General features: G+C 36.6%; 20 protein-coding genes, 5 long non-coding RNA genes and 1 pseudogene across 48 annotated transcripts; 13 read left to right on the top strand and 13 right to left on the bottom strand.

Annotated features, from left to right (window-relative positions):
- Positions 1-7,340: 7,340 nt before the first annotated feature.
- LOC149705036 (uncharacterized) lies at positions 7,341-15,909 on the bottom strand. Its single transcript, XR_016381499.1, has 2 exons — positions 15,572-15,909; positions 7,341-7,565 (listed from the first exon to the last, which is right to left on the bottom strand). It is a non-coding gene; the product is annotated as an uncharacterized LOC149705036 (long non-coding RNA).
- Positions 15,910-16,017: 108 nt separating this feature from the next.
- LOC149705035 (transmembrane protein 39A-A) lies at positions 16,018-20,078 on the top strand. Of its 2 annotated transcripts, none has more exons than XM_089865206.1 (8): positions 16,018-16,428; positions 16,494-16,698; positions 16,773-16,856; positions 16,920-17,074; positions 17,149-17,431; positions 18,527-18,711; positions 18,792-18,912; positions 19,260-20,078. In XM_089865206.1, the coding sequence occupies exons 1-8, from the start codon at positions 16,361-16,363 to the stop codon at positions 19,491-19,493; spliced, it is 1,335 nt and encodes a 444-aa protein (XP_089721332.1). In that variant the 5' UTR covers positions 16,018-16,360; the 3' UTR covers positions 19,494-20,078. The 2 variants fall into 2 exon arrangements, with proteins under 2 accessions (XP_089721332.1, XP_089721333.1); XM_089865207.1 differs by lacking the exon at positions 16,018-16,428 and having other exon boundaries at positions 16,494-16,579; positions 16,656-16,698.
- Positions 20,079-20,624: 546 nt separating this feature from the next.
- Positions 20,625-25,741, top strand: LOC149705034 (uncharacterized). 4 transcript variants are annotated; one of them, XM_089865205.1, is made up of 4 exons: positions 20,625-21,158; positions 21,240-21,379; positions 22,377-23,163; positions 23,231-25,741. In XM_089865205.1, the coding sequence occupies exons 3-4, from the start codon at positions 23,105-23,107 to the stop codon at positions 23,733-23,735; spliced, it is 564 nt and encodes a 187-aa protein (XP_089721331.1). In that variant the 5' UTR covers positions 20,625-21,158; positions 21,240-21,379; positions 22,377-23,104; the 3' UTR covers positions 23,736-25,741. The 4 variants fall into 4 exon arrangements, with proteins under 4 accessions (XP_089721331.1, XP_089721330.1, XP_089721328.1 ...); XM_089865204.1 differs by lacking the exon at positions 21,240-21,379; XM_089865202.1 differs by having other exon boundaries at positions 21,240-23,163.
- A 1,607-nt stretch (positions 25,742-27,348) lies between these two features.
- On the bottom strand, positions 27,349-28,369 carry LOC149705033 (uncharacterized). Its single transcript, XR_016381498.1, has 2 exons — positions 28,230-28,369; positions 27,349-27,955 (listed from the first exon to the last, which is right to left on the bottom strand). It is a non-coding gene; the product is annotated as an uncharacterized LOC149705033 (long non-coding RNA).
- Positions 28,370-28,441: 72 nt separating this feature from the next.
- Positions 28,442-35,151, top strand: LOC149705032 (integrin beta-PS-like). 3 transcript variants are annotated; one of them, XM_089865190.1, is made up of 21 exons: positions 28,442-28,577; positions 30,333-30,487; positions 30,555-30,631; positions 30,690-30,797; positions 31,130-31,217; positions 31,282-31,413; positions 31,484-31,580; positions 31,640-31,730; positions 31,798-31,884; positions 32,097-32,180; positions 32,249-32,326; positions 32,387-32,572; positions 32,646-32,722; positions 32,789-32,840; positions 32,898-33,053; positions 33,125-33,258; positions 33,324-33,687; positions 33,748-33,871; positions 33,956-34,069; positions 34,157-34,326; positions 34,581-35,151. In XM_089865190.1, exons 2-21 carry the CDS (start codon positions 30,397-30,399, stop codon positions 34,650-34,652), a joined length of 2,382 nt encoding a protein of 793 aa, XP_089721316.1. In that variant the 5' UTR covers positions 28,442-28,577; positions 30,333-30,396; the 3' UTR covers positions 34,653-35,151. The 3 variants fall into 3 exon arrangements, with proteins under 3 accessions (XP_089721316.1, XP_089721315.1, XP_089721314.1); XM_089865189.1 differs by lacking the exon at positions 28,442-28,577 and adding an exon at positions 29,411-29,549; XM_089865188.1 differs by lacking the exon at positions 28,442-28,577 and adding an exon at positions 30,017-30,052.
- Positions 35,152-35,247: 96 nt separating this feature from the next.
- LOC149705031 (uncharacterized) lies at positions 35,248-44,635 on the bottom strand. 4 transcript variants are annotated; one of them, XM_089865192.1, is made up of 11 exons: positions 44,507-44,635; positions 43,481-43,531; positions 43,382-43,412; positions 43,114-43,189; positions 40,162-40,239; positions 39,823-39,981; positions 39,570-39,606; positions 39,468-39,511; positions 38,846-38,997; positions 38,381-38,674; positions 35,248-36,176 (listed from the first exon to the last, which is right to left on the bottom strand). In XM_089865192.1, exons 1-11 carry the CDS (start codon positions 44,619-44,621, stop codon positions 35,270-35,272), a joined length of 1,944 nt encoding a protein of 647 aa, XP_089721318.1. In that variant the 5' UTR covers positions 44,622-44,635; the 3' UTR covers positions 35,248-35,269. The 4 variants fall into 4 exon arrangements, with proteins under 4 accessions (XP_089721318.1, XP_089721319.1, XP_089721320.1 ...); XM_089865193.1 differs by lacking the exon at positions 40,162-40,239; XM_089865194.1 differs by lacking the exons at positions 39,823-39,981; positions 40,162-40,239.
- Positions 44,533-102,261, bottom strand: LOC149705027 (tRNA N(3)-cytidine methyltransferase METTL6). Of its 3 annotated transcripts, XR_016381496.1 has the most exons (7): positions 102,116-102,258; positions 93,279-93,633; positions 92,900-93,196; positions 92,687-92,828; positions 91,889-92,062; positions 46,456-46,590; positions 44,533-44,673 (listed from the first exon to the last, which is right to left on the bottom strand). XR_016381496.1 is itself a non-coding variant. In XM_089865199.1 (6 exons), exons 2-6 carry the CDS (start codon positions 93,522-93,524, stop codon positions 82,288-82,290), a joined length of 882 nt encoding a protein of 293 aa, XP_089721325.1. In that variant the 5' UTR covers positions 93,525-93,633; positions 102,116-102,249; the 3' UTR covers positions 81,376-82,287. The 3 variants fall into 3 exon arrangements, 2 of the variants coding, with proteins under 2 accessions (XP_089721325.1, XP_089721324.1); XM_089865199.1 differs by lacking the exons at positions 44,533-44,673; positions 46,456-46,590 and adding an exon at positions 81,376-82,310 and having other exon boundaries at positions 102,116-102,249; XM_089865198.1 differs by lacking the exons at positions 44,533-44,673; positions 46,456-46,590 and adding an exon at positions 83,715-85,186 and having other exon boundaries at positions 102,116-102,261.
- On the top strand, positions 82,078-84,509 carry LOC149705030 (galactose-3-O-sulfotransferase 2-like). Its single transcript, XM_089865197.1, has 2 exons — positions 82,078-82,211; positions 82,463-84,509. The coding sequence occupies exons 1-2, from the start codon at positions 82,084-82,086 to the stop codon at positions 83,658-83,660; spliced, it is 1,326 nt and encodes a 441-aa protein (XP_089721323.1). The 5' UTR covers positions 82,078-82,083; the 3' UTR covers positions 83,661-84,509.
- LOC149705029 (galactose-3-O-sulfotransferase 2-like) lies at positions 87,391-91,748 on the top strand. Its single transcript, XM_089865196.1, has 5 exons — positions 87,391-88,748; positions 89,360-89,500; positions 89,734-90,103; positions 90,628-90,773; positions 90,877-91,748. Exons 1-5 carry the CDS (start codon positions 88,711-88,713, stop codon positions 91,511-91,513), a joined length of 1,332 nt encoding a protein of 443 aa, XP_089721322.1. The 5' UTR covers positions 87,391-88,710; the 3' UTR covers positions 91,514-91,748.
- Positions 93,882-98,922, top strand: LOC149705028 (gamma-tubulin complex component 3 homolog). Its single transcript, XM_089865186.1, has 4 exons — positions 93,882-94,757; positions 94,947-96,027; positions 96,117-96,698; positions 96,792-98,922. Exons 1-4 carry the CDS (start codon positions 94,218-94,220, stop codon positions 97,418-97,420), a joined length of 2,832 nt encoding a protein of 943 aa, XP_089721312.1. The 5' UTR covers positions 93,882-94,217; the 3' UTR covers positions 97,421-98,922.
- Positions 99,660-104,994, top strand: LOC149705026 (uncharacterized). 2 transcript variants are annotated; one of them, XR_016381497.1, is made up of 6 exons: positions 99,660-100,199; positions 100,405-100,510; positions 100,911-101,017; positions 101,082-101,254; positions 101,326-102,777; positions 103,185-104,994. XR_016381497.1 is itself a non-coding variant. In XM_089865200.1 (5 exons), exons 1-5 carry the CDS (start codon positions 100,094-100,096, stop codon positions 101,608-101,610), a joined length of 777 nt encoding a protein of 258 aa, XP_089721326.1. In that variant the 5' UTR covers positions 99,660-100,093; the 3' UTR covers positions 101,611-104,994. The 2 variants fall into 2 exon arrangements, 1 of the variants encoding a protein (XP_089721326.1); XM_089865200.1 differs by having other exon boundaries at positions 101,326-104,994.
- LOC149705025 (E3 ubiquitin-protein ligase HECW2-like) lies at positions 104,619-116,491 on the bottom strand. Of its 7 annotated transcripts, none has more exons than XM_089865180.1 (20): positions 115,294-116,491; positions 113,982-114,309; positions 113,410-113,558; positions 113,240-113,347; positions 112,981-113,172; positions 112,623-112,792; positions 110,473-112,553; positions 110,204-110,334; positions 109,991-110,135; positions 109,412-109,930; positions 109,081-109,345; positions 108,742-109,007; positions 108,354-108,671; positions 108,179-108,292; positions 107,733-107,984; positions 107,397-107,676; positions 107,210-107,324; positions 106,935-107,133; positions 105,833-106,025; positions 104,619-105,247 (listed from the first exon to the last, which is right to left on the bottom strand). In XM_089865180.1, exons 2-19 carry the CDS (start codon positions 114,215-114,217, stop codon positions 105,914-105,916), a joined length of 5,652 nt encoding a protein of 1,883 aa, XP_089721306.1. In that variant the 5' UTR covers positions 114,218-114,309; positions 115,294-116,491; the 3' UTR covers positions 104,619-105,247; positions 105,833-105,913. The 7 variants fall into 7 exon arrangements, with proteins under 7 accessions (XP_089721306.1, XP_089721309.1, XP_089721311.1 ...); XM_089865183.1 differs by having other exon boundaries at positions 110,473-112,341; positions 112,417-112,553; positions 113,982-116,490; XM_089865185.1 differs by having other exon boundaries at positions 110,213-110,334; positions 110,473-112,341; positions 112,417-112,553; positions 113,982-116,490.
- Positions 116,492-116,692: 201 nt separating this feature from the next.
- On the top strand, positions 116,693-121,076 carry Elp2 (elongator complex protein 2). Its single transcript, XM_089865191.1, has 15 exons — positions 116,693-116,886; positions 116,999-117,139; positions 117,202-117,424; positions 117,483-117,617; positions 117,694-117,837; positions 117,895-118,067; positions 118,127-118,399; positions 118,883-119,074; positions 119,143-119,287; positions 119,355-119,485; positions 120,074-120,251; positions 120,317-120,432; positions 120,495-120,607; positions 120,661-120,768; positions 120,831-121,076. Exons 1-15 carry the CDS (start codon positions 116,758-116,760, stop codon positions 120,997-120,999), a joined length of 2,370 nt encoding a protein of 789 aa, XP_089721317.1. The 5' UTR covers positions 116,693-116,757; the 3' UTR covers positions 121,000-121,076.
- On the bottom strand, positions 121,025-142,513 carry LOC149705023 (uncharacterized). Its single transcript, XM_089865201.1, has 5 exons — positions 142,354-142,513; positions 125,650-125,870; positions 125,364-125,569; positions 124,706-124,875; positions 121,025-122,090 (listed from the first exon to the last, which is right to left on the bottom strand). Exons 1-5 carry the CDS (start codon positions 142,359-142,361, stop codon positions 121,937-121,939), a joined length of 759 nt encoding a protein of 252 aa, XP_089721327.1. The 5' UTR covers positions 142,362-142,513; the 3' UTR covers positions 121,025-121,936.
- A 200-nt stretch (positions 142,514-142,713) lies between these two features.
- Positions 142,714-145,502, bottom strand: LOC149705022 (protein Loquacious-like). Its single transcript, XM_089865176.1, has 7 exons — positions 145,347-145,502; positions 145,066-145,149; positions 144,783-145,003; positions 144,541-144,728; positions 144,364-144,476; positions 144,046-144,304; positions 142,714-143,970 (listed from the first exon to the last, which is right to left on the bottom strand). The coding sequence occupies exons 1-7, from the start codon at positions 145,347-145,349 to the stop codon at positions 143,828-143,830; spliced, it is 1,011 nt and encodes a 336-aa protein (XP_089721302.1). The 5' UTR covers positions 145,350-145,502; the 3' UTR covers positions 142,714-143,827.
- An 80-nt stretch (positions 145,503-145,582) lies between these two features.
- hay (ATP-dependent DNA helicase hay) lies at positions 145,583-149,629 on the top strand. The gene is made up of 12 exons (XM_089865168.1): positions 145,583-145,769; positions 145,856-145,983; positions 146,045-146,122; positions 146,186-146,544; positions 146,614-146,688; positions 146,767-147,170; positions 147,236-147,446; positions 147,511-147,703; positions 147,777-148,045; positions 148,129-148,265; positions 148,872-149,235; positions 149,311-149,629. Exons 2-12 carry the CDS (start codon positions 145,962-145,964, stop codon positions 149,563-149,565), a joined length of 2,367 nt encoding a protein of 788 aa, XP_089721294.1. The 5' UTR covers positions 145,583-145,769; positions 145,856-145,961; the 3' UTR covers positions 149,566-149,629.
- Positions 149,626-166,075, bottom strand: LOC149705019 (transmembrane protein 198). 4 transcript variants are annotated; one of them, XM_089865173.1, is made up of 6 exons: positions 165,543-166,075; positions 155,527-155,865; positions 153,426-153,755; positions 153,080-153,313; positions 152,831-152,961; positions 149,626-151,881 (listed from the first exon to the last, which is right to left on the bottom strand). In XM_089865173.1, exons 2-6 carry the CDS (start codon positions 155,837-155,839, stop codon positions 151,741-151,743), a joined length of 1,149 nt encoding a protein of 382 aa, XP_089721299.1. In that variant the 5' UTR covers positions 155,840-155,865; positions 165,543-166,075; the 3' UTR covers positions 149,626-151,740. The 4 variants fall into 4 exon arrangements, with proteins under 4 accessions (XP_089721299.1, XP_089721298.1, XP_089721300.1 ...); XM_089865172.1 differs by having other exon boundaries at positions 165,423-166,074; XM_089865174.1 differs by lacking the exon at positions 165,543-166,075 and adding an exon at positions 156,398-156,577.
- On the bottom strand, positions 156,771-165,156 carry LOC149705020 (very long chain fatty acid elongase 6 pseudogene; annotated as a pseudogene).
- Positions 166,076-166,297: 222 nt separating the features above from the next.
- LOC149705018 (snRNA-activating protein complex subunit 1-like) lies at positions 166,298-167,664 on the bottom strand. The gene is made up of 7 exons (XM_089865177.1): positions 167,384-167,664; positions 167,282-167,309; positions 167,090-167,218; positions 166,873-167,013; positions 166,724-166,807; positions 166,508-166,657; positions 166,298-166,452 (listed from the first exon to the last, which is right to left on the bottom strand). Exons 1-7 carry the CDS (start codon positions 167,566-167,568, stop codon positions 166,309-166,311), a joined length of 861 nt encoding a protein of 286 aa, XP_089721303.1. The 5' UTR covers positions 167,569-167,664; the 3' UTR covers positions 166,298-166,308.
- Positions 167,665-168,031: 367 nt separating this feature from the next.
- RpL37A (ribosomal protein L37A) lies at positions 168,032-168,891 on the top strand. Its single transcript, XM_089865178.1, has 4 exons — positions 168,032-168,191; positions 168,433-168,561; positions 168,637-168,719; positions 168,797-168,891. The coding sequence occupies exons 1-4, from the start codon at positions 168,189-168,191 to the stop codon at positions 168,858-168,860; spliced, it is 279 nt and encodes a 92-aa protein (XP_089721304.1). The 5' UTR covers positions 168,032-168,188; the 3' UTR covers positions 168,861-168,891.
- Positions 168,892-169,844: 953 nt separating this feature from the next.
- On the bottom strand, positions 169,845-175,678 carry LOC149705016 (uncharacterized). Of its 3 annotated transcripts, none has more exons than XM_089865169.1 (9): positions 175,212-175,678; positions 173,822-173,928; positions 173,669-173,699; positions 173,474-173,600; positions 173,309-173,393; positions 173,147-173,239; positions 172,926-173,078; positions 172,322-172,854; positions 169,845-172,159 (listed from the first exon to the last, which is right to left on the bottom strand). In XM_089865169.1, exons 1-9 carry the CDS (start codon positions 175,460-175,462, stop codon positions 171,914-171,916), a joined length of 1,626 nt encoding a protein of 541 aa, XP_089721295.1. In that variant the 5' UTR covers positions 175,463-175,678; the 3' UTR covers positions 169,845-171,913. The 3 variants fall into 3 exon arrangements, with proteins under 3 accessions (XP_089721295.1, XP_089721297.1, XP_089721296.1); XM_089865171.1 differs by having other exon boundaries at positions 169,845-171,399; XM_089865170.1 differs by having other exon boundaries at positions 172,941-173,078.
- A 923-nt stretch (positions 175,679-176,601) lies between these two features.
- Positions 176,602-181,228, top strand: LOC149705015 (uncharacterized). Its single transcript, XR_016381495.1, has 3 exons — positions 176,602-177,478; positions 177,562-177,752; positions 180,390-181,228. It is a non-coding gene; the product is annotated as an uncharacterized LOC149705015 (long non-coding RNA).
- Positions 181,229-186,627: 5,399 nt separating this feature from the next.
- LOC149705014 (uncharacterized) lies at positions 186,628-191,892 on the bottom strand. Its single transcript, XR_016381493.1, has 3 exons — positions 191,366-191,892; positions 189,380-189,458; positions 186,628-186,762 (listed from the first exon to the last, which is right to left on the bottom strand). It is a non-coding gene; the product is annotated as an uncharacterized LOC149705014 (long non-coding RNA).
- Positions 191,893-192,019: 127 nt separating this feature from the next.
- On the top strand, positions 192,020-193,917 carry pths (probable ATP-dependent RNA helicase DDX47). Its single transcript, XM_089865167.1, has 6 exons — positions 192,020-192,215; positions 192,285-192,567; positions 192,633-192,895; positions 193,067-193,330; positions 193,391-193,599; positions 193,664-193,917. Exons 1-6 carry the CDS (start codon positions 192,117-192,119, stop codon positions 193,905-193,907), a joined length of 1,362 nt encoding a protein of 453 aa, XP_089721293.1. The 5' UTR covers positions 192,020-192,116; the 3' UTR covers positions 193,908-193,917.
- Positions 193,918-193,992: 75 nt separating this feature from the next.
- On the bottom strand, positions 193,993-234,156 carry Vang (Strabismus domain-containing protein Vang). The gene is made up of 5 exons (XM_089865166.1): positions 233,764-234,156; positions 214,553-214,633; positions 196,091-196,591; positions 195,130-196,016; positions 193,993-195,068 (listed from the first exon to the last, which is right to left on the bottom strand). Exons 3-5 carry the CDS (start codon positions 196,546-196,548, stop codon positions 194,641-194,643), a joined length of 1,773 nt encoding a protein of 590 aa, XP_089721292.1. The 5' UTR covers positions 196,549-196,591; positions 214,553-214,633; positions 233,764-234,156; the 3' UTR covers positions 193,993-194,640.
- LOC149705012 (uncharacterized) lies at positions 198,592-200,954 on the top strand. Its single transcript, XR_016381494.1, has 3 exons — positions 198,592-199,639; positions 199,722-199,789; positions 199,853-200,954. It is a non-coding gene; the product is annotated as an uncharacterized LOC149705012 (long non-coding RNA).
- Positions 234,157-237,891: the final 3,735 nt, after the last annotated feature.

Here is a 237,891-nt window from a genome sequence, read left to right as displayed (position 1 = left end):
GTATTGGATGGAAAGCCACGTTTTACGCCGATGTTGGGACGTGACTCTGAGCTCTCAGCCATTGCATGTCCATTAGAACGTTGAAATCAACGCGAAAGGTTAAGCCTAGTACGGTATGTGTGAAAGTCTTTCAATAATCCAAAGCCATCCAGCTAGCATTTTATTATTTTATTTAATCCTAGAGTTTAAACTATTTAGGTAGAGTTAATTGTTAGTTAATTATGTTTATTTATTGAAAATTAACTACAATATGAAGAGATTTCCAGACACGAGGTCAGTTAGACAAGGCTTAATTTAGAACATCTTAAATCAAGTACTTGGGCTCATATTAGGGAAAATTAAAATCCTTATCTATTTTAAATAATAAACCTAGACTGTTTGCAAATTAGGTCTCATTTAACGGCGCGAATCTATATTGCCTAAAATGAGCAACGTATGGTTTAACGGGGCCAGATTAGGTTGTACTAGGCTAGGCTAAAACTTTCATAAAAATTTATCCGGGCCTGGTACTTATCTCTAAGTTTTTACTTTATGCCGTCGTTTTAATTTAAAATAACGAGGGTATTTTAGAATTATTACGCGTAAATTATAGATTTGAGTTACTAAAATTTCATTCGTGGCAGTATTTAATTATTTTAGATAATGAACTACGGTCTATTTAATAAATTATGCGTTTAAAATAGTTAGGGTTAACTGTTAATAAGTTATCATTAATTATGGAGATTAAGTCAATTTAATAATTTTAAAATGAGACACGAACGCGAAGTTAAGGCTTGAGATTTTTAATTTATATTTACGGGAATATTTTACGTAGTTTTTTTCTTAAATTATTTTAATCTATGGTATTGTTTCCGTGAGTAGTTATTTTGTTAGGACCTTAAGTAGCCGTTAAATTCTGATATGGAAATTGCTTAATATTTAGTGCAATTCTTACATTTTATTTATGGGAATATTTTACTTGGTTTTTTTTTTTAAATTATTATTTTGCTAGGACCTTAAAGTAGCCCTTTAATTCTGATTTGGCTTAATATTTAGTGTAATTTTTAAATTTTGTTTTTAAGAATATTTTACGAAGTTTTTCTTCAATAATTTACGGAAACAAAACCATAGATTAAAATTATTTTTTTGTTAGGCCCCTCCAATTCTTATATTTGTTATTAATATATTTTCAATTTTAGAGGCGATGACGTTCTTGGATATTCTGTTGCTGGTCATTCGGAGAAGTATCCTAGCAGATGATTTCAGCCTTTGTTGGAGACGCTCATTCCAGATGACATCTTCCTTGGATTTGCGATACAAGATGTTTTCAACCTGTGGTGGCCATGCAATCATTCTCTACAAAGATGCGATGAACATAACCGAATCTAGAAAATTCAAATTTTTATTACAATTATATTTGCAACTACTTAATTTCTCTTTACACGTTCAAACTTCAATTTACGGTACACTTTATACTATTTTTTGTTGAAAATTTTTGTAAACACCTTATTTTTTTACTTTTTGTTCAATAAATTATGTCTTAAACCACTTTTTTTGTTTTCTTAAAAATTATTTGATTAAGAGGGAAGGTTTGAATTTTTTAGCTCTAAACAGATAGCCTATTTTTTGGGACCCCTCTTTTAAGCTTCTTGTAGCTCATATTAAAAAATAAAACGATCAAATTGTTTAAAAAGTAAAAATATCAGATTAAAACAAGCTTAAATTGTTTTGAATAGTAAAAAAATGCCTAAAAAAGGGTCTGAAAATACTACCCTAAGTCCAGACCCTAAAAAATTCAAACCATCCCCAATATCGAAACTTTTTTAAGAAAACAAAGAACGTGAGGCAAGTTAAAATATTTTATTGAGAAAAAACAATTGAGGTATTTACAAAAAATTTATACAAAAAAAAAATTTAAAGCGTTCCGTAAATTAAAATTTAACCCGGGTAAAATTAAATAGGGTAGGCTAGTTACCGATTAAATTTAAGAATAAAATTAAGTTAGTTGGCGGAAAAACTTCACGTTCCAATCAGTTTGAAAGCCTTGTGTTTCGCAAATCCAAGAAAGATGTCATCTGGATTGAGGGTCCTTAACATCGGATGAACTTCCAAGTCTACTTGAAAACGTCTCTGAATGACCAGCAACAGCTTATCCAAGAAAATCATTCGCGTCTAAAAATTAAAACAAATTAGTTACAAATATTAAGGCAATGCCTAATTTTAAAATAAGTGCTACTTTAAGGCTAACAGAATAATAATTTACCGAAATAATCGCATATATTTAAATAATTAGCGAAATACTGGCGATATATTACTAAGAAATAATCTAAGCTAAATTTCTTAAGCCTTGTTCAAATGTCTTAACCTCGTGGTCGTCGTTTATTTAATTTTAATTCTAATTTATTATTTATTAGACTGAATTTACGTAAATAATAATAATTAACTGCCTGTTTCATTAAAATCACTTAATTTATTAAAACAATAAGCTATTTAAAAAGGCTTACATTTGCTGCGCATTAACAAGTTTGTTCATTCCAACATGGCCTTGCTGAATCGATTCCAAAAGAACATTCAATGGCGGAAAGAGATCTAGATTCTGGATTTATTCCTTGGCGGCGAAAAGGAAAATGGCTGATCGTCGGCGAAACACCTGATTTCCAAGAGCTGAGCAGGAAACGATCTTGACTCCACGATGTCAATCGAAGAAAGAAATTTCGATCGGTTACTCCAGAACAAAGTTCTCTCCCGCAAGATTTACGCCCTCAAGACGTTAAAAGCAGACGACACAAATATATTGTGTCTGCAATATTGGCAGACGGCAGGAAACAGACAAATTTTATGGAATCTTAGGGAAATTTTCATTTTCGTTCCAAGGAAATTACTCCATGGAAAAGGACAATGGAAGGTATGGAGCAATATTGTAGGAAACACCAAATTTTATGGAATTCTAGGGAAACTTTCATTTTCGGTCCATAAAATAACTCCATGGAAAAGGACAATGGAAGGTATGGAGCAATATTGTAGGAGACACCAAATTTTATGGAATTTTAGGGAAACTTTCATTTTCGATCCATAAAAATTACTCCATGGTAAAGGACAATGGAAGGTATGGAGCAATATTGTAGGAGACACCAAATTTTATGGAATTTTAGGGAAACTTTCATTTTCGCTCCATAAAAATTACTCCATGGAAAAGGACAATGGAAGGAATGGAGCAATATTGTAGGAGACACCAAATTTTATGGAATTTTAAAGAAAGTTACCTCCTCGCTCCAAGAACATTACTCCATGGAATTCGCCAACGGAAAAACGGTATTACTCCAATTAGTGTCGTCTGCTTTTAACGTCTTGAGGGCGTAAATCTTGCGGGAGAGAACTTTGTTGCACTCCTGTAAGCCAAGCTACTGGGCGGCAAAGTTTGAGGGAATACGACACATGTCGGCGATCCTACCCTATAGGTGCCGACTGCCCCGTGTCCGCCGGAGGTGACTTGACCCCCACACCCCGCCCGTCACCTCCCAAGTAAACCTCATTTCCTTCCCCTGCTTACACTCCTACTGAAACCTGAATAATCACATCCTTGCCGCGGTCCATAGACCCTATCGCATTGAAACCTCAAAAAAAAAAAAAAAAAAAAAAAGAGAACTTTGTTCTGGAGTAACCGATCGAAATTTCTTTCTTCGATTGACATCGTGGAGTCAAGATCGTTTCCTGCTCAGCTCTTGGAAATCAGGTGTTTCGCCGACGATCAGCCATTTTCCTTTTCGCCGCCAAGGAATAAATCCAGAATCTAGATCTCTTTCCGCCATTGAATGTTCTTTTGGAATCGATTCAGCAAGGCCATGTTGGAATGAACAAACTTGTTAATGCGCAGCAAATGTAAGCCTTTTTAAATAGCTTATTGTTTTAATAAATTAAGTGATTTTAATGAAACAGGCAGTTAATTATTATTATTTACGTAAATTCAGTCTAATAAATAATAAATTAGAATTAAAATTAAATAAACGACGACCACGAGGTTAAGACATTTGAACAAGGCTTAAGAAATTTAGCTTAGATTATTTCTTAGTAATATATCGCCAGTATTTCGCTAATTATTTAAATATATGCGATTATTTCGGTAAATTATTATTCTGTTAGCCTTAAAGTAGCACTTATTTTAAAATTAGGCATTGCCTTAATATTTGTAACTAATTTGTTTTAATTTTTAGACGCGAATGATTTTCTTGGATAAGCTGTTGCTGGTCATTCAGAGACGTTTTCAAGTAGACTTGGAAGTTCATCCGATGTTAAGGACCCTCAATCCAGATGACATCTTTCTTGGATTTGCGAAACACAAGGCTTTCAAACTGATTGGAACATGAAGTTTTTCCGCCAACTAACTTAATTTTATTCTTAAATTTAATCGGTAACTAGCCTACCCTATTTAATTTTACGCGGTCAAATTTTAATTTACGGAACGCTTTAAATTTTTTGTAAATACCTCAATTGTTTTTTCTCAATAAAATCATTTTAACTTGCCTCACGTTCTTTGTTTTCTTAAAAAAGTTTCGATATTGGGGATGGTTTGAATTTTTTAGGGTCTGGACTTAGGGTAGTATTTTCAGACCCTTTTTTACTATTCAAAACAATTTAAGCTTGTTTTAGGCTGATTTTTTTACTTTTTAAACAATTTGATCGTTTTATTTTTTAATATGAGCTACAAGAACCTTAAAAGAGAGCCTATTTTTTGGGACCCATCTGTTTAGAGCTAAAAAATTCAAACCTTCCCTCTTAATCAAATAATTTTTAAGAAAACAAAAAAAGTGGTTTAAGACATAATTTATTGAACAAAAAGTAAAAAAATAAGGTGTTTACAAAAATTTTCAACAAAAAATAGTATAAAGTTTACCGTAAATTGAAGTTTGAGCGTGTAAAGAGAAATTAAGTAGTTGCAAATATAATTGTAATAAAAATTTGAATTTTCTAGATTCGGTTATGTTCATCGCATCTTTGTAGAGGATGATTGCATGGCCACCACAGGTTGAAAACATCTTGTATCGCAAATCCAAGGAAGATGTCATCTGGAATGAGCGTCTCCAACAAAGGCTGAAATCATCTGCTAGGATACTTCTCCGAATGACCAGCAACAGAATATCCAAGAACGTCATCGCCTCTAAAATTGAAAATATATTAATAACAAATATAAGAATTGGAGGGGCCTAACAAAAAAATAATTTTAATCTATGGTTTTGTTTCCGTAAATTATTGAAGAAAAACTTCGTAAAATATTCTTAAAAACAAAATTTAAAAATTACACTAAATATTAAGCCAAATCAGAATTAAAGGGCTACTTTAAGGTCCTAGCAAAATAATAATTTAAAAAAAAAACCAAGTAAAATATTCCCATAAATAAAATGTAAGAATTGCACTAAATATTAAGCAATTTCCATATCAGAATTTAACGGCTACTTAAGGTCCTAACAAAATAACTACTCACGGAAACAATACCATAGATTAAAATAATTTAAGAAAAAAACTACGTAAAATATTCCCGTAAATATAAATTAAAAATCTCAAGCCTTAACTTCGCGTTCGTGTCTCATTTTAAAATTATTAAATTGACTTAATCTCCATAATTAATGATAACTTATTAACAGTTAACCCTAACTATTTTAAACGCATAATTTATTAAATAGACCGTAGTTCATTATCTAAAATAATTAAATACTGCCACGAATGAAATTTTAGTAACTCAAATCTATAATTTACGCGTAATAATTCTAAAATACCCTCGTTATTTTAAATTAAAACGACGGCATAAAGTAAAAACTTAGAGATAAGTACCAGGCCCGGATAAATTTTTATAAAAGTTTTAGCCTAGCCTAGTACAACCTAATCTGGCCCCGTTAAACCATACGTTGCTCATTTTAGGCAATATAGATTCGCGCCGTTAAATGAGACCTAATTTGCAAACAGTCTAGGTTTATTATTTAAAATAGATAAGGATTTTAATTTTCCCTAATATGAGCCCAAGTACTTGATTTAAGATGTTCTAAATTAAGCCTTGTCTAACTGACCTCGTGTCTGGAAATTTCTTCATATTGTAGTTAATTTTCAATAAATAAACATAATTAACTAACAATTAACTCTACCTAAATAGTTTAAACTCTAGGATTAAATAAAATAATAAAATGCTAGCTGGATGGCTTTGGATTATTGAAAGACTTTCACACATACCGTACTAGGCTTAACCTTTCGCGTTGATTTCAACGTTCTAATGGACATGCAATGGCTGAGAGCTCAGAGTCACGTCCCAACATCGGCGTAAAACGTGGCTTTCCATCCAATACTGCCTTCGAAAGTCAGGATTACGAGGAGCTGATCAAGGAACGATGTTGACTGGTCGCCGGCGCAGAGAGAAAAGAAACCTGGACAAGTGGCGTCCGAGTTTTATAGTAAATTCCGTCGTTGGGGGCGCTTCGAAGTGTGACGAGGCGCCAATTCAAATAAGAGAACACACCGTTAGGCCTATATAACAGCGCCCCTAGCGGCAAATTTCTTCATGTATTAGATGTCAGTAAATACGTAACTACGTATACAGCGCCCCTAGCGGCAATTTATGAACTATCTATTGCTTACACGAATGTCTACCAGAATTTTATCATGTTTTAGATGTCAGTAAATACGTAACTACGTATACAGCGCCCCTAGCGGCAATTTATGAACTATCTATTGCTTACACGAATGTCTAGCAGAATTTTATCATGTTTTAGATGTCAGTAAATACGTAACTACGTATACAGCGCCCCTAGCGGCAATTTATGAACTATCTATTGCTTACACGAATGTCTACCAGAATTTTATCATGTTTTAGATGTCAGTAAATACGTAACTACGTATACAGCGCCCCTAGCGGCAATTTATGAACTATCTATTGCTTACACGAATGTCTACCAGAATTTTATCATGTTTTAGATGTCAGTAAATACGTAACTACGTATACAGCGCCCCTAGCGTCAAATGTGTGAATTCTTAATTATTCGTTCATAACTAGTGAAATAATAACAAAACGTAGCCCCTATGTTACCCACAATTCCAATCCCGTTTAAAATCGCTTACGAGTTTTTAGTGAGTAGCCCCTCGATAATTACTCGTAATACAGACGCAACCATTAATCCCCATCCATTTTAAATCACCAATGAATCCCTATCCTTTTTTAAAGCATAAATAAAAATCAGCAATAAAGGAAAATTTTCATTAGTGAATATTCCCTCAACGCGCTGCCTTTAACAGTGCTAATTAACCCATATTCCCAATCCATTTTAAAATGCTATATATGCCTGTAACTTAATTGACAAGAAAAGGAATAAAAAATGAGATTCATTAAATCGACGAACAATTTATTTATTCTATAGTACATTTATGAAGTATAAACAAAAGTATATAGATATAAAAACAAAAAGTAAACTTCGTTGAAGCTTGCTCTCGTCGTGTGATATGAGAAGCCCTCCTTTATCACTAAATGGCGTCGACCCCGTCCCCTCTCCTTGGCACTGGGAAGAAGACGTCAATAGGCTCATGATGCAGCAGATGCTTGTATTTTTCTTTGAAATTAGAAAAGTTCATTTTTAACTCATTATCGTCATAAACACTAGTATTAATACTCGGAATGCTTTAATTAGCAATTTAATTTTAAACTGAAACTCAGTAACAAATATCAGAAGTTAAAGGGGCTGTTCGACCCTCCCCCCTCCTTCTTTTTTACCCAACCGCAAAGCTAAGTTCTGTGAGGAAGACCGTCGTTTGCCCCACGATTCGTACAGCCCCTTTAATATCCTGAGAAGTATAACACTCGACGCGTACTCGAAACCATCACCCTTGTTAGTTTAAAGAATTAACTAACCCACAACCCGAACAACTAAGATACAGATTTTTAGTGATATTTGAGAAACCAAATAATTTAAATTTTAAACTAAATCCTGCATGGCACCCGTGTTTTTTTTTCCCCAAGGAAAATAGTAATCTGTGGAAAATAGCTATAGGTAATATAACGCTACCAGTTTTAGCTTCAAGATTGTACAACCTTAGTCCTAAATGTCCATTCTGTGAGAAAAAGCTAGGGAATATCAAACATATTTTTAACTGTGGAAAAACGCAGAGATTTCTAACTAATATCATAACTTTTATCAAAAACGGATTTATGGGATCCGTTTTTGCTTTTATAGTACATTTTAGCCCAAACATAATAAAACAGCTTAGACACACAATAAAACAGCATAAAACACAATAAAATAGCAAAGCTGAACGAAGCTAAACGAAGCTAAAAGAAGCTAAACGAAGCTAAAAGAAGCTAAACGAAGCTAAACGAAGCTAAGCTAAACGAAGCTAAACGAAGCTAAACGAAGCTAAGCTAAACGAAGCTAAACGAAGCTAAGCTAAACGAAGCTAAGCTAAACGAAGCCAAACGAAGCTAAACGAAGCTAAACGAAGCTAAGCTAAACGAAGCTAAACGAAGCTAAGCTAAACGAAGCTAAACGAAGCTAAGCTAAACGAAGCTAAACGAAGCTAAGCTAAACGAAGCTAAACGAAGCTAAACGAAGCTAAGCTAAACGAAGCTAAACGAAGCTAAGCTAAACGAAGCTAAACGAAGCTAAGCTAAACGAAGCTAAACGAAGCTAAGCTAAACGAAGCTAAACGAAGCTAAACAAAGCTAAACGAAGCTAAGCTAAACGAAGCTAAACGAAGCTAAACGAAGCTAAGCTAAACGAAGCTAAACGAAGCTTAACGAAGCTAAACGAAGCTAAACGAAGCTAAGCTAAACGAAGCTAAGCTAAACGAAGCTAAACGAAGCTAAGCTAAACGAAGCTAAACGAAGCTTAACGAAGCTAAACGAAGCTAAGCTAAACGAAGCTAAACGAAGCTAAGCTAAACGAAGCTAAGCTAAACGAAGCTAAACGAAGCTTAACGAAGCTAAACGAAGCTAAACGAAGCTAAGCTAAACGAAGCTAAACGAAGCTAAACGAAGCTAAGCTAAACGAAGCTAAACGAAGCTAAACGAAGCTAAGCTAAACGAAGCTAAACGAAGCTAAGCTAAACGAAGCTAAGCTAAACGAAGCTAAGCTAAACGAAGCTAAACGAAGCTAAACGAAGCTAAGCTAAACGAAGCTAAACGAAGCTAAGCTAAACGAAGCTAAACAAAGCTAAACGAAGCTAAGCTAAACGAAGCTAAGCTAAACGAAGCTAAACGAAGCTAAACGAAGCTAAGCTAAACGAAGCTAAACGAAGCTAAGCTAAACGAAGCTAAACGAAGCTAAGCTAAACGAAGCTAAACGAAGCTAAGCTAAACGAAGCTAAACGAAGCTAAGCTAAACGAAGCTAAACGAAGACAGTGGCGTCGCCAGGGGTTTTTTGGAGGCGCTTGAGCCCCCTGAAAATTCTCCGAAGCGCCTCCTAAAATTTCTTTAAAGCGCCCCCATATATTTACTGAAAGCCTCTCCTAATTATTCAGTTGGGGTGAATTGAAGTTTTTACTATATGAAAGTGAAATACACACAGAAACACTATTTCATATTTATATCATCTAGAGCGTATTTATACAGTCGTAACAGTCTATTTTCTTGATTTTTTTCTGTAGCATAGCTACCCTACACTGTCCCAAGCACTGAGGGCAACATCTACCCCCTTTCGCCTCAATCGCGTGCCTTCCGAAGCAAGGTCTAAACAAGACGGCCCAAGGGCTCGTAATAGTAGCCATATCGTACGAGTGAATAGCCCCTCTATACCCTACCCTAACGAGTGGATAACCCCTCTATACCTTACCCTAATGGGTGAATAGCGCTATCTTTTTCAATGCTTAAATGATTTACCGTGCATAAAATCAGAGTGAATAGCCCCTCGATTCCCTACTCTAAACAGTGATTAAATTATAACCGTATCAATTTACTTATGCTGTAATTCTAATATTCCGGCGAATCGAAGAACAGATAGTTTTTAGTGATAATCCCCTCGATGAGTTTACAACATAGACTTATGCCGATGCACACTTATCGCATCTCATAAATTTCTAACAAGGACTTATGCCCAGAAACTTTTGAAAGAGAAAGTTTAGTTATAGTGATTACGCATTTTAGTGATTATCCCCTCGAATTACCTTTAGCAATGCTAAAATGATCAGACGCATAACGCTCATTTAACACTATGTTAGCTCTATCTAAACCCACATTTGAATTAACCGCCAAAACGTTCCAGTCAAACATAACATAGATGACGATAGCTACCGAACGAGAACGAAACACATGAGGAGCGAGGTAGGAAACGGGGAAAATCGTTATCTATTTAATTAGCACATACATAAAGAAAAAATAAATATCAAAACCCCAAACATACAAATTCATAAGTATCCGACCCCACAGATAAAAATTCAAAAGTTTCCGACCCCACAGATTAAGAGGTACCCCACCCCACATCACCCCGACATTTTAGAGATAAGAATAAATAATAAAAAACTCGAGGTTTCTATCAAATCTCTATGGTTGAGTGGGTAGAATCTTTGGCTACTACGCCAGCGGCCCGGGTTCGAATCCCGGGTCTGACCTGAAAAAATTTTAATTAAAATTAAATCTCTAACCGAGCCCAGTAACCCCTATGGGTGGGTTGTGGTAAACTGGTAATATAAAGTTCCTTTTCAGCTAAAATCTGACGATAACGAAGCGACAACCCCGGCCACTACTACTACTACGACGGCTCGGGTCAAACTAAGAGCCTATCGTATACTACGATATGGCTAAAAATAACTTCGCCCCGTCCTCTAGCCACTAACTACCGAGGATATCCGAATCGAATAATTGAAATTTTCCCATTAACTGACCCCCTCAATTAAGCACGCCCACTCGAGTTTAGTCTAGTCCTGATATAGTCAATGTCAAGTTATATTCAAACATTTTAACAGTAATCAAATTAATTTGTGTGATGCAAAAGCTTTTTGATAAAACATGCGTTCAGTCCTTAATTACTTTTCCTTATTTTATTACTCTAATATTCGTCTTATAGACAAGAGGGTGTCGTGATAAACGTGATGTGTTTTGAAAAATTGGTAACACAGTGCTTTAGGTAGGGCTTAAGCCCTCCCAAAATCGAGACCCTGGCGACGCCACTGGCAAAGAACACAATTAAACAGCATAAAACACAATTAAACAGCATAAAACACAATAAAACAGCATAAAACAACATAAAAGACATTAAAACAGCATAAATACACAATAAAATAGCATAAAAACAAAATAAAACACAATAAAAAAGCATAGAACACAATAAAACAGCACAAAACACAATAAAACAGCTCAAAAACACATAAAACAGCATAAAACACAATAAAACAGCTCAAAAACACATAAAACACAATAAAACAGCATAAAACACAATAAAACAGCATAAAACACATGTTAAACAGCATAAAAACACAATAAAACAGCATAAATCACAATAAAACAGCATAAAACACAATAAAACAGCATAGAACACAATAAGACAGCATAAAACAAAATAAAATAGCAAAGAACACCATAAAACACAATAAAACGACATAAACACAATAACACATAAAACACCTTAAAACAGCATAATCCACATTAAAAAGCATAAATACACATTAAACGCATAAACACACATTAAACAGCATGAAAACACAATAAAAAGCAAACAACCAATAAAACGGTTTAAAACACCATAAAAGAGCTTAAACACACAATAAAATAGCATAAAAACATAATAAAACAGCATAAAAACAAAATAAAACAGCATAAAACACGATAAAAAAGCATAGAACACTATAAAACAGCACAAAACACAATAAAACAGCTCAAAAACACATAAAACACAATACAATAGCATAAAACCACATAAAAACACAATAAAACAGCATGAAAACACAATATCACAGCACAAACACACAGAAAACAGCATAAACACACAATAAAACAGCATAAAAACACATTAAAACAGCATAAAAACAAAATAAAACAGCATAAAACACGATAAAAAAGCATAGAACACAATAAAACAGCTCAAAAACACATAAAACAGCATACAGAGTTTTTTAAATCTACCAATCTTAAACAACCCTTTGATTAAGTTAGACCAGGGATAGATAGACTTTTTTAAGACGGAATTCCCAACGGTTAATATTTACTTCAGTCCGACTCATAGACGAGTACATAGCCCCTTCCTTCAACACGTAACCAAAAAATTAAATTTTCTTATTGGCTCACTAAAACTACGTATTGGTGACGTTACTGACAAGGAGGGCCAAAAATACGTAATTCCTGTTTACATCTGTCGCTATGACTACGACCCCTCTTGCGTTGTACGAGAGCCCACTCGATCCGCGCTCCCGGACGCTGCGCTGCTCGCGTTATATAGCGCGAGCAGCTTGCGTCGTGATGCGCTTGATCGAGTGGGCTATGGTTGTACAGATAAGCATCTTTACAGGGGTTCAAAATGAAGCCGTCTAAAAGCAAGGGTCCGGAAATTATTCGGGAATTGTTTTTAATAGCAATTAAGAGGTAGGGAATTTATTGCCGGTGTTTTGGATTTGGAGTACATCTGTAAGGGTGAAAAGTGTTCGCTAATTCTTTCTAAAGCCAATCATGTCTACTATCCTCATAATTTTGTAAGCGAATTTGATGAAGTTAACCAAGGCTTAGTGAATGGCCAGGAGTTTTGTGAGCTTAGTGTTTGGTTAAAACCTGTTCGTGTTGTAATATCTATGAAGGCTTTTAAAGCATCACTACAACTTCATCAAAGAGAAATAAATCGTATTTCATAATGTGTTTTGGTTTCAAGCCCTATGTCTTGTGTTACTTCCATTTTTAAACAATGTTCTTTCAAAAATTACAATCGGAGCCCAATCCATTCCAACTTGGCAGACGACGTTTATTTGACCCGGATATACATACAACGCCATAATGAAAATAAGACCCGCCTCTTCTTTCATACCCCCCCGTCACGGGTAAGGGGGTCGTGGACTTGGACGCGCACCCGAATAACCCTGTTACCCATTCCCTCTTAAAGAAGTCTATCTATCCCTGGTTAGACTTTTATCATCCAAAATGGAAAACACCAGGCTTTCAACTTATTAGTGACATCTTCGATCACCAAAACAACTGTTTCAAAAATCCATTTATTGACATAGGACTAAGAGCCCAAACAGAACGCTCCCTTAAAAACCAGTTCAACAAAATTTCGAAACTATGCAAAGAAAAGATAGACTTTTTTGTCTACCGAGTAATAGTAACTCCCCCCAAGAAAAGGCAATTTGCGAGATGGAACTTTACTTAGATGGAAAGTATGTCAGCCTTGAAGAAATAACAAAAACTCAATTTAAAGAACTTACAAATCCACAATCCGAACAACTAAAAAACAGATTTCTCGCGATTTTTGAGAAACCAAACAATATTAATTTTAAATTAAATCCGATATGGAATCCGTGTTTTTTCCCAAAGGAAACTAGCATCCTTTGGAGAATAACCATAGGCAATATAACGCTACCAATTTTAGCATCAAGATTGTATAACCTTAGCCCCCAATGTCCATTCTGTGAAAAAGAGCAGGGGAATATCAAACATATATTTTTTAACTGTGGGATAACCCAGAGTTTTCTAACTAAAATTACAACCTTTATACAAATTTTCAACCCTAATTTTAAATTAATTAACAAAATGTATTGGCTGTAATGTAGCGAAAAAATAGCATTTTTTAAAATCATACTCATTATTTTAAATATAGCAAAACTATCAATCAATTAAACATATCAAACTAGAATGAATATAAAAGAGGTAGAGCCTGAGACTATGTTGGAAAGCTATTTTAACAAAAAACTATTACTATCAGAAGTATATAATACTTCTCTTCGAGAGAAGTGTACCACAAAGCCGGGTAAGTGTAACGTCATTCTTCCCAACATCGGAAAATTTGGAGCAAGGTTACTAAACCGAATTACATACGCGATAAATAGTTCCCTCATCATTAGTCTATTTGAGTTAAACTATTTGGCAAGACGCACTTGTGGATTTTTGTCTCACCCCAAGACGAGGTTAGGGAGTTGATTGCTGAGGATTTATTACCAAACAGTTATAGAATTCACCTTACGGTGCGATGCCCATCTGTAGTTTGATGAGCGGGAGAGCAACAAAAAGGGGTGAGCCTGGGAAGAATGACGTTACAGAGCAAATGTATTAAGATGATACAGAGTGGCATCCTTCTTCTATTATCCCCTTCTGTTACTATGTATTTTAACCGAATATGAATTTTTAAAAGAAATGACAAACTAGTCTTTAAACAGTTTTTAGAATCGGGGATTTGTAAATTGGAAAGTAGGAAAGTGAAAAATTAAAGAAGCCTTGTAAAATTAGATTTTAATAATAAAAAGAAAAAAGAAAACACAATAAAACGACATAAACACAATAACACACAATAAAACAGCATAAAAACAAAATAAAACAGCATAAAAACAAAATAAAACAGCATAAAAACAATAAAAAACAGCATAAAACACGATAAAAAAGCATAGAACACTATAAAACAGCACAAAACACAATAAAACAGCTCAAAAACACATAAAACACAATACAATAGCATAAAACCACATAAAAACACAATAAAACAGCATGAAAACACAATATCACAGCACAAACACACAGTAAAACAGCATAAAACCACAATAAAACAGCATAAAACCACATTTAACAGAATAAAACACAATAAAACAGCATAAAAACACAATACAACGTGTAGTAGTTTGTAGGCAATTTCACACGTATCTGAAAGACTGAAACTAAGGCCGTGCGCTCGAGCTAAAAAAAACTCGCGGATATTTTAAATCCTGAAGATCCTGAAGTTTTTTGTCTGTTGTCAGCACGCACAAGTCTAAGTTAGATAGAGACCTAGGTTTGCACGTGCTGACAACTAACGTGGTAATATAGTATATACAGAATAAGCTGCCGTTCGAGATAGGGAGCTGCCTATCCCATAGAGATAGGAACATATATACCTCTAGAGTCACAACGTATATCCCGAGACAGGCCGCACTTTTTAAAACCATGTAAACTTTATCATTCGACACCAGCGCCACTATCGGCGATATTCTTAACTAAAATATTATTCGAGCTACAAATAGATGGCGTTGCTAAAAAAGGTTTTCGCGCTAAAAACGACTTTTTGGCGGGAAAAATGAACTTTTCGCGGTAAATCTGTAACTTTTTCAAACTTTTTTCAGTTGACGGACCTTATATTATTTTATTTGTTCTTAACTATCTAAATAAATGTTTCCAAAGTATATTTAAGTGTTTGTTAGACGATGCTTAATGCATGAAAACATATTTCCCACTCTAACGGAGCACATGTATGGCCAAGAGTTCGGATGGAACCACCATTTAAGTCACATTGTTAAAAAGGCAATAAACATCTACACAGATATCAGGCTGAGGAAAATAGCAAAGAATATGAACGAGAAAATGAAAAGAGAATATTAGAAAACGACTGACCAAACTGATTTTATTCCAAGGACAATAGTAGTCTATTTATAATTTGAATTTATTTATTAGTTGATACGTACATTTTACATTCAGCATTCATGATTCGTTCATTCACTCCAAAAAAAAATAATGTTTGTTTAACTAACTTGTCAAATCACCATCAATTTGTTTAATTAATTCATTATCACTTCCCTCGAATTTGCTAGAATACAATACACGCACAAGACACGGTAGCAGACTACGCCGTTGAAAATATATCAAAATAGTTCTTCCGTTTTTGCACAGATGGCGCTGGGTGTATTTGATAAAGTATACTGTTTTTAACGTTGTATATTCACTAATGATAAGGTTAAAGTCTATGGGGACGCTTCCATGTTGTGACTCTAGAGGTATATATGTTCCTATCTCTATGGCCTATCCTCCTATAGCGTGAAAACAAATTTCCTCACGCGCATTCTTTTTCCATGGTTCCACCAGGGGTTCCCCTGTGTTTTTCAAGGGCCAATCAGATTGGGCGTCGTGCCGTCGTCGTCTGCTTAGCGCTTGCCGTGGTCGCTGGTCGGTCGATCTGGTTTGTTAAGCGTGCGAAAATTTACTCGGTTATTAACGATTTAATTTGACATATGTGATGATAATTAATTTAAAATTTAGTTAATTAATGTGTATTCTTATAAATTTGATAGGAATTTAATAAGTTCAGTCGTTGTACGAGCTGGAAATGTTTTTACGCTAAGCCTAACGGACTCTCAAGTGTTATTGATTAGCAATTAAGAATGCTTTGGGATAGTTTGTGTTTGAAATGCCATAACTTTGTATGAAATAAATAACGCGGAATGACTAAATGCGTTTTAAGTGTATAAATTAAAAACATGCCAGGTGGTAGACGAAATGTTACCAGCCGTTCTGGTACCACTAAACTACCATCTTCTGATGATAGGTAAGAGCATTTAGAATTAAGTATTGTAGAAGAGGTAAATTGTTATTCAATTACTCTTATTTTAGGGTATTTTCTACAGGGGTTATAAGTGAGAACGTAGGCAACGTAAATATGCCTAAACACGTTACAATACCTCAAATTCCAATTGATAGTGAGTTCACATTTGAGATTCTTGCATTCGTATCAGCTGCCATAGCTATGGCTAGTCAGTACCTTAATCTGTACAGGACAGTTTGGTGGTTGCCTCATTCGCATATGGATTATGCCATGGTATGTAAAGTTTTTTTAATATAATACTTGTTAACTGTTAACTGTAAAGTTAATAATATTAATTTTCCAAATAGAATTTATATCTAATTGACGGATATGTCGCTGTTTTTTGCTTGATTATGGTTGGAAGGAGGCTACCACTGGCGATATTTAAGAAGGTTGGTTTATTTAATGCGATTAAAGTAATTATAAAAATAAAAAGTAACGTCTCATTTAATTAGTTAGCTAGTTTGATTCTGCCTGGTTCAGTCCACGTAACAGCCATACATTTTTCCCGAATTTTGGCATTACTAGCCGTTTTACCAGGCCTTGGTTTCTGCGTTTACCAAGTTTTTTTACGCCACGGTCTACTGAGTCTATTTTGCTTGGGTTATCCGTAAGTATTGCCCGAAAAAGGTTTTATTTAATCGAGATTAACTTTTTAAATTTGGTTTTAATTTTGCAACTCAGGGCTCTGGTGTATTTGATTCTGTTTGGACCTAGCCCTTTACCGGTTTTGGAAATGCCTAGCTGGCATTTTGATCATTTGTCATCGCCATCGTTGAAATCAAAATGGGCTAAAAGTGACAATGTGGTAACAAATGTCGGGCATATTTGCTCTGTTTTTGCTGAACCAATCAGAGAAGAGATTGAAAACCTGAAAAGTGATTTCAATGCCAGGCTGAAACATATTCTTTTTAACTCTTTATTGGTCGCTTATTACGCCGCTTTTGTGCCCTGCTGTCACGCCCAAGTAAGCGTTAATTATTTTGCGAAGCCTAATTTCGAATTATCAATTGATTTTTAACAATATGGGAAAGGACTGAGGCACCATCTATTTTTTACTTTTGCGCTCTTTAGAGCTAGCGAAAGTATTGTTCCGACCCTTGCTGGCAGGCTGGGCGCCTTTTCTATCCCCATTTCCCCCTTTTTCGTGTACATGGTCGGATATTTGCTCAGAACCACTCTTAGGTGGCTCTGCAACATCAATATATAATTTTTTATTTAAGAAAATATTTTGCGCTTTGGATCCCCACTTTTCTCCTCAGATTGATGACTTATCAAGCTGAGCCACGGGAGTATGATAAGAAACTACAGTTATTTGGTAAAGCGTATCTCGTGAAGAGATAATCGTCGCCTGGGAACGGCCGCGATTCACTTAATTAAACTGTAAACCAAATTCTTACTAGATTGGTTTTATTCATAAACGGAATGCTATTTTATAAACAATGGAAAAAAACCGAAAATTATAAATTTGCAGGGGTCATCTTATAATGAATATAGTAATAGTAATTCTAATTCTAGTCACTAGAGGCCGCGCAAAAGTGTAATCTGGCAGGTGCCATCTTGTTTTTTTTTTTAAATATTATTTAAAATTAAGGTTGCTGTAAGATTATTGGGATAAATCAGTAAATTAAGCTGATTTGTGTTAATAGTGAAGCTGGAAATAAGAGAAATCTATAGTAATAATTTAATTTTAATAAAAGTAGCTGATTAGAGTAATTAATCAGCGCCATCTATTGTTATTTTTAATATTGCTAGAAATAATCGATGTGTTATTTATGAGCGCCATCTATTGTTATTTTTAATATTGCTAGAAATAACCGATGAGTAATTTATGAGCGCCATCTATTGTTATTTTTAATATTGCTAGAAATAACCGATGAGTAATTTATGAGCGCCATCTATTGTTATTTTTAATATTGCTAGAAATAACCGATGAGTAATTTATGAGCGCCATCTATTGTTATTTTTAATATTGGTAAAAATAACTGATAATTGCGAGGAAATTAGTAATTTAAGTGCAAATGGGATACTTATTTATTTATTTCCGGTGAAATTTTGACAGAGTAGTTTACATTACGACACTGTATGGGTGTCTCAACACATTGGCTTTGTTTTGCTGAGTAATTTCTCAATGTACATCATTTATTGTTTCCCTCCACGTTATTGCGATACGTTGCATCGTGCCGCTCTACATTTGGGAAGATGGCAGAAAGTTGAGAGTAGAAATGTTCACGTACCATATTGCCTGTAAGTTTAAGTTTTTTTATAAGCTTTACAAACAAGAGCTTGTGGCTACAGAGTCCCAGTTGACTCTTGTTTGTTTTCAGATGGTCCGAGGCGACAGTGTGGCAACAAGGGTCCTTGGTGAAACACGTCAAGGAAATATACCGAGCTGAAGGAATGACAAATGCCGCTGAGCCAGGGAATGCCACTCACGCGCGATTCTATGTGAGTTTAATACCCGTTTAACGGCCCGCCCGATACCCGTTTAACGCCCGCCCTAAACCCGTTTAACGCCCGCCCTAAACCCGTTTATCGCCCGCCCTAAACCCGTTTAACGCCCGCCCTAAACCTGTTTATCGCCCGCCCTAAACCTGTTTATCGCCCGCCCTAAACCCGTTTAACGCCCGCCCTAAACCCGTTTATCGCCCGCCCTAAACCCGTTTATCGCCCGCCCTAAACCCGTTTATCGCCCACCCTAAACCCGTTTAACGCCCGCCCTAAAACCGTTTAACGCCCGCCCGATACCCGTTTAACGCCCACCCAATAATAATAATGATAATTTTGTATTGCAGGGTGTTTTTTCAAATCCGATGGGAGCTATCAGTAGCCTTTTGGGGTTGCAAGTGACGTTGATCGTGGCCCTAGTGATTGTTCTCGTACGATCTTCAGAATGGAACCACGTCATAGCTATTGGCTTACTTTTAATGCTCAACTTTCCCACCTTGTTCAAAGTAGCGAGAGCCTATCACGTCTTGGGAAAAATCTACAACGCGGAACAAGTTTTTCAACATAAATTCACCAGTTGATTGAACCAAAGCCATTTCTTTAATTACTAAGTGGAGGAGGAAAAGTTATTTTGCGGATGAATAAACTAAAGATATCACGAAGAACGAAGTGAATTCGGTTAATTAATTTTGGCGTTTAGTTTGAATGGCCTTAATTGAGTTTAATTTGATTGAAATTGTGAAATTGATCGTATTTTGTCTAAAATTTGTGGTCACTCCCCGCATTTCTTTCGATATCTTGACCGGTAATAGTTTTAAAAATTTAAAAATTGGTATCCCTCGTCAAAATGAAGTGCTGAGACCGAATTTGAAACCTATTTGGCGACATCGTCTCAAACTTTTGATTTAGGAACCAATTTGGGGGGGGGGGCGTCACGTGACATTTTATTGACGAAAAGGAAATTCTTTGAAAAAATTGGTGTATCATTCTAAGCCGATTAAAATTCGTTGATAATAGAAATATTTTTATTATTTTCAGTACCCGGACTCAACACACTCGGGAGTTACGCGTTTATAAAAATATTTTCATTATTAATCTTTTTAATAAAACCTAGTGTACGTATCAATGGAATATATTTCAAAATAAAAACTCGCATTAATATATTATTTGATAAAATTATTACTATTACTAATTACTATTATTTAGTTTAATATTAAAATCATGGAATCTGGAATATAAGGATTCCTTGTCTCACCTCTATACTTTTTGGTGCTATTATTTTTTCAGTAATTTTACTACTATTTGCAGTGAAAAAACGATACAATATATTGTAATAGGAGTAACTGTACTGAGGCCATCAAAGAAATTACGATTCTTCACCGCAAAAAGCGGTAAAATTACTGAAAATATAATAGTATCAAAAAGCATAGAGACGACACAAGGAATCATGTTCCAATTACCGTTGTAATATTAAAGGATAAAATCTTAGGGTTAGCATTGCATTTTTTCCGGGTTTTAAGGGAAATGATACTGAAAAACAGGTCGAATTTTAGTCTTAAAAAGAAATTGAGGTAAATAATTACAGTTAATAGAGGTTTGGATATCATTTAGGCCAATGCTTAAGTTATTTTAGTTAGTCTATGTAATATAGTCTTTATAGTGCCTTTCCCACTTTGACTTATAAATTTCCCAAACAAAGGCGGGTCACTGGACACGTGTCCTATAAGAATTATTTTTTAATTTTCAGCCCTGACTATGGCGCTGGAATTGGACACAACCCCTCCTCTTCAATCAATCTCACTTCAAAAACTTGAAAGTGCCGCCAATTACTATAGCCCACTCGATCAAGCTGCAAGAGCTACAGAGTATAGAAGAAAGGAGCTTGAAGGTCTTTTTTCGTCAATCACAGCGCAAGCCCAATGAAAACCATCATAAAAATCTATTAAAATGTGAAACATCGTTACATTATTGACAGAACTGAACGCGCTAAAAGGCGCGTGATCTTGCAATCTAATGAAAATCAACTTAATTTGCATATTTTTAACATGGCGATTCAAGATGAGGTCTTTTTGGTGTATAACCGGAGTCACCATTGTAAATAAAATAGAGCAACGATTACAGTATACTTCCTCCATGGTTCAAATGACACCAATATGTGTCGTCTGCTTTTAACGCCCCTCGTGTGTCACCGTAAGGCGGAAGGAAGGAAAAACCCGTGAAGAAAGAGCGAAAATACCCTGGGTTTGGTAAATTATTAAGGTTTTTATTATAATTTATAAAAGTATTATGAGTAGAAAGGTACGTTAATTAATTTACATTAAAATCAGGCGTTGAAAGTCTTTGAAAAACGACGCTATTGCCAGTCCGACAGGCATTACTTAGGTATGACCAAGGCCTAAGTTAAGGGGTGGCAAGGTGATTATGAGGTTTTTAATTTGCCTTGAAGTGGAAATTGCTATTAAATTGGGTAAGCCTTGGATGAGTTTTGTTGTAGAGGTAATGAGAAACTATCTCGATAATTTTAGAAGCTATTTGAATTTGTTTCAAATGTTTGCTTTAATCTTTACGGTATAGTTGCGGTTGGGGCCAATTTCTTCTTGGGTTAAATCCCGTTTGTTGGTCATTTTAATAATTGAATAATTTTGGATGCTGAGAGACGGCAAATGCTCTTCTTTTTTGTCAGTTTATATCTGAGACTTATTTAATTTTTCAACATCAGTTGGTTGCCGCTTGCGTCTTCAAACTTTATTATCACGACTAACAAACAATCCTGGGCATTGATACTTGAATTATTTTGTTACATTGAACAGGTAGTTTCCCATTGAACAGGGATAACTTTAGCATTGGTTAACGCCGTAAATATTTCAACTCTGAGAGCATTTTTGTAAAGAAAATGGCTCCCAGTATTTCAGATTGCTGATCGTGTCATTACCCCCTGCCACCCTTTCAATGGGAAACACTATTTATCGAGTGTTATTTAGAATGTTAGACCAGACTCTTTTTGCGAAGCTACTATAATTTCTTTCTCCACAATGGGACGATACTCTTAACGCGAGTAACCGTGTTATAATTGGGTTTAGATGGACTAAATTTTAGAAATAGTTCCTGATGATTTTGGACAAGCCAATGTTGCTTGGTACAGCGGAGATTCTTAATTTCAAATCTATGTAGATTTCAGCACCCATTTGAATTGAACAGATTTATGTTTAGTTATTATCTGATACCAAATGAGCAATTTGCGTTGATTCTGGATGGAATTATTTTTGTTTAGTTTGAATTGTTAGCTTCTCAATATGCGAGGATAGCTTTTTGATCACAGATTGGGTGAATGCTGTAAATATTTTAGCTTTGCAACTATTAATAATATTAATCGGATCATTAACCCCTAAAATACTTGGGCCATTTAAGATGATAATAATTTTAATTTGAATTAATTGTTTGAATTGGACCGATTTTTATTTTAGCTATCATCCCTTTCCAAAGGAGTAATTTCTGTTGGATTCTAGGATCAATTACTTTTTATTTGGCATAATGGCAGCGCGATATGAATCAAGTCAATGAACCCAGAACAATTCCCTTCTTAATTCAGGTCTACACTTCGATTTTATCCGTTGAAAGGGAATCTCATTAGGAAAACAATTTAGACAGCGTGTTAAGCGTTTTAGGTACTTAATGCGCAGCAATAATTAAATCTTATTATTATAAATATATTACCCCTGTGTAATTATCAGGGTACTTAGTTTATTATTCTATTTATTTTTAGAAGGGAAGCGCTTGCCTGTTCTTTTTAGGGATTGTTTTTTGCGCCAGGACATAAATAAATTACTCGATTATGGAATAGGTGAAAACTGGTCCTAGCCCTCCCTTTTAAGAATAATGAACGCGTAATCAGGATTTTAAGGGTGAGATTCCCTTTGCGGTATTAAGGTATCTAGTTTATGGTTTTAATTATAAAGATTTTTAGAGGAAAAAGCTTTTGGCAACTCGTTGAGGGACTTTTGTAGGAGATAAATAAATTTCTGATTTATGTTTAAGGTAGAAGGTTGCTTATACGCTTTGTCCTTTAAAAGTAAACACGATTGTAAGCGGGTGTAAGGCGAGGCTTGGGTTTTACTGTATTATTTTTCTATTAAGGTATTTAGTTCAATGTTACGCGTCTGCCATTTATGCTCAAATAATAGTAATTTCTCTTATGCCGGAACATTTTGCGTTACATCATGCGAGAATGTTCAAGTGGATTTTCATATTAAGGTAATTTAATTTGAAGTTATGCATGTACAATTTTCTCCGAATAATAATAAGAATTTCTCTTGCGCAGGAACATTCTCTCGAGTGGAGGACTTATATCATCTAGTGGAGGACTTATATCATCGAGTGGAGGACTTATATCATCGAGTGGAGGACTTTATCATCGAGTGGAGGACTTATATCATCGAGTGGAGGACTTATATCATCGAGTGGAGGACTTATATCATCGAGTGGAGGACTTATATCATCGAGTGGAGGACTTATATCATCGAGTGGAGGACTTATATCATCGAGTGGAGGACTTATATCATCGAGTGGAGGACTTATATCATCGAGTGGAGGACTTATATCATCGAGTGGAGGACTTATATCATCGAGTGGAGGACTTATATCATCGAGTGGAGGACTTATATCATCGAGTGGAGGACTTATATCATCGAGTGGAGGACTTATATCATCGAGTGGAGGACTTATATCATCGAGTGGAGGACTTATATCATCGAGTGGACTTTCATTGGAAATCCCATGCTAAGGACGAAGTTTCCTGGTTTTGGGGGCTCCACAGCGGGTTTTAGTTTAAATTTAATAATTCCCGAGTCAAACAGGGACTTGTTAAATTTAAATTGGGCTCGCAAGGCTTACTTTGGGGGTGGTAGCTTAAGTTTAAAATTTAAGTTTCGATATTGGGGAAGGAACAAAAATAGTCGAAAAACACTTAGGGTAGTTTTTTGACCTTTTTTTTGCATTTTTATGATTTTTTTAATAAAATTCGAATTTTTTTATAAAAAATTATTTAATGTTTTTATTTTCTTATTAGAAAAGAAAAAAGCTTAAAAAAGGGGTCAAATATATCACCCTAAGTCCAGAGGTAAAAAATCTCAAACCAAGTCTAGTATATTAAAAATTCAAGAAAAGAAAGAACGAGGTTTAAGGCAAAATTTATTCAATGAAAAACAAAAAAACCAAAGTGTTTACAAAAATTTGAACAAAAAAATATTAAAGAGGGTGGTAAGTTAAAGTTTGAACGCGAAAAAAAATAATAAGTAGTTACAAATAAAATTTGCAAGCAAAAAAATTAAGTTAAGTGGTTACATGAAAAATTTGCAAGTAAAAATGATATATTTTGTGTCTTCTAACTTCGATGATTTCCTCCATATCTTTAAGTCAGCGCTAAGAGAAAGAGCAAGTCCAGAAGACATCATGTAACGTGAATCCAACGAAGCATGTCATCAGGAATGATAGATAGCGAGTCCAGAACACCTTCTTGCGTCAATCGGAACAAAGAATGTCATCTGGAAGGATAAGTCTCGGAATGACCAGCGACAGAAAAATCCAAGAAAGTCATCCACATCTATAAATTAAAACATATTAATAACACATATTAAACTATTGCCTACTAACAAAGTAATCTTGTAGATTTAAATAATTTAAGAAAAGCGTGTCCTTAATTAAAAAACTGGCTACCAAATTTATAAACCGAGACGAACTACACCAACTAATTCCCACCCTAAATTAAAGAAAGTTGTCTACCGTGAATTCCACCCCGAATTAAATAAATACTCTCGCTAGCTAATTCCCAAAATTGTATAGAAAATAGCTTTAAGAAATGCGGCCCTTCATTTAACTTATGTAACTTAATAATGAAAATAATTTAAAACATCCCCTAAACTAATTTCGGAAAAACTTGCCATTCATTTATTTTAAATTACGCAGCTTAATAATGAAATTAATATAAAATATCTCCTAAATCAATTTTAGGAAAACCTGAAATTTATTTAAACTAAATTGCTTGCCCCTTTTAATAGAATAATAATTTAAAATATCTTCTTCGCCAATTTTAGGAAAACCCTTATTTAAAACTATTCCCACAGATAGAACCCATAAACAAAAACTTGAGTTGAAATTGGACAAGGCTGAACTTAGGCTTAGAGCAAACTTCCACGTGTCTTAAAACTATCTCTGCGGGACTTGATTTTCGAAAATCTGTAGCTTTAGCTCTAAATTAATTAATAATAGCCTCTAAACTAATTTTAAGAAAACCTTTCCCACAGACAGTATCCGTAAAATAACTAGAGTTTAATAAGACACGGCTTAATTTAGGCTTAGGGTCCTCGTGTTTTAAAATTCTCTCGGCGGGACATGATTTCCGAAAATCCGTAGCGTTATCTCTAAATTAATTACGTACCTCGTTTAATAGATTATAATAATAGCCCCTTAACTAATTTTAGGAAAACCTTCCATTTATTTTAAAACTATTCCCACATACAGTATCCGTAAAATAACTAGAGTTTGATAAGACACGGCTTAATTTAGGCTTAGGGTCCTCGTGTTTTAAAATTCTCTCGGCGGGATCTGATTTTCAAAAATCTGTCGCGTTATCTCTAAATTAATTACGTACCCCGTTTAATAGTTTATAATAATAGCCCCTAAACAAATTATTAAGGAATTCTCTCTTGTCCAAGATCTTGTTGTAAAATTTTATTTATGGTACTTGATTTTTAATAAATAAATAAAATTCACTAACATTTAACACAACCTAATTAATTTAAATACTTGAAATAAAATAAATAATTTAAGGGGAGCTAGATGAGTTTGGATTATTGTAAAGTTTACGCTTACGGACTGTTAAAGCACCACGAGGCGAAGCAATGGCCGCCAAGTAAGTTGAAGAGCGTCGAATTCAGCTTGCGTCCTCGGCAAAAACGATCAGCGAAATGGCAGAGCTATCAAGAATCGACCTTAAAAGCCGGGATCACGATCAGCTGGGCTGCAAAGGTTTTTCCAAGCGACCTCCACGACAGCTTCCAGGCAAAGAATGAGCCGTCTGACCTCGACGGCTTCCAGGCAACGAAATAACCGTCTGACCTTTGCCTGCAACCAAATACATTTCCAACGTCGGGGGGCGCTAAAAGCTCCTATGCGCGGACTCGGGTGCGCCATACCCCGGGCACGAAATCCAAATAGCTGAACACTGCTAGGCCTATTTGAATGAACGCTAGGCCTAAATGAATGAACGCTAGGCCAAAATGAATGAACGCTAGGCCTAACTGAATGGACAATCATTACCTATTACCATTAACATCTGTCGTGACGTCACAAGTCAATTACCTCGTTGACGTCATAGCTGACGTCACCGGATATGACGTCATAGGTGACGTCATGACACGTCACCGGATATGACGTCATAGATCACGTCATCGGATTTGACGTCATTGGTCACGTCACCGGATATTACGTCGTTGGCCACGTCACCGGATATGACGTCATAGCAAAATTTTACCATGCTTTTGATGTCAGTAAATACGTAACTACGTACACAGCGCCCCTAGCGGAAATTTATGAACTATCTACTGCTTACACGAATGTCTAGCAGAATTTTATCATGTTTTAGATGTCAGTAAATACGTAACTACGTATACAGCGCCCCTAGCGGCAATTTATGAACTATCTATTGCTTACACGAATGTCTAGCAGAATTTTATCATGTTTTAGATGTCAGTAAATACGTAACTACGGATACAGCGCCCCTAGTGGCAAATGTGTTAATGCTTAATTATCCGTTAATATTAATAATAATAATAACCCATAGCCCCTAAGTAACCCCAAAGCCCTATACCGTTTAAAATCACTAACGAGTTTTTAGTGAGTAGCCCCTCGATAATTACTCGTACGCAACCTTTAATCCGTTCACTACCACACACATAAGCAAACACACAGTTATGTAACCAGCACTAGTTAAAGCATTAGTTTGTTTGTTTTACGTGGCTGCTCCGACACGCTTCAGTGCAATGCACTTCGAATAAAATCATTCATTATAAATTTGAAACTGTATTCAAAATATTCATACTCGACTGACGGCTCTACTATGTTGAGCAAGCACTTTAATCATACTCTAATTCAGAGGTATGAAGCGAGTTTCTATACCTTAGTCACTAAATATAATTAGTAAGCTTACAAGTAAAAATAAATTTATCAGGCAGACATATAAATATTAATTCAATATTTTATTTCGAAATCTATTCCATTTGATACATTCGGATATATTAAAAATTTGTAATTAAAATACTTTTCAAAAATGTGGTAATAATTTTTATAACTTTGGTTAAAGTCTTTTATTCTTTTTATTATTTGACGCCATAACTATAATATAATTAATAAGCTTATAAATAGAAATAATTTTATCAAATAATATTTTATAAATATTAATGCGAGTTTTTATTTTGAAGCATATTTCATTGATTCATTAGATTTTATTAAAAATATTAATAATGAAAATAATAAGAATATTTTTATAAACGCGTAACTTCCGAGTGTTGAGTCAGGCAGACTTATAAATATTAATTCAATATTTTATTTCGAAGTATATTCCATTTGATACACTCGGATTTATTAAAAATTAATGATTCAAATACTTTTAAAACATATGTAATCATTCATTACAACTTTGGTTAAAGTCATTTATTCTGTTTATTATTCGATTCACCTGTTCCGTTATATGGAGAAAGTACTTTAATATAGTGGATCTTATACTTTAACTAGCTGCAAAGGGACCCGGTGTTTCCCGTCGGTGTTTGCTCTCCCGCTCATCAAACTTCAGATGGGCATGGCACCGTGCGGGGTGAATTCTATAACCCAAAAACCTCTTCTTGACTTGGGACAAAAATCCACAAGCGTCTTGGTTTAATAATTAAGCGCTAATATGGCAATGATGCGCGAACCATTTATCGCGTATGTGATTCGCTTTTGTATCCTTTATCCAAATGTTCTGATGCTGGGAAGGATACCAATCAAGTTTCTATAAAATAGCCACAATTATAATTAGTAAGCTTATAAATAGTAATAATTTTATCAAATAATATATTATAAATATTAATGCGAGTTTCTATTTTGAAATATATTCCATTGATACGCTAGGTTTTATTAAAAAGATTAATAATGAAAATATTTTTATAAACGTGTAAAATGTGTTTTAAACATTGATACATTTGAAACTAAATAAGTCCTTTGTATAATCGATTGAGTACTATTTTTCGCTATGACAGTTAACCTTACCGTCTCACTTCACCTACCTTTCACCTCAGTGCATTTTACCGATGGTGGTTATAAGGATTATGGGAGGTTCAATGGACCTTGCCCTTAGTTCAAACTACAAAAGTCTAGATACCAAAAGGGGGTACCTGTATTTACGCTATAAACCGACACTCCGAACTTACAATGCCGAACAACTTGAACTTTGGCACTCCCTAGCTACTCCTTAAGTCTGGAGTTACTTCTTAGATTAGATTTGAGTAGAAAGCGCGAAACGCTGGCCTTTGAAAAGTTAGGAGGTGTATTAGCAAGGGCCAAACCTAAATTCTTGTTATATACAGTGAGTTTACAACGTTCTCTCCCTTTCTTTTCTTCACGCTTATTAATGGGTGAGCTTGCTCTTTTTTATTTTCATTCTAGAATGCTTAAGTTTCAAACCCAAGCCAGTAAACGAGTTTTATTGTGATTTATTATGTTTTATTACTTGCTAACGTGTTTTCTTCTTTATGTGTTTTATCGTGTATTATCGGGTGTTATTAAAACAGCGTAAAAACACAATACAACAGCGTAAAAGCACAATAAAACAGCGTAAAAACACAATAAAACAGCGTAAAAACACAATAAAACAGCGTAAAAACACAATAAAACAGCGTAAAAACACAATAAAACAGCGTAAAAACACAATAAAACAGCGTAAAAACACAATAAAACAGCGTAAAAACACAATACAACAGGAAAAAACAATACAACAGCGTAAAAACACAAAACGGCAGAAAAAAAAACAATAAAACAGAGTAGGGTCGCTTCCCCAAAAGTTTCTAATTACTTTGTGAAAATAATTCTTTAAAGCGATTTTATCGAGTTTCATACTTCTTATTCTTCCGTTACTTATGGTACAGTACAACGAACTCCATTCCCGACTTTGAGACTCTTTGACTTAACCTCTCTATAGAATGACCCCGGGGGTCACGGAAACACTCTACTCGGCTTAGTTTCGGTGGTTCTACGCTTTTCTGTTAAAATCATAATACTGGGGGTACAACCTATCCAACTCGACTTTTCTGTTCTACCCGTTTCCTCGGGTCTATCATTGGTTCCACTCTTTGGTCCGAGGTAGGTAACGAGGATAGCTTAAAAGTACACCGTAATGGCTCAAGGTGTTTCCCTTTATTGCATTATTAAATTGAAATGGTCTTTATAGTCAAACATTTTGGAAATTCGAAGGTAGTACCCTGCAAAACTAAAATCATTATTTTTTCGTGAAAGTACACTCGGGGTGGCAAGTTCGTTCTTTATTCGGGTCCTGTAAATTTTGGAGTACTCTTTTCATTCTGAAGTTTTTCAGTTGGCTAGTCACTTGGGTAAATTGATTGATTTCAACTTCTAATCCATTTTTCTACTATAATATTCTAATTTATTTCTCAATATGTTATAATTGACAAGTCCTCGTGTTATTTAATCTAATCTTCTCGCGAATGGAGTTTCTTCAAAATTGTCACTCGTGGTACCATAAGTTTATAAGATATGTTTTATAAGTTTGTCACTGGTTACTGAGAGGCGTTGTCAAAGACTTAGTACAGACTAAACAGGAAGATGGACTACAAAAGTAACCACCAAGTGTAGTCAATTCTCGCTTGTCGTTCTCGAACTAGCTCCACGAACTAGTATAGGTAGCGTCATACTTTATGGAACATATCTTATAAACTTATGACATAACCTTTCCCTTATAAAACACTCACGCAATCAATGATTAATTTTCAATCATCGCTGACCACGTGATGTCCGAGGAAAAACAAAATATCGATTTTTTTTTACCGAGTGTCTGTAGCTATGAGATCATGGCAGTACATAACAGTTGCTCCAAGTACTTACTCTCTTGGTCTCGGTGGAAAATCGATAACAGATGGTTAGCTTTAGTCACTAGGTCCCTGGGTGGCTCATCAAGCGATGCTTCGCGTATCTTCAAAGAAATATAGCTCTCTCGGACATCAGTGTCGTTATATATGCCACTATTAATTGGCATCAGAGGCCCGCAGCTCGGGGAAACCAGTAACGTAACCACACTGGGAATAGACTTTCACACCGAGCGTGTCATTAAGGGGCTCTTAATTATTCGCGTCTGATATTTAAGTAATATACCATAGGGTGAATAATGACGTACCTCCGAGCGTAACGTCTAAGCCAAATTCGTATTTTTCAATATTGCAAATGGAAAAGATGTTCACGACTTGTTACGTTCCATTTTGGAACGTTTTTCTTATTATTATCATTGTATTTAATGTTCAAGTTTCGAGTCAGGGTAAGTTTATTTGACGTTTCGAATTGCGTTGCCAATTGTCATTGAGGATATGTTTGAAATATGTTAGGGAAGCAATTATGTCAAAGTCACACGACATGCGCGGAGTGTTTGACGACAACAGGTTGTAGTTGGTGTTCGGATTCGGTAAGAATTCCGATTGTAGAAAATTGAGTTAAACTAAACATTTTAAATTTATCGCTAGAATTTTAGTCGAGTAGTTTCGAGGTGCGACTTAGAAAAGGAGTTATTAGAGAGCGGATGTGATGCCCAATTTATATCTAACCCAAAAAGCGAAGTTGATATTTTAAAAGTAAGTCGCTTAAAGGGACAATGAAAATACTAGACAACCATTACATTGATAAAATAACAACGTATTAAGTAGATAGTTTTCATTAAAGGGGCCACGTAAAATTCCACCCCCTCTCTTAGCTTTAACATCGGCGCGGTGTTGTCAGGCGAAGTTGGCCAAGTACCGAGTCAAACTGCAATCTGTTTCTTGATTCACTAACGCCTGGCAACACTGGGTGAGCGGCCAAAAAAAACCTTTAGTGGAAACTATGTTAAACAAACCATACAAACATTGTATTAAATCAATGAAAAAAAATATTCTTTAGTCATTTCATTCTCCCTTTAATCTCGTAGAACATCCCCTTAAATTACCTCAGCATGGAAAACACCGAAAATATTATTCAAATGAGTCCCCAAGAGTTTAACATTAAATTAAGACCAAGTAAGCTAGACCCATGAAATATAATTCAATTTTAAACAAACTAAATTAAGCAAGCGTCTTTCAGATGATCCTATTAAAATTAACATTACATTCCAACAAGCTAAAAACTACCCCGTTGACTTATACTATCTCATGGATTTAACATTTTCTATGAAAGAACATAAAGAAAGAGTAGCTGAATTAGCTGACAATTTAGGTAAATACAGAACGTTCTTAACATAATTATTAATTAACTTAACTATTAAACGTCTTTTAACTCGACTTAGCTGACAAGATGTTCAATATCACGTCAAATTTCCGTATGGGTTTCGGATCTTTCATAGATAAAATAGTGATGCCATTTGCGGATATGGTACCATCAAGGTAATTAACTGAAAGGTTAATCCAAGGTCAGTATTTCAGAATCCTATCTATTTATGCAGGTTACAAAATCCATGCCGGGATTACCATTGTTCCCCAGCCTATGGCTTCCAGAACCATCTTCCATTGGATAAAAATACAAGTTTATTCGTGGTAATTAATTCTAATTAAATATCTTTGATACATTAAAAGTTTAATTACGTGGTTTTGTAATTAAAAGAGTCGGGTAATAAACGCAAACGTATCGGGAAATTTAGACGACGCTGAAGGTGGTTTTGACGCCATTATGCAAGCTGTTGTTTGTAAAGTAAATATTTTAATACCAGAGAAAATAGTTCTGGTGTAGAAGGTCCGTTTATGACGTTGACACAGAGCCAATACAGAAACACCTTGAAATAGTAGAACCAAAAACGTCACAACATCCGTGCAATAAATGTATAAATTCAGGACTTTCTATTCCACAACTACTATCTCTACTGCAATTCAACATAATGCCTAACTTGAAAACAATAACTATAGGAACATATCGGTTGGAGTAGTTTATCTCGCAAAATTTTAGTATTTGCAACTGATTCAATGTTTCATTACGCGGGAGATGGTAAAGTGAGTACAAACAGCCACAAAACTTATGACGCGCGTCACAAAACATTCATGATACGCGTATCGTTTAGTTGGGAGGTATTGTCAAGCCAAACGATGGCCAGTGTCATTTGGATAGTTTCGGTTTATACACCGAAAGTATTTATCAGGTAAGCTAATACATTACCCATCGCCGGAAGTAAAAGTATACCACCGAACTGACCCATTAGGATTACCCGTCCCTGGGACAACTGAACACTATAATCACGTCAAGCGGTGTCAGTCTCATTTTTGTGGTCCCTGAAAATCGTTTGCCATTGTACAAAAAATTGAGTGACATGATTGAAAGTTCCCACGCTGCCAAATTATCCGAAGGGTCCTCAAATATTGTGGAACTCATACAAGACCAGTATCAAGTACTTGTTCCGTTTCTAAATGTCCTTGGCTGGCCTTTGAAGTTAATTTCAACGTTTTTAAATGAATTCCCAGATTATAAGTTCCAAAGTTATTCTAAAAGATGATGCGCCGGAAGTGTTACAAATTAAATATTCTTCGAGTTGTTTGGGGTAATTTATCTATTATCCGTAACTGTCACTTCAAATACATAAATTAAGCAATAATTACTGTTCTAGCAAGACGCAAAAATTTGAAAACATTTGCGAAGGTTTAGAAGTCGGAAACTCCGTACGTGTTCGCCTATTTTTAACCTATTTGAAAATAACTAATCCGTAAACTCGATAGGTCGTATTTGAAGCCAAATTAAACCTACTAAGTTGTCCCAAAGACCCTGCAAAATGGAAGGAAACAGTGACCATTACGCCAGTTGGATTGACCGAAAGCGTGAAACTAAATATCGAATATGTTTGTAATTGTGGTTGCGAAAGTTTAGACGAAAAGGTAGTCAGAGTTGTCTGAAACGTTTTCTAGTGTTGAGTCAACATAAATCAAACAAATACTTTTAATTATAGAAAAACGAGCGGTGTAATTTCAAAGGTATTTACGAGTGCGGAATATGTTCATGCGATGCCAATTACTTTGGATCAAACTGTCAATGTACTGGTGATGACAACACCAGGGAAGACACTCAACAACTATGCATTAAGTATGTAATTATAATTATGATCTAATCTTGTTGTTTTCTCTAAAACTAACTTTTAACTTTAACAGAAAAGGTTCCAACGAAACATGCTCGGGTCGGGGCGATTGCGTTTGTGGAGTTTGCGAATGTTACGCGGATTCGGGTTTGAGAAGTTACGGACAATTTTGCGAATGCGACGCGTCTTCTTGCGAACGGGACGCGAATGGTCAAATTTGCGGAGGACCACAACGGGGGAAATGTTGCGGAGAATGCGAATGTTTACCCGGCTGGTCAGGAAGCGTTTGCGATTGCGCTACTGACACTTCAACGTGCGAGAACCCGGAAACTGGGAAGATATGTAGCGGACACGGGTATTGCGATTGCGGAAAATGCAGGTGTTATTCGGATGATAAAGGGTCCCGATATGGCGGCCCGTTTTGCGACGATTGCGCTGTACGTCTAACTATTTAAAATAATTTAAAGTAAACTACATTGTTTTCTTTTTCCTTCTAGACTTGCGAGGGTCACTGTTCAGAATTGCGTCCATGCGTTCAATGCCAGGTTTTTAAATCATTTTTACACCAGGAACAGTGCGGTAACTGTTCATTCCAAGCCATAGTTCTGGACGAACTTGTGGGTTAGTAATTTAGAATAGGAGAAACTTTCTGTTTATTGTTATTTGCCTTTGGTACATCCTCATTATTTAAAATGTCGTAAGTAGATTCTCCAGAAGAAAAACATTGCTTTTTCAAAGACGAGGACGATTGTGCCTTTGAATTTCAGTACAGCTACGATTCAGAATACCAACCAGTTGTTCGGGTGAAGAAAACCAAGGGTAACAATTAAAATAGACTGTTATGACGATGGTAAAGAAAACTGGCCAAAGATTTAATGATAAACCCCACCCCATTTGTTTTCCAAGAATGTCCCCAAGAAGTTGAGATTTTATGGATTGTCGTTGGGGTTTCTGGCAGCGTCTTTGTAATAGGCGTTATTGTCCTCTTGGTGGTGCGTTTTTGTATGTACTTAAAAGATAAAAGAGATTACGAAAAATTCTTGGCCGAAGTTAATCAAAAAACAAAATGGGGAGATGTAAGAATAAGTTTTACCAGGAATTCATTTATTTAAAATAAAAAGGAATGAATAACAAACCTCCCGCACGGTCCAGCTATCCCTTAAAGAACAGCGGTTCTCGTTTTTCGCTGTACCCAACACCATCAAAACGAACATCAAATAACCAAATTTTTAAATGTTCATTCCCGCTGGTTTTAAATAAATCAGTTCCCGATTTTGTCTTCATGATTAAAGTAATCAACTTAATTTTAATTACTAATCACATTTTCTAGGAAACTAATCCAATTTATAAAGGAGCAATCTCAAATTTTCAAAATCCAATATACCATGCCAGTGAAAACTAATTTTTACGAAAATACTATCAGATTAAAAACGTTCTTACCTCAACATATCAAACCCGCTTTGAAATGAATGGTCACGTGTTGCTTAAACGCTGAAACATTAATCACGCATAATCAAAAGAAATAAACGTCCTTTTTTTAAATATATATTTCATATCAGATAATAACGAATGGCATTTAAAAAAAAGTTTACTTATATTTAATCTAGTCAACTAAAACGTTCCAATTGTACCAAATATTTTCTCTAAAAACATAACCGTCCTTTTTTTTTTAAATAACAACAAACCATGTATTGGTCTTATCGCGCTCGCCTCGCTGCCTCATATTCAGAATGGGTCCAATAAGCGGAAATAAAACCGAAAAAAAAACGAAACTATTTAATAATTAACTTTTAATATTAATGGAAGGATGTAAGATGTTTAAGACACGCGGGGAGATAGAGAAAGAAAGAAACAATATGATTGGTTGTTTCCATCCAAAATAAAGTTTGTTTTGACTGTGATTCACGTGTTGTGTTCTCACTTAAGACTTGGTTTTGAAAGTCACTAAGCCTCGGTTATGGAAATTAGTGGAAATTATTGTACAGTATTATCTATACCATAATGGGGATATAATAAACATTAAGGCACGTCATCCGCGAATTTTATTTCAGAATCGCTGGAATCTTGACGAATTCTAGATCGTTGTTGAGCTTGCCCATTGTCAAATGGCGACAATGACGTGCTCGGTCTGTTTATAGTTCTCGGAGGTGATAAGCTAGACTTGGACCTCGCTTCTATAAATTGCGACACAGACCGAGCGTCCGCGGTTATTGGTACAATTTCTTCGGGGATGTCTTGGACGTTTGGTAGACTAGAGTGACGTAACCACGTATCCCCAGCGGGGGTAATTATAGGCTCATCCAAGTCCCCGATGATCGCTGTTGAACCAGCGGATATTAGACTAGTATCCAATGATAATCTTCGATTTGAACCTAAGGAACCAATAGGCGATGTACTAGTTATTGCTCGCACATTTTCGTGGCTAGATAACGCCGGAGTTGAAGCGCGAAACCTTCTGGGACAAAGGGTTGGTGACAGTCTACCCTGGAAAGCCGACTCCGAGCTGGGTCGTACGTTTAACCCTCCTTCCACGTCGTCGTTAAAAAGGACTAAACTTTGAGTGTCCAATTCAACCGTAGGCGAACCGCTCTTCGTGTCAGAGCTAAACGTGACGCCTTTAGGTTGTAATTGCGGCGTTAACGATTGCTCGCGCGATACCGTATGAAACTCGTCGTGAACGGTAGCGAAGTACGGTCTGACCGTGAACTGTTTCGGATGTTGCTTGGGCGGTGGTTTGAATCGTTTCATTAACCCTTTAAACGTGTTTGACGGTGGACGCGATGAACCGCGGTCCGACGCCGATTTCGTTAATTTTCCTTTGGATGTTTCTTGAACTTTGGTGGTTGGGGGTGTTGACCAAGCCGATATGGGTTGACCGGGGACTCCCAGTCTGTCCATCGTCTCCTCAGGGCTGGGACCAGCGTTTCTGAAAAAGTTTAGGTAATTGCGGCGCCGTCAAGTTCCAGATAGATACTCGCGATTCTTGCTTCAACCGTAAAAGCATTCCTTGAAATATAGCCGCGCATGCAAGCGGGTGATAACAATCACGCGAATGCAATAACCAACATAACACCAACTGAGCTAGAATTTAATTTTTTACGAAATATCATATGAAATAAGAAACATCAATTTACAATAAACATAATCTAGAAAACTCTAGAATTTTTTCGATATACATGCCATGCAATAATATACAAGCAATCTATAGAGTTCATTAAAATTTACGAGCTAAATGACCTTTCATTTTCAAAATGTGAATCGTTATAGCGAGCAATATCCGATGTTTAAATTAAGATAGGGCCTTGCGCGTAAAGGACGGCGTTTCTAAAACGCTTCTAGCGGGGTATCAGGGTTGCCACACATTTTTACAATTCAAAATTCCCTGTCCGGTTAAAGTTAACTTTCAGTTACTTAAATTTTCTCCCTTATTTGTAGAAAAGTATGTTTAAAAATGACTAGGCCTTATAAATGGCACCAATATTAAATTCCCTGACACCCATTATAAAAATTCCCTAACTTTCCGAGGATTCCCAGGTACTGTGCCAACCCTGTGTAGGAAAGGAATGTACACGCGGTTCTCTTTCGATTGGTGTCCGTGCGGGACAGAAAATGGGACTAATTATGGACTGCTCGCCTTAGCTACTTGAAATTGGAATGAATCGTTAGCCCTAGTCGTCTTTCCGGGCTTTTATTTCCCACGAGAGCTACCCTATCTCTTCGCATTCCCATCCAAAACAAGGACAGTCCGAAATACAACCACCCACATTCGGTACCACCTTCTCTTCGATTAAAACGAGCTCGGCTCCATGGGACCCATAAGAGAAACTAAAAACATCACGGGGCCCTAACTCGATTCAACACTTTTAAATAAATCAAGAAATGTCAAAAGTTATTTGAATTAAGTTTCGAATGTCCTTTGCCTTTAGGCGTTTCAGACAGTATAGGGGTAAAGATCTTTAATTTTAAAAGGTTGGTAAAATTCCAGGTGTATCATTTTATATTGAAGGACTAGCTCTTTATAATATAAAATGCACTTGTGTAATGTTCCAAAAATGGTGGTAGGAACGATTTTGGGTTGAAAATGTAACTTCTACGACATTTTCACAAAGGTCATCCTAAAAAGGAATTTCACTAATAACATAAGTTCATAAGATATGTTCCTCCATAAGTTTTTCACTGGAGCTTGTCACGAGTGGGGTAGGTCATAGATTCGAGGTAAAGCGACGCCTGATGAGACGCTGTCAAAGGCTTAGCACAGACTAATAGGAAGATGGTGTGCAAAATTAACCACCGAGTGTAGTCTGCAATTCTCGCTTGTCGTTGTCACGTGGCATACTTATGGAACATATCTTTATAAACTTAGGCGAATAATTTTCCCTGATTTGACCGCAAAAACAAACGTCTTATCTAAATTGCTAGCTAAATAACTTAACGTTCTCGTGTTGAGCTAAACTAAAACAAATCCCATTGCATCTCAGGAATGAGAAAAGGTAAAAACAAACAAGTTTCCTTCTCAATTAGTCTTGTGTAAAAATACGAGAAACTATAGAGCAATTTCCAAAATAGGATAAGGCAAGCTTATTTCCATTCGGAAGTCATAACTCGTATATAAATATAACTTCTTCTATATTTATATATTCCAATACAAGTCCCAGTGTTCAAGGAACGGAGCCGGCCACCGGAACTTTTTAAAAAATACTTTTCATGCCCGAACGGATAAAGCGAGTGCAGTCGTATTGAACTAATGCTTTTTCGTTTAAAAATTTATAAGGGCTTAAAGTAAGGGCCTACTATACAATTCTACCTTCTTTTTTCTTTAAGCTACTGGTGTCTTTCTAGTTCCCATGGGGGGAATGCGGTACTTACAGGGTAAAGTCATCATGACCTTGCGGAAGATTTCAAGGTTATGGGTCATAGTCTCAAAGGGGGTATCTGACAGTTTTTAATAACAGGGTGTTTTTAACGTTTCAACTAATTGGGTCAACTGGCTTATAGAGCTTTATTGATGCAATGCCAAGTATTTAGCACACTAGACTGTTCCATAAATTACTCGCGGAGAAACTAACACTGGTCAATCGGTCAAAACAGTAAACGCGCGATAAAATAAGTTTAAATATGGACGGGGCTTACCCCAAGGTACCTGTTGATAATGGCTGTTCGGAGGAATTACTGCTTCTTCTGGGATATATGAATATTTCATCTGGTGGTTCGCCAGTTAAACTATCGGTTGAATCGAAAAGTTCGGCACTTTGAAGATTGGTGACGCTACTCGAAAGAGGACTATCCTTGCCATGAATCTTGCCACCGGCGATGGTCCAAACGGAAGGACGTCTGTTACCCATGGTCATTTGTTCCTCCAAGACCATTTCCTCGTCGGATTCGGAGATTTCCGGTACCACCAAGTTTTGTTGATTCGTCGGAACACTGTTAAAATTGTTAAATAAAGATTATGGATAACTTAATCTTTACTGAGACTGTAAGGGACAGTAGATTAGGCAATTCTGTCTGCGTGATGACGTCATAACTTTCTGAAAATATCCGAATCTATGCCTTGGTCAAACCGAGGCTTATGAACTGGGAGAAACTGTGACTTACTACATATTAGCGACGGAACCTCTGTAGGTTTTCTTTTTGTACGAAACGGAAGCGGCAGTGTATGGAAGTTTAATATCGGACTCGTTAAAATAGGAGTCCTTCATTAGGGGTGGGGGTCCGCAATTCAAAGTGTCCACTCCCAAATACGAAACCTAAATTAAGATAGCGACATCATTAAAAAGAGAACTGACTGACCATCTTTAGGCAATTAGCGACTAAGAGCCTAATTAAAATTTCGTTTAGGGTTGGTTATCAAGGAATGCTCGGCGAATTGGGTCCTCCTGGTATTTTGGGCCACTTTAGTACATAGTACTGTCTGAGTTTGGACTGTGTTAGAACTAACAAAGCTTAAAGGCGGAGGTGAGGACGTCTCGTAAACTTACTAAAATACTCTATGGGTTTTGTTTTCCTTTCAACAGTTTTGAAATACGCATTATCGACTAAGGTTTATTATATGAACTAGGGACAAACTTTTAGAGTCTAGGCCTAGGAAGGATTATGAAAAATAAAAAGCATTTGATGTATCTCTCAGGAGGAAAGTTTGGCAGCGTTTTTACTTTTTAGCTATGTGAAGCTTATAAGAACGGAATTTTGAGTGGACTTAGTGGGTACTTTTACTTACTTTTAAATGCCTATCAATCATCCAATTTAGTTCAAAATCTTCATCTTTATTGAGAATATTTTAATTAGTATGAGGAAATTAAAATTACTCTAGATTAATTACCGTCGTCTCCGAAAGGATTCACTAATTGTTCAGCCACCTAGATTAAAATGGTTTTAATCAGTTAACTCAAAGGTTTATGACTTAATTATAGATTTTTTCAATAAAAACAAAGGCTTAACAAATATGTTCACAAAGCACGTGAATTGTTAACGCGCGCAAAATTTTGAAAACTAAAAACAAGGCAGCCAAGGCCCAACAAGTTTTCCAAATATGGTAGGGGACATTTCTTTGGTAACTAAACACTCGAGTGTACCTTTAGCAAGCCCATATAGAAGAAAAACTGCAATATGGTGAAGAGTGGGACGTAAAAATCGAACTTATGTTTGTTGTTTATTTCGGGAACCGGACTTTGAATGTATTGTCTTCCAATGATAGCGGCTCCGAAAAAAGCGTACGTTGCCATGGTAACCACCTTGATTTTCGTTCAAGTCGTTTTAGGGTTAAGACAGTTGAGGAAAAAATAAAGAAAAGAAAAAGTTGCAACGTAATTCGCTTCGTTGACAAGGGTCTAACAAGTCTTGTAGGAAAAAAGAACTTCTTTAAAAGGATTATAGCAAAAGGAGAGAACGCTGAAGTTATTTTACATTCAAACCTGTGTATAGACTAAAGGAATGCTGATCCAATCGTAACTCCATAAAAGTCCGCATTTTGATCGAAATTCGTTCAATTCCTTTTTACCATCAGAAAGAGGTCATAGGTCAAAGACAGGAAAAACAGAATAGAAATAAAGACAGAAAGAAAATAACAGTAAAGAAATATTCTCGGAAAACGTTCCTCCGTCTACTGGTAACAGGGTTCATACAACTTTTGGAAAACAAATTTCCCTGAGATCTCCAGGTTTTTCCCCACATACTTCCCTGAATTTTACAGAGTTACGAGCCTTTAAAGTTTAGGGTAACGCTATTCCTATGAAGGGGGTTGTTTGTTTATGTTTTGCTAAATTACTCCGCCCCTGTTTGTCGTAGCCCTAAGTTTTTAGTGTGGTTGGATGGGGGACAAATTGGACTATAACATACTCAAAGGACATAGTGCAATTTTTTTGCGCATTTACAGACCTTGCTCAAAGGACATCCCCGTATCTCTAGTAGAACCTGAGTTATGGCATGTTTTTCAACATTTCGCTTGTGCGACAGGGTGGGTTAGCTAAACGAGTGCGACAGGGTGGGTTAGCTAAACGAGTGCGACAGGGTGTGTTAGCTAAACGAGTGCGACAGGGTGGGTTAGCTAAACGAGTGCGACAGGGTGGGTTAGCTAAACGAGTGCGACAGGGTGGGTTAGCTAAACGAGTGCGACAGGGTGGGTTAGCTAAACGAGTGTGACAGGGTGGGTTAGCTAAACGGGTGAGAGGGTGGGTTAGCTAATCGAGTGAGAGGGTGGGTTTAGCCAAACGAGAGAGCCATGTTTGTCGTAGCCCTAAGCTTTTAGTATGGGTGGATGGGGACAAATTGGACTATAACATACTCAAAGGACATAGTGCAATTTTTTTGCGCATTTACAGACCTTGCTCAAAGGACATCCCCGTATCTCTAGTAGAACCTGAGTTATGGCATGTTTTTCAACATTTCGCTTGTGCGACAGGGTGGGTTAGCTAAACGAGTGCGACAGGGTGGGTTAGCTAAACGAGTGCGACAGGGTGTGTTAGCTAAACGAGTGCGACAGGGTGGGTTAGCTAAACGAGTGCGACAGGGTGGGTTAGCTAAACGAGTGCGACAGGGTGGGTTAGCTAAACGAGTGTGACAGGGTGGGTTAGCTAAACGGGTGAGAGGGTGGGTTAGCTAATCGAGTGAGAGGGTGGGTTTAGCCAAACGAGAGAGCCATGTTTGTCGTAGCCCTAAGCTTTTAGTATGGGTGGATGGGGACAAATTGGACTATAACATACTCAAAGGACATAGTGCAATTTTTTTGCGCATTTACAGACCTTGCTCAAAGGACATCCCCGTATCTCTAGTAGAACCTGAGTTATGGCATGTTTTTCAACATTTCGCTTGTGCGACAGGGTGGGTTAGCTAAACGAGTGCGACAGGGTGGGTTAGCTAAACGAGTGCGACAGGGTGTGTTAGCTAAACGAGTGCGACAGGGTGGGTTAGCTAAACGAGTGCGACAGGGTGGGTTAGCTAAACGAGTGCGACAGGGTGGGTTAGCTAAACGAGTGTGACAGGGTGGGTTAGCTAAACGGGTGAGAGGGTGGGTTAGCTAATCGAGTGAGAGGGTGGGTTTAGCCAAACGAGAGAGCCATGTTTGTCGTAGCCCTAAGCTTTTAGTATGGGTGGATGGGGACAAATTGGACTATAACATACTCAAAGGACATAGTGCAATTTTTTTGCGCATTTACAGACCTTGCTCAAAGGACATCCCCGTATCTCTAGTAGAACCTGAGTTATGGCATGTTTTTCAACATTTCGCTTGTGCGACAGGGTGGGTTAGCTAAACGAGTGCGACAGGGTGGGTTAGCTAAACGAGTGCGACAGGGTGTGTTAGCTAAACGAGTGCGACAGGGTGGGTTAGCTAAACGAGTGCGACAGGGTGGGTTAGCTAAACGAGTGCGACAGGGTGGGTTAGCTAAACGAGTGTGACAGGGTGGGTTAGCTAAACGGGTGAGAGGGTGGGTTAGCTAATCGAGTGAGAGGGTGGGTTCAGCCAAACGAGAGAGCCATGTTTGTCGTAGCCCTAAGCTTTTAGTATGGGTGGATGGGGACAAATTGGACTATAACATACTCAAAGGACATCCCCGTATCTCTAGTAGAACCAGAGTTACGAGCTTCCAAAGTATAGTGTAATGTTAATCCTATGGAGGGTATGTTCACGAACATTTTGCTTAATTACTCGGCCCTGATTTCTCTGAATTTTACTAGAAATTCGTAATTTCTCTGAATTTTCCCTGAGATTTTTGTCAACTATTTATTTCCCTGATTTTTCCAGGTTTTCCCGGTTTTCCAGGTTTGTATGAACCCTGGGTAATTTGCTAAACTAATTAAAAAGTTAATACCAACATCTCCCTAGCTTAATCACGCAGACGGCGAAATTAAAGTTGTAGGTACAGCTACACCTTTCATTGATTTTAGACGTAAGCTTATTACTTTTGCCCTAGTTTCTTGCATACTAATGCGTTACTTTCATAAGGGGCTAGAAACATTTCATATTTTAACCCGATCTTAAGCCTAAATGTCACGCCAACGCGGCGTTCTGACCGAGAATCATAATCATCGGTTCCATACAACCGCTTAGTATGGTTACTCTCATTTAACGCGTGATTAAAGCCCGCCATTATCTTAAATATCCCAATTCGGCGTTCAGACAGAGAATCATATGAATCGGTTCCATTTAACCGCTTAGTATGGTTACTCTCATTGAACGCGTGATTAAAGCCCGCCATTATCTTTCATATCCCAATTCTGCGTTCAGACAGAGAATCATACGAAACGGTTTCATTAAACCGGTTAATATGGTTACTCCCACTGAACACATGATTAAAACCCGCCATTACCTACCATTCCCGCTAAAGGTTAATTTCTTAGCCTTCTTCCTAATAAAAAAAAGGACTTACCTCCATCATCAGCTTGATACCATTCGAGTCGGTAATTCTACATTCTTGTCGCGATTCACGCAACAAATTAATGAACCTAGAAAAATCAAAAAGATAGTACAAAGCTTGTTTCACCCATGAAGGTTTCTCTTGCCATTAAATATTAAATCAAAATTCTTCCCTGGCTAAACTAAGCCTAGCGTAGCTCTGTCTTGCATATTAAAACACGAGAATCGATTTCGTACTATTAACAGAAGTAAAGGGAAAAAATGAACGCCGCATTTCTTACCACGTACATGGAATCCAAAACGTATTAAATTCTACAACAATAATAATAATTAAAACACATAGTAATTTTTTAAATTAATTATTAAAATTTGACGTTTACCAGTGGAAGGAACCGCCGAAAACATTTCGAGCTCGGGTTTAGACATAAAACCTAAATTGTTTTTTAAAATAAATTATGTTAATATTAAGCCTATACTATGTTCAATATTTCAAACTAAATTCAAATTTATTTGTACTTGTAAAGAAAAGTATTGATTTTATACCAGCATCGAAAAAGAATTTATTTGAATGGAAAAAAATACGTTCGAATGATTTCGAAGTAGGCTTGCAGTTTTTTTATTTGTATAGAAGCATAAGTAAATAATTGAATTGTACGTTGCAATGCTGGTGATCTAGGGGGTGAAATAGAGCCATCTTGTTTTCTTAAGATGGAATATATCGTGATGTTCATTCCACAAACGTTATATATGACTTCGAACAATACGGACTTCTGGTAACTAACGTCTTTGGATCCAAATACAACCGCGCCCCGCCCCCTTATTGTTTCCGTTCATTTTTAGTCACACCCAGTTTAAACTTAGCGTTAAGATAGTTTACTTATGCTATAAGCGTTCCACTGGCTTTAAAAGCGTATAATATGCACGAGAAATGAAATATTGCGATTTGTAATTCAGGCATGCATCGCTACCAAGGCTTAAATTGGTCGATATTATTAAAGGGAAGGTTTTCTTTCTTAACTCGCTCGAGTCAGTTGCGGCTGGCTGGACGATCTGATTTGAAGCTATATTTAACTTCGAAGTAGTTTCGTCACGTGATACTTCACTTTATTTTGAGGCTTTGAGCGGACGCCGTTCCGAGTTAATGAAAAGGCGAGACTGATTGATCATTACTTGCCTTCGAGCGCAAAATTTCAATTTCATTTTCCCCGCACTCGACACCGAACGTATTGTTAAAATCGTCCTAAGTTTATAAACCATAAGTCTCCAAAACCTCACGTTAAAAAATTAATTCAACGGTACAATCTCCCATAATTCCACGCGATAGTTGTCACGTGCATTTATTCATAAGTATATAATAATAATTCCCAATAAGTATAGGACAATCAAGAAGTCAGGGTTATACTTACCAGCTTCGACAAGATGGTCTTTGGTTGGGAAACGTCTCTTTACAGCCATACTTATGGAACGCAGAACCAGGACAAGAGAAAGGTTGACGTAACGTAACAAAGAACGGCGAATCATACGACTCGTGTCGTCTGCTCCTGTCACATACAGAGCAATGATATTCATTAGCCTAGAGAAAAAGAGACGGTACGGGAAATAAATTATAACCAATAAGAGTCAAACAAAAGAATTAAGCTAACTAGCTGCGTTATTATCTATACAATAAATGCCCGTTCTTCCTCAACTCATTAACCACGTGACCTTACTATATAAAATCCGAAATTGAAGCCAACGACTTTTAATGTATCCCTACATTTCTTTGCTTCTAAATAAAAGTTTCGTTAAAACGCCCAAAATTTCAAAATTAAAATAAATGCTTTCAGCGAATATTTTTGTTTTGTCCCACCCTTTGCATTATCTATGAGATCAACGTCATACCTTACTCTTATTTAATAATTAATATTTTAAGACCAAGGAGTTCAGTAATTAAATTTTGAATTTAAAATTAAGTTAACATTCTGAACAGGGTCGGACATTTTTCCCGAAAGCGAAGTCCGGGGAACTTCTAATTCAATTCCACTCCTAATCATCCTTTCAGCTCATATCCACTCCACACTTAATCCTCCTTACACGGTATCCATATTTCATAGATAAAGCGTTACTAAGGGACAGACAGACGAAAGGTTCCGCGTTTCTTAGTTATTCCACCTCTATAGCTGATGTAAATAATCAATTCGAAAGTAAAACACAAAATTTAATTAAAAGTCTTCACAAATCCCTTAACAAACTTTTAAATAAACTTTAGGGACATTATTCGTGGAAACATTAATTATTAATTAAGGTGTTAGTTACCTTAAGACTTTTGGGGCTCGAATAAAATATTTTAAAGGTATTATAACCTTTTAAGAATTACTTCTGAAAAAGAGACTTTGTAAGTTTGGAAAATACTTCCAAATTCACGCCGAAGGGTTGTATTCCCTTTAAACAAAGAAGAAAATTTTTAGGAATAAAAATAAGCTAAGCCTTGTCTTACACGGATTAAATATTAAAGAACGCGAGAAAATCCAGTAAGAAATGTTATTCAGGATGTTTAAGATAAGTCTGACAGTAATTTGTGTCAACCGAGTTAAAAGTGTCACCAGAACAACATATAGTTATGGAATTGTGTGAACCCAAACATTGGCCGATGAAACAAGAAATAGTCACACAAAACCCTAAGAAAACACCCTTTAGTGCATGGCAGACTTATCAGAAACACACTGTATAAGGAAAATATAGGCATAAAAATTTCTTTATCGTAAATAGGGAAACAGGAAAAAGGCAGGGCTAAAAGACGGCTCCTCCCATTTACATCCGCATGAGGGAGGATTTAATAAAGTAGAAGGCTAGTGGGGGACTAAAGATGATTGGGTAAGCGACGGTTTGACGTTTGGTAGGAGCGGTTTATCCCAAATTGCCGTGTCCCTACTTTGATTGAATAATACCCACAACAATTATATTTGAATGTTAGACTTATAGACAAAAATATAGCTATACATTAGGCTTTTTTACTATATTATATGTGAACATGGGGAATATGTCTAAAAATACGGTATTTTTATAATACCACCGGTCTATATGTAATGGGGCAAACGCACTCCCTTTCCAAAGGAAAAACCAGTAGATATGTATCCCAGAAAACCATTAATTTCTTATGATACGTATTACATAAATCTATGTATAGAAAAGCAGACGGCTTAGAAGATGAATTGTGTTTCCAGAACAGTTTGGAAAGAAAACCCGAAACCCGTGCAGCAGTATATTCGTTATAGGTTTAGCGGTACTTGGTAAAAATCCATAGAGAATTGGAGGGAAAGCAACGATACGGTTCTGGCAGAGTTTTGGCATATTAGTTATGAAAAATAATACTTACTTGTCTGGCCAAGGAATCGCGGTGTATTGATTCCACCATCTTGTAGCCGTAAACGAAACGTAGAAACCCAATATAAAAGGTAACGGTATCATCTCGGAAAAATTGCCGCAAAAGTACACTAACATTTCGAAATATCTGAAATGAAAATTGGGTACTTTGCTTTAACTATTTAAAATATCTATCACAAATGCCTCAAAGTTGAATTAAGTTCAACACTCTAATAGAAAACATTTTCGAACCATCCCACTAGCTGTCCCTCCCTTTCTGGAACACCCTGTACATACATAAATATATTATATTAATCAACATGATACAATAACGAATTAAATCTTGGTACATTCAAAATAATTAGATGATTCCTCTAAGATTGCTAGACTATTTCTTACAATACATCTTGTAAAAGAATCAACTGAGTTTCTAAGAAAGTTCTAAGACTTAGATCGTAAATCAGGAAGCCAAAGTTGCTAGTCGCAGCCAGTCGACTAGCTGGGGAAACGTTTTTTACGGCGAAGTTATAGTTGGGAGGACCAAGAGCAGCCAGCGGGATAGAGATGGAAAGATGGTGGAAGGAAGAAGAGAATACGGAAAAGGGTTTATTTCTTCCACTTCAGAAAAATTCTTAATGGTCGTTTTCGATTCCCGCCTTTTTCACAATTTTAAACCTTTTAAATATCTCACAGCTTTTAGGGTTTACTTAAGTGGTACTAGCGAAATATAAAAGATTTTTTACAAAAAATTAAAAGTATTCGTTACTTCATGTCAGATAATCTTGTAAAATTCTTCACGGTAAATTTTTACTGTTTAGTATTTTTACAAATTGGCATTATAGCATTTGTGGAAAATTCACGGCCAACTAGGAGAAGAGTAAGACGTTTCGTTGACGGCGTTCAGCTACTTGAACCGATCACATGTATTTTGAAATAAAAAACCTCTTTGGTATGTTCGCTACGTCGACAAAACAAGCTGTGAGATATGCCCAAACAATTTAAAGAAACACAAGGGGTTGTTGTTAAACCGTTCCACACATCTTGTTACGTAACATTTTTTACGGTAGTTCTTTTCCCGCTCACTTTAAAAAGTAAGAAAAAAAAAAGAGGTTAGAATTGAAAAGAAACGTTATATCTTTGAAAACGTTCTTGGAGTGCCAGTGTTAGTGGAAAGGACACGCTATAAAAAAGAAACCTTAGGCTCCAAGCTGCTCCGACACAAAGTTCGCGGGGATCGAAACCAATAAAGAAATGGTTGATACGAGTTTGCAAAATATACAAGACAACGCCAGTAACGCGTTTTCAGCTAAGCCTGCCTGGCATCTTTTGGACCGTGTGTTGGCACTGCAGCACCGTTAGACCCCCGATCTTCAACATAATACTCGATTTTGAATTTGGCTCACGGAGGAATCTAGAAAACTTGGGGAAGAACTGAAGAAGAAAAATAAAATTATGTATGCTTGGAAAAATCGCTTTTCCTGGATGGTTGATCCGATATAGCTATGATCATAAGTTCATAAGATATGTTACCACGATAAGTTTGTCACTGGTTACAAACTGGAGCTTGTCATGAAGTGAATGAGGTAGGTCATAGATTCGTGGTAAAGCGAAGGCGGCCTGGTCCGGCGCGGCTGTCAAAGGCTTAGTACATACAGACTAAATAGGACTAGATGGAAGTCCTGCAAAAGTAACCGAGTGATGACTTCAATTCTCGCTTGTCGTTCTCGAACCAGCTCGAGCTGTAAGTCTCTAGCATTACGAAGTATAGGTTGTGTACTCATACTTATGGAATATATCTTATAATAATAAACTTATGCTCTGATGTATAACTGGGAACCATGGAGGAATGGAGGATACGGACAATGGAGTTGAATTGAAGATGAGGAGGAACAAGTACCAAAGGCTTAGGAAAGAAATGTTAACGCCGGATTTGTCATGGAAAAGACATATTTTCTATAAATCCTTTTTCGGTGATAATACTATGTGGATGACATAGTTTTTGGGGCTGGTAGTCTAACCTCAAGAATGGATGGACCTAACAAGTTGGCTGTGAAATTAAAAATTATCCTAACCCTTGATTGTGTTGAAATAAGGGTACAGTGGGTTCTAGAGAGAACCTCAAGTGTTGTATGGACAACCCTTTAATAAAATTAGATTTTAACTGAAGTTTAGCGTTCCCTGAAAAACATCGATATATATTTTTTTGATCCGTTATCGAATAAAAGAAAATGGCTTTATAAAAATATTTTACGGATATGCGATATGCAAATTTTAAACCGCCCATACTTTGAAAGAAGAAAAAAATAAAAATAAATATATGGAATAAAGAAAACAACTTTGTGAAGATTTCACATTATGGTAAAGAAAATCCCTTTTTCTTTCGGTTTTGGGGATGATGTTTTTGAATAGGAATATGTGTTGTACACTTGGTTTAACTTAAATCCATATATTTCTATTGAAAAACAGTAATATAAATATTAAAATCGTATTCAAAAAGAAACTTTTAGGTTTTCTTTCGTTGAATTTTATTTTATTTTTTCCGGATTTGTAAATATCGGTTTTTCAAGAATATATTGTGAATATTTCTCGCGTGTAATTCTGGGGTTTGTATAAAAGTCAGTGTTGCAAACTCCGGTTGGATCTATATAGGTTTGAAGGTAGTTCGTGACGTCAGAACTCTGGTTCTATAAGCGATACAGGCAAGTCCTATGAGTATGTTATAGTCCTATTTCCACCCTTTCCAAAGATATTAAATATTCTGGGTTACAATAACCAGGGCCCGAGTAATTAAGCAAAATATCCATAAGAGTCCTCTCCATAGGATTAATATGAACTTATTTACACGACATCTTGTAACTCTGGTTCGGTACGAGATACAGGCAAGTTCTTTGAGTATGTTATAGCCCTATTTCTCCCCCTTATAACGATACTAAATATTTGGAGTTATAACAATCAGGGACCGAGTAAATAAGAAAAATGGTCGAAAACATCTCCGTTCGTTTTACGTGTTTTTGTTCTAACATAAAATAGTCTGCACGGCTTGTACTAATATCTTTAGGCTACTATAGACTACAGTCTAAAAGAAGTTTTGTTGAAAAAATCCCGTCAAGAAATAAAAAAACAAGAATTATCTTCCGTTAAGGCAAGCCACTTATCAAAACAATGTCTGGCTGAAGTGTTTATTCTAAGAAAATTTGAAGATAAAATGACCTTGCAGCAATTTCATCTGATTAACGGGTAAAAAGGGGAAAATTTCCTCTAAAATTTACTCCCAAATTTAAATTATTTTGCTCCCAAACATAAATGGAAATTTTTTTTAGAACTCAGAGTTCTTTCTTTAAAAAAATCTTATTTGGGTATTCCTTGGAGTTTTAAAAACATTTTAAAGGGGTAGTTGAGTTAATTTCGACTAGCATAAGGTTTTGACAGTTTAGAAGACTTGAAAATGTGCTCAGAAACGTTATAATTATAAATTGAAATATTTCGAAAATGGTAAAAAATATGAAATATATTAGTTAATACTTATGTCAAATTCCTTGAATTCCCTAAAAATTTAAAAAATCCCTTATATTCCCTAAAAATTTAAACAATCCCTTACAACCCTGTCGCTGTTCCCATACACGAGAATTTGTTTTTCTTATCACAAAAGAGTGAAAATTTATGCTAATTACTGCACGCGCGCCTAAAACTACTTCGTAATACTTTTTTCTTTCGTCTAGAAAAGAATAATTTCATAAATATTAAATAGGAAGGAAGTGGGGGAGGGGGAGGGGGAAAAGGGTTAGTGGACTTAACGATTTCTCTTTCTTTTCATCCCATCTGAAAATGTTTGCCAAATTAATTTAAAAGGGAATTTTCAATTTCAGTTCTTCATTTTTCATCTTTTAAGGATCTTGTTTTTTCCTTTCTTATCGCGCCGTCGGCGGCATTGTCTGCTAACTTTAAGGAAGGGTTCGAGGCAGTCAAGAACAAACCAACCGTACCTAGATTTCAATGAATTTTTGAATACAGCTTTACGATTTAAAATTTAAAAACTTTTTTTTTACGTTCTGTAATAGGAAAAATTTTGGTAGCTGAAGGCTGAATGCGCTAAAAGTTGGAACTTACCGAGGGGCAATTCACCTGTATATCGATTTCTTGCAGGTTTTATTTAGAAAAATTAAAGTTGGGATTGTTTATAGCAGACGACAAAAAAATAAACGATGAACTATGACCTTTTAATTGTCACCTATCATAATTTCTTCATGACTGAATTCCTGTTAAATTAAAAATTGAAATAATAACGTACCCTAATGCTTTCAAAATGAATTTCACTTCACCGTCAAGAAAAAGGCGTTACTCGGTTACTAACCCGCAAAGGCTTAAGTTAAGCCTTGGTTATCTATTTATTATTAACGCGACCAAGCATCCCGATCGATTTTAGACCATTTTTTAATGAAGAGCAAAAGATATAAGCTTCAAAAGTGTCACTAAGATGTCTCAGAAGGTTTTTGGGGACAAGCAGGATTTCCTATTTCCATCGAAAAACGTTATGAAACTTTTTTACGCCTTACTTCATTTTTGGCAGTTTTATCATTCTGAAAACTCGGTAATTCTAGCAAACTCTGAAATATACAGATACGTATATATTTTTTTTTAAACTTTGACGTATGCAAAGCCATTTTTTTTTTCAATTATTTGGGACAGAATATGGATATGATATAGGAACCAATATCCGGGATATGCTAAAAGATGATTCAAAAACGTTTGACAGTTGCATATATACAGTATTTCTGCAACTGAAAAAGATCCTCCAGAGTTTTTTTTTTTTAAATATTCTTAAGGGACAGGTTGAAGTGGTCCCTCTCCAAGAGTGAGATTCTATTCTATATTCAAGAGAGAGGATTTATTATAGGGGACCTAAATAATACGTATTAGGACAGGGGTACCAAAGACGGTTTAAGGCTAATTTTAATTTCAACAAATCTCTTTCGGTGTGGCTACGAGTGTTATGGAGAAACTCTGGCGCCGTCTTGTTCTTTTTTGTTCATTTCCTCTAAAAAATGTTACAAGCAGAGATACGGTCGCTCCATCAATATCGCGACGCTAATCTATAACGCTATGTTATATAGAAACCCTAACGAGTAAAGGGGACTTTTCGGAGAGAGCCCAAAAATCAACCACTCCTTTCGAATTCCAACCAAAAAAGTGTCATTTTATTCTTCTTAAAATATTTTGTACATGTTTTCAATATGAAAGGGAAAACCCGTGCTTTATCGTGAATATTTTCGTAGCGTTTAGCTATCCAGGTGTAGGGGTAATAATTCATACTGGCTTGGCATGCAAGAAGTAAATACGAAATTATAAGTATGATATATTTTTTTTTCGTGGTCGTTACACCACTCCCCCCTAAAAGACACGTTTGTCCTCAAACGTCTTAGACAAGGAGAACTCATTAAGGGAATTGAAGTACCTGGCCAGGGTAAGGAGAATTGTAGTTAGAATGAGTTAGTCGACGAGAGGGAAAAATAACAAAGTTGTTTAGTGAGATTAAGGACAACAATGTTAGTACGATTGTTCTATGAGAAAGACCGATTGTTATTATATTAGGAGAACCACTTGATGTTATATAATGAGAGCAAGTGATCGAATATTTGGAGAGCAAGCGAGTATTCGAATAGTAGGAGAGTAATTGAGTATTCGAATATAGGGGAGACGCGAGAATCAATCGGTTGACAAGAATGTAGAGAACAATCGTCAAATTAGAGGACACCTGTTTCCCAACTAGTTTTCAAAATCATAAGCAAAATAAATTGACAAAAAACAATAAATCAATTAAACCCTTAACATAATAAGACAAAAACTTAAACAATATGAGAATTTGACAATTTGAGCTCGAGCTTCTAAAATCATAATAACAAGAAAAAAAAAATCAAACGTTATTTACAAATAAATCAGAGTCAAGAAAAACTGAGTTTGAACCTGAACGGTTGTTTGTTTTTCGGTAGCGCTTTCGTCTGCTAGTTTGAGAGTTCCATGTAATGAAGGTCAGAGCCGCGCGTTTGACCCGTTTGCGAACGATTTCCCGAAGTAGAAGCATTGCTTCGCGCGCGCCTATAACAGTCCACTATACTGTGACCGAACTTGTGACAATAACCGCAAGATCCCCGAAAATGTGACGTGCTGGGATTAGGTGGCGGTGTGATTTCCGGTGTATAGCTCCTTCCAGGACCTTTGGGGGCCGTCTGACGATCATCTGGCAACTTCGTGTGAGTTTTTCCTGGGTTTGTTGTGGGTTTTGTCGGATTGTTCTGTGAAACCTCTGGGTTTGGAACACTCTCCATACGAAACAGGTATAATTTTTTGCTCTTCCATTAACGTTTCCACTCGTGTTCCCTCAGCAACTAAAGCCTCCACTGTGAGACTTGGAGTCAAGGTCGTTGTCATTTTTTCCTTGATTAGGGGGTTAAGCGATGTCCAAATTTTTTTCACAACTTTAGTTTCCGAGACTAAAGGGTCTATTTTGCGACAAAGTCCAGCTATGTCTAAGGCAAAACTTCTGGTAGATTCCCCCGTTTGTTGTTCTCTATGCTTTAGTTGTCGTCGCACATCGTCAGTGAGTTTCTCGTCCCCAAACATATTATTAAATCGACGAACGAAGTCTGCCCAAGAAGTTACCTGCGATTTGCAGAGCTGCCACCATTCACTTGCAGGACCACGGAGATTAAATGTGACCTGGCGTAATAACTGGTCTGGGGTGCATAGGCCCGAGTCAAGGCAGGTTTGCGCTCGATCCATGAATTCGCGAGCAGTCACGAAATTATCGAGCCCAAAAACAGGGAGAACTTCTGGATTCGTTATGAGCAAGAGTTTATTTGGTGACGGAATAACTGGAACATGTGGCTCTGGGACGGTGTGTGGTGAATTTGGAGGAGGTGCATTATTGGAACGGTCTACGGAAGACAAGCGAGACTGACCTGACAAAGGTTCTGATGGTCGACGAAGGGGATCCATCCCAGTTGCGCCAGACCTTTCTAGACTGTCTTCGTTTTCTTGAGTTGTGGGCCGCTGTGGACCTACTTCAGTGAGTCGGCGAAAAAGAAAATTCCAGCGTCGATCTTCTTGTTCTTGACGTGCTAGTACGTCATCACGTTCTTGAGCACGAACGGCTTCGAAATGTTGGAAAAGCTCCAACTGGAAACGTTCCCGAGTTTCTCGTTCTTCTTGGACAAGACGGGCGCGAGCGTCGCGTTCTTCCTGAGCGAGATGGGCGCGAGCGTCGCGTTCTTCCTGAGCGAGATGGGCGCGTTCGGCACGTTCCTCGCGAGAGAGTCGAGCACGAGTTACGAAATCCGCGCGTATGAGTTGAATAAGCTCTGGAAGATTGGCCGCATCCGTTAAAGAGTAGGCTTCTGTGTCGTCCTCTGACTGATCTGAACCGTCCGAAGACTGTTGTAGAGGTGGGTCAGCTGTAGAGGAATCTTCGACGTTAGCTAAGGGTGTCTCCGAAGAACGAGGATCAGGTGGCGTGGTATCTTCGACGTTAGCCGCCAGTGTCTCCGAAGAACGAGGAGTCCCACTCCCCGGTGAAAAAGAGGGCCGATCCATCGGTCAAGAGCAAACGAAAAAAACAGGCCGAAAAACTTTGTGTTCGGGCGCCAATTTATATAACGCTATGTTATATAGAAACCCTAACGAGTAAAGGGGACTTTTCGGAGAGAGCCCAAAAATCAACCACTCCTTTCGAATTCCAACCAAAAAAGTGTCATTTTATTCTTCTTAAAATATTTTGTACATGTTTTCAATATGAAAGGGAAAACCCGTGCTTTATCGTGAATATTTTCGTAGCGTTTAGCTATCCAGGTGTAGGGGTAATAATTCATACTGGCTTGGCATGCAAGAAGTAAATACGAAATTATAAGTATGATATATTTTTTTTTCGTGGTCGTTACAAATCCTTTTGGATAACGGATATCATCCACTATTTCCTCTTTTCTAACCAGAGCACGCTTTGAGGAAAATAATACAACTATATCCCCCTTATAAAATACATCCTAGCTAGCTTAGAAGAGTGGATATCTCTGTGGCCGTACGGACGGACTGTGGCTAACATAACACGGTAATAATACAACTGCAAGGGACTACCTACCTACGTTACGACTAAGAACATTGTTGTTTGCATTAAAATTATACATCCCAAGGCGAGGTCGAATGTATTATCTTTAGAGTAAACTGAACCGCTATTAGCCTCTGCCACCTGAAGTCCATAACCCTCAGGAAATTTAATTCCGTATTTCTTATAATATTGAACGTTAACCGAGTAACTGTGTCTCAAGGGCTTGGGAGCGCTATCGAAAAATCCGAATCTCAATCATAGCTGTGTAACCACAGTTTTAAAATCTTTTTTTTCTTATTGGATGAGTTCGATTCGGGATCTATGCGAACTCGGAACTATAATCTACGGCGAAAGAAGGAGGTAGTCCCTTGGAGTTGTATTATTATCCTGTGTTAGGATCTACCCTAAAAGTTTCCTGGAAAAAGAAAGAAGCTTAGGAGGAAGAGATTTCATCCCCATCCAAATCCTTTCCCGTGCAGCATCTTCCGTTCTTCCTTCTTATCTTGGGGAGGTAGTTATAAAGCAACCACCTTTTGTTTTACACTCCTCGGCGTACACCAACAGGTAGTGATGCTTCCGCATCAGTGAAAAACTTTGGTTTGAAAGGCTTAACGACGGGCAACTTCTCCCAAATCGAACAATAATACTTTAAGAGATGTTCGAAGAAGGCGGCTAGTCTCGTGTCTTATATTTCCGCGCGACGGATTTCGCCAAAGAAGCAAATTTGGCGGAAAATCGTTGCGACAATAATGGAGCGAGTTGAACCATAGAACGAGCTCCCTTGAACCCCAACAGGGAAAATCGTCCCGGATTTAGCCTTTTCCATTTAATTCGTGACAAGAAAACGCGACTTATCCATCCCATACTGTCATTGTTTTTTAGACCGTGAATAACGCCGGCACGTGGTGGACACGTTAGGCTTAAGAACCCAAAATTTATTCTTTATCCTAAACTTTTGCACGTGAAAGAATCTTTCGCTAGAAGTTGAAACAATAGGTTTAACAAAGCGTGGCAACAATTCTAGAAGAGCAAAATATAATCATCTTCCGTTTAAATTCTACATAGAGATACGTCCTTTTTGGAGTTAAGGGTTTGTTCCAGCGTGAATATTGGATTAAGACTAAAAGAAACAACAGATCTTATACCGCTTAAGAATTAGATTAAGAACTTTGTGTTACTCAAGCAAAAGTCAAGGTTTTGACTCATCCCTAACTGTTTAGATTTTTTGGCAACTTTCAGGAGTTCCCGACCTTTACTTAGAACTGCTTGAAAAAAAAAGAATTGGTCCGTGTTCACTAATTATACTTGACATTTTTGCAATGGTCTTTTGGGGGTAATTTTTGGTAAGCCTCGGTCACGGTTTTGTCGTAAATTTTAGTAAGTATATCACCTAGTTTATGGAAAGGCACTATAATGTTCGTAGTAGGACCATAAACAACACTTTATCAAAAAACAGCGGGGATCAATATAAGAAAGGGTATTTTTTTAGTAGAAAACATGGTCTTTCAATGGTAAAATGTATATTTCTTAGGTTGAATATAGTTCTTTAGAAAGTTTTTGGTGTCAGAGGTAGAAAAAAATATAAGTGAATAGAAAGGTTAAGAAGTTACGTTTAGGGTCAAAGCAAGGAATATATATCTTCCATTCCATAGATACCACTGGCTCCTAAACCTTACCACTACACTGTCCCTTTAACTTAACCTGACTAATGTGTTGTTAAAGAGCGAGCGACTTATCGACTTCAAAACTAATAAACTCTCTTTTAGGTTTTCGACTCTTTCTAAACACCACTGTGTTTAGAAAGACACGTTTCCTTTGAAGTTACAAGTAAAAAGAAAACACCAAAAATACGATCGAGTGCTCTATATCAAATAATCCAAAGCAAATACAGAAAACACTACGCAGCAAGTACTTCAATGGAAACCAGTAAAAAAGTTCACAGGATCCCAAAAAAATATATAGAACGAAACTCGTAATAATCTGGGGAATTTTTCCAGCCCCTTGAACTTATTTTTCCCGCCATAAAAATTATGTTGTGTATTTGGCTTAGCTGAGTCTTGCAATAAACATATTTTCCTTAAGCCTTTGAGCAGTTAAATCATATTTTACCTTGTATATACGAACCTATACATTAAAGCCAGCATGATACTGATTTGAAAATGTTCATTAGGCCTAACAAACATTTCAAATATTATCCTTAAGCATTGGCCCAGATAAAATCATATTTTTACCTTTTTTGAAATTCGGTAAATCCGAACCTATACATTAAGGTCAGCATAAGATAAAGTCCAGTAAATACCGCGAATTCGCGGTACACTAACTTCCAAACACTTCCACGCCACCGAAACAATAAACGGATGAAGCCGCCGGAAGTTGAGGAAGCCACGTAATACTGGTAGCTGACTGTCATCTTGAAGATGATGAAGTCAAACGTTGATGGCGCAAAGACACCGCGATAGACGCGAACCCTAAGCCTAACGAAACAATAAGACAGAACCCGTTGTTGCAAGACGACACAAGTGGTACGAAACACCAATGAACACCTTATTCGCTATCCATAATGGTGACACACTAGGGACTATGGACTGCTAAAAGACTAATGAAGAACACGAAGCTTAGGAGAAATTAACACGACAAAGGTATAAGAAACCTTTTCTTTTATAAAAATTCTATTTGTTGAACGTTTCTTAAGGATGGCGGGCCAAAATATTTCGAAAACGTGTCCTCGTGACGTACTATCAACCAATAAGAAAATAGAAGCCAACTGGAAAATTCCGTAAATACGTAACTTCCCAACAAAGCCTTAACCTATGAACTTTCCCAGTGGGATAAATTACGTAGTTCATTTTCAAGCCAACAATGCTCTAGGTGAACTCTTAAAACAAAAAGGCTTAAGTTTAACCCTTGTCAGTTAGGGGTCTAGTGCAAACTGCGTTTGACTCAACATGACGATATTGGAAAGCATCCCGAATTATTTTTTTTCCTCGGGAACATTTTCTATTTATTCTCAGAGCCGGGCTACACAACCCTAGAAGATACTGGCACGAAACGGCAATTGCCAAACACGAGAAAGAGAGATAGGGACAAGTTTTAGTATAAACCGGGGGGCATGCTTTTGAGAATAGTAGAAAAAGTATAGTAAGGGTTTATCTTTACGTTATTACATCTCTCTTACTGAGCTACTTTCTCAAGACATCATTCTTGATGGCTTCTGACGTTAGAACCTACACTACAACGCTTAAGGCCTAGGATTATTGCCAGATTAAGCGACTGCAGCGATTAGGTGATATAAGTTACTAAACTATAAGAAAACGTCGCAGCCTAGACGGAGGTTAGCAACTAATAATGGTGTTTTTCATTGGGCTGCTGAAACTACTTTTTGCGAGCGTTCGATATTAATGGGGTTTGCGGGAGAATTTGGAGTAGAACGTAGCATGGGACGATATAAACTTACAGATGAATTATTCTACATATGAAAACGCTAAAAACAAGATGGCCCAAGGGCTGGGCCTTAATAGTAATTTTACACGGCTCACGTGACCCCCCGTATAGTTGACAACTAAAAACATTTCTGAAACACAATCGTGTATCCCTTTAATTTCTAATAACGTCACATTTCAAATAATATTAATGAAACTAAATTGTGCACCCCACTAAAGTATAATTTTTAAAAACCACACGAATCAAATAATGTATTTAAACAAAATCCTGGATCCCCTAAACCAGAAATCACTATGACCGTAAGGCGTCCCCTCTATTTTACGAAACCTAACCTAACCATCCAGCATAATCTCTGATGTATCACGCGCACAAAGTGCAGTAGTGCACGAAAATTATCATCTTGTTTCCCTTCACTCAAAAAAGCCCGCGAGATTTAAACTACCTTTCTTTCCTCTCTCTCCGAGCGGGATGCCCCCTCTCCCTCTTCCCCCTCTCACTAATACACGGCTCACGTGACCCCCCGTATAGTTGATTTCCAATAAATCGTACAACTAAAAACATTTCTGAAACACAATCGTGTATCCCTTTAATTTCTAATAACGTCACATTTCAAATAATATTAATGAAACTAAATTGTGCACCCCACTAAAGTATAATTTTTAAAAACCATACGAATCAAATAATGTATTTAAACAAAATCCTGCATCCCCTAAACCAGAAATCACTATGACCGTAAAGCGTCCCCTCTATTTTACGAAACCTAACCTAACCATCCAGCATAATCTCTGATGTATCACGCGCACAAAGTGCAGTAGTGCACGAAAATTATCATCTTGTTTCCCGCGAGATTTAAACTACCTTTCTTTCCTCTCTCTCCGAGCGGGATGCCCCCTCTCCCTCTTCCCCCTCTCACTAATATACCAGGCAGGCAGTTCTCTCTCTACGCGGAGCTTCGTATCGCCACCGCGTACGCTAGCGATCTCTCTCTCTCATCGTAAGCGTACGTTTCGCGGACGCGACCGGTTTCCCTCTCTCTCTCATCGTAAGCGTTCGTTTCGCGGACGCGTCCGGGACAGGGACAGGGACAGGGACAGGGACAGGGGTTTTGGTGCCGTTTCTTAAATTTTACCGTAATTAAAATTACGTGTAAAATTAAAAATTAAAGATCGTGCAAAGAAAACAACCATTAGGCACTGCACCTGTGTGAAGTGACTGAAAAATCGTCTGCTAGGGAAGCAATTTATTACTTTAATTAACTAGCGCCCTCTAGGTTTATTCTGCATATAGTGGCATGCTCTAGGGGGTAATCATTCACTTCATACTCCCTTTAAACATATCTAAACGTGTCTTTGGTCTTTATCATCTTGTTTTATATAAAGCATTTAACACTTTCTAACATTAATTTTTCACAACAGAGGATCGATCTTCCATGAGAATATTAAAAAATTATAAAAAAAGCGTTTTCCAACGAGTTGGCAATAATTTGGAATACAATATCTTTCAAATAACTTAAACCTAATTTAAAAGATTCAAATCTACTCTTCCCCAGGCCGGTAATGTAAAAGCTTAGAGCATAATTTGGGGTCTTTAAACCCCTCTTTCAGATCCCAGGATATTTACAAATGGAGGAAGAAGAAGGAAGAAGGAAGAAAAAAGGAAGTGGATAGGAAGAAAAATTTCCCATCCTATTGTCAGAGAATTATTAGTCTTAAAAACAGTCTTATAAAAAAATTCCTCTAACGTTCTTTGCATTTAAATAATAGGAAAGCCTCTTTCTTTAGTTTTTCATACTTCACTTTCACTTCGTTGTATTTTTAAACCCGATAAAAAACTAAAGGTTTAACGGCTTATTGCTTTAAACTTACACGGCACGCAATAATTTAAACCGGACATTTAAATTTTAAATTTCTTCAATTACATTCCGAACATTCCTTTTGAATCCCAAAAACTTTTACATTTGATTCAAAAATCGAACCAAAATCCAGTCGCGATACGACGACTTACGCATCCTGTTTTTTTCTATTCTTATTTCTTTATATAACTATTTTACATTTATATTGAGCTCGCTTCTAAGCCTTGGCTTTTTTTCTTTGCCCCGCTCAGCCTCTTCCATCTCTCCGGACCTCTCTCTCTCTCTCTAAGAGAGATATCTCTACGGATTTGCCTCTCCCTCTCTACCATCTTTCCACTCTTTTGTGAGAAAGCAAATTTAAGAGGAGGAAAAGAAAAAATAAGACTTGGTCCATGGAAGAAGCTGGGAATAGTGATAAAAAATACGAAGATGAGGATGGGGAAGCTCAAGAGCAAAAAAGATGGAGATAAAAAGAAGAAAAATAAAACAAACACACGCGTACACACTTGGCTCCATCTCGAGACTCGCTGCAAAGGAGAATAATTCTCAAAACTATAAGAAAAAAAATCAACGGAAGCTAGGGAAGAAATCAATCTTAATTTTCAAGTAGTACTTATGTAAATGAAACAAAAACCAGGGTACAATTCCTTTACTAGCTGGAAAATATCCAGAATTTTATCGGGATGTCCTTGATTTGCTTAAAGAATGAATGGATCTACGTTAGTTATATTAACTATGTACTAATTTAGATATTTTAGGAACATTTTAGGAGATATTGAATTAAATTTAACTGGACACGTGGATGACCAGTAGAGACCAAGAACGCAGCTTCACGTAGAAAACTTAGCAGATTATTTTGCTACTAAACAACAAATATATTACAAATTAAAGTAAATATACAATAGATGAAAAACTATAGGATTTTGGACTAATTGCATAAAAACAACCGTACTCCCTAACGCTGCCCTATCTCAGTTGCTATCATTTGACAAATTACAATATATTCTGCAACAAAGGCTTACGTTTCCAGTTCAAATTCCTTTGTAAAACAAAATCACTTTTATTATATTAAAGAAATGTCTCGATTCTTCTTTTTTTTCTTAAATTGAATCTGACAAGATCGTCCATAAAAAATTCAGGAGAAAGAAAATTACGAAAATTGGGAGAGAATTTATGATTTTTTTTTTTACTTCTCGAAACGAGCACCTAGCTTATTTTCAAAGACGGTATACGAAAATACAATTTTTATTTTCGGAAGTTCAAAATGAGAAAAACTAATTTTCGCAAATTTTCAAATGCATGCACAGAGAGAAATTTAATACTTTGAAATGATTTGATTAAAGCAACGTTGATATTATTTTCTTTCTAAAAAAAATATTTTCTAAATTAACTTATAGACATGATGGTACCATGTCCGTTGATCACAAGTGAACATCATCACCCTTAACAAACATAAAGAAAACTCCTAAAACCTTTCGTTTAATTTTAGGTACTAGGCCTTAAACTTGTTATTAAAAAAAACTAGGCCAGTAGGATATTTGGTAATCTTACAAAACGGGTATTACAAGACTACAGTACAAAAAAGAAAAAACCAACATAATTTTGAATATTTTTATGCAAATTAGCTTTAACGGTTTTAAGTACTTTCTCTCTTTCTCTACCCTAAAGGGGAAGAAGCGCCGTATAATTTCTAGAACGTTAACGGCGAGTCGTTTAGGATAATGGTGAAAAATTTGAAATTCGCCGGAATCCAATAAAACTCGTTTTTCTATATTTTTGAAGGGTCCAACCCCTATCCCCTTCTGGCGAAAAATGGCAAGGGATCAGAAAACTTTGGGAGGTATAAAGAAACCCAATGGGATGATGGCAAGAGAATAACCGCTGGGTACGATATTATTGAATATCTCTTGGACGGGAAAATATTTTAAAATAAATGATATTTTATAAAATAAAACAAGATGGTCCACGAGTTGTTCTTCTTAGTGCAACCTTTTAGCCTTATAACTCGGGTTCTGTAAGAGATACAGGGAAATCCTTTGAGTGTGTTATAGCCCTATTTCTCGCCTTTCCAAGGATATCTAAAACTTGGGGCTAATTCAATCGGGGTTCGAGTAATTATGCAAAATGTTCATAAACGTCCTCTCCGTGGGATTAAAATGGGTTTATTTACACGAAACATTTTAACTCTGGTTCCATAAGAGATACACGGAAGTCCTTTTAATATATTATAGTCCTATTTCTCCCCATTCCTACGACACTTAAAACAAAGCGCTACAATAATCAGGACTCGTGTAATTAAGCTAATTAACCAAATATAGCGTTAAATACGAAAAACATATTTACTACTACTACTACTACTACAACTCGAGTACGTACGTCATGGGTCAAAATAATAGCCTCAACTTATATACAGTATAACTGCGATGTAGCTAAAAAGGGGAGGGGGAATCCTTTTAAGATTTTCGTCAAAGGGGTTATGAACTAACCTCTACAACTTGGCTTAACCACTGTAATTAATTTTACGATTAAAAATAACTAAAACACTTTTGAAATATATCTAACCTTTGTAAGCGAAAATTATTATTTTTTATATTAGATTGTTGTAGGCCTACTGGCCTAGGCCTGGATAAAAATGATCCAAGCTTTCTCGAGCTCAGCTCTCAACGGGATTTCCCCTGTTAGTTCAAAGGAGAGAAAAAACCATGGCATCTATATACCCATAAGGGATAAGAAAAAACTGGGCGCTTTCTTGAAATTTAATAGTGCTTGGTTCTCTAGTGCATCAAGGTAAATTAAATCACTGTTAAAAGGCAGACGTGGGTTGGGGTCTGGAGGAAGTAGAGATGTTTTTCCCAAAATCTGACGTTCCCTGGGTTGAAAAAAAAAATACTTCATTTCTAGTCCTCTGTTAGAACTATATAGTCAATGAGAAAAAACCTAATAATTGTGATTGAGAGCCTAGAGGGTCTCACGAAAACAAAATTCTGTTTACTGCGTTTTGGTACTTCAAAAAGTATAGCTTCAAAGATGATGAAAAAAATACAGTAATGGAACAGAAAACAAAGAGACTTGAGGCGAAAACCATCAAAAAAAGGATAGGTCAACTTATATTAAACACTAGTTTACAAAAAGAGGGGGGGGGATAAAAAGCTCTCAACTGTTTTTGGTAAGATACATGGTGCGAACAAGATCAATATGAGATTGGAAGAAATAATTTACAGTCGTCTGAAGTTGAAAGAATTAACTAACCAGTGTCAAATGAGATATGATAATGAAGGTAACGCGTGAAATGTCAAAGGTCACTTAATTGTCTATACGTCGCTTAGGCTATTTTTCGGACAATTTTTATAGCTATTTTGATTTTTAATTAAATACATGGTTTCTGTCGTGATGAGGTCTATCTATGGCTTCAGATATTTGAGTTCAAAGGTCAGTAGGTCACCACACTGTTTTCAAACGCGTCTCAGTCTAAATAATTAGTTTTGTTTTTAATATAAACAAACGAACCATTTCTTGTTCAAATTACATGTAAAAAAACAACCTCTACATTCAAAACCAATTTCTGTTTCGAAAAACTTATCATAAAATCTCATTTGAAACAATATATCTTTGCGAGTTAATTTAAACACATTTTTTCAATTCCGAATAAATAGAAAAAACTATACAAGAACTTTCCAATATTTCCTAATAAGACCTATATATAGCTTGCCGTCTGTCTGAACAATGGGATGCTGGGATTTGAAAAGATCCGGTCTGGCTTAGGGGACACAAAAATCTATTAATTACGCTTTCGGGAATGCCAAAAACGGAAAATTGAGCTCTCAGGAGCAAAAAAAAATACGAAAGTCTTTTGGAACTGAGAATAAAAAAAAGTTTGGTAGAAATGGGACCATAGCATAGCGGCGGGCGACGCGATAAAAGTGAAGGGTGGAAAATTCCGCTTGGAATGGCCGTCAATTTTTTGTTATTAGTTCTTTCTGTCGAGAGCCACCAGGTTGCGTTGTAGTAGGCGAATATACCCCTGCCTTTACAATTCTACAGTGCAATTCTACAGTACGCTAAAGATTTAAGGGGGAAAAATTGCCGCAATCCCTCCAAAAGACAACTTTAAATCCCTGGGAAATTTATTGTTGGAGAGGGCTCTGAAGTGAGAAGGTTTAGTACAGAGTATGGCTGTACTTCGCATGTAAACGTCATGCCATTGTATCTCTTAGCTTAATGCCCGTACAGTAGTGAGTATCCCCTCTTACAAAAGCGCGCCCAGAGGGAGGGATACACAGTCTACACCCCTCTCTACCGCCACTAGTCTATGGAGTGGCAAAAGTACGAGATGAATGCAAAACTTCACTCTCTTAGTTCCCTTAAAATGGGGAAATATTTCCACACTGGCAAGTCAAGAGTTACCAGCTTCTCAGTTCCGTAGCAACTAGGCCTCTTTCATGTATCAACGATTCAAGATCTACAATTATACAGGGTGTTTGTGAAAAGTCCATCAATAATGAAAGGGCGTATTTATTGGGCCATTTTGAGTCGAAAATGTTCTATGACATTTTGCCGTCCGAGCCACGGTTTTCGAGTTATGATTTGAATATTTTAGGGATGACCCCTTCATTAAATTAGCGCTGTCTTTCAATTTCTTAATTAAATTTAAGGGGTCATCCGTAAATTACTCCAATCATAACTTGAAAACAGTGGCCCGAACGGAAAAATGTCATAGAACATTTTCGACTCAAAATGGCCCAATAAATACGCCCTTTCATTATTGATGGACCTTTCACAAACACCCTGTATACTATCACGCACAATCTCCGCCCCCTTTGGTGCCTGACATGAAATAGCATTTCCCAAACCAACTCAAACTCCGTACAACCCAACTTGTTTCTTTGGGAAAAGAGACGAGCAAAGCGGGTCAGCTTCAACAGCGTAGGGTACACGGTTGAGAGAAGATAGAGAGAGGGAGAGTGAGACGTTGGAAGAGAGAGAGAGAAAACAGAGAGAAGGACGGTAACCATGGCAACGGAGAACGTAAAGGGGAGGGAAGGAAACTACTCCAGCCACCGTGGGTTTTAAGACGAAGCGAAACCGGGTAGTTCAGTTCACCATTGAAAGATTGGTCACGAAACCAGGCGGAGGCGCTAGTCGGGAGCCGGTGCGCGCGTCTACACTATCTAGACCTTGGCTTGGCTTGGAACTGGAACCATCCATAGTACGCAGCCTAAAACGGTAAACCAGACGATAAAAGCACCTGCCAAAGAATCCACGGGTCTTTTAAGGTTTAATCCTTAAGATGTAGGCGTCTTTGGAATGTAGTAGCGAGTTTAAAATTCAGTAAACCGTGATTAGAATGACGTTCAAGGTAAAAACATTAACAGAAACGTCCAGCCAACGCGAAATACGTTTCTTTCGATCGAATGAAGTACCAAGTCTTAGGAACCGGGTCTAGCTAGCATTCCACGCGCCCTTTTTAAAAACTAGCGCAAAAAAATGAATTAGGATCTCAAAGAAACTATTTGAACGCTTTGAATTCTACCCCGAACACGGAACTATTCGTCAAATTATTGCAGCTTGAAAGAACTATTTCGTTCTCTTTGCATCTCAAACTCCAAGATTTGTCTAATTGTAAGTGAATATCTTTTTCTTTCATTTCGTTCTAATGGTGTAATGGGAGCTAAAGTTACTAGGGGCTAGGGTGGCAAAGAAACTAGTTAGGAAAAAATTATCCAATCATGATGAAGGAATTTTATACTTAATGGGAAGAAGATCAAGAGCAAAAGGATGGATGGATTGCGGTTAATTTGTTTCGGAGAAATTAATTTAGAGCTTGGTTCAATTCTTGGTGAGGGGGGGGGCGTAAGATGCGGGGGAAATTGTCTAAAGGAGCACTTGACCTATGCGGATACTAGTTTTGATGATAGGGAGTTGGTTAATATTAATTACTAGATTAAGAAGTCCTTTTCATCAGACGTGTTGATAGTGTACAATTTATACCTTTGTTTACCCAGAAGTATACCATCCAACTAAGATTATGTTTCACTAATGAGTAAAATTAAAATGCATCAATTGATGTATAAGGGATTAACGGCTTCATATATAGCGTGCAGACAAGTGTTGCAATTCAACCGCTATCTACAACAGACTGGAAACTTTGTGGTATTCTGTTCGATTCAGTTCCAAACCTGCAGGGTTAATAAATGGGGGAGGAAGCTTTCTAGCCCCTTTAGTGCAAACTATCTATAAATACGTGTCTCTATCTTTAAATAAATTAACAACTAGAAGCAAAAGGGACCTGGTGTTCCCCATCAGGACATTTTCAAAGGCGAAAAGTCCTAAAGCACGTCTATTAAATATTAATAAAATCGGTTGAAATGCATATATAGGTTACATTTTTGGATGCCATTTGTTCGAGATGTAGTAGCGGATTGGGATAACTCTTTCTTTGTTTGTACCATACAGTTCATAAGATATGTTCCATAAGTTAGTCACTGGTTACTGAGAGCTTTTCAAGAAGTGACGTAGGTCATAGATTCGAGATAAAGCGACGCAAAATTAACCACCGAGTGTAGGACTTCAATTCTCGCTTGTCGTTTTAGCTCGCGCTGTAATTCTCTCAGTAGCATTACGAAGTATAGTAGTGTCATACTTATCTTATAACATATCTTATAAACTTATGGTGTACCTACTACGACTTAAGAATAAATTAAAGTCCCAGCAAACTTTGAGATTTAAATGGGAGAGTTTTGGTCCGGGCATTTGATCTACGTCAGTCAGTCAGTTAGTCAGAAACTCAGAAGTCTCCTTCAACCTCTAAATTGATTGAATATTCCAAGATTAAATAACAGTTTTAACTGACAAGGAAGGCGCCTATAAAATTAAGTTAAATCTGACGAAGGAATAAACATTAATTCAGAATACATTTATTTTACGCTTCTGAAATTTTTATTAACAATCTCCGAAGGCTTTTCTAAGTAACGCGCTCGGCGGAATTTACTCGTTGACTCTTTCATTGAAAGAAGGGAATTTAAGTCTAGCTAGCTTTTTTCCGAAAGGACTCGAGACACAGACGAGAGTCTCCGATGTCTCTTCTTAACTAAGTTAAATATACCTTCTTGGTTCTGTCAACTCAACCATGACGCCAGGGAGGATGGGGAGGTATAGAAGGAGAGGAGGGGGGGGGGACGAAGAGAAATACTCTCGATCGAGAATATGACTATGAAGAGCAAAGAACCGAGAGCGACGAAAAAGTCGAAGTTAGAGAGAGATGAAATGGGATATTATGAAACAAGTTGGCTTAACGACACTTGAAGTGTTGCGGGATTGGTCACAATTTAACAATTCATGTAAAGAACGAGAAGCCACTTGTTTGTTTGTGAATATAATTGAATTTGACTCGTCACCAGTCAATTATTATCTGCAATTGAATGGATTAATTTAAATAAAAGGTCGATAAGCGGTTTGTTTGAATGTTAATTTGTTAGAACATCAGCTGTTTGAATGAATGATTGTTAGCGCTGCTTGAAACAAGATTATTAGTCGACTTATCAATAGATGAACCTGTACAAATAAATTTATCCAATATTAAAACAAAAGGCCGAGAAGCGGTTGGTTAGAATAGAATGCTAGTTGGAGCTGTTTATAATACCTTATTCTGGAGAGGGATCAAACAAATAGCCAGTCAACTTATCAATAAAGATAAACTTGTTACGCGATTGGATGCATTAATTTTTGAAATAAAGGCCGAGAAGCGGTTGATTAGAATGTTAGTTAGGGCTGTTTGATACCCGATTCTGTATCGGAATCAAAAAAATTACCATTCGACTTATCAATAAAGATAAACTTCTTCCGCAATTAGATGCATTAATTTGAACTAAAGGCCGAGAAGCGGTTTGTTAAAACGTAAACCAATCATTTAAAGATCCCTAAATCACCTACACCTTCCGAGGGGTACAGAAAAAGATGGAAACGAGCACGTGAATCTATTTCCGGCTACGGACGATGAAGCCCCTCTTCTTCTCTAGTTATTATTCCATCACCATCGACGAAAGAAGGTGAATTTGTTTCCTCCCACCCCCTCCAACCCATTCCCTTCTTAGGCTTAAGAATAACTCTATTCCCAGGGGGTCAGGCATGGGCCACGGACCTAACTCGTCTAGCATTTCGCCAGCGCAACCCCAACTGTCGAAACGGGCGGGCGGGTGTTACTGAATCTATAACAAGTTGAAGACTTCGGAGACAAGAGAGATCTATAGTTTTGGTTTCAGAATAAAAATTTCAACAACATCAAAAACAAACGCGGTGCGAGTTGAGTTGTCCCTAAAGAAGCAAGACTTGTTTACGAAAATTCGATGATTGGGGTTGGTTTCAATAAAACCAAATGGTTCGCGCGAGAGCCCCAGCAACTTTGAGACTTACACAGCAGCTCCAAATGACAAAATGCTCCCATTGGAGCGCTTCTTTTGGGTTTGGGAAACGTACCAGGTTTGAGTTTGGGTCTATACCTAGATAAGAATCGCGTTCGCATTAGACTATGTATTAATATTTCTAAACACTATCAGAAACAAATGTTATTTTGCGACAGTGAGTTAAGGGGAATAAATCTGCGTGTGAGCTTGCCTTTCAAATTTTTAGTGGCCTTGATATACTATAAAGATGCGACATCCCGAGGAAAAAAAGGGTAGTGCGAACAAAACCAAGTATTATATATGGCCCGAAGATACTACAACCCAAAACTTTGTTCGTATCGAAACAAACCGGAAGCCTAGGGACGCATTAAGGCCTACATAAAGTTTGAAACGCGTGTTATCCGCAAAATAGACATCATTTATAACTTCCCCCAAGTTTGAGCCAAGTCTGGAAATATCGAATAATATAAAAAGGCCTAAAGGAACGCATTACAGTTACCAGTATACCCTTCCAACTAAATAAATATTATTTACAACTTTTCTCGTCCTGTTACATAAAGTCCATTACCTAACTAATATCATTTATAAAAATATCCATTGACATTATATATAATAAAGGACCTGTAAACTTCAATCTTTCACAAACTGGAACTTGGGTAGAAAAAGACGTATTCCTTATGGTTTAAAAAAAGAAGTGGTAAAATAAGTCGTGACCAGAGTGCAAGCAAAGAGTCTGGTACCCTCGTTTTTTTGGTTGGCTAAAAGTATAGGGTACGGGGAAAGGCTATGGGGCGAAAGTAAAAAACCACGCTAGACGTTGCCATGGTAACGTAGCGAAATAATCTCACCAAAAAAAAAAACTGATTAATCGCGCGACCACCGTTGCAAACCTTATTTTCCGAACCGAAAGGAGCCCACTGTAGATTTCTACGCGGGGTTTTCTCGTTTTCTCCCGTGGGTTTTTGGCGGGAAAAAGGCAAAGTAAGGAGGGGGGGGGGTTCCTTCTTTTTCTCCCGTTTCCCCCAAACCCTTATTATGAAAAATGTTTCCGTTCCACGTGGAAAAGTAATTTGCCCCTTACAAGGAGGATTGAGATTGGAGAGTTATTTATACCTTCGTTTATATGGAGCAAATTCCAGTCACCAGGGCGTTCCATAAAGAGTGGAAGAACCGAGCTATACAATGGGTTCTTGAGTAGAAAATGTTTTATGACATTTTGTACTAAGGAGTGACCACCGCTTTGGAAATACTTTCAAACATTGAAACTACCTTATTTCAAACTCATTTATAACTATCGAGATCCCAAGTCCATTCCAACTGTTAATCCTCCTTGTTACTCGCTAACCCTAACTACCATGGCACAATCACCCGTCAGTAACATAACGTCTCTCTCTCTATCCTTAAGATTATATGGCCACGGTGTTAACTTAAGCCTTGGCTAGCTGCTATATGTACGAGGGCTTTGATTATCGCGAAGAGCTATAGAGTATATAGTAGTAGCAACTTAGCAAGCAGCCAGAGAGCTAGCTAGCTTTAAGTGAAGATGTCAAGCAAATAAGACAAATGAACGTCGAAGGAGCCGAGTCAGTCCTCAGATCGATTGCTAAAGAGAGACGAGTGAGAATTGTTTCTTTCTTTACACAAGCTCTCCTTTTCTTTTTTTCTTCGACGCCTTCTCAGATCAAAGGCTTAACTCCCATTAAGAGTAATTTATGCCTTCCATAGGACATTTTTCTTATATGGTAGTTGGTAGTTAAGGGTTATACGTGAAACCTACTAACTGACTGCAATACCAGTGGCAATGGGTTATGAAAAAAAAAAAGAACGCGACAAAATGTACTGCTAAACGACTGACTATAAATTTTCTACCCAAGGGGTTATAAACCCTTTAGACTTAACTTGAAACAAAGCAACTTCTAGACTAGTAAATACGTCCATTTTGATGGTAAAAGGCAGGTATGTTTGGGTATAAGTTTATAAGTGATATGTTCTTCCATAAGTATGACTTCGTAATGCTAGAGACTTACAGCTCGAGCTAGTTCGAGAACGACAAGCGAGAATTGCAGACTACACTCGGTGGTTAATTTTGGAGGACTTCCATCCGGGTCCTATTTAGTCTGCATTACTAAGTCTTTGACAGCGCCTCACCAGGTGTCGCTTTACCTCGAATCTATGACCTACCTCCTTCACTTCATGACAAGCTCCAGTTTCTAAGTTACCAGTGACAAACTTATGGAACATATCTTATAAGGGACATACATACCTACCTTTTAACAGTGATTTCTAAAATTAACGACCTTGATATACTACAGTCTTAACGATCCCCTTGTTCGTTTTCGCATTTACAAAGCAATCACCCAGTTTGCCCCACCCCTAAACAGGGATGGTACTTTCCAAAAATAAAAAAATTACCCAAATCTTCAGGGGCCAATACAGCAAAGTTTCTAAGCGGTTATACGAAAAGATAAAAAGTTATTCCACATCGTAAAAAAAAACTCCCAATAGAAAACCCTTTAAAAATTCTTCGTTGGGAATTTTTACCTGGGTCCTAAACCCCCAAAATCTACGGTTGAATTCATTCCAAGGTATTCACGTTTCTCTGCTCTGAGGTATAGTAGGCCTATAACCATAAAATAGGAAAAATTTCGCACCGGTGAATCGAAAATGGAAGATATTAAAACCATAAGATATTTTAGTCTGAAAATCGCGAGACTACCGACGGAAGAAATAGGTATAATAAATTGCAGACCTAAGCAAACTAGTCTCCTTTATGGTTAATTTCTTATTATCTGTAGTTACTAATTAGATTACAATTAATTAATTAATACAGAAGGTAAATTGAAAGACGTACGTTTATATATTGTTCATTTCTAATATTGTACAATTACGTCTGCAGTTTACCATACCAATTTCTTTCGTAGGCAGTCCGTTTATTTTCACTATAACCCATCGCACGAGCCTGTCTCATTTGTTTTCTCTGCTGGTACTACTCCCGAGTCTTTTCAAGCCGCCATTTAATTAGAAACCGCGCGCTTCCTTGGCCTTTCAACCCTTTCCCTGCCAGAGCCCAGCATGTCCTGAGAAGTACATCTCCAGCGGTCAAGATTCTTTTGGATAACCCCTCACTGCCAGCCAAGAGTGGCGAAAAAAGTATTTCCAAATGAAAATGAGAATGACCATAGCAGGAGCTTACTCGAGATCTTTTCTGCTGAAACTTGACGCGAGGCTGCCTCAAATAATATTAAAGTTAATGTGAAATTAAGACCTCTAGCCTTAATTGAGTATATTATCTTGGTCCCCAAAGAACTATATAAGGATGTACTTCATCTTTCCTTTAATATACTAGAGCTTAAGTAGCTTTTTCAAGACTAAAATAATAATAATAATAATAATAACTATGGGAATGTTTTTAATATAATTCGGATGAGACGGCTCTAGTTTTACGCCAGACTCATAGAGAGAGAGAGAGAGAGAATCCATAAGAGTGTAAGAGAAAAACAATCATACGCTTATTGTCTACGGGGAATAAAGGCTTTGCAGTTAGCGAATGCGGGAAAAAAAGAGAAACGGTAGGGCGAACAAGTTGAATAAGTCGACATAAGAACCCTTGATTCCACAAATTAATTTCAAAAGTCGGGGAAGATTGGGGTGGGGTCTAATATTTGTTGTGGCTAAAAATGACAAGTACCATGAACTTATCAATAATACCAGGGTGTTTCTGATAAGTCTGCCATAAATTAAGGGGAATGTTAATTCTTTGAGAAATCGATTTTGAGCCGAAAATGTAACTTCTATCTCAATTTTTCCAATAGGGCCACTGTTTTCCAGTTATGAATTGATGTGTATTTTAGCGATGGCCCCTTAATTAATTTAGAAATCATTGTCTTTCAGTTTCTTAATTAAATTAAGGGGTCATCCGTAAAATATTATGGACAATCTTAACTAGAAAATAGTGTCCCTTGCGGCAAAATGGAGGTAGAAGTTACATTTTTAACTAAAAATCCATTTCCCAAAGAACATTTATGACAGTATAGTAATATTCAGTCCTTCGTAAATCAACCACATGCATCGAAAACCTTTTATATTCCGAAAGAGACGTAGATAAGATTCCAGCCAACACTCTTAGCTCAATAAACCCGGGGCATTCGAAACTCGCAAGGGTTTAAAAACTATCTTATAGCGTTAACTCTCTTTTATTTCCTTTTCTCCAAAAGTTACGTCACACGTTATATAGGTATCGGGTGGGGTTAAGTCCGGCCGGATGTTGGATTAGCGGCCAAGGATATTTCTTCAATGCGGTATATAAATAGAGTGGCTTTTTAAACTTAGCTTCCCGTTGACTTATCCACCCTTGGGCTTATCCCCAGCATAGCAAATAAAGGACTCTCTGAAAGAGCTTGCAGTCTCTCATCTGAACGCTAGGCCTTATCCTCCTCTCAAAGCTATTCACGAGGACACGTGTGCCCCCCTACCAATAATATAGTCTATAATATTAAAAATAAAATCGGGTCAGTTTTACAATGTACCGGATGTTCTGGGGTGCGAAACACAAAACACTTATTAGCGACTAACAAAACCCAATAGAAAATTTTGGCAGTAACAAAATCCTGAATCGTATAGGATATTGTAGCTAATTTTTTTGTTTGAAACATTTGAAATGTCACGTTTTTATTTATTTATTAATTGTCATTTATGGTACGAAATAAGTTTTGTTATATTGTATTACTTGAATAACGTTGAAACTAAATAATAATAAAATATTATAAATAAATAAATATATATGTGACGCGTTTATTTAATTCGTTTTATAACTACGGATGGTGCTTAGACTTAACTTCTTGAACTATAAACTACTTCTACATGGTCAAGTGGAGTCTGGAGTTTCTCGTAAGAAACAAAAAAATAGAAAAGGAAACTCAGTTGACCATTCAATTGGTCAGCTCTTTGCCTCTTCCACGGTCCAAGCTAGGGGTCACTGGTCACTCAGTATACCTACAGTCCAACTTTCACTATAGACTTTTACGCTTGGGTAAGTCTGAACTGTCCACTTGCAATGACTTCACTAGCAATCCCGAAAAAGTTGTGGGGCAAAAAAAGAAAAAAAATCCATTTGCTGACCAGCAAAAATATAATTCTTTTTAGCCACACCGTATATGGTGGGTATTACTTTGATCCAACACGTAGTAGTAGTGGTGGTTGTAGAAAGATTTTTGCTTTCGTTATTTTGACTCTCACTGGAACGCTCCCTTTAAGTGGCAGGTTACTTATCAGAAGTAAATTAAACTAATGTTAAATGCGAATCATTTGAGGGAATTATAGTTCGTCTCTAAGCAAAGTAAATTAGTTGGAAGCGCTTCCAATCCAACGGGTTGGAATGATTTAGTTATTATACACCAAATACATTGGGCCATCTTGTTCCTCTTTCCGAAGTTCTATTTTTTTTGGTTTTTGCTGTTCCCATTCGTGGATTGGGGTAAAACACCCCCTAAAAAGCTGTAGTGGCCCGTCAAGGGAAAAAGAAAACCAACCACCTAAAGTACTTTTAGATTGCCCGGGCCACAGAACCCAATGCCCAACAGGGGATGAAGAAACAAGAAAATGAAAACGCCATGTAGGCAAAATATCTATATACCCATTTTTTGCTTACATGTATTCTGTTTCGAAGGTTTCATATTCAAGTTCATGATTATTTAACACAATGTATTGACAAAATTTTCGCTTTTGGTGGGAGATAAATTTATTCGATATTTATATAATTATATCGGAAACGGTGCATGCAGGGCGTGAATTTGCTTCTCTTAATCCCGTAAAGCTCTATATGTCCTAAGCCTTTGCTATGGGACCTATACTGAAAGGTCATCGAACTAAATTTATACCAAAAGGGATATACTTATTATAATATATAAATTAACCCTCTATGTTAACACTTAAACTAAATTTAATTACCTTACCGGCATTTTCTGATCATTTAAAGTATTTTACAGTAATTATATAAAGGATTGCCATATGTTTTTCATTTAAATTCCCAGGCTTTCCCTGAATGTCTAAAGTAATTTTCCCCGACTAATTTGAATTAGTAGAAACGTATATTAGTAGAATTTAAGTCAGAATATTGTGGCTGGGGCTAAAAATGATTAGTAACATGAACTTTACATGCAACCAATAATTTTCTTTCACAACAATATTTGACTTTTCCCACATATTTAAAAACTCATTTTCAAAATTCTCTGATATTCCCGAATTTAAAAGTATAGTACGCCAACCTTCAATCTTTTACGGGTCAAAGTTTAACCTAACGCATCTCGAAATTACGATTAACCTTTACAACTATAAAACATACCCATCAATCATCAACTAACTTAACGGGAATAAAATTAAGTCTAACGTTTTTTGTGAAGGAAACTATATCTCATCAGACACCATATCTGAACAGTTTTAAATTTCACGTAGACGAAATTGTAAAAGATTTTATTCATATACACCCTGGCAAGGATTAAGGAAGGAAAAATAAAGCTTATAGCTTAGGTGTATACATTAACACCGCGTTCTAAAACCGAAGCGGGGGAGGAGCCCCCCACCTAAAGTATTACGGTAGTTAATGTCAGGAAACTATTATAATCAAACTACAATATATTACGAAATAGGGTAGCGCTCGCGAGCGGGAAAATGGGCTTCCAGAATTCCCAACGGGGCCCAAAAGCCCCGCCACTGTATAAACAAGAAGTTCGAACGGAATTTGCTTTAAACTAGTTGCGCTAATACACACCAAAGTATTATAGATACGCTGTGCAAATTGCGGGTGGTTAAATGTAGTGTATAATACATATTAGCGCGTGCTGAAGCTCGCGAGCGAGGAAACTATAGTCTTTACGCATGAAATAACGGAACGGGCGAGCGGCGATAAATGAGATTGGGTTCACGCGATTCTAACCCTTTCAGGTGGTATAAATAACCCCGCCCATAAATAAACATAATCCAAAGAAACTTAACTTCTTTCGGTTTATTTAACTTAATTAGTTTATAAAAGGAAGCCAAACCAGTCAGATCGCGGGGGGGGGGGCAAAATTAAATTGGACAAGGCTTAGCCGACCCTAGGCCTATAAGAGTGACCGATTGATTCTTAACGTAACTAGCGCCACATATACGAATGATATAATTATTAGATAGTTTAATTGCGCTAATTACAGGTCTCTTTAGATTCAATTTTTATGGCAATAATTATTAATTCATTCAAACCTAGCATCAAAAGAAAAGAAAACGTTGACTTTTCTTTCACGAACACTCAAATCATTCCACCCAACCACCCATTACATTCAAATCAATAACACCTAAAACCTAAATAACCCAAGGGTATTAAAAACTTGATATAGGCCTAGCCTACTATATACGCTATACAATAATTCCTTTCACAGAAGTTACGTATAGAAAGAGAGTCAACAACCTTCTTTTTACGAAAATGACTAACATTTAACAATAGTCTACCGCGGAAAAAATAAAAATTACCATGAATTAAATACCTATTTACTTTTACTTACCTTTGGTAACAGAATACTGCCAGAAAATAGCATTCCAATCTGAAAGGTAAACTGGATATGAGAGAGAGAGAGAGAGACATCCCGGATCTACAGCTAGAGAGAGGAGGAAGGATGATGAGAATCGCCTGAAGATTTTTCTGTAAAGATTCGGAGCTTTTTCAGTTTTAGAAAAGGTACCTAACTGTTTTACTTATTCGATTTAAAGGAAAAAAATAGACCCTTTTAGATATAACCATAAGTTTATAAGTGATATGGTCCATAAGTATGACACTACCCATACTTCGTAATGCTACTGAGAGACTTACAGTTCGAGTTAGAACGACAAGCGAGAATTGCAGACTACACTCGGTGGTTACTTTTGCAGGACTTCCATCTAGTCCTATTTAGTCTGCAATTGACAGCACCTCACCAGGTGTCGCTTTACCCTGGATCTATGACCTACCTCATTCATTTCATGACAAGCTCCAGTTTCTAAGTTACCAGTGACAAACTTATGGTGGTAACATATCTTATATGAACTTATGATATAGCTTAGGTTACCAGCATGCACCAAGTCCAAAAGATATGGTTTGAAGTCATATCTGGAGTCTTTGGATGATCCACATTATACCGGATGTTTAGTCTTTAGGAAACAAGGTGGTCTAAGGAATTCCTTATCCTTTAATACAACCCTATATATATTCCATTTTCCTGTCTACAGATATATATAACGTTCCGTTCACTTATTACGTAATATTAGGGTATTTGATAGTTTACAGAAACCGCAGCGCCATTTTCACTATACCGCCTAATAACTCTTTGATATTGAACGAGTTTAGTTATATAAAAAGCCTTATTTTATCACCCACATCGTCCAAAGAATATTTCGTAGACCTTTTCGATTTAACACTAGAGCTATTTCATACCGTGACTTTTGGTAAGTTGCGATAAAGGTTATCATAGAGGTATACAGGGTACCTTATTGAAATGGTCGTACGTAAAAAAAAATATCCTTTACTATATCCATTCGAGCTTATTTTTTGATGCGAGAAATGATATAAAAACGCTGGATGTTCTGGTGACGAACATCTTAGAACTTTTTTTAATGCCGCGGTCACTTTCTATATATGACCATGGTCATTCAGCGATCTTCCTTCAATATATATATATATATATATATATATATAAAAATCCTATTTAACAAGAAAGTAATAAAAAAGATTTTATCAATTTCTTTGAAATAAAGTGAAGAAAAGTTTCATTTTCGAAACGAAACTTTCATTTTAAGAAAATAAAAACAAACATTAAAGGGTTACTTAGTTATTTACCAAATAAACAAATAAAATAGACAATAAGTAACATGCACCTTTACATAGTTTCAATTCATTAAACTCGTATGCGAGTATACCAACCATCTAATTCCTTTCCTAAGGACCAGGAAAATAAGAGCAGATGTGAAAGTCAGATAACTAATTAGGGGAATCGAAATGTATTACACGCTTAATATACTTAATGCCCGTTCGGATAGCGTCCAAAACCAAGAAGCGAAATCGAAAGATATAAATAGAATAATTTAGGGATCGCAACGTCTACCAAAAGCAAATAAGAGTAAACAGAAAGTAACTAAGCCATTAGTGAGTTCCCAGTATAGTTCAGGACGTACTTTTATCTCCATATAGCTTCTTCGGAAGCGCAAATCATCTCTTTACTTCAAGATAACCTTATCTTTTATTAAATTCTCTAAAAGACAGACGAAAATAGCCAGTTCGGATGTTCATTTGAATTTTGAGGCATTGATCTCTGGGTTATTATAAAGTTTTTACTTTTTGGGTCGCCATGTTTAAAGATGGCGGCGATTAACTATACTCTCTGTCGGGTGCACTTTCTCTTATTTCTATTTGTCTTTGACTAACTCGGATCGCTTCATGAAAATGGGCCTTGGGGCCATAAGAGTACATACAGACTGGCTGGCTGACTGGTTAAAGTCATTACGGGCTATGCCTTGGTCAAAATTGTACCCTAACGAAATTATCGGAAAGAGGTAGGTAGGCAGCGCCATGCAGGGTTGAATCGAAATAGTCTTTAAAGAACCCCTAGCTAAATCGTAAGGCGAGGGGGTAGATATTCCGGAGTTTCCTCGGGTTTATTAAAGGGTTTCGAAGCGTGGAGTTATTTAGCGTCGTCCCCCTCGGTGTGTCCTTACTCTTTCCTCGGTGATTACAACAATTTTAATTAGCTTTCCTTCCCAGGCATTTTCTAGAGGTTAGTAAAACCAGGGGATCGTTTAGTACGATACGTTTCATCAAAGGCGTGATCTACTCTCGATGCGCCTTAAGTCAAACGAAGTCGTGAAAGGTAATTAGGGTCAGGGTTCAGATACTTGTTTTACTTGAATATTTGGGGAAATTTCACTTACTTAACATGGATGGTGTAAATTCACGGGAAATAGTTTCATTACACCTTTAAATGAATTTGGTTCGTAGTGGGTCCATAATATGGTCGATATTTCATATACAGGGAGTAAATAATTATAGGACAGTATGCTAGATTTTGTGTTGAAAATGGAAACCCTATGAACATTTTCAAACAAGGGTTTTGAAACAGGTTATGAATATTGGAGTGGTTTCACCCTTCTTTTAACACCCTGTATATCATGGCAAAATCAGAGATAATTCACTGCTCCTTTCAATTTGTTCATTTCCCTCTACTCTAGTAAAATTAATTTTATACTGAGCTCCTATGCATTTTAAAATCAGTAATAAATTACCTAAAATATTATCACCATAGCAGATATATAAGTTATAAAAATTCAAATCATGAGATCCCATGCCAGGTACCGCATATTAATTAAAATTAAAATTAAAATAATTAACGGAAAACCGGAACTTATTTTTTTGCAGTATAATTGAATAGATCAAAATTAATTTACATAAATTTCTGAAAATAAGAACACGTCGTTATCAACCAAACACGAAAAATTACTTAAAACTTTATTTAATCAGAGATACAGCTGAGTAATCAATAGAATATTCATTCCTTAAGTATTTGTTGGGATAACTTGACTTGATTGTTTATATTTCAAAAGGTGAAGAGAAACTCTTGAAACTTACCTAAGCCTTTGCAAATATATTACAACTCGCTGATTTGTTTACCGACATTCGATAATATTGTCATCGCGTTTGAAAGCGATTCTCTACCTTACTTACCGATAATGGTAAACGAAAATTATTGATTACAGGTTTACGGTCAACCTCGTTCGTCAATAGGTGGTTCAATTGGGGGAAGCGAAATTGAAATACGCGTGTCATTAAACCTTGAAAAATAGGTCTTGCGCTAAGATGACAGAATGCTAGTACTAACATAAGTTAAAGTTTATAAGATATGTCAATTGTAATTGGAGCTATAGCTTCAACGGGCTTACATAATCAAGTATTATCGGAAAAAAAACCTAGTAAATTAAACTTAATTTAAATTTACCGTAATAAAACGTGTAGTTTTTGACCATTACAAAGGTCATCCACCATTTCCAGATTTTTTCTTTTAATACACAAGAAATAAAAAATTCTATAAGTTCAGATTAAAAACATATTTTTGCCAAGTTAGGAAAACCGTCGCCAGTGAAAAATTGAACGACTAGCGGCGGCTAGATTTCTTCTATATCAAGACCTATTATTTTCCCGAGCTGTCATCTTGAAAGGGTATTAATAGTGAAAGCCATGGGTAAAGCTTAAATCATGGTAAAAGCATGGCAGGCCCCAGTTCAACTACACCGCAAAAACCAGTTTTTCAGCTATTTTGTTTACGATAAAGTCAAAAGAATCGATGTTTCCATAATATGTGTACATTGCCCTAGGTTACAAAATTGTCAAAAATCGATGAGTAATTAACAAAATTTTAAATTTAATACCGAGAATCGTTAATCGTTACCATCCACAAAGCTATATTAATTGATTGACTAAAAAAGTTAGGCTTAATTTTATACATTGTTTTCGTAGACAAGATAACCACATATCGCCTAAAAATTGAAACAAAATGGTCAAAACCATTTGAGTTCACATCTAATGGCACGATTAAATTAAACATTTCCCAATAGCTAACTAATGGAGTTTTAAATTTGTCTCTGACACAAATTAATGTTTAAAAATATTTAAATCTCATAAAAGGCCGAGAAGCTACCAATATAATTACAAAAAATATCTTCAAGCTATGTAGATAATTCAATTATAAACCCAGCCCTTAGAAGGCTTAGAAACGGTAGAAACTCAACCGATTAAACTAAAAAATAAATACTCTGTTAAACATTAAAAAAATTATCTAAACCTCTCCGTCAACCCGTTACTTCTCAAATCAATAACACCGTAAACCCCCATTCAATTTAACGGTTTAAAAACAACCCCTTTGATATTTTGAAAGAAAAAGTTTCGGCATTTATAAATTATCAAATAGCAGGGCTTGAAAACGCAACAATATATAATGAGAGTAAAGTTAATAAAGCTGACCAAGGGTCAAGCGTCATTATTATTCGGTCCTCGACCCTGGCGCCATAGCTCTTTCAATAAATTTCTCTCTTCGTGGTTTCCCCCCCGACACGAGAGAAGAGGGGAAACTTTGATAGAAAATTTCTGGCATAGCGCACCCGACCACGCGCTTTACGAGGCAAGCTGCTCGCGCCACCGTCGGTTGAAAAAATCGGTCGCGCCATGCCAAAAATCCAGTTTTTAACGGGTTCTTCTTTGGGAAACCGATGAAAACTTATAGCGAATTCCACTGACTGCTCTCGGAGCGCTTCCATGGAGCAATAAATATAGGAGACCCTGATTTAGCAAAAACAGTCTTTAACGAAGCCGAGAACTACTTCTCCCATTTATATGGCTCCATGGGAGCGCTCCGCGAGCAGTCAGTGGAAATCGCTATTATATTTTTATTTGAAAATGTGTAGCTATTGCATTCGGGAATGCGACAGGTATTTCCCCTTACACGGTTGCACTGCTTGAGTCTGTGCTTGAAGTTTACATATTTCAAGTTTTTCTTCAATTTCTCACTCCAGAATGAGTAGCAGACGACGCGTTCTTCAAAAGCACAAAGATTAATATGTTGTCTATTCTGCCGCGAAGCTGCATCTCCTGTCATCGCGTTAGATTATTACTCCTACTTGAAACTTTGATAGAAAATTTATTGAAGCAGCTATTGCGTGAAGTTTAGAGTCGCGAGGAAAAGTGGAACGTGATCAAGAGGCGAGTTTTTGATTTTTTTCGCGTTCGATCGCTTGGTGTAGAGCCTAAGTTGGTTGGGTTAAGGGGGTTTGTTATATCTTCTAGGCATAACAATGTTAATGTTAGGCTTAGCGTGGAACCCAAAATGATTGCGCGGAGTTTTAACGATTTAACGGTGCACGTGACCACGACCTCAAATATATTGTATAAAAATATGCCTTTTGCCAATTACTTCTATGGCAATAACACAGTGTGGAAAAGATCAAGACCAACACGTATCCATAGCTATAAGAGAAATCATTGTGACGCCATGTTTATTCCGATCTTTCCCACGCTCTAATGTAAATCGCGTGGCTAACAGAAACTATACCGATACACCAAAAAAGTAGATCATGGTTTAGAAAAACAACTTCAAGGTATGAAATCGATCAGAAATTATTTACTCTACATAGAAAGTAAAGGGGTTTTTGGTTTTTTCCATTGGAAAATGAATTAAAAATATATCGAAGTGTTTCTATATGTTTTAACTTTGCTACCAAAAAAATTTGAATAAAACTTGATAAAATGTATCCAATCGGTTAATTTTAGATAAAATACCGTTAAGATATTTATCTTTAACATTTAAAATCATTTTACTTAATTATATTTACAAATAACAAAAACATTTCACATAATTATATTTACAAATAACAAACACATTTCACATAATTATATTTACAATAACAAAAACATTTCACATAATTATATTTACAATAACAAAAACATTTCACATAATTATATTTACAATAACAAACACATTTTAATAAAAAAAATGTCTTTGTAGACAAAGACGTTTTTAAAAAGTAAAGGATAAGTGTAGAAAATTAATTGGCTGAAGTACAGATATTTAAACTTTACAGTTTTAAAGATACGATTATAAAAACGCTAATTATTTCAAAAAAAAAAAAATTGCGTATCTTAATTCGTTTTATCACCAAAATTCCATTATAATAAATTAAGAATTTAAAAATAGCTTACCAATTTATAGGAATTTTTTTTATTTTATTTTCATTTCAGAGTTGCTTTGAGCTTGGGGCTTAGAGTATCGCCATCTATCCAAAATAGAGCATCGAAAAAGGAAGCTCAGGATGAGCGGTGGAGAGGTTATTAACCGTCGGTTGTCATGGAGACGAATTATAACTTCGCATAAACACACGTTGCTTTGGCCTATAATAGTCGTCTCACTCTTTTTCATCTTTCTCAACTCCAAAATGAGGTTCAATTAAATTTATTCATTAATATTAATGATTTCTCTCTCCCCCTCTCAGTGTACGCGTGTGTTACCATATTTCTTATTTGACATTCTCTCCCGATGCTAAAAGGAATGAAACATACAGTGAAAATTTCATTAGTGTCCAAATGATGCTAATACCATTAGTCAATTCAATTTTTAAAATTAAAGAGAGAATGAAGTTCTCAGAGAACCATTCTTTTTTAATCTAATTAAGCTTAACCCTTCCTACACAGGTACATTGTTGAAGACCCTAATTACCGTCGTTTCTGGCAACCAGTCACCTCCGCCTCACCGGGTTCTACGTCAAGCAACTCGAGAAATATCCTATCAGACAGCGAACCAGCAACTCCCTGTCCCCCCAAGACCAACGTTGTGTTCCTCAAAACTCATAAATGCGCCGGATCCACCGTTCAAAACGTCTTCATGCGTTTCGGTGACCAGAGAAATTTAACCTTCGTCTTACCACGTACAGGTAACTACTTGGGTCATCCGGAACCCTTCAATTCGCGGTTTATCCCTGACCCGGTTAAGTACAACGTGACCTACAACTTACTTGTCCATCACAACCGTTTCAACCCCGAGGCAACCTTTAAATTAATGCCACGTGACACTGTTTACGTCACGGTCTTACGCGACCCCGTAGACCTTTTCGAATCAATGTACTCCTACTACGGTATGTTCAGTTTCTATAAATTACCCTTAGAACGATTGGGATTGTTACCGAAACAATCTTCTCTTCTGCGCCGGCGCAGTTCGGGTAAATTCGGAATAAATCAAATGTTATTCGACCTCGGGTTTGACCCCGCGTATTTCGCCAATACAACGGCGGTAGACGAATACGTCGCGAAATTAGATAAAATATTCGGTTTAGTTATGATTTCGGATCGTATGGACGAATCACTAATTTTACTGAAAGAACTATTGTGTTGGAACACTTCGGATATCGTCGTTTTCAAACTTAACGCGAGAAATTCGAGATTTAAAACAAAACTAAGCAGTATCGCGCGAAATCGATTGAAAAAACTAAACAGCGCCGATGAGAAACTTTACGCTTATTTCACGAGTAAGTTAGAGAAACGCGTAGAAGAATTCGGCCGCGAACGAATGAGCGAAGAACTGGCAGCCCTGCAAAAGGAAACCGATTTCTGGTACAGAAAATGCGTTAAGAAACCAGAATTGCTCAAGATGATCAAAACGGCTCATCAACGGGAAGCCAATCCCAGAGTAATGGCTTACATGCCCACAAACGATTCTAATTACACGTGCAGGTCCTTAACCCTCCCCGAGTTAGAATTCACGGACCATTTAAGAGCGAAACAAACATTTTACGTAACCGAAGCCCGAACTATCAAAACTAAAGAAGCCAATCGAAAAGCGGCATTATTAAGATCCAAAAATCTCAACGGCATAAACAACAACAAAGTGAAATAGAAATCGAATAATATAATTTCCAACGACGAGAGGAATTGATCTCATTGAATAAAATGAGTTTAATTAAGTTTAATTGGCTTTAAATAATTAAAAATAATAATTAAAACCGTGGTGTTTTCACCTATAGCTCTGAAATTATTAGAAAAAAAAATTACAGAAATTTCGCCAGCAATAAATAAAACCCCCCAATTTCTGCACGTGTTAAGGGAGAGTCAATTATTTACATAAATAAAAATGTAGGCCTATGTATAAATATATTAAGCCAATAATATAAGTTACTTAACTTGAATTCCATTTTTAATATTTTTTTTAAATTCCACTTAAGTCTAATGGCTAATTATTTCCGTCAGCCAATTAGCAATAATTGCATCATAATTATACCACGGTAAAATATAATTTTACCTTATTTTTAAGAACAAGAAACTAAGTTTCACACCAAAGCCAATTTGAAATTTTATAAAAACAAATTTAAAAAAAAAAAAAACGAAATATTCGAACCAATATCATTTCAAAAACCAAAATCTTTCTGTGATAAAAATACCTTTAGTACGTTTTAAAAATAAATAATATTTAAATATATACTTAAGTTAACGCATAATAATAACAATGTTAAAAAACTCGCTTAATCACTCAAAAAATAAAACCGCCTAATATATCCTTAATACTATTTTAAATTTTTTATTTCATATATTGTTTTTAGAATTTCTTATTCAATGTAAAAATATTAAATTTAGAACGACGTTAAATTAAAATTAAAATTTCCATGTGATTTTGCAATAATTTTATGTAAAAATTTGAAAGAAAAAAATAGTGGAAGAAAACTTTAATTAAATCATTAATTAAGTAAAATTGTATTATATTTTTTAATATCGTGTACTTTGGGAGGCTTGGGTGTATATAGTTTAAGCAACTGGTTTGGCCTTATTTTCCGGGGAAAAGTTAATAAAGTTTAAACGCAGCTTAGGCTTTTAGAAGTCATTATGTGTAGGGTCTGACAAATAGCCTTGACTTTATTACCACGCTTAACACGAACAAACCAAACTAGGTTATTAAAGTTTAATTTTGGTCGAATCCACCCACGACGACCTAAACTTGACGTGGTAATTTACATATCAACCTACGCCTTTCAAGAACAGTTGGCAACCGGTATCTACATCAACCATATATCGTAAACTGGTCTTAATGACGCGTAAAGTTTGATGGCAAAAATAACAGAACAGAAAATATGTTTTTACTAACTTATAGAGAGCTTTCAATTTAAGGAGGAGCCGAGTCTCGTGACATAATTTATGCTGCCATATTGGTGGGTTTAAAGCAGGAATGAAGCTGAGACCACCCAATATGGCTACCAGAACAGCGGTAAGACTTGGGATGGTGTGACGTACTACTATTCCATTTGAAAGCTCACTATAACTAATAAAACAGAAATTTTTGGGTAGGTTTACACTTTAGGCTGTGTCACTATCCCTTTTAGATCAGAAGCCGATAAGACTTAGTATCACTGTCTCTTTGCTGCTGCAAGAATTCTTGGTATCAAAAAAAAAAGGGTGGTAATGTTAATATCAGAGTTATTCATACTCTCTTAACAGGAAATTGAAGGAGGGAGAAACGTCAGTCTGTTTTTGTCTAGATAAGAAATGCCAACCTCTATCAACACGCAAAAATTTATATTGAATTATGTAGGGGTATAGAAGAAGGAACCCTTGCTCGATTTTGGCTACGCATGAGAGAGAAGCCCATTATATCAAAACTGTATACTATATATTTAATTTAATAGCGAAAGATACATGTTCGGTTTCCACCGAAGTGTGACCTTAACGACGTAGAAGGTCATATATACCTGCGCCATTTGAAACAAAACACAGAAAATAAAACCTGCTTCATTCACAAAAATTATTTTTACACCCAATGTAAATATTCAGATTGCTATTTAGTATTCTCACATTTGGAGAATAGACCAAATTTGTGACGTCAAAACTCAGCTAATTTAAATAATACAGGGGGGAACGGGTTTTGAATACGTCATAGACTAGATTATCCTGTACGCAACGACACCAAATACTAAGTCCTACCAAGAAGTGATATCTAGTTTATTAGGGAGAAGCTATCAGAAGCCTAAGAATTCGTGCGCCATAGTCCCAGTCCCCCTTTCAAAATACAAGGGGGGACGTAAAAGGAGGTCGGGCTATTTCGCAGCCTCTCCTCAGTCGGAAAATACGTAATTTTCGTACTCATTCGCGTCGCGCTGACGTGATCGAGTTTTCAAGAACCAATGAGATGCTGGTTATAATTTAGAGGCGGCGGGGATTACCTCCGGACAGGCTACGTTTGGACTGGAGATAAAGCTGGAAATCTGGCGAATTTATACCTTCTCCGTAATAAACTAGATATCACTTCTTGGTCCTACATTCACCAGAGAACTTGAGAATGAGATACAAAGTTTTCAACAAAAATTCATAAAATAAACCAGGTGAGACAGATGACTCAAAACATTGACCAAATTGGGAACTTTGAAAATACTTTCAGGGAAATCCCTTAAAGGTGTGATAGCCCTAAAGGTCCTCTATCTGACGATACCAATATCTCGTGTCTACATCAACCAGGCGTTAAGTAAACAAGATTTGAAAAAAAAAATAAATAAAAATTAAAATTACAGTGAAATTGCATTACAAGAAGAACCTGTAACCTAACCTTCGCCAACAAGAGGAGAGAATGCCTTAAGGGGGTGTTAGAGAAGCGAGAAACTTTACAAGAATTGAAAGCGCAAAGTCACGCGTAAAAATAAAATGCGATTCAATGAAGTCAAAACCCTCGTTAAAATCGGTACTAGACAATGGCAGTGAGTCTTTATAGAAGTTAGTAGTAAGTGTACAAGGAGGGGGAAAATTTTCAGTCAAGAATTTCCTGGAAGAAAACTACCTTTAGCAATCGCCAATTATTGCCTAGTCAGTTAATAACAACCTGAATTAAGCACTTTCAAAATTCCCCTTTAAGTAATACGACCAGACGTTTATAAACTGAAGTAAGACTTAAGTTGTGACTTTTTGGGGTCAGAGCATGGCCAGAGTCATCAGTTAAGACGTTTATTTATCAGAGATGACTAAATTGGTTTCGATATTTCTTTGTTTTTAATTAGAAAGTTTTTTTTCTCTAAAATACGTTCATTTTGACCCATGATATTTGAGGTCAGAGGTCATATGGTCAACCTATATAGAAAAAAAATCTAATAATGGCCATGCGAGGGGTCAGTCACCTTTGTCTGGACTAAAGTGATCACGCCCTGCCTTTGACAGTGCGTGTTTAAATGATGTACAGGGAATTCGAGAGTGATCGTTAGACCCTCGTGTCGAAGTATAACCATTTGTTTTAAACATAAACATATACACATAAACGCGAGTGTATTTCGAAACCGATTGAGTCAACCGGGTCGTAAGACTTCACCCTAGCAGTATTAATAATAATATCTACTTCCGTCTTGTCAAAACTATGACTCCAACGGAAGGAAAAATGTACGTGTAGTTTGAGATGGGGGTCTGTGTTCTATATCAAGGTTTTCTCCTCCTAACCTTCAAAGCTCATGAAGAGCAAAACCTGACTTTATAAGATTAAGAAACTAACCCATGCTGGGATAGGCAAACTAATACTGAAAATATCTTGTCTGCGAAAAAAACCATACATATCAAGAAGGCCTGCATGGTTTGGAAAATATTCGCCTATATCCTCAAGACTAGTGGGAGGGGAAAAGCCTGGTTCCTCCAAGTGTAGTGGGAAGATGGTTTACTGCTAAGAAAAAAAAAAATATCTGGGAGGGGTGAGCGAGCGAGCGTGATGGGTTCGGAAACTCATTCTAAAGAGAGCCGAGACTTGTACAAGTCGGACTGTTCTGTATTGAGAGTTCCGCAACATAAAAACAGCTACAATATCGGGACACTATCTATACTTCGTAATTCTAGAGACTTTCAGCTCGAGCTAGTTCGAGAACGAGGGAAGCGAGAATTGAAGTCCTACACTCGGTGGTTAATTAATTTTGCAGGACTTCCATCTTGTCCTATTTAGTCTGCATTACTAAGCCTATGACAGCAGCGCGTCACCAGGCGTATGTCGCTTTACCTCGAATCTATGACCTACCTCACTCACTTCATGTCAAGCTCCAGTTTCTAAGTTACCAGTGACAAACTTATGGAACACATCTTCTGAACTTATGGTCATAACAATTTACGGAATTCGGACCAACTTTAGTAAGTCAGAACTCTGGTAGTACTCCAATTGGTACTAAATACAATCGTGGCAGAAGTAAATTAATTGACAGACGAAAAATCTCCTCTACGCTACAACGACGAAATTTTGTAATACAATATCCTCAACAAACACCTTAAGGGGGACATTCTAAAACAATCCTTAGACGATTCTAAAAGACGAACTCCATCCAAGTACGGGGGAAGTACTGTATAAGCAAAGAAGAGAAGAGGAGAGGAGAGGAGAAAATTTGGGAAACTTTAGTTTAAGAAGACAGACCGCGCCGAAATCATCTTCGAAAATGTTACGGTTCGGCTTTAACGGCGAATTTCAACCATAGACAATAGTTATGACCCCGAGAAAGGTCATTTTAAACGATACCCCATCATCAAACCGTCCAGATATTACCGAAGTTTGACCATAGCTTTATAAGAATGGTGCATTTCCAATTTCCAAAGGCTTAAGGCGCCTAGTTCAAGCAGTCCCCCACATTCTTGGAAAAAGCGTGGGCTATAGTTTACATGTATAGGAACTTATTTTTATTTATTTCTTAGACGCGCGAGAAAAATATTTGCCGCGTGGTTTTTTTATAGGCGGGAAATATGGCGGTATTCTAACAGGGAGCTCACGTGACACGCGTGGCGCCAGCCAGGAAATAGGAAAAAAGGAGCGCGCTCAAACTTTTCCCGCCAAAAGTTAATAACGCTAACGACGATGAAAATAAGTATATACTAGAAAAATATTTATTTTTTCTTTTCGCCGCGCTTTTTTTTCCAATTTTGGAGATGATGGGGATGTGAAGGTTAAGTGAGGCATGCGTGTTTTAAACTTCAAACTGGTTCCCAATTTTTGGTAAGTACTTTTGAACTAATGGGCGTATTTTTTCGGACTTGTAGAAAGTTTTAATGGGGTGAAAGAAAAAGGGTTATTTTATATATATTAAAGAAATAGGGTTAGTCGTTACCTAAAGAGATAGTAACACAATATATAGTATATAACTTACAGCGTAAGTTTCATATCTTATAAACATACGCTTAAAGTCATAGGATAGCGTATAATAAATATTTGTTTGACGAAAACGACACAGCTATGACGTCATCACTGTATCGCTTTATATGCCTATTTATTCTAAGTTTTCGAATATTTTCCAATAAAAAAAATTATTAGCTCTATGAAATTGAACTTAAAAACTCAGAAACAAAAAAAACCCTCATGTTTACTTATGACCGTAGAATTTTTCAAAACCGTAACACGATCTCCGTCTTTTATCTTAATTTTTATTCAGAGATGAAGATTAAAAAACACTACACATTTTTGTCAGTAAAAATACACGTACGTTAGTTAGTTAGATCGTGTGTTATTTTCAGGATGCGTTATAGTACACGTAGTTAGGTTAACAGAAAACAACATTGATGTACAGTACAGGTTTCAATAGCAACTGTTATGCTTACCCCTCCAACTAGGAAAATCAAGGTGGTTTTCATAAGGCAACTACCCACGTATCTAACTACATCGAGAAAAATGGTTCAAAGGTTGAAGAAACCACCCTGGTTACTCGGATGTATAATTTTAATGTGTCTGCTGACCATGTGTTATTTTTTCGGGTATGTTTTAAAAGGGAGAATGAAATTGGTCAGACAACCAATATTTAACGCCTCAACTATTCAAAATAACTTGTAAGTTGTTACCCTTTCGTTAATGTTTTTGAAGTAATTTTATCAAGATAAATTTTCAATTAAAAAAATGGTTGTCAGGCGAGTTCATACTCCCTTGAATAATTAGGGTCCCCCAAATGATCGGCAAACTACGAAATAAACTACATAAAAATTTTTTACAGTTCATTTGACGCTGAAAATGATGGCACTATGGTGGCGAGAAAGAACATCGTCTTCCTAAAAACGCACAAATGCGCTAGCTCAACAATTCAAAACATACTACTACGTTACGGCGAATCTCATAACTTAACATTCGTGTTGCCAACTAAAATGAACTATTTGGGACATCCTGAACATTTCAACCGAATATTCGTCCCTTACCCGACGGACAAAATGGAGTTTAACATTCTAGCCCATCATTCCCGCTTCAACTACGAAGAAATGAGTTTGTTAATGCCAGAGGACACCGTCTTTATCACCATAGTGCGGAAACCATCTGATCTAATGGAATCTCTGTACCAGTACTACCTCTTAGAGGACTACTACAAAATCGTAAGTAATTTCATCACAGTCACTATGAAATAGAGGTGACACTGGGAAACATTGTCTCCATGACCCACGGTGCACGTTTAAGTATGAAACTTTGCAATGAGCACGCACAAGTACGTCAATGAAGGGAATATGATAGAACAACATCCCATATCTAAAAGTATCATCGCGGCACTCAAATATTCCCCATGCCACTTCTATATTTCCAGATTAGTATTTTTTATCGTGAATTGACGTGCATTCAAACCATAAGTTTATAAGATATGTTCCTTCCATAAGTATGACACTTCCTATACTTCGTAATGCTACTGAGAGACTTACAGCTCGAGATAACTAGTTCGAGTTAATTTTGCAGTCCATCTAATCCTATTTAGTCTGTACTAACCCTTTGAAAGCGCCTCACCAGGCGTCGCTTTACCCTGAATCTATGACCTACGTCACTCCAGTTTGTAACCAGTGACAAACTTATGGAAGGAACATATCATACAAACTTATGATCAAACTTACTATAACTATAACATTTTCAGTCCCTAGAAGACATGGTAAAAAACAAGAGTCTAGCTCTAAAAATAATGAAAACCAACCGATATTACACTAGAGTTGGTTTCAATCAAATGTCGTTCGATTTGGGTTTGGAACCGGGCGATTTTTTCAACGCCAAAGTAGTCAAAAGGTATATTAGAGATCGGATCTAATTAATTAATTCAATTCACTAGGTCTACAATTAAATTACTAAGTATCGGCCCGAACTTAAACCCTTCCCTTCTCCGTATTAGATTTTGCCATCTCTTAGATAAGCAATTTGATCTAGTCATGGTAGCGGAGCGCTCAGACGAATCGTTAATTTTATTAATGGAGCTGATGCGTTGGACGTTAGACGATGTGGTATCGTTCAAACTCAACGCTCGCAAGGCCCGATACAAATCTACCTTAACCCCAATGGGTTTGAACCGATTACGGGAGCTAAGCCTCGCCGACGAGATTGTCTACGAACATTTCCGTCAGAAATTCGAGGATAAAATCGAACAATTCGGAAGGGACAAAATGTCCAATCAATTAGAACGTTTACGCGAAAAACAAAGAGAAATTTACGCGTCCTGCGTTGATCAAGTTAAGGACAGCGATTCTCAGGACATGAGAACCGTACCCTCAAATTTAACACTGTCCTATTACGACGCCAAGTACTTAGTTGAATATAGACTCAAAAGTGACGCGAGCGTAAAGTGTCAAAGAATGATACTATCCGAATTGAAATTTACCGATATTTTACGAAGTAAACAGGATAAAAGATATTTCGAATTCGCGTCGCCAAAGTACAACCGTAACCCTCCGCCAAAGAAATATATAAAAAAGCCTAAAGCAAAGCCAAAGCCTAAAACAAGGACATACGAAAGATACTACGACAAGGCTTAGGTGATTTAAGGACGGCAATTAACTACTCTATGATCCTCAATCTCAACTTATTAAATATAAGAATAACTGGTTTCAAAAACCACACAAATTTTATATAGTTTTTAACAATTTAAATAAAGCCATGAGCTAACGCCTTAAACCAAAGTTGTGAACTTAATCCTTAAATAATATACTAAGTTTTGTAATACTTGAGAATTAAAGATAAATGACTGTTAATTTTTACGAAAAATTAAAATTGAATCCTTATTTTAACCTATTGCAAAAATTATAGGGAATCATAATGATGTTCGCACGACCAAGGCTTAAGAAATTTAGGCCTAAGTATCCCGAAACATATTCCCTACATAAAGGTATAAGAAATTTGGGTCTACTCACCATTTTCTAGTTGTTTTTCCTTAGGTTTTCCATGAGTGGATGGTTTCCTGAATTTTCCTTGGATGAATATACGTTCAACATTAATTTCCTCTTTAACATTAACTGTCTTTCGATGAACATAGTTGTTGGATAGAATTTCGTATCCCGTTTGTGTAAAGAGGTTTTCCACATATGCTGAAACCGTTAAAATAACGTTGGTAATTCAATATTTGAGCCTAAATTGATTCCCAAATGCAATTATAACCAAAATATGCAGTTAAACCAAGGGACAAAGGGTTAAACCAAATTTTATGAGCCAAGGCTTAGTGTAAAATGACTAAAAGTTTGTCACAATAAGAAACAGACAAGTATTTAACTCTACAGAATTGACGAAGCCTATCTTACCTCCATTTGATAAAATTGATTACAATAAAAGTAATTTCAAATGGATTCTAAACACATTGTTTTACAATAGGAGCTGAACAAAGAAGCGCACATGCCCGGGCGAGCGCCAAGGCGCGCGGCTTCAGCCTAAATCACGTGACATGACTCAAGACAAGATAATTTAGACTTACCAGATGGCGCCACCAGACGCCACACGAGAATTTCGCGCCAAATTCAAACCACAGTTCAACACGTGGTTCGCGAAATTATTTATAATATTTGCTCAAATATTTCAATAATTAAATTTATTTTACGATAAAAATTAATTTGTAAATTTTAATTAGAGATTAGGCCCCTCTATAATTATTTAGTAATACCAAATATTCTAAGAATAAATTTTTTAATAAATTGGCAAAAAAAAAAATTATTTTTTACCTTCAGAAAAATAGAATGCTCTGGTACCATCTTGGCGGACGTAGAAATTATTGCATAATTTATGTCCAGGTTTGAATCTCAACATGGCTTGATCATAAAGACCATAATCACGAAACAAAATAATTCCACCAGGAGCCAAAACCTATTGAATAAAAATGAAACTAAATTAAATTATGATTAATTAACTTCATCTACAAGCATTTAATAATTTACCTTATAAATATTTTCCAAGGCAGCATTCATTTTATCAGGATGAATTGCAGACAATACAAAAACCATTGAAACAATATCAATAGTTCCCTCAGGTATTTCTTTAGCAAGATCATCTTTAGTTATATCAGATTGGAATGCTTTGCAGCGGCTCTCTGTATAAAGAGGGTTTTTCTTTACAAATTCAACAGCTCTCGGTGAAAAATCGCAAGCGTAGATGAAGAGATTCGTCTCTTCCTCAATTAATGGGAAAATAAAGTTTCCAACACCACAACCAACTTCAAGTAATGTTCTTTTTGACTGTTGGGAACAAATTTATAAGTTAAACTTTTCCTTTACAAAGCTAATACAAATAATTTTACTGTAAGATAGTTTTGCATACCTTATTTGAAGATTTATCATCATTAATGAGTTCCTCAAACTCTCGTTTTGTCCAATGACGATCTTTGAAGAAACGAGTTTCATTTCTTTTGTAAAACAGATCCCAGTTCTTTTGGGCCTCAGTTTCAAGCTTCTGTTGTTTATAAGGAGTTACTAAATTCGTATCTTTGGCTAGTTTCTCCAGTTGTTCCGGTGTAAGGGTTCTTTCTTTAGTCATTTCACCAATTTGCTCAATTTTCTCACTCATTTCAAACGTGTTGACTGACGTGTGAGTAAAATGATGAGTTTAGCCTTGGCTTCTTTCAATTTCAAAGACGTCAAGCAGACAGCAATTTGCGCAGGACTTGACTGGAGTCCTGGAGATGGCGCGAAATACGGAAATAAGCAATAAAAAAATGGACATGAAATTAACATCAATTTATTAGTTTGAAAAATGTATTTTTATACTACCCACACATAATACAATTAATATCTGGACATAAATAACAATTAAAACACTTAAAATATTATTAATATTATTCGTATCCCAGAGGTCGCGGGCGTAAATGACGTAATGCCGCAGTTTTTTCAAAAACAGCGCACGCGCGCATATATTAACGCCAACGATATTTGCCAGACGACTTGGCCCATTTCCCGCGCTCTGTCACGTTGGAGTCGGCGCTTTTGCGCGCCAAAAACTAAAGGCCTAAAAGAAAAACATTAACTAATCCCATCTTTGTTCCCATCCTGATTATTCCCGAGCACGGATTAATGGTGGAAATCTAATGTTTAGTGTTAAAATCGACACTAAATTCGCGGCGAAACCGTCTTCAAACAGTTTCGGGTTATTTTTTCGTGGGAAACTCTGGAAGGGAGCGGCGAAGCTGCTAGCCTTCGTCCCGCTAGCGCTGCCGATTGGAGTTGGCGAGCGCTGTGTAACCATCGGGGTTCCTACGGTAGAATGTCAACGGCAACCATCGGCCTTCCTCGCGGCAGTCCTAACATGGACAAATCGGCTACCACAGCCGCCCTTATTTATAACCTATGCTCTAGGGTCACTGGTTTAACCGGAGGTAATGTGTCAAAATCCTACCAATTCGCGGTCGCCTGTTTGGGTCAAGACGAAGCGAGGAACTGCGTGGGTGAGCTAGACGAATTCGCGACCGCCGAGTTAATACAGAAAAAGCTAATCAAAGATAACCGAGTTAAAGATGCCCTGTTATTCGCGGAGCTCCATCGTAAATTGCAAACATCCCCGCTTCTACGTAACCGCGCTTCCGTGTTGCAACTTATGTTAATGCTTGGCAACTCAAACAATAATTTTAAATCGCAAGCAGCCACTTTTGTATCGCAAAATGCTCGAAATACGCCGCAATTATCGCCCGTTTTCATGCACGGCCATCATAAGAACGTTCCCAAAAATTTTGTGTCGCCGAGTCACAAAGTGGTTAACGGTTCAGAGGTGAAAATCAACGCCTACAATTCCGAGGTTCATTTAAAGGTAAGTTTAAAAGTGTTTACATTATATGGGAATGTCGTAAAATTTTGAAATCGGGTCCATAAGTCAGAATGAAATTATCTATAGAAAATACAATAATTTAAAATATGTAGAAACGACTAAGACTTTTACGTGTCTAATTGTTTTAAGCTGAAATTTCTTAATTTTTTATTTAATTTAATTGGTAATAAGTGTTATCCTGAACTATCGGCCCTTCCGGCAATTCATTCCACAAAAAACGAACTGAAGAAACAGTTTATGTTATCCGGGGAAGCTAAATTTGATAAGTGTCAAAATGAACCGTTTTCGTCAACAACCGCGCGTGGGGGGAGTCGAATCGCCCGTATTTCAGCCATGTTCGTCAATAAAGAGAAACAAGACCACCCGGAAATCATACCTGGACATCGTAGAGACAAAAGTCCATCGAGTGTAATGCAGAAACGTCAGAATAACCTGTCAAAAACTACCTCGGAAGACCTTCCCCCCATCGATGTCACGGAAAAGGACCTAATCCGCGAATTGTTATTCGTTTTCCAAGGAATTGAGGGTCGAATTATACGAAAAGATCCAGTATCCAACGCTTTTAACCTCGACACTAAGGTCAAAGTTCGCCGACCTGTTAAGGAATTGGTGGTCAAGTTGGCGTACATGGGCGAATTGTTCCTTCATTGCCAAAAATTCCACGAAAGCAAGAGTAACGATTTCACGTACGGATTAGTCGGACAAAGTTTCGTCTCGGCCATTCACGAGCAGTTGACGGAGTACTACCGTTTGATAGCTGTATTGGAATCACAACTTCAAAGAGACGAGTGTTTCGACGAGAATGGCATGACTTCCGGTTTGACATTGAGAAGATTAACAGTGTGGTGCATCGACCCCCTGGCACGTATGAGGTACTTATCAGCCTTGGTTAGTGACTGTACCGGGTTGAAAGGCGGCGCATTGGCTTCTATGGTGTACCGATTTTTCTCGCACGGAGATCCGGTAGTCAGGGACCTGATCAAGCACATCTTAACCAAGGTGGCCCAACCAATTCTCGCAATGTTGAAGCGTTGGATGTTTAATGGGGAATTAGAGGACGCCTACCAAGAGTTTTTCGTGGCGGCCAACCCGAGTTCTTCCACGGAAAATAATATGTGGTACGAGAAGTACAGCCTTAGAAAAAGGATGGTGCCATCGTTTCTAAGCCACGAGGAAGCTAAGAAGATACTGTCAACGGGGAAGGCCATCAATTTTTTGAGACAAGTCTGCAATGATCATACGGAATTTAAAGGTTAGTAGGGTGACGGGTGTCCGTCCGTAATAAGTTACAGTCTCGAAGAAGGCGTAACGCGCCTTCCTTTGTATCCGTTTTATTCAAAGGACAAAACTGGTTGAAGAAGGAATTAAGCTTCAACACGATCGAGGCGCTTTTCTCCCACGACAAGGACACCGAATTCCAAATGCTCTTAGACAAAACCTATTCGGAAATCAGCCGTCACGTCCTAACTGTTCTTCACACTCAGTACAAATTCACGGACCATTTGCAAGCCATGCGACGCTACATGTTACTGGGTCAAGGCGACTTCACGCGTCATTTAATGGACCTGTTGAAGGACGAGTTGGATAAACCGGCGCAATCGGTCCAATTATACAATTTGTCGGGCATTTTGGAATGCGCCGTGCGTTCCACCAACGCGCAATTTGATAATCCCGATATCCTAAAGTGTCTCGATGTCCAATTAAACGATGTCAATGAGGGTGACTTGGGCTGGGACGTCTTCTGCTTGCATTATCACGCGCACGGACCCGTCGGTACCGTCTTCAACGCCAATTGCCAAACCACTTACAAGAAACTTTTTCACAATTTATGGCGTGCCAAACGCATGGAGTACGCGCTTTCCAGTATGTGGAAGAAACAAATGACTTATTCGCAAATGTTAAGACCAGTAAAAGAGGTCAAAGGTAATTAATTGTATTAATACTTCGGGGTTGCCACGCCCCATCAGGTTGGGTGGCAACTCCGCGTCCCAATAACCAATTTCCTTCTCTTTACAGCCCTTCTACACGACTTTCAAATGTTACTGGGTGAAATGGTTCATTTTGTTCAACAAATGCAATATTACATCGCATTTGAAGTCATGGAATGTTGTTGGGCGGAGCTACAAAAGAATGTCGCCGATGCGAAAGATTTGGACGAGATGATCAAAGCTCACGAAGAGTTCCTGGATCGTATCATAAACCAGGCGCTTTTAGACGTCGAATCTGAAGAACTTCTCAATCGTCTTCGTCTCATATTCGACTCGATTTTGAAGTTTCAAAAGTTACAAGACGATTTTTGGGAGAAAACTTTGGCGGAATTGCAAGCTCGCAAGCAACGAGAGCAAGCCATTGTTAAGAGCGAAGAGACGTGGGGTTTAAGCAAGGCCCAAGTTGAAATTGACGAAGCGCGACGTCGGGAATACTTGGAAAGTGTCTTACCAACAACGGCGGCCCAGTTTCGAATCGACGCGAATCATTACCATACAACCGTTCATATTTTTCTCAAACTTCTCATGGATCACAAGGATCAAAATTTACGTTGTCTAAGCTTTCGTTTGGATTTCAACGAATATTACAAGATGCGCGATGAGAGTTTGCAAACGTCGTTAACGTTCCAGCATCGTCGAAAATCCATGAGATTTTAGGGCATGCAGTCGAATTCGAAAACACCATAACAAAATCATAAAAAATAATATGTATATCTCCTATAGACTAACAGACTAAAATAATCATAACAGAATCTATTAAAAGCGCTACATAAATTTATAACATTTTCGACAATTTTTGTTCTTTTGTGATCTTGTACAATATTGCGTGCCAATTGCTACTTAAGAAGAAGAAAAAAAGTGGCTAAAATTTTATTGTTTCGTTACTTTCTAACCCTGTTTATGTCATAATTCGCGCGAAAATGTATTGCATAATAAAAATTAATTACAATTAAATAAAATAAAATAAAATGGTCTCATAGTAAGTATTATAGTCTTTGAGTGACTTGGTACGACCCGAATTCCTACATAAAAGCAGCTATTTCTCGCCGAAAATGCATAATAAATGCTAATTACAATTTACGAAAATGGTCTCAAAGTAAGTACTAAAGTCTTTGAATGGCTTGGAACGAACCGAATTCCTACGTAAAAGCTACTTTTCGCGCAAAAACTAAGCGCTCAAGAACTACAAAAATTTTTTTCCAACTTTTCTATAACCTACAGTCGAAAATTTAATCCGATGTATTAAAATTGTTGTAATATTTGCATAAAACGGAGAAAAAGTAAACTAATTACTTTCACGATTTACTTATGTGGCTTATTTATGGCAGCTGTAAACCATAAGTTTATAAGATACGTTTTATAAGTATGGCACTTGAATTGTCTACACGCAGTATTCCAGTCCATCTTATTATTTAGTCTGTGCAAAGCCTATGACAGAGCCTCACATGACGTCGCTTTAGGAGAATCTGACCTCCATTTCCCCTACGTCACTTCATGACAAGCTCTCTGCAGTGACCAGTGACAAACTTATGGAGCATGTCTTATGAACTTATGGTAAACATTGTTTCAACACCATACGACTTGTAAGTCTTTTTTTTTTTCTTTGAAGTAAATAATTCAGATATTTAAAAATAAGTTAAACTTTGGTGTATAAAATTAACTATAGAGCATTTAAAATAACGTTAAATTATTAATTAAACTAACTATACTTATTTATCTCAGAATTCCGTTTAGAAAAATAATAATAATAATTAACTATCTAAAAGTTTATTATGTGTAAAAGAAAAGGTCATTGCTTGCAATTTTGAGGGCGTTTCCAAAATCCCGAGCGACTTTTTTAGGATGATGGGATAAATTTGTAATAAAAAAGCTACACCCAAAATATAATAATTATATTAAAGAAGTCTGTAATACGAAGTAAATGATATTTGTTAATTAAAAGTCGTGAAGTCGCACAATGTTTAAATACATTAAGAGTTTGTCTTCCTAAAGTGGAATGTGATGTGTGAGAAAAGAAAAGAAATAAACATTTTGAAGGTTGTTTGTTAGGTTTTAAATAATTGAGTTTTAATCTTGTGTCATTATTATTAATTAACGGCCAAAGAATGCATTGGAAAATTGTTTATCCGATTTATTAAAAGTTTTTAAACCAGTAAAAATGTTTTGCTCTAATTTCCTAACGTATTTTTATCTCGGGGTAAAAAAAAATCGAAGAAGTTTCCTGGGAAATTCCTGGTTTCCTTTCCGAGGGGGGAGGGGGGAGGAAGTTTATCGATTGTTTCTTATGTATTTTAGCTTTGGGTCAAGGGCGGTTATGGCTTTCCGCAATTTCTCTCGACTTTCACAGGAAACCGTGGAAATAATCCGTACTTCCGAAATAAACTTCAAAAAATATCGCGAAGCTAAGCAAAAAACATTTAAAAACATGTTCTTAGGTTGGATATGGGTTCTTGAAGCGGAAATGTACTAATGTAGTAGCTTTCTTATTTACTAACCGATTTTGGGGTTCTTTGGCTCCTTTTGTAGCGTATAGATACGGGAGTGGTCAGTGGTCACGGGGGTACGGGTTTAAGAATGGCTCCTCCCCTTTCCCTCAGAATGGTGGATAAAAGACTAGTGGGGTAGGCTCCCGATTGGTTAAATCAGAAGTGAGATGAGACTAGAAGTACTGAGCTAACCAAATTCTTCACTCGGCGAAAGTGAATATTCTTGATAACACAAGAACGATTGGCCCTCTAGTGGCGGTTTCTGAATTTTCCCTCCAAAACTTGAGACGCTCGCGGTGGTAGACGGCCGAACTAGATTCAAGGAGCCGCGTCCGTGTTCCGCCGTTTTAGGTTGAGGGGAAGGGGGTAGGAAATGTTTTTGGAACTCGACCAACTTTTTTCTCAGTAGTGTAGGCGCGTGGGAAGCGGCATAAAATCCTCAAATTTGTTCACTAGTGCCAGGATCTAATACCAAATGCTAGAGCCCTTCACTTCTAGTCTCATCTCACTTCTGGTTAAATTAAATGAGGATCGCTATTTTTGTAACTCTTGGAGATTTTCTATATAATTTATGTCACTATACCTTTGAAGGCGTATCCTTGGTGGATATTAACTAAGTATTACTTTTACACTTCCGTATCTGCTGGCTTCTAACCCCGACTACACCTACATTAGTATTTTATCTCCGTTTATCACGTAATGTTTTTATAGTTCTTTTTACCGGCATAGACTCTAGACTAGAGAGAGGCGTGCGTTTGATTTTGGACGGTTAGTAGGTGGAGTTAAGGAAAGAACGGTCTTAAAATTCAAAGAAAGAGTAAGGCTAAGCTAACGATTTCAAATCATGTCATCGCTTTATATTTGGTACGCTGCTATTGATTTCGGGATCCAATGGAGTGGTTTCATTATTGCAAATGCGTTAAACACCGAAAAATTCTACGACCTAACTGGTAAGGTTTTTGTTGAATGTTGATGTTACGTAACGTAGGCCTTAAGTACTTACGTAATCCTAACAAGTACAGACACTAAGGCCAGGGGAAGTCCGTTTTTATAAAAACATAACTAGGCAATCTAATTAATTAAGGCATAAACAAGGAAAACGTGCTAATGTTAATTGGTGGTGGTTCTATCAAAAATTTATTTTTTCCCCCATAGGTTCTCTAACATTCGTAGCCCTGTCAATTTGCGCTTATAAATGGACAAACGCCAGTGGAATTCGAAAGACAACTCAGACTGCAATGATATTAATATGGGCTGTGAGGTATGCTACCATAAGTACGTAAGATATGTCCCTCCCATAAGTTAATTGTCACTGGTTACAAACTGGAGCTTGTCATGAAGTGAAGTGAGTGAGTGAGGTAGGTCATAGATTCGAGGTAAAGCGACGCCTGGTGGCGAGGCGCAGCTGTCAAGGGCTTAGTAATGCAGACTAAATAGGACTATAGATGGACTGCAAAATTAACCACCACCGAGTGTAGGACTTCATTTCTCGCTTCTCTCGTTCTCGAGCTGCAAGTCTCTAGTTTTACGACGTATAGGTAGTGTCATACTTATGGAAGGAACACATCTTATAAACTTATGATGCTACGTATTTTAGCGAGGAAATAATTAAAGTTTCAAGTGAATTGACATTTTATCTATTTATTTTCACGGAACCATAGGTTAGGAAGCTACCTTTTTACTAGAATTCTACAGGATGGGAAAGATAAGAGATTCGATCAAATTAAAACGAATCCACTTAGGTTCTTTGTAGCGTGGACTTTACAAGGTTGCAAATTTAATTCAATAGAAAATTCCCTTTGTTAAAAATTAAAAACTATGTATTTAATTAGGAGTTTGGGTTATGGCAAATTTATTGCCATCTTTGGTTATGATTTCAAATCGTCAAAATCCATCTCTAACTACCAAGGACTTGATTGGCTGGGGTTTATGGACGTTTGGTTTCGTATTTGAAGTTATTTCAGATCATCAAAAGAGTAATTTTAGACAAGATCCTTTAAATCGAGTATGAACGTGGTTTCGAACGCGCCGGTTCTTAAACGAGAGTGACCTTTGACCTATTTTGTTCAAATATAGGGTAAATTCATTTCAACTGGATTGTGGAGCTTATCCCGACATCCTAACTACTTTGGGGAGATAATGTTATGGATTGGGCTATTCTTAACGGCATCTTCCGGGTTTACCGGTGGATTGACTCAGGGTCTGGGTTTGTTCTGCTGTCCAATGTTCACCGCCTTCCTCATCACGCGAGTTAGCGGAATTCCGTTACTGGAGAAATCGGGTCTCAAGAAATGGGGCCATGAACCCGCTTATAAACAGTATTTGTCTGATACAGCGGTCCTTGTACCTTATATTTGGTGATATTTATCGATATGAAATGTTTTCGATTTTTATAAATAAAGCTTCATTACAACATAATTATGTTACAAGCCTAAAGTACTTTAACTACTCGTTGGAACGGAAGGGGTCAAAGGGCAAAAAGCGCCACACTTGTGAAGCCAAGGCTTAGCGTTTAGGTTTAAATGCTAAATTCCGTCTCAAAGGACTAAAAGCTTATAGGACTACTAAAATTGTATTTCACAAGCGAAATTTACCTCTTAACTCGCTTAAAATTAAGCTGTTTCAATTAAAACCTTCCAATATTACACAACAAAGTGCGGAATGAGATTATGCTAATAAGGGATTTACGAGAGGTATTTCTGTGGGCGCTGCCATAACCTGTCGGCGGCCTTTAGTTAGTGGCTGACATTCCCTGTCGTCGAACGCGCTCCGTAGCCTTGGCAGAACAACTCTCCGAAAAGGGGGCGGTAACCTCGTAAGTCCCGTATACAACATGAAAAATATAATTTTAAATTCAATTACTTGCCTTAATGATGAAATAGTCCAATGAAATGGTTCTCGAAGTTGCGAATTTAAATATTAATCAAACCAAATCAAACCCAGTTAAAACTAACGCCTTGCGCCCAATATCAATGGCGGGATCACGTGGTTGATGGTTTATAGTACAAGTTGTACAACGCCACCTATGTACGATGCAGGGCGCGTTGGTCCCGACTCCACAGGCCAATTTTGGAAAGACCTTCATTTTATTGCTACATAACACAGTCGGTAGTGTGGCGCGCTTCCATAAACCAAGCTTCAGGGTGACTAAACTTGATAAAATGTGACACTTGTTGGGAATCTAACCATAATAAATGGAATGTTGTTATGTCCGCCCGTCACCTCCCGAGTAAAACTGGTCCAAAAAGTGGTTCAGCAATGGTTGGTTTTATTATTTAAGTAAGAATATCGCTGTGTCTCAAATTTCGATGGGGGTAAGATCCAACTGGTATCTATAAGGTGGTGAATGAGCTTAAGTGCATTAACGACCTTATAAATACCAGAAGAATCCTCCTCCCATCGGAATCTGAGACGTAGTGATATTCTTTTGCTAGGTTTCGTTTGACCATCATTGGTTTGCCCTTTTACTTTTGGTACATATACGGAGCGAAACTTTTCCCGATAGACGATGCCAAAAGCCTAATGCGCGTGAGGAAATTTGTTTTCACGCTACAGGATAGGTAACTCCCTGTCTGTGTCCGACGGCAGCTTATTCGATATACTATGTTCTAGCTTCGGTTGTCAGAACGCGCAAAGCTAGGTAACGTAGCTTTGCGCGTACTGACAAGAGACATTAGAAATAGTAATTTTTAGTATTTAAATCTTGAGATTTTAGACCATGAAAATCAGTATCGCTTTCGTCTGTTGTCAGCACGCGTAAAGCTACATTACGTAAAGACATGGGTTTGCGCTTGCTGCCAACCGAAGCTCGAACAGAGCATATGTCGAATAAGCTGCCGTCGGAGATAGGGAGTTGCCTATCCTATAGCGTGAAAACAAATATCATCGCGCGTCTAAGTAAGATATAGGTGGCGTTATGCATAAGCCACTTTTAGAAAGAGGTTCGCTTATATTACTGTAAAACCCAGTCGGGAGTGTGGCGCGCTCCTATGAGCCAAGCTTCTGGGCGACTAAATTTAACCAAATTCAACGCTGGGTGGTAATCTTACCAAATACTCGCAACCTCCCTGCGTCCGCGGGTCACCTCCATTGGATTTGACTGGGATTTACAAGGTGGTAAATGCGGTGACTAAGCGCTTTTACAACCTTGTAAATTCCGAGATGAGTCCAACTTCCATCAGAATGCGGAACATAGACCAAAGAATATACACGTGCGTGTATATTCTTTGGTCTATTGGGAGACACTTTTTTTCGAGGTTTGACCTTTTGGTACATATTGAAGTTTACAGTAGCTAAATTACATATTTGAATGTTTTTGCATTTTTGCATTACATTTTCAAATTTGGCTTTTATCTTCATAAGAAGAGAAGCTTTTCCCGATAGATAACGCCAAAAGCGTTACTTATAGAGTAATTTCGGTTGAGAGGGGGAGTGAACTGTGTATCCCCTACGTTAGGGGCAACTTTGTACTAGAGAATACTATTTGCCCCCGGAAGGGAAGGGGAGGGGGGGATATCACTAAGGTAAGAGATAGAGGGTTATGACGTTGCCGTATATGGGAAAGAAATTACTCTATACGCGGGGGTCCGGGAATGAACATTCAATCTAGAGGGACCACAAACTTGGGGGGGGGGGATACAACGTCTGTGCGCAGTTGCCCGCCAATTTTGCAGGGTACGCGCAACGCAGTACAACGTAAAAAAAACGTGACGGTTTTGGTCCTTCCCAAAAAACGGATGTTTTTTCCATTTCAGTTTTCACAATTTCCAAACGCGCGCATTAGTCCCAAGGCTTAGCGAAATGAGACCAAGCGGCCATTTTACTTGTTTACATTGTACCGTCTTTCTCCAAGACCTTGTCGTCTGATAGCTTTTTTTTATTTTATTATTTTGGGACACTTTAGCAAGAAATCTTTAACATAGGATCCGCCATTAAGATTCTGGTTTATTATATAGAAGGTTCATGGTCGGGGGGGGGGGGCACGTTTAGGCAGACGAATTTTTGAAACTGCCTACTTCAACCATGACGCAAGGATGATGGGGGGGGGGGAAAGGACGCTTACTTAATCTGAGGGCAACCCGTGGGCACACACCCAGGCAGGTCCTGTGGGACACCAGAAAATGGGGAAGGAATAGACTGCAAAATGGCGGATGGTCTTCGTAATTCCGCCATTCTTCCTCTCCTATTTCTAGAGTCCAACCGAGCCTGACCCCAAGTCCTTCCGCGTGCCCACCTATCCCCCTCAGATTAACTAAGCATCCTCGCCCCCCCCCCAAATCATCCTTACTCCACGTGACGTCGTTTTGGCTAAAAGGCGGAAAGTTTCTGAGTTCAAAATGAAATCAAATGACCGCGTCCTGCCGAAAAAGTTTGCTCAAGTAGTTTTTATTTGTTAAAAACTACTGAATTTTCTTTACAGCACAAAATTGGTAATCGTTACTTGTTTCCATTGTCGAATAATAATAATAATAATAATTATAAGTAAGATGCTGTGAATTTTTCAAGTTATTCAGCCCAGCTGGACAACTTTGTTCAAATTTTCCCCCGCTCTCATATTATAGTTATCGAAACACAAATTTGTTTTTTCTCTTAATTTTATATTATTTACATGTTGTTTTTGTTTCATTTAAATTACATTCCACAGTTAATTAAATTCATACTTAAAATTTCTCCCTAATTAATAATAAATTCACGTGACGTCACAATTAACTTTTATAAATAATAAAACTAAAAAAAAAAAAAAAAGAGAGAGGAATAAATTTACACGATTAAATTAAATTAAACTTTTTCAATAATTAAAAATTAAAAATATATTTTCATAAACGTAAATAAAAAAAAAAGAAACAGACTAGGCTCTTGTTTTTTAAGCGTGAACGCGTGAACTTGTGTGAAAATCTATAAAGGGGCGGGGCTTAGCTTAAAGGTTATTGCTGGTAAATACTGCAGTGAAAGCTTGTTTGTTTGTTTGTTTGTTTTTTCCTCATAAAAGACACAGAAACTGTATAAAACACGATGTAAAAAATTTCAGTCGTTACCCGAAGAATGAATTTCACGACAATTAATTTTTATCTAGAGTTTTAAACATCAAACGGTCAAAATTAAATCCTTACTCGCTACTAAATACTAAAATTTAGTTAAAACTGCTCTTTGTACGCAACTTTACATCACAAATTAACGGAAAACCGAAAAAAAGGCGCGTAAACGATGTTTTTAAATTGTTTCAAGTGCGCACAATATGGCTGCTTATGAAATATGTTAATTAATTTTTACAAACTTCTCCTCGATTAACTCTTGTTATTTTTTTAACTGCCTTTCGCGATAAACGGGCCCGTTTATGTTTTAATTATTTAATTAATTTTTAATTGCTTATTTTCCCTATAATATTTATTATAAGTTATAATAATTAATAATAATAATAATAATAATAATAATACTGATTAAAATTATACGTCGCCTATTTTATTTTTAGAAATTAAATAAAAAAAATATCTAAAGTCCTCAAATCAATTAATTATTGATTTTTTAATTGATTAAAATATGTTACTTTTAACTTAAAAAAAAAAAACAAAATAAAGACACTCACCTAACTCTTGCTTAGTTCTTTTACATAAAAAAAACCCCAAATAGCGGCGTAATGCGGGTTAAAAAAAAACATATTCGGTATTCACTCAATTCCAAAAGTGCTCGATTCTTCAACCGCTAATTGTAATTTTTCATACAACATTTCGTAGGACGAATAAGGTGGAAGATCCAATCGATTAAAGCATGTATGGGCTCTGAAAAATAATTAATTTCCCCGACTTGTAATGAAGAAAAACAAATTTGCAAGGAAGAAAAACAAATTTGCAAGGAAGAAAAACAAATTTGCAAGGAAGAAAAACAAATTTGCAAGGAAGAAAAACAAATTTGCAAGGAAGAAAAACAAATTTGCAAGGAAGAAAAACAAATTTGCAAGGAAGAAAAACAAATTTGCAAGGAAGAAAAACAAATTTGCAAGGAAGAAAAACAAATTTGCAAGGAAGAAAAACAAATTTGCAAGGAAGAAAAACAAATTTGCAATGCAAGGAAGAAAAACCAATTTGCAAGGAAGAAAAACCAATTTGCAAGGAAGAAAAACCAATTTGCAAGGAAGAAAAACCAATTTGCAAGGAAGAAAAACAAATTTGCAAGGAAGAAAAACAAATTTGCAAGGAAGAAAAACAAATTTGCAAGGAAGAAAAACAAATTTGCAATGCAAGGAAGAAAAACCAATTTGCAAGGAAGAAAAACCAATTTGCAAGGAAGAAAAACCAATTTGCAAGGAAGAAAAACCAATTTGTAAGGAAGAAAAACCAATTTGTAAGGAAGAAAAACCAATTTGTAAGGAAGAAAAACAAATTTGCAAGGAAGAAAAACAAATTTGCAAGGAAGAAAAACCAATTTGCAAGGAAGAAAAACCAATTTGCAAGGAAGAAAAACCAATTTGTAAGGAAGAAAAACCAATTTGTAAGGAAGAAAAACAAATTTGCAAGGAAGAAAAACAAATTTGCAAGGAAGAAAAACAAATTTGCAAGGAAGAAAAACCAATTTGCAAGGAAGAAAAACAAATTTGCAAGGAAGAAAAACCAATTTGCAATGCAAGGAAGAAAAACAAATTTGCAATGCAAGGAAGAAAAACAAATTTTTAACTGTTAGAAGAAACGTACCTTGGTAAACTAGTGGGCTTCCCCCATTTCTCTATACAAAACTTTCTGGGTCCATTGCTTCCCCTAAGCGCTGAAAATCCCTCGTAAGGAATACTAGAAGTTCCCGTAACGAATTGAAGCAATCTTAACCTCTGTTCATTATCAAACTTTTCAATGGCCATCCAAAACCACTGAATCACCAAATGATTGTCGTGATATCCTTAAAAAAATTAAATTAAGTGTTAAACTTATTTCTATTTCTATAATTAAATATAATAAATATAAAAAATACAAACCAGATCGGTATTCGGTATTTTTCCTCCAATCACTGATATCAATCTCCGCTGTTCCCGCGATAACCAATTCTAATTCCCGCGCGTCAAAGACGGAAACTAAACGCGAATCAACAACCTGAAAGAGTTAAATAAGTAGAAATTAATTCGGAAACCGCAAGAACAAATAGTTCTTTAGTAGGAGAAATACCTCGTAGAATCCTTTGACTAGACACTCAGTTTGCTCGCAAACTCCCCGTTCCAACCTCCATTTGACCATCCTTTCAATATACTCTTTCTTATTTCTTTCCGTCACTCCGGCGTTTTTCCCACCGGGTTTTAACTCCTTCTCGACAATTTGACCGGCAACTTCTTCGGTAACGCAGAAGGTTAAATCCAAACCCATATCCGAGATATCATTCTCTTTCAACCATAAAAGAGACTGATGAAACTCGGCGTCCAAGTATTCCAAGTCACTTAGCGAACAGGGGCTGTAGACGAAAGTAAAGTTCAGTAGCGGACGACGGAATAGTTCGAGAGGTCTTACAGTCTGAGGAGAGCTTTGTAGAATGGCCTAGTAAAGAAGGCATCCAATAGATACTGGTGGACCAGCGCCAGACCCAGGACACGTCCGCTAAACCGGAACCACTCGTGTTGATTGTCCACAAAGGCGGACATTGGGCTCACTTGTACAGTGTATGTGTCATTGGCAGAGTACTCGAAGAGTCCGTAATAAGGATTAAAGAGTTCGCGGGATAACAGAAAAAAGAACTCTCTCGATGGGCCACCGTAGTCCAATCTAAGAGTTACGTACCAATTACTATAGCTTATTGGGGACATTGTAGAATTAAGCGAATTGTTTAGAAAAATGCCTCATAGATTGCGAATTATATTCATAAAAGGTCATATTCGGGACAAGACAATCTTACATACTAATCACGGGCATTAAGTATGAACCACGCAAACGAAAGTACCGAACGAGTAAGTACTTACCCTTCTTCACCGGCGAAACTGGTATAAAGTCGCGATTTTTGCAAATCCTTCTTAGAAGCCGCCATAATTTTATTAAACGCGTCTTCGAGTAAATGATCTCGTCTAATATTAAGCCTAAAACGAAAGATACCTTCCCTTACCCATTCGAAATAAAAGATAAATAATAATTACTTACTTTAACTTTCCGGGTCCTTGACCATATCCTTTAGATTCTAATTTTCGATAAAAATTCCTCAACTTGGCTTCGAAATCCCGCCTATAAGGTGCCGGAGCTCGAACATTAGCGCGTTGCAGACCGGGTGAAGCTTGAGGTGACGGTTGAGGCGATCCTCTAGGTGATCTATGAGGCGCCGAGGCTCCTCCAGTCGCCCCGCCTGTCGCACCCGCGGCTGCTGGAGAGGCGGAAGTCGAGGCTGTCGCTCCCGAGGAACTTCCAGGAGCGTTGGACATGAACTGGGCTGGGATGTAAGACATGATTTCCTCCTCAAACAAGCTAAGAACAAAAATAGTCTAACAATTAAAGACAAATGTTATCGGAGATGGCTGGCAAAATGAAGATATACCTTAATAGGATTGTTAAGTCAATATCGTGACTTAAACGGTCTAACGCCGCCGTTCCATCCGCTCTGATGCCATTAACTTTATCTCTGAGGGCTTGATTGCTGGATATCGGGGAATGTCTTTCCCTCAGGATATCCATGATATTAGGTTGCCTCAAGAACGCGACAACTTTGTCGTTATAGGCAGTCGGGACTTGAGAGACAACGTGAGGGGCGGGAACGCTACTAACAGGTGGTCTGGGAGGTGGAACTGGACTAGACCCTTGTAACTGAAAACAGGAGCGCCGTTGAACCATTTCCCCCCAATCTAAGTCGGGTCCAAATCGATCTTAAATGACTTACTCTGTTAATATTGTCCAGTCTCATTTCTTCTTCACCAGCGCTGCGACTCCTTCGTCTGGCTAAAGGCACAGAAAGCTTGTGAGGGTTTATGTAAGGCGTCTCAACAGGCAGGCGAGGATCGATAAATGTTGTGCTTCTTGACGTGTGATCAATGAAGAATTGCTTCCCCGATCGATCTAATTTAGTTTCCCATCCCCTAGGCAAATCTCGAGCAGTATCGGCAAATTTGTTTAAAAGACTAACAAGATCCCTATTATGTTGATATCTGCAAGGAAAACGCGAGGTCCTCAACGTCGGGGCGTGGCGTAATCAAGACTTTTACGCGTTTTACCTTTCGAATGTGGCTGGATCGCGTCGAATTTTCGTCGTCATGTGCTTAAGGGAAGAACTTCTATTGTACATGGCAATGGCCTCGTCATTCATGTGAAGTACGTTAAAAAAATCAGGGCGTGTTACGAATCTAACTGCGGGTGAGCGTAAAAGTACGGCTCTTTGACTATTTCCAGCGGCGGAAACCGAGGCGGAAGCTCCCGTTGGAGCATCCGCGTTGTTGGAAACTCCCGTAGCTTGGGCGGAGACCGAAGTGGATGGGTTGTTGCTAATAGGTGAGGCGGTAGATGTCGAAGGCACTGGTGATGGCATCGACAAAGGAGAAGAGACTAATGTCGGAGGGGTTGGAATGGGTGAAGCGATTGGTGAGGGTGTAAAAGCGGAAATTGTCGGGGATACCGAAGTGACAACGGCGGTTATAGGAGGCGGTGGACAAGAAGGAGGGGCAACGGGAGGTGTCGCCGCTGAGGCACCATCCTCCATCGCCCGAGAAGTAATGGTACGACGTATGCTTTGATACCTGGAAATGACTTAATTACGGCCGAGTCCTACCACCGCGAGATCAACGAGTCATCCGTACCTTCTATCTAATTGTTGCCTTTGAAGTTCATTAGTAGAACCGATAGTAAGTTGAGGAATAGCAGTGGGTCGAGTCCAGGTGGTGGTTCTATTGACGTGGTCGATATAGAAAATTCTACCGTGGCTATCTATGCGAGCTTCCCAATCTAGGAATTAAGAGTCGAGAACCGTATAAATAGTCACGGTAAATAATAAAATATGGAGCTCAACACACAGCTCTTACGGGGAGGCAGTGGTTCTTCGAGTTCCACTCTCTGATATCGAATAGTTCTTTCCGGGATAGAAGGTAATCTCGTGGTAGGAACGTGGCTGGAAGAGCCAGTCGTCCCAGATACGCTCAAAGAACTAATGATATCAAATTAAGGGTTTAATTATCGTTTATTATAGTTGACGCTATGAAATAGTATTAAGCAAGCGCGAGTGTCAAGAGTTAGCACTCGCGCGTACTTGAACTGAAATGTAAAACCAAAGGATTGTTTGTACTTATTAAGGAGTCTATGAGAATCGTTTGACCTAGGGTGAGGTTGATGCACAGGGGTTGGTGGGCATGGGGGAAGCGGAGAGCTACTGGTCACCATTATTTCAGGCATATCTCCCACAGTTCGATTCGCAGCGTCTCCGTCCTCCTCGTCCTCCAATCCACCCGCGACACTAGTCCTATCATCTTCCGTCATATCCTCAGTGACATCGGCCACGCTTTCCGAAGCTTCGGTCTCTTCGACAACCGTGGCACTCGCGTCAGTATCGTCTCTCAATTCATCTTCGTTTCCTCCCGAGTTACAAGAAGTCGGGAACAAATTCGGGACACTCATACTCGAAGAAAGGCCGGCATTTTCGTTTTCGCCAAAGGAATCCGGTGAAGCCATTTCGTCCGAGGCCGGATGATGGTTGGAATGATGCGATAGTACAGGGTCACTGTGAGGAACTTCGAGACTAGATAGCTCTTCGCCATCTTCTTCGCAATGCGAAGTTAAATCGTCGGACGCGTCCGAACTCTGTTCTTCCGAGTTTCTCCCCTGGTCCTCTTCTACCGACGTATTTAAGCAAGGATCAACGTCCTCGTGATCGGGGCATTCGTTTTCACTCGCGCTAAGAGTTTGAGACGATAAGCTACTAGACGGAGGCGATGATATTCCAGGGTCAACCGGTTCGCAAGAGGCGTAGGCCTCGGGGTCCTGGTTGTTCTCCTCTAAGTTTTCTTCGGTTTGAACGAGATTTGGACTATCGAGAGTCATTTCTTCTTCAGTCTCTAGAATGACTGACTCGCTTAGATTTTCCAAAGAAGGCACACTATCTTGGATGGAATCGTGCTCCGGAGTAGCCAAGGGAGCCGTTCGTCCTCCGACCGAGACAGCCTCGCTCCTAACGGTAACTATCCCGTTAACCGCACCATTGGCTAGATTACAATCACAGGGAATGCTTCTGGCAGGAGGCACCGGTAAGACTGTCGGCCTTTGAGCTCCGCTGGAAGTTCTTTGGGGCAAAGCCGGCGGCGGACTCGAATCGACCACGTTCGATAAACTTCTAAGATTTGCCGAAGATATAATGTTCGCTACGTTGCCATCTTCAACTTGACTAGAAAGCTCGTCCAAAGCCGCCGTAATCGGCGAAGGCAAAACCCCGTTTTGCTCGTCGGTGTCAACTATTTCCAACATAAAACTGTCCTCCGGTTTTGGGTGACGCGAATCGTTCTGTTCGACGCTAGCGCATGACGTAGCGGAAGCCTGCACGGCTCTCGTACGTTCCAAGGGTTTATGCGGTTGGTGAGGATTATGGTGCTGATTTTTACCAGATTTCAACTTGGGCGGCAAGGGAGGAGGCATATCTTTCGATTCGGATAAGCTGGGTGGGCCACTATTTGAACCGTCATTGGGGCTTTGCAGAACGTATTCCAAGTTAGTAAACGCGACATTGTTGCTAGAGCTAGTCGAAGAAGTTCTAGGAACGTGCGACCCTCTACGCGAAGGCGCCACAACGGCTCCTCCAGTCGAATGCAAACTATGATCACTTCCAGAACGCACGCTTCTCCCCTCGCCGACCGATTCCCTTCGTGAGGAATCGGCCACCAATCTTTGGGGACCACCCGAGGCCGTCGGCGTTCCATTGGGTAAAGAAGGCATTCTACCAGTTAAAGGAGGGTGCGGAACGTGCTGAGGAGTGCCTGGTAAAGACGAACACTGATTCTGGCTATCAGTTGGCAAGTCGGAAATGTAGATAGGGTTATGGACTTGGCGCATATGACACCACGGATCGACGGGACCTTTATCTATCGTACAAGTAAAGACTAACTGCCCCGTTATATGATCGGAAGGATTTCTACTCGTTAAACTTAAAGTCAGCTCTTGAGGTCCGCTGCAAAGATACAAACCATCAAGGCGTTCCATAACGCGCTTAACATCTTGCCGACAAAAATCTTTTAATACATACAGATTACACTGCGTTAATAGATGTCCCACGGATATAGAAAGCCTTCCTAAAAACCGACTGATAATTGGTCTGCTTTTCGCAAACTTATCTTTAACTTCAAACTCCATGATATCCGTTGGGTACGCGATGTATTCAAACTGAACAACAAAGACGCTTTGTTGCAACCCATTTTTCTCGCCATCAAGAATGGAAGTATAATTACTTACCCTTCCAGGCCATACGGGATTGATGGTAGATTCAGCAACCGCGGTTCTACATACTTGTCCATGATGAGGCAATAATAAAACTCCCTCTCCCTTCCCAGGATGAACTGATATTTTGATATACGGATCAGGGTTGAAAAACATGCCCTTTTTAAGGTTCCTCGCGTGAAGATCTAAACGCATAAAACACTTTTCTATAAACCCCCTAAAACACACCGGCAACTCCTCTAGCGGTACTTAAATTGCCTCATAGATTGCGTATTGTATTCAAATAAGGTCATATTCGGGACAAGACAATCTTTTACTAATCATTGGATGGGGGTAAAAAAAAAAACAACTCGTCACAAGTAACTTAACGTACTTGAAATATAAAGTCGAACCATTTCAACGGGATGCTGCCTAGAAGAATAACCCAAAAGAATGTCTTCTCCAGTAAGTCCATTCTGGGGAGCCGATGCGTCAGCCGTTTTTCTAACTACAACAACGGGACTAACTGCTCTTAACGTGTTACTAGTTCCGCTGTAATATTTGAAGCATATATTCGTCGGATTGGCTGGGAGATAATCATATAATTAAACCGGATCCAAAACATCCACCACGCAAGTACAACAATGACATACTTTCGGAGAACAAATTCTCGCATTCAATAACCCAAGGTACTTGGCCCTTTTGAGAGGTAGATGGACGACGATTTTTACGTTCCAAGTAACAATTTGGTTCACTTTCGTCTTAAAAAACCAACTGTATTTAATGTTTTGTTCGGACTACGTGCCGAAAGGGGCGATAGTACCTGTCCGATAAAGACCAATCCAATCATTGGCCGTTGGTTCTTCCTTAATGTCCCAAGAGACCATTAAAGGTTCTTGGCTACCTAGAACGTAATCGGATCTCGACACTCCCAAACTAGACCTACCCAGTAAGATGGGCAAAGGCGGTCTTCTAGATTTAAGAAGGGCAAACTTATTTCGGGGTTCTTTCTTTCGATGACTGATATGAACAAGTTTCGTGGAACTATACACTGAACAATAATAAAAACTAAAGATATTGACTTCACCTGAAGGGACGAATGGAACTCATTAAACCTTCACAAAGAATTCGCAACTTTAAATGGTCGCAGTGAAGATAATTGCGGGACTTGGAAATAAATATAAAACTCTCTAAAGAAAACACGAGGAAAGTCTGCCCTGGTATTTAGCAACATTCAATTAGCTAAGACATTCTTTCATAATTTAAAATAATCTTGAAATATCCGATTTGCAATCTAGGCTATCATTTTACGAAGTATTTCCTCAAGATTTTATCTTTTTCTTGTTCAATGTCTCCTTCAACAAAACTTGTTTAAAAAAATGTATAAACATCAACCTTGGAGGGGCTTGAGGAACTCCGGAATTACTGCCATTATTCCCTAATACAATTGGACTTGACGCCGTAGCTCCGGTAGCGTTCGAATTATTTGGATTAGGTAAGGAGGGCCTTCGCGGTGGTACAGCTTGCGACGCGTTTGAAGAAGTTGAACCGCTACCATTACCAGGAGCCGCGGAGTTGGAGCTACCGAGTCTTAAAGCGGGGTGAGGACCCCGTGGTCTCTCCGCGATCATAAGGAGCGACTATTTTGAATCTTCGCTATGTATTAGTGTACAAACTCGATATGATCCGATCGAGTACGTTTTGACGAAATTACATCTTATCGCTATACGAAAAAGTGACGAACAAAAATATTTCACTTAACCATAGTTGTTATCTTGAAAATAACTCAAATTGCGCACTTAGATATAGTCAGGAAGTCACGTAACAGGGTTCATACAACTTTTGGAAAACAAATTTCCCTGAGATTTCCAGGTTTTTACCCATATACTTCCCTGAGTTTTCCAGGTTTTTCCCGTAAATGGAGTACTCTATGGATCCAATGTTTACGAAGGAGGGGGGGGGGAATAGGAGTATAACATACTCAAAGGACATCCCCGTATCACTAGTAGAACCAGAGTTCTGAGCCTCTGAGTTTAGTGTAATGTTAATCCTATAGAGGGTATGTTCACGAACATTTTGCTTAATTACTCGGCCCCTGTGTGACGCAAATTTCCCTGACTTCCCTGAATTTTACTAAAAATTCTAAATTTCTCCGAGGTTTTTGTCAAATATTTATTTCTCCGATTTTTTCAGGTTTTCCCGGTTTGTATGAACCCTGCAAAGACTACAGCGTGTCCCCGACAACATACATATAATAATTTATGGTATTCATACTTTCCTGATATGACATATCAACATGAACGCTGGATCTCTAGCGTTCATGATATCAATAACGATTTCTATTTGGTATCATCATAAGTTTATAAAATATGTTCCGTAAGTATGACACTACCTATACTTCGTAATGCAAGAGACTTACTGCTGAGAGCTAGTTGGAGAAAAACAAGCGAGAATTGACTACACTCGGTTTTGCAGTCCATATTTCTCTTTAGTTTGTACTAAGTCTTTGACTGCGCCTCACCAGGCGTCGCTTTACGAGAATCTATAAGCTACGTCACTTCGTGACAAGCTCTCATTAACCAGTAACAAACTTATGGAACATATATTATCAACTTATGCTATCATCAGTAACGTAAATTTTCAGACACGTTTTAAAATAGATAATTTTGAGAGAACATTAAACCAAGAACTTTGAATTATCTCTTACACAATCTGATTTTCACTTGGATTTTGCAGAATATTTTTTGTACAAACCCTGTTTCGTTTTCATGGGGATTACGTTTGTACACAATACCAACACTACATGCGCGGCACAATTTCAAAAAATTACTCTTAATCACGGGTAATATTTTATATCCCACATTCAACCAATTCTTTCTGACTCTTAGATCCTGAAACATTTACTAGAAAATGCCCTAAATAGATCTTAAAGGTCAGATTTGGGGAGTGGGGAGGAAGTCATACAGGAAATGCAGCTGAGTTATAACTATCGCTTGATTAACTTTGAAGAGAGAAACTTCACAGATATACACACTCACATTGGGTTTTTTTCAAGGGGGTGGAAGGAAAAAGTTAAAAAAAAGCGAATCTAAAAGAAAGGCAGGAAAAACTCGCTTGATGTGCTTGGTTTCGGTAGGGTAGTGGGGGACATAACACAGAGTTGCCAACAGGAAGTGTCTATTAAACCTCAGCAGCGGGGGAACTCTACAATACTACTTATATACATGTACAAATTTCAGCTGTCAGTAATTTTTTGGGGCTTTATTTTAAGATGTTTACGAGACCTCCGAAGGCCCCTCTATGTTGATTAAAGATCATAAAGCAATTTAGGACTCTTAATACAAAAGAAAACTGACAGGAGGTCCCTTCTATTTTAAGAACTAACGCTTATAGGGAGTGTTAAACACTCGCGTTGGTACTAAATTAACATTTAGAACTAAATTAAAGGGTTTTATACAGCTATATAGCTAATTTGCGTTTAGTTCTTTGAGAAATTATAATCTTCGTACAGTTAGGCCTAAGTCCTAGTTGTCGGCAAGGCCCTTTGAAGTTTATTATACCCCATTTTGCGGAAGTACCAGGAGTACAAAGCGGGGATTTTAGGGGGAATGGAAAATCCCGAGGCCAACGCGAGAGAGGCCCCGTCCCATCCGAAAAAAAAGCCGTTTAACGAGCAAAGGCTTATCAAAACGGAAATAATATTATATCAATTTTCCTACCTTGGATTTTGTAGTGAAGGCCTAAAACCTATAGTATCGTCCATTACGGTTCCCCGCACATATTTTCTTTTTATTTTATCCAATATTTGCCTAAAACAACGCGTTTACTTGATGAAAACGTTTAGCTACGAAACTCACGACCGACACTTATTTCCGCCATGATGGATTTGACACGTGACGTAATTTAATAGCGGGGTGTTTTGACGGTTGAGAAAGAGAATTAGACACTGGAGTAGAAATTGGTAAAAGCACAATTTTGGTTAGAAAATCGTTGTTCATGGCTATTATTATAATTAAACAATATTTAATTCAGTATATCCTTTTGACTAATGTTAATTTATATTATTTCTCTTTGAAAGTGACGTTTAAATAATTAATTAAATTGATACTCACTTACCCGGAAATGTTATCCGTAAGACGGAAGTACTGCCCCTGACAATCTGACAGAAATCATGGCGGCTTTGGCGACAAAACACGTGTATCTTTCCACCGCTTGCAATCCATCCCCGCGATGTTTGAATTGGGGAAAAGATTTAGTGTGTTTTGGTGCTCGAAACGCGGTTATAATATACAATCCTAAGGTAAAATTAACCAAAATAATTTAAAACTAATAACATAATTAAATTCACACCTAAAATTACTAAGCCTTGGCTCCTACCCACGTTTTTACTCAATGTTTACATTATTTGACAGGAGTATTCCGTAGTTCACACGCTTGTTTCGCACACGAAACTTGTGAATTCTGTGAAATGGCTCACAGAGAGTAATTGTGACGAGCTGATATCTGGCTCCGTAGACCATACAGTAATAATTTGGGCTAAAGTACAAAATAATGTAAGTTTCCTTTTTTTTTTTTTGGTAATTTTATCCTTGATCTCTAGAACAAATTTTGACAGTACGTAGCTAAACAAGTACTTAAAGAACATTCTGGTCCCGTAACTGTTGTCAATAACTGCAAATTAGACAATGGTATTTACTTCCTGGCCTCAGCCTCAGTTGATAGTTCACTGATAATTTGGGAAAGAAATGATGGATCCAATTTCCATCCTCTTCAAAAATTAAATTTCGGGAATGGTTTTGCATTAGATGTAGCTTTTACTATTCTACCTAATACCTCGGGTAATTAACATTAATTAAACTAATTTAATTCAAAAAGATTAAGTTTAAATTTGTATAGATATTTTACTCGCTGTTGCGAGAGATGATTCAAAGATTCATCTTTATACAAAGTGTAAAGACGAGGAATTTTACCCTAAAATGGTTTTATTGGGACACGAAGATTGGGTTCGAGGCTTAGATTTTACTTTTGATGGTTTGTAGGCCTAAGAAGCCACAAATACGGTAATTACAATATTAGTTTATCGGTAATCTTTGTAAATCTTTTTCAGAGACAAGTGAGGTTTTATTGGCCTCGTGTTCGCAAGATTCTTTTGTTAGAATATGGAGAATAAAGCCTGTAGTTAAATCAGAGTTAATTATAGATGATTTTTCTATTAAATTAAAGGGAAATATATTTAAAGTTAAAGATAATGGTATTAGAAATGATTTAATATTTAAAAATTTGGGGTTAAATTTAAATATTCTTATAGAATATACCGTTACTGTTGAGTCTGTAATGGCTGGACATGAAAATTGGGTTCATACTGTAAGATGGCAACCAAAAATAAGTACCTCCGAACCACCGAAGTTAATATCAGCTTCTATGGATAAAACTTTAATTATATGGGAAGTTGACGCCGATTCTGGCTTATGGCTTGAAAAGGTTTAGAAATTTAAAGAAAATTGTACTGAAAATGTTATAATACGCAGCAATATTTTTAGGTTAGAATGGGAGATGTTGGTGGCAATACTTTAGGTTTTTGCGATGTAGTTTTTAAAGCGGACGGACAATCATTACTAGCGCATGGTTATCAAGGATCGCTGCATCTATATCATTTTAATCCAAATGGGGAAATATGGGAACCAGGTGTGGTTATAAGAGGTCACTTTAGCGATGTTTTGGACATTGCTTGGGATCCTGAAGGTCATTACCTATTAAGTTGTAGTTTAGACAAAACTACGCGTTTACACGCACCTTGGATTAGAGATAATTTGGTAAATATAATTAACTTCAATCTACAGATGATAACATTAAACTTTAAAACGATGACCTTTTTCTGAATGTAAAAGGAATGAAATATTAATTAAAAATAAATGATGTCTTATTACAAAATAATTAGTACATTTAATTAGTCTTAAAAATAATCAAGGACTAATGCGCCATCCGCCATTGGTTTAGTGGCGTCTGCTAAATCGAACCCCTTATCCCTACAGGATTGGTTGAATTCTCACATCCTGATATAGGTCATGGTTCTATTTAACAAACGCCTCTAAACCAATGACGGATGGCGCAGTAGTCCTTGATTACTTCTAAGACTAATTAAATGTACTAATTATTTTGTAATAAGACATCATTTATTTTTAATTAATATTTCATTCCTTTTATATTTAGAAAAAGGGGCGTTCTTTTAATTAATTAAGGTATAATGTTGTCTTACCCTGTTTACTTTTCCTTTAAATTAATTTAATTTAATGCAGATTACGTGGCATGAAATTGCGCGTCCACAAATTCACGGTTACGAAATGACTAGTTTATCCGTATTAAACAGAACTAGTTTTATCTCGGGTGCGGACGAAAAAGTCATAAGGATTTTTATGGCGCCCAAAAACTTTATAGATAATTTTTGTCAGATAACAAAATTAAATTTTATTACTCTAAATGAATCCGTTGTAAGTATGAAATTAATCTCAATTAAGGATATAATTTAACTATTAATTAATTAATTAATTAAAAACAGTTAGCGGAAGGCGCTAGTGTTCCATCCCTTGGTCTTTCCAATAAAGCAGTTTTTCAAAATGATTTAGATGAAAAAGTAGACGCGGATGAGAAACACGTTAAGGATATGTACCCCGATTTCTACTTTACTCCAGTCACTTTAAATTGTATAAAATTAATTCAGCATTAATGAATTAGTTTAATTGAATTAATTTAACATTAATTAATTAAAAGGTCCGCCGACTGAAGAGACATTATTGCAAAATACTTTATGGCCAGAGACTCAAAAACTTTACGGTCACGGCTTTGAAATATTTTGTTTGGCTTGTAATCACGCTGGAACTATATTAGCCTCGGCTTGCAAGGTTAATTTCGTAATTAACTAAGTGAATTTAGTAATTAACTAAGTTAATTTAGTAATTAACTAAGTGAATTTAGTAATTAACTAAGTGAATTTAGTAATTAACTAAGTGAATTTAGTAATTAACTAAGTGAATTTAGTAATTAACTAAGTGAATTTAGTAATTAACTAAGTGAATTTAGTAATTAACTAAGTTAATTTAGTAATTAACTAAGTTAATTTAGTAATTAACTAAGTTAATTTCGTAATTAACTAAGTTAATTTCGTAATTAACTAAGTTAATTTCGTAATTAACTAAGTTAATTTCGTAATTAACTAAGTTAATTTCGTAATTAACTAAGTTAATTTAGTAATTAACTAAGTGAATTTCGTAATTAACTAAGTGAATTTAGTAATTATCTAAGTGAATTTAGTAATTAACTAAGTGAATTTAGTAATTAACTAAGTGAATTTAGTAATTAACTAAGTGAATTTAGTAATTAACTAAGTTAATTTAGTAATTAACTAAGTTAATTTAGTAATTAACTAAGTTAATTTAGTAATTAACTAAGTTAATTTGTTTAGTTTAATTAATGGTAATTTTAAAATTAAGGCAACGAAAACGGAATACGCGTCAATAATACTTTGGGACACTAAAACGTGGAAACAAATAACGCAATTAACATTTCATAATTTGACCGTAACTCAACTCGCATTTTCACCCGATGATAAATATCTGCTATCAGTATCGAGGGATCGAGTTTGGGGACTTTACGCGGCCATTAATGAAAGTAATGCGCGCGATTTTAACCTTAATTTTAGCAGCTAATTACTTACAAATATTTCCCCCAATAAGGTTTTGTTAGAGTTGCCAATTCAGATAAAAAAACGGGAATCCACCAAAGAATAATTTGGAGCTGCGCTTGGTCGCGTGATTCCAAATATTTCGCGACTGTTTCAAGGGATAAAAAAGTATACTAATTAATTAGTTAAAGTAGATTGGTCCCCAAGTACTAGTTTAACGTCTATTTAAGTTGGTTTTATGGAAATATGACGCTGGAACTTCACTAGCAACAGGATTTGCAGTCGAAACTGAAGATTCGGCGACAGCGGTTGATTTTGCTCCAATTAAAACTAAAAATGATAGGTAAAATATTAAATTTTTGTTAATTAGCGTGTTACTTAACTGTTTTTCAACAGGTATATTATAAGTGTTGGATTAGAAAATGGCGTTATTCTTATTTATACTTGGAAAGCTGAGGCTTTGAACGCCAATGATTTTCATTTAGCCGACAGATTGGATCAATCGTATCCTTTTTTTTTTTTAAACTCTTTGATTATTTTTGTTAGAAACTTAACTAAACATTTAGAAATGGTCATCATTTGACCGTTAAACGTTTGAAATTTTCACCTAAAACTGGACGAGCTGGCCAACCGATGGAAACAACTTCCACCTTGGTACAACTCGCATCCTGTGGCAGTGATAATTTGGTTAGAATATACGAAATTGATACTGAAAACTTACGCACTCTTAATTAATATGTAATTAAACAAATTATTTAAATAAAGTTTGTATATTTTGTTTATTGAAATAAAATCCTGTTTGGTTGTTTTCATTTGTGATTTTGTTGTATATAATTTTTTTACATACTAGCGTAATAAGTTATCTTCTTGATTCATTAATTGGTTTTTGGGAGGTTAAATAGTTTATAGTACTGGAAAAATTAACATTAAAGCGATTAAAAGGAATAAAATTCGTTAATTATAAAATATTTCACACTTGGGCCTTGGCCTGGTAGCCAAGTTAGGCTTAGCTTTGGCCTTGGGATGGTGGACACGTTAGGCTTAGCTTAAAACGCTTCGACCTAAGTTAAAAGCCATAATTTCAATTCTTAAATGCCAGCGTAAATAGTTACATAATCATACTGAAAAACTAACATTTAAACTAAAAACATTAAAATTAGTTAATAAAACATGTTTGAAAAGAATTTATATTATATTTTAAAATGGGTTCTGTTAAGCCTAATATACGGGGAAAATGGCGGGAGATTCAAACGTAGATAAAAACAAAGCGTGGGTGCCGGGCCTTGGCCTATTTATAAAAGAAAATGGTTCTACGTAAAAACTTTGTCATAAATGTATAAACACACTGTCCAAATAGAATTTGTTCGATGCTGCTTTTTCATTAGATTTTTGAGCAATCTTAATTAAATATATACCTTCCAATTACTCTGGGTTAACAATACTGAAATACTTTAACGGTTGGTTTTCATGACGCGCTTGTTTAAGTTTTATTTAGGCCTAATTGTAAAATGCGTTCTTTCGGGATTGTTGTCTCAACGTGTAAGGAATGTTGTCTCAAAAATGTACGATCCTTAATTTACCTCCCGTTTATAATTAAAATAGTTTTCATCAGGTGTAAAATTGTAAATACGGTACGTGAGTGTCATAACCATAAAACGCGGGTCAGAATCTGTTAGTTTGGCGTCATTGACGTGTACCGTTTAAAACTTTTGTTTAAAATAATAAACGGTAAAAGAATTAGTAGGGCGCAAATAGCCATCGCAAGAGTGTTGACCACCAAAACCTGTTCGCCAAGTTCGTCATATTTCGGTTTGCCATCTTGACCGCTGTCCATTTAAAAAAAAATTAAAAACATCATACAATTAAAACCCAGTAAATTCAATAAACCTCTAAGGTTCAAATCACGCAATAATTTCTATATATCTTTCTCTGAAACCATAAGTTCATAAGATATGTTCACCATAAGTTTGTCACTGGTTACAAACTGGAGGTTGTCATGAAGTGACGTAGGTCATAGATTCGAGGTAAAGCGATTCCTGTCAAAGGCTTAGTACAGACTAAATAGGAAGATGTACTACAAAACCGCGTCGTTCTCGAACTAGTTCTCAGCATTACGAAGTATAAGTAGTGTCATACTTATGGAACATATCTTATAAATTTATGCAGAAACTTTAAAAGCATTTCTAATAAAAAATTATATAAAACCAAGTATATCAAGGACTTTCGACAGTTGATAGATATTTCAACTTAACTACGTTGATGACCTATTTATTCGATCTTGTTAAAAAAAATTAAAAGGTACCACGGCGAGATTTGGTACCGCGACAATTTGGTTAGGGTAAAGGTAGGCTCGAATTGGAAAAAAAAGGGTTTGTTAAAAAAAAACGTAAATAATTTCAAAATAAACAGAATGCTCGTTAGTTAAACAAGTCAAACGAGGTTCGGGTAAACAAGCGTTGATTCCCTCCCTCTAAATTACTAATTATACAATAACAAATATCTATTGCCAAGATTTGTAATTGCCTCATTAAAATATTTGGATATTTTTGACTCACACCTAAATATCCTTGAAACGAAAAAATAAATTAAAACTTTACTGATGAAAAACTGGTTTTAAAAACACAATTCTTTATAAATTTTCATATTTTTCTCACTTAGAAAATTAACTCGTGATTTTACGCGTATTCATTTTTAGAGAAGGCCAACTAAATCATTGACCCAAAGATTTCTTTTTACAATACAATCGAATCGTCCATAAGTTTATAATACGTTCCTAATAAGTATGGCGCGTCCAACTGATTGATACTTAATTCACGCCACAGTTCACTCGAAACTACTTTACCTAAGAAGCTGTAACTTTGCTGGGACCTAAATCTAACATGGTAGGTACTAACTAAGGAATGATTTTCCCCAATCCCTTTCCATCTTGGAAAATGGCGACCAAAAATATAAAATTTTAACTAATGTCTCTGGTTTGATTGATATTTAGTAAACCATCCATAAGTTTATAAGATATGTACCATAAGTATGACACTATCTATACTTCGTAATGCAAGTAGAGACTGGGAGCTAGTTTGAGAACGACAAGCGAGAAATGACAACACTCTGGTTCCTATTTAGGCGGTACTAAGCCTTTGAGAGCGCCTCACCAGGCATCGCTATGACGTAACTTCATGACAAGCTCTCAGTAACAAACTTAGGAAACATATCTTATAAACTTATGGTCACACTTATTGAGAATAATAGAACTTAGCTTAACAAAAAGATAATTAAATTCCATTCGATTTTCAATTAGAAATACCATACCAAATGGAATAGAGTTACTTTTCGGGATACGCTTGAAAACATTTTTCACATATTTTATCCAAATTCATTTCTAAATGGAAATATATGGGCTGCCAGTGGTGCCGACTGATACAACTATCCCATTGTTTCAAACCCTCCATCGCGCGCACCTGCCTTAAGTATTTTATTTTACAATAGCGGATATAATAAAGAGGTCTTTTGTTTGGAAATGTTTAGAAATAATAGCCTACACGTTTTCAACATAAACCACCTTAGTCCGCGCGCGTAAGGTTTGCCAATTCAGCTGTTGACCAACTTCCGGAAGTTAGGCCTACAATTTAAGTTAAACCAAACCGGTGTTTAAACTTAATGGGGATTAGTTTGAATGACTTATTTATGTCAAGATTCAATTCTTTCGAGGTCTTTAGCCTTAAATTCTATTTTTAAACTAAATAAACATAAATAATAAAGAAAAAGTAGGCATAAAACCAAAGAGAATAAAAATAATAGGAGTTGAAGTTAATTTATTTGAAGATAATTTCCCATTTTTCTATTTATTTATTTAATATCAAATTTATCGTGCATATTTCAACCAATAACTGCATGGGGAGAGCTGCGCGCGCAACTGTTAGTAGAAAATAGGGGAAACAACTCTCGAGTTGAGTGAGTGACCCCTCGATCTTTTTTTAACACGATTTACTTTTAATTTACGAAAATTAATTAATATATGATTTAAATAAAGGCTATTTTTAACAGTTTTAACAAAAGAATACTAACATTACGGGACTACCCGTTGTGTGTATAAGAGTTTTGGTGTAGACGCCCGAAATTTCATCCCAATATGGGACAAGCTAAAACGTTTTCGACCTAAATATTGCTACTACGTTATATTTTAACTAAGATATCCCAACTGAGCCCCTCTTTCAATTGCCTACGGGGTGGGCGCGGTCAGCAACCAAAAAAAAAAGAGAGAGAGAGAGCTTCGTTTCTTCAAGAATTTCGTAAAATATTTCGAAGAAGCCAAGCTAACACGAATGGGATGCAAAATAATTTTTATCGGATTTTTCTTTTCTTTTTTTAACGATTTTCAATTTTTAAATTCTAAATTCTCCCCCGCGTCTCTATGAAGCGGAGATATTATGGAAATGAACGTTACCTGAATCTGTATCTGGAACTCTGCATAAGTCCCGTAAGTGTAGCGGCTGCACCCAAACTAAAGCAAATGAGTCCAAAGGTAACGTGAGTTGGTAAAAGTCGTTGACGAAATTTGGCCGTAGAAGTATCGCAACACAGTAAAACCAAGAACGATACGAAACCCACAACGAACTGAAAGAAAACACAAACAAAATACTTTCGTTAAGCCTACTTTTAGGGTTAAGAATTTCCCTCCAATTTTCCCCAAAACAATGACTCAACAAAATTACTTCCATATTACTAAGCCTACTTTTAGGGTTAACTCTTTGTAAAACCTTATAAGCAAAACCACGTGCTAAACGTAGTAAAGTTATCTCATACTGTAAGCCTAATTTTAGGGTTCACTTTTCCACAAATTTCCAGGCATTTTCCCATCAATGACTTAACAAAATTACTCCCCCATACTAAGCCTACTTTTAGGGTTAACTCTTTATAGAATCTACAAGAAAAACCATGCGCTAAACGTAATTTTGTTAAGCCCAATTTTAGAGTTCACTTTTCCACGATTTCCTGCCATTTTCCCATCAATGACTTAACAACATTACTCGCGTATCGCTAAGTCTAAATTGGTCTAATCCATTAAGCCTAATTTTAGGATTAACAGTACAAAGAGCGCTTACTTGAAGAGCAAAAAGTCCAATGGCAGCCAAACCAATCCACGAGTGCATGGTATAAAAATGCTTTCCTTTGGGATTGTTATTCGAAGCTTGAATAGCGGCTACCAAACCAATAGTAATAGCCGAAATAGCCAATACGAAAAATATCGTGTGCAAAACTTTGACGTAGATTTTCTTGCAACATTGGAAACTGCGATAGGCCAACATAGCTAAAAGAAAACGAAACAAAAACAAACATAGTTTATAGTTTTCAATTTGGAAAACGTGGAATCTTGCACTTTGAACTTACATTGTCCATTAAGGAAGATGAATCCACCAACCATCAAGACATAATGAAGATTATACTGTCCGTGAGTATTATTAACCCACGCCACCCCATCCTGATGTTGTAAAACCCAGTAAAGAATCAACCCTAAACATCCGAAAAGCAAAATTTCGGAAATAATCATCAGAAAACCAAAACTGCATCGCACTGCTAACGAAACTTCGTTGGTCGAAGTCGACTGCTTCCTACAAAAATTAAATTAAAACAAACAATTTTAATACACTAACCTAAATTAACATTCAATAAATAAACACCTTTTAAGAAATATTGCCATAATTTAGGCTTAACAATAACCAAACTTTATTAAGACTGGTCTTGCAACGAAGTGGGTGGTTTTTTGAAAGCTCTAGTGAATCATAAACAAAGACAGTAGTGGTTCAAAATCCTACTGGTTAACGAAGTATAGGTTTTGAAAGCTACATGGGGAAACTCAACGCTGAAAAATGCGTCATAAAACCTAGTGGGGGTTAAACCGTACCAGGGATATTGCACTAGACTAAAATCTAATTCCAAATCGACTTTAAATTAAGTTTCCACAACGCTATAATAAATCCGAGAGGCCAATCACTCGGAGTAAAGGATCGCCAGCAATCTTTAAAAGCAAGACACCATGGAACTCAAGAAGAGTGAATGTCCCCTCTAATAAATTACGTGACCTTAAGTATCAACTTACAAGAAGTACTTTCTTACGAATCGTTTAAAAGGAGTTTGATGTCTTAGATCCATTTTCATATTCTGAGCTTGATTCAAAACTGATACCGAAATACAACACAATAGATGTTTTGTGAAAAGTCTACTTTTGAGGACCCGACTAAAAGCCTTCAAACTGGAAACTAACAAAAGCCTTTCAATCTCAAAGTCGACGTTTCAACTCAATCAAAAAGAAATTAATTTCATTATTTTTGTAACCCACTGCATGGTGTTGATGTTGAAACTTCGTCGTTGTAAGTGAGGTTTATTTAACCTTAAAGTATTTCACGCTTGGTTTACAATTGCTCGTTTTTAAACTTATAGAAAATTGCGATTGAAACGAATAAGTTGGTCCCAAGCCAAATAATCACTTGATAAAGGAGCCTTCTTCTAAAATGTTACGCTTTGATTCTTTCCGAATTTTAAGACTGGGATGAATTTAAACATTTCAATTTAAGTTTTCTGTACTAAATGTAGGTGATTTTACAGCTCAAACATACGCCGGGCAGAATTAACAAGCGTTGCTAATTACTTCTAACTGTAAACTAATTTTTAATTATTACTTAGAACAATGTATGTATAAAGGTTCAAAAACTAATGATTTTTTTTACAAAAATCATTACCAACTATATGTTAAGAAAGGTATGACTGGTATCAAGTGTGTTGAGGGATTCAGTGGATTGGAACATGAATTGATAATTAGCAAAACATTCGTATAAATGTAGATATGTTCACTCATACGTGGAATACGGGTTATTTAAACGAGTATAAGCAAGAGTTAATAAAACACCGTAACGAAAACTGACGCCTTAATTCACTCTTGAAACCAATTTTAAAAGAAAAACCTCTATTTTAATTCAAATCAAAGGGGATGGTATTCTTTTAAAAAATTCTTTTAAGAAGTATTTTTCTCAGGTTGAATAAATATCCATTGATTTTAATGATAAGAAAGAAAAAACCATTTATACCCAAGTATAATCTAAAACCGGTTAGTTTCCAATTTCGAGAAATTGGTAGAGATAAAGAATATTCTAAGCCCCTCAAATAGTATAGTACTTTTGACCTTGACCTATACCAAAGTGTTTAATATTACTAGTATTAGTCGAACGAAACCAGTATACCTGAGAAAGGTTATCATGGCTTATGGTATTTTTACAGTCAGACACGCATAAATTACTAAAATGTCAAATAGAAGAATCTATACTGTAGATAATATGTTAATTAGACCATAAGTTCATAAGATATGTTACCATCATAAGATTGTCACTGGTTACAAGCTGGAGCTTGCCATGAAGTGAACGAGGTAGGTCATAGATTCGAAGTTAAGCGACGCCTGGTGAGGCACTGTCAAAGGCTTAGTAATACAGACTAAACAGGATTAGATGGAAAAGTCCTGCAAAATTAACCACCGAGTGTAGTCTGCAATTCTCGCTTGTCGTTCTCGAACTAGATATCTCGAGCTGTAAGTCTCTCAGTAGCATTACGAAGTATAGGTATGGTCATACTTATGGAAGGAACATACCTAATAAACTTATGATTAGACATATATACCCTTTTTGGGACCACCTATATACCCTTTTTGGGACCACCTATATACCAATTTCTTCAATACGTTAATTCTAATCTAACCTCTTCCTGACTTTTAAAAAACAAATCATATTTAGTCGTTTCCTTGGCCCTAGGGTATTGGACTAACGACAAAAACATCGTTGGAAATGTGTAGGTGTAATATTTGAAATAAAACTTTACTTTTCAAAAGACTGACTAATGGCACACTTATATGGATCCACAAATTATGACGAAGAAAAAAAAATATTAAAAATAATGGAATTCATTCAATTAAGTCGCCCCATTTTTTCCCAAGAGAGCGCGCGAGGAATTGTGACACGTGACAAAAGCCAGTTTTCCCGTACAATTAGTTAATGACTTTAGTTATTTCTACTTTCAATTAGAATAGGTGAAAGATTTGAAGAAAAAATATCTTTTCCGGAAAACTGGTAAAGATTCAAAGAAAATGTTTTTTAAAAATGGCTACCCTATTTATCTGAATGGGCCCTTCGAAAGTCGGAAAATATTAAAAGGGGTGTTTATATTACGTAATGACTTATACTCTAGCCAAGTCATATTCACCCAAAAAAAGGAGGGGGGCCATGTGCTTGCCTTTTAAAGGTGTTATGAAATGAACGTATGGTACATTTTAAAGAAACTATAAAGGGTGTTCCAAAAAAAAGGGTGGTGGTACTGAAACACCCTGTATTTACACTTCTATTCACTCCCTTTAATAAACCGAATCTCCTCCAGATTTTGGCAATGTTTAGTTTAATATATCTACAACCCGCAAAAGGACCCTTAATTTATTTCAACGCACTAAACTAAACCCCCCAAACCCAACCCAAAGTTCAACCAAAACCTCGATGAATGAAACTAAACCGAACAGTTTTATTTATGCGAACAGATGGTGGAACTTCGAGAAAGCTTTATTATAAATAAATATATATAAACGATTCGGAATCTAGGTCTAACCATTTATTAAAGCATTTATAAATCAATGTTTATTAATCACATTAACATCAAAATTACTCTTAAGTTCAGTAAACCTCAAGAAAAAAATGTAACCCTTCCTGGTCAATGGTCATCCTACAAAAACTTCTTTCCAGAATAGAGGGAAGGGGGTAAAACTATGCCCTACAAAACGTCAGGTCCCATTTAGGCTTTAGCCAATCAGGTGGTGCATACTGTAGACGAAATTGTTGCAATGTACAATCAAGGAGGATAATATGGAGGGCCGACTTAGCCTTTGGGGGGTGTTAAGTGATTTTTGGAGCTCGATCCTGCTGACACCTGGTTCATTTACGGAAAACTATTGGTTTGGCGGGGGGGTGAGGTAGGGGGATATTTCTTTTGGCGAATCGCGATGGCGGACCGAATATGTTGCAGACGACAAAACGTTAGTTTTCCGCAGATGAACCAGGGGCCACTAGCGTAAGCAGGGCTACCAGTCACTTTCCTAAAATTATACTAAGTCGGCCCTCCATATTATCCTCCTTGGTACAATGGCGTGAGAAACGTCACGTGGAGAACTTGACCACAACTATAACTATATACGAAACCAAACCGGTTCGGCGCGACTTTGAAGACCTAACATTTATTAGGTACCGGTGGTCACCAACGTATCACAAAGAAACGAGTTTTTACCTCTCCGAGTGACGTATGTCACGGAGAGGTTCTAATTTCGACGTGTGTGTGTGTCTGTCTGTGTGTTTGTCTGTTGTTACACCCACGTGACCGCGTTCGCAGTTTCCAAATTGGAGCAAACGTGTTCGCCATTTCCGAACTGCTTTCACAGTCACGGAAATGGCTCCTTTACTTTAGTTCTCACACCATTATCTTCTCGTCTTTGTCCATCCCACACGGACACCAGTCTGTACTTACTGGCTTCTAATCACCACCATCTTTTGGTCTTCGTCCATCCCACATGGACACCAGTCTGTATTCATTGGCTTCTAATCACCACAATCTTCGGGTCTTCGTCCATTCCACTTGGACACCAGTCTGTACATACTGGCTTCTAATCTCCACTATCTTTTGGTCTTCGTCCATCCCACATGGACACCAGTCTGTACATACTGGCTTCTAATCACCACCATCTTCTGGTCTTCGTCCATCCCACTTGGACACCAGTCTGTACATACTGGCTTCTAAACACCACCATCTACTGGTCTTCCGTCTATTCCACATAGACACCAATCTGTCTTATTGGCTTCTAACTCCATAGTCATCGTTTGGTTTAAGACATTCGCGGCGATCAGCTAGGGTTACGAGAAACGTCTAGCCTCCCTAGGGTGGGTTGTCCACCAAAGGTTTTCGCAATTGCGGTTGTTCTTGCTTTTAGCTGTAGTTCGACACCCTTATATACTACCTATTTGAGTAAGGTAATGCAACCGGCGTATGCTTCATTTCAAACGCCAAAATTAGTCAAGTCTCTCAAGAATGTCTAATTGTTCTTTATCAACGCGATGTAACGCTCTATAAGGCGAACAACTAACGAAGAAAATATTTAATATTAATTATATTTATTTTAATATTTAAGATAATCTAGTTTCTCAACTCAAAATTAAAACGGAAAGAGTTAAAAAGCAGCCTATGTTTTAGTCTGTGTGTGTCCGTCCGTTAGTGCACCGCGTTAGCAGTTCGCTTTGTTTTGTGGAAAGAAATCCTACAAAACCTTAATATTTGGTTTTCTCATAATATATTATTAATATATGGAAATATTTTTCGTAATTTCGATGCCTTTAGTGGTTTTGTAGCTATAAAGCTCTGTTTCATTCTGATATCCCAAGAATATTTTTTATTATTATTATTTGAAATCGATGTTTATATATTACTTAAGCTATACTACATCTGTTTATAGCATAATTCTTTCTAAAGTGATTTCAAGAAGAACGCAACTATATTGGGCAAATGAACTTTTATTTGTCATTAGGCCTAGTGAACCAAAAAGTAAACGCTTGGGTTTGGTTTTCGTTTCTGTAATACAGAGACATTAACGGTTCAGAGTGAGCCGAAAGTTAAATACACTTTTAAATAATTAGGCTTAGACTTTATAATCATGGTGGAAATCTGGGCCGCGTTCAGCAGAGCTCAGCGCTGTCAGGCGCTGTTAGCAGTGTCATCCAGAACGGGATTTTGTTATTGAATTTTGACGTCACGGTGCTCAGTGAGCCAGCGCGGTCTTCAAGGAAAATAGTCGGGTTTTTGGATAACGTGACGTAAAACGCGTAGTTCTCAGCTTGGCGAAAAAGCATGGAGGAATTAATACAAATAGCTCTTGCTGATTCTGATGGGACTATAGCTATTTAATTGGCGTGAAACAAGTTGATCACGCGAGAGCGGCGAGAAGTTTAAGAGACATGTTAGTTTCTATGTTTAATTATAAAAGTTGATCTTATCTATCTCCATAAATATGTTATCATACAATTTTTGTTAAGCCTTTGTACCTTGCACGCTTTATTGCGCTAGCTTCATTTTTAAAAGACCGATGACCGGAGAAAAGCTATGACGACAGATCTCACCAGAAAACGTTTTCCAAAATCCGCTGTCTTTTTTGGTGAGCTCTGCTGAACGCAGCCCAGATCAGTGAAAGGTCTGATCGTAATCGGATTATAGCTTCGTGTGTTCATGCTTTTTATGGTGCGCATTTACCTTCAGTGTGTGTAGCCACAAATTAGCTTTGGTGTTATGTAACTTTAATCGTCATGTTGACAAACTAAGAAAATTGTTGAGGTGAAAGGAGAGGATAGTGTTTACATGGCAACCCTGTTGTGAATATGGCTTTGAACATAGAGGGTATACAGTTGAGGAGTAGCAAATTGGGCCTTTACAAATACGTAAAGGTAATATCCCTCCAAAGTTTTATCTCTTTATTTCCCGTTTTTCCCCCATCGGATGATTTTAATGTGTACAAGTATATCCTTATTGGATGTAAAATGTCGTCTGATTTACAGTATATTTGCTATGCTTTGTATACTGCTTTAATATTTCATAAATTTTAACTTCAGTATTTGTTCATAAAAAAAAGAAACATTTCCATAACTGGGTAAATAAGTTTGTAGGTAGTCCTTCTCTTGACTCGGAGAGGTAATATTTTGGTTTTCCCAACTTGTTTTTCCATAATTTTGCATAAATAAACCGGTTCTAAACATTTCAAGTAAGAGACATCACGAATTCAGCAAAAAAAAACCTTTAAAACTAAAACAATTTGACATTTCTTTTAACAATGTTGCTATTAAGACCGTCAAGTAAGCACACCAAATAAAATAAAAATCTTAAAAATAACTTTCTCAATTAATTATAATTAAATTTAAATTAAAATTAATTTAGAGTAATATAATTAAAAATAAACGCTATTAAATCTACTTAAAAAATTTCATCCCTAGTTTGATGATGAAATAATCTTATAGTTTCGGACCAACGATTTCCCAATGTCCTTCCAATTACTTCCGGGTTGGCGGTAAATTTACGCGCCAAAATTACTACTATACTTAAAACAACGCTACTACTACTACAACTATTACGGTTTCGAACCAATCACGTAGGCCTAACATGTGTCTGTCGAAAAGTCATTGAAGCGTTGACCCGAGTCCACTATAGGCACCACTAAATTTTACCACGTTCTAATTTTATACCGCGAGACAGTTCCAAAATAATTACAAGAGCTTTCCCATAGTTCTAATTTTATATTGTATACGTAATTGTGAACCTTCTTTAATAAATATATATATTTTTAAAGATAATTATGCTAATTAAGGGACGGAGTTATGCCGTGGGAGAGTTCATCGAGTTTCTAATTGTAAAAATGTTTCACAGTCGTTTACAGCGAACTTAAATATAATTGCAATCATTTGTAACGTGTCTAAATTTTAATAATCCCACGCGTACACTACTGTAGCGGCAATGATACCAATTTTAACGGTATCTCAAATTCTCAAGAAAAGAATTTAAATCACTGGTTAATAATGAGATTCGTCACCGTGTGGGATTCAAGAATTTCGTTTATATTTTTAATTAAACTTATTAAAAATTCCGTTATAAATTTGGCAATCATTGCCAGCCAGCTTCCTACACCAATTAAAAAAAATATATAAAATTTCAAGGGTAGGTGACACAACTTTATAATGTGTGTTCCAAAAAGGGGCAATTAATAATTATGGGACGCTAACAGTGACACTCTCCCTTTAATATACAACAGTATAGATTAAAAGGGCAACTGACACAAGGTGAACAAAACACCTCTGTACAAATAATTATATAAGAGACATTTTATTTTCAATTAATTTAACTATATCCGATTTCATTCGACTCGGGTTGTCCATGATCTCAATCGATTCCAAAAAACACTCTAAGAGATTTTTGATAAGTTTAATTAAATTTCTCGGTATTACTCCACACGGTTCCTAATGCATTCTTAATTTTCGTCATATCATAATGACCCTTTTAACTGGTTTCCGCTGGCGGCAGTCGCGGTATTTCATACAAAATTATACTCCTAGCTAAGAGAGAGGTGGGTTTTAAAATATTCCGAAATTATCGCGGAAGAGAATATTTTCTTTAACTTGTTAATAGAGCTTTTTCAAAAGTTGGGGGGTAAAATAGAGTATGGTGTGTTGACCACCTTGTTTTCTTTAGAAGAAATTAACAACAGGAATGTTCATTACAAAAACAGCAGACAAAAGGACTTCTTGGAAATTTTGAAGCCTTTTCTAACGTCTTTGTTGCCAACAAACCCTACCATAAGTTTATAAGATATGTTCTATCCATAAGTATGACACTTCCTATACTTCGTAATGCTAGAGACTTACAGCTCGAGGTAGTTCGAGAACGATGGAAGCGAGAATTGAAGTCCTACACTCGGTAGTTAATTTTGCAGTCCATCTAGTTCTTATTTAGTCTGTACTAAGCCTTTGACAGAGTCTCACCAGGCCTCCTTCGCTTTACCTCGAATCTATGACCTACCTCACTCACTCACTTCATGACAAGCTCCAGCTTGTAACCAGTGACAAACTTATAAGGAACATATCTTATAAACTTATGATCCAATCAAAATTCCGCCTTAACCTGGCATTAATATCAAGCAGAAGACACTAAAAAAGGTATATTATGTCGAAAGAACTTCTCACGAACAATGGGTAAATGTTTATGAAGAACCAACCTTGTCATATCCACAACAAAATTCTAGTGTTTAAACCGCAGTCAAAATAATACACAACAACTACAACTACAGCTAGAGCAAATTAATAAGTCTATTTCTTTTCTTTTAAAAAATAAAACAAAAAACACTGGTGGTATTTTCGACATAAAATAATTTGTATTTAAGGTCGCCAGCATTTTCTGTTAGGGTTGATATAGTATTTAAGCGGTTTGGTTATACTGTTATCCTCCCGAATTTCTTATGAAAGAACCGGTTATTGAATGGGTAAAACCATGTCAATTAAAGATTACAGCTAGACAGCAGTTATTTTCAAGTATATTGCAGTGCCTCCCGTTACCTTTCGGTGTTCAAAGGAATTTCATGGCGACCTTGCTTGGAGGAGTAAATACCCAATATTATCGGGCGAGTTTTAAACTTTGTCGACCTGTTTTTCAAGACGTAGAATCGACTTTTACGAGTCTAGAATTAAACTACTACGTTTTAAAAAAAAATTTGGTGCCATACCACAAATTTTCATCGATTTTATTTGAAAGAGATATTTAATGAAAATTGTTAATAAAAATATCAATGTGAAATTTAATAATATATTTTTTAAAATAATAGCAGAGATAGAAAGAACGGCGAAAAAACCTGGTTGACTGTATTACCATAAGTTCATAAGATGTTACCACCATAAGTTTGTTACTGGTTACAAACTGGAGCTTGTCATGAAGTGAATGAGGGTGGTCATAGATTCGAGGTAAAGCGACGCCTGGTGGTGAGGCGCTGCTGTCAAAGGCTTAATAATGCAGACGAAATAGGACTAGATGTAAGTCCTGCAAAATTAACCATCGAGTGTAGGACTTCAATTCTCGCTTCCGTCGTTCTGGAACTATAGCTCGAGCTGTAAGTCTCCAGAATTACGAAGTATAGGAAGTGTCATACTTATGGAAGGAACATATCAGTTATAAACTTATGTTATTACGTAATTATCCCATCCTTTACGTGTCATAATCCAAATAAACAATTTTCCGCTCCGTTGATTGGAATTTTATAGTCCATCGTCTAACGGCACTGTAGACAAACTTCCTATTCAATCTAAACACCCTCGGGCCTACATCCTGCCATAACAACACTACATAATAAGTTAACCTTTCATAATGGAACCATTCAATTTTAAAGAAAATATTTTAATAATAAAAAAAATACGCAATAAAAAGAATTTAATTAATTAGGAAGTCTAGAAACGATGTACCATATACCCAATTGAACCAGATTATTTATTTATTAATAAAAAACTCGTTCTATAAAATCACTGACCCCTAACCCCCTTATCTAGAACTGTATCTCTGTTAACCCTTTAGGATGTCCCGAAGAAGTACAATTTCGTAGCTAGCTTATTATCCTAAATTATGTAAATTTATCACAACAGTTTTTATATTTATTGTTAAGAAATCACGAGACTGCTGACGAAAATAATCGGTATAGTAAATTGCTGCAGACCTACGAAACGGGCCGTCTAGGAGAGAGAAAGAGTGAGAGAGCAAGACTTACTCCAAGCTTTTATCTCCAGTAATTAAAAAATTAATTAGTAATTACAGATAATAATTAACAATAAAAGGAAACACAGTTTGGTTCGGAAATTAGGGCTTATTTTAGTGACTTTCTATTTGTTTACTTAGAAACTACGAAAGGATTTAAAGAAAAACATTCATTCTAGAATCTAGAACAGATTTCCCGCGTGTTTTTTTATGGCGGGAAACTTGACAAACAAACGAAAGAGTGAGTACCACATTCTGTTCCCGCCAAAATCTAGAGTATCTTCCTTGACTGTCTTTAAAAAATAGTCAATCTAAATAAGGGAGTTACTTTTCTTCGCCCCTTGTTTATTTTAGGAATTTGTTTGTTTTTTGCCCCAAGAGTCTACCTTCTTGACAAAACCGGATCAAAATAAGAGAAAGACTAGGCCTAGCAAATCAAGAAATTCAAAAATCAAATTTTACGAATCTACCAAAGATATTTCAGGTGGTTAAGTGGGTTAAATCGAGCAAGCACTCTCCCTTGACCACGCCCCTATAGACAGTCCAACTCATTACCCCCTGGTCCTACTTGAATAATTTACATAATAAATTACCATAAAAAATATAGTAAAAGGTTTTTACCTGATTATTAACTCTTCCATCACAAAAATCACAAGCGCACAGATACGATTGGTGTTTTTAATAAAAAAAATTTAAATATTTAAATTAAAAAACCACGTCAAATAATCAGTGAAGATTCGTTTCCTGTAATGAAGATGTCTCGCTCTAATTAACTTAATCAAGTTTAGTTCTTTTACAGCGACACTTATCTAAGATAATTCGAAATAAATTAACGTCACAGTTCCGATTCAAATTGAATCACAGCAACGAGTGTCTCGGCTCCTTCGTCTGAGCAACCAGACTTAAATCTCAAGCCGTTTATTACAATCCTTGAGAGACGCGAGCGAGAAGATATGATCTAGGCTAAACTAACAAAAATAACCAAACGAAACTAAACTTTCTTTTCTGTTCTGTTCTTGCTAAGCGACTGAATATAACTCAAGTTTTTGTGGCTTGGCTAGGCTAGCAACTAAAAGATTAAGATTTTAAAAGTTAAGGGAGTCAACGTTAAGTCAGTAATGTACTCATTGGAGTCACTTGCTTGCCAGAAAATCGGCAGGGACTTAAAACATTTCGACAGGAGATGTTTGTTTTTATTTGTAGTGGTGGCGGTGATGGTGGTGTGGTGGTACTTGACTTCCGGTTAAATTTGTTTTTCTTTCCAAAGAGAGAGTGAAGTAGATGGATGAATTATACCGAGGATATTTAGATTCCTTTTTACAATCTTGACAATTCTCCAAAGATAAGACAATGTTAACACTAAATAGAGGACGTTTTTGACCGTTTTGCTTCATTACTCGAGCCCTGATTGTTGCTACCTCCAAGTATTTAGTATCGTTGGAAAGGATAGAAATAGGACTATAACATATTCAAAGGACTTCCCCGTATCTCTTACAGAACCAGAGTTAAAAGGTGTCGAGTAAATAAGCTTATGTTAATCCTACGGAAAGGACGTTTATGAACATTTTGCATAATATCTCGGGCCCTGATTGATGTAGCCTGAAGAATTTAGTATCGTCACAAGTAGAATAATCTTACACCAAGTTCCTATGTAAGATTTTTTGCCGTAGCCTCTGGGTCTGAAAGTTCTGACGTTAAGCTTTTTAAATTTCCCAACGGAGCTCCCGTGAATGGAGAGATAAAATTTCTAAAATATTGGCCACGACCGAGAACGAGCTTTTGAAGCAGCGCTCCACAGCGGTGGAGAGTGAAGTGAAACAGGCGGGTTTAATTTATTTATCCGAGTAAGTTCAAGCAAGGGGGGTGGAATTTTTTTAGTGAGACCCAGCTTTCCGCGGCTGATGTTAGTTGGCGCCGAGAAAAAACGTTAGTAGAGAAAAACTTTGGGTGTTCAACTACCATTTACTCTACAGTAAATACATTCGGCCTAGCCTTGGGATATCAAGTTTTAGGAACACTCGAGATGAGACGTTCGTTAGAGAGAACCTGACACACAATACCCTCATTCCTAGGCTGGAAAGCTATGTCCTTTTAGATCATCTCCTTTTGGTATCGTTGGAAAGGAGAGAAATAGGACTATAACATATTCAAAGGACTTCCCCGTATCTCTTATAGAGCCAGAGTTATGACCTTCTAAAGTGCTTGTGCTTGTACTGCTGCTTGTGCTTGTAAAAGTGCTTGTACTGGTGCTTGTGCTTGTAAAAGTGCTTGTACTGGTGCTTGTGCTTGTAAAAGTGCTTGTACTGGTGCTTGTGCTTGTAAAAGTGCTTGTACTTGTAAAAGTGCTTGTACTGGTGCTTGTGCTTGTAAAAGTGCTTGTACTGGTGCTTGTGCTTGTAAAAGTGCTTGTACTGGTGCTTGTGCTTGTAAAAGTGCTTGTACTGGTGCTTGTAAAAGTGCTTGTACTGGTGCTTGTGCTTGTATAAGTGCTTGTACTGGTGCTTGTGCTTGTATAAGTGCTTGTACTGGTGCTTGTGCTTGTATAAGTGCTTGTACTGGTGCTTGTGCTTGTATATTTTAGCACCAATTTTCTTATTTATTGAATATTGATATCGGTTAATTTATCGGTATCGGTTTAGTATGGGTTTAATCGAAGAATCGGGTAAAATATCGGTATCGGTTTAATATCGGTTTATTTGTTGGATCGGGTAAAATATCGGTATCGTTAGGTATCGGTTTCCCAAGTATCGGATTATATCGGTATCGGTTTAAACTGGTATCGGCCCATCTCTATTAATTACTAGGGCCATGATAGTTCAAATTTAACTTAAAACCCCCTTAGTATTTAGTATTATTGAAAATGTAAGAAATATGATTAAGACATAATCCGTCTTGTATGGGTACCATTTCACCCTCACTTTAAACTATTTTATGTTATTTCGTCACAACAGTTTAACAATAGATTCGAGTCGTTTAATTTCGACCTCGCTTCGTTAGCAATAACTAAAATTAACTTTCTTAAGCAGCGTACGTCATAGGAAGATCTCAAGCGTACAAAAATCAATTAAAAAAATACAGCTACATTATTAAACTATGAAAATAAAAATATGCATAAAAATAATTATAATTTAAATAATAATTACACAACAAATTTTGATACTTTTTTTCTTTCTTAGTTACTAATTTTTAACTTCCTTAATTGCAATTGAATTAATTAACATATTCCAAAACAAGCCGGAAATTGAGCTACGTGTTTTTTCGTTTTAGATCTTTGGCAGCAGATTAAATTAACATCTGACGCAAGAGATAGAAAATAAACTGTAATTCTATATATTGAATATTTAATCATAGAATCTCTTAATGGGAGAATGAAATGGCAACACAAACATTTTTAAATCCCTTCATATAAATATAATAAATAACATTGCCTTGCCTCGCCTAACCATTTCAACCTCCCTTTAAGATAAATTCAAATTAATGTTCTATAGAACAGGAAGAACAGTTTTGAATATTTTCACTCGAAGGTGTTTTTGAATAATCAAATCATTAAGGTAAAAAAATATAAAAAAATAATTGTAAAGAATATTTAAAATCGGGCCTCTAAAAGACTAACACAACTCGCGTGTATTTTCTCTAGGGTCATCCATTAAATATATTAACAAAAATATTTTACTTCAAGGCCAAATTCAGTAATTTCTAGTTAGTCGTATAGCGCTCAAGGCCAATTTAACTAAAACCCCCGTATTAGGAATATTATCTAAGGTGTGGTCAATTTTACCTGTTACTACGCGTAAGACAGTACAAAGGTACCCCCTGCCTTTGGCAATACTCTTAGGTGACAATGACGCGTAAAACATTTTCTGACTAAATTGCTACGTAATAATATTATAAAAATTATAATGCCCTCCCGGCGGAGCAATTACGACACCCTAAAAATTGAAAAAATGGCAGCTTATGTTAATTTGTCATCAACTCGGTATGGTGTCAATGTCGCCTAGTGCCATTGTCGAAAATTTCGTGGTGGTACTTTGAAATTTAGACTGTAATGATTAAAATTGGAATAACATCGTAATATCAGAAGTTAATAAACTCTTTGTAAACGTTGCGCTTCAGTTTAGCTAGGGGGCATACGTACCATACCAAGAATTTAAATTAAAAATTAATATTTTAATATAAAATTATAAACATTAAAAAATGGCATAAATTTGGCCAATTTTCTAGCCCTAAATACTTCAAATTATTAACATCTTAATTGCACTGTCTTTACAAGATAAGTTCAATTTCCTAAAACCATTAAAAACGTTTTTTTAAGGAATTTTCGTTTTTAGTACATTATTATTTATTTTTATTTTTTTTTAGTTTTTCTGCATGTCAAAGCTTCGATTTTGATTGCGTGTAAGCCTTTTTTTCTTTCTCGTAATTTAGGCTTAAGTTCTTAATAAATTATTAGTTTTCTTTCAAAATAACGACAGTTTCTACAACTCTACAAGGTGGTATTTAGCCTGAAAGTATCAAAAGTCGACCTACATGCTTCGAAATGAAAACTAGTAAAAAAGTTGTCCCGCGGGTTAAGATATTACAAAACTGAGGTTGAATTTTATCAATTTTACAAACACAGAAAATATGGAGCAATGCCTTTCATTTTACTAGGAATTATATAAAAAATAAACTAGGCCTAAATGTTTTCAAAGAGAGAATATAAAACGTGCGACCAGGCTCCTTGAAACTACGTAACAAGTAGTTTCATATTCTTAAACACGCGCTAGCCTATATTATCCCTTTAAAAAAATCGGTGATACCAAGACCTTTATCGCTAACAATGACCCCCTAAATAACCTTAAGTTTTTGTAGCTGTCTTAGTAAAGAAGTTGAGCCGAGTTGCGCAGACAGTTGACCCTACAAGGGGGGGGGGGAAAGGCGGGAACGAACAAACTATAGGCCGGGGGAATGGGTTCATTCCATATATAAATGGCGGGTAAAAAAACGCGGGAAAATCATTTAAGGAACCTCTTCAGGTATTTCAAAAGACATTAGAGGTAAAGAAAAAAAATAGGTGGTCGTTGTGTGATACACGATGAAGTATGGGGCCTATTAGATCGGGTAGTACCATCCATGGCTTACTGACTAAAGACAAGCAAAAAATTATATAAAACTTCGAAAGGAAAAAAAACCCTAAAAAAAATGGGTCTGAATTTTTATGTTTTTTGAAAGGCTCTTTGTGGTGACGGTACCATTAAAGGAAGTTATGGTTTTTGCGTGTACATAACTGTACTATAAACACAAATTATGATGTAGTACCGTTTTTTAGCCGTTCTAAAAGAGGGTTTCTTTGAGAATTTTTAAAATAAAAAATATATTTTTGGGTGTAAATCTTCGTTTCAAATTTTCAAAATCAATTTCTGATAAATTTCCACATGTATAATTTTACATTTATTAAGGATTTGTCCTGAAATTCGCCGAGTTTATTGATCTAAACCAATTTCCCTGACTTTACGAAGTTCGTGGAAAACTTAAATTTCCACAAAACACCGCTAATCTTATATAATCTTAAATGAAATACGTTCGTGACGGGGCTTTGATTCAGTGTTGAAATATCAAAGTGATTGTGAAAACGTATTCACTATATACATTAGTGTTCATAGATTGTGATAGACTTAAGTTCATATCGAATTTAATTTACAATAACTTTAAATTTTAAAAGGGCTAAACCGAAACTCTCTAAGTAGGGAGGTATACTTTGATTGTTGAAATTCACAAGTATTTTATAAGCACATTTCGTAAATGTTAAAAATGGTTTCCCATGCAGCGTTTCTTTTCTAATATACTGTTTTTAATAATCCGGTTCTTTCTCTCTTTTTTTCAAGTGACCTTACATAAATATACATTTCTTAAAGTTTCTCGATTTAATTTGGAACCGTTAAAACTGAAATAACTTGAAAAACGAGCTTCGTGTGTGGGTGAGAGGGGTGGTTGAGTTTTTTTTTTAATAATTTGGTCTAATGCTTGCTCAAATATTTCCTGCATTATTTTCAGCTCAATATAAAAATAAACTTCCTGAATTATATATTATTTCCATCATAATCTAGTCATAGTCACCAGTGTCTCAAGGAAATTCCTACATCGGGTTCTATCTCCCAGTTATTTTTAATTTACTTACTTTTAAATTTAGTGCTAATTATAAATAAGATTATTTAAATCATGCCACTCTATCTTAATCTTAATTCTAAAAAGTTACCTTTAGATCAGTCGTTGTGGTTCGTTACTAAAAGTCCCGTACCTTTTGGCCTATTTTTCGTCTACTTTTCTATACTATACGCTCCGGACTGAAGGGGGGGGGGAATCTTAGGTCTATTATTGGTTTAAAACTAATTGAAAATTTGCAACATGGGTTCGAAGTCACGAAAAGGCGGGAAACAGCCACCATGTGACCACAAAACTCGGGTTTAAAGGTTAAGTAATAATGAGAGGGACATAAACTATAATTATAAAGTGGCATTAAATACCGTACCATTATGAAATTACGACGTAAACTTGTACCAAACAAACAAACAAATTTAAAAATTTCCCGTTTGTAATAAATAAACAATTTTCATCTCCTTTTTTTTACAACCACGAGCTAGGTTAAAGGTTAGAAATATTTTTGGCATCATGGCTACATGGCATACCGCCGCCACTTGTTGCGCGATCCATAGCCTCCAAAAATAATCTTTCACGAAAATTAACCCCGAAAATTAATCAAGGGAAACTTACTTCGACATTTTCACGTGAGTTTCCAGCTTGACGGTGAAAAATTAATCCAAATTAGAAAGAAATTAAGCACAGACACTGACTACAGGATCCGAGACGAAAATTCAACTGATCTTCTTTTGACGGGTCGCGAGATTAGAATGAAGAGTGAGTAGTTTTTCGTAAAGAAGGAGGGAAGCTTCCCGACCTCTAATTGGTTGGTGGGAATCACGTGGTATGGACCAGCTTCAGAAATCTTGAAAAAATACGCGCGTGAATGTTCTAGGAGGGGGGGGGGCGGCTATGCTTGAACCAAGGAGGATATAATTTCTTTTAGGAATAGGAGTGACAATTGAAACAAAAAAAAAGAAACAAACAAACACGTTTTACATTATGAATTATATTTATTTCCTGTAAATTTTTTTTCAGAACATGCTTTTTTTTTTTTGGTATTTATGTGAACAGAATCTGATAAATAAATACTAACTGACATTTTTAAATTTAACTTCAAAATGACATTAGCTAATGAATGAACACATTAATAGTGTGATTTATTTTTTTTTTTATTTCTTTTCAGTTTTGTGTTTACGGGTGAAGATATATAAATTGTATTTTGAACGTGCTACGAAAATGGTACAATTTACCGGAATTTTAGGAAAAATTTCACTCAAATTATGAGCTGAATATTTAAAATTTAAAGATAGGCTTAATTAGGATTAGGGGCTTAATGAAAAAAAGAAAGCTTTCTAATAGACCCTACCCTAATTAAGTCTTAAATTTAATTATCTTTCAATGAAATAAATGAACAAAAAAAAAAAAAACCAATAATAAAAATAGGCCTAAAAGACCTAAAAGTTTGTCTCCAAAACAATATTGTAATTAGCCTTATTCCTGATCAGCGCCACCTACCCATAGCGGTGACTTTGAGAACTACTGTAATCGGCAAGCCAATCAGATGTCGCTAAAATCTGGTGACGTCACTGACTGCCACTCTCGGCCGGGGTCTTACCAAAAATGACGTCACCAGATTTTAGCGACATCTGATTGGCTTGCCGCTTACAGTAGTTCTCAAAGTCACCGCTATGGGTAGATGGCGCTGATCAGGAATAAGGCTAATTGTAGTTAAACAAAATGTAATGAAAACTATTCATTACAATATTTAACTACAATTATTACTTTACCTTTTTGTGTTTCTTAAAAAAGTTCCATCTCGTAACTAAATAATAGACATTTTGGTCTATTTTTTTGTTTTATACAAAATAATTAAAAAGAATAAATCTAAACTGTCGCTACGAGCATTTTTTCCAACGATGAGAGAGAAAAAAATAGTAGGAAAGAGAGGAAAAAATCGTTACTGGGAGCATCAGTTTATAAATTTTCTTAAATAATACGTAAGCTTGTGACAAAAGGGTTAAAGTATCATCGCTACACTAAAAGAGATTTATTTCTTACGTATATTAAGAATTAAATCACTCATTAGTTAATGAGGAAGTTTTAATTAACCTCTTCCGTGAGCTAAAACTTTAAGAAAAAGCAATGCATTGTGCGCGGATTCCTCTTTCGCTTCTTCGGGAGTTAAACCACTTCCGAAACAAACTGCTAATGGTACGGAACCAAGTTGAACCAAACAGTAATACTTGCCTTCAAAAGGTACCGGAGAGAAATTATTAGTACCAAAGAAGAGTGAGTAATCTTGAGGTCGGGAGAGTATATTACCACTAAAACCCCGCTCTTTGATTGGTGTGAAATTAATCTCAAAATCTTGATCTAAGGAGATTGTAGTCAAAGTTGCGACGTAAGAATAGTTTTCATTCTGACTTGGAATTTCAGAAACAAGTCGAGAATCTGGATTCTCGCGAATTTTTTCAACAAATTTTTGGACCAAAGTACCGTGATTGGAAATACCCACGGATTGACGTAAACCTTCTGATTTGGTTGTTGATGTGATTTCTTCAATATCAGATGAGGGATATGGCTAGAAATAATAATTAGTAAGTATAATAGACAATTACAATCATAGCCGCAATCCCTTACCTTTTCTAAAGCTTCACCGTTAATGTCAACGCCACTTTTAATCATTTCTTCAAGCTCAGTCATCATTTTATGAGCGGCTTCTCTTTTAGCCAAACGTTTTGACTTACCAATGCCTAAAAATTTGTTAAAACAATGTAACAGCGAGGAATTAAAGAGGGAAAAATAGTTTTTACTCACCCGCAGTCATTTTTGGTCCAACAAAGCAGGCAATTTCAAAAGTACGTTCATGGGGAAGTCCTTTTTCAATGACAGTCTCGTAAAATGGTGGCCTCCAACGTCTTTTCATTGTCAACTCTTGCAGTTGACCTACTGGATTACCTGGAACGCCATCTTCTTCTCCAACCTCTACCGGCTTAACTGGATCTCTAAACCGTGTGTTTTAACTAAGTTGTAATTAAAATTTTCAATTTAAAACTTACGGAATGACAGTTTCCAAATCGCTGGTTCCAAAAGTTGACCCGTCAGAAAAGTTCATGTTAGCAAACAAGCCATTTGCATCGAGCAACTTTTCCAAGATGGCCTTGGCAGCTGAATGTTTTGCCTTTTTCTTACTCTGGCCCGTTGCACTCGCGGAAACTTCGGCAACTTCCACACGGTACATAAATATGGGAGCGTGAACTGCCCCATCCACAGATATGAGCTAGAAATTTGCATTTTCAAATACGATATCCCTAAAGGTGTGTCAAGTGTTAATTGACAAACCTTGTAATCGGGTGTTAGACTGTGTCTGGCACATATCTCTTGTAATAGACTTATTGGGGTTTTTTGAACATTGCTTAGTGGATCCTTTTGTAAAATCAAAAGTCATAGGTTAATATAGTAATAAATTTTATACGCCAAAACACCCATCTCTTTGATATTAACATTTAATGAAGGGGTTAGTAACAAAGGAATGCAAAAATCAATAACGATAAGCCTTGGCTTGATCAGTTCGAAAACGTAACTCAATAACGAAAAATAGATGTTAAAAGTAATTAACTCACCATGATTAATTGTTATATTGAAAATAACACTTTCGGCGTCTTTTCCGACACTTTAAAAAGTGTAATCTTCAATAAAAACAGTTCCTCACTTCAAAACAAATGAAACTACGTTAAACAGCTCTCAAGTCTCAACCAAAACTTCTCGAATCCAATTTTCATCGTCTGCTTATAGTTGACAAGACGTCACGCTGTCCAGTTTCCAAATATTATTTTAAATTAGATTTCTTCCTTTATAATCCCTATAAATATATATAAAATGGTGTATTTCATGTTATTAATCAGAATCAACGTATAAATAAAAGATGCAAACCAAATTATACATGAGGTCGTTAATGTCCAAAAAATATGTTACTTATTTCCAGGCATAGTCATAGACTTTACTCAATTGACCTGTCGTAGTGTCTACTAGAGGTCACGGAGAAGGTTAGTTCTTCAACCGCGGGTCCTTTAAAGTCCGGATAATTTAACTGGCATGATTAATTTTCAAAAATTAATTATTTACGGAGCAGTGGCATTTGTGGGATCCCACGCTGCTATTCATATCTTCACAAAATTAACAAAACCAGAAAAAAAGGATAATCAAATACAGAAAGAAGCTTAAAAAAGAGTTGCATCATGGGACGAAATAAAGGGAAAGGTAAGTTAAATGTAATTAAACTTAAATGTTATTAGAATAAAATAACCTTATCGCGAAACAGACTTTAAAAAATCTAAAAAGAGGCGAGAATACGAAGAAGCTACTGTTGAAGAGGAAGATGAAGGAGATGTAGACAATGGTAAAGACGTTTACCTTGAAAATACATTAGCAAACTTATCATTATAATACCTTCGAAATAAAGCCGTTCCAGCGGCTGCGACCAAAAGTTTGACGGAAGGTTCAATCGAAGATGAGTTTGGAGCCAAAGATTATCGCTCTCAAATGCAATTACGTCAAGATCATTCCTCTAGACCATTATGGGTGGCTCCAGACGGTCACATATTCTTAGAATCTTTTTCCCCCGTTTACAAACACGCCCATGATTTTTTAATCGCTATCGCTGAACCAGTTTGTCGTCCAGAACACGTCCACGAATATCAATTAACGGCTTATTCCCTTTACGCCGCTGTTTCAGTTGGTTTACAAACATCAGATATCATAGAATACCTTAAACGGTTAAGCAAAACATCCATTCCTGAAGGAATAATGGAATTTATAAAGGTTTAAATTAAAATTTAGTATAAAAATCAACCAAAACTGAGTCCCGCTTCGTAATTTCTCCAAATATAGATTTGTACCGTTAGCTATGGTAAAGTTAAACTAGTCTTGAAGCATAATAGATACTTTGTGGAAAGTCCCTTCCCAGTATGTTACATTACGTTAACTTTCCCCGTCCCGTCCAAGACTTGAATCTGGCTAAAATCGAACCCTTTATATAAATAGGACGTCTTACAAACCTTGCTTAAAGACCCCGTTATCCAAAACTGTCGTATTAGAAGAGATACCGAAGAATTAGTTGAAAATACTGAAAAACTGCAAGGGGTAACTCAATTTGGTAAACCCGAAGCGGTAGCTGGAACTAGCGCTTCTTCGGAACAAAAAGCGTCAGGGAGTGGCGCAAATTCGAACGAAACTGAAGATGCCGCGGCTAAAAAAGTCCCGGATGACATTTTCAATTATTATGAAAAGATGGAGAAAGACGAGGATGAAGGAGAAGACTTGAAAACAGTTTCGTTCGAAGTTAATCAAGAAACGATTGAAACTATACAGAAACGATGTATAGAGTTGGAATACCCTTTACTGGCTGAATATGATTTTAAAAATGATACTGTCAATCCGGATGTTAAGTATGTCTATTCTTGACATCTATTTTTAGTCGAACGACAAGGAATAACGCAATTACTTTCGCTAGTATTGATTTAAAACCATCGGCAATGTTACGTCCTTACCAAGAAAAAAGTTTAAGGAAAATGTTTGGCAATGGTCGAGCTCGTTCCGGAGTTATTGTATTACCATGCGGCGCCGGTAAATCCCTAGTTGGGGTGACTGCTTGTTGCACAGTCCGGAAACGATGTCTCGTTCTATGCAATTCCGGTGTTTCGGTAGAACAATGGAAGGCGCAAGTAATTAAATGGCAGGCAGTGATGTAGAAGAGTTTCTTCTTTACATAACCAGTCACGTTTTTAGTTCAAAATGTGGTCAACAGCCGATGACAGCGTCATCTGTCGCTTTACCTCCGATGCTAAAGATAAACCAATGGGTTGCGGGATATGTATTACAACTTACTCCATGATAACCCATACGCAAAAACGTTCTTGGGAAGCTGAACAAGTTATGGCGTGGTTGAAAGAACAGGAATGGGGTTTAATGTTACTCGATGGTAAAACAAAGTAAAATGGTGCGCCTTATTAAAGCGCACTTTACAATGTGGTTTGTTTTTTAACTTCTTTCAGAGGTACATACTATCCCGGCTAAAATGTTCCGTCGCGTTTTAACAATCGTTCAGGCGCATTGTAAATTAGGTTTAACCGCGACTTTAGTTCGAGAAGATGATAAAATCGCCGATTTAAATTTCTTAATCGGGCCTAAATTGTACGAAGCTAATTGGTTAGAGCTTCAAAATAATAATTTCATTGCTAGAGTGCAATGCGCCGAAGTTTGGTGTACAATGACGCCTGAATTTTACAGGGAATATTTAGCTACAAGATCGTGTAAAAAATTGGTCAGTTGTCCTGTACTTTTATTAAAAGAATGTATATAGTATAGGGACATAGGCTTATCGGTAAATTTTTTAACCCCATGTAGTTGCTTTACGTCATGAACCCGAATAAGTTCCGAAGTTGTCAATTCCTTATTCGATACCACGAACGAAGAAATGATAAAATTATAGTTTTCTCTGATAATGTATTTGCGTTGAAACATTACGCTATCAAAATGAACAAGTAATTTGTAATACGCACACGCGTTTACGCTGAAACCCGAGGGGTCGGACGTTTAGGAAAAAGTGTACAGGATTTCGAAATCCAATTTGATTTCGTCGGATTTCGTTTGATTTCATTTGATTTCGTCGGATTTTGTTTGATTTCAGAATTCGATAAAATCCAATGGATTTCATCGAATTTTGAGATTTTTTCCGTGATTCCGTCGGATTTTGCGATATTTCCCTTGATTTCGTTGGATTTTGAGGTTTTTCGCGTGATTTCCTCCGATTTTGAGGTTTTTCCGCGTGATTTCGTCGGATTTCGTGATTTCTTTTGATTTTGGATTTCGTGAATTTTGTAATGGATTTCACGATTTCTTTACTGATTTTGCTTCTGATTTTGTGATTTCGCTTCTGATTTCGTGATTTCTATGTTGATTTCGTGATTTCTTTGTTGATTTTGTGATTTTTTTTACTGATTTTATGATTTCTTTACTGATTTTGTGATTTCGTTGCCGATTTCGGATTTCTTAAATTGGATTTCACGGGTAGCGTACGGGATTTCATGAATGACCGACCCCTCGCTGAAACCAAACTTACTTTAATTTAACATACCTACTTTTTATAGACCTTACATTTATGGCCCAACATCTCAAGGAGAACGCATGCAAATCCTGCAAAATTTCAAATACAATCCCAAAGTGAATACGATATTCGTATCGAAAGTCGCCGATACTTCGTTCGATCTTCCGGAAGCCAATGTTTTAATCCAAATCTCGAGTCAAGGTGGATCTCGACGTCAAGAAGCCCAAAGATTGGGTCGAATTCTCCGTGCTAAAAAAGGGGCGGTTGCCGAAGAATATAACGCCTTCTTTTATTCCCTCGTATCGCAAGATACAGTTGAAATGCACTTTTCACGTAAACGTCAACGTTTCTTAGTCAACCAGGGATACAGTTATAAAGTTATTACGAAATTAGCTGGAATGGACGAAGTAATCTAATCAATTATTAATCTTAATTATAAATAAATGAATTTATAACCAAATTAACCTTAAAAAAACAACTAGGAGAGTTTAGCCTACAATCTTAAGGAGGAGCAAACGCAATTATTGCAGCAAGTTTTGGCTGCAAATGACGCTGATGCTGAAGAAGAAAGAGTCGCGGGCGAATTAGGTGGTGGACGATATAACAGTCAGGTGTCTAGACGTTCCGGCAACATGAGTTCAATGTCAGGAGGCGATGACGCCGTCTATATGGAGTACAAGTCCTCTTCGAAAAATGCCTTCAAACATCCGTTGTTTAAGAAATTCCGATCTAAATAAAACTAATTAATTAATTAATGTAATAATTTTGTTTTTTGAGCAATAAAGATTTCTGATGAATTATTCATGAGTTATTGCCATTCTTTATGGGGTGTTTTATTAATGGCTTACATATGATACATGGGTTTTCATTTTAGTTGTTGCTTCTATATATATAAAAAAGGGAATGTTTAAAATTAATATTGGTTGGGGAAATAACTTTTATTTAGTTTTTAGGTGTTTTAAGATTTGTTTTTTTTTTTTTGTGGGAATTTACGTTAACGCGTGTTGTTTTAAAAGTTTTTAGAAGTTAGCAACATTCTTTCTAAATTTCCAAAACTTCTTCGCGCAGTAGTTTAAATACCAACTTACCAAGTAATGGGGGGGGGGACACTGTTTTCTTTTAGGAACTCAAAAATAAACGTACGGGTTCTGGGCAAATTATCTACAAAACTTTAAAACTTACTCTTACGCAAGTTTGTGTTTTTAAATTAAAATTTGGGAACATTAATTAATTAATTAAGATTGGATTATAATTAATTTGTTTCGAGATCAAAGAATATAAAATTAGTGTGACGTATTTACCTAAAAAAAAAAACACAAAAAAAAAACAAAAACTAGATATTTACACAATTTCACGGTTTTCTAACAATAACGGCTTGAAATCTCGGATAGATTTGTTAATTTGTGACTTTTCGCGCCCGTTTTCTTCTTTTTTTTTTCAATGACTAATTTTTTTTAGTAACGCTATATATATTTGTTTGTTTCTCATGTACTTCTTTGATCATGATACAAAACCGTTTACCCCAATCTTCCGTTTATCTAATTAATATATTTAATATATTTTCGAAGACTTTTCTTCCGAGCGTAACAAACACACGACAAGCTTTTTCTCGACATTAAAAAGTTCACTGAGCAAAAATAATTAATGTTAAATAACAATTTTAGTCAAAAATCTCGTGTAAAGTTTTGACTTGTTTACAAGTTTGTTTGTTTACCACATTTAAAAAAAAAAAATGCCAACGACATCGCGTATTTTCAGTATTTACCGCATGAACATCAAGCACCATTTTCATAGGGATTTTTGTGTGTGTTTGTGTGTATATTTCTAGTCACCGGTTTTTTTTTGTTTCGTTTCGTTTCAAAAACAATTTTCATGGTTTATAAATTATGTTATTCAAATTAAAATTAGTAAGGTTGTAGAGCGTAATTAGAGCTTCAATTTAAGACAAATTACGTCAAAATCGGTCAAATATTAAGCGATATATGACCGGTCAAAGTTTGACCAGGCGCAAGAATTATTTTTCTAGAAAAAGTGCGAACTGATTTTACGAAATAATTAATATAATGATTAATTATTGACCGATTTCGACGCGATTTGTCTTATTTTAAAGATAATTCTACGCTCTTTCTGATAATACCACTTTCCATAAAATTTGACCTATCAACATTCACTAATAAACGCGGAAGAAATTTTACAACGCGCAGTTTTCAAATTAAAATTAGTAAGGTTGTAGAGCGTAATTAGAGCTTCAATTTAAGACAAATTACGTCAAAATCGGTCAAATATTAGGCGATATATGACCGGTCAAAGTTTGACCCGGCGCAAGAATTATTTTTGTAGAAAAAGTGCGAACTGATTTTACGAAATAATTAATATAATGATTAATTATTGACCGATTTCGACGCGATTTGTCTTATTTTAAAGATAATTCTACGCTCTTTCTGATAATACCACTTTCCATAAAATTTGACCTATCAACATTCACTAATAAACGCGGAAGAAATTTTACAACGCGCAGTTTTTAATAGACGAAAAAAAAAAAAAAAATGTTTTCTTCGTAAATATCGGATCGGGCACTTTTTATTTTTTAAGTATTTAGGCAATTTTCGTTTCGACCTCCACTCTTTTAATGTCATAACATTAATTCCAAAAAACACCTACATATCTATAATATATATATCTAATATCCGTTCATTGAGCTTTTTATTTTTTTGCCACAAAACACGGAGTTGGTTTTAAAAACCCACATACCGACGACCGTACCATTTAAAAACGAAAAAACAAATACTGAAGATGGTTATAGTTTTATATCGTAAAATGATCCTTCGTGACGTCATTGTAGAAATATTACTTTTTTTTATCGTGATGGGATAACGTTGAAATTATCCAGCGTCTAAAATTTTTTAAGTTTGTCATTGTATATGACTCATGGTCGTTGTGGTACTTTCCGAAGGATTCAAAATAGTTAAGTGTGTAAAGTGGTCAGCTTGAAAATTAGTGACTGTGGCTTCGGGGGGAGGACAGACTTTTTTCTGAAGTCCTTGGATGTAATTCTGCCAAATGCGAATGCGCATGACGTCATGGACGTGTCATCGAAAGTCGAAGGTTTAAAACACCCGTGGCGTACGCAAAGATAAAACGGGGGGGCGGAAGAGTTTCGTGGGATACATACAATTGGGATTAAAATAAGCGGTGATCATATTTAAAAATTAAATACTATGTTATAAAAAAGCTAATTAGCTAGTTTGGTTCTAATAATTAATAATAAAACTAAAAATTAACAATTAATTTAAAATAAAAAATCACACGCAAATAATAAATTTAAATATTTTGCAGGCACGCGGTATTAATGGAATGGCTCTTAATTAGAGATGTGAAATTACCAATATTTTACTGAGAAAATACCGAGGTATTTTACCTAGCGCAATATTGGTAAATTAGCCTTATTCCTGATCAGCGCCATCTACCCATAGCGGTGACTTTGAGAACTACTGTAAGCAGCAAGCCAATCAGATGTCGCTAAAATCTGGTGACGTCATTTTTGGTAAGACCCGAGAGTGTCCGTCAGTGACGTCACCAGATTTTAGCGACTTCTGATTGGCTTGCCGCTTACAGTAGTTCTCAAAGTCGCCGCTATGGGTAGGTGGCGCTGATCAGGAATAAGGCTAATTACCGTTAATTTACTTGCGACACATCTCAAACAAAACGAGTAACAAATCTAAAGCTACGATCTAAGAAAGCTTGCCGCGTGGTTTGGTGGAGTAGGTTGATTCAAAGGAAGGTACTTTAATAAAAAAATTTAAAGGAATAATCCAATAACAAAGCGCGCATTCATTTAAAAAAAAAAAAAAACCAAAAAGAGAAAAAAAGAAAAAGAAAAATTGTTAGATGCGCAAAAAAATAATCGAAAACTATTTGTTTGTTAATAAAGCCAAGTGTATTAATTGAAAGCTTGTTTTTTAATTAATTTTATATTAAAAAAAAAGGGTAAATGATAATTACCTGAGATATGACATCTCCGTGGGCTGTCCGAACTTGATATAAATACCGATATTTTCTTTGTCTTTGTTCCGCTTTATTTTCCTCCTGTCGTATCCTTTGGAGGTTCAACTGGCGGGAATGCCTGGACGGCACTGTCAACAACAACAAATAATAATAATAAACAATTTAGAATCCCTTTTATTAACCCTTCTTATAAATAAATAAATAAACAAATTAACAAATTCCGGAGTTTTTTTTAGTAAACAATACCTTCTTGGTGATGGATTCCTCTTCCGGTGATCTTCCATTGCGTTAAGGCTCCGACAAAGACCATGGTGGGCCAAACGGCCAAAATCAACCACGAAAACCAACACGGATTCAGAGATATTGCTAATCGAACGCGATCCCAAACCCACAACACCATAATAAATTTCTCTATGAAATAATCCATACTGATGGCTAAAATGGCGCCACCATAAACGCTGGTCCCCAATATTGTGCAACCTATGAAAATAATTGCCGAAATCGAAATACACGAAAGTGAATTAGGCACTGGGAAGGTTAATTTACTACTTTCTTTTCATTTCTATTCGCTATTGGTACCACAGAATCCTACCTTTTTGGAAGAAAAGGGCTAGAATGGCTCCGGTTAATCCGGAACTGAGTAGGATACCACAGACGATCCAAATGGTGTCAGGGACGTACCAATGGTACATGATCATTAGGGACGCGATTCCCGCGAGTAAACCGAGATGTAAGCCGGTCATAAAGAGTCCGACGTATTGCACCAACATGGTTATAAGTCCGAACAATAGACCGGCACCCAATGAAATAGCCGCGTTACCACTCGTCGGTAAGAGAGACTCTTCCATACAGATGACGTACACCACGACCGAACCGAAGATAAAACCCGTCAAAAACATTACGGCTTTGAAACAGCGGTAACCTAGAAAGAATTGAAGGAAAATTTTTAATTGAAAACCCATAAACCTATTGTATATTTCTTGTAGTAACAATTTTCGACCAACAAAACTTTAATTTCAGTATACAATTTTAAAACTGCCTGATACTTCACACCCATTTCCAAATTCACATAAGTTTCTGGGTATTCAATATACTGTGGCAAGCCTTTTTAACATACGATCACAAACGTGAGATGACATCCTTGATCAAAAAGTTAAAAACAAACCCAACGCCTTCAATACATATGTCTCAAAAATATTTCCCATACCATTTTCGAGCACAATTTATGTTTCATAACAAAAGGTCAATGACCCCCGATTTCCAAAACAAAAAAGTGTATATAAAGATACACAAAACTCCATCGCATATATAACAGAGCTTGTATGGAATCCTAAAAAAAAATAAAACACCAACACCATCCCATGCACTCCTCCAGACGGAGCTAAGCTTTCCCTCTCTGCTCTTGGTCTTCCTTCATCCCAAGCTTCTCCCAACCAACCAACTACGTCTGGATGAGACTGGAATCCACCCAGTCTCGAGATTCGGGAGTTGAATCTATGGAGCTTTCCGCGTAAGGTTTGGTAACATCCCGAGATAAACGTTGGGAAAAGGAACAGCTCGAGCGAGAAAGATCGGTTTCCATGGCAACGGAAAAGGGAGGATATAGCCACTAGCGGAGAGGACAAGTTCTCTTTTATTTTAGTCTCTTGATACGTAACACTATCGCCGCGCTCGTTGCTATGGCTTTTGGGGAAAATACCAACCAACGCCCCCGGGCTCCGAGTCCGCCGCATGTGTTAATTTACAAAACTATATATAGACTGAACACGTTAGACGTAGGGACTAATTTAGCTACGTACTTTAAAGGTAGATACTCCCAAGTGTAGGTGGCATTGTAACGAAAGCTACGGCGGATTAACACGCCTTAAGAAAGACAATGAAAGTCTGTGCAAACTGACTTTGGGTATGGAAAAGTTTTTCGATATAGGGATATATAAGGAAACCCATTAAGTACTCAAGCGAATACGTTAATTTTTAATGCTAAATGCTTTTCATTTTGGGCGGGAAAAACCTTTAACCTCTAGTATTACTTTAGGGTTTTACCGAGAGATGAAAAATGACGTTTAAGAGAAATATTAATAATTGTTGTAACCTCAACTTCCTCAGGTACTGTATCGTTGGAAATGGACGATAATTAATGCTATCTTTGGATTATTTATTTAATTACTCTGGTACTGATTACTGTAACCCTAAGTATAAAGTATCGTAGGGAATAAGTAGGGCTATCATCTGTTCGAAGGATTTCCCCGTATCTTGGATAGAATCAGATTTATAAGACTTTAAAGTGGAGATGTCATATGGACTGAGATTTAGAGAATCAAAGCTATCTTTAATTAATTTCTTTAATAACTCGGAACCCGGTTATTGCAACCCCAAGTTTTAGATACAGTTTGATAGAAAAGAAGTAGGGCTATCACATGATCAAAGGATTGCCCTGTACCTCTTACGGACACAAAGTTCAAACGCCCAAATAGAACCCTGGGGTAGGGAGTCGAGAGTATGCTATTTATAGATAAATAGCCAATGACGCTCGCGATCTAGGTAAATCCTAAGCTTAGGCGTTGCATTCTAAAATAAGTAATTTCGCGTGAATCTTTTATGAACCGCTCTTAAAAAGATCTCAAAACACATTCTGAAATCCCAGTTCCAAAACATCGTAACTCAATAGAATATTAAACTTTTTAGAGACTTACCATAAAGGGTGTAGACTATTCCAAAGACAAGGTACATTCCACAAATGACGGCCGTTGTGATGTCAAAATCAACGTCCAAGTAAAGACATCTGGGGTCACCTTGATCGGGTAAGGTGGCGTTGGTTGTTGAGCCACCTGGTAATGACGTAGTCGGGCTAGGTATGGCGAAACTAGGCACTAAAGTGGACGACACGATGGTACTGCTCTGTAAGGTCGACGACGTCCAACTGGTCACGTCAGAGGAAACTGACGTCATGACGTCATCGCCGACAGAATCGTCCGTGACGCCGTTAGACTCGGGTGTCGTTGTCATCTTGGTGGTGGTATATTAAAGTTCACCTGAGGAACGAAAAAAAAAAATAAATAAAACATTAATTTTAATTATAGATAACCGTGTGTTCAAAGTATGAACATTTCCCGTAAACACATATCCTATTTATAACTAAATATCATCCATGCACAAGGTGTTTCGATAAGTCTGCCCTAATTTAATGGGTATGTGTTCTTCGGGTCAAACTGAGTGCAAAGTTTCAAAGAACGCGAGGTCGACAACGTTTACTTATGGAGATATTGGTTCCCATATCAACAAGAAAATGGTCAACCATTTAACGGTATATTTCTTCAAGATAAAGATTCAATAACGCTCTGTGATTGAAGACTATCATTGAAGACTGATATGTCTTGCTCTAGACGCGTGACTACCTCCTTGTTTTAGGCGCCCATCAATGTTTGGGAGCACATATCTCAGTGCAGACCCAATGACCCAAAGAACACACCATTTAATTTATAACAGACTAATCAGAAACACCCTGTATGTTTGGTATGCGCGCCTGCGAGGTGCCAATGGCTTCAACGAAGGCGGTGTATTCACCGATAATCTTAGAGAGGTCCAACTACTAAGCAAGGCTTCATAGACGATCGTCATATTCCACCCCCAGCAGCAGCACGCTGTCAATCTGTTTAGGATTGCAGGCTCGTCTCTCCCCGTGAAATCGGACTCTCTCTCTCTCTCGATCTTTTCCGCTGCAGGCATCACCATCCTCCAAACCATCCCCTCCCCCCAATCTCATTCCGCTTCGACTCCCACAGTACCAACGCTTCCCTATACGCCTTCCTTGGCTTCCAAAAAACCAAGTCAAAAGCCCTAAACAGAGCCGATATAAAAGTAAAACACTCTCTCCCCTTACTAGGAAAAGCAAAGACTGCAGTCTGATAAACCGTTATTTGAAACCATCTTTTTTTTAAAGTGTTAAAAAAAACTGCCCCTTTCCCTTCCTTCAAAATTTAGCAAACCCCCCACCGTTTCCGGATGATTTCCTTTAGTTTAAAGGAAAGGTTGAACTTGGGTTGTTTTTATTAGAAAGAACATGAAAATTGAAAGATAATAAGCAATTAAATGAACTTAATGAAACTTTAGGCCTAAATACACGGCAGTCGGATAATATAAATTTATAACACATCGTCGTCTACTTCATTTGCTGCAACCCCAATTACTTAGTATCATTGGAAAGGGGACAAATAGGACTATAACATACTCGAAGGACATCCCCGTACCTCTAATAGAATCAGAGTTATGAGCCTCCAAAGTTAAAGAACACTTTTTCTTAATTACTCGGCCTCTGTTTGCAAACTTAGTCAAATATTACAAATTTCCATGAATTTAACAAAAAAATTCTAAATTTCTTTGAGTTTCCCCCTGCCAACTATTTATTTTCCTGAGTTTTCCAGATTTGTATGAACCCTGCTAAGGCCTAACACGTCCACAAATATGTTTCTCTTAAAGAAAAAAAAAATAAATCGACTCCAAACACATAAAAGAAGTATTGATTATCGCCCAGTCTCTAAGTCTAAACTGTATAAGTTTCCATTCAAGCGAAACAACAACTTTCATCTCAGAGTTTTGAGAAACTATTCCAGATTGAGAGAGTTCGTTTTTAGCCATATCGTAGTATACGATAGGCTCTTAGTTTGACCCGAGCCGTCCGTAATAGTAGTGGCCGGGGTTGTCGCTTCGTTATCGTCAGATTTTAGCTTAAAAGGAACTTTATATTACCACAACCCACCCATAGGGGTAACTGGGCTCGGTTAGAGATTTAATTTTAATTAAAATTTTTTCAGGTCAGACCCGGGAATCAAACCCGAGTCGCTGGCGTAGTAGACAAACACTCTAACCACCGAACCATAGAGACTCGATAGAAACTCCGAGTTTTTTATCATTTATTTTTGTCTCTAAAATGTCGGGGTGATGTGGGGTGGGGTACCTCTTAATCTGTGGGGTCGGATACTTTTGAATTTTTATCTGTGGGGTCGGATACTTTTGAATTTTTATCTGTGGGGTCGGATACTTATGAATTTGTATGTTTGGGGTTTTTATATTTATTTTCTTTTTATGTATGTGCTAATTATATAGATAACGATTTTCCCCGTTTCCTACCGCGCTCCGTTCTCGTTCGGTAGCTATCGTCATCTATGTTATGTTTGACTGGAACGTTTTGGCGGTTAATTCAAATGTGGGTTTAGATAGAGCTAACATAGTGTTAAATGAGCGTTATGCGTTTGATCATTTTAGCATTGCTAAAGGTAATTCGAGGGGATAATCACTAAAATGCGTAATCACTATAACTGAACTTTCTCTTTCAAAAGTTTCTGGGCATAAGTCCTTGTTAGAAATTTATAAGATGCGATAAGTGTGCATCGGCATAAGTCAATGCTGTAAACTCATCGAGGGGATTATCACTAAAAACTATCTGTTCTTCGATTCGCCGGAATATTAGAATTACAGCATAAGTAAATTTATACGGTTATAATTTAATCACTGTTTAGAGTAGGGAATCGAGGGGCTATTAACTCTGATTTTATGCACGGTAAATCAATTAAGCATAGAAAAAGATAGCGCTATTCACTCATTAGGGTAAGGTATAGAGGGGTTATCCACTCATTAGGGTAGGGTATAGAGGGGCTATTCACTCGTACGATATGGCTACTATTACGAGCCCTTGGGCTGTCTTGTTTTCTTTGTAAGTAATAATAATATTCCTAATAAAAAAATCCCAATAAGCAGAAGCGGCACAAACGGCGGGATTTAAAATCATATTTCAGATAGAAACGGTCGAATGGGATTCTGTCCAACGGGAGGACACCCAAATGATTATTCTCACTGTCGATATGAACCTGGTCTCTTTATTAAAAAGCATATTTTTAATAAACGTTTAAATTATTGTATAAATACAGAAATTGTTCGAAATACAGCTGTCTCAAATTGATACAAAAAATACACTTGGAAATAAGTTTCAAATATATATAGATATTATCAAATTAATTTAGCTTGTAACTCTTCTTTTTTGTGGAATCAACTTTATACCGATGTATAAAAAAATTTACAAACATGAACAGCAAATATAATGCGAAAGTCAAGCCAACTACTGTTTCTAGAAGTCCGGTAGTACATTCGTGTCCTTGCAAATTCGCTTTCAAAGCGTAAGGAGCGACAATAAGGCCGACAGCAAATTGCGCAATTTGAGCCGTCGTCAAAATCATAGAAACTTTAATCGGGATATTGAATTTAGCCGTTTTCAACGCGAAATATGAGTACATGAAAGAGTGCACGGTAAAATTCAGCGCTATAATCCAACGGCAGGCTCCCGGAGCATTTTGGGCGTACGCCCACAAAATCGTCATGCTTAGAACGTGATGAGTCAAATGCAGTACGGTCAGTTTTTGTTTCTTTAAAACGAGAAAAATGGTGTCCAAAAGTTCGGGAGCCTTAGACAAAACGAAAGCCATAGCCCAAAATACGCTAACATTGTTGGCGTTCGTGTTACACACTGAAAATTCCATCCCGTAGTTCCACAGTACGTAAGTTATCTCGGGAATCGCTCTTAACATACCGCAGATACTGAAAATGGCCAAAGAAGTATTCCATATCATGACCACTTTTTGAATTTGAGCCGGAGGTCTGTTTTTCATGTACTCTTGCAAAACGAATACGGAGATCAAGTAGATCAGGGCAATGTAAAGACTGTAGTGCCAATGGTTTTTGAACCATATAATTCCCCATTCTTTACTAATTCTCGTTTCGAACTCTTGGACGAAGGCGTAGTGAGGATACCCGGTGTAATCTTCGGGAGACATCACAACAAGTAGTTAACAGCTCGAACTCTAAACTGAATGTAACGCGATTCTGCTTAATATCATCTACTCTTATCACCAACGTTGGATTATCGCGTCATTCTCCTTGTTATTCGTATTAAAATGAAATAATTGAGAAATATTTATATTTTGCTTGGAATTCAAGGAAAAGGGTATTAGAATCTCATATTTTAAGGCTGTTGAAATAAGACTAAAATATTCATTTTTACTTCCCAATACTTCCAAGTACGGTAAAAAAAAACCTCAAACCACATGTCCCTTTGACTTTGAAATATTTAATATTCATAATTATATTAAGAAATACCCGTGTCTTACATTTTTTTGGCTTGGAAAATCTGATATATATTTTGAATTTCGAACCAACGGGTAGATATAGGACTCGAGACTTGAATTATATTATAGCCTTTTTAGCCATATCGTAGTATACGATAGGCTCTTAGTTTGACCCGAGCCGTCCGTAGTAGTAGTAGTAGTGGCCGGGGTTGTCGCTTCGTTATCGTCAGATTTTAGCTTAAAAGGAACTTTATATTACCACAACCCACCCATAGGGGTAACTGGGCTCGGTTAGAGATTTAATTTTAATTAAATTTTTTTCAGGTCAGACCCGGGAATCAAACCCGAGTCGCTGGCGTAGTAGACAAACACTCTAACCACCGAACCATAGAGACTCGATAGAAACTCCGAGTTTTTTATCATTTATTTTTGTCTCTAAAATGTCGGGGTGATGTGGGGTGGGGTACCTCTTAATCTGTGGGGTCGGATACTTTTGAATTTTTATCTGTGGGGTCGGATACTTATGAATTTGTATGTTTGGGGTTTTTATATTTATTTTCTTTTTATGTATGTGCTAATTATATAGATAACGATTTTCCCCGTTTCCTACCGCGCTCCGTTCTCGTTCGGTAGCTATCGTCATCTATGTTATGTTTGACTGGAACGTTTTGGCGGTTAATTCAAATGTGGGTTTAGATAGAGCTAACATAGTGTTAAATGAGCGTTATGCGTTTGATCATTTTAGCATTGCTAAAGGTAATTCGAGGGGATAATCACTAAAATGCGTAATCACTATAACTGAACTTTCTCTTTCAAAAGTTTCTGGGCATAAGTCCTTGTTAGAAATTTATAAGATGCGATAAGTGTGCATCGGCATAAGTCAATGCTGTAAACTCATCGAGGGGATTATCACTAAAAACTATCTGTTCTTCGATTCGCCGGAATATTAGAATTACAGCATAAGTAAATTTATACGGTTATAATTTAATCACTGTTTAGAGTAGGGAATCGAGGGGCTATTAACTCTGATTTTATGCACGGTAAATCAATTAAGCATAGAAAAAGATAGCGCTATTCACTCATTAGGGTAAGGTATAGAGGGGTTATCCACTCATTAGGGTAGGGTATAGAGGGGCTATTCACTCGTACGATATGGCTACTATTACGAGCCCTTGGGCCGTCTTGTTTTCTAGGCCTTGATGATATATATATATATATTTTTTTTTCTTTTGCTGTATTTTCCGTTCGAGCGATTCCTAATTTAGGTAACATTCTTTCAGCGAATCAAGTCTGCACTCACAATCTTGAAGAAGTTGGTTAGTTTTTTGGAGAGATGCGGGTATAGATAAGATGATGGCAAAAAGCCATCCACATGCAGGAGATATTCCTAAAGAATCTAAGAACTTGGGGGTTAGAGTGTGAGAGTGGTATACGAACGAAGTATGCAGCCAAAACTAATTATAGCACATCAACAAGATAATATACCCGTAACCGTTGACCTAAATATCTTAAATTTGATGGAAGGAAGATTTATTATACATTTTTAAAACAACATATTTCAATACCAATCGAATTTGTTTACTCTAAAAACAACCTTTTCATTTTAATGATGCCGATGCTAATCTTAGATAACTTCTAATTATGGTTTTAAATACATAGCTATTTTTTCATTTTAATATTAATTCCCTGACCGATTAAAAGTCCTTTTTATTTTCCCATTCACATTTTTCGTAGAAATCCAGCTTGTTCTATCAGATAAAACCCATAAAACTAATCCACTCGTCATGGATTATTCTTAGTCATTTTTAACAAGTGGAGGGAAGCGTTTGAATAGGGCAAACTATTTTCAAACTACTCGAGAGGCCCATATCGGATTACTACTAGATTATTCTCGGATATGCGTTATTTTTAAACACATATACAGGGTGTTCCAGAGTGGCAGGACCGTAGTACAGTGGGGTAGTTCTATGGGAAATCAAATGGTCCCTGAATAGAAAATGTAACTTCTATGATTGATTTTGCCACAGGGGACGCCCTGAACAAGTTATGATTCATTGGAGTATTTTACAGACGACCCCTTTATTAAACCATAGCATTGTAATCCATTTTCTTACTTAAATTTAATGGAGGGCCAATCATGGCTTATAAAAAGGGTTGAACTTGGGACAAAATTTATTTCCCATATGGGGCTGCCAGAGAGGTGTGGCTTAAAATAGCTCCTCCCCCTTCCACCAAAATGGCGGAAAACTTCACAGAGTGAAAGGCTCCTGATTGGCTAAGTTAGGGTCTGACGCTTAGTAGGGGAGATTTCACCCCTTTACCCACTCTCTATAGAACCATCCCACTGTATTTCGGTCCTATTATAAATTAACATTTTTGTAACACCCTGTACATACACCAGGCTGCGAGACTTGAACTTATTCTTAAGGTATGGATTTTTATAAATAAGGGCGTTTCACTTTTACCATATAGACCTATAGGTACCTCAATCATTTCGCGATTTAATAATAGTGCTCAGCTTAAAAACAAATTCACGTATCTTTAAACCATTTTCCATGGTAGTTAAACCCTTTTGAACGTAACATAACCCCCCCAAAAAATGAGGAAATGCGGTTAAACTGACCTCTTAACAACGCACCATACCTCGTTAATTATACTCGAGCTTTACGTGCTAAAGTCTCATGCGGTAAACCTTTGTTCAATCAATCAACATAACTCCAGGTAAAGAATAAAAAATAAAATATATTAAACTAGTTGCCTGGTTAAAAACGCGTCACGCAAATATTTATTACTGACCCAAATGTACAAGTATAAAGGTTTTCCTTCAATTTATTTACTTCTATCTGGTAAAAGGTAATAATAGAGAAAAAGAGAGAGCGAGAGACTGTGGAGTCTGTGCTATTGAGGGTCTGTTATATTATTTCTTTAAGGGTGATGGTACCGTACTCTCTGTATCAATTGACCCCCTGCAGCGTAGCTAACTTAGTAAAGAATGATATTGGCTGATTGAATCGTCTTCAAGTGTGGGAAGCCTTTTTACCACCACGCAGACAAACGTTCTAAAAGGAATGGTTGCTTATTTCTTCATTTAGTTCTTTCCCCTTTTTAGCTTTTATTATTAGAAAGAGCGTATGAAATAATGTAATTTGAGTTATTTGTGTTCCAATTAAAGAAGATACGACTCGAGCAATTAAGTTAATATAAAATATAATTAATGTTCGTGCTAGTAAATGGTCTTAATTTAACAGAAATTTCCAGCTATTACGAGTTTCCCAAGCACCTTGGCAACCATTCTAAATTATCCATGATATATTCCTTAATATTTTACACATCTTCCAAATATTATCATCTCAAATGCTAGCTCTTTGGAATAAAATAAAAAAAATAAGTTTCCTTTAATCCTATTGGCTAGCTGATTTTATCTTCTGCCTCGAGAGTGAAAGCTCTTTCTATTCAATTCAATTCTCAAACAAGCGACAAAGATTACCTTTATGCGATAAAAGACAGACTGGCTTTAACTCCCAAAAAGACGTAACTCCATTCAAAAATGAACTTAATCACTATTTGAAATAATCTTTTAAAGTTTCGTACCACTGTCACCCATAAAGACCATAAAATCATAAGATATGTACCATAAGTTTGTCACTGGTAACAAACTGGAGCTTGTCATGAAGTGAGGTAGGTAGGTCACAGATTCGAGGTAAAGCGACGCCTGGTCAGGCGCTGCTGTCAAATTTGGGGTTAGTACAGACTAAATAGGAAGATGGAACTTAAGTCTTGCAAAATTAACCACCGAGTGTAGGACTTCAATTCTCGCTTGTCGTTCTCGAACTAGTTATCTCTCAGTAAGCCTCTAGCATTACGAAGTATAAATAGTGTCATACTTATGGAAGGAACATATCTCATAAACTTACGTAAAGACCCGAAGCAGTAAGCCTTGGGCTGTCAATATAAACACACCGAGTTTAACTGGTTTTTAGGTCTAATTATTAGCGGCTAAAATATAAAGAACCAGATTTTCAATGTCATTAAGGAATTCCGGTTTCCTTATCGTATTGATTTTGTCCTAGATTAGTGGAAGAGTTTCGTTTCAGGACAGAAAATCTCGAGTTTAAATTAAACGCAACTCGTTCTACATTTTAACGAACTCGTATCGATTTCAAAATATAGGTATTTAACATAATTAATGAAATAACGATCGTATTAAAATTTCAAGGCTAAATTCAATTCAGGCTAAGGCCCAGAATTAAAATAAACCTTGATGGAGGTTGGTAATTGAGCCTTAATCCTTAAGGTCATGAAACCCTATAAAAGGGAGCCTTATCTAAAAATCGAATCGTCTGTCGGGAGAGCAACATACTTAATTTACATAACGTTTTATTGATAAAAACCTTCCATAAGTTTATAAGATATGTTCCATAAGTATGACACTACCTATACTAGCTAGAAACTTAAAGCTCGAGCTAGTTCGAGAATTGACTACATACACTCGGATAATTTTGCAGTCTATCTAGTCCTATTTAGTCTGCATTACTAAGCCCCCTTTGACAGCAGCGCCTCACCAGGCGTCCTTCGCTTTACCTCGAATCTATGACCTACCTCATTCACTTCATGACAAGCTCCACTTTGTAACCAGTGACAAACTTATGATGGTAACATATCTTATAAACTTATGGTCTTATATGTGTTCCTTGTAAGTCAAAAAAAAATATATAATTATACTCTCAGGGGATGATTCACCGTTAATGTTATTTTAACGGCATTTTTGCAACTTTCCTTTTTAGGTATTAGGTCATTTTTTATCACCTGCTAAATATCTACTGGCAAGCAAACACGGTCATAATAATACCGAAACCTAACCGTTGTTTTTAACGAGAATTCTAACCAGTCAGGCGTAACCGGGACGAAGCTTATTAATACTCGGTCCAGCCTTGTATGAAATTCCTCGAAAATCTTAAAGATTGTTTCTTTGAAAAAGGATCGATGGTTGTTGTTATAAAACTGGTTAAAAACCCACTTATTTCCATGTAAGCAAGAAGCGATATCTAGTTTACTAGGGAGAAGTTATAAATTCGCAAAATTTCCAGCTCTTTATCTCCAGTCCAAACCAACGTAGACGTGTCCGGAGTTAATCCCCGCCGCCTCTAAATTACAACCAGCATCTCATTGGTTCTTGAAAACTCACGCCAGGGCGACGCGAATGACGAAAATTACGTCGCATTAAGTAAGGCTTATTTAAAAAGCAGAAATAACAAAAAAACCAGCGGAAATTCTTCCAAAAGTCAAGGGAAACAACGCGGACAAAAACTGAAGAGGTGTTTAACAGTTGAGTGGGTCATTTTTATAAAAAATGTAGGAGTTTATAATTTAAACTTTTATACACCTAAAATGCCCGAAACCATCAATGAAATAGTGAAAAATTTATGGTTTAGCTAAGCTCCAACTAATTTAAAACATATTTAAACTTAACTTACCATAGATAAAGTATGTAATCCTTTTTCCGCGCGTTTAGGTGTTGATTCTAGTTTGGTAGTTTATTATCCAAATATATCGGTCTTTTTGTGCCATTATCCACATAAAACGGGTTTTATTACCTTGGTTTGCCGATAATAATTAGGCCTAGCGGTATTTTCACTTTATAGTCTTGTTGCATTTAGGCCTTTTCTCGCCTACTGTTTTTAACACACACGTTAGGCCTATTTCTCCAACAAACGCAACGGAAACCGTACCGTCCGTAGATCTTCGATTGGATTGGTCGAGAGCCCCGACTCCGCGCTGTCTCTTACGGCGGGCCCGAAATGGGGAGCCTTTGAAGCCCGAAAAATTGCACTTCAAAGTCACCGCGGCACCTACGAGTTAGATTTTTTTCTTCTAAATATCTAGAAATCTATTCACTCAGCTACGCGTTGCAGCATATCATTAGATAAATGCGCGGGAAACTAATTAATTCGCGGTCTCTTCTTTCAGAACTACAAAATATCCCGCCAGAACCGCGAAACCAGTATTTGGGATTATTTTCTCATGGTAACGTAACGTTACGACTAGTTAGTTACAACCGTCTGTCACTCACCTGAAACTGGTGGCAGCAGCCTGCCGGGCTTCTTCTAAAAGACAAGACCGGACTGGTAGGGGATGGTGGACTCTATTGTGAAAAATCGACCAATCACAAAGCGATTTTTCAGGCGGGACAAATACACGTAGGGCCATCTCGTAGCAGTTATTGTTGAGGACTTAACGTTAAGCCTAATGGCTTAAAAAGCGCCCCGATAAGCTTACTTTTAATGTTTTTAATTAAAAATATGCCTGTTTAAATGTAATAAATTAATAATTGTACAATTATATTTTGATAAAAAGTTTATTTCAGTCTTTTGACGTTGAAGGTTTGGTAACGAATTTGGATGTGATAGATTTTGGTGCATTTGGTTTAGTAGCCAAGGCCCGATTTCTAATATCACGCCTTACAGTTAATTGTTTTGACGCATTTTTACCAGTATTGGAATTATACTGAAAAATAAATAAGTCAGAACCATTTCAATTAAGATTAAGACGTTTTTCTTACCTCAGGATCATTAAATCTTTGTTTCAGATCATTTAATCTCTCTTTAAAGTGTGTTATAAAGTCTGGATCATAAACCCTTAGATTTTTAATGGCATTTGAGTCTTGTATGGATTTTAATGAGGAATATTTATCATGCAAAAGGGACAGATGCTGAAATAAGGCTTATGAAATTAATTACTCAAAGAAACAATTGATTGTTAATAATGTCCAGCTTACATCTATTTGTTCCTCTGAAATGTATTCTTCAATAATTGACCTTTTTTCCAATGGAACTGGCTCAAAGTTTGATTGGTTCATATCCTGAGATAAAAAAAGGCTTAAGTTAATATAAGCCTAACTTGTAGAAGAAAATGTCTATAACTTACTGTATCAATACGGTAAACAAAAAGAAATGCATTTTTATGGAATAATGACCAGAAAACATAACCAACATCAAAATGAAAATTAATTTGAGCCTTTTCAGCAAAAGATTTGAATTCTTCCATGTGTTGAAGCGTAACTCTTACCTTTTTAAGTGGGAAAACATTTTTTTTTTTTTTTTTGGATTATAAAAATTGGTTTTAGAAATATTGGTAAACTTACTTTGATTTTGTCTTTAATTGGTTGTCTAAAGTAAATGCCATAAATAAAATACAAGAAGGCGACTTTGTTGTTAAATACTTCCTCATTGCTAAATGCTTTGACCAGACATTTGAAACATTCATCTATAAACTACTGAAAAACATTATATCTTTGACTCAGTCAAAAAGGTTTAATGTCAAAATATTTACTTACTAAACCAATTTCCAGCTCTTCTCTATACCTGGAATTATGAAAATTATTAATTTCAATTAGTCGTTAGTTTTTAAAGGTTACTAGGTTAGGCTATTAACTTACATGAATATGCAATCAAAGCTACGATTTTTCCAAATTTTAGCAAAATCTTCAAACCTTAAGGTGCCATTAGCTTTAAATTCTTCAAGAAAATCGCTAATATCAATTTGAAATCCTTCTGACACGTCTTTTGCTTTTGAAATTCTAGCCAAAGACTTCGGAACTTGGTCATCCGACTGCTCAGCCATCGTTAATTAAACAAAAATTAATTATTCATTAAACAAATCGTGAAAATGATATATTCCCATTGTCGTATTTCAAAAAACTAGCAGACAGTCGAGCAGATAAAAAGAATTTATCTTTTGCGCGAAAAATAGAATGTCCAGAAATAATTACGCTTATTTCCGCTCTTGTTTTACAAAAACTTCAACCCAGGGCCGGAAATAAGGGAAATTTCTTATAGGACAAGTGTCCAGTGACGCCCCCTTTGACTGGAAAAATTATAGGACATTGTCCACTGAAGTGTGCAAAAATAGTGTCGCATCTTCATAGTCAAACTATCAAAACTTAGGAAAATTTATTGGTCAAAATGTCCTGTGACCCCCTTAGTTTTTAGAAAAATTATGGGACATTTTAAAATTTTATTGGACAATGTCCAGTGTCCTGTGCTTATTTCCGGCCCTGCTTCAACCTATATTAGCTTTATTTATCTAACGCGCAGCTTATGCATAGAGTTTTCACAATAAAGCAAACTCTGGGTAAACCCTAAAGACAGTGTTGCCATCTATTGCTTCTATAGAGAGAAAAACCTAAGCCTAAAACTTGTTTCCTTGCGTTTAGCGACAGCCGACGAAATCGTATATTCGAAATGGTACGTTTAAAATCCATCTAAATCATTCCTAAAATTAAGTTTAATATTAATTATACAATTAAAAACTGTAAATCATTACTAAATTAATAATACGGTTACATTATTTACCTTTAATAAATTGAAAATTAAGTGATTAAGTTCAAATTGGTGCATACGTGACTAAGGCTTAGCATCGGATTGTTAATTGAATTTGAACATTGCAAAACCGAAAGTAATTAATATTTTTAAACTTAATTTTTAGGCGAAACGTACCAAGAAGGTTGGAGTCGTCGGTAAATATGGTACCAGATACGGTGCTTCATTGCGTAAAATGGTGAAAAAGATTGAAATCACCCAACATTCTAAATACACATGCACCTTCTGTGGAAAGGTAAGCATTTTTGGCCTATTTTTAATCAGTTATATTAATGAAAAAAAGCATTAATCATTCAATTTTTAACTTCAGGAAACCATGAAAAGGACGTGTGTTGGCATTTGGAAGTGTAGAGCTTGCCAAAAAACTGTAGCTGGAGGAGCTTGGGTCTACAGGTAATGTTTATCTTCCGTTAACCTTAACTTATTAACTTCAGTTTTAATGATTTAGTATTCTCTCTCGTTCTTTACAGCACAACGGCCGCTTCAACAGTCAGGGGTGCTGTCAGAAGATTAAGGGAAATGAAAGAACAATAAAATGTTAATAAAAAATACCTTGTATATCAAATTTTTGCGTGTTGTGTCAATTATTACGTACCTATCATAGTTAGATCTTCATGATGAGGCCTAAATAGAAGTTTCTAGGCTTAATTAGCCCCTTAAAGCTGGTGAAAATAGCTTAACAAACTCTTAGCAGCTATTTTGGCCCATTTTTCAGGCCTTAGGTTACCAAATGTTGAAAACTTTGGATTTTACACTATTTTGGACCGTATTTTCAGGCATTGGATTATCAGACCTAAAAAGGCTTACTCTTCTTTCATTTTATACTATTTTGGCACAGTTTAGGTTGGGTTTGGTTATGTGAAGTTACCCTAGGAGGCCTAAAAACCAAGAAGTTATATCAGTATCTCAGAGAGAAGGTATAATATGCCTTTGTATTCGCGCAAGGCCATAGTCCCAGTCCCCCCCTTTCAAAATACAAGGGGGGACGTAAAAGGAGGCGCCGGGCTATTTCGCCTCTCCTCAGTCGGAAAATACGTAATTTTTGTCGTCGCCGCGCTGACGTGAGTTTTCAAGAACCAATGAGATGCTTGTTGTAATTTAGAGACGGGGATTGACTCCGGACCTACATTTGGACTGGAGATAAAGCTGGAAATCTGGCCAATTTATACCTTCTCTCTGAGATATTAGATATAACTTCTTGTAAAAACTTTGTCTGAAATACTTAAAAACCAAAAAACGGCTTTTTAGGCCTAAAAAATAGGCCAGAATAGTTTAAGCCCCATTTCCTGGAAACTGAGCACGTCTATTTATTGAAGGCTATTAAGGCATGGAAACGGGTCCAAAAAAGCAGGCCTTTCATTGGAGGCTATTAAGGCATGGAAATTGAGCCAAAAAAGCACGCCTTTCATTGGAGGCTATTTTTAGGCCTGGAAAATGGGCCAAAATAGCACTTGGCTAATTAGGCCCACAAATGGACCATACCATAACAGACACGTCCCTAAAATAATTCACTTATACCAAATTTTAAACACTTTATTTACATATCACACCTTTCACACATTGTTGTCTAATATCATTTGGGGATTATTAAATTAATTAATTAATTTACATTGAGATATTATTAATTAAGATTTTATTTCGTACTTTTCATTTATATTTTCCCTGTTTCTTAATTGGGTTTGAAATAAGTGTCTAACGCTGCTATGTATGTAATTAGTGTATAAATAGAAGGGCTGGTGAATCCGAATCTAATTTGTACATGTGCAGGTTGCGGCTTATAGAAACCAATCAATCATACGACCCTTAATTGCGTGACTGCTAAGTAATACTTCGCGTTTAAGCCTTAATTGACTGTTTGTGTAATTTTGAAGTCGATTAAAAATTTTATATATTTGTCGCAGCAACACGTCGCTAATAAAAATAACTACTCAGGATCACAGATTAGATTATTCATTAAAAATTAATTTAAGTGCGCATTTTTTTCCTGGCATACATAGATACATTCGCGGAAATAATAAATACTTTTTTTCAATTACGATTAAAGGGAGGGTGAAGTAGAAAATCAAGTGATTTTTTATCGATTCTTCTACCAATTTTAAGACCAGTCTGCAGTCAGGAAATACAGTTTCCGAATGATTTTAAAATTCAAATTAGGTTCAGATTTTAAGGATAATTTTAAACAAGGACTGCCGACCAATCACGCAACGCCCTGCCTTTTTGTTAACAAAATTCTCGTGGCACGCCCCATGTCTAAAGAAATTTATCACGAGATTTGATAAAATTAGGCGCGCGACGTGACAATCGTGGCGCGAGACATGGAACGTGCCACGAGAATTTTGTTAACAAAAAGGCAGGGCGTTACGCGATTGGTCGGCAGTCCTTGTTTAAAACTATCCTTAAAATCTGAACCTAATTTGAATTTTAAAATCATTCGGAGTTGGTATTTCCTGAATATTTCACTATGCAGACTGGTCTTAAAATTGGTAGAAGAATCGATCAAAAATCACTTGATTTTCTACTTCACCCTCCCTTTAATGAGCATCAGTTTTTAAACAAATGCCGCGATAAAATTTAAGGAGAGGCTAACTCTATAATAATAATAAAACCCATGTCATGCCTGAGAATAGGGATGGTCAAGCTTGCAACAATAGCTTTGGTTTCGTTCTCAAGGACAGAAATAATAACGGAACAAAGTCCGGTTCCGGTAACTTTTCTAAAAGTAACTAAACGGTTGTTTGTCCGTCTTGTTTCCGAATTCCCCTTCAACTGGTACGATCACGTGACTCAATATTAATTACCTTGAACTAGTACGATCACGTGACGCAATATTGACCATCACTACCTGAGAATATCTTTGGAAGGATAAGATAAAAAAAAACTGCGAAAAGAACAAAACATCTAACGATCTAAAGGTAGCTAATTCTACTTCAACTCGATCCTAATTAAAAACTCGTACTTAATACTTAGTTTAATTACTTAAAACTATTACTAAAATTGGCAATCTGCATGGACAAAAACATGGCAGGAATAGGTAGGACAACCAAGAATGAATGAGGGCTGAAACATTTTAACGCTGAAAATAAAATATCCAAGATATTATTTTGTTTTTCCCCAATTGAAAAAAAAAAAAAAAAAAAAAATTAACAAAACAATTAATTAATTAATTAATTCATTTCTATTTTCTAATATATATTAATTACAGCTCAAAATAAGTCTTCTCTCCCTGTAAGCGCTATAACTAAAAACAAGCGCCTATAAGTACATTTAAATAATTAAACAAACAAACAAACAAACAAACACCCTTCGTTTTATTTTTTTTTTTTTTTTTTTTCATCCTTTAGTCGAGAACGAGAATTTAAAAATCTTTCCTTTAAGATTAAGATTTGCGTTAAGTAGTAAGTAAAGACAAAAACGGATTTATGTACTAAGAACGTTGGATCGTAGCTTTAGCCTCTAGTACCATCCTCGCATACTTTATTGAGAAACTTCGTCTGCTTATATTTTGACTCCACCCACAAATTCGATCTTTAGAAGTAGCTATATACAGAATTTGTGGGTGGAGTCAAAATATAAGCAGACGAAGTTTCTCAATAAAGTATGCGAGGATGGGGAGTGAATTCGCTAACTCCGACGTTCTTATCCCATAAATCCGTTTTTGGTAAAGACTTAATTTCTAGCGAATATAACAAAATAAAACACAAAAGCAAAGGAAATGGGATTAATTTATCGAAAAACAAACTCGTCCATTTGTTTTTTTGTTTTTCAAATGAAACTAAAACACAAAACAATGAACCTTTATTATTGTTGTTGTTGTTCTTTTTAAGCAAGTTGCGCTAAAATAGGGAAGGTTTGATTTTGATAAGAAAAAGTCTAATTAAAGCAATTTAAAAGCCAATAAAGCAGCGAGAGATTTGATTGGTAGTTGGCCAAAAAAGAAAGAGGGGGCGGGGGGGGAGGGAGGAAAACTATCACGAACTAAGTTCAGATTCGGATACCAATTCATATTCAGAGATATCCAGATCGCTGCTCGGGGATTGTTGGGGTTCGGTAGGCGAAGGAGTTTCCACTTCGATTGTGGGTGAAAGCTTTTTGCTACTCGATGACGATCTCATTGACGTCAGTAAATCGCTTGGTGGTGTCGGTTTTTTCGCGCCATAGGGTAGATAAGGAGTGACACCCGACCTTGAAGAAGACATATGGCTACTCATAGCCAATGGGCGAATTGTAGAAGACTCGAGAACGGCCCCGGGAGGTTCGGGGGTTCTAGAAAAGGATAGACCTTCGATAAAGGCTTCTTCATTATCGGAATCAGAGTTTGTGTCTTCTTTAAAATGGGAAGCGACAAAATGGATTCCGTTATTTCCTCCAATGAGTTGGGTTGTTGGGGAAGAAGCTGATAACGCGGCCGATGCGGCGGCTGCCATTAAGACACCGGAGATGTCTAACCCTCCTTCGTCATCACTGTTTTCATCCTCCATATTAGGGAAACTTCCCAATCCGTGACTTAACGAATCTTCTTGTTCAACAGCTAAAATTGCGGTTGACCAAATTAGACCTAAATATTTTCCCCCGCTCCATTGAAGCAATTACAGCGCGCACCATCTTTAACCATACTTTCTAATCCCAAATCTCTGGCAATGACGTCATCAGGGTTATCCAAACTTTGATGTTCGGATAGCGTCAAATCACTCTCACGCGATGTTATTGGTAGAAATTCGTCTAACTCGCTATCACGATCTAACGAGCCATCGTCTAAGATAAATAAAAAGTATTAGGGTCCTTGGACTGAAAAGATAAAAATGACGTCAACAATTAGTTACTTGAGCCTGAATCATGAGCTTTGTTACTTTTATGTAACCAAGTATTTGGGAATACGTATAGGACCATGCCAGGTCCAAATGACATAACGATGACTGTTTTGGTTTAAAGAAAATATTGATTATAAACGCGTCGTCGTATTAGGACACGGTGGTCTTAATTACCAGCCAAATAAACTAAGAGAACCCCGGGAACAACGTGTCCAACTATGGCTAAGAAAGCGAAGGTTCCACAGGCAAAGGAGCAAAACTGTTTTGAACAATGAAGAAACCCCCAGAAATATTTCAATGTCCCGCTTAAACCTTAAAGGTTTAAATTAAGTTCAATACCAATCCTGGTTGTGTTTCGCGTAATTTCCACGCTGTTTGCCACCAATGACAACCCGCTAACCACCAATCATTTAGGTGTTCGCTTATTTCAGGGACACTGTAAACTTGAGGGTGAACCGGAGTCCATCTATCAAAAAATTAATTCATAAAGGATTGCTCCTAACGAGCAAGCTATAGGCCTAGAAGAAATCGTACCCTTCGGTATCTGCTCCTTCAGGAGGAGGAACTGAAAAATAAATTGTATGTCCCTGTAATTATCGTGTTTCACGAAGTCGGAATGGATGGACTAGCGTGTTTTTGCGTGCAATCTCTTTTTAGCGAGATTTCTAACATAATGAAGACACTAACCTCTAATTTCGGGCCAGATTTGATAAACCCAAGCTCGATATAAAAAGACTAGCAAAGAAACGATTGCGACAAAGGAATATAGTCGACGACTGCAGGTCACTATTATCCTAAACAAAGTTTCAATAATTTCCAATTAATTTCGTGTTGGAAAAACCCCAATTACCAAATTCGAGATTAGATAAAACCATAAGTTTACAAGATAGGTTACATAAGTATGAAACTTCCTAAACTTCGTAATGATAGAAACAATGAGAGCTAGTTCGAGACTAGGGAGCTAACAGTTCTGACCCTGAAACGTCACACTCTTCTATCTCTTACTGGAGTTTCATCCCCCTAACGGTTGGAAATAGTATTCTACGCGCAAAAATGTCAACCAGAGAGGGGCTGCGTGACGTCAGACTACCATCTCTTCCCCCTAGCCAGTTGTTAGCTCCCTATGATGCGAGAATTGACTACACTAGATTAATTTTGTAGTCCATCTTCATATTTAGTCTGTACTAAGCATTTGACCACGCCTCTGCCCTCAACAGGCGTCGCTTTACCAGAATCGACGACCTACGTAACTACGTCACTTCATGACAAGCTCCAGTTTGTAACCAGTGACAAACTTATGGAACGTATCTTATGAACTTATGATAAAACATCGATAGGTAACCCCCTTGACACTTTCGCAATATGTCATTTAGGAAAGTGAAAGCCAAAAGATAAGGTTTGTTTATCCACTGACGTTTAGTGCAAGTACAAGAAATCACGTCAACAAAGTTTTAACATTCATTTCACTGGTACTATTTTGGATAAGTTTCGGTTGGGAAATAGGTCTTACACATTTTTGGGGGTTACAAATTAATTCGGTCCTTTTGGATCATGTACCCCTTTTACTTAAATTTGGCAACGTTCCAAAGACATAGGACGATTTTATGCTAAATTTGGGTTGTTTTTTTGTTTACCAAGCAGACAAACACACTCTAAAACCTAATGCGTCAAAATGTCTTAAGATGATTTAAATTATTTAAACAACATTATTGACATTTAAACTCAATTACTAAGTTTAAGGTCAATTTTAAAGCAGCAATTCAAGTCTAGCATCGCGTGTATACTATCTTTAAAAACCAGTTAGCAATCCTTTTACCACCTGCATAACCTAATTTGATAACAAAAAAAAAAAACCTCGAATCTAGATCAAACTGTTTGAAACATCGGTAAGGTTATCCTATGAGCCAAATGGTGGTAATTTGAAACTGCTTCGCGTCAAGGCTATCTCAACAATATTTAGGTCTAGTATCACTTAAACTTCGGTCATTAAACAGTAACAACTACGTTAATTATACCTTTTAACGCCCTAATTACCTTGGAAAAACCCAAATTATGACAAAGAATAGAGTAGACTTACCAATAAGCAATGTTTACAACTAACAAAGCAACTGCACTGAGATAGGGTCGTTCCCAAATCAGGAGGCTTTGTAGCGAAACTATATACGATTCAAACGGGCTGAGAAACTTGGCAAATACATTTTCTCGATTAGTTTGAGGTTGATTAGGGTCCCGTTCATTATTTGTTGTTGATTCATTGTTAGAATCTTTGTTCCTTAATACACAATCTATAAATTTTCGCATGTAAGACGACACTGAAGCCGCAGCCATAACTGCATTTGTTCCGCGTTTATTTCGAAAGCGAACTTATTACCGCGGTAATGTTAATAACCGTTATTTCAAATCACAGGCGCTTAATCTTAAGCTTTGTAATCGGATAATCGTCGCGTAATTATTTGTTAGAGATAAATTTTTAGGGCTCGAACTGATTCCTCCTTCCGAAACAACACAGTCACACACCACACCACCACTGAAAGTGGATCACGCCTTGGATGAGACTGTCTCATCCAAGATCACGCGATGCATGACGTTCGTAAGAGCACAGCCCACTCAACCACGCAAACTTTAGCAAAGTGGTCTTTGAATTTCGCTTTCATCGGGTCAAACTTCTTGCAATTTATATTGGAGATGTATTGCGAGGTTATTTATTTTTGTGCCAAACATTTCAGAAATAATCCTTGGTATTTTCCTGTCATCATTTGCAGATTTACAATTTAACCTCAGCGTTGCGTGTTCAAGTGTGCCGTGACGGGAGTTGCAACTTTTCCCGAAAGTCGTCATAGCAATCATATTAGCGAAGCGGCAACTCTATAGACCTTGGACTCATTGGAGTATAGACGCTAGCAAATATACATACTACAAAACTTTAGTCATAGCCCACTCGATCACGCACTCGACAACGCAAGCTGCTAGCGCTATAGAAGCCCATTCAATCGGACAAAAAGTGCGTTTGGAACCCGACCCGATTATTCTTACAGGACACCCTCTTTATGGGGCAGCTAAACCTATAGCATCTTCTTTCTTCATTACAATTTTTGTTTTACTAATTTTCTAATTACGAACAGGAATAATTAGTATAAATCAAACAAAGATTTTGGAATATGTTGCACTTTTATTTGATCTAGATCAACGTAAAACTGGGTCCCCTGTAAAATGAATTAACTTTCACAGGAATTAGTTTAATTATTATGATTTCAGGTTTCGACCTATTAGAGAAACGCGTTTATAGGGTGGATTTTCCAGCTATTGGAATCCATAAACTCCAGTACCACTTTTGAAAAGTGGAGAAAAGTGTTTTGGGCTGTTTAGAAGACATTGGTAAATTATAATTAACTAAATTATTAATTATATTAGAAAATTGAAACAATAAAATTGAAACGCACGCTCCCGCCATATTTTGACGTCTGCCTAAAGGCCCGTTCAGACGACACTCTTTTTCTCGCTACGCTCGCCGTGCTGAGCTCATCAGATTTTCTGGCTTCACCGGCCTCTAGAAAATGCACTGTTCACACGACCAAAATTTTCTCATTCTTGATCTCGGCAAAGCGAGAAAAAAAGTTGAAAAAATTCAACTTTTTTTCTCTCTTTGCTCGGCACAGCCAATAGAATGCTTCCGAAATGACGTCATTCTTTGTTGTGTAGTCTGCTTCTATGTGGAAAGGTGTTTTCTTCGGTTTCGCTGGTTCGAATCCCTTGAAATTTTAATGAGATATATATCGAAGGGTTATAAATTATCGTGCAAAGTTTTAAAACGAATAGTTCTTTTCTTAAAAAAAAGGTTTTAATTATGCATAAATAAAACTTTAATGAATTTTTTGGAAAACAACTAATCGTTTTAAAACTTTGCACGATAATTTAAAATCATTCAATATACTTATCAGTAAAATTTCAAGAGATTCGGACAAATGAAACCGAAGAAAACACATTTCTACAGAGTAGCAGACTACACAACAAAGAATGACGTCATTTCGGAAGCATTCTATTGGCTGTGCCGAGCAAAGAGAGAAAAAAAGTTGAATTTTTTCAACTTTTTTTCTCGCTTTGCCGAGATCAAGAATGAGAAAATTTTGGCCGTGTGAACAGTGCATTTTCTAGAGGCTGGTGAAGCCAGAAAATCTGAGGAGCTCAGCACAGCGAGCGTAGCGAGAAAAAGAGTGTCGTCTGAACGGGCCTTAACTTCAGCAGCGCCATCTAGCGGTCCATGTTTGCAGCCATTAAGCCTATTTTATTTTCGGGGTCGTTTTCCGTTAGAACTGGCTGCTGCGATTTTCTGTCCGATCTTTGCTGGTAAATATTTTGATTTTATTTATATTTTAAGGGTTAATTTTGATAAAATAACAAAGTTTTATTGCAACCGATCGGAAATTAAGTGTTGGAAGTGGAAAATTTATGGTCAACTGTGCCAAAATACGTTTGTTAATTACGACCAAGGCTTACGGGACAACGTTGGTTGGCACCACTGGCTGGTGCTACTATTACCAAGGCTTACGGGACCACGTTGGCACCACGGATTCAAGGAAGCTGTTGCCTCTTTCAGTAGTGGTATAAGAGATCTTTCCAGGTAAATATTTTATTTATATTTTAATTGCTAATTTAGATTAAATACCAAAGTTTTATCGCAACCGAATGGAAAATGTATCTTTACCGCGCCAAATAGGTTTGTTAATTACGATCATTGTCTGTTTGAAGAAAACATAGCCTTAGTTGATTTCATATATTGGTTACCAAACATAATGGTAGTTATTTGGAACTCCATATTTCTAAATAACTAATGCACTTTTGTTGCTTTGGTTATTGGCTGTATATTGCCCTTAACTGAAGCGAGTAGAAAACCTTTCGGGCAGTTGTGTATTAACGCCGAAGTGAGCTTTTTAAGTAACTGTAGTTCTCTAAAATGTTTTCAATTAACAAATCTATTGGTGTAAATATGGTGTCTTGGGCCGGAAATAGGCACAGGACACATTGTCCAATAACATTTTAAAATGTCTCATACTATTTTTAAAAATTAAGGGGGTCACTGACCAATTTGACCAATGAATTTTCCCAAAGTTTTGATAGCTTAACCAAGAACAGGCGATACTATTTTTGCACACTCTAGTGGACAATGTCCTATAAATTTTCTAGCCTAAGGAGTTAAGTCGTTCTTGTCCTTTGAGTATGTTATAGTCCTATTTGCCCCCCCCACTATAATTACACCCAACTTTGAAGGCTCATAACTCTGGGTCTACTAGAGATATGGGGGTGTCCTTTTACTATGTTATAGTCCTATTTGCCCCCCACCCCACCATAATTACACCCAACTTTGAAGGCTCATAACTCTGGTTCTACTAGAGATATGGGGGTGTCCTTTAACTATGTTATAGTCCTATTTGCCCCCCATCCCACCATAATTACGCCCAACTTTGAAGGCTCATAACTCTGGTTCTACTAGAGATATGGGGGTGTCCTTTGACTATGTTATAGTCCTATTTGCCCCCCACCCCACCATAATTACACCCAACTTTGAAGGCTCATAACTCTGGTTCTACTAGAGATATGGGGGTGTCCTTTGACTATGTTATAGTCCTATTTGCCCCCATCCCACCATAATTACGCCCAACTTTGAAGGGTCATAACTCTGGGTCTACTAGAGATATGGGGGTGTCCTTTGACTATGTTATAGTCCTATTTGCCCCCCATCCCACCATAATTACACCCAACTTTGAAGGCTCATAACTCTGGTTCTACTAGAGATATGGGGGTGTCCTGGACCTTTGACAATGTTATAGTCCTATTTGCCCCCCGCTATCCCACCATAATTACACCCAACTTTGAAGGTTCATAACTCTGGTTCTACTAGAGATATGGGGGTGTCCTTTGACTATGTTATAGTCCTATTTGCCCCCCACCCCACCATAATTACACCCAACTTTGAAGGCTCATAACTCTGGTTCTACTAGAGATATGGGGGTGTCCTTTGACTATGTTATAGTCCTATTTGCCCCCCATCCCACCATAATTACGCCCAACTTTGAAGGCTCATAACTCTGGGTCTACTAGAGATATGGGGGTGTCTTTTGGCTATGTTATAGTCCTATTTGCCCCCCACCCCACCATAATTACACCCAACTTTGAAGGCTCATAACTCTGGTTCTACTAGAGATATGGGGGTGTCCTTTGACTATGTTATAGTCCTATTTACCCCCCCCCATCAGACCATAATTACACCCAACTTTGAAGGCTCATAACTCTGGTTCTACTAGTGATATGGGGGTGTCCTTTGACTATGTTATAGTCCTATTCCCCCCCCCATCCCACCATAATTACACCCAACTTTGAAGGCTCATAACTCTGGTTCTACTAGAGATATGGGGGTGTCCTGGACCTTTGACAATGTTATAGTCCTATTTGCCCCCCGCTATCCCACCATAATTACACCCAACTTTGAAGGTTCATAACTCTGGTTCTACTAGAGATATGGGGGTGTCCTTTGACTATGTTATAGTCCTATTTCCCCCCCCCATCTCACCATAATTACACCCAACTTTGAAGGCTCATAACTCTGGTTCTACTAGAGACGTGGGGGTGTCCTTTGTCTATGTTATAGTCCTATTTGCCCCCCATCCCACGATAATTACACCCAACTTTGAAGGCTCATAACTGTGGTTCTACTAGAGATACGCGGATTTTTGCACACACTAGTGGAGAAGGTCCTTTAAATTTTCTAGTCAAAGGAGGGGACACATATTCTATATTAAAGTTTTCTTATTTCCGGCACTGTGGGTGTTAAACCCATTTGTTTTCACCGTAACAGCACCATTTGTGTAGTTACAAGTTAGTCATATCGAAATGGAAAGAATTTAGAAGTTTATTTTGGGGAGTTGCGGTAAAATGGCGCACAGTATTCATGATTCACATTTATGTCGTACTTATTCAAAATATTGGAAATTAATTTTATTAAATTTTTCTAATTAATTGCGTGTTGCATTTATTTCTGGTTTTACTATTCAATCTTTTAGTCGGTTTAAAAGTAATTCAAAGTGATTGTTTATTTGATAAATATTTCAAGATTGACCCTAAACCGTATTAATATTTATTAAGTTAAATGATTTATTTGAAAGTGGAATCAATGTTATTCAAAATACTTGCGCCATTTAAGCTGATAATAATTTTAATTTTGTATTAGATTGTTTGAATTGAACAGATTTTATTTTTTTAGCTATCATCTGTTTCCAAAGGAGAAATTTATGTTGGATTCTAGAATGAATTATTATTATTTGACAAAATTCACCCTATATTAATCAGGTCAATGAACCCATTACAGTTCCATTCTACTCTTTGATTTTATCCGTTGAAACTGAATCTCACTAGGAAAACAATTTAGACATTTTAGGCTCTCAGTGAAGTAAATAAATCTTATTAATAGTAATTCTAGCAATATTAACAGGACAATTCCATTCTCAATTCAGGTCTACACTTTGATTTTATCCGTTTAAAGGGAATCTCATTAGCAAAAAAGACTATTTCGACAGCCTGTCAAACATTGTAGGCAATTATTGGGGTATTTAGTTTATTATTTATTATTATTATATTTATTCTTAGAAGGAAAGCGCTTGTGTCCTTTTCTTTTTAGGGATTTTTTTTCGCCAGGACATGAATAAAATTCTGAATAATGGAATAGGTGAAAACTGGTCCTAGCCCTCCCTTTTAAGAATAATGAACGTAATCAGGATTTTAAGGGTGAGATTCCCTTTGCGGTATTAAGGCATCTAGTTTATGATTTTAATTATAAATATTTTTAGGGGAAAAGCGTTTGGCAACTCGTTGAGGAAGTTTTGTAGGATCTAAATAAATTTCTGATTTATGTTCAAGGTAGAAGGTTGCTTATACGCTTTGTCCTTTAAAAGTAAACACGATTTTAAGTGGGTTAAGGCGAGGCTTGGCTTTTTATGCTATTATTTTACTTCCCCATACTAAGGTATTTAGTTTAATGTTGTGCGTGTGTAAATTATGTCAAATAATAATAATTTGTCTTCTGCCTGAACATTTTACGTTACATCATGCAAGAATATTCAAGTGGATTTTCATATTAAGGTAATTTAATTTGAAGTTATGCATGTACAATTTTCTCCGAATAATAATAGGAATTTCTCTTGCGCAGGAACATTCTCTCAAGTGGAGGACATATATCATCGAGTGGAGGACTTATATCATCGAGTGGAGGACTTATATCATCGAGTGGAGGACTTATATCATCGAGTGGAGGACTTATATCATCGAGTGGAGGACTTATATCATCGAGTGGAGGACTTATATCATCGAGTGGAGGACTTATATCATCGAGTGGAGGACTTATATCATCGAGTGGAGGACTTATATCATCGAGTGGACTTTCATTGGCAATCCCATGCTAAGGACGAAGTTTCCTGGTTTTGGGGGCTCCACAGCGGGCTTTAGTTTAAATTTAATAATTCCCGAGTCAAACAGGGACTTGTTAAATTTAAATTGGGCTCGCAAGGCTTACTTTGGGGGTGGTAGCTTAAGTTTAAAATTTAAGTTTCGATATTGGGGAAGGAACAAAAATAGTCGAAAAACACTTGGGGTAGTTTTTTTGACCTTTTTTATGATTTTTTTATTAATTTTTAATAAAATTCTAATTTTTTTGTATAAAAAATATTTTTTTTAATGTTTTTATTTTCTTATTATTAAGGAAAAAGCTTAAAAAAGGGGTCAAAAATATCACCCTAAGTCCAGAGGTAAAAAAACTCAAACCAAGTCTAGTATATTAAAAATTCAAGAAAAGAAAGAACGAGGTTTAAGGCAAAATTTATTCAATGAAAAACAAAAAAACCAAAGTGTTTACAAAAATTTCGAACAAAAAAATATTAAAGAGTTCTGTAAGTTAAAGTTTGAACGCAAAAAAATAATAAGTAGTTACAAATAAAATTTGCAAGCAAAAAAATTAAGTTAAGTGGTTACATGAAAAAATTGCAAGTAAAAAAGATGTATTTTGTGTCTTCTAGCTTCGATGATTTCCTCCATATCTTTTAAGTCAGCGCTGAGGTAAAGAGCAAGTCCAGAAGACATCATGTAACGTGAATCCAACGAAGCATGTCATCAGGAATGATACATAGCAAGTCCAGAACAGCTTCGCGTTGCGTCAATCGGAACAAAGGATGTCATCTGGAATGATGCTTCTCGGAATGCCCAGCGACAGAAAAATCCAAGAAAGTCATCCACATCTATAAATTAAAACATATTAATAACACATATTAAACTATTGCCTACTAACAAAGTAATCTTGTAGATTTAAATAGTTTAAGAAAAGCGTGTCCTTAATTAAAAAACTGGCTACCAAATTTATAAACCGAGACGAACTACACCAACTAATTGCCACCCTAAATTAAAGAAAGTTGTCTACCGTGAATTCCACCCCGAATTAAATAAATACTCTCGCTAGCTAATTCCCAAAATTGTATAGATAATAGCTTTAAGAAAAGCGGCCCTTATTTAAAATTAAATTATGTAACTTAATAATGAAAATAATTTAAAACATCCCCTAAACTAATTTCGGAAAAACTTGCCATTCATTTATTTTAAATTACGCAGCTTAAAAATGAAATATTAATTCAAAATATCCCCTAAATTAATTTTAGGAAAACCTGAAATTTATTTGAACTAAATTGCTTGCCCCTTTTAATAGAATAATAATTTAAAATTGCCCCTTTTAATAGAATAATAATTTAAAATTGCCCCTTTTAATAGAATAATAATTTAAAATTGCCCCTTTTAATAGAATAATAATTTAAAATTGCCCCTTTTAATAGAATAATAATTTAAAATTGCCCCTTTTAATAGAATAATAATCTAAAATTGCCCCTTTTAATAGAATAATAATTTAAAATTGCCCCTTTTAATAGAATAATAATTTAAAATTGCCCCTTTTAATAGAATAATAATTTAAAATTGCCCCTTTTAATAGAATAATAATTTAAAATTGCCCCTTTTAATAGAATAATAATTTAAAATTGCCCCTTTTAATAGAATAATAATTTAAAATTGCCCCTTTTAATAGAATAATAATTTAAAATTGCCCCTTTTAATAGAATAATAATTTAAAATTGCCCCTTTTAATAGAATAATAATTTAAAATTGCCCCTTTTAATAGAATAATAATTTAAAATTGCCCCTTTTAATAGAATAATAATTTAAAATTGCCCCTTTTAATAGAATAATAATTTAAAATTGCCCCTTTTAATAGAATAATAATTTAAAATTGCCCCTTTTAATAGAATAATAATTTAAAATTGCCCCTTTTAATAGAATAATAATTTAAAATTGCCCCTTTTAATAGAATAATAATTTAAAATTGCCCCTTTTAATTGAATAATAATTTAAAATTGCCCCTTTTAATTGAATAATAATTTAAAATTGCCCCTTTTAATTGAATAATAATTGCCCCTTTTAATAGAATAATAATTGCCCCTTTTAATAGAATAATAATTGCCCCTTTTAATAGAATAATAATTGCCCCTTTTAATAGAATAATAATTGCCCCTTTTAATAGAATAATAATTGCCCCTTTTAATAGAATAATAATTGCCCCTTTTAATAGAATAATAATTGCCCCTTTTAATAGAATAATAATTGCCCCTTTTAATAGAATAATAATTGCCCCTTTTAATAGAATAATAATGGCCCCTTTTAATAGAATAATAATGGCCCCTTTTAATAGAATAATAATGGCCCCTTTTAATAGAATAATAATGGCCCCTTTTAATAGAATAATAATTGCCCCTTTTAATAGAATAATAATTGCCCCTTTTAATAGAATAATAATTGCCCCTTTTAATAGAATAATAATTGCCCCTTTTAATAGAATAATAATTGCCCCTTTTAATAGAATAATAATTGCCCCTTTTAATAGAATAATAATTGCCCCTTTTAATAGAATAATAATTGCCCCTTTTAATAGAATAATAATTGCCCCTTTTAATAGAATAATAATTGCCCCTTTTAATAGAATAATAATTGCCCCTTTTAATAGAATAATAATTGCCCCTTTTAATAGAATAATAATTGCCCCTTTTAATAGAATAATAATTGCCCCTTTTAATAGAATAATAATTGCCCCTTTTAATAGAATAATAATTGCCCCTTTTAATAGAATAATAATTGCCCCTTTTAATAGAATAATAATTGCCCCTTTTAATAGAATAATAATTGCCCCTTTTAATAGAATAATAATTGCCCCTTTTAATAGAATAATAATTGCCCCTTTTAATAGAATAATAATTGCCCCTTTTAATAGAATAATAATTTAAAATATCTTCTTCGCCAATTTTAGGAAAACCCTTATTTAAAACTATTCCCACAGATAGAACCCATAAACAAAAACTTGAGTTGAAATTGGACAAGGCTGAACTTAGGCTTAGGGCAAACGTCCACGTGTCTTAAAACTATCTCTGCGGGACTTGATTTTCGAAAATCTGTAGCTTTAGCTCTAAATTAATTAATAATAGCCCCTAAACTAATTTTAAGAAAACCTTCCATTTATTTTAACTATTCCCACAGACAGTATCCGTAAAATAACTGGAGTTTGATAAGACACGGCTTAATTTAGGCTTAAGGTCCTCGTGTTTTAAAATTCTCTCGGCGGGACCTGATTTCCGAAAATCTGTCGCGTTATCTCTAAATTAATTACGTACCCCGTTTAATAGTTTATAATAATAGCCCCTAAACTAATTATTAAGGAATTCTCTCTTGTCCAAGATCTTGTTGTAAAATTTTATTTATGGTACTTGATTTTTAATAAATAAATAAAATTCACTAACATTTAACACAACTTAATTAATTTAAATACTTGAAATAAAATAAATAATTTAAGGGGAGCTAGATGAGTTTGGATTATTGTAAAGTTTACGCTTACGGACTGTTAAAGCACCACGAGGCGAAGCAATGGCCGCCAAATAAGGTGAAGAGCGTCGAATTCAGCTTGCGTCCTCGGCAAAAACCATCAGCGAAATGGCAGAGCTATCAAGAATCGACCTTAAAAGCCGGGATCATGATCAGCTGGGCTGCAAAGGTTTTTCCAAGCGACCTCCACGACGGCTTCCAGGCAAAGAATGAGCCGTCTGACCTCGACGGCTTCCAGGCAACGAAATAGCCGTCTGACCTTTGCCTGCAACCAAATACATTTCCAACGTCGGGGGGCGCTAAAAGCTCCTATGCGCGGACTCGGGTGCGCCATACCCCGGGCACGAAATCCAAATAGCTGAACACTGCTAGGCCTATTTGAATGAACGCTAGGCCTAAATGAATGAACGCTAGGCCTAACTGAATGGACAATCATTACCTATTACCATTAACATCTGTCGTGACGTCACAAGTCAATTACCTCGTTGACGTCATAGCTGACGTCACCGGATATGACGTCATAGGTGACGTCACCGGATATGACGTCATGACACGTCACCGGATATGACGTCATTGATCACGTCATCGGATTTGACGTCATTGGTCACGTCACCGGATATGACGTCATAGCAAAAATTTACCATGCTTTAGATGTCAGTAAATACGTAACTACGTACACAGTGCCCCTAGCGGCAATTTATGAAGTATCTATTGCTTACACGAATGTCTAGCAGAATTTTATCATGTTTTAGATGTCAGTAAATACGTAACTACGTACACAGCGCCCCTAGCGGCAATTTATGAATTATCTATTGCTTACACGAATGTCTAGCAGAATTTTATCATGTTTTAGATGTCAGTAAATACGTAACTACGTATACAGCGCCCCTAGTGGCAAATGTGTTAATGCTTAATTGTCCGTTAATATTAATAATAATAATAACCCATAGCCCCTAAGTAACTCCAAATCCCTATCCCGTTTAAAATCACTAACGAGTTTTTAGTGAGTAGCCCCTCGATAATTACTCGTAATCCGTTCACTACCACACACATAAGCAAACACACAGTTATGTAACCAGCACTAGTTAAAGCATTAGTTTGTTTGTTTTACGTGGCTGCTCCGACACGCTTCAGTGCAATGCACTTCGAATAAAATCATTCATTATAAATTTGAAACTGTATTCAAAATATTTATACTCGACTGACGGCTCTACTATGTTGAGCAAGCACTTTAATCATACTCTAATTCAGAGGTATGAAGCGAGTTTCTATACCTTAGTCACTAAATATAATTAGTAAGCTTACAAGTAAAAATAAATTTATCAGGCAGACTTATAAATATTAATTCAATATTTTATTTCGAAATCTATTCCATTTGATACATTCGGATATATTAAAAATTTGTAATTAAAATACTTTTCAAAAATGTGGTAATCATTTTTATATCTTTGGTTAAAGTCTTTTATTCTTTTTATTATTTGACGCCATAACTATAATATAATTAATAAGCTTATAAATAGAAATAATTTTATCAAATAATATTTTATAAATATTAATGCGAGTTTTTATTTTGAAGCATATTTCATTGATACATTAGATTTTATTAAAAAGATTAATAATGAAAATAATAAGAATATTTTTATAAACGCGTAACTTCCGAGTGTTGAGTCCAGGTACTGAAAATAATAAGAAAATTTCTATTATTAACAAATTTTAATCGGCTTAGAATTTCCACTGTTTTCCCACGCTAATATCCTACGGTGGAAAACGAGGTTGTTAGGATGGAAAACCAGGGTATTTGGTGGCAAAACGTAGCATTACGCTTTTGCGTCCAGATAGGAAGCGCGTAAAGTCACTGAGTGTTGAAAAATTAGGAAAGTAATTTGCGCGTTTTTATGGAATAAGTTAATTGTTAAAATTAAAATTGCATAAACATTATTAACCATGTATAGATTAAGCGTATAAAAGAAATCTGTAAGTGCGAGTGAACAATAGTAAAAAGATAAAAACCCACCCAACCTTGAATTCAAAAATAACGGAAAAACCTTGAGCTTTCAATTTCTAAAGCGACCAACCCTTAATAGTAACAAAAATTCACCTTCGTATTTGTAAAACAAGCTTTGTTAATCTGTAATCCTAGAGAGCTATCTCGAGCTAGCGAAAGGGGAACGTTCCCAGAACACGTCTATTTCTCCACAAATCGAGAAGAGTTTTAAAAGAAAGTACTAGCTTGTGGCCCCGGATATTCACTTATAACGTAAGTAAATTTATTGAAATAAGGATTAAGGGTTCTGTTAGAGTATCGATGGGCTATTCACTCTGATTTTCTTTACGGGTACCATGTTTTACCACTGTTAAAAGACGCGCGTCGAAGCACGGTACGATGTGGCTACTCTTACGAGCCCAGCCCTTGGGTCGTCTTGTTATAACTTCGTATTAAATTATTTGTTTAGATAACCCAGAGTTGCTAAATAACTACCTCGGAACTAAGACCAATTAATAAGCAAAAAAACTACCCAACCATTGTTTCAGTCCGGTGGAGGGATTTAAATATATTAGCTCTCCCAAGTAGCGCTTTTCTACACTGAGGCCAGAATGCGCGAGTGTTTAGCCCCTCGGTGACATTATAAACTACCTCAATCTCACTATTAAATTATACATTGTCGAGGGGTCCGACATTTACACGAAATCCCGTACACTTCTCACGAAATCTTTGAAGTAATCAATAAATTACGAAATCAAAGAGGAAATTCCGAAATCTTAGGCGAAATCAAGAAGAAATCCTGAAATTCCGTACGCTTTTTTTTTGGTATAGTCGGACCCCTTGTACTTGGTATGCCTCAAAACATAAACATTTATAGCTTAGAAAGAAATACCAATATGGCGGCAAGGAATAGAGTAACGCCGGAATTGCCAGGAACGTTTGAATCAATACCGAACATCTGTAATTATAATAAACTAGCTTTTACCCGCGGCGTCGCTCGCGTGTAATAAGAAGTTCCATCAAAATGATATAAAGAATGGGTAGATTTTATTGATGACTAATATTTTTGTAGCACCCTAGGTCAGCGAAAGCACTCGGCGTTACCCGTCAGCCCGTCGGGACATTTTTATTACTTTTCATGCGGACATTATTCCATAAAGAAGGGTTTTTAAATTTCTGGCCGCCATTTAAAAAGATGGCAACAAATCGAACCCAAAAAGACCATTCAGCCCGTCTATAGGTTAAAGGAAACCAGTGTACTAAATATTTGCGAAATCCATTGAAACGCGCGGACTTTGTTGCATAGAGAAGATTTTTCACATTTCGGGGCGCCATTTATTAAGATGGCGGCGGATTGGAAAAATCTTTCTTAGTACGCGCCTACTACTTATGAGTAACGTTCCTGCAAATTTTCAGCCTTCTAGGGCAAGCAGTTTGGACTGGGCGTTGGTTATTATATATATATATATAAATAAATTAGTTCTTCCATGATAGAACTAAACAGAAATATTCATTAATTTGCTTGAACCGGCAAATAATAATGCTTGAACACGAAAGATTTGATTAAACTAAATTTCTAATAAATAAAAGTTAAACAAGATGGGCCAAGGGCTGGGCTCATAATAGTAGCCACATCGTACCGTACTTAACAGGCGTATATAAAATTTACGTGAATAGCCCTCGATGCGCTACTTTTAACTGTGCTAAAATGATTACCAGTAATCCTTACTTCAATCAATTTATTTATGTTATAATTATAATAGTGCGACGCCAAGAGAATACTTGAGTGAGTAGCCCCTCGATGCGCTAAAATGATTACCCGTAAGGCCATTATAAAAACGATGTTTTAGCTTTAACAATGCTAAACTGATTACACACAAGTAACCCTTAATAGAATAACAGAAAGTTTTAGTGATTATCCCCTCGATGATCGAGTTACCTTTAACAGTGCTAAAATGACTACGTACAGAAACTTTTAATTTACAACTTATGCCTATATATATATAGAGTATATATAGCTTAACCTTACTATCATAATTCCCTTCATAAGTAGACGAACGAAAAATATCACCTCACCACAATTCTCTCCCTTTCACTTTCCCTTCAACGACTAACGAAAACTTTCATACAGCCAAAGGTGGGTATACTGGCACGACGGGGACAACAACAACAGGGCAGGTCAAACAAAGAACCTCACCGTAGATGTACGTCATGCGATGTGGCTAAAAATACTTTTTCTTACTTGAGAAGTATTACTACTGAAAGCTTATGCAGAGTTGAGAATATGTAAATCGAGTCCATGGTCTTACCTTTTATGATGACGGCAGGAGGATGGGGGGGGATGAAGAGAAACGGCCCAACCGCGGTCCCCGTCTCTTTAGATGGTTACTGAAAGAACATGTAAAGGATCAAAATTAAACACTTACGCCCGTCTTTTCACAAACTAAATAAAGAAATACATTTTTTAAATTAATTTTTGGGACCCTTTTACGAACTGAAAGAGCTTACCTTCCTCAATACACATATATTAATAATCTACACCTAGATTAGGCGGGAATACAACTTTCTAATCTATATAATCTATTTCTATATATAATCTATATAATCTCTATTGTGAATGTAATATTTTCCTTTTATGTTTAGCATATTTTTCAAGTTACTAATTTAATTACTATACCATGGATGGATTTAATTTTAGAAGCATGAATGGAGAACGGTTAGTATTTACTTCAGCGCGACTCATAGCCTAGTATAGAGCCCCTCCCTCCAACAAGTAATTATTATAGGCTCACTTAAAGTACGTTTTGATGACGTTGCTGACGGGGAAGGCGAAAAATACGTAATTCCTTTTTACCTCTGTCGCTCTGACCCGCCTCTTCTTTCATACCCCTCCGTCCCGTGGAAGGGGGTCCGTTTTTTATCGTTATTTTATTTTTTATTAATAGTAAATTATGGTTCTTAGATATAGGTAACGGTTTTTTACTCTTTCCATACACCAAAAACTCTACTAGATAAGTGTTTAAGATGGATTAATGATTGTGGGATTGTCGAATTAACGCCCGATAAAATTAAAAAAATATCACTACAAGTGCAGTCAACACGTAATATAGGCGGCATTGCTTCAAAGTCCTATGCTAGCATGAAAAACCCGCTATTTTTTAATTGGATTTGCGTGGTGACGTGATGGGCATAAGAAGGTAACTAGGTACGGGTGCACGAATCTCCTGAGCTCTAAGATCGGGCAGTCGAAGACTCCCTCACCCCTATATCCTCCTAGCTACTATTACGCTCATACCGCTTTTATAGAGTAATGTCAGTTCTACGTACGCAAACGTCATACCCTTCTATCTCTTAGCTCAGTGTCATCCCCCTACCAGGCGCGTACAGTATCCACTCTTACAAAAGCGCGCCTAGAGGGAGGGATACACAGTCTACTCCCCTCTCTACCGACACTACTCTATATCCTATCCCTCTCTCTCTTGGATACTGCTAAAAATTATTGCATTAAAAAAAACACAAGAAGCTTCAGAATGTCATCGAACAAGCAGAGTACGCTGCAAGGAAACTTTTTTCTTCTTGGCCCTCCTTGACAACTAAGTATAATCAGAAGGGGATAATAGAAGAAGGATGACACTCTGTATCCTCTTAATGCTTTAGTTATGTAACGTCATTCTTCCCAGGCTCCCCCTTTTAGTTTGCTTTCCCACTCATCAAACTACAAATGGGCATCGCACCGTAAAGTGAATTCAATAGTTGTTCGGCACTAAATCCCTAGCAATCATCCCACAAACCTCGTCTTGACGTGGGACAAAATGCACAAGCGCGTCTTGCCAAATATTTAAACGCTAATAGAGTAATGATGAGGGAACTATTTATCGTGTATGTGATTCGGTTTAGTAACCTTGCTCTAAGTGTTCCGATGTTGGGAAGAGTGACGTTACACTCACCCAGCTTTGTGGTACACTTCTCTCGAAGAGAAGTATTATATACTTCTGGTATAATTTAAAATTCTCGAAGAGAAGTATTGTATACTTCCGATACAATATATTGTAACACACCTCTCATTAGTTTCATTACATTTGGACCATTAGATCCAAAGATATCGTGGATTGAATACTGAATTTACAATTTTGACATTGGAAATTAACTTTTATTAAAAAAAATCTATCGACTCTAAAAGCTTGAATCTTTTTAATAGAATATATTGTGGCACACCTCTCATTCAAATTTCAGGACATTTGGACCATTTAATCCAACGATATTGTGGTTTAAATACTGAATAGATTGTAACACACCTATCATCAAAAAGTTTCGGACACTGGGACCAGTAGATCCGATCATCCGAAGATATATTCAGTCTTAGCACTGAAGCCATCATTTTGACTTTGGAAAATAATTTTTATAAGAAAAACTATCCACTCTAGAAGCTTGGACACTGTTTAGTAAAATAAAACACGCCAAAACACACGTCTCATTAAAATTTCAGGTTATTCGGATGTTTAGGACAAAGGATCTGGCCAAAAAAGCTACCTCCACCCATAGAACTTAATGTTAATTTTGGGTTCCTTTGAATAATCTTCAAAAGTTGCGCTTAAACATGTAAATCGAATTCTTTGAACGGGCTTCTATAGCGCGAGCAGCTTGCGTCGTGTTGCGCGTGATCGAGTATGCTTTAGTAGGGAAGTTGTAGCCAAGGAGTACTAAATACATAGGAGTAGAATTGATAGAAAATGTGTGAGCTAGAATAATTCTTATAAGGAACCCCGAATTAATAAACTGGTCCCACCGTCTATTTTTTCCAAAAACGATAATTAATTAAGTGGTCCTTGGGACTAGTGACCCTAAGTTTTGGAATAAATAAACTGGTCCGAGCAATTAAAAAAATAGTTTTGGAATTTGGACTTATAAACCTGTCTTATTTCCAACCCTGCCCGGGCCGAAAGACGAGGTTGCGTCGTCTGCCACTAAATTTCTTTTGAGGATACGCACGTGTTTCTCGCGTTGATCGGCGATTCTCGCTAGAAATTAAGTTTATTATAGTTAAAAATGTCTAAAAATAGTGTTAATGAATCTTCAGGGGAGGAAGAAAACCTGGAAGTAGAAGAAAATGAATCTATTTTAACCGACGCAACTTTCAAGTCTTTGGTAAGTTTCAAAAATTCTCCCAGTGACTGTTAGGGTTAGCTGGTTTAACTTAAAAATTTTGGGAATAAGGGGATAGTTGACGTTTTAGCCGAAGCATGCGCCCAGTTAAAATGGACGAACCCTACAAAAATCCAAAAGGAATCAATCCCACTTGCCTTACAAGGCAAAGATATCATTGGCCTAGCTGAAACTGGTTCTGGAAAGACGGGAGCCTTTGCTTTACCCATCTTACAATCACTCCTTGAAAACCCCCAGCGCCTTTATGCATTAGTTCTGACTCCAACAAGAGAACTTGCCTTCCAAATATCGGAACAATTTCAAGCTCTTGGAGCTACAATTGGAGTTAAATGCGGTATTTATAACATAACCATTTCAATGACAAGAGAATTAAGGCATATTCATTTGCGTTCCTCCTAGCTGTTATTGTTGGAGGTGTTGATATGATGACTCAGGCAATAACTTTAGCTAAAAAACCGCACGTAATTATTGCCACACCTGGTAGATTGGTAGACCATTTAGAAAACACTAAAGGTTTTAACTTAAAACCTTTAAAATACTTGGTAATGGATGAAGCAGATAGAATTTTAAACATGGATTTTGAACAAGAGGTTGATAAAATACTTAAAGTTATCCCGAGAGAGAGAAATACCTACTTGTACTCCGCTACAATGACTAAAAAGGTCCGATAACGTCATATTTCTATATATAGTTTTCAGACTAGGAGGATTGATACCATTTACACCTGGAGGCAAGGGTACTTGGTGGACCACGTAGCGTCACCTCCTGGTGTATATGGTATCAATCCTCCTAGTCAGAAAACTATATAAAAAGTTAATTAACATTAAATACAGGTTCAAAAACTACAACGCGCTTCATTAAAAGATCCAGTTAAAGTTGAAGTTTCAAATAAATACCATACTGTTGATTCATTACAACAATATTACGTTTTTATACCTTTAAAATACAAAGACGTCTACTTAGTTCACATCTTGAATGAACTAGCGGGAAATTCCTTTATGGTTTTTACCAGCACCTGCAATAACACACAAAGAATTGCGCTATTATTGCGAAATTTAGGGTTTACAGCCATTCCATTGCATGGACAAATGAGCCAGGTTAGAGATTAACCTTAAGACCATTACTTTTACATCTAATCATATGATTATCATCAACAGTCGAAACGTTTGGGTTCTCTAAATAAATTCAAAGCCAAAAATAGGTCGATTTTGATCGCGACAGATGTTGCGAGTAGAGGTTTAGACATTCCTCACGTTGATGTTGTTCTAAACTATGATATCCCAACTCACTCGAAAGATTACATCCATAGAGTTGGTAGAACGGCCAGAGCCGGTCGATCAGGGCGCGCCATTACCTTTGTGACGCAGTAAGAATTAGTTTGGGGGGCCGCCGCTTGAGGTTATAGAGATAACATTTTTATTTATGTAAAGGTATGACGTTGAACTATATCAAAGGATAGAACATTTACTGGGGAAGAAATTGGATTTGTTTAAGACTGAGGAAGAGGAGGTGATGGTCTTGGTGGAAAGAGTATCGGAAGCTCAGAGATTAACCCGACTCGAAATGAAAGAAATGGACGACAAGAAGAAGAAAAAGGGGGGAAAGAAACGACAAGAAAATGAAGATGATACCGAAGAAGGTCTTGGTGTAGTTAAACGAATAAAGAAACGTTAATACAATTATACTTGCTTTGTTTCATTGATTTCATTCCTCGTTCCTTCTACCTGAGAAATAAAAAATCTTAATAAAAACGTTGACGTCATCACATAGCTTCAACTTTATTCAAATATACATTTATAAAACTGCTGAAAAGTATCAAATACAAATGCTTGTTTTAAGCCTTTGCGGGTGATATGTTCGTTTGTTTGTCCTTAGTGAGACATCGAGACATTGTACAAAAATGTTATGAGAAAACGGGGTTTCACTTCGTCACAAAACACGGATTTCGTGCACCCGCGTTGGTCCCCCCTCAAACAAAAAAAGTAATTGATTGGCCCCTATTATCTGAGAGGTTTGTGAGCTGAGCTGAGTGGAGGTAGCGCTGCTTGATTTAAGTCAAGTTTAAATCATGTTTTGGCTGGACATAGTTTCAAATACGACCAGTTGTATCCCCCCCCTGGATGGAAGCGTGCTTCGCGCTTATTCAATTTTAAACCCTTGACCTTAGAAACGGTATAATATTATGGCTAACTACTTAACTATACTCAGTCCTCTTGGATTGCACGAGTGGAAGGTGGAACCTTACCGTGTGTACCTTAGCCCTTGGGAACATTTTGCAGGCTTGTTCTTCGGGTTCGGGGTAAAAGGGTCCATAAGTTATACAGTCTTCAATAAATTACTTAATCAACGCGCGTCGCTTAATTGGTCAATGAGGTCTAAAGTTGTCCAAACTTGGTTACATAATTTTCTACACGGACGTTTCAGAATTGAGCCTAAGAACAAACTTGTTGCTTTTGGGATCGATTATTTCCTCCGTGATGTTGAAATGAGGCAATCGAGAAACGGTAACCAATAAGGACACGTCATTTTGTCTGAGCATAAAGACGCAACCCTCTTTAACTGGGCGGGACAAGAGAGTGTCGCAGATGAGAGCCCACGTTTGAACAGGAACATTCTCCTTGTCGTTCTGGAGAACGGGACCACTGACCAGATACTTCTCCAGAAAGGATTTGGGGCTCAAGTCGTGACTAAGACACAGAGCTAAGTGGTCCAGAATTCCTTGCATAGTGTGACGCGGTTGTTGGCGGGTGATGCGGAGATATTTTTGCAGTGCGCGAGCCATTGATGGGAAGATCGATTGAGCCGCCTCTCCAGGGTCCATTGGAATAGCAGGACCTATATGAAAATTACGATTAAAATTTCATCTGACGTGAGGAAAAGAAAATATTTCTCTCACCTTGCTCATCGTGAAGTCTTTTGATATGCGTGAAAGCTTCCTCAGCCGCTGTGATAAGCCTGGCTTTACGTTTTCGTACTCTCCTTTCGTATTCGTGTTCTTCGTAAAACCTTTCGTTATGACTAGCGTCCCGTCGCCTGCCATTTTGGCTACTGAGAACCATCCTCGACCCGCCATTATTGGGACCACCGTTAGGATTATTAGGTCCGTCCACATCGTAAAACTTAAAGTTGGACAAAGATTTTCGATTGTTTTTCGTTGGTAGCGTCTCCAAGTACGGGTTGTAGATGGAAAAATCGCGATAGTAACGTTCTAAAATCCAAACGGCGGCTCTTTGGATACTTAACTGTCCCATGTTGTAATAGCGGCTCTCACCATCCGGGGATCGCAACACTTTAACGGCGTATTGCGGCTGTAATTGTCTAATTTCCATGAGTATCACGGCCAAGTAATGAATAAATAATAGGGCGTCCACGAGTGAGACCGCGAAAAGTACAACACTATGATAAGTCAATTCGTTCTCGATCGTCCTGCGCTCTAAGATCCGCACGCCGTAAAACAGCCAATAGGAAAACACGAAAACGAACACTAAAGCTAGGACCAACGCCCGGAATATGAAGATTCGCGGCATGGTCGCTTTGGGACGCCGAAAGAAAACGGCCCAAGTACCGACTAACAAAATTAAAAGTTTAAACGCGAAACTTATTAGTAATCCGTCACATTCCGGTCCGCACTTTTGTAGTCGCCAAGTCAATATGTCCAATTTGGGAAGCACCACCATGACGATGGGCGAAAGGAAGGCGCATAAAGATAGGGCGCCCGCTATCATGGTACCTAACCACATTTGGCACCTAAACGCGACACCCTGAGGAGGGTCTCGGCCCAATCTGTATCCGCGAAAAGAATAACGCGAGTTAGAATCATACGAAAGGTTTTCCAAACTCTAAATAATATGGCTTACTTAGTGAGGTCATCGGCGGATACCGAGTGGTCACTCGTATTACCCGTGATACAAGTCGTGTTATCTCCCCAGTTATCGTCCTGCGGAAGTATTTGAACCTCGATGACCTCTTCACCATCCCCTCTTCTCTCTTCGTTGCAACTATCGAGTTTATGTAGGGGTGTTGAGTGGCAGCTTCGATTTGAGCGATGAGAATGTCTAGATGACGATCTCCCTGGTCCCGAACGGTGGTTATTGTGGCGGGATTCTCCTCCCGAATTCCCGCCATTGTTATGATGGTTGCTATTATTAAAATTGGTCATTTGCTGATTGTTGCCGTTATGGCTGCGACTTCTTCTGGACCTCGACGATTGTTCGCTGAGACCTGAACGGACGGATTCGGTTTCCATGGACACTTTGTAAGTGGGCAGCGGTATGCTGTTTCCTCCCAAATGAAGGTCGCTCGTCCATAGTGACATTCTCAGGCGATAGTGCGATGTCCTTTACAAACTACGTCATGATCTGAAAATATACAAGAACTGCGATTAAAAACCCAAGGTCGGAAATTTGTTACACATTTTGATTCATTGTTGTCAACTTTAGTATTACCACACAAAAAAAAAGAATAATTCATATGATAGATTTCAACCTTAAAAGGTAAATAATTAATTGAAAAAGACCGGTTTTCTACAGGGATATTTACCTCTTCTAACGTTGAATTGAACTATAAATCCCTGCCGCTAACCTAAAGAATGGGGAAACCTATTCTTCATTCACATCGGTCTTTATAAAGAGAGAGAGAGAGAGTCCATCACCATTGCAATCAATTTTCATCTTCTCAAATAACGATTAGTCTGTCATATAGTCAAAGGGGCGCCACCATCAGCGTCCGTACGCGAGTTACCACCCTTCTGATTGGATGTCAGTAACACCTGGGACCACTATCAAACATCCAGTGTTCCAAGACGCCATTCAATGTCCGATATACGCAATCCCAAGTAGGGTTGACTAGCTTCAACGCCGCGGAATCTGAACTATCAACGCCCGAAGTATACAAGTACAAAACCAAAATTATATCGCGCCTGGCAAATTAAAACTGAAGCTAATGACTTAGAAACAACCTTCACTTTCTTCTTTGCGAGGTCAAGGAGTAACTCTTTTGAGGGGTCGAGCAAGTGGTAACCAGTAACTAAACAACCTCAAAACTTCGTTAGAATGGTTACCGATTTTTGAAAAATTAAAAATTACGAAATGTTACAAAGATTTCCTTCGTGTATCACGGATGAATTTTCACGGTACTCGAAGCGGGCCTTCAAGTATGTTTGCCCGTTTTCTCAGGGTTAGAAGTTCGAATTTGGGTTTATTATTACAAATACAGACTAGGCAGAGTAGAAATGGCGATGCCAAGTTAAAACTTAGGTTTACTAGCTAACAGATTCAAGTGATTCCTTTTTTTTACAACCTCTGCATGGCAGTCTAAGATGGTGGTGTGCAGGTGTTTTCTGAACCTGTTACGTTTATTTCCCCATTTAGAAAATTCATTCCGAAAGGCGAATGTGCCCCTAAATTATTAGTTTAAAAAAAATATGTTATCGTTCGAATCACGTAGGTGGGCCTAATGTTACTATGGTACTATGGGCCATTACAATTAGATTTTTAAAGGAGCGGAAATACGCGTAACTAGTTCGTATTGAAGTCACGGTTTGAAATGGTCTATGACGTGAAAAGGAAACGTCTATAAAGGTTTTTGAGAAAATCATGTGAAAGTTTAAATTATTTGCTTTGCAGGTTCTTCAAGGGCTCTAAACTCGACGGGAGATTGGCTTAAATCTCTTAAAATCCGACGTTGAGTATTAATCGTTTGAGAAACTTTAATTTTAACTTTTTAAGGAGCGATTTTTAAAAGCCGTAAGTTAAAGAAAACAACGCGTTTCGAGCCTGCCAAAGAGATATACTGAAGTGTAAATTTTAGTTTGGGATGAGATGACTTCGTAGCGTTTGCAAAGATAAAGCTTATAATGTAGGTCTACGTTAGAATATTTTGCTAACTTTTCGGACCCGCAAGAAAACATATCGAAACACGTACCGAAGTTACGTAGATATTCACTAAGAAACGTTTTGGTTACATTTCTGTCCGCCATTTTACAATATGGCTCCCGATTGTAAAAATATTTCTTATCGAGTACCCCACTACTAAAACGTAACGTCCCTGCGAAGTTTCAAGGTTCCTAAGTTTGATAAACAGAGTGTTGATATAAATACAGAATAAATTCAAACACAATTACTATTGAACTGCAATTTCTCCGAATTACAGACCAAACTTCAAACTATTCTTACTGTAAAAAAGCCCCACAAATCAGAAAAAGTTCTTCTAATTCTAGTCAAGTATTTGAATGGAATGTAAAGATATTTGGAGATTCAAAAGAAGTTACCACAACCTAGCTGGCGTTCTATATACGCTCGGGGCAGTTTTCTTATACCGGGGTTTTTTCACTACCAGGGGGGGGCGGAGGGTGAATATATTTTATTGCTTTTACTAGTTTTCTTTGGCATCACCGGGAAAAAATTCCAAAGCCTAAAAAACATTCTGGTCTAAAACTGTATGCAGTAAACTTGCTCCGAGTGGCTCGCGGCCATTGGTAGTAAAATATAATCTACAATAACAATACGAAAGGCTAGGTACCCATAAGATATGTTACCACCATAAGTTTGTCACTGGTTAATGAGAGCTTGCCATGCAGTGACGTAGGTCAAGCGACGCCTGGTGAGGCGCTGCTGTCAAAGGCTTAGTAACGCAGACTAAATAGGATCTAGATGGAAGTCCTGCAAAATTAACCACCGAGTGTATAGGACTGCAATTCTCGCTTGTCGTTCTCGAACTAGCTCGGGCTGCAAGTCTCTAGCATTACGAAGTATAGGTAGTGTCATACTTATGGAAGGAAGATATCTTATAAACTTATGGGGATACCACGAACCCAATATCTTGGGCAGAATTTTAATTCGGGAGTTAGATGATTTTTATCTTTTCTAAAACTCAGCGTGGTATCATCCTACAATATACACGGGTTGAAACTTCTGTTTGCCGAGAAAAATCACTAATCCGTCAAAAAAATTCATTTTAAAATGAAGATACGTTTAAAAAAAAAACATGGAAGAAATATATAACGTTAAGTAACAAAATGATTAAAAATTTAAAAAGTTTAAAGGGGACCCCGCTCGCCGCTGTCAGAGGTAACTCACAGCGGGTTTCCGTAATAGTATTAAAACAGAGAAGAATTTAAACAACGTGGATATGGTCCGAATTAACCAAGCCCGCGCGTTCCAAAAACATTTATCAGAATGGAGACGTAACTTTTAAAAATAGTTTGAAAAGAAACGTTTCAGTGGGACGATTGGTCCGATTTTCTACTCCTCTTCATTTATTCTCTCTGAATACATCGTTACATTATCGCGCGGGTATACAAGGTATTCCAAAAAGGGTAATTATAGGACCGAATTACAATAGGATGGTTCTATGGGAAATCAATTTTGAGTCGAAAATGTTCTATAACATTTTACCACAGGTACATCGTAAGTTACGAACAATATATTATACAGTATTTTAGGGACAACCCCTTAAATGTAAGTAAAAAACTGAAAAACTTCATTACAGATATAGGACGTAAACTGTATACGCTGAGCCCCTTAAACCTGGTCACAATGGTTCAACTCAATAACCAGGTAAACCCAACTCTACTAAAGTCTAAAAACCTAACTAAGGAATAAGTATGGGGAAATTGCAAGTTGCCTGTATAGTAGTAGCAAGCTTAAAAGAGAACACTATAACCAACACGCCATCTCGAGAAGGAGAGGGGGGAACATTAAAATCTGTCTTAAAAGAAGAAGTTAGAAGTACCAGTGCAAGGTCAGGTTTAGCCCATGGCGCTTTCTACCCCGGAGGAGCGAGATCTCCCTACCCAAACTTCCCCTCTACCGTCTTGAAATTAAGAAGACAGAGAACCCAGAGTTGCCAAGCCATTCCCTGCTTCCTTCTATAGCTATATCTACCTGCTGAAGAAAAGGAAAAAATTACTAGAAATTTTAGAAGTGGCTCTCTCGTATATTGCAGGTGTTTGAAGTCATAAGCCGAGACTGGTTTTTATTTTATTCTGGATCTCTACCGTTCATATAATTGTCAAAATTGTTCTTCTAGACTATATGGTAATTAGTTTAACCCTACGGATAGTATTTAGACAAGTTAAGAGCAAAAAGAAATGGTTTAAGAAAAAAAAATTGTTTTTCGAAAATCGCCATACTGACGACGGCGAAATTAGTATTTAAAACTGCAGATCAATTCTGAAACTGAGAGAGTTTACAAATAGAGATAAGTAATTGTTAATTCTGTTTTACGAATAATTATTCATTAGATTATTAACCTTCTCACGTCTAATGAACTCAAAGACGTACGTAACGTAAATCTCACTTAATTGTATTTCTACAACCTCACAGTTTCAATTTCATAAGTCTGAAATTTATTATACCAATTTTTTTCGTCGACAGCACCGCGATACCTAAACATAATAACTGTATATACATTTTCTTTCCTTATTATAAATATATATATTACGTTATACAACTGCGAAAATAATTGCTATGTACAACTTAACAACAAACATTTTTCTTTTAAGTTTACGAGTTACGACATTAAATACGTTTTTGCTTAAAAAAAAAACCACCCATCCCAGAATATTAAATTTTTGAACAAAAAAAATCAGGTTTTTACTTCGAACATCTTTGTAACTTGTAAGAACTCTCAAATTAAAATAAATAAAACTATAAAAAGTGTTATTTACAACACTAAAGTTGTCGTATATTTCTTATTTAGGTACTATGTTTAAATTGTTTTGTAAATTAAATTTTTTGAAAGATGTTACCCGGTTTAATTCACAATTACAGGGGAAATAAATTCAAGTTTTTCTTAAGGGAATGTGTAACAGGTTTGAAAGTAATTTTTACAAACAATCACAGGGATGAATACGGTAATTAATATTGGTTGCAATACTTTTTGAAATTGAAACGGGAAAAAGAAAAAATCTATAGCAAAACCCTTTAAACTAAATTATCATACTTAAAAATGAAATCCACTAAAAGTGACCTTTTGAGAAGCATTATACGAGTTAAAAACGTGACCCAATTTGACCCTACTACCTATAAACCTCCCGCCTTTATCTCACGAGTAATAAAAAGAACTACGAAATAGATTTTCGCTACTCTTTGAACCTATTCAAGTCGAATAAAAAATTAAAAACACTCAAAAATAAAAAAGGTTTTGAGTTTGAAAGAATTTCTGGTGGCGTTTAGGCCTAAACATCTTCGCCATCCCTGATTTCACCTCTTGGTGCGGTGGTAGCTAGCTACACTACGAAGTCTCTCTCAAAACTTCTAGAAGTTTTAAAACGTATTAGGAAACTGGTTTTCCACGGTGGCTGGTGTTAAAAAAATATATATTCAACTCTATATTGCGTATGACGAAAAACTTTGTGGAAAAGATGAAAGAGAAATTGGCTATTTAAATATTAATGAATTTCGGATAGAACCATTTTCTAAATTCAAGGCTATTCCTTCCTTTTCCATCGCGTTAATTACCAAAAACTCGGCATTTTTAAGTAAATTGCTTGAAAGAAAATGCCGAAAATTAAATATTTAGGAGGAGCGAAGGTAGTTCTATTTTCGGGGGTCAAGGGTCATAATGTCAGCTTTGATCGATTTCTATAATTATTTTATTTTTAAATTAAAAATATGGGCTCTGACATGAACAGTCTGATTTCAAAAATATTTCCATCTGGAGCTTGTGATATTTCAGGTCAAAGGTTCCAACTGACTTTTAACGATAAAAATTAATTTCCGAAAAACCTATTTTCTATTTACAAAACAAGAAAAACAATTTAGAAGATGCAATCAATTGCGAAATTACGAAGCCGGTTGCGAACCACGCCTCAGTTTCTAACACGTGACGTAATTCATTCTCCTTAATTTAAATCCTAACCACGTGACCGTTTACGTAATAAGCATTCATTTAAATTCAACTGGATATTGAACCCTTCAAAAATAATTTATAACGACTGTTGGGGAGAAAGAAAGCAAACTTTGCAAAGGCTTAAGTTTGTATCAGAAAATATACACAAGGGAGGGTCCATGCGTAGGCAGCAGAGTAAAGAACGCTTTCGGCGACAATTCTGACATCTTAGCAAACGTCACGTCACTCTCTAAAGCTACGATACGATAGTCATACCGGCCAGAGATTAAAATATAATTTAAAACACCATGGTATACTAAAGTTTCATCCCATCACATTCTCCTCTCAAACTAGTTGGTGAATAATCACAAAAAATAAAAAATAAATTATAAACAAGAGACGCAAGGCTGTTTCCTCAGCTCTTATTTGAAATATTGTATTCGTTGATCAACCAGACAGCCATTCAACACCATATCAATAACCCTTTAAACGGAAATTATGTTTAAAGGATACAAAAACACGAAAATAATCAAGGGTATCAGTTTTTTTTTTGTGCTAAAGGTTTTGCCCGCGGTTGAATCAAAAATTGAGCTCAAGATCAAGTTACAGATGGCAACGTGGGTAGTTCGAAGATAGTTTGTCCAAATGTTTGATGTGGAAAATAATACAGTTAATTAAGTAAAGAGAAAGCGAAAGGTCTCTAACTTTATATATAGAAATTCGTGGAGAAATTCTGTCATGTTGACCTGCCGCCTTTGGGGAAAAAAGAGAGTTTTGTTTGGGTTGCTGCCTGCTTGCGATACGTTCTGAAGATCCCCCACATTGTCGAGTGTTGTTACCCTTTCGAAACGCCTATCAACACGGAAGAAATAGTTACTTGCTGCAATAGAGCGGATTCACGGATTTTGAAAGAAATACGGTTTTGGTACAAAGATCTTATAGAGAAGGGGTAAGGGATGGTAAGGGGTAATTCATCATTCTAGAAAACATCTTCCCTTTGTTCGGGTTTTGGGTTTTCTTTTGAGTTTAAAAACATTCGGAAACCCATTATGTGAAGATGACGTTGAGGTATAAAATTCTATTGGACGACTGATTGATTTTTTCCACTGTCCTGTCTGCTTCACAGTTAGGCCTAACCGGTAGGCTCATATTTTATTTATAACTGTAGCAATTCCTTATGTTCTGTCTAATAAATAAAATTTGGTCGATACATTCATTACAACACGTGAGGTTTCACCAATACACCTCCAGATTTATTCGGTCTTATGAGTAGCGTTAAAGGTTACTCAGGCCACATCAGTAAGTAACCAGCGTCATAACGGAACTTATGGCTAAATTAAATATTCCAAACGCCCTAGCTTAAGAAAACTTCACCCTTATACTCTATTATACTTATTAGCAATTCAAATATTTATTTTGAGTTCCCGCCAAAACGTTTCTTGATCGGTTTTTTTTTTCCAAATTTATTTTCCCAATCGTTTAATCATTGTCTTGGCAGAAATATTTTGGACTCTGTCAGATTAAAAACCTTACTATCTTTACCTTGACCCCAATTTGACCCGAAGAAAATGGTTAATATTTGGAATACAGAATAAAGACGCGAATCACATAAATTTCTATTATGAAAATCCGACAACCTGTTCCTGGATTATGAAAAGGGCCTCTTAAAGAATTTCTTTCAAACTTTTAGATGCAATGACAATAAAACCTCCATTCATTGGGACTCCAACCTTAAATAATAAGCAGACGACAGATGTTTCTATTATGAGCAGAATTTACAATCATATTAAGTTTTTAAAAGGAATGTCTAGCTTTGATTCTGAATTTTGATTCTAGATTTTTAACAGAACCCTTTTTTCTCACGGTTTGTCTCGAAATTCATTTCAAGTAGGGGCCAAATTGGGGTACCCATTTAAGCCTTTTTCCCCTCTTTTAAAATTAGGGCTATTAGTCGTGCCCTTAATTACTTTAATAGAGGCCCTAGTTAAGAAAAGAAGGGCGGAGGCCCTCAATCGTTTCCCGCCATTAATTCCCTTTTACTAAATTTAATACTCCCTCACTCGCTTCTTGAAGAACTGGAAATTAACCGCCCCTTAATGTTATCGAGAATAATTAGGCTTAAACATAAGCCTTGGCGAGTTGTTAAACGTTAGATTAAACCAAGATTTGAGGGCTAACGGCACTGTGAAAAGTTGTTTTGGGAAAGTTTACAAAAATAAGTACCAAATTATTGTAAATATTTTAAGGGTTAAATTTAAGCCTTAGTGAGTTAAATGCCAACATTTGATGGTTAATAATACTGTGAAAAAGTTGTTTTGGGTCATCATTTCGAAAAAGAAACAAATATTGAACTTTTTCAAAACATTAGGCCTAATTCGGGGCGCGAGGGAAAAAAGAAAACTAATCCCGGATGTTCAGAAGAGTTCAAACTTTCTTGAAACATCTCAGAGAAGCCGCCTGGCGTATCGTGTAAGAAAAGGCGTAGTGAGATAAGTGTAAGCGATGAAACTTCGGTAAAAGTATCTTATTTTTTGCTTCCTATTCTATGTTGGTACGGTTTTCTCTTAACCCTCTATACCGAGGGACGCGAAAAAAAGGTTTGTGAAACCTATCGTAAGATCCAAGACCCAAAACTTGTTCGCGCGCAAATTCACGAGACGTGCTCGCGATGTCCAAGGCGTTTAGAATTAAAAATAAAAAATAATTCTAAAATGGAACACGCCTTAATTTCAGTTAGGCCTAACAATATACAGGTTTGTAAAAAAACTTTATACTACTAACTTTAAAACAAACGATATGTACCTCAATATGGTTGCTAGGCGGGGGTTCAACGTTGCGGTCATTATGTACTTTGAAATTGAGAGGAATAAACATGGTAAAACAATAACAGTTCATTGTATTACTGTTATAGGAGATTCCGGGTCCCTTACTTAGAGTAAGCGATATATTTTTAACCATTAACCTGTTTTGACCTAAACGGTGTGCATACGAAACTGCGTTTAACACCCTTTTTTATTCAATTAAAACTAAATACAGTTCCAGCCCTTTGTACCCGAAATGATGTAAATATTTTCAGTGTTATTGGTTTGATAAAACAAGCCGGTACTCTATAGTACACAGGGTTAATAGACCCAATATCGTTTCTTTGGAATAAATTCGGTTTGATCAAAAGATTCTCGTTTTCCATCTTTCCCTAAACATCCCACATAGTCTCGTCAAACTCGAGTATGACTTGGTGGTGGTTAGGTTTAATAAATAAGTACGCGATCGGAATATCAACTGTTTCTCTCTGTAGCAAAAGGTTGAAAACCTATTTCCAAACCCGTTCTCTATTGGCTATAGCTCTGGAACCTCTGGACGGTGGTCTTTAAGCAGTTCTTACCCCTCACGAGTGAGTATACGTCGCAAACATTGCCCTGTAATCTTCTCCAAGAGAAAGAAAACGGAAAATAATTCTGTAACTTCAGATCCAACCGCGTGACGCGTGATAACAAAAGTGGTTGAGAAACAAGTGTTATTTTCCTCGGATGGAATGTTGCAAATCAAATCAAAACTAAATTTTAAGGACTCGATTCGTTAGTGAATAGTGACAACTATTTTCAGAGAGAATTATTCAACATGAGGAGTGGAATGACGCGGTCTACCTGGGTAATATTCTTTTTTGTTCTTCTAATTCCTAGTAGAATGTCTTGGTCTAATTTCCAGTTTGACCCGATTCTCTTGAGTAGAACTTTGAAAATTCTGTGAACCCGCACTCCTCTTCATACTATTCTCTATACTAAGATACATCGTCTGCTAGCGAGAATAATAACCACAGCTTCTTTTAGACCAAATCTTCACTGAACGGAGGAAACCCAAACTTAAAACCTGCTTTTAAGATCGACAAACATTGCGAACGAAAAACTCTGGGTACTTTCACTCCTCTTGATATTATTCTCTATACTAAGACACGTCCGCATAGAAAATAATGAAAAAAGAGTTTAATTTAGCCACAATCTTCGAGACTGGGGAAAGAAAGTCAACCGGTACAACTAAAAAGCGTAGCGATTGAATCAAAAATTTGAATTTGACGCGCTCTAACGATTCCAGAGTGTCACCCCGTGCATATCTGTCTATCTATAACGGGCTAAAAAAGAAATCTTACCATTCTCTTAAAAAAAGTCACGCTTGGTTGTGGTCACGTGGATTATAAAAGTAAGAAAATTATCCCTATGGACCAAGCCAAGCCCATAAAACTGGGTTATATATAGGAGAAAGTTTTACCTGCAAAACTACTAACCCAAACAATTTACAATAGAACAATTAAAAGGCGATCGTTTTGGAAGATAATTCGGCAAAAAGGGTCGTATAAATTTAACGAAAAATGGTCACTTCTGTAAAATCACGTTATCCCCAACTCTCTTAAGAAGAAAGACAATGGATCCGTAACGGCGTTGAGGCACCAATAAGAGGATAATCGAATTGAATGTTTGCCAACCAATCGGTTTCTCCATTGACCCCTTGTATCTCGAGGGGATTTGGGAGATTGGAGGAACTTCAGAATAAGGAAAGGGATGCCGAGGGTTAGTTGCAGGTTTAAGGAAGAAGGAAGATGCTATATAGATAGATGGAGAAGAGGAAACAGATTAAAGAGAGGCTGACACTAGTGGAAAAAGAAACGGACTTGTTCATCTAACCGCGTTTTACGTCTCCGTAGCTCCTCCCCTCTCAGCACCACTCTATAGCAAAGCTAGGACTTTACTCTTACACAGCATGAAAGATTTTTACAATTATTCACCTCCATCTTGGAAAATGGCGGCTACACTAAGACTATCTTACAAAATTAAGAAACTTGTTTACAATATCTGAAAAATATTCAGAGATCACTTTCTATTCTATCACAAAAACGAGAAAATAAACTATGGAGGAATGAGAGTCGATAGAACGGGACGAATGTCAGAGAAGAAAAAAGGTACCTTGCACCCATGGCATGGTGCATTCTCCAGAAGACTTTATGGGTTTAGGAACGCATCAGTCACTGGGATGTCAAAAGAATCCACACTCGCGCACTTCTTTCTTTTTTTTTCTTCTTCCACCGACTTCGAGCATAAATCCTCATTTCGATCTCTTTTTCTAGTTGGTTAGGCTTAGCTCAGACTTTACACACCGATATTCACTACAGCCAGCGCAATCGTTTTTCCCCATATACCATATGAGCGTTCTCCTTTTTTCTTTCTTCCCGTCTCCTCCCATCAGCTAGTCCAGGAAATTTCCGGCAAACCCCAGCCTGGTGAGTCACGATATAGAATCGATCCGACTTGTGTATGTGTGTATATATATAGGTAACCATTAGGTCGCCTTCTCCTATGAACGTCGGGGTTTTGGCGGGAAAGCTACCCCGCAAAAGAGTGCATGCACGAGGTGCCAGAGTTGCAACGACGTCAAAAGGAGAGCGAGCGCACGGAGGAGGCTGGAAAGTGGCTAGCTATCTGAACAGAACTTGTGTTGTAAGGAAGGAAGCGTGTCACGCGACAAAACGCCGGGAAAAGAAGGTACAAACAAGGTGGGAAAGGCAGTATAAAGACTTGAGAAACTGGAAAAAGCGGTGTAAGAAGAATTTCGTGTTTTTCCTGGCTGTAATACAAATACGTCTATTGTCCCACGTCACCCATAGCACCATATCGAAAACTAACACCCTATAATGGTAGCCATCCACTGAAAAAGCTAATAGAGTTACCTATCTTAAACATATATGTACTCGATCAAACATAAAATTCTCACTAAACCAACCCAGCCAGGCTAGCTTGTGTTTACATCAATACATCCTAAAACCACCATATTCCCAGAGGTTCTAAAAGCCACCAAGCGTACCATGGTCCTTTTAAACATGGTTACACCGTCCGGATAGGTCTTCAACCAACCGGAAGTTACGCAAAACCTACGTGCAATTGCGCAACGCGTGTCAGTGACATTTGGTCAAATTCAAAGCAAACCTTCAAAAGCAATTCTTTCGCGTACCACGTGACTCTATTCGTATCATTAACACACCCACTACGTAAAACAGTACAAGCATTTAATCTTAATGACGTCATTCATCTTGCGTCACGTTTTTTGGCGTGGGTGGGTCCGCTCCAAAAATGTCCATTAAACCCAAGAGTACCATAATCAATTTGGAGAGTCCGTCGACAAAAATATACAATTTTTTTCTTCCTTCTAAGAAATACTTGGAAAATTCCACGAATACGTGCATAGAAGCAACTACACCCTCGTAAAGCTAGCAACTATATAAAACCTCGTATTTAAACCATGGGAAAAAGTCATAACTGGACCTCTTAAAAGCTTTTTAACAAGCAATTTAGAGTTTAGGAATGAAATTTGAGAACATAAACTGTTATTATTTGATGCTCACGATTCACATCGCTATTCGCTAATGGTTAAAGTCAAATTAAGGGGGTCATTTACTAATGGCTAAAGTCAAAATTTATGGCTGTATTTCATTTAGCAAAAAAAAAAACCGTTTCTTAATATAGAAAAATAATTATTTATATAATATCAAATAAATATTATTTTTACGAAATGTAAACGCAAGAGTGATATATTTCCTCATAACAAACTATCCCCCTTTTTTATAACAAACAAATAAATAAAGAACCAAATATCTTTAAAACGTTTTGAGAGTTACAAAGGATGCTCTGTGAACTCATAAAGGGATAGTGTAAGACGCAAGAATACAAAGAAGTTAATTCAAGTTTGCATGGATAGCATAAACGGACCACAATAAATTCTCCCTGATTATACGAACAATGACTTGATATTGTATTTTGTCCCGGTTCATTTCAATTCAATCTCTATATATTAACCTAGGAAGTCAAAACTATTTATAATATTCAACGTATACTCAACTGCCAATATAAGGCGCCTCAAACAAAGCGTACAACAACTTAATAATATATAGTTTTAGTGACCTAAATTTTATCTAGGAATGTTATTATAATATTTAAGCGGCTTGGAATGCCCATAATAAATTTCCCATTGAAAAACGGGTTTTTTGTTGGCTCTCGAAGAGTATACGAGCACCTGTAGTGAGGGCACACCCTTAAAATCTAGAGGGTGGTTTTCGAAAACCGTTAGATTTGAAGAGATAAACATCAAGTGAGAATATTTGAGAAAAATATTTATATATTAAGATCGGATTAATGATAACCTTTAACAAAAATATATTAAACATAAGTTTATAAGATATGTTTCATAAGTATGACACTTCCTTAAATTTTATCCTAGATCAAAAATTGCGGAATTCAATTTTGGAAGGGGTATAGCGTTTAACGTAGAAAAAACACCGTTTACTACGAGAAGTTTCTTTAAATTGCCTCCAAGATTGTGGATTTTGAATTCCGACGTTTCTATATCGTTAACGTTTGAAACTTAAAAATTCTTTGGAACTGACCAATATATTCAAATAAAATAAAAATCCTGTTAATGTTGCACGTGATACATGAAGAAAAAACCGGATGAAAAAAAAAACCCTCCCAAACTTGGGACATACATATACTGCATGAAAAAATACATCAAATAGACACCGAGTTGGTTTTTAGTACATACAGAGTAAAGGATATCCTACAAGGATGACTAGTCTGATCCCTCCAGGATCATCTCTTCCATCCCTATCCATCCGGAGGGAGGCGCAAGAGCAAAACGAGAGAACGCGGAGAGAGGTGCACCCTTCTGCAACATCCCATCCTATTTTTTTTTTTTTTTACGACTCCCTAGGGGATGCGGGGACGATTTGGGTGCCAAGAGACCAACCAGGAATGAAAAAAAAAAAAAAAATTGGCAAGTTGGGAGAGGGTATTTAGAAAGCGACGCAATATGAAAACGGAAGGAAGACTTTGGTTCCTATAGTGAAGGATGGCCAAGGGATAGTAAGGATAAGGGGAGAGAGGCTGAGAAAACCGGTTCATGTCTTGTCCTTTAGGCCTATTTTTCAACCCAATGGAGGGTTGTACAGTACCGTACGTTAGATAACACCCCATTGAATATATAACTCCATAGAGTCCAGACCAGACGTGGTGGTATATATTGCACAATTTTCTTCCTATGGTCCTCCATTGTATATATATATATTGTATTCAGAGCGCGTGAATTCCTACACATTTAGGGGGCCGTCTGTGAGGTTCTCACGTTGCCAGCCTATACTCGTGGAGGGCGGTGTAGGAACCAGGGGCCTCAATATCTCCCTCGCATCGAAAAATTCCTCAAGGTAAGATCATCGCCATTCCTACGCAATCAATTTCTTGACCCTTACAGATAGGGGTCAAACTAAATTATACAATGCTTCCTCGTATATATCGTGATGAGCTACATTTTTACAAAAATTACTGAACTTGTTTCACTTTATTCTATACTTAAGGACATACCTACACGAGATTTTGCCAGGGTTATGACGCAGTTCGAAATAATTTTAAGCTAGGTTTTTCCCTAACTATTTCAACCTAACATTTTTAGGCCAAAAGCTGGCAATTTTAACAGTGTATAATTTTAAAAATATTATTTTTATAAACACGTATTTTTTTAAACGTTGCGATTTTCGTAAACCCAAGATTTTGTCATTCCCAAAAATTCTGTACACCACGTGATTTCACGGAGTGGTTTGCCCCTCGATTCTACAATTATTCTACGATAAACTAAACTAATTAAGGGCGCATTAATTTTTTAAATAAAATAAATTAATTTAATTTAAAACTGGATATAAACATTGAAACACGTACGACAAACATAGTTTTCTTAATTTGCATGGCAATCCACAGCTAGACCAATGGTCGCCAATAACTAGTTGTATCTTCCATTGTCTTTTTGGTAAATTACAGGGTACTCGCCTATACCCGTTATTAAAACCAATATATAAAAAAAACCATTCCAAGAATTCTTTAGTCAAACCCAAATTAGCGCAAAACAATAAAAGAAATCTTCAATTCGCGTGTACGTATAGAAAAATGTCATAACTGTAAAGAAAACCTTCAAAAGAAAAGTCTTGACTAATTACACCATCATATATTAAGACGTTAATTAAACCCTACCCCGCTGTGATAACCCCCTACGGAGACAGGTAAGCAATTTGCCAGCGAGCTTAAACCCGTTACTTCACAATCCACGAAGATATAACAGCACTCATATCAAAAACAAATAGAAAGCAATCCGTTTTAGTGTCCAGTACGATATTTGCGACGCAGTATACCAATCAGCGCTCTGAGCTTAATTAGTCTATTTGACGTTAACGCAACCTTTATTGTTACTTTCAAACGTTGAAAATGAAGACAAACTCAACCAGATAGGTCTGCGGTCTCTATTGTCTACCTTTCAACAAGAACTTTAGCTACCTTTGTCGTCTATTGTAAAAGCGTTCGTTGATAGAGGATGAATCTAACACGCCCTTAAACCAGAGCAGGTACCATGGCAAATTTTCAACCTCAAAGAAAAAAGAGAAAGACATTGGAGCAAATTGACAACGTTCAAAGTAGTGGGCGGAGGCGATGACAGCAATGAGAAATATCTTCCAAAACATATCGGACAATAGTCTTCTTCCTATACTGTAACTTTACTCAATTCAAGAACAATCTGATAGAATTGTCCCACCCCTCACAATATTGTTGAAAAAGAAAAATCCGCCTGGAAGGAAGCACGAGATCCGGCTAACACTTTCGCGTAAACCTTTCCAATCAATAGGGTCTCCCTTACTTTGACAAGTTATCTTTTAAATGAAGAGAAAGGCAAGAAATATACACCTGAATGACTGTGTCGAAATACCGCATTCTTACCTACGAAAGATGAAGTATTTCGGTATGAAAGTAAAAATAAATAATGACCGTAGAGAAACGATTCATTTCGGCTCCTTTCCTCACGCGTCCGAGGACAAAGTACAAATGATCCTTCATCTTCGCGACCGTATATAGACAATTCCAATTGAAAACCCGAGCAAGTACGCGTCTGCCTTAGTATCCTTCACACCTTAAAAAATAACACCGATACTGAAATTTATAACACATTTCTTTCATGGAAATGGTTCATTTTTCATCTTAAACAGACTTCGAAGCGTGAAATTGCCCGTGCTATACAAAACAGTTTTCGGTCTCAATCTCCAGAACTTCCCTAAAACTTTATAGCTGCCGAAAAAGCAACTATTTTTGAGTAAGGGTCAAAACATCTAGCGATAAAACCTGGTGTAAATCCATTTCGAAAATCAAAGCTTACTTATTTCTTTTTCCAAAACTTCTCAAATCATGTACGCGTACAAGTTTCAAGCCTTCAATCCTTTGGAGGTTTAGAGCTAGCTATATATACGTGCCGAGAGCTGAAAGGGGCCCGGGTGCAATAGCTGACGGGTAACTGCCAGCGATAATTAAAGTTCCACTCATCTGATCTGCCAATTAAAATCGCTTCTCTCCCGCTCTCTGTAAAAAGGCGCGGTTCAACTCCCAATCCCAGCTCCCCGGGAATGTCACCTACTAGATTAGATGGTTGCGAAAGTTTCTCTAGCGATTTTAGGGTAAGGCTGTAATGTCACTAACGCCGCGATTTCCTACAATTGCATTTTAACCTAAAAAAAACTATTTTAATTTTTATAAATATCTGAGAAACAATAAACACTATTCATTTTCGAAATACGCATTGCCAGAAGTGAGATGAGACTAGAAGTGAAGGGCTCTAGCATTGATAGTAGATCCTGGCACTAGTGAACAAATTTGAGGATTTTATGCCGCTTCCCACGCGCCTACAGAAAAAAATTGGTCTAGTTCCAAAAACATTTCCTACCCCCTTCCCCTCAACCTAAAGCCGTGGAACACGGACGCGGCTCCTTGAATCTAGTTCGGCCGTCTACCGCCACGAGCGTCTCACGTTTTGGACGGAAAATTCAGAAACCGCTACTAGAGGGCCAACCGTTGGTGTGTTATCAAGAATATTCACTTTCGCCGAGTGAAGAATTTGGTTAGCTCAGTACTTCTGGTCTCATATCTCTTCTGGTATTGCCTACGTTACACTCATATTAATCTAGGGGGGCTTGATATGAAATATGATGTATTCTCAACCATCTCCTCTATATTTCCCCTGTCCCAGAATATTTGTAAGTAAGGGTGCTATAAACCAGCTCGGAGTAGTATAAGTTCATGGTTACAATTACAAATGGAAAACGGAACGAAAAATCAACGAGTTCTTTCAAAGACGATAACCTGCTTTTTTTCTTTTTTCATTGCGGCAATGACAGTGAAACAATTTTTTATATTTCGCCTTAGATAAAAAAGGTTAACGTGGAAAAATATTCTTGACATTGGAATTAAATAGAAAAAAAAATAAAATAAGAAAATTAACCCTCAGGTATTAATTTTCAAGCATGTGAAAACATATTTCGATGAATCAATCTTGTTATAAGTATTTTTGAAATAATTTATCATAAAAAAAAACCGAAATAATTATTTCTTATCCTCGAGCTCCGGAATTGAAAAATAAAACAAGAAATGAAAAATTGAATTGAAAAATAACCCCTAACTGATACTATCTCACTAAACTATTAAGTTTGATACAAAAAGCCATTTTTTTAAATAATACTTCAAAGAAAATATGAAACGTTACACATGGAGGCCAGAGTCACTGGTGGAGTCTTAAAGTCAGGCCTCCTTGTGTAAATGATGTGTATCCTCCTGGTCTGCAAACTATGTATTCAGTTATGGCAGTTGGTAAAAATATACAGTTTGCAAAGATCATTTCTAAATTCCGTGTGAAGTTAGTATCGAATTACGATTTTGATTCACGTTTCCTTTTAGTTATAAATTCAAAATATTTTATATATTCCGAATTGGTTCCTTCAGGTGGAATCGCAATTAGGGTATAAGGGATAGGAAAAGTGGTTCAAGTTTTATGGTTTTTATCAAAAAGTGTCAGATTTTTAAAATCCGTACCTTTTATTAATTTGTATTTAGTTTTTTCTCTCTCTCTCTCTGATCGGTATTCACGTAAATTTGGAAGGTTTCTAACTAGGCCTGGAGATAAGAAAGCTAGGGAAACACGATCTCGGGATGAAGAACTATCGAATTACACCCCACGCGAAATAAGTCGTCGTCGCTAAAGATAAACACTTCTTAAATTACCTGTACCCGACTGAAAACGAACCCGACTTAAAAACCAGAATAAAATTACAATTTTTGATAGAAAATACTTAGTTCGGTGATAGATTACCATCGGTAAATACAAAGGTGAATTTTTAGGATGATGAGCTGAGGAAAGAGCAATTGAGAGTTGGTCTTGGATGGGAGGGTATGTGACCTCAAACTGACCCTCACAGTGGTCAGGATTGATTGGACACCCTCTAATGCTCTTACCCATTCTTATTCTCTGGTTTTAGTATCTCGTTAAACCTAACCTGACTATTGAAACGTTTCCACACACGGCATACAACTGTCTAAACTATTTCCTAAAATTACGCACTAACTATAATTAAAAAACATTCTTAAACTCACCCAAAATTTGTATATCTCCTGATAGATCTGTCACACGTAAATCCAGGTGTCCAAAGGCATCATTAATTCACAAAATTGGCACTATAAGATAAAATAAACTCGACATTAATCGTTAGCAGGCGCGAGTATAAAATATAGTTTTAATTTTTTGAGAAGATTTCGCGCGCTTTCACAGTTCTTAATATCACGTGCTTTTCGATTACATTAAAATTCGTTAAGCCTTGGTTTCAATTTTGAAACTTAATGCCCTTTAAAAATTGTAAGAGGTGTAATGTCACACGAAATTACTTTTGGTTGTCGCCATTTCAACAAAAGACTATAAATTAAAACTCGATCTGGCATCCACTATTTATTATTCTAAATCATTTTTTTTAACAAACAAGATAGGCTAGGGCAAAAACCAGCCAAATAAACAAGTGGCAGTTTAAAATAAGCACTTATCAATAACCCATACACATAATTAAAATTAAAATACTTAATAATAATAACGCAATTGTTTGTTATTTGTCACGCGATTAGACCACCTTTATCAAGATACAAAAATTTGTTTAAGGGCACGAAATAAGTCTGACAAAATTTTCATACTTAAAATAAACCATAATCAAAGGCAGGGACCCTATTGAATCATAGCGGCTAATCCCCTGCCTTAACGAATGGTATAATCTCGTATCAGAAATAAAACTTGGCTCGCATGATGCTAAGTCTAATACGAAATGGCGTGCGGTCGAAAACCTCTTGTATCATTACGTGCTTGGAAGAAAGAAATAAACTTACTTCTGAATCTTCCCCGAAATGATAAATCGGTCTGCATTTACTATCTCTTATTTTTACTTTCTGTTTAGCCAATAGGGTCCTTTAGTCTTTAGTGGGTTTATTCTCTTATTAAATCTTCTAACGAAAAAGGTGGGCGCGAAAATTCATTTAAGTTCCCAAGACGCTCAACGTTTTTCGAATATTAATTAAAAATAAAACTAGTTCCGACTATTTTAATCATTTAGATTGCTTATCAGTTTATGTGACCGTGACTAAATCAAGCAATGACACCGCACCGTCCAAACTTTAAAACAACAAAACTTAAACTCCAATACATAGTCTAGTATTTTTACAGATATAATATATGTGTACTTCTCTGCATGAGATGTAATACCACCTAAAACAGGAATTTTTTCGATTTCATTGTTAAAAACGACGGAAAGAAGCACCGGAAATGGATTGAGAGCCTGCATATAATTAGCATATTTACGTTTTAATTAAAACCATAAGTTTATATTATATATTCCGTAAGTGTGACTCTTTCATGTATCTGCAATGCTATATCGAGAATTGTACGAGAAATGACTACAACCCGTTTTACAATCCACCTCTCTATTTACTGGTACTAAGCCTTTGACAACGCCTCACAAGAATCTATACCCTGCGTCACAGTGCAATGGTGCATGAGTAGCTCTCAGTAACCAGAGCAACTTACGAATTATACTTATGTTATTACTGTATTTCACATGGGAAATCTATACTAAAGTACAATTCCGATTGGGGTCAGCTGAAAAATACAGCGAGATATTTGAAAAACAAACAGGGGAAATGAATAGATTGAGGCCTTTTTTGTACAATGAACAATTTAGTTAAGCCTTGTCCATCCCTAGTTCAGGATATTAGGCTTAGAAACGCTTCAGACGATACGAAAAGGGAAAGATTAATTCTTAGGCCTAGTTGGAAACATTTTCTTCGCCCTTCTAATTTATACCTCGCGGCCTCGCGACATCTTGAAGAATGGTTTTTTCTACTTCACCGAGGCTTAACACACCCCAACCCAACATGCTCCAAGTTCCAACAGCTATGTACGTGTACCCAACATCCTGTGATTGCGTTTTAAGGGATTAACCAAGTTGAATCACCCCTAGTCTCTAGTCCCTACATGGTTAAATTTTCTCAATCATGAAGAAGTCTTGAAGGTTCTTCTTCCAGCTCTACATAATCCAGATGAATTTCTTCAGATAGGGCTGGAGCCAAGCGTGATACCGCAAACTTATCTATCGTATTGGGGTCTGTCTCATAGGAAGACGGTTTTTCATTAATTAATTCACTTCAAAATGACGTTAGATAAGTAAGTCGGCGCAAAATATTTCCCATCTAATGAGTAATGAAAGACTATAACTTGTTCAAAACATGAACTAAGAATAACGTTGAATAAACTAGTTTCTAACTACCATATCTTTTCGTTTTGCCATTTTTGTCCCCTAACTAAAGGAAAAGGTAACTCATATAATTTTATGCACTGAGCGTGGATATTGATTGAACTATGCGTGTCCAAGATATAAGCAATTAAGCCTAGATATTATATGAGTTCTTGGCTTTAATAATAATAGTGAGCCATTTACGTATCTGCCAATCAAAAACATTTGTTTATTTTGGGAGTGTCTTAAACACAAATTTGTTTATTTTTGGCACTAAGCGATGATGTTTATACCACACCTAACGCGCGCGTAAGTTAATTGGTAACATCTTCATTATTATCCTTTTAATAAATAAAAATTAAAAAGTAACTAACCCAACCCTTTCCTTTAATATTGCTTGCCATGGAGAGATTATTTATACAATTTTTTTTATACATATATAAAACGGGTGACTCATATTGGAGCAGGTTTCGGAGTCTCTATTCCGCCTCTGGGATTAATGTTTGAAAGGGCAAAGCTTTAGGGTATACGCTATGAAAAATCGTAGAAACCTTTTCGGTAGTAGTAAGAGATTGAAATACCGCACACAACCAAGCATCAAATCAAGTTCCCGCGCCTGCCTGAGTTTCCCCAATACTTTTATATTGTTTATGAGTCTGAAACACGCGCACCCACCTACGCAAAGAAAACCTAACGTATCATGGCACTGGTATTCAATTACATAAAAATACGACCGGATTGGAAACTATATTTTACGTTCCTAAGGTTTGTCAAATTCCTACACCCATAGTAGCCGAGAGATAGTCAGGGAGATGATATAGTGGGAGTCTTCGTTAGAAGCAAAATATGTAGTTTCCTTTTCAATAGCGCCCCCTAGTTACCACGGCTAACACTACTCCATAAAAGAAAATTTTTTGGCATCTTTCCGCGCAGCTAAGAAACAGATTCCTTCAGTCATGTTTACAGTTTACTTAGTCCCAACTCCAAGTTTTATAACAAAGGCCACGTGACCACCAGGGGATTTTCATGACTTGACGCGTATAATAGTCTAAATTGTTTGGGAAAGCTAACGGAATCCAATATGGTCGCTAGAAACGAGGTAAGAGATAAAAGGGTATGACGTCACCGACAGTTTTCACTGTATTGTAATGTGCAAGGGAGTTGCGCGTAGAACGCGTTATGTTCCCCGCTATATAGTTTCCCTGTATTGTCGTAAAGTGACAGCTGACGGATATACAGTCAAAAACTTACTCAAAATAATTACGTAATATTGAAACCCCTTTACTTGTAGTCTGTCCTTCATACAATTCGTATAGTTATTCGAACGAAGAAAAAGTTGAAAATTAAATCTTGTTTGAACAATGGGTCTACATTCAACAGAGCGTAACTAATTTTGGTTTACAACAGTGATTTCCGAACTCTATTACATCTACAACAAAACAAAAAACATGGCGCCAAAACTTCTCAACATCTCACCACCAGTAAAGCAGTGCCAATATACCATTTCAAATAATCACTACCCCTATATAGCGTTTTTACAATTATATTAAAAAGGGATTGTGTAAGTCATTACCTAAACATAAAAATACAATGGAACAAAACGTATTCTGGCGTTGTTTCAACGTCCCTTTTGAGTCGAAACATTCTTCTAAGTTCCTGCTGCGAACGAAAACTAACTCGAACGAAAGAATCTTTATTAGGATGGACACTTAAGAGCATCCGCGTCTCCACCAACATCTTCTCAATTGGATAAAAAAAGGTCGGCTTGGAAAAACTCAAGAGACACTGTCATTAGTCGCGGTTGAAAGCGTACACCGTCGCACGACATGGTAAACCCATACCATTCCATGGAATGCTCTTCATGGGAAACACTGCGCTATAGTATGTCGGAGATACAGTGGTCATCGGGGAACTGATGAGGTTGATATAGGTACGCTTCAGTTACCGTTTGCATCCCTAGCTGTTGATGATTTCTTAACCTCGCGTAACAATATACAGTTCTCACGATCGCAATTTGAAAACACGATTTGAAAAGAAAAATTCCTTCATGTTGCAACCAAGAACACGCTATGTCCCTCCAAGATATACAGGGATGAGTCTACCATGAATTGTCACTTGTGTTGATGAGCTCATATCTCCGTAACTCACCCTCAGATTGACCCAAAGAACACAGACTTATCAGAAACACCCTGTATACTGTTTGCATCGAGGAACATGATGGTTTACGAAATAAACTAATTATAATAATACCTTACACGCAATAACAGAGCAGGTGGTTATTTTCTAAATTTGATTTTTTTCATTTCTTAAGACGTATTGGATTTCAACAAATGCTCAATGTGTTTTTTTGTTCGAGTTGCAATTTAACTAACTGTAAGGGATTGAAATAATTAAAAGCCGTGTCGCTACAGAGAAAGAAATGTCTCTTGGCCGTGAAAAATTTATTTGGCTTCCGGCGAAACGTAAGTTGCGAGTGAACCAGTGAACCGGGGTGTTTTTATCGAAGGGTATAAATAACCTTTTTAAAGAGAATGGGGAGAAGTTTGGGTTTTTGGGGTGTCGTTTCGATCGTGGTAAGAGTTATTTACAACAAGAGGACCGACGTACCCCCTTTGATATATTAATCTCAGTGAAAAAGGCGGGAAATTTTAAGGGCTATATTTCGTTTCAGTGAGACTGAATTTCGTTAGTAAAATACGCGCAAAGTGTGCCCAAGATTATGCTGCTTTGAAGCAAGAATAACACAATTTTGAAATGCAAACACATTTAACCATTATAAAGGATTAAGAATATCTTAAAATAGTTTTATTACAGCATTCTCCTCCCCATGTATGCATTCATAACCCTACAATACATAAGTATGCGTCTGCCGTAGAGGCTTATAGCACCTGCATTGAGAGACAAGCTTAAAGAGACTGCAGCTATAAATCGGAACGCAATAAATGCATGCCCTACTGTGATTTAATTCCACGTGGAATACAGGTTACCAGTAGAGATTGACATCACAATAAACGAAATTCCACCCCATCTAAGAGAAATACACCACCATTACGTGACACCCCTCTACCCTTTTACGCGTGCTCTTAACGAATAACCTTCGACAAATACTTATAAGAGAGTATATCAGGCTTATGATGCAATATAGGATATACTAAACTTAAGGTAGACATACACACTACAGTGCGCGTTTTAGTTTTGCTATAAAACTATCGATTGAAAATAGCTCCTCTCGTAGACAGTCAGGCGTCCGTCCCCGATTTTGAGTTGGGGACGGGGTAACCCCTTAATGTCTATAGTTTCATACTTCCGCCTGGTTTTCCCCCATGCTTGTAGAGAGAGTACCACTCCCCTCTCCTGCCACCACGTTTCGAAAGCCCATTATAGAAATTTAAAGCTATACTCCGAGAGCCCGCACCGGAAGAGAAGTGGATGCAATGCAATCGGAGCTTCCCAAGCTACGCATGATGATGATAGACAATTCCATTATAAATATCTAGCGTGGTTTCACCTAGAAAACGCAGGTTGAAACAACTATTATAACCTCTAAAAGGAAGGGACAGACGGTTCAATGGAAAGGGGGGGTGGATCATTTCGGGAAGCTCAAGATGAGATCTTTTCTCCATCCCTGCATCCCATTCGATTTAAGCTCGTTATACCGGCGCGTGCACCATCTTCCACGCTAGAATACACACCCAGCATTTTTATATCTAATTGGCCTTGTACCATCGTCAAAGAAAGGCGACGAATTGTAATCTCCGCTTCAAGGGAGGGCGTTTTTAAAGATGAGCAAACGAGGATGCGAATTTGCGATAATTAGGAAAAATAGAATAACTCAAAAATTTTTAATCTGACGCATTAAATATTTTGATTTAAATGGTTTACTGACAACAATTCACATTTCTAAATCTCTTTGGTCATTTGAACGTCTAGGGAATGTAATATTGGGGGGATAAGTCTTCAAATCTATCACACAAACAAAATTTGAACATCTTTTCTCATCACCATGATTATATCCTGTTTCCATCATTTACAAACCTTGAACGTTTTCTAGCGTGTATCCTATGAGAAGCATGGACCATTTGGCTTTGTTTGATATGTATTTATTTTTTTCATACACACAGAAGCAAGACACTGTCATTTATTTTTTCCCTTATACAATTTAAGTTAAAGTCATGAGCATTAAGTCCGGTCCTGCACATAATGGGATGTTTGTATTAAAAAAAATAATAAAAAACCTCTGTACACAAGTTCTCAACTCAGATTCATCTCTACGAGAGAGTTGTTTTATGTATTAATCCGCGCAAGCTTAACGTTTATTACCAAGTTATATTGAACAATAGTTGAAGAAATAATGTCTAAATCTTCAATGTAAAATAGTACTTCTATCAAAACTACAAACCATGTAATGAGATACTATAGTAGACCCGCCTTGACTGTAGTATAATTTCAGGATAAAATTTAATACCATATTTGTGTAGATGGGCAGAATAAGTCAAGAAAATGAGAGATTACAGGAGGAAAAGTTTTTCGTCAACTGTTGTGGCGTTCACGCGGTGTGGGGTCAGACCTAAATTTTAAAGGTCAATTACCATTACGGAAAATGTTAGACCATGAGACCTCCCACACGAAAAATCCTAGGTACGTAACGTCGATTTAAATTGAATTTTGGCCATGGAGGTACAAAAAGGTGAGGAATGTTTTTTTTACAGAGTATTCTATACCATCTTAGATTAAGACATCACGCGATGATGATTCCCCGAGTTTTGCTACCGCTATTAACTACCGTACAGTTGGCCCATACCGAAAAAAAAAATACCCATAAAATTCCTTTGAAATTTTAACATGGGAAAGAAAAACTAATACGTAAAATTATAGCATATTAAAATTCTTTTTCTTTGGATTTCAGTTTTTTTTTTCGAAGTTCGACCCCACACAGTTTGGAACTGATTGGGTTCGAACTAAAAGGAACTAAACTCAGTTATTACAAACACTATAAGTAACTTAACATTAAATAAGTATGTCTATCCATTTAAACTAGATCCAAACTTTCATATAAGGCCATATTTTAGGTCAACATTTCGGTTCTTAGAAGAACTCAAAGCAAATTTATAGCTGCAAAAGGGGAAAATTACCAAGTTGAATCATATTTTAGATGTTAAATCTACAGAGACCAAGCTCGATGCTTCCTCTATAATTTCGCATGAAAGCTATAAATAATGTAATGCAAAGAAAAATATTAAAAAATTCTAGGTGGTACTCCCCCCTAAAGGGAATGTGAAGTCCAATGTCCTAAGTACTTAAGAGAGACATAACTTGATTTCAATACGGATTTCATCTCCCCTTGAAAACAGGGACCATACGAGCCGTGAGGGATGTGGACGCCCAAGATGAAAAGGAGAGAGAGGAGAAAAGTAGCTAGCGTATATTTTAGAAACACGGAACTTGGGTCTCTTCCGATAGATCTAACGCTCGGATCGGGGTCCAATTTGGTCCAAATGGCCCATTTTTCACCTGGTGTGATTCGCCCCCTTACGTCCGGGGTCCTCCCACTTATCCAGTCATCCTTGGAGTGGACCCCCTAGACTTAAAAGAACACCAAGAGGCACGGAGAGGATGATGCCAGTTGCTATGGCAACCATCCCAAGCTTCTCCATTGATTCAAGCACGAGAAATTACACGCGAGGTGCTTGGTCTTCTAGCACGTGCTTCGTTTCATGGGGCGATACAAGCCCTAGCTTAATCACACGCCCCCCCCCAAACCCCCTTCCCAGACTTACATATACAAATTATTACCCTTAGAGAAGTAGATTAAACATGGAAGTTATAAATTCAAAAAGGGTGGTATAGGACGACTGAAGAACAGTGGTGGAGAACTTAGAGCAAAATGTCAGAGCATTTTCGACTCAAAATCGTTCATAGGACCCCCTGTACTTCATCCTACTATCCTTTTTGATACACCCTGTACAACGTACGTTTAATGCGCTTTTACTACCCTCTACCAAGGATAAAAAAATCCCCCCGGTAAATCGAAGGGGATGAAAAATGACCCAGGGTGAATTGGTGATATTTTTAAGCTCTGATGAGGTTCTACATAAGGAAAAAAGGGGAGAAATTCCTTTGGTTGGTTGGTTTAGCTAACATTAATGCACAACGTAAATAAATTTTGCCTTAGCGAATAAGTTAAGCTAAGCCTTGGTCTTCTTCTTACTACATCGGAAAAGAGGGAAAAACTGGGCTTCGGGCAATGGGCCTCATCCAATTTGGTTAAGTAACTTTGATAACGTATCCTGCATCGAGATGGGGTTTTGCGATATAGAGGCGCTCATGGAATCTATGTACAGTATAAACGAAGACGGGATGAAAATATTACAGCGTGGAAAGGATCATAACAGCATACAATGTCTGAGAATCGCGATACTTGCGACGGAAAAAATTGCTATGGTAAATTACAGACCTATGAAACTGGGATTGTGAACACTTAAAAACAAGGCAGTGGTACTTCACCCTTTGATTAGACTTATTATTAGTAATTAAAAATAAAACAAAAACTTTTAAAAATAATAAAAAAAATAGTTTGAAAAAGGTTCATTACAAATTTTGAGATTATTTTGACTTGTAGCTGGTGTATCTTTCCAACTATAACGAAATTAATCTGAGTTGAATTGGAGACCAACCGCGGCGGTATTTTAACTATTCTTTAATTCTTTAATCCCTAGCGCATCTTCACGCGAAAAAGAAGAAAAAAAAAGGGATAAAGAGCCAAAAGAAGTAATAAAACATCAACAGAAAACCCACTGGATTTTTTTTTTATCCCGTGACACTCTCAAAAGGCATTAAAAACGTGCAAGCGATATATTAAGGTATTAAAGTTGAACCAAGTCCTAAAGGTTATACTGCAAAAGCGTAAAACGTCTTTTACGAGACAATATACGACCTATTTAGGAATGTTAAGACTCTTTTTGAAGATGGACCATTTTTATTTAAGAAGGAGGGTGAATCTCGTATGTATTAGACACGTGCAATAATTCTGAAAACACGAGAGTATGTAGGAGTTATATTTGATTCTTCGATCAAAATAGTCCATGAAATAATTGCACGCGCGGATTGTCTCTACTTTTTAAATCAAAAAATCAAAATCCTTGATAAATAAAATTTTATTTTACAGTTCAATCATAACTCGTAGGCTAAAATGCCACATGTGAAGTTACATTTTAGACTCAAAATAACCCCTACCATCTTTTTTTGGAATGTCCTATACAAAATTAGCACTCCACGTAACCACGTTATCTTCCAATATACTCCAAGGTAAAAACTACAGAGAGGTGCTGCTTCCAGACCATATTTGCACCATCTCAAAGTATATTCCATAATGCATACATAAATTAAATGGTACGTGGTATATTGTACATACATTGTGAAGTGATTTTTTTTTATACTTTAACAGAATGTCCCCTCTTACGGTGTAGCTTATTATTCTTTTAAGCCTTTGTCATTATGATTCAAGTATTCCGTGTGCCTCCGTTCAAAACAATTTTTCGGCCCAGTGAATTTTAAGTTAATCATTTATAGTGAGCGTCCCCTTACACGAATTTATCTTCTTTGTTTTGTTGTTCCCGCGGATCCGAAGTTTCAACCCTTTTAAAATTTATTCAAAAAAGAAAAGAAAAAAACCAAACCAACCTTATCTTGAGAATGTAAAAAGAGAAGCTTATATGTTCAAATTATTCGCGTTGGTGTTATAGAAAATTTTTCGCGCTTTATTTTTTTTACTACAGTGGTGTTTTTTGGCGCCATAATCTTAAGGGCCTCGTAAAAGCCCCCGCATTTGCTTTCCATCATACCATATTATACTATACTATACGTACAGATATCTCCAAAAAAGAAGTTTGAGAAGTATAAGTTTTATGATATGGGTTTTTTAGCCTCATCGTTCATTGTGGCTATTAGTTTGACACGACTTGTGCAAGTTGAAACGCTAAGCCTAAGTTAAAACAAAATAATCTTTTAGTAAAACCGACATCACGTGACATTCAGTATGCGCGCGCTATTTATTTGAGAAAGTCTCGTGAATGTAAGTTGAAATTCTAAGCCTAATGGATCAAAATAGAGACCTTTAACCTTTTAGAAACAAAGGCGATACCATGTGACTTTCAGCTGACAGCACGAGCTAAAAATTTTAATTCAGAAAAGTCTCGTGCTGTGTGTAGTAAGGACCTGCATTTATCCATCTTGTTATATTGTAAAATATCTAGGTTTATTACACCAAAAAACCAAGAAGTTTCTCTAAATTTTTGTTTTTTACTAAAGGTGATTTCAAATACAGGGTACTTTTACTAAAGAAGTGCGCGAAGAAGACCTAAGCCTTTCACAGTGTTCAAACATAATGCATTGTCAAACGCAGCTAGTATTTCCTATTGAAAAAGGCTACATTATAGAACTTAAATTTTCTTAACCGAATTATAAACCTGATTAGGGCTTTCTTTTTTCACCTTCTAACAGATGGTGCATGCGCACTTATTAGTTCATCCCAATACAAAAATTCCTTGCATTTAATAATGTGTTTCAATAGGTAACTTGCTTGGTAACCATAGCATTCTCGTAAAGATACGCGCAATTATGTTTGGGTTTGAAATTCGGACGTTTTGTCGTTTGGCGTAATGGAAATAATTCTTTCTGACATAAGACGTTGGATATTTGGGGTGTGGGGCCCCTGTATGGCTATCTTCAAACGAGATCAATAAAATCTTAACCTAATACGTGGTCATTAAACCATCTTTCGCGCCAAAAGTCTCTACTAAAACCCACATTAAGGCGCCTTTTTTTAAACATTGACAGATATGAAAGAAATCAGATAATAAAACCAATTTGCCAAAAGATTAAAATCGTTGAATCCATTTTAAATTAATCTAATAGTTCAATGGAGTTTTTTTTTTCAAAAATTAGTAATTTTTCTATCTTCTAAAAAATTAGCATTATTTCATTAAATTGAGGGTTTTAATACAAACCCTTAAGTGAGAGAGTGATAAAAATTTAATAGATATTAATGCTGGTTTAAATTTAACACTAATGAAGATTTTGTGAAAAATCATTTTTTTTCTTTCCCCTTTAGCTAATATTGGCGTAACTAATTTAAGCGTTTTGTAAATTAACGTTTTAATAAATGACAAAGTCACTTGACAGCGCTATAAATGCGTAAATACCTTTAAAACCCCCGTTTTCCCAGTGCAAACTTAACTTATAAATAATTACGTTGGGAAATTTTCTAAAGTAGTTTTCTCTAATTTTATTTATATCATTAGTTAGTGAATCCTTCACAACATCACTTGTCAGTACACGAGCAACTAATTCTATACCTTAATCCAACGCGTTGATTCAATAAAAAATACCTTAAACTCTACTGTACACAGACCTTAACATTTTCTCGTTAAAAATAAGTCCATCCCACCCACAATCTTCGATACTTCTGAAAGGAGCGAGAAATTTCAAACGAACTAAACATCGTCGCGTGAATTTTAAGTTCAAATCATCTCGTGAATAATCACCACCATACCTCGAATTATCTGTTCATCTAATTGAAAGTAATACTATAAAAGGTGGGGATTATGGTACGAGTTAATATCGGGTACGGGTTTAGACATTATTAGCACTATTTCGATTAATAATCTGCATTAGAAAACCTCTAATAACCCAGCCGGCGTCTGGGATATAAAAACAGGTTTGGAAAGATTTCTTCAGAAAATTTCTCCACAGACTTGATTTGGACGCGACGCGGGGCTAGATGAGAATATTAAAACACGGGGTGAATGTATACCTTATAAATGTTTTATGGCCATTTTCATTTGGTCTTCGGGTTGCCATAACCATGGTTGCGTGAGTGAAGAACTATAGATATTGGCAGAGATAAAAATTAAACATAAATTTTACATCTCAAACCGCTTCGTTATATATACTATTTCTACCTCGAGTTTTTGCAAAATAAACAGACCTTGGTTATACCTCGTAAAAATACGACAAGAACTCCACCGTTTGACACCAAAATTTTACCAAACATTTTACGCATTATTCTTTATAAATGCTGAAATTTTCATAATATTTGGTGAATAACTACGTCAGCTATTGCAAATTACAAAAGAAAAAAATATATTTTAAACAAGTTCGAGCATAACTTGAATTTACACCTATAATTGTGCACCGATTTAAACCAAATTTTAACCATTCAATGCACGCATTATTCTTTATAAATGCTGAAATTTTCATAATATTTGGTGAAAAACTACGTCAGTTATTGAAAAATAATGCCTAACACATTTTTTTTTCTCGCCAAAAAAAAAAACTATTTCAACTCATGGCAACGCCAACGGGTTATTCTAATTGAAGTAGTTGTTCCCAGGGCCAAAACAACCCTAATTTTAATTAATATTTTAAAATAAGCAGACTGCGAAATCCGGGTATGTAACGCGAACCTCCTTTCGATCTATCCCGGGCATCGTCGAACTTTTAAGTCGATCCTAAGAGATCAAAATCGTGCCGAGATTCATTTTTCCTCCAAAAAAACGAGTATTACTCCATCGAATTTCGTTAAGACTTAAGCGATAATGACATTGCGTGAACTTAGCCCTTGGCACGCCATTTAACGGTTATCAGCGGCTTTTTCGTTTAAAATTCCACTTCAATACACAATTCATCAAGACATCGTTTCGAATCCCCTGATGTCCTTATCACGTGGACAATTACAAAGTCGAACATACCAAAATCAAGTAGTTTCAACAAATTGTTAGTAACGTCATAAGATATGTTTCATAAGTTTGTCACTGGTTACTGAGAGCTGGCCATGAAGTAACGTTACGTAGGTGAAACTTCATAGATTCTCGTAAAGCGACGCCTGGTGAGGAGCTGTCAAAGACTAAATACGCCGAAGATGGAAGTCCTGCAAAATTAACCACCGAGTGTAGTCTGCAATTCTCGCTTGTCGTTCTCGAACTAGCTCTTAGTAAGTTTCTAACATTACGAAGTATAGGTAGTGTCATACTCATGGAACATATTTTATAAACTTATGGTAACGTCAATATATTCTTGGTTCGATTAAAAGAGATGTTTGAATGGGAAAATGTCAACGGGAAAATTTCGTTAGTTTTCAAAATTCAATGTCGTGCTATGAAAAAACTGTCATTTGCAAAGCTAATCACATGACGACCACCTGCAAATTCTAACGTAATGATTGGCTAACGTTTATGGTTAACAGATGTTAAACGAATGATCATCAGTTCACGTTTCCGGACCAGTTTTAATAAATATTGAAGGCTAAATAATTTTATTTTACAATCTTTAGTTGTCAGTTTCAGTTTGGGTTTGAGTTCCACTTAACGTTTCCAGGTTATTGAAAAAAAAACAAAAACAAACAACATAACTTTTAGAGATTAAAATTATCTGACCAAAGCTTGAAACACAAATTTTTAAAATTTACTTAAAAAAACTTAATTAAATCCAACCTTAAAAGGGGTAAATAAATCCATAAAAAACCGGTTTTTTCCAATGACAAACTCTACTCCTCATATATATGACGACGGTTCAAACGCGAGTCTGGGAACTTAGGAAAGAAATCAAAAGATACTTTTACATGATAACAGAAGTCGATTATATAAAAGTAAACTTTAATATTAGTTAACCTACGTTTATCGTATAAACAATTTTACATTTTACGCAATATCTTACATCAAGAAATGAACTTGCCCTAAAGCGATAATGGTATTTTTTTTTTGTACCGAAACATTCGTGGCTCACAATTTTTCTCAAACGAGGCTGCAGCGAAGGTTAATTATTGTATTCTGTATATATATATTCTCTTTCTGTTTTCACCCCCTGGTTTAAAACCACCCTCTCTTGATATCTCCCAACCAACCGTATAATGTTGTAAAAGGAACTTCGGGGGAAGATATCTGATATTCATTTTAAATATCACATGAAAGTGGAGGGGTATTTCTTTGGAATAAAAGATGTAATAGAGAGATATATCTTCTATTATAAAACCATCATATTGTTTATAAGTATGGGACGAAAGGGATATTTCCTATATGGGTGTATTTCTCGTATAGGGGCGTGACCTGGTGGCGAATTAAATGGAAACAAGAACCCGTGATAGACTACTGCAATCTGATCTCTACTTGTAACCCTTGGCACAGGAAAGAAAATTACATAGTTTGTACTAAAGGAGTTTTTTGACGTTCCTCCAGTGTTGCCAGACTGCAGAGAGAAAGGCTAGCGCTAGAGTTTGAACCCGGTACTTGAATATAAATTGCCTTACCAATTGCCTGACAACACTGTATTGAAGTTAATCCTGAAAGAGGGGATTGGGAAGGAATTTCTATAGTCCCTTCAGTAAAAACTATCTCTGATGTTGCAGTTGGTTAGGAGGAGAAACTTTCAAGCAGAAAGACGGCGCACCACGTCTCCTTAATTTTGCCTCGCCTATACTATAAGCTCTACGGCAGACCCATACTTATACATAATAGGGTTATACTTCCAAATGAATCTCAAAACGGAAACCAACCATCTGACCCCCTTCCTTCTGTGCGTAGTCTGTAAAAATTTAACATCGTACCCCTCTCTAAGAAAATAAACTTACCATCTCGCGTTTCCAAACAATTAGGATTTTTTTTCTTCTTTACTAGCTCTTCCAGATCGAGGGGCCCTAACTTTTCCAAGCCCGCAGCGAGTTAAATTCTCGCGGTTTATTTATAGTGTATGTCGCGAAATAATAGGAGACGCTTACTTACTATGGCTCTATTTCAAACGATTAACCAATAAGAGTTGGCAGAATTGACATGGAGAATATCTAGGAAAGGGGCCTTGTGTAGGTACAATTGTCGCAGTTTCAAATTGCATAATGTTTTTGGGTGGAAATGACTTTGAAACGAGGGGCTAATCACTCTCGGGTTCTATGGAAGTATGTTGTGGGGGTCGTCTCTAAAGCTGCCCTTGATATTTGAAAGTTAGGTTTACGGAAACGAATTAGTAATTCTGGCGTTGTAGCATCACGAAGGAAGTTAAAAACGGCCCCAACATTTAGTTTAGACCCAACATATCCGGGTATGCACGGGGTATAGGAAATAGGGGGTTCAAAAAAGGGTGCTAGCTAGACCTAAAACACACCCCAGGGTATGGTATCCCTACTCCCTTCTCGTATACCAACCCTAACCTATCGTTTCCACTTCAGTCCCTACACCAGACCGTTCCCGCCATAAGTTGAACTTTGTCATCTTCCGTACCACCATGTTGGCCTACGTTTCAACTATACCAGGAAAGCAAGCACACGCGCCGTCTGCGTTTTGTTGAACGTAGAAGAGAAATTCCATAAAAAAGCTACGCTCGTATGGGCAAAAAGATAGGCGTTGCGTAGAACTCAGGCAACATCTGCTCAATTTTCAACGCGGAATTTTTTTTAGGCGCAAGACCCCTGTCGGAGGCGAAAAGACTCGACTCGTGTCATCAGAGTTGAAGATAGCGTATCTCTGATATCTGTGTCCATCAAAACGTTGATGCAAGAAGTGTAAGTCAAGAAGAAAAAAAGATCTTGCAAGGGCTCTAGACGTACGGTTTCTTTGACGGTTGGAGAGAGTGTCTTGTACAAATATGAAATTCCTTAACCTTTAAGGGTGTTTATACAACGGCGTGCCTTATGGGGCGAATGACGTCAACGTCTTAATTTTTATATTAAAGTCTGTCAAAGTATTTTTAAGAAGTTGGCGACAAGTAGGCCTACAAGTTACATCCGATAATTTAGCCTACTGATGGCTAGCCATTTCCGGGCGTCGCCACAGTAACGCTTTACAAATTAACCACGCAATAAGCTTCGATTAAATAAACTAATTCCCATTGCAACGTAATATTTCAGAAATTAATATTATGCGTATTTAAAATTTAAAGTTTTCACATTCCTGAAGTTTAGTTATTGCAGTAGCAGTAGCAACGTATATTAATTAGGCTTAAGGATTATAGATGATTCGGCACCCTTAATTAACATATTAACCAGACTCCATTAATTAAAATCAGTACGTGTGGTTTTGAAATACCATACATCAAAGTCACACCAAGCCCAAATGAGAGAGAAAGCGAGAGAGAGTGAAGCTACGTTACCATAAAATGGATCATTATTAACAAACTATAGCCATATAGCAAAAACTGGTGACGCGGTTAGGGTCTTGGGGAGTTCAAGTAACTTGAAAATACAGGCGCCAAAAAGTCCCCAAGCTTTCACGATCGATGGCCGAACATTTATGCCTCTAAAAGTATTTCAGAGAATGCTTCGAGTATCTTAATTGCTTTTCAAGTCCACCGTGTTTCTCTTAGCGGTACAGAGCCTGAATTCTGTAGAACTCTTACCCATAGCAGTGATGCATAAACAAATATATGAAGTATACAAATAAACAAATTTCTCAATCTTTATTTACTTAAATCCCTGCCAAATAAACAACGGGATTTTTGGGCGTATTAGATTTCTGGGCTCCTGGGTTTCACCTAAAGTGCTACTACGGAAGGTCAAAAGATCGAGGACTTTCGTATTACCCGGAGAAAGATGAAAGGTTTGCTTTCGTTACAAGGTCATATACCGTATCTTAGTCAAAGGCCTACAATGATACAATCTTAAATAAATTAAGTTTTATACCAATGGATTTTAAGTCTAAGACTTGGTTGGTCATTAAACATTCGGATGGATAACAAACAAAATCCGAATTATAATTGAAGAACGAAACCCCTATGAAAGTAAGTTTTGATATATTTATTTATTTTTTTTTTGCGGTAAGAAAATCGTGAATAAGTCGTTTTCATCTTTAATTGAGTTTTCAAAATCTTTCTCGCTATTTTAAAACTCTAGAAATATCAGTCACGAAATTTTAATTTTTCTCTTTTGCTTTTATTTCTCTTTAGTGGCTTTTCTTTGATCGTAGAACTGACTTGTGTACCATCTTATATAAATCAAATTTTTAAACTACAATGGAGTCAACGGGCTTTTGCCTGAATCGCGCGGCAAGATAAATCAACTTAAGTTTACGTAACATTTCCAAAATTGCTTTTTATCAACCCCGTTTAGTAGATCAGATAGTAGAAAAAAAAAATACCGAAGTTGAATGTATTCCAGAGATATATTCACATCGTAGTGTAGTTCCTCAATATAAAAATAATGGCGTTTTTCATTTACAGTTCTATAGCACTACCAGAGCGTTTTTAAAGCTGGCCAGAGCGATTTCAGAACGGTTTTGGAACACTCAAGAGCGGTAAATAAAGAACACTAAGATTCTAAATAACAAATATTCTCCAGTACAGTTACAACTATACTAATAAGGACTTTGGCGAGTTAAGAAACTTACTCTAATATGTTTCCATTTTAATTTCGTTAAGATGAACTTTTAGGCCTAGAAGTTAAGCCTAATTTGAAAACGAAAATTGAAAATCACGTGTGATATAATTTTTCTCGCGCCAATCTTTCCAGTTTGGCGCGAGATCTTACGTTTACTCGTCTTCGTAAGCGGTTTATGATTAATTTTCGTGAACTCTCTCTAATTGAGACTTAGAATGAGTGGAACTTAGCGTGACGTTGTATTGTCAAGTCTCGATTTAACTGTACACGACGATCTCGACTGAGTAAGAGGTGACGCCAACAAAAATCGAACCCTATACCATACACGCATAACCTTATCAACCGATAAACCATTAAGGGATAGAAGTTTCTATGGGATGAGTCAAATATGGCAAGTAGAACCCGGGAGAGGGGGGGGGGGAACGGAACGGGCAAACCTCTTTTATTGACCCCGGCGGGCACGGGAGGCCCTTCTGCTATAGACAGGAGATCTGGAAGCCCTTCCAACAACAGCGATCCGGACAATAGTTTTTTTAAAGTTTTCTTTTTGGAACTTTTTTAACGGGCTTTTTTTACGGGAACCTTTCTTTGCAGTCCGTAATTGAAAGACAAGACATAATAGGGCCTTGGCCAAGCCAAAGATGCAATAGTTCAGTAATTTCGTTGGGTTATATTTTACAAAAAGCTAGGCCTAGTTGGTATTTTTGACTTCAAGGTTAGGTTATCATAAAAGTGGTGCCTAAGATCATGCAAAGAAAACCGACTAACTTTTTTTTACTGCGCATGCCTTCAGGGAAAAATTCAAACTTTAGATTTAAAGACGTAGTGTAAAACACTCAAAGTCACAAGCTCATTTTTTATTGCAGTTTACTATCCCTTGCAACTAGGTCCAAACTTAATAATAAAAAAAATTATTTTAGACCATGTTATAAGACAAACAAAACGGGTCATCCTAAAATCAGGATTGTAATAAAATTAACGCCCGCTTAATGTAGTTAATAAAATAAATAAGTTCACTGACACATTTAAGACGTTTATCAAAACTAAATACAGGGTATTTCAAAAAGGGGTGATTATAGGACCGAAGTATCATAGAAAATCTAACTTCTATGACATTTTTACACAAGATACAACCCCTAAACAAGTTATCATCAGTGATTTATAGATGACCCCTTTAATATCAGTAAGAAACAGAAAGAAAAAAAAATCATTTAATTAAGGGGTCGTGCATAAATCACTATAATCATAACTTGTTTAGAGGGGATGTCCCTTAAGGGAAAATCGGTCATAAACGTTATTTTGACTCTACTTCGGTCCAATAATTACCCCTTTTTTTAAACACCCTGTATAAAGAATACCGCTCAAGCCAAACAAAATAAAATTAAAAAACCTCCAACCCACAAAAACCTGATTTGAAATCATTTTTTAATTTTGAAATAAATACCGCAAGAAGGTTAGCGTCTAGCTTCTCAGCGTTCTGTTAGTAGAACAAAGAGATTTACAGTATAAGAAGCCATAGCAAGTCTCATATTTGTATGTTTCAAACTAGGCCTAAATTAGAACCGAGGTGCGAGTCACTTCGCTAAATAAAACGGTTTATGTCCGACCCCCCACTCAACTAAAAAACCATATACTTTTCTTAGAAAGAGAAAAACCATTAAAAAGAAAGAAAAAGGAATTACCATGCATCCTCAAGATCTGGAAGAACTTATTAGGTCCGGAGGCGTATTAGCTGGAGTTTTGGCGGACTTTTTTCAAAACTATTCCAAGAGAGGTGCCGCCCTGGACAGAAGAGCATCGTACCACGGAACGCTCAAAGTGATTCAGAGTGAAGTTTGCGTCTTGGCACGAGGGACAACGTAATGTCCGATGTTGGCCACTTTTTAATTTGTTTCTTCCACGTCCACTATGACGTCATTTATTCCTGGAGTTTCATTTTTAAAATGCACGCAACACAATTTGATTAAAACGAAACGCGGACAGAAATTAAAGACAGAATTTGTGGTCCTGAGAGCGGCCGGCGCGAAAAGACGTACACCGCGGTCGACGCAACAAACCCGAATGAAAGTAGTCAAAGTTTCTATCTCCAATAGCGAACACCAGGGGCGCTAGTGTGCGGTAAATGGCGTAATGTTAGGGTTTTAGTGGTACCATAGACGGGATGGTTAAACTACATGTTTCGACTTTCAAAAACGTTCGTGCTTTCAAAACAATTCGGAAAACGGAGGTATTTTTGAGCGAGTCAAGAAACACGATGGAAAACGTAGCTATAATGTCTATATATGCATACATGGTGGAACGTTTTACCGGCTACCAGTGTAGAAAACTAAGGGTACTAGAGAAATGCTTCAGAGTGTTTTTATCTGTCTAATTGATCCACCTTATTCCCTATCACCGGAAGTTAGGCTTATCTCGGGTTTCATGGAGGGGGGTAATGGGAACTTGGGAAGAAACTAGTCTGTCGTCTGCTACAGTACATATTTTTGGCCTTTGCAGCAGACGACAGATGAATTTCTTCCCGTTAATCCCCTCCACGAATCCCGAAATAAGCCTAACTTCCGGCGATCGGGAATTAGGTGGATTAGCGAGATTGAGTTTAAACGTAATTAAAAATTACTTTGGTAATGAACCTTAAATTACAAATTTGTTCTCAAAATTACGAGCCTAAATTTAAATTTCGTATTATTCTTGTATCAAAAAGTGTCGTTTCCTAACCATCCCTTCTCCCAAAATCATGTCCCGGGCAAGAAATTTTCAACTTCCACCCATCTGGAGTGGAGTGCACGCTGGTCCTCTCTGGAACATTTTGGGAATAAATTATAGCACTTGGACCAGTCGACTATCTTAGTATCTTTTCTCCCCTATAAAACAAGTTCACCAAAAAACAAGCGGGTCAAAAGAAGCTTAGCGTAATTTTTATATTGTAGCTATATTTATAAAGAAAGATTCCAGAAGCGAGTTCTTCTTGGATATTTTGAAAAGATGTGGCGCGGTGCCATGCCTAAGCTAGTTCAATCAGAGAATTTTGTTATGGGGTGAAAAACTAACAAAATAAAAATAATCGAACCGGTTATTAAAGAGATATTTTTTAAAAAAGTAATCGAACTTTATCACAAAAGTTGAGTTAATTAAAAATATATAAAATTTGTACTAAGGGTATAAGGTCGAGTTTGCTTTTTATTGCCAGTTTGTTTTGGAACTGGTCTACACGCATTTAAGTATGAAAATCGACGGGAATTATCGACTTTTTTATTTGTCCAGGTTTAAATTTTAATAATCATGACTTTACCTGAAAACAATCATGACTTTACCTGAAAACAATCATGACTTTACCTGAAAACAATCATGACTTTACCTGAAAACAATCATGACTTTACCTGAAAACAATCATGACTTTACCTGAAAACAATCATGACTTTACCTGAAAACAATCATGACTTTACCTGAAAACAATCATGACTTTACCTGAAAACAATCATGACTTTACCTGAAAACAATTATGATTTACCTGAGCTTTTCTTTTGCCGTAAACTGATACTTTTTCATGTCTTCTCTGATTGTTTTCAAACTTGCCATATAAACTATATAAATTTTCAGACCACCCAACTTATAAATAATATATAAATCTGAAATTCCCTGATACTTTTTCTCAACCACAATTGCAAGTTTACACGTCTTGAATTTAGGGTTAAGTTGTTAAGAAGGAAGTACACCATTGAGTTAGGCTTAAGAAAATCTTGAAAAATATGTGAAGAGCGTTCAAATTTTGACAGGCGGTTCGTTATTACAACGCGTATGTCGGTGTTGCCTTCTTACATACCATATACCAACGTTAAAGTAAAGGAAATATATTTTTTTCTTCTGTTAAATGTCTCTTAGTCTTAAGGGTTAAGAGGAACGAGATAATATTTTTTATGCGCTTATGTCCACTCTGTTAAGATATACTTTTGTTACATTTGATAGTTTGTGTCTTAAACCTTGTACTATATTCCGAGTTGGTGCCTGGACAACAATGTAAAGAGTTTAAAAAGTCTCACCACGGTATAGAATATTTTTGAAAGGATCAAACTGGTGAAGAAAGGTCAATCGTGATACGCTAGCTACAACATATCCTGACCTTTCAACCACCAACCGCAGACTGCGGTGCGGTGTTTAAAATTTAGATGTTTCTCACTTGTTCTTTGTAAGGTATTGGATACGATGCGATGCGATGCGAGGGGTTAGTCATTTGTGAAATCAGGTGTAAAATCATCAGATGTCATAATGATATAAGTGGGTATAGTCAAGGGTTGCCTCCGAACTGACGTGTAATCCTGATAAATTTGATATAATTACATGATTTACTAGAAATGTGTTTGGAAATCGCAAAAGTGTTAGGTATAAACAAATAGAAAGTCAGGAATAATCAGCAGAATTCGCGGGAAGTCAGTAGGAAAAGGTTAGAAATTGAGTAAAAGAGTTGTAGACATCAGTTGGAAAATTGAAGTAATGAGTCATTGAGAAATCCACCAAACGATTCAATAACCCGAAATCAGGTGTACAAAAATGCGTACGACTGACTAACCCCTCGCTACGAAGCAAATTCGACTTGGTTCGAAAACACCCCCGCATGTATCTATGGCCAAAATCTATACCCCCTATTTTTGTTGGCAGGTGACTGAAGCAAAATACATCGATTTCCCATGCAGTTTCACTCGAATACAAATTACGTTTAATTAGATAGCGTCTTGTTTAACAAGAATATTTTAAACGCGTGAAAATATTTAAAAGTATACTTATAAGACCGACCAATCAACCCTTTCCATCGGCGTTTGTTTTGAACAAACGTTTTTAATGATTGGATATTTTCTCTTAGCGATATGTTAATGACCTTAAAGGCATCACCTGCGCGAGATAATAATGAAGAGAACAGCTCGCGCTTCAAAATGAAATATTTTCGGCAAAAAAACAATAATTGGTTTTTTTTCTCTCTCTCTTCTTTCCAATAATGTTTTCGCGATGAATAAAGGGAATAATTGCCGCTCGGTCACGAGTGCGGAACGAACCCAACATAACATCATTTTTTCTTTGGTTTTCACTATTTTTTTTTTTTGATTCATCTAAAATTTTAGATTTTCTCATTTAATTAATTTCATTGCCCAGTCAAAATTAATTAAATAATAAACTATTTTAATGAGAAAACAGTAATGTTTATAAGGGTGTAATTGCCAAAAGAATGCGCTCTTCGTCAGCTTCAAAATAAGATAAACTGCATCAAAATCGGATAGAAAATAAGGAAGTTATGAAGAAAATTCACCATAACCACCAAATGACCACATAGCCCTAAATTAAATTGTAAAATTTTTAAAATATGAGTTTTAAAATTAGAAAGATTACCGAACCCTAAAATTGTAACTCAATAACTTTTTATATATAAATACAGGGTGTGGTAGAAGCGAAGTACAGTCAAATCCCTGCATATCTTTAGTTATTAAGAATGAGAAGGTGCTGATAGTAGTGAGTAATTAATTCCTTTTACTATACCTAGCACCCACGAAACTCTCATGGTAAGATGAATCCATCTTCACTTCTTCTGACACTCAATTAAACGATACCCAGATAATTTCCGAAATCTAAATTTTTCGATTTATATTCGTTTATATAAATGCTAATAAAAAATTATCAATCTTATTATAAGTAGAGAAATTACAGTCATCATATGTTAATAATGCTCGTAAGTTCCTAATAAGTGGTCCCAGCGATCAACCATTATACTATCTAAGAAGGGAAAGATACGGGGGTAAAACTTTGCTTCGGTTTTCGGCGCCTGC

This window comes from Phalangium opilio, unplaced genomic scaffold (genome assembly GCF_054372755.1).
Source record: "Phalangium opilio isolate 3A_F unplaced genomic scaffold, DU_Popi_V2 ptg000014l_1, whole genome shotgun sequence".
NCBI lineage: Eukaryota > Metazoa > Arthropoda > Arachnida > Opiliones > Phalangiidae > Phalangium > Phalangium opilio.
The sequence above is the reverse complement of the archived record's forward strand: the minus strand, read 5'-3'. Positions and strand labels throughout refer to the sequence as shown.

Coding starts and splice junctions, on each gene's coding strand:
- Vang (XM_089865166.1), bottom strand. CDS start 196,548: ATGTCACTATGGACGAGCGACCTTCATTTGGGAGGAAACAGCATACCG. Junction 196,017..196,090: donor TCCGCCGATGACCTCACTAA/GTAAGCCATATT, acceptor TCGCGGATACAG/ATTGGGCCGAGACCCTCCTC. Junction 195,069..195,129: donor AAGACTTCACGATGAGCAAG/GTGAGAGAAATA, acceptor ATTTTCATATAG/GTCCTGCTATTCCAATGGAC.
- LOC149705031 (XM_089865192.1), bottom strand. CDS start 44,621: ATGATTCGCCGTTCTTTGTTACGTTACGTCAACCTTTCTCTTGTCCTG. Junction 43,532..44,506: donor AGACCATCTTGTCGAAGCTG/GTAAGTATAACC, acceptor AAAACAATTTAG/GTTTTATGTCTAAACCCGAG. Junction 38,675..38,845: donor GGTTCCGTCGCTAATATGTA/GTAAGTCACAGT, acceptor CAATTTTAACAG/TGTTCCGACGAATCAACAAA.
- LOC149705022 (XM_089865176.1), bottom strand. Junction 144,729..144,782: donor GATTTGGAAACTGTCATTCC/GTAAGTTTTAAA, acceptor CACACGGTTTAG/AGATCCAGTTAAGCCGGTAG. Junction 143,971..144,045: donor CAAAGAGCGGGGTTTTAGTG/GTAATATACTCT, acceptor TACCTTTTGAAG/GCAAGTATTACTGTTTGGTT.
- LOC149705029 (XM_089865196.1), top strand. CDS start 88,711: ATGCGTGTTTTAAACTTCAAACTGGTTCCCAATTTTTG. Junction 88,749..89,359: donor AAACTGGTTCCCAATTTTTG/GTAAGTACTTTT, acceptor CCCTCCAACTAG/GAAAATCAAGGTGGTTTTCA. Junction 89,501..89,733: donor ACCATGTGTTATTTTTTCGG/GTATGTTTTAAA, acceptor AATTTTTTACAG/TTCATTTGACGCTGAAAATG.
- LOC149705034 (XM_089865204.1), top strand. CDS start 23,105: ATGCCGGAACATTTTGCGTTACATCATGCGAGAATGTTCAAGTGGATT. Junction 23,164..23,230: donor AAGTGGATTTTCATATTAAG/GTAATTTAATTT, acceptor TCTCTTGCGCAG/GAACATTCTCTCGAGTGGAG.
- RpL37A (XM_089865178.1), top strand. Junction 168,562..168,636: donor CATGCACCTTCTGTGGAAAG/GTAAGCATTTTT, acceptor TTTTAACTTCAG/GAAACCATGAAAAGGACGTG. Junction 168,720..168,796: donor GGAGGAGCTTGGGTCTACAG/GTAATGTTTATC, acceptor CGTTCTTTACAG/CACAACGGCCGCTTCAACAG.
- LOC149705016 (XM_089865169.1), bottom strand. CDS start 175,462: ATGGCTGCGGCTTCAGTGTCGTCTTACATGCGAAAATTTATAGATTGT. Junction 173,079..173,146: donor AGCTCATGATTCAGGCTCAA/GTAACTAATTGT, acceptor TATTTATCTTAG/ACGATGGCTCGTTAGATCGT. Junction 172,855..172,925: donor AGAAAGTATGGTTAAAGATG/GTGCGCGCTGTA, acceptor CCGCAATTTTAG/CTGTTGAACAAGAAGATTCG.
- LOC149705027 (XM_089865198.1), bottom strand. CDS start 93,524: ATGAGTGAGAAAATTGAGCAAATTGGTGAAATGACTAAAGAAAGAACC. Junction 93,197..93,278: donor ATGATAAATCTTCAAATAAG/GTATGCAAAACT, acceptor TGTTCCCAACAG/TCAAAAAGAACATTACTTGA. Junction 92,063..92,686: donor AGCATTCTATTTTTCTGAAG/GTAAAAAATAAT, acceptor TAACGGTTTCAG/CATATGTGGAAAACCTCTTT.
- pths (XM_089865167.1), top strand. CDS start 192,117: ATGTCTAAAAATAGTGTTAATGAATCTTCAGGGGAGGAAGAAAACCTG. Junction 192,896..193,066: donor CCGCTACAATGACTAAAAAG/GTCCGATAACGT, acceptor CATTAAATACAG/GTTCAAAAACTACAACGCGC. Junction 193,600..193,663: donor GCCATTACCTTTGTGACGCA/GTAAGAATTAGT, acceptor ATTTATGTAAAG/GTATGACGTTGAACTATATC.
- LOC149705032 (XM_089865188.1), top strand. CDS start 30,027: ATGGCAGTACATAACAGTTGCTCCAA. Junction 31,218..31,281: donor TAACATTAAATTAAGACCAA/GTAAGCTAGACC, acceptor AGCGTCTTTCAG/ATGATCCTATTAAAATTAAC. Junction 32,181..32,248: donor ATTACGCGGGAGATGGTAAA/GTGAGTACAAAC, acceptor CGTATCGTTTAG/TTGGGAGGTATTGTCAAGCC.
- LOC149705018 (XM_089865177.1), bottom strand. CDS start 167,568: ATGGCTGAGCAGTCGGATGACCAAGTTCCGAAGTCTTTGGCTAGAATT. Junction 167,219..167,281: donor AAGAGCTGGAAATTGGTTTA/GTAAGTAAATAT, acceptor GTTTTTCAGTAG/TTTATAGATGAATGTTTCAA. Junction 166,658..166,723: donor TTTCAGAGGAACAAATAGAT/GTAAGCTGGACA, acceptor GCCTTATTTCAG/CATCTGTCCCTTTTGCATGA.
- LOC149705026 (XM_089865200.1), top strand. CDS start 100,094: ATGTCATCGCTTTATATTTGGTACGCTGCTATTGATTTCGGGATCCAA. Junction 100,511..100,910: donor ATATTAATATGGGCTGTGAG/GTATGCTACCAT, acceptor ACGGAACCATAG/GTTAGGAAGCTACCTTTTTA. Junction 101,018..101,081: donor TGTAGCGTGGACTTTACAAG/GTTGCAAATTTA, acceptor GTATTTAATTAG/GAGTTTGGGTTATGGCAAAT.
- LOC149705025 (XM_089865180.1), bottom strand. CDS start 114,217: ATGATCGCGGAGAGACCACGGGGTCCTCACCCCGCTTTAAGACTCGGT. Junction 109,008..109,080: donor GACTGGACAATATTAACAGA/GTAAGTCATTTA, acceptor TCCTGTTTTCAG/TTACAAGGGTCTAGTCCAGT. Junction 107,985..108,178: donor AGTTTCGCCGGTGAAGAAGG/GTAAGTACTTAC, acceptor CGTAACTCTTAG/ATTGGACTACGGTGGCCCAT.
- LOC149705035 (XM_089865206.1), top strand. CDS start 16,361: ATGCCAGGTGGTAGACGAAATGTTACCAGCCGTTCTGGTACCACTAAA. Junction 16,429..16,493: donor CTACCATCTTCTGATGATAG/GTAAGAGCATTT, acceptor CTCTTATTTTAG/GGTATTTTCTACAGGGGTTA. Junction 17,432..18,526: donor TGCCCTGCTGTCACGCCCAA/GTAAGCGTTAAT, acceptor AAATTTTGACAG/AGTAGTTTACATTACGACAC.
- LOC149705028 (XM_089865186.1), top strand. CDS start 94,218: ATGTCAACGGCAACCATCGGCCTTCCTCGCGGCAGTCCTAACATGGAC. Junction 94,758..94,946: donor ATTCCGAGGTTCATTTAAAG/GTAAGTTTAAAA, acceptor ATTGGTAATAAG/TGTTATCCTGAACTATCGGC. Junction 96,028..96,116: donor TGATCATACGGAATTTAAAG/GTTAGTAGGGTG, acceptor TTTTATTCAAAG/GACAAAACTGGTTGAAGAAG.
- hay (XM_089865168.1), top strand. CDS start 145,962: ATGGGACGAAATAAAGGGAAAG. Junction 147,447..147,510: donor TAGAACAATGGAAGGCGCAA/GTAATTAAATGG, acceptor TCACGTTTTTAG/TTCAAAATGTGGTCAACAGC. Junction 148,046..148,128: donor CAAGATCGTGTAAAAAATTG/GTCAGTTGTCCT, acceptor AACCCCATGTAG/TTGCTTTACGTCATGAACCC.
- LOC149705019 (XM_089865173.1), bottom strand. CDS start 155,839: ATGACAACGACACCCGAGTCTAACGGCGTCACGGACGATTCTGTCGGC. Junction 152,962..153,079: donor AGGAATCCATCACCAAGAAG/GTATTGTTTACT, acceptor TGTTGTTGACAG/TGCCGTCCAGGCATTCCCGC. Junction 151,882..152,830: donor ACGGAGATGTCATATCTCAG/GTAATTATCATT, acceptor CGCATTTGGCAG/AATTACATCCAAGGACTTCA.
- LOC149705030 (XM_089865197.1), top strand. CDS start 82,084: ATGAGCGGTGGAGAGGTTATTAACCGTCGGTTGTCATGGAGACGAATT. Junction 82,212..82,462: donor TTTCTCAACTCCAAAATGAG/GTTCAATTAAAT, acceptor CTTCCTACACAG/GTACATTGTTGAAGACCCTA.
- LOC149705023 (XM_089865201.1), bottom strand. Junction 125,570..125,649: donor CATCTTCCTTAATGGACAAT/GTAAGTTCAAAG, acceptor GTTTTCTTTTAG/CTATGTTGGCCTATCGCAGT. Junction 122,091..124,705: donor AGTTCCAGATACAGATTCAG/GTAACGTTCATT, acceptor TTAAATGGACAG/CGGTCAAGATGGCAAACCGA.
- Elp2 (XM_089865191.1), top strand. CDS start 116,758: ATGGCGGCTTTGGCGACAAAACACGTGTATCTTTCCACCGCTTGCAAT. Junction 117,838..117,894: donor ATTTAAAGTTAAAGATAATG/GTATTAGAAATG, acceptor ATATTCTTATAG/AATATACCGTTACTGTTGAG. Junction 119,486..120,073: donor TATTAGCCTCGGCTTGCAAG/GTTAATTTCGTA, acceptor TTTAAAATTAAG/GCAACGAAAACGGAATACGC.